The 215,177-nt window shown below is 38.4% G+C and overlaps 15 protein-coding genes and 1 pseudogene across 22 annotated transcripts; 7 read left to right on the plus strand and 9 right to left on the minus strand.

Annotated features, from left to right (window-relative positions):
• Nucleotides 1-12,450: 12,450 nt before the first annotated feature.
• REF6 (relative of early flowering 6) lies at nucleotides 12,451-45,289 on the minus strand. Its single transcript, XM_008798919.5, has 7 exons — nucleotides 44,147-45,289; nucleotides 41,550-41,628; nucleotides 41,369-41,436; nucleotides 38,610-38,760; nucleotides 35,672-36,378; nucleotides 16,149-17,036; nucleotides 12,451-13,987 (listed from the first exon to the last, which is right to left on the minus strand). Exons 1-7 carry the CDS (start codon nucleotides 45,024-45,026, stop codon nucleotides 12,744-12,746), a joined length of 4,017 nt encoding a protein of 1,338 aa, XP_008797141.3. The 5' UTR covers nucleotides 45,027-45,289; the 3' UTR covers nucleotides 12,451-12,743.
• Nucleotides 45,290-51,043: 5,754 nt separating this feature from the next.
• Nucleotides 51,044-68,743, minus strand: LOC103712409 (GPI transamidase component PIG-S-like protein). The gene is made up of 13 exons (XM_008798930.6): nucleotides 68,496-68,743; nucleotides 67,708-68,410; nucleotides 66,224-66,308; nucleotides 66,012-66,101; nucleotides 63,029-63,102; nucleotides 60,631-60,715; nucleotides 60,450-60,539; nucleotides 57,834-57,964; nucleotides 54,114-54,195; nucleotides 53,956-54,003; nucleotides 52,308-52,380; nucleotides 52,099-52,202; nucleotides 51,044-51,639 (listed from the first exon to the last, which is right to left on the minus strand). The coding sequence occupies exons 1-13, from the start codon at nucleotides 68,635-68,637 to the stop codon at nucleotides 51,517-51,519; spliced, it is 1,830 nt and encodes a 609-aa protein (XP_008797152.5). The 5' UTR covers nucleotides 68,638-68,743; the 3' UTR covers nucleotides 51,044-51,516.
• Nucleotides 68,744-74,504: 5,761 nt separating this feature from the next.
• Nucleotides 74,505-75,536, plus strand: LOC103713569 (uncharacterized). Its single transcript, XM_088706384.1, has one exon. The coding sequence runs from the start codon at nucleotides 74,652-74,654 to the stop codon at nucleotides 75,405-75,407; it is 756 nt and encodes a 251-aa protein (XP_088562510.1). The 5' UTR covers nucleotides 74,505-74,651; the 3' UTR covers nucleotides 75,408-75,536.
• A 2,956-nt stretch (nucleotides 75,537-78,492) lies between these two features.
• APPR6 (Tetratricopeptide repeat (TPR)-like superfamily protein) lies at nucleotides 78,493-86,176 on the plus strand. Of its 2 annotated transcripts, XM_088706386.2 has the most exons (4): nucleotides 79,419-79,525; nucleotides 79,601-79,647; nucleotides 80,146-82,028; nucleotides 85,448-86,135. In XM_088706386.2, the coding sequence occupies exon 3, from the start codon at nucleotides 80,351-80,353 to the stop codon at nucleotides 81,785-81,787; it is 1,437 nt and encodes a 478-aa protein (XP_088562512.1). In that variant the 5' UTR covers nucleotides 79,419-79,525; nucleotides 79,601-79,647; nucleotides 80,146-80,350; the 3' UTR covers nucleotides 81,788-82,028; nucleotides 85,448-86,135. The 2 variants fall into 2 exon arrangements, with proteins under 2 accessions (XP_088562511.1, XP_088562512.1); XM_088706385.1 differs by lacking the exon at nucleotides 79,601-79,647 and having other exon boundaries at nucleotides 78,493-79,525; nucleotides 85,448-86,176.
• Nucleotides 86,177-86,486: 310 nt separating this feature from the next.
• Nucleotides 86,487-87,915, minus strand: LOC103712429 (uncharacterized). The gene is made up of 3 exons (XM_008798952.5): nucleotides 87,312-87,915; nucleotides 87,061-87,234; nucleotides 86,487-86,698 (listed from the first exon to the last, which is right to left on the minus strand). Exons 1-3 carry the CDS (start codon nucleotides 87,801-87,803, stop codon nucleotides 86,666-86,668), a joined length of 699 nt encoding a protein of 232 aa, XP_008797174.1. The 5' UTR covers nucleotides 87,804-87,915; the 3' UTR covers nucleotides 86,487-86,665.
• Nucleotides 87,916-89,340: 1,425 nt separating this feature from the next.
• LOC103712438 (tetratricopeptide repeat (TPR)-containing protein) lies at nucleotides 89,341-111,189 on the minus strand. 2 transcript variants are annotated; one of them, XM_008798962.5, is made up of 12 exons: nucleotides 110,718-111,189; nucleotides 108,668-108,741; nucleotides 108,528-108,592; nucleotides 106,007-106,099; nucleotides 105,822-105,923; nucleotides 105,533-105,697; nucleotides 105,315-105,403; nucleotides 101,510-101,631; nucleotides 99,608-99,789; nucleotides 98,896-99,180; nucleotides 92,775-92,922; nucleotides 89,341-90,546 (listed from the first exon to the last, which is right to left on the minus strand). In XM_008798962.5, the coding sequence occupies exons 1-12, from the start codon at nucleotides 110,924-110,926 to the stop codon at nucleotides 90,203-90,205; spliced, it is 1,878 nt and encodes a 625-aa protein (XP_008797184.3). In that variant the 5' UTR covers nucleotides 110,927-111,189; the 3' UTR covers nucleotides 89,341-90,202. The 2 variants fall into 2 exon arrangements, with proteins under 2 accessions (XP_008797184.3, XP_038984273.1); XM_039128345.2 differs by having other exon boundaries at nucleotides 108,852-110,996.
• Nucleotides 111,190-117,169: 5,980 nt separating this feature from the next.
• Nucleotides 117,170-121,363, minus strand: LOC103712445 (succinate dehydrogenase [ubiquinone] iron-sulfur subunit 1, mitochondrial-like). The gene is made up of 2 exons (XM_008798971.4): nucleotides 120,575-121,363; nucleotides 117,170-117,558 (listed from the first exon to the last, which is right to left on the minus strand). The coding sequence occupies exons 1-2, from the start codon at nucleotides 121,267-121,269 to the stop codon at nucleotides 117,387-117,389; spliced, it is 867 nt and encodes a 288-aa protein (XP_008797193.3). The 5' UTR covers nucleotides 121,270-121,363; the 3' UTR covers nucleotides 117,170-117,386.
• A 3,722-nt stretch (nucleotides 121,364-125,085) lies between these two features.
• Nucleotides 125,086-131,556, minus strand: LOC103713589 (ultraviolet-B receptor UVR8-like). Of its 2 annotated transcripts, XM_088706387.2 has the most exons (6): nucleotides 128,755-131,556; nucleotides 128,406-128,673; nucleotides 127,972-128,321; nucleotides 127,478-127,882; nucleotides 126,585-126,969; nucleotides 125,086-125,762 (listed from the first exon to the last, which is right to left on the minus strand). In XM_088706387.2, exons 2-6 carry the CDS (start codon nucleotides 128,631-128,633, stop codon nucleotides 125,514-125,516), a joined length of 1,617 nt encoding a protein of 538 aa, XP_088562513.1. In that variant the 5' UTR covers nucleotides 128,634-128,673; nucleotides 128,755-131,556; the 3' UTR covers nucleotides 125,086-125,513. The 2 variants fall into 2 exon arrangements, with proteins under 2 accessions (XP_088562513.1, XP_026662702.3); XM_026806901.4 differs by having other exon boundaries at nucleotides 127,972-131,556.
• Nucleotides 131,557-131,696: 140 nt separating this feature from the next.
• On the minus strand, nucleotides 131,697-144,438 carry LOC103712454 (MA3 DOMAIN-CONTAINING TRANSLATION REGULATORY FACTOR 1-like). Its single transcript, XM_008798982.5, has 4 exons — nucleotides 143,843-144,438; nucleotides 143,466-143,711; nucleotides 134,073-134,167; nucleotides 131,697-133,851 (listed from the first exon to the last, which is right to left on the minus strand). Exons 2-4 carry the CDS (start codon nucleotides 143,683-143,685, stop codon nucleotides 132,076-132,078), a joined length of 2,091 nt encoding a protein of 696 aa, XP_008797204.3. The 5' UTR covers nucleotides 143,686-143,711; nucleotides 143,843-144,438; the 3' UTR covers nucleotides 131,697-132,075.
• Nucleotides 144,439-146,970: 2,532 nt separating this feature from the next.
• On the plus strand, nucleotides 146,971-159,892 carry LOC103712463 (uncharacterized). Of its 2 annotated transcripts, XM_008798994.5 has the most exons (14): nucleotides 146,971-147,484; nucleotides 149,044-149,099; nucleotides 149,228-149,402; nucleotides 149,639-149,740; nucleotides 150,324-150,395; nucleotides 152,764-152,880; nucleotides 152,995-153,072; nucleotides 153,252-153,314; nucleotides 153,407-153,503; nucleotides 155,856-155,934; nucleotides 156,011-156,222; nucleotides 156,730-156,875; nucleotides 157,050-157,172; nucleotides 159,502-159,892. In XM_008798994.5, exons 1-14 carry the CDS (start codon nucleotides 147,398-147,400, stop codon nucleotides 159,652-159,654), a joined length of 1,560 nt encoding a protein of 519 aa, XP_008797216.1. In that variant the 5' UTR covers nucleotides 146,971-147,397; the 3' UTR covers nucleotides 159,655-159,892. The 2 variants fall into 2 exon arrangements, with proteins under 2 accessions (XP_008797216.1, XP_089782159.1); XM_089926033.1 differs by lacking the exons at nucleotides 155,856-155,934; nucleotides 156,011-156,222.
• Nucleotides 159,893-162,658: 2,766 nt separating this feature from the next.
• LOC103712472 (fructose-bisphosphate aldolase 1, cytoplasmic) lies at nucleotides 162,659-168,214 on the minus strand. Its single transcript, XM_008799005.4, has 2 exons — nucleotides 167,877-168,214; nucleotides 162,659-164,008 (listed from the first exon to the last, which is right to left on the minus strand). The coding sequence occupies exons 1-2, from the start codon at nucleotides 167,902-167,904 to the stop codon at nucleotides 162,960-162,962; spliced, it is 1,077 nt and encodes a 358-aa protein (XP_008797227.3). The 5' UTR covers nucleotides 167,905-168,214; the 3' UTR covers nucleotides 162,659-162,959.
• Nucleotides 168,215-175,140: 6,926 nt separating this feature from the next.
• On the plus strand, nucleotides 175,141-180,448 carry LOC103712481 (GDSL-like Lipase/Acylhydrolase superfamily protein). Its single transcript, XM_008799012.4, has 2 exons — nucleotides 175,141-178,272; nucleotides 179,804-180,448. Exons 1-2 carry the CDS (start codon nucleotides 177,595-177,597, stop codon nucleotides 180,305-180,307), a joined length of 1,182 nt encoding a protein of 393 aa, XP_008797234.3. The 5' UTR covers nucleotides 175,141-177,594; the 3' UTR covers nucleotides 180,308-180,448.
• Nucleotides 180,449-185,003: 4,555 nt separating this feature from the next.
• On the minus strand, nucleotides 185,004-186,809 carry LOC103712490 (E3 ubiquitin-protein ligase AIRP2-like). Of its 2 annotated transcripts, none has more exons than XM_039128347.3 (5): nucleotides 186,556-186,809; nucleotides 186,146-186,380; nucleotides 185,943-186,009; nucleotides 185,609-185,843; nucleotides 185,004-185,498 (listed from the first exon to the last, which is right to left on the minus strand). In XM_039128347.3, the coding sequence occupies exons 1-5, from the start codon at nucleotides 186,639-186,641 to the stop codon at nucleotides 185,288-185,290; spliced, it is 834 nt and encodes a 277-aa protein (XP_038984275.1). In that variant the 5' UTR covers nucleotides 186,642-186,809; the 3' UTR covers nucleotides 185,004-185,287. The 2 variants fall into 2 exon arrangements, with proteins under 2 accessions (XP_038984275.1, XP_008797254.1); XM_008799032.6 differs by having other exon boundaries at nucleotides 186,146-186,308; nucleotides 186,556-186,805.
• An 11,313-nt stretch (nucleotides 186,810-198,122) lies between these two features.
• LOC103712502 (two-component response regulator ORR26) lies at nucleotides 198,123-206,414 on the plus strand. Of its 3 annotated transcripts, none has more exons than XM_088706388.2 (5): nucleotides 198,123-198,517; nucleotides 200,870-201,022; nucleotides 201,169-201,546; nucleotides 201,753-201,829; nucleotides 205,131-206,414. In XM_088706388.2, exons 1-5 carry the CDS (start codon nucleotides 198,391-198,393, stop codon nucleotides 206,166-206,168), a joined length of 1,773 nt encoding a protein of 590 aa, XP_088562514.1. In that variant the 5' UTR covers nucleotides 198,123-198,390; the 3' UTR covers nucleotides 206,169-206,414. The 3 variants fall into 3 exon arrangements, with proteins under 3 accessions (XP_088562514.1, XP_088562515.1, XP_008797265.3); XM_008799043.5 differs by having other exon boundaries at nucleotides 198,139-198,517; nucleotides 201,157-201,546; XM_088706389.2 differs by lacking the exon at nucleotides 200,870-201,022 and having other exon boundaries at nucleotides 198,129-198,517; nucleotides 201,157-201,546.
• A 2,106-nt stretch (nucleotides 206,415-208,520) lies between these two features.
• Nucleotides 208,521-211,094, plus strand: LOC103712513 (limonoid 21-O-acetyltransferse-like). Its single transcript, XM_008799053.6, has one exon. It carries the CDS (start codon nucleotides 208,716-208,718, stop codon nucleotides 209,982-209,984), a length of 1,269 nt encoding a protein of 422 aa, XP_008797275.4. The 5' UTR covers nucleotides 208,521-208,715; the 3' UTR covers nucleotides 209,985-211,094.
• On the plus strand, nucleotides 210,956-211,125 carry LOC113463177 (U1 spliceosomal RNA; annotated as a pseudogene).
• Nucleotides 211,126-215,177: the final 4,052 nt, after the last annotated feature.

The following is a 215,177-nucleotide window of genomic DNA, read 5'->3' on the forward strand; positions in this document are numbered from 1 at the left end:
AAATTCTGGAAGAATGTCTCCAAAACAAATTATTTTATCTTGTATGCTATATTTGAGATTGTAATAGTAGAACATTAGGGTTATTTGATGAGAAACAAAGATGACATATTTTCATATTTCCATTTAACTGGCTGAACAAGGAACTTCAGAAGCCCACTCTTGATGTGTTTTGAGACCATCCGGTCTCACACATCTTACCAAGTATGATAGCATGTATAAGTACTGCATTTACGTAGTTGTATTTATCATGTGAAAGCATTTGAGAAGTATTGACCATGCATTTCTCAATTAAATGCCACATAGGAATCCATGCATGGTATTTCGAAACTTATGATGATATCCTGTAAAGCTAGCTCTATAGGTGAAGCAATTGTGTCTAAAGGTTTGTTTGGTTGGAATATGTCCGCTTATGAAATAATCCGACGATTCCTTAAAATTATTTATCTACAAAAATAATTACGAAAAAAATAAACTTTGTCATATTTTGTTGGTAAAAAAATTACTATAGAAGATAGTATTAGAAAAGGATTACTATGCTTAATTGGGGGTAATCTTATACAATACTCTTGAATAAACAATTCAAGTAATAATATTTTTTTCAGTCCATTCGATGTCTATTTATTGCCCACTTACATAAACACTAACAATATTGATTATTTTAAATATTGAAAAACATTTACATAAATATATAGTTACATAAACATTGTTTAATTTAATATTATACATATATTAAAAAATATATTCCTTATTATAAATAAATTTTAGTATGTTTTGGTATATAAATAAATATATTAATTATTAATAGATCCTATGTTGGATTTATTGATAATTAATAATTATTTATTAATAATTAATATTTATCAATAAATATATCAATATATTAAATATATTATTTATAAATATTATTAATCAATATATTAACATAATTAATATTAATAATATAATTATTATAATATTAATACAAAATAAGTGAGGGTATTTTATTAAAAAATAATATTTTCAGATTATCTCCACTCGGTAATCTAGTATGGGGAAACAAATACCACCTTGGTGGTAATTATTTTACCTACTCTCAAAAAAATAGATATAAGATTCACTATTTATTTTACCATTTTTCGGATCTACTTTTCATACCAAATATGATAACCTGATATGAGATTTATTTTCCAACTCCAAATTACCCCCCAACTAATGGGCCCTAATAAAAAAAATAGTAGATTACGGACTTGTCAACCTTGTTTATGGGCAGTTTAGCTGTACCATGACCTTTTCTTGTGGGCCCTAATAGAAGAATAATAGATTAAACCCATAACCTTCACCTGTAATCACAGCCCGAATAAATTCTCTCTCTTCTTATTCTCTTTCCAGTGAACTTCAGCGATCCAGTAACGAGCCTTTCTTTTACGTCTTAAAGCTGGTCTTTGGTCAGAGGAGTTTCCTCTCACCGAGGTCTCTATTGCGGTGCACGAGGCCGACCATTCTGATCTTTGTTTTAGTTGATTGAGGCCACACGGGTGGCCATTGGAACATGAGTAGTTTTATACATAATTAAGTTCATATGCACTTCATTATTAATGAAGGTAAATACGCATTCGTAAAGCCAACAAAGAGATTAGATAACTATAGTTAATTTGGTCTCTAACAATTGGTTAGTAGGGCTAGCTGCAAATGGGTTGGATCCTGAGTGACTCCGATCTGACCTGGTTTCTTGTTCGAGTTCTAATTTTGGACCCAGGCTCGACCCGGTTGAAAATCGGGTCGGGTCCATGCCTACAAATTTTGATCCGACTGGTCATTCGGATCGAATTGGGTTCGGATTGGGTTCGGGTCTGGATCTATATATTTTTATATTCAAAATTCCACTATATAATAGTAAATAACATCAAGCAAAAAAAAAATAGATCGGATCAGATCCGGATCTGGGTCGAAATTGGATGGATCCGACCCGACCTGAAAAATAGAACGGGTCCAAATTTAGGACCTGGCCCAGCTCCGCGGGTCCTAAAATTCGGGTCGGGTCGGGTCACGGGTCGATCCGACTCATTTGCAGCCCTAATGGTTAGTTGATTAGGGTGTGGTCCGGTCAAATTTTTGTATTAGAAAGAAGTAGAACCTGAATCGGACTCTGATTCACCTGCGCGTCCGACATTGCATGGATCTAGCACGGCTCCGGGGCAGCCTGCACCTGTGCAAGGCAGGCCATGCCAATCCAAATTTGACGTCTTTTTTCACATGACCTGCTTTGAATTAATTCTCATTGGATTTGTAGTTTTATTCGGTCGATTAATCTAGTTGTATTGAAGGTGTTTAAATCAAGAAAAATGATGGTTTCTGAATTAGTAATATTAAAATAGAGAAAACATAATAAATATTTTAAGAAACCATCAATAAAATCATGGATTTGGTTTTAAACTTTTTAAAATTCAATTGCCGAAGTCATTCATTATGGTCTTAGAAAAAGGAAATTGTTGAAAAATTTCTCAACTCTTTCTCTTGTGTTATAAGTTTTGTCATGTAAAGTGATCACGATGAGAAATTAGTATAAATATTTATATGACAGAAAAATTAGATAGTTCACATCAGAACGAAAGTTGAGGCACTTGTAATTGAAATGGCATCAAAGGTTATCCAATCTATATATATATATATATTCTAATTTTATAATCGTCGTAGTAAAAAAAAAAATTAAAAAATATTTCTATTTGAAGGTCTTAGAAGACCTCTGATTTTCGAGAAGCCTTCAGTAAATTCTTCGCAAACAACTGGAGTTTTTCTCCGCACTGGCTTGAGCTCCACCCAATTATAATATGAGCCAAGCTCGAGCATGCGTTAAACACTTGAGCATGATCGTATGCCTACGAGAAGTTCTGAGATTATGTAGTACGTTCTTCAATCGCAATGCAGGAGTTGAAGTTGTATTTTTAACATGAGTAACATATTCATGTAATTTTATGAAAGAAAAGCTAAATATATATATATATATATATATATATATATATATATATATATATATATATATATATATATATATATATATATAGTGTGTGTGTGTGTGGAGAGAGAGAAATTATTTCTTATACCGCATGCACTAATATAGCTATGCAGCATGCCAATCTCCGCATCTTTTCTTTGTGAACTAATCATCGAGATGATTCGGCCACAGTTATCGGATGGATCCAGGAGGAACTGAGAGGTGAGAGTACATACCACCCCTTGGTTCGGAATATAGAGATGATGAGAAGGGATGGGGTGGCCGTCGAGGCCAAACATGTATTTAGAAGCCAATAGGGCGGCCGACTAGGTGACATCATTCAGGGTACATCCTCTGTGCGGGAGAGGGGGAGCTGCCATTGGCACTCCGTGAGTTAGTATTTTTTGACTTTATTATATGTATTCATACATGTATTGTATAAAAATTTGTTTTCAGAAAAAAAAAAAAAATAATCATTGAGACGAGCACCTGAATAGAGCCGTAAGGAGAAGATACAATGATTGGTATGGTGTGCGATGATGTAGGATATAATTTCGCCAGTCCAGGTTGATGAATATCAGAAAGAAAAAAAAAGAAGAAAAAATCATAGCCGTGCTTTCCTTCATCGTCCATGGCACGTGCCGAAGGCTTGCGATGCTGTAGTTTCTCTCGCTTTCCTTCCCCTTCCCGCTTGCCAACCGGCACTATTTGTTTCCATAAGTCGCCCGAGAACCGGTATTCATTTCTCTTTCTTTACCTCGCGGGAGAAAGCGAGACCGAGTCGGAGAGTCACGTCCTTCGCCGACCGAGACCACCGGCAAAGGAAACGCCGCCGCCGCCGGAAACCGACGATTCAATCGTCCCGCCGCAAGCTCTTCCGGCGAGGTGGAGCTCCGTCGAGGTGTCGGCGGATGGAGTCCCGCGTCCTTTTGCGAGACCGCTCCCGATTACCATGACCGCATGCCCCGAGCCCCTCTCGGATCTCGGCGGTGCATCCACCCCTCTCTTCCTCCCGATTGGACGCTGCTTCTCGACCCGCCGTCATTACTGACGACGGAACCGGGTACCTCCGATGATCCCATCCTATACTATTCTATCCTATCCCTCAATCTGTTGACGATAATATTCTCTTTATCAGCTCTTTTTGTTGATTGATTGGTTTCTTGATCTCATGCGCCGTGTGGATTTCTTTGTTTTTCTTGCTTCTTGATGCGAGAGATGATTAGTTTTGGTAGGGCACTGGTTCTTGAGTTCTTTGTTGAGCTATTCTTTCGCTTTTAGGTTTCTACAAAGAACAAAATTACAATCCAAGAATTACATCAAAAAGAAAGGAAAAGAAAAGAAAATATGACCCAATAATCGGATGATGTGAAAGTGACCATCATTTGAATATCATGCAACCAAGAAAGTAGCCATTCCGGCTACCTCTGTGTTGGGATATGTCAAAGAGATGAAGCCATGCCTTGGAATCGTATCTCTAGTTCCATTGGCATAGTCTCTGAGACATCTAACCCCAAAGAGATGCCCTATCCGGCTGAAGAGACCAGCTTTTTGCTGCTTCCGTAGTTTGTTTATAGTTAATAGAATTTAAACTAAATTGTATATATAACCATCAAGATTTGTCCAGCTATATGTAGCTGGCTTGATGAATGCTTCTCCACCATTTAATTGATTAGGGTTGCGTCTTCTCTATTTGCTAGATTTTTCAATTTGTTCTCACGATTTCCCTTGATTTTATCTCGATTCCTTTATTGGCCCCTCAACGTGCACGTATAGATCCAACCTCATGCATGTCTGCCACCATTTTATATTCGACTGGTCTAACTCATTACATCCTTTGGCATACTCATTTTTCTGTCTGCCACCATTTTATCACCTCTAATATTGCCTCTATTATGCTTACTGGCATTCTAAAAGAATCTTTGTTGCTAAGTTTACAAGACATTGGTGGCTGTATTTTTTCACCTAATTATAATATTCAAGGGCATGACAATCATGCAACATTATAAATCATAGGTTTTCTTTTCTCTTTAATGTATTTCTGTGCGATTCATGATAACAAAAACAATCATAAATGGCTTCTCTTGGTCATCAATTCTTAGAAGGTTGAGCCATCATTTATCTTTTCACTAAAATTTGACCATTTTTTTTAAAAAAAAAACTTAGATCGCTGACTTGGTAATTATTTCCTCTGTTTTTTCAGATTTGCATACCGTAATGCCAATCAAAGCTATAGTGTATACATGCAACATGAAACTTCCTCTTAATTATCTATATGAAATTAATTGATGACCAGTGTGAAGAGATGTTAGTTTAAGATGGACCTTCTGATAGAAACTTGAATCTTATTTGTTTTACCATGATTTCTTGTATCAGGCGAAACGGTCATATTTCATCTAAAATGAATGGAATAACCCTGTTCCCTCTGTAGGCATTGGAGGTATCATCTAAAATTATAGAAACTGTCATATTTGATTTTTTTTGTTAAGTTTCATCTACCACCTTGCTGGTGTTGAAGTTATTATTATCTATTATAGTACGTGAAACTCATAGCCTGATCCTCCAGACTTTTCAAAACCTCTAACTCAACAATGCATTCAAATAAAATTTGAGAGCTAATTCACCATGAATATAACTATTATGTATTATTATAAGTTGGTGTTGCTGTTGTCTCTACCCTGGTTCAAGGAGGAGGGAAAGGACATATAGTTGAAGCTACATCTTCCACATCTGCTTTTCCTTTTCCCTGAAATCCGCCTCCATGATGCATGCCTTCAAATATTATTTTGTGTTACTATACTTACTCTTCTGTTTGGAGTTCCTACTGTTGTTGGTGTCTACAATGAATCACTAGTTGCAATTGAATTGAAATGCTGACAATGATAATGAAACTCCTTTACCAGCTTTTATAATATGAAGTGGCTCATCTATAAAAAAAAGGGTATATGTATCCAGGTAAAACCCTAGGCTCCTAGAGTTCTATCTGATTAGACTGCCTTTTTTTGACCATTTTTTCTGCAAAAAAGGAAAGGTAAATTTTCCTGGGACAATACAAAAGCAACAATTTCCTCATGTGTCTATAGGTTACCACATATTCGGCACAGGAAAACTGTCTCTTGCTTTTTGCTCTTCCAAGATAGTTGAGAGTCTCCCCAAAAAACATTTGCTTCTTCTTCTTAAAAATTGATCTTTCCACCATTTCCAGGAACATTATCCTTTGTCTTTACTCTCAGAATGCTCCAAAACTTTAAAGAATACTATATAGACTTTAGATTTTTGGTTATGCTTATAATGGTCATTGGACAACAATTAGGTATATATTTAAGCCCATGCTACTTTATTGTGCTGTTTTCCAATAACTATTATCTGTTTAACTTTCTTCACAACAAATACCTTACCATCTAGAAAGACTTTATAATCAATATAATCTCAAAACCTTTCCAAGACTTCACTAATGTGATTTTTTTGAGACAATTTTTTGAGGACCTAAAAAAAATTCAGTTACTTATTTCCTGTAACATTCTGTTTCAGATTCAATGCACTAGCCTTGTGAGTGAACTATCATAGAGTTATGACTTGTTACACTTTTGAATACAAATTTTTGTATAGAATTGAGTATTCAATAACTTTCAGGATCCTTTTAGTGAAAACCAATACTCAAAACACCCAATTTATCATGCTTGTGATGAAGCATCCTTCTTGCTCTATTATGGAGCCATGGAAGTACTCTTTTATAAAGTATTGGGAGTTGGGTTTTCTATGTGCAGGAGTAAGGCAGGATGAACGATCTTTAGAAAGGTTATAGTATTCTAAGACCAATCAGTTTGCAATAGCTGAAGGTGAAACCCAGAAGGATTATATCTTTAGTTTTTTATATCTTGTTTTTGCAATTATTTAAGCTAGCCCAAAACCAATTCAACCAAATCCATAATAGTGGTCAGGTGTACCAATATAGAGTAAAACAAATAAAATCTTTTTTAAATGATTAAAGTACATTTTAAACCTATAAAAATTATAAAAATAATTATAATGATATTATATCAAGTTAATGAAATAAAAGTATTAAACCTATTAAATATCAGAATATAGTAAGGTTTTTTTGCCCGTGTAACCTTTAGAGTAGATTGCTTAATGGCAAGATGCAGATTACCATTCTTTAGTTTTGACAGAGTAGGCAGCTACTGCCAACCAATGTGTCCTAGGTGTTGATCATTAATAAGACTTTTAAATGGTACAAAGACAGTTGAATCCCTGCATAGGATTCCAATTTTAGTATTTTAAACTTTTTAGATGATATTTAACTAGTGTTCCTTCAAAGGTAACATTTAAGCTGTCCAAGATCGAATTAGTGGGACATTAATAGGGCAATAATTGCTATTAACCATATACACAAATGAGATTTCTGTTGAGTTCTTCCTTTTTTAATTATTCAATTAGATTCCTGAGTTGTTTTCTCTTTGATTGATGCTTCAAAGCCTTTGGTAAATGTTTTATTTACTGTTCTTATACATGTCCACGTAGTTTGCATGAAACAAATTAGAGGATGAGGAGATTCATCATGCTCCAAGTTTAAAAGGATTTAAAATATTTATGCAACTTTTAGAAAGAAAGCTTTGGTGGAATGCTTATTTGGACAAGATGTTGGGATTTTCAAACCATAGAGTCAATTATTTTTTCCCTTCAAACTCCTGGTTACATTTTTGAACTTCTATGACAAGTCCACAGATCCAGACCAAGATGATAAGAGTAAAATATTTTTTGATGTCAAGATCACATCAACTGATTTTTGGAAACCTCAAGCTGATCAAACTCTGGGCTTGTCGACATCTACATTCATTGTCTTCTTCTAAGAGAAGAACTTGGTGCAACACTGCTAGAATGGTTTTAGGCAATGTTTCACAAAACTCACTCCCGCTATTGGAATCGTGATTTTTTCGGCCCAACTTGATGCATTTTAATATTATTTTGCATTTGTTTGATGTGTTTACGATATATTGTAATAAAGTTGAAGAGGATACTAGAGGCAGGTAGCATGAATGATGAATAGTGAGGCACTTTTGATTTTTTTAAGTTTTTGATGCTTTATTTAGTGTTATACAATTAGAATGAAGATTTGATTAAGAATTACGACACAGTTTTGGGAAGGTTTTATTGTACTGCCTTTTCTTCTAATGTAACACCAACAGTTGTCAACATCACTGAAGGACTACTTTTATTTCATACTCCTTACATGGATGCATGTTTAAAGCCAAAAACATAATGAAATTAATTCTTTCAATTACACCCTTTGCTCAAATGCTATACCTGATCAAATAGAAGGTTTTGCAAGTGGGCAATATGTTGTCATCATTGTTATTATGCCTCTCATTTTAAGTTGGAGGTGGAAGATTAGCATGATATGTTACATCATGCCATCATAGACAACTCCTCTTTTACCTCCTCACTAGTATGCTAAGTGGAAGAGATTAGTGGTGCTTGTTTGAGTTTTGTTTCTAATCCCTTCTTCTGCTTCCTCCTCATTTATGTTACTGTACCTGTTCATTCTTATGGTTCAGACACTATACTATAGGTCTAGCATCCTTATATAACCATTTATATCTCATAATCTTCAACCATAGAAGCATGAGTAAAGAAAGAAAATTGAGTAGCTTGGATGACATTGGAAGCAAAAGTATTGTTATGGTATGATGGTAATGATGGTGTCAAATGCCACTTGTTGGTCTACTAAGATTTGATGCTCTAACCTTCTATTGGACTTCATTAGGCACTTCTTCCAGTGCAACCACTTTTGTGTGAAAACTAGACAAATTTTGTTTGAGCAGATTATTTTTCAATACATATGCTTATCGCAAGAACATGATTATGTCTTATTTCTTGAAACCCATGATTGAAAATTTTATCTATTTTCCAATCTCTTGAACCAAAAAAAGGAAATGAAAATTTATTACTAGCATGATATTGAAATCAAACAAAGCCTGTATAATAATATTAATGCATATTGTACAGTTGAAAAAAATTATGCTGATTGTTTTCTAATTTTTAATTAATTTTTTAAAATATTAAAAGACTACGACAGATGCAGGAAGCTAGCTATCTTGATTGCATCCTAACATTAGGAATGCACCAAGATGGTCTGAATGGAGTAGGATGTAATTTTCCAATTATTTTTCTTTCTATTCTTGTTGTCAATGGCTGTTTCGGTCTGTCACGACCTTCCACTACCATTGCAGGAGCAAACCAAGATAGAACTCGGTACTGAGATTAAAACCCTTGATATGTAGTATGACTAATATTATCTACATGAAACAAACCTGGCTATTTCATTTATTATGCTTGTAATTTGTTTGAATCAAGGACTGAGACCCTGAGCATACTGACCCCTACCAGCCTAAGGTTTGTTTGCCTTGGGATCAGCCCAAACCGGATCCAGACCTCCTACATTGGCCAGAATCAAGGCAGATCGGGCTTGTATTGCCCCCAAACCAGACTGAACAGTGCGACATTGCTCCTGATGACTTTGCAATTGGGTATTAATTAGCTTATTCTCCACCATTTCAAGGTGGGAATGAGCTGAGGAAGGAGCCAAGATGGATTGAAATGTATTGAAATCCATTGTTGGCCTGGAGCAACGTCCAGCTAGCTAAACGACCTCCCCCCACCTCCCTCAATTCTTAAAAAATCCGAGAAGTAAATTATTTTAAAAAAAATGGTTGGTGCTTAACAACAATGTCTGCGAGCCCTCTGGGTATTCAATGTGGCATTGAGGTGAGGGCCTATATTTGTCTGACAAAAACATCACCATGGTTATTTAATAATATTATAAATGTATTCTCTCCTTATTATTGTAAGCTATTTATTTTGAATCTTGGTAGTCTTTGGTACAATTAATTCATTGATCTCTAGTTACCTAACTGCATGTACATGCAGATTGTTAGTCTTAACAAATATGTTTTAAATGCATTTTTTTAATTCCAAGTTATGTGATGTCATTCCATAAACATGGTATGTGAAATGCATATTTAACATCAACAACCATGACTATGGCACTTAAACCAATACTCTTGGATTATTCTTGCAAAAGGAACATAACATTAAGATAACAAAGCATAAGTTACAGCATGCAAACAATTTTGGAGACCAAAATGGGCTATGCTAGGGTCACTGGCCCTCTCAGACCATACTATTATTGATATGATTGGTGCGATACAGCATGTGCCGTACCCACACTTGGTTTTTCTTTTTTGGTACAATACCCACACTTGGTTGATATGGGTCCCATGCACGTACCTCAAATGTTGGTCTGGATTGCGGCAGGAAATAACTAAGGATCTCCGAGTTTATTGAAAAGGTGCTTCTTAAATGTGATTGAATTTAAATCCATGTGCTAATACCAACTTTTTCTAATATTTTCTAAGTTACCACAAATATATCATCCTTGACTGTTTTGCTGAAAAGATGACGGAAAAGTAATATCCTGACCATCTCTAGCAGTCCCATGCTTAGTCAAGTAAGAAACTTGCGATGGGCTATTGGGTCAATTTATGTCATTAAACAAGTGTGTCTCTACATGATGTCAACTATATAATCTCTGGACTTAAACTTCAAGCCTGCGCCCTGGTGGTATAACCAGGGGCTTGTACTCTTTGACATGTGCCTCCTTTGTTCAAAACAGAGAATCATATAACCAACAATATAAGGATGGGTCAAATTACAAAAGTTTCCCTATCAATGATCAAAAAAGATTTACCCAATTCAGTGTAATATATTCCTCGAGCCCATTTCGTTCGCTATGTTTTGTTCTTGCCATTTTAGCAAGCCAGTCCACACCAAAGTTGCAATCCCTCTGAATTAAGGAGAGAGATTGACCTTCTCAAAACAACAGCCTAGGAAATATTATACATAATGTTTTGGATGTAAGTGGAGCAAACACTTGGTCCGGAAAGAAAAGTGGCGATGGATCAATCAACTTCAAGGATGATCAGACCATTCTCCACCTTTAATCCTTTTATTGAGACCTTCTAGGTCGGGCTATGCATGAATTTTGATGGCCTTGAGAGCAGATTGAATTGGGTTATGCATGAATTTTGCAGGCCTTCATGCTTCCTATTGATGATGGGCTCCCCCCAGTGTCTAGGAATCATCATTGGAACCATCAAAAATGGATATGTTCCATCCACTATCAGAACCCTAAATCATGGTCAGTGTTTGCCTTTCTTTGAATGTCGATGTATCCGTTTATGATAACTCCAACTTTGGCCGTCTTCTCTCAAGAATGCTAGTAAATCATGAGCTTCCATATTTCCCGTGTGTCTGGCAGTGGTAACAATGGCAAGCTAGAGTTCTCTTCATTCTCCTTGTCCAGGCGATCGCTTATTAACTAGCTCGGTCTAGTCTACGTTCATTTATTTGAACGGTTCTGCTCATTTTAGGTACCACTGCTCTGCCAGGGAAGATGCAATGAGGAGTTTCAGCATCCAGAACTAGCAGATTCTATGAAATACCTGACCGAACTTGCATATTGAAACCACTATTCTGCCAACCTTTCTATGCTTCCGGGATTTGATGTTTTCATTTCTATAGTTAAGGTGAAATAGAAATATTTTTACGCTAATTTCTTTTTTTTTAAAAAAAAATAATCTTGCCACACGAAGAATTCGAGGCATACGGTTGTGGGTGTTACTGATTGGAATTGGGTAGTCTTTTGAGATGGATAATAGAGGCTGTACAAAGCCTAGTTTTGATTCATATGTGGGCAATCCCTGTTAATGTCCCCAAAATGGGGGAACCGTCATTTTTATAGCAGACGCTGTAAATTTTAGTGTCTCTCTTGTTACTGCACAAAGATTTGATTTTAGGATGGATGACCATTGTTTCTACATATGAAGTGGGAACTCTCGAAACTGGTCGTCTGATCAAGATTCGAGCACCATTGTTGCATGACGCTCTAGAGGGCAGAGGGCAGAGCCCATCAAATCAGACCTGCTGCTATATTGAGCGAGGCCAAATGTTTCCCAGACCTGGAAGCAGCCTCGGAATCGCGGCACCGCTCGAGGCATAACGGCCGCCTCCTCCCTCATATGTGTAGGTCCACACCGCGAGTTGGGACCAATGTTCGCCGCCTTTTGGTTATTCTTGCCGTCCCAACATCCGAAAAAGACAAAATTCAGCCGGGGAGACCGAAATGTTGCTACAGTATGTTCAGAACACCTCCAAAAACAAAACAAAAAAGAGAGAGAGAGAAAAGTTTCCATTCACAGGCCAAGCACACCAAGGCACGCTGAGTGCATCCAACCTATCATCGTATCGAGCAATTTTCTGGCATCGGGTGGACCCAGATGCACAACTTACTACGTACAACTCCAAGCAGAAGAGATGATGACAATATCCTGGATCAGTCACCCTTCTGTTACAGCTGATAGATAAGAATCCAGGGCATCTCCACCGACACTTCAGGCTCAGCATGCCACGCCACAAAAATATGCATTCAGTACAGCCTTTTTTTATCTTGGACAATTTCAGTTTGTTTCACAAAGCAAATACCTAAGAATTAAAGTAAATTAAGTGGGCCCAATGGAGCCCCGGCAATAAGCAGATTAGTGTTTTAACATGAAAAGAAGAATACAGCGACGCTCCTACCCTATTCCTAATCGCCCTACCAGTGGCATTTGCATAAGACAGCTTGCAAAGCTTCCAACTTTTTTTCCTCTTTTTTTTTCTTTCCCCCAAGATCAGAAGGCGGCCTACAATAACACATCTGAGTCCCCACCAGTCATCATCTCCTGCCCTTTCTTATGGAATGGCCTGTCTTGCGCTTATGACGGCTGAAATCTGACACAAAACGGAACGTCTGACCGCACCCTGGCTCTTGGCACACATAGGGCCGGTCACCAGTGTGGACCCTTATATGCTCTGTTCTTGCCCACGCCCACTTGAACGTCATGCCGCACCCCTTCCACGGGCACTCGAGCGGGCGATCATCCATGTGCACCTTCCGATGCTGCACCAGATACTTGTGCGAGAAGAACTTCTTACCACATCCTTTGACAGGGCAGATGTCGCGCTTGTGCAATGTCAGATCTTGTTTTGTGCTAAAGCTCATCGAGCACCCCTCGATGTCGCACGTATACTCCCCATCCTCGTCCTTGGTTACAGGATTTGTAGCCTGTGCTTTCTTTGCTTTCCTCTTCATATTCTGCTTCCTGCCTGCCGATTTAGTCTTGACCTCTTCAATGGACTTCGATGGCCGTTTTCGGAGGCGTGTGCTCGGCCCCCCTTCAGCTTCATCTTTCAGATTCAATTTTTTCCGGCTAGCCATCTCGGCATGCTTCGAGCGGCTGCTTCTTAGAACCCTTCCACATGGTGACGAGGGAGTCCCGGCCGCATCCTCCATATTCTCTGGGTTCTCTATTTGGGTGCGTCTGGCTTTCTTGTTGCTCGTCTTCCTTGGAGGCTTCTTCCTCTTCTTTCCAGATTTTCTTGCGGCGGCTGCATTGCTAGTTGATGGGATGCTTTTGGAAGGCGCATCCTCAGAATCTGTCTCAGCCTTAGACTTTCGACTGGTGCTTTGAGAGTATAGTTTTTCCACATGATCATGCTCTTGAGCTTCATTTCCATGAGCTAAATATGGATGAACCTGATTTGACATCCAAACCTTCCCGCACCACCTACCGGCAACAACTATTTTCTTCTCCCTCCCTGTTCTCCTCCCAGATGCCTTCGGCTTTGCTGGGGAGTTGCCTGGGGAATTGCAGCCAAATGCCTTGTATATGACTGCATTGTATGGCATCTGCTTGCTGTAGAGGGGGAACTTGCTGAGATTAGCACTGTAATACAGGTTGATGCCCAATTTCACAGCCCAGTCACTGTTCATAGGTATGGCTTCCTCATCTTCCAAGGCTGCTCGGATTCTCTCTTGGTCTTCCTTAGTGGCCTCTTTGAAATGAACATCCTTCCAAGCATAATCAATTCCCAACTCTTCTGCCAATAGTTTCGCCTCTGCTTCTATTTTAGGATAGTCTGGACAAAGTTTTTGGCAAGTCACATATAAGGTCTAAAAACTTGGAAGGATGACATTTCGCAAGTGAAAATGGAAGGATAAGATTTTGCAAGAGAAAATGAAGATATTAAATCTGCAACCTGACTAAATGATACATGCATAGCATTTTAGTCTTATCATCATGACCGCTCTTGCTATAATTAGACTTCAAAGTTTACAAAAACTATAAGCATTAACATCAAGACCACTCTTTCCGTAATTCTATCAAATTCAAGACTATTTTTGCATACAACCAATGCTCAATGAAAAACAGACATCCATACGGTGAACATTTCTAGTGAGATATACAAAATATGCTAAAGCGGTAAAGCCTACCAAGAAAAATGCATAGGTATCTAAGCATTTTGGAATAACTTGATTACTGCAAGTCAGTGACTTCAGAAAGATACCTAGCATGACATTTTCTCAACCACAGAAGTGGCAGTTACATCAACATTCAATTAAAGCACCAGCCAAAAGGAACTTATTTTATTCAGGAAAAGAAACATGTAGAATTAGAGCAAAGGAAGCAAAGGCAACGAAAAGGGAAGGGACATATCTACTTCTCACTCTAGGTCATTCAATGGACAATACTAATGAAGCGTCTTCAAATTTCTAGAAGGGATAAATTGACATAGTAAGTACCTGATGCATGCCATAGATAAGAAGAGGTTCACAGGAACAATTTGAGAAGGAAAGATGAAAAAGGACTGCAACTACATCCTATGGGTTATTCAGCTATCTACAGGTTCAATAAATGATTGAACACCTTTCCCCCCTTCACTCATTAAATTGGGTCATGGGGCGCAGATTATTTTTCTTTTCTTTTGATTCCCTTTTGAGTTTGTTCCTTTAAAATAAATTTAGACAAGACTCCTACTGAGAAAGGACGAATATTAGGGGTTTTTAAAAATAAATACAAAACCTTTGGAGTATGTAATTTACGTAATTCTATGTGATTTTTTTTTTTTGAGGAAGAGAGAAAGGGAGTCCCACCCGTATTATAGTACCTAGGTCTATATTCTTGGAGATGATGCACCATACAAGACTTGAATCCACAACCTCCGGTTGCTAGGTAGAGGCATATGACCACTAAGGCAAACCCCAATTCATAAAATAGAAGTTTACTCCGATCTTCATCTTTCACGTAATTTGTTCTTGAAGACTGAGTCATGGAGTTGGCCCTTAGTTCACGGAGATGGAAATCTTCCGAACCTGTAATTTTCAGATTCCTGTTCTACCAACCAGAAACTTGAGAAAATTAGATTTCCTATGGATTGCAGTTACAAATCCTATTTGGAAGGACTTTATGAAGTGCAAAAAAGTCATGAAGGTATGGAAGATGACTTAGAAATAAATATACAAAAGAAAAAAGTTAGTTTGTTATGACAGAAACCATAGCCAAAGGCAAAAATTATCCAGGCAAACATTTGGAGCAAAGCTCTGTTGCTTACAGGTGTAACCACCAAAGTAGCTCCTATGTAAAGGTGACAGGAATAAAAGAACTGGGAATGTATACATTTTTCAGGGTTTCCTTAAGAATTATGTTGACCTGTGTTAATAATATACGGCATGAATTTATCACAAAAAGGAACTAAATAAAATAATCTTATATCTGATATCTAGCAGGAACTTAATTTAGAGTCACAGCCTTCAAGTTTCTCCTAGCACCACTTTCAGGCAATCATAAGTGAAATACGAACTCCATCATGCATCAAAAATGAGTTGGACTGCTTCACAAAATATCAATATATCATGTCAAATGCTTGCTAGGCCTCTTACCATATCTTACATAAGACTGAATTATAGCCAAAATAAATATAAAGAACTCATTATTATTGAACATAAGATCACAAAAGGTTTTTGGACAGTACAGCGGATCATAACTTCAGAGTTCAGATTCATTTGTGAAAACCAACTATTTTGCCAATTTATGCAGATAAATGCATAAACATAACAAGAAAACATAGAGACTGTAAAGTAATAACATAACAATAAAAATGATATAGAAGTGGTGATGCAAATATATGAATATAGACACATAAAAAATAAAACAGAACTAAAAATGACAGAAAAATTAAAAATAATTAACCTGGTACCACTGATCGCAGAAATAGATGCATAAAAAGTTCCCAAACTCACCTGGATGACACAAAAGCATAATATGCACACCACCTATTGGCTGAAGTAGCTTTTCAACCTCCACAGCATGTTCAAGACAAAAAACATGCATTCTAGAAGAATCTTTGTCGCATGCTTGCATGACCGGTAAGGCTGAATCCGTCATTTTAGTATTATCAGCATTCCTTGATAGAGTTGTTACAGCAGTACCTTTTGTTGGTTCAGATGAGTCACAGCAGACATCAGGTTGAATGGAGAGATTTTCAGAACCAGAATCTGGGTTCCCCATCTTCATGCTGCTCGGATGGTTGTCAGCAGTTCCAATGGCATGGCAACCACCTTCTGCTTCCCTGTCACTAAAATCTGCTGTTTCCTCCATGAATTTTATTGAACTATTAGAAGTTGTGATTTCCCTATTATCATCTAAACTATCTGCTCCAGCAGATTTTGCATTTTCTGGCTGATTACTGCCATGGAACTCCAATTTCAGCTGGCATTTCTCTCCAGCACCAACATTTGTTAGTCTACTTGAATCATCTGAACCAACAGTACAATGAGAATTTTGAGCAGTCCCATTTTGGCAATCTGCTCCAACTAAGGACAAATCTATCTCCTTATTCAGATCCTTTCTTGAACCGAAGTTTGGATGTTCATCTGGTTTGCATGATGATGGGGAGTCCTTGATATCATTTTCATCAGTACAAGCAGACTTCTCATGCAGAATTTCTTCCTCCTCAGCGTCTGATGTATCCCCATATGCAGAAGCTAGAAGATCAAGTGCAGAGATGCCTCTCTGACCTGTATCACCAGATAGGACTTCGACACTCTGTTCTGAAACTTGTACCGAATATCTGCTACAATGAACCCAGTAATCATCCACCGTATCTTCAACATGCCTCTCAATTTGTCCTGCACGGAATTAAGTAATTAGCAAAGAAGGGAAAAATGATATGAAACCAAAGAAGCATTAGGCAACTTTTTGTCTAAGAAACATATGAAACCACTGAAAAACACAAGGACACAAATATATAGTAGTTCGAAACACATGCTTGATTCACTACTAAGAAAATACTGTATGACCATTTCTCAGATTCACAAGTAAAAACAGTCTGAAAGCTCAAAAATTTAAACTTAGCAAACTCCTCCCTTCACTGAAAGAACTATCAAGTTTCTCATCAAGATTTCTTCCAGGAGTTTTCATATAAAGCAACAAAGTGTAATCATAACTTCATAAAGTACTAAATTTATATTCAACAAATCAAATTTGCAAGTTGTCTCCCAGATCAAACAAGGAGATGATTATAGGAACAGAATAAAAGGTAATTCCTATAGCATGAGATGGCTACGTCATAGAGAGATTGTATATTCAATAGAAACAGTACAGTGAGAAGGTACTGACAGCTGATAGGACTTTATATATAACAATTTCCCATGCATCCTCATATACCAATTAGCAAACCACTAATATATGTAATTAATCTTGAATGACCCAGAATTTCATAATTATGCTATCACAAGAGTATGGTGTATGGCATGACCTGCTATATTTTCTTTATCAATTACCTGCTTCTACCATTTCATGACTACCATAATATCCTACAGGATGTTCCTGTTAGTAGATGAGAAGAAAATTAAGTACATCATTGAAAAAAAATCTAATGGCTCCCTAGAAGCATAACTGCATTTTGAAAATTGGTAATGTGATTCTCGTTCCCATGTGTCAGAATGGTTCCAGAGAGTGACTAATTAGAATACGTTCTTTAAACCATGGCTGAGTCTCCAAGTATAGCAAAACTCACATCCCACTAATATATATACCACATCTTAGTAATAGATGTAAGAGGCATCTTTCAGGTGTCTTGCTTTTTATTTTTTTGCTCTGATCTATGGTCATCTCTCCATCTTGGGGTGTGCCTGATTGCAAATAAATGACTGCCTGCAATTTGGTGCAATTCCAGTGCTTGTTTTGTTCTAGGCGCAAATTCGCATAGAACTCCAGTTTAAAGCTCAAGTTGTGCAGCTTGGTCTACAGACTTGAACAATCCTAGATTTAGTCATAGCAGTTCATAGATGAAGGCATTTATTGACACTCAAGAGTTACCGTTGCTGCTCTAGCACCAGCTTATGCAACTCCAGTAATTTAGCATCTTCAAGATCCTCAGTTGTCTTCATGGTATGTCGTACCGCCCCCAATGGCCTAGTTCTAAGCATACCGAGTTCTATTGCCCCTAAACCAGGGTGGTTTGGCGTTTTGGCACAGAACAGGGACCAAATCGGGCAATTTCGACCCAAACTAGATGGTTGAAAGCGAGTCAGGCCCCACTCCCTCTCAAATGATTGAGAGGCAGGCAAAGGTCTCCCATGCCTTGTCTCTCTCTCTCTCTCTCTCTATTTTTTCTCCACTCAAAAATTGTGAAAAGAGGAGATTTTAATGATTAAAGAGCCCTCTCCCCTTCCCTCTTGTCCCCATTTTTTTTTTCTTTCTTCATGCCATAAATCAGCCAAAAATGGGGAAATCCAAGGGAGATTGTGCCAAAATTTTGAATTTTAGCATGATTTTATAACAAGCTGCAGATCTACAAATGGTCTACGCAAGCCAAAATCACAATTTTTTGTTAAATATATGAACTTTTAGATTGAAAAATATTTTTGGGTTAAAAATAAGAATAAATAAAATAATGACCAAAAATTTTCTAAAAATTAGTATCATGCTTGGTGGTATGCATAATACTTGCTATCTCAATTGATAGCAATTTATTTAAATTTGGGCATAATCATATAAGTATCAACCTAAACCGAAATAAATTTTAAAAATAAGTAGTGATTAGCAAATATCCATTTTCAGACATCGACTATAACTAAGTTTTATGATAAGTTGTGCCTGATATGCAATTTGCTTGATTGAATTTATAACTGGATGGTAGTTTCATTTTAGGCAATCATCGAAATCCTAAGGAGGTTGGCGATCCAAATTCTCTCGCAGACGGTCTCCTCCAGTGGCTACAAGTGCAACTGGTCTACCTTTGCCATGATCCATAGCAGACAGAGAAATTGCCTCACACATAAGCGTTTCAACTTTGAATGACTTGGTATATGTTCATTACAATCTGAGGCTTGGATTGAAGTGTAGCGAAAAGGAAATAGAGTTGAAGTACAATGATCCACTCCACAATGATTTCATATACAATGAGGATCCGATAATTGGTTGGCTTGAGAACCAATAGCAACCAAAACTTGATGAGCCTGGATCGCCTCCTTGGACTGACCAATTTCATAGCAAGGAAGATTGGGTTGGATGCAAAACAATAGACAACTACACATGCCACACTCACATCTAGTCGAACAGCCACGGAGACTGGAAAGAAAGCCGATCATCATTGCAAAACTCCATGTCTGGGACATCCTTCTAGAATTTTGACCGACTTGTTGAGAAAAGACTACCACAATACCTGCTCTAATCGAGCAAATAGGGCTAGTCTGGGTGGTAGGTGGAGTCAAACCACCCAACAGAGCTAGGCAAACAGAGGCATCCAGGAAAAGAAAATTCCTCAAGTCAGCAAGAAAGAACAAGGAAAAGAAACTGCAGTTCCATTGCAGAGAGTGGATAACTCGTCTATTCACTCTGATTTAGAGACCAGTGAGTCCTCGAGTGGCCGGTTGTCCAGATCGCCTCATGATACCAGCGATGAGGATAATGATAGTTCGAGCAATGATGCATTTCATGGCTAGGGATGTAGTGGTGGACATGGTACAATTGCATGACTCGGCCTCAAGATCTTTGATTTATTAGTGAATTCTAGTTCAGTCATGCCACAGGATAGGGACCACAATGTATAACCTAGTAAAGCCCGCCTCTCGAGATCGTTCAGAACACGATGCTGCTATTGCAGATAACCTCGCACATGAAGTAGAATCCCTAGACGTCTCTGGATCCAACTTGGACATTAGATTCTATTCTACATAGCCAGGCTATGAGTTGCATGGATATCCTTCATTTGAGGCGTCATATTCAAGTGGCCACTGTCTTAGGCAGCTTACTGGTCAAATTTTGTTGCTTCTAGATCCGAATCAAACACCAGATCCTATTTCACATAGCCAGGCTGTGACTCACAAGAATATCCTTTGTTTGAGATGTCATATTCAAGCGGTTATTACCCTCCATCGTCTCATGCAGCTTACGAGTCAAATTTTGTTGTTGCGATCTTCGGATGGCCAGTCCGGTATCAGACAAAGGATCAACATCAAGGTGGCTGTCTAGCATGCGTAGGTAACGGGATGCAGGGATATCAAGCAGATTATGTAGAAAGGTGGAGTAACATCCAAGGCTTAAACTACGAGTGTGATCCTAACATCTACAAAGGAAATAAACACTCCATAAATTTTTAGATGTCAGTACACACTTTATGCTCGACGTCCATTGATATATTATATGTACATTTAAATGTATGTATTCATTCATTCAGTTATATGACAATTGCATTAATTATACTTCAAATCCATTTGATGACAAAAAAGACAATATCAAAATCACAAATTAAACAATCACAATGATTAAAGTAGTAACTAAAAACAAAAAAAAAAAAAAAATAAGAAAAAGAATATAGTGTACCAATCAGATGATTGATATGCTATACCATATCATGTGTCAGTATAGTACTGAACTGGTACTGTACCATATTGGTCACCGATTAGCACAGCACCCAGTACCAGTTTAGCAGACCTAAACTCTCTTGCCCTCTTATTTTAAGTTTCTTTTGATTAAAATCTTTAATATCATCTTTGTTAAGGCTAATGTAGTTTTTGTCGCAAATGGACTTAAACATTTTAATCATACATTTTTGTGCATGAACCATCCACTTTAGTAATCTCAAGTCCATCCGATTTTATGAGGTTTCCATGGAACACCATTCTTGATGTGCTCACAAGCATGCCATCACAACATCAAAGGACACATCTTTGCTACTGTGGAGTGATTGATTAAAACCCTATTTGATTTTGATGAGATCAAAGCAATTGAGTATATTTCTTGTTTACTAATGAATTCAATTAAGTGTTTCAGTGAAAATCTTGTCTAAGTGTCTCAAGACTTGGTTCATAATTTTTTGATAAGTTAAGAAGTCAGCTTGAACCAAAGTCTGAGACTCGAGTCGACTCCAGAGTATCACGAGTCGACTCCAAGCGTATCAAGTTCACTGGCACGGGCTCGAGTCGACTCCAGATCTGTACGAGTCGACTCCGACTGAGAACAGACAGAAGAACAGAAAGCTTCAACTCAGAACCTGTCAACGAGTCGACTCCCAAAGTGCGCGAGTCGACTCCGATGTTCACCGAGTCGACTCCAGGATAGTAAGAGTCGACTCCAAGAGGAACACAAAGAAAAAGTCAGAGAGCAGTTTTCGGGTCTGAGATTCGAGTCGACTCCAGTAAAACGCGAGTCGACTCCGATGGATGGCAAGTCGACTCCAAAGAAGGTGAGAGTCGACTCTCAGAGGAACACAAGAAAAAGTCAGAGAGCAATTTTCGGACTCTGAGATTCGAGTCGACTCCCGCATTATGCGAGTCGACTCCAAGACTCCGCGACCATCAACAGACAGAAGACCAAGTTACTGCCTCTGAGATTCGAGTCGACTCCCAGACAGCTCGAGTCGACTCCAAGACAGCTTCACATCAAAAAGGCAGAAGACCAAGTTTCGGAAACTGAGAGCCGAGTCGACTCCGAGGAAGTTCGAGTCGACTCCAAGACTGGACGAGCCAAAAGACAGAGAATCGGAAGTTCGGGCTCTGAGATTCGAGTCGACTCCCAGGATAGTCGAGTCGACTCGAGTGGATCAAATTCAAAATTGGATCCACGGACTTCAGTGGATGAGCTGACTCCGAAATTGCCAAGTCAGCTCCAGAAGTTGGCGAGTCGACTCCAGGTCAAGACGAGTCGACTCCCAGTCGTGAAGGCAACTTTAATTCAAATTTGGAACAGTTGCCGAGTCGACTCCGGAAAAGCTTGAGTCGACTCCCGCTACAGCCGAGTCGACTCCTGATCGCGCGAGTCGACTCTAACCCACCAACGGACACATTGTCAGGCTGCGCAGAGTGTACAGAACGGGCAGAAAAAGCTCTCTAACGGCTAGTTTCCGTGGGGGTTGGTTTAAATAGCCACAGAAGACTGTAGCAAGGCAGAGAAGAACCATTCCACTCCAACTAATCAAGCATTCAAGCTCTGCAACGTGTTCTTCAACGAAAAAGAGGAAGATCTGCATTTACTGCATCCACCTACATCTTCCCAGCAATTAAAAGCCTTCTCCTCCTGCATTCAAGTCGACTACTCACTCAAGAGGAGACCAGAAGTTTAAGAAGCCCTTCCTCTTCTCCAACTTAAAAGCGTTTGAGGGCTCTTAACTTCGTTATTGTTCATATTGCCATTTATCTGCTTTTGAGAAGCTGTATTTTTCTGTTTGTCTCTTTTATCTACACCTTTGTCTTTGCTTGGTTCAATCGGGGCATTGAATCAAGAGTATTGAGGTTGGTTGGTGAGCCGAGTGTAAAACCAACGTGTAAGGGTTCGATTGTGATCCCGGAAAAACAATCGGGGTTGGTTCTAGTCGGTGAGCCTGGGAAAACCGACCGAGTTCGTTGTGAGCTCGTAAAAAAACAAGTTTGGTTGTGAGCTTGGAAAACAACCGGCTGTAATCCAAGGGGTTATAGTGAATTCCCAAGAGAGACTTGGGGAGTGGACGTAGGAGCAAGGGTTAGCTCCGAACCACTATAAAAGCTGTGTTTGTGATTGCTTGTCTCTTACCATTACTCTCATTTCATACACATCACAGCAACTAATTAATCATCTTGTAAAAAGCATTAATTAGTCACCCACAAACGCTTTAATAGTTAAAATTATTTTAAAACCCAATTCACCCCCCCTCTTGGGTTGTCTATCTGGGCAACAAGTGGTATCAGAGCCTAAACTCTTCCACCCAAGAGTTAAAAGATCAAAATGACAACCCCATTTGGATCTTTCCACATTGAGGGTCAGTCCACCCAAAGACCCCCTTTCTTTAATGGATCCGACTACTCATACTGGAAGGCTAGGATGAGAATATTCATCCAAGCCCAAGACTATGAGATGTGGACCATTGTAGTAAATGGCCCATACATCCCATCCACATATGTAGAGGGTATCACGGTACCCAAATTAGAAAATGATTGGGATGAACATGACATGAGAAAGGCACAACTAAATTCTAAAGCTATGAATGTGTTTTACTGTGCCTTAGACAGAAATGAATTCAATAGGGTCTCTACTTGCAACTCTGCAAAAGAGATCTGGGATAGACTTGAGGTGACCCATGAGGGCACAAATCAAGTTAAAGAATCCAAAATTAATATATTGGTTCATAAGTATGAACTATTTAAAATGGATTCTAATGAGACAATCACTAGCATGTTCACTAGGTTTACTGACATTGTCAATGGCCTAAAAAGCCTTGGCAAGAACTATACTAACAGTGAGCTTGTCAGGAAAATCCTTCGGTGTCTACCAAGGTCGTGGGAAGCTAAAGTGACGGCAATCCAAGAAGCCAAGGACTTGAACAAATTACCACTCGAGGAGCTTCTTGGATCCTTAATGACGCACGAGCTAACCATGAAGCAACACAACGAGGAAGAGTCCTCCCACAAGAAAAAGGTAATAGCTCTGAAATCTACTTCATCTAACAAGGAATTATCTTGCAGTAGCAGCAGTGAAGGAGAAGAATATGAGGAAGATGATGGTGAGGCACTTCTTGTGCGCAAGTTCAAAAAATTCATCAACCACAAGAAGGCTTATCATCAAAGGAGAGGCCCCTCAAATTCCTACCGCAAGGACAAAGGTAAGGAAAGGGAAAATGAGGGGATTGGGTGCTATGAGTGCAAAAAGCCGGGACACATCAGAGCTGAGTGTCCCTTACTAAAGAAGGGCAGCAAGTACAAGAAGAAGAAAGCCCTTGTCACCACCCTATCAGACTCCGACACATCATCTTCATCATCGGATGAAGAACAAGAAGAGAAGGCCAATTTCTGCTTCATGGCCAATGAAAATGAGGTAACTTCCGAAACACAGCTTGATTTTACATTTGATGAACTTTATGATGCTTTTAATGAATTAATGATAGAATATAAGGCAATAAATCTTAAGAATAAAGAACTAAAAATAACTAATCAATCATACCTACATAAATACGATAAATTAGTTAAGGATAAGGATTTAATCACCAAAGAAAATATAGACCTTAAGACAAGCAACCAACTTTTAACTCAAAAGACTAATACCTTAACTAAGGATAATGAAAAACTAACTAAGGAACTCTCAGAACTTAAAAACCATAAAAAAATCTTAAACAAGGATCTCACAAAAGAACTAAATGATCTAAAGGCAGAAAATCAAACACTAACCAAAGAACTTAACAAATACAAACCCTTAGTTGAAAAATTTACATATAGCTCAGAAAAATTGAATATGATACTAAATAGTCAACGAGCAGTATTTAATAAAGCGGGTTTAGGATATCAACCAAGAAATAAACAAAAACTTCTTAGTAACTTCTTTGTTAAAGCTGGGAAAAGTAAAACTATGAAAATAACCTGCTTTTGTTGTGGAACTATAGGTCATAAAGCAAATGTGTGTAATTTTAGGAAAGGTAAAACAAAAAGAAAAATTAAAAGGGTATGGGTTCCAAAAGGAACCAACTTGACTAACCATGAAGGACCCAAGAAAACTTGGGTACCTAAGATGACATGATTTGCTTGTGTAGGAGTGTCTTGCAGCCAAGGTCAACAAAAACTGCTGGTATTTGGATAGTGGCTGCTCAAGACACATGACGGGTGATAAGGATCAATTTTTCACCCTTGAAGCTAAGAAGGGAGGTGCTGTGACTTTTGGAGACAACAACCAAGGTCACATCATTGGTATTGGTAAAGTTCAAATCACCCCTTCTACTTTTATTGATAATGTTAGATATGTTGATGGTCTTAAGCATAACTTGTTAAGCATTAGTCAATTATGTGATAAAGGGTATGATGTTATGTTTAAACCATCACTATGCATTATAACAAACCCTAATGACAATAGTTTAGTCTTTAAAGGAATTAGACGTGGAAATGTGTATGTTGTAGACCTTGAAGATCTTGCAAAACATAACCAATGTTTAGTTGTTAATGAAACTAAAGATAATGATGCTAGTTGGTTATGGCACCGTAAGTTAGGTCATGCAAGCATGGACACAATAACTAAACTAGTTAAAAGAGATTCCGTGATAGGTTTGCCAAAATTAAAATTTGAAAAGAACAAAATATGTGAAGCATGTCAATTTGGCAAACAATCTAGGAACTCATTTAAATCCATAAAATGTGTCTCTACCTCTAGACCTCTAGAATTATTACACATGGACCTATTCGGACCAACTAGAACAACAAGCCTAGGTGGAAATAAATATGGTCTAGTTATTGTAGATGATTATTCTAGGTACACTTGGGTTATGTTCTTAGCACATAAAGATCAAGCTTTTTCAGTATTTAAAAAGTTTCATAAGGAAGTAACCAATGCTAGAGATACTTCAGTAATAGCCATTAGAAGTGACCATGGTACCGAATTTGAAAATCAGTTATTCAATGAGTTTTGTAGTAAAAAGGGAATAACTCATAATTTTTCTGCACCTAGGACACCACAACAAAATGGAGTTGTGGAGAGAAAAAATAGAACTCTAGAGGAAATGGCTAGAACTATGTTATGTGAAAGTAACCTCCCTAAGTACTTTTGGGGAGAAGCCATTAATACTTCTTGTCATATATTAAATAGAGTTTTATTAAGACCCATTATAAAGAAAACACCTTATGAACTTTGGAAAAACAGAAAACCAAAGGTAAACTACTTTCATGTTTTTGGATGTAGGTGTTTTGTTCATAATAATGGAAAAGATAATCTAGGTAAATTTGACTCTAAATCTGATGAGGGCATATTCTTAGGTTACTCTACGACTAGTAAAGCCTATAGAGTCTTTAATAAAAGAACCCTAGTTATAGAAGAATCTATACATGTGGTATTTGATGATTCTAGTGACATCTCCTCTAGTAAGAAAGTTAACCTTGATGATGATGCTGAAATTCTTGAAGAAAAGATAGATGAAATGACATTACAAGATGATAATCAAAAATTGATTGAAGGAGCATCATCAAGCCAAGAGGCTATTGTGGATCATGGGCTAACTAAAGCTTGGAGGTATGCTCACGGGCATCCTAAGGAACTAATTCTAGATGACCCATCTCAACCGGTTAGGACTAGAGCATCCCTTAGGAATTTAAATAACCATCTAGCGTTTGTCTCACACTTTGAGCCCAAACATATAGAAGAAGCCGAAAATGATGTAAATTGGATAAATGCAATGCAAGAAGAATTAAACCAATTTACTAGAAACAAAGTGTGGAATCTAGTTGAGAGACCTTCTGAATATCCAATTATAGGTACAAAATGGATTTATAAAAATAAACTAGATGAAAATGGAATCGTAATAAGGAATAAGGCTAGACTAGTAGCAAAGGGGTATAATCAAGAAGAAGGTATAGATTTTGATGAAACCTTTGCTCCTGTAGCTAGACTTGAGGCTATTAGATTATTATTAGCATATGCATGCTCTAAGAACTTCAAACTATTTCAAATGGATGTAAAAAGTGCATTTTTAAATGGGTATATTAATGAGGAGGTATATGTAGAACAACCTCCTGGTTTTGAAAATCATCAATACCCTAATCATGTTTATAAATTGAACAAAGCACTTTATGGTTTGAAACAAGCACCTAGAGCATGGTATGAGAGACTTAGCAAATTCCTATTAGAACATGAGTTCTCTAGGGGTAATGTAGATACAACTCTTTTTCTGAAAAAGAAAAACCAAGATATGCTGTTAGTACAGATTTATGTTGATGATATTATTTTCGGTGCTACTAACAATCGTCTCTGCGAAGAATTTGCTAACTTGATGCAGAGTGAATTTGAGATGAGCATGATGGGAAAGCTGACTTACTTCCTTGGACTCCAAATCAAACAATCTGAAGGAGGCATCTTCATCAATCAAGCCAAATATATCAAGGAGATGCTCAAGAAGTTTGATATGGAGGGAAACAAATCAATCAGCACCCCCATGAGTTCATCATGCAAATTAGACCAAGATGAATCAGGTAAATCTGTAGATCAGAAACTGTATCGAGGTATGATAGGATCCTTATTGTATCTTACTGCAAGTAGACCTGATATTATGTTTAGTGTTTGCATGTGTGCTAGATATCAGGCTAATCCTAAAGAATCACATCTAGTTGCAGTTAAGAGAATTTTTAAATATTTAATAGGAACTAAGAATATAGGGCTATGGTACTCTAAAGAATCTAGCCTAAACTTAATAGGATACACAGATTCAGACTTCGCTGGATGTAAGCTTGATAGAAAAAGTACCAGCGGGTCGTGTCAATTTCTAGGAGAAAACCTTATCTCATGGTTTAGCAAGAAACAAAACTCGGTTGCATTATCTACTGCTGAAGCTGAATATGTTGCAGCCGGGAGTTGTTGTGCTCAAATCTTGTGGATTAAACAACAACTAGAAGATTATGGCATTAAACAAGATAAAATTTCCATTAATTGTGATAATACAAGTGCCATTAATCTAACTAAAAATCCAATTCAGCATTCAAGAACTAAACATATTGAGATAAGACATCACTTCATAAGAGATCATGTATTGAATGGTGATGTGACACTCCAATTTGTTTGTACTGATGATCAATTAGCAGACATTTTTACAAAACTCCTAAGTGAAGAGAGGTTTAGTGTGCTTAGGAGGGGATTAGGAGTGATTGATCCATCCTAGTGGTAGTTTCCACTAGATTCATTGATTTTGATGATTAGTTTGTGGTTAAAATAGAGTTTCTCTTCAATGATCATCAAATCAGATCCTAATTTAGTGATTTTCCCTCGTTTGGCACAAACGAAGCATGATTTTTAGGTGCGTGCCAAAGTTAGAGACGACTTGAGTAAGTTTCAGAGTCGGCTCCTAAGGGGGAGTCGACTCGCGCATTTGCGGGAGTCGACTCGCAAAGATGGCAGCAGAGGGGGAGACGACTCGCATATAGTCGGGAGTCGACTCGAAGTCTACAGGCGCATAAGGAGAGTCGACTCGCGCATATTCTGGAGTCGACTCGAGGTCGAGTCGACTCGCGACTCAGTGGAGTCGACTCGCGACTCAGTGGAGTCGACTCGCAGTCGGGATCCGACTTTTTAACCCTAGATTTGTCGTTTCGAAAACACTTTTCTCTCAAGCCGCCACTGTTCAAAAGCCCTAGAGCCGACTCCTAGGTCGTCCCCGATCGTCTCCAACCCCTTTTCCGTCGATCTTTCACCGGTTCTTCGGTTTTTTTTTTTTTTCATCCCTTCCTAGGTCGCCCCCGGTCGGTCCTAAGCCTCCTCCGTCGACCTTTCTCCGTCCTTTAGGTTTTTCATTCCGTCTAGGTCATAATGCCGCGTAAGACCGTTGTCCGGAAGAGGTCCCGACCCGAGGCCGGTCCCGAGCGGCGCTCCAAGGCGCGGCACGATCCCGCGAGGCAACCACCTCCGGCTCGTTCCCCGCCTAGGGCGGTTCCCGCGAGGCCATTGGCCGGGAAGGCCGTCACCACCGGGAGATATGTCGATTTCGACTATCTCTCCCGGAAAGGGTTCACCATAGGTGATAGGCTTAGGGCACAGGGATTAGAGTACTTCCTCACTTTAGATCTCCCCACTTACCCTGGCCTTGTTAGAGAGTTCTATGGTACCGTCCATCGGGGAGATGGGGGTATCGAGGGCACAGTAGCCGGTGTCCCTCTGTTTGTTACGGAGGATCTTATTGCCCACATCCTCCACCTTCCATTAGTAGGGGTGGCTCCCACACACCCTGAGGACAGGGTTGAGGCCCTTACGGCCGTTCTAGGGCATCCACCCCAGTCACCTCTAGACGAGGTTTCTGCTAGCTCACTTCCGATTGAGGTGAGAATCCTTTTGAGTATACTGTCTAGGTCCATCTTCCCTAAGACAGGGAGATTTGATTTTGTAAATGAGAGAGACCTAGCTCTTATGTTTTATATTCTTCAGGACACCCCGATCAACTTCCCCAAACTCATCTATAGGTATATGCGTGAGCCCCTAGATAGACCTAGGCTCACCCTCCCATACGGCATGATATTCACCCTTCTGTTTAGGGAGTACGAGATTCCCATTCCTGAGGGGGAGCCCTTTCGCGCATTGCGATGGACTGATCGCACGCGTGCAGGGACCCTACACAGGATGGGGTTTCGAAAGAGAGAGGGGATCTGGGTTAGGAAGTCGTCCCTCACCTCACAGACCACCAGACCTTCCCCCAGTCCTGAGCCCGATTCAGACTACCCAGACCTTCCAGACCATCCAGATCTTCCATCCACTCCTGCTCCTACCACCTCAGCCGGACCCTCCTCCTCAGCCACTCAGCCTATGGAGGTCCGGATCTCGTCTGAGCAGCTCCGGGAGCTGCGGCAGGAGATAGTCCGAGATCTGCTCCAGGAGCTCCGGGGTGCGGTGCCTACTCCCTCTCCTGCGCCCACATCTTCCGCATTGGTCCCTTCCCTGACAGCCGTGACAGACATGACGGCTGAGGTGCGGCAAGAGATATACAACATGAGGACCTTGATACAGGCCCAGTTCCACAGCATGAGTGAGGTCACGAGCACCACTCGACAGATGCGGGATGACATCGGCCGTGACATGTCCACCACCACCGCAGGGGCCGAGCGCTTGTCGAATGTGCTCATCGACAAGCTGGACGGACTGCAGAAGTCAGTACTCGAGCTGGATACAACACAGAGCAGGGCCATCTAGGCCATCATTCGCCAGCTAGAGAACGTGACCAATGCGGTCCAATCACTCGTGGAGCGCATGCCTCGAGGAGATACATCCTCGAGAGGAGGAGTCACATCCTCGAGAGGAGGAGATACATCCTCGAGAGGAGGACCTACATCCTCGAGGAGACCGTAGCTACTTTTTGTATTTTGCTTTGACATGTATTGCTTTACGTTACTTATTGTATTCTGAAATGTACTTACATAGAAATTAATACAATGAGTAGCCGCATTTTTCTTCAATAATGTGCCTTTTGATCTATGTTTGATTGTGTGTTCTGTTTACCTCCTTTTTGATATGATGACAAAAAGGGGGAGAAATATGTAAAAGGAAGAAAAATATGTATAAAATATGTAAAAGGAATCAATGGAAATCAATAAAAAGATAAACTCTTAAAACACACAAATTTGTTCTAAGTGGATTCGGTACCCCGAGGCTCATTATCTCTCTTTTGGGGCTCCTAATGGAGTAATCTCCAGAATCTATTCAAGGGATATTCGGAGATTAGCTGAATCATACTCAAGAACAAATTGACAGATTTTCCCTCTAAAAACCAAAAAAAATTCAGTTCAAAAACTTCAAAGCATTAAAAGGAAATTCAAAGAATCAAAACATAGTAGAATACATATGTTGAGGGGGAGAATCTGAATTTTAATCAAGCAAAATCATTAATGACATATAAGCCAAATAATTGATTGTATAATATGAAGGCTTATATAATTCCAAATGAAAGGGGGAGCTTTAACTCCGAAATTTATTGTTTCACTCCTTTCAAGCTTGGATAAATTGAATTACCAGACATTTGAATTCATTTATGGATTTTATTTCATTGTTTATTGTGCAATTCACTTTACATATACTCAGTGTTTTGTCATCATCAAAAAGGGGGAGATTGTGGAGTGATTGATTAAAACCCTATTTGATTTTGATGAAATCAAAGCAATTGAGTATATTTCTTGTTTACTAATGAATTCAATTAAGTGTTTCAGTGAAAATCTTGTCTAAGTGTCTCAAGACTTGGTTCATAATTTTTGGATAAGTTAAGAAGTCAGCTTGAACCAAAGTCTGAGACTCGAGTCGACTCCAGAGTATCACGAGTCGACTCCAAGCGTATCAAGTTCACTGGCACGGGCTCGAGTCGACTCCAGATCTGTACGAGTCGACTCCGACTGAGAACAGACAGAAGAACAGAAAGCTTCAACTCAGAACCTGTCAACGAGTCGACTCCCAAAGTGCGCGAGTCGACTCCGATGTTCACCGAGTCGACTCCAGGATAGTAAGAGTCGACTCCAAGAGGAACACAAAGAAAAAGTCAGAGCAGTTTTCGGGTCTGAGATTCGAGTCGACTCCAGTGAAACGCGAGTCAACTCCGATGGATGGCAAGTCGACTCCAAAGAAGGTGAGAGTCGACTCTCAGAGGAACACAAGAAAAAGTCAGAGAGCAATTTTCGGACTCTGAGATTCGAGTCGACTCCCGCAATATGCGAGTCGACTCCAAGACTCCGCGACCATCAACAGACAGAAGACCAAGTTACTGCCTCTGAGATTCGAGTCGACTCCCAGACAGCTCGAGTCGACTCCAAGACAGCTTCACATCAAAAAGGCAGAAGACCAAGTTTCGGAAACTGAGAGCCGAGTCGACTCCGAGGAAGTTCGAGTCGACTCCAAGACTAGACGAGCCAAAAGACAGAGAATCGGAAGTTCGGGCTCTGAGATTCGAGTCGACTCCCAGGATAGTCGAGTCGACTCGAGTGGATCAAATTCAAAATTGGATCCACGGACTTCAGTGGATGAGCTGACTCCGAAATTGCCAAGTCAGCTCCAGAAGTTGGCGAGTCGACTCCAGGTCAAGACGAGTCGACTCCCAGTCGTGAAGGCAACTTTAATTCAAATTTGGAACAGTTGCCGAGTCGACTCCGGAAAAGCTTGAGTCGACTCCCGCTACAGCCGAGTCGACTCCTGATCGCGCGAGTCGACTCTAACCCACCAACGGACACATTGTCAGGCTGCGCAGAGTGTACAGAACGGGCAGAAAAAGCTCTCTAACGGCTAGTTTCCGTGGGGGTTGGTTTAAATAGCCACAGAAGACTGTAGCAAGGCAGAGAAGAACCATTCCACTCCAACTAATCAAGCATTCAAGCTCTGCAACGTGTTCTTCAACGAAAAAGAGGAAGATCTGCATTTACTGCATCCACCTACATCTTCCCAGCAATTAAAAGCCTTCTCCTCCTGCATTCAAGTCGACTACTCACTCAAGAGGAGACCAGAAGTTTAAGAAGCCCTTCCTCTTCTCCAACTTAAAAGCGTTTGAGGGCTCTTAACTTCGTTATTGTTCATATTGCCATTTATCTGCTTTTGAGAAGCTGTATTTTTCTGTTTGTCTCTTTTATCTACACCTTTGTCTTTGCTTGGTTCAATCGGGGCATTGAATCAAGAGTATTGGGTTGGTTGGTGAGCCGAGTGTAAAACCAACGTGTAAGGGTTCGATTGTGATCCCGGGAAAACAATCGGAGTTGGTTCTAGTCGGTGAGCCTGGGAAAACCGACCGAGTTCGTTGTGAGCTCGTAAAACAACAAGTTTGGTTGTGAGCTTGGAAAACAACCGGCTGTAATCCAAGGGGTTATAGTGAATTCCCAAGAGAGACTTGGGGAGTGGACGTAGGAGCAAGGGTTAGCTCCGAACCACTATAAAAGCTTTGTGTTTGTGATTGCTTGTCTCTTACCATTACTCTCATTTCATACACATCACAGCAACTAATTAATCATCTTGTAAAAAGCATTAATTAGTCACCCACAAACGCTTTAATAGTTAAAATTATTTTAAAACCCAATTCACCCCCCCTCTTGGGTTGTCTATCTGGGCAACAGCTACATTAGATAAAAATAACACTTAAGTATCCCATTTACCTCCTGATTCTTCTAACAAGATAGCTAATAAATCATAGTTTTTACATCCATGGATAAGGATAGGTCAAGTGCAAGCTTTATGCTACTTGTATCTCACCCTCTAATATCGAGGGCATGAACAATCTTTGAATTAAGCACTGCACTGTATACTGCAGCAACAATTGTGCTACCCCCATTGCAGCAATGGTACACTGTCTTTAAGTTTTCATTGCAAATATATTTTAGTGGGCTTGTTCTAGACCTAAGGTGCCTGTAGTATAGGCAAATATGGAATTGACGATGTAGGACAAGAAACAAAATTGTTCCATTCAGTCCATTGGATATGAAATACCAACTATGTGCCTTACCTGGAAATATATGAAGCACTGTTAAAGAATATGATGCTAACAGAAAGAAGAAATTTCTTGGATCTGAGATTGTGCAGGAATACCTTTTTAAGTGATAAAATAGAATCAAAGACCAACCTGAGGACTTGAGGATTCTTGTTATACTAGTTTATGGCAGGTCCCCTGATGTTATTTCTTCAGTAAATGTAGACTGATTTGGTTCTACATTTGTTGGTTTTCCATGAAGAAAGAACATCTTTGCATTATGATTTCTTAGACCATAACAATAGCACATCCATGTTCCAAGTTTCAAAAAACATGGCCTTCCCTAACTCTTGTCCACCATGACCAACACGTCTTCTTATGCTATCACTATGACCTCTGCCTCACCCAGCAGAGATGGCAAAAGTAGACTGTCTCCAACATCAAAGATGAGGTGCATGACGAGGCACGTTGATGACGAGCATTTTGAGATACATTGTGAGGAAATTTTCCTTGCAAATTTTCGTAATTGAAGTCTGGTCAGAAAGAAACTTTGCCAATTGGAACTCTTTTTTCACTACTTTTGCTTATTGAGGTAGTTTGTTAGAGGCTTGCAGACAGTCAACTCCCGTGAGCCTCTCAATGTACATCATGGCTTTTAGTAACTTGATGATGCTAAAAAATCCCCTGGCAGACCTTACCGACCCTTGCTATATACTTTTCAATGAGCATGTGACTCCACAAATCTGCTTAGCAATGTCAGCAAACAAGCATTATTACAGATAGACGGCTTCACACTATTCCAGAACCAACTCATCAGACAAGAGCACTCTCAAGTCTAATCCAAGAATTGTTATCGATCTAGGGTTTACTGAAACATGTACTAAGCTATTATATATTGGATTAAAACATTAATTTGTAGTTCTTAGCTGCTAAATCTTATTATAGTGCGAGCCAACTAGAGTACTTCAACTCATACCACATAAGCAAGTCATCCACTTCAGATGTTTTTTAATTTTCAATCTCTAAAGTTGGAAAAGGAGGGGAAGGTCTCACATGATTGCAAATCACGAGAAAGAATTTCAAAATGCTCACAGTAACACCAATGAAATCCATTAGAATTTATTTAACTAAAAAATTATGAACAAAGATTGTTGGCAAATCCCAAATCAGTCAAAAAAAGGTGATGGTAATCTTTATCGTAACACCAAAGAGTGGCTGTTGACTCCCATTAAATTTCCGCATTTGTCCAATGCTAGATCATCTACTTATGGGCTGTTTAAAGTCCTTTGACAAGATACAACATACTCTTGTATAAATTAATGTCTCATCAATCAGGGGAAAACACCATACTGAGGCCCACAGATCCATAAGCCCACAAAAAAGACATCCTAGGGCATAAAACCATTTTATATCACTGGATTTTGTCTAGCTTCATATGCTCTAAGAATCACATTCGATGGATTTTAGAATGGAGGATCAGACTTAGCTCAACAGGGAATTTCTTTGAAGAAGTGTGGTCCACAGAAACATTTGTTGTCTCAGCTAGGGCCAGAAAAATGAGAAATGTTCATTGAACAGAAGAATGGATTTCATAGTGCTCCTAGCAACAATTGTCTATCTTTTTCTCTAAATCTTCTTTTTAATACAAATTACAACAAGAAAACAAGACTTTGGCATTAGGTGGTTCCCTAAGTGACCAGGGGTCTGCACCAACCCCCTTGATCACCTTAAACCATCAGTTGACTACTTGGCCTGTCAATCTTGAGATATTCTTTCTAAATCTTATTCAAGATACAACCTAAGATGTAAAAATAACATATATACCAATTAACTCCACTTCTAAAATGGAATCATTCGTATAGGAGCATACAAATCGTAATGTAATATGTTTATAAACACAAAACCTTTTAAATAACTTGGAGAGGATTATTTCCTGTCAACACACAAAATTCAATGCAGGAATCTATGCTTTTTTAAGTTCTAAGAAACGGAGGATACAAAAAAAAGGAAAAAACTATTCATCTGACAAATAAAGACAACCCAGATGTCCCAAATGCCTGTTTTTTGTTAATATATGCTGGCTGACAAGATAGAAAGAGGCCATTGGTGAAGCACACTAGGATTATAGGAGACATGTATCAGTAAATTTGAACCATTAATCTAATGTGGTTGTATTACATATACTTTATATTCTTTGCATTGTACAAAAGAAATCAAGATTAGGTAAGCACAGAAATAACTTCTTACAAATATTGACAGATATAAATTATTAAATAGAATAACAGATATCATCAATCATGAAAAATGCTATTAAGAGATAGATATCTATTAAACATATCCACAAGTATGAAATATAAAAGAGGGAATGAAATAGAGAGAGAGCATAAGACATTCATATGCTGAGCTTACCCAAATCTGAAACCAAATTATAATTGCCTGTCCTCCTATTTGTGTTTTTGTTGATGTCTCTTACTTCTCCAGAATCATCAATATGATCACCAAGGAAACCACAATCAGTGGACATGAGGCATTTAGCTGCTGCTTCTCTTGGTTGAACAACAGCCACACAAGCAAAACTCAAAATTCCACATGTCACACATGACAATAGTCCTTGATCTAGCAGCCCGTCACCTTGGAACGTACCTTCTTTTTCACCTTCCCCGTTCTGTGAGTCTAAAGAAGAAGTGTAGAAATCAGCAGTACCAAATCTGCAAGTTGCTGACGAAATTATCTTTCCTTGGCAGACAGGTACAGAATTTCCTTTAAGTGAACTGAAACCACTTAAGTCTCTGATCCCTGCATTCCATCCTAGCATATCATTGGAAGGTAAAAGTCTTGATGCTTCCAGTGCTTCCTGGTGACTGCATAAACCAAGTGATAATCTTGGTTTTACCTTTACTTGAGATCTGACAAGTGAATTTGAACACAAAGGACTGTCAGGTCCATTTTGTGGAAGTACTACACAGGAAGATCCTTTATCAAGAAGAACACTAAGTAGGTGATTATTTTGAATCACACTCTGAACAAATATGTTTTTCACCATCTCTTCTCCTTCTCCTTTCATTTTATCCTTCAGTCTGGAACTTCGTGGTTCACTTCTGTTGCCCCTGGGCATCCTAAAAAAACAAGAAAGAAAGAAAGAAAGAAAGAAAAGAAAACCCATCCTTTCACATAAACAATAGAAGATAATTGAAACATCTAGATTACTAATTTAATTTGGAAACTTGACTTTGTGTCGCATAAAGCAAAAAAAAAAACCACAATTTTGTTGATATTCAAATAAGACAGCATTGAAAATTTCAGACCCATAGTTTCAACAGCTTTAACTGAATTGAACTGGCAAACAGACTGACACATTGGGCATTTCATGACTACGGAATGTGTAGCCAAAAAGTAAGCCCTAAGCAAAAGATATAAAGCAAAGAGCCATGCCTTTTGATGAAATTAAGAGCTGCATGTGCTGTAAAAATATAATGTATGATTAACAAACCTAAAAGAGTGGAAGCTATGCAGATAAATGATGCACAAAGAGATGCATTCAGTTCCCAAAAGATGCACTTCTTATATACAAGGATTTAAGTGCCAGCGCTGGTGGGTATGCCACCACACATGCCAGGCTGCCAAATTTGAAAAGACAAAAAAGGATTCAATGCCGTTTCTAATTGAAATATTTAAGATATTTATTGACACAGGACAAAACATACAGCAGCTAATGGTGCATGTTTTCTTATTGATCATCCAAATCAATATTAAAAGCGACTTTTAGTTGGAGAGGGCCAGAGAAAAACAGCCATTGGCTATATGGATGAAAAGGTCAAAGAAAATATGGAGAGGTGAAGACATCAAAAAGATTTTTGATTAATATTTATGATATTATGGAATTGTCAAAGAAAGGTTTATTGCGACAAGGAAAATGCCACAGAAGTTACAGGAGCAAAACTCAGGGTACTTCTTTGAAATTAAATTTGTTCGGTGTGAGGATGGAACCAACAGTACAGCCACATCGTGAAATATAATTATGTAGTATGTTGTATGATCCAATGAAATTGCTTTAAAAAGCAATATAACATGTTTATTTTAAAATATGTATAAAAGTAATGCTCAGCAAGATCAATAGATATATCAGTCGCCATAAACATTCCAGCAGAGCCATAAAGTAGGTTTTCAACCCTGTGTATTTAGATCAAATCTTTGGATTTTGTAAAGCATTTCCCAATATTAAACTTAAATTAATGAGTTAAGAGGCTTCACGAAATTAAGAGGAAAACTAAATTTGTTTAACCATTTCATAATCCGTGGTACAATTTATACAGGGTAAGCAAAACCATTTCATAATCCGTGGTAAATTTGTTTGGATGCTCGAACTCAATATTCAGGGGTATATCGTACATCAGAGAAGAGTCTAAAGTCAAGAATGAAGACAGATAGAAGATATTGGAGTGATTGGGGATCGAGTCAAACCATGAATCCTGATTTTTTAAGATAGTTTAATCGATCTGATAGGTGATATGTCTTATTCCCAAAAATCAGGATTTGCGGAGTTCCTGAATCACTCAACCCAACCTTGCATCTTTTTAAACAGAAACTTCAGTGGCTTGGACAGCTAACAACTAAAAGTCACTAGATAAAGGGAGAAAAGAAAGGGGGCACTAGACAACGGGAGCAAGATAAGTTCAGCAAGTGATGATGGGTGAGTAGGTACAAACTTGCACCTTTATACCAACACATTCTAAGTTAGCTGGATTTAGATTTTGAATCAAAGATGAGGCCTGGAATGTTACTCGTAGCATTTGGTTCGGCAGATCTACTACCAACGTTGGATCCATAACAAACCCCATTCTAACAAGTTTATAACCCCCACATAAGGATCCTGCAAATTGAGTAATAAATAGTACATAGAATACAAGGGACGAATATCAAGAATAATATGGAATGGAGACATGCACCTGTTTGTGATCAGAGCCTTAAACTTCAGTTATCCCTTTGATTATGCATATGTTTAAACTTGCAAATGTGCATGGAATTGGAGGTGTCCTCAAACAATTGCCACGAGTTTGTCATACCCAGTGATTGCTTCCTATAGCTGAAAGGATTTTCCTTCTCTCCATCCCTCTCTCCCCATGATAGTGATTATAATCACCAATTCATAATAAAGAACAATATAAAGAAATAAAGAACCTAGTACGGCCAGTACTATCAAATACTATGTCTGATCAAGATAAGTACTCGGACGCAAATATTCAAACCAAAATAAGAAGGGGACAAACTATACAATCAAAACTGCAATGATAATCAAAATGCAAATGTCTAAAAATCCTGCCAGTAAATTCTACTACTCAAAGCTCACCTTGTACATAAAGATAGTGCAAGTGCATAAAGCAACTGAAAATGGGACACCATGGGAGGATAATTAATTGAAGCCCTTCTAATTGCAGCCTCTTTGGCTACTCTCAACCATCCAGGAGTTGCAATATTTGCTGCCTCCCCACAATTAAATCCTACCAACACGAAGATAGAAGATTTCATTAATATAAACAATGATCTGATTTTAGTTATGAGATTAGAACATCACTACATCAGACTAAGGTCTTATAATTGAAAGAATGTAAATGACTACAGTAAAGTAAGTAGATCAGTGACCAAAACTATGGTTGTAGGATATCAAATATATTCATAAATGTGCACATTCATAAGCACATTAAGACGGAATTAACTAGGGACTAGCAATATGATGAAAAAGTCAAGTAGAAAATATTATTAACTAATGACAAATACAGTTTTAGCTTTTATTGATTTCGAATTGTTCAATTTAACGTCATTAGAGACGGACCAAACATTGAATATAAACATATTGTCTTGTAGCAAACTGATTGTACATTTTCTTTACACTTTTCAGTGAAAGTCCAGGACAGATAAAAAGCTAAATTGTGTAATTTCAGACATCTACCGTGCAGGACATAGTGCATCAATTGGATGAATAAACTAGATTAATGAAGACCAATGATAGAGTTGGTGTTTAATAACTGTAGAACAAAAGAATACCTAGTGAACTCAAGGACAAATACATTGCTCGCCTATTTATAAATTACTATATTACAGCTCCTAACCTTCAATTCTTGCCAAAATGCCAACTTTTCATTCCATTATCAGTCTCTCTCCGGCATACCGACCTTATTCTCATTCAAATACAAATTCCCAGACCTATTGTAGCAGAACGATATGCTCATTCCAAATACTAGAAATAATTTTAACATTACAATGATCATATAGCAACTTCTTTTATATGTAAATTTGTCATTTAGTTGAACTTTTCATCTTTCTCCTTTTCTAATGGTTGGTTATTCCGAAAATTCCAACATTTTAATTATACTAATTCATACTTTTGTTCCCAGTTATAGTCAGGGAATTGACAATCCATATGGTAAATAACAAATAAAGAAATAAAGAACAAAAAAGGGAAATAAAAATATTATGGAAGCATGTAAAACCTTAATGAATATTTACAGCTTCTGAAATTAGCATAGACAAAGCAAAACAATGTGACAAACATAATCTTCATTAATGTACAAGTCATATTTAAATAACCCAAAAAAATAACTATATTGATTTTCAGTCTCAAAATATAGCTAATTTAATCTACATTCCTACATACCAATGTTTTTTTAATTCCAGATGACAATTAATAGAGAAAGAAAGTACACTAGTTCTTTTTTCTTTTTTACAAGGACTAAAGTATCCATCTTTAGGAAGAGAGAAAAGGATGACTTCAAATAATATGAATGGAAGAGAAGCATTTGTAACGCTGACCACGAAAAGTTGGGAGAAAGTCTAAAGGTTACAGATGACATGAGTAATTCAAAAATCAATTTCATTGATGAATAATGTAAATTTGTCTAAACCTACACTATATCATTATTCATGGCCAAGTTTTCTGAATTTCCCTAGGGTTATCATCAAAACTTGCATGCACAAATAATGTCAACAAAGCTAAGTTTCTGCATGTAGAAATTTCTGCTTATTAGGATTGCTTTTTCATGTATACTCCTTGTAATCTTATTATATCCTCACATTATAATCCTCATTATCATATTAGGGTTCTCACCTTCCCTAGTCATGCACACGCTCTAATTTTCTCTAAGACATGATGTATGAGCGTGTGCATGTGTATGTTTCTATTATTTCCTGATACAATATATAAGATCATCCAAGGCTTCAAATACGCTGGAACAAGATGGTACAAATGGTACCATATGGTTGTAGTAGGTTTCCAGAACTGGTATAGAATGAGTCCGTACAGGATGCAATCCTATACCATGTGTCTATAGCCGATACCATAACATTCCAGTTTTAAAAAAAAAGGGTACGAAGTCTGGTTTCGATATTTGAAACCTTGAAATCATCCCTTATTAAACTAACCCAAATATTGGTGCTTGGTCAAATCTAATAATTAGACTCATGTAAAAATGATGCTAAGAACTAAGGTTTTTTGCACCAACCCAAACCACCCTGTATCAGGCATACAGTACCAACTTGATAAGGTATGTAGTATAACAATAGGGCTCGATACGGTCCTATACTAACACATGACAGAGCTGTCGTCTTGTCTGCGGCAATGCACCATGTGTCAGTACTGGGGTGTAACATACTAACCCAATTTGTTCCAATAAGCTATTGGTATAGGGTCTAGTACTAGGACCGCAAACCTTGCTAAAAACTCAATAGACACATCATCATAAATTTGCTTCAAGCTTCACCTTCCTCTAAGGGGGGAAAAACCTTCAACATGAAGCACTTGTATGGAAAAATATAAGATATGTGATATGAGCATATTGTAACATGCCGCAAAAGAAGGGAGGGAATTAGGGTTGGAGTTAATAAGAGGAATGCTAAAAACAATGCATTTCTTTTTTTTGGATATTACTGATAGATTTTTACTCTGCTCTTTGAACAACCTAAAGAGTGTAAATAAAATACATCCTCTTAGGCTATATTATTTGATGCACATCAAGTATGTGCCATAAAAAAACCAACTGTGCTTGGGAATCTATTGTAGATGCTCTAAGAAAAAGAATAAATGTAAGAAAATCCCAAGTTATAGATGCCTACCATGACTGAACCCTGTATGATAAGCTCCAGGGAAAGTGACAACAAAATCTCCAGCATTTTGTACCAATCTGCTATGAAGAAACAAAGACTTATATGCTCATTAGTTATGGATTTTATATTAAAGAAAGGAAAATGCCAAAAGTAGAAGTAATCAAAAAAGGGAAAATATGACAAACATCACCTGCAGCAAGGGATTCCTGCACCAATAAGTACTTCAGGAGTCATGACAGTGGTCTTCTCACCTAGGAGTGCGAAAGTCACTGCCATGAACTCAACCAAATATGCACACGGTTAGATAACATGGTTTCTTGATCAACTACTAGTCTACCAGAAGCATAAATTTGTAAAAGCCAATATTCTTAACCAAGAAAGACCATTCTAAAACATCACCTCAAGCAACAGACAGAAAAAATAATATCGCATCTTAATTGAATAGATGGGTTTCATCATACATTCATCATTATAAACAAATTAAAAGGGATTAGTTTGTTATTTTAGTAGCATTTAGGGGCTAAGGAGAGGGTAATAGGATCCTTATGTATCACCTACTAAAGCAACTGCCCACAAATGAATATAAAACAGCATCCCCTTGAGACAGTATTTCTAGAAGGTTTCATGCAGTTTCAGTTGAGCCAATTAACTAAATTCTTAACTAATAAAAAAACTTGCAAGCTATCTGCACTCTTGTTTTGTATATTTTGGCAATGCAATGTATCATTGGATGTCAATGCATGCAAATACCATGTCATAGTGCAGCAATCCTGACCAACACCCACACAATATTAGTTACCGATGCCATGCATTTGTCCTCCACAACCAAACAAAATAGGTTCCTTCGAACACCATTATCATATAAAATATAACATGGGCACTCAAGCTGTCATCACAATAACATAAAGGAAGATAGATTGACAAACAGAAAGAGAAGATATGGACAAAGGTTGAAAGAATAAAAGTCATTACGTGCTTTCTCAAAATCGTAAATGAAGCCTGAAAGTAAATCCTATTTTTTGGTTTAGGCATTTAGGAAGCCTGTCACAGTGATGGATGGTGTAGACTCCTATTAACTCTGCTTGTACATATGTAAGAAAATTAATTAAATAAGTCAAATTTCAGATTGAAGTTGGACTAGGGCAGGATGGAAAAAATTAGTAATTACAAGCATATATCGATGCAAATTTCAGCAAAACAAACTCTTTATAGAAATGACTATTTAACTTCTCATCTGGATTCCCATTTCTAAGATTCTTTCTGCATTGCAAAGCTTATCTAGCTATTCATAATTGTCAAAATGGTTAAGCGCTTGTTAAATACTCTTCACTATTTAAAACTTCCAGACAGCCTGAAAAACAGCTAGGCAGCCAAAAAAATAAATAAATAAACACTATATATGAACCTGAAAATTAACCACTGAATATAAAACAATCGTTTGGAATAATAATCTATCAAAGACCCTGATTTAACTAATTGGAGTTATATTGAAGTTAATAGGGGTCATAATTAACGATCTTAGAGTGAAAGGATAGAAAATGAAGAACAATAGGTTCAGGATTACCGATGATGATGATGATGACAATGATCAAAAGTAAGAGAAAAATAAAAAGCAGAGACTTAGTTAAAAAAATGATGGTAAAAGAATACATACAAAAGGATTTTAAGGATAAAAGGAGACAAAGTCATTAACACAGGATGTAAGGATAAAGATGACATGACTGATTTGAAACAAAACTAGGCCCTTTCTTCACAGATAAGGCTAATCAAATGTGTTGCTTATTGTGACAGGAAGTTATAATAAGGGCATGTAGGGCAAAAGAAGGCCCCTCCTCGCTCTTCTCAGCGCACTTAGGTGTACTCACTTGTAGCAAAATTCAACATTATAAACAAAATCCTGAACATTATAGCATGCTAACTACTAGATCATGATTTAAATACTAAGTGGTGACTTTTGTCTTCTTTCAATTGCTAAGTTTCATACTAACTATTAGATCGGCAATAGGCTCATCTTTAAGTTCCTCTGGATCTAATTCCGATGAAGCTTTCTTTTAATTCCTACAGTTCTGAATATAGAGAGCATCGTATTTGTTGGCATCAGCTATTACCTTCGGACCAGGACTTGCACCGATTAATATACCTCAGATGCTTCAGTTTTTGTTGACAAGTGGATGAAAACAGTGGGAGAAATAGGTGTAAGACCGAATACAGATAGCACCTTATTCATTGCTACTGTGCTGAATATGGTGAGCACCTTATTTGTTGCTAGCAACTATTATCTTCGGATCAAGACTTGCACTGAACAATATACCTCAGATGCTTCAATTTTTGTCGATAAGTAGATGAATATAGTGGAAGAAATAGGTGTAAGACTTGAACCGTCAATATGACCTCACAACTCATCACTCTCCAGGTGCAGGCACTGAGGACTGGCCCACTCTGCTTGGGCGTCTACAGCAACGAGTTGAATGTCAACACATGGAACGTACTCATGGCTAGGGATGTATCACCATGCCAATAGAAGGAACATAATTTGACGAAAACATCAAAGGGACCATTGATCGAACACCTGAGCAGCTAACTATAGGAGACAAGGAGGCCACTATTGAAGCTTCAGTTCGGTCACATACAATAAGCTTTGTAACATTCAAGTTTGTTATATACCAAGCTTCGGCATCTACATCTAGAAAGGGATGCGTGGAAAAGTGACTAGTGTCGATGGAAGCAGAAGGTTGTAAGGCTAAAACAGAGGAGCGTTGACGAAGAAAAACAAACCCTTGTACTCACCAAGACGATTGACCTCCCCGCCGTAGCCGTGCACTCGAACGACCTCCTCGAAAGCAAGCGCAGCATCCCTGGGCACGCCGTACCAGGTCTTGCTGGCCCCCATATGCAGGTAGTTCAAGCTGTGGAGCTCGTGGTCCTCGACATGCCAGGCGAACCAGCTGAACATCATCGCCACATACGCCATGGGCGATGTGACCCCCGGGATCTCCTCCTTCATGAACCGCAGCAGCGAGCCCTTGGCCCTCGACACCCCCCGCATGTTCCAGGCGGTCTCCCCGACGTTGGCCGCCTCCTCCTCCCGCCACCGCCGGGCGGCCCCGAGGGGGGCGAAGCCGGAGCCGGGCATGTCGTTGGCGTACTCCACGGAGAAGGGCTTGTCGGCGCAGGCCTTCCAGAAGAGGGTCTCGATCTCGAGCGGCGAGAGGAGGCCACCCTTCCTGGCGGCGGTGACCTTCTTGAGGTAGGCGCGCTCGAATTGCTTGGCCTTGGTCTCAAACTGCTGGAGCGTGTAGTGCTCGCCGCTCTGCCAGACGGGCTTCTGCACGGGGCGGGGGCGGCGGGGGCAGAAGCCGATCTGCTGCTGCCGGGTGGTGAAGGTCGGGGGCTTCTTGGGGTTCGTCTCGCGGGCGGCGAAGGAGCGGTTCAGGTTCGCGACGGTCGTCTTCTTGGGCGGCCCCGGGAGAGGCGGCACGATCTTGCAGATGCCGAAGGAGGAGGCCTCCTTCTCGATCTTGAGGATGTATGCGATGGGGTCCTGGAACTCGGCCAGGGTAGGATGGTACTCAGGAGCCAGTGGGAGGGATTTCAGCCATTGAGGAACCTCCGCGGGAGGGGGAGGTGGGGGCGGCTCTGCTGAAGATGCTGATGCCGCTGCTGCCATTGCTGCTGCTGGTAGGACTGGTAACGATGACGGGGGATTTCATCCCATTTTCCCCTCTCGATGGAAAGAGGGAAGGGATTCTCGGGATTTTTTCTCTCTTTTTTTCAATCTTGGCGTCGTTATTCCCTTGCTCTTCACCTTTGAGAAGGACAACAGAGAGAGAGAGAGAGAGAGAAAGAAAGAGAAGGGGATGGATGGGCCAAGATTTGGGCAAGTTGAGGTGGGGGAGTGGGGAAACGGGTTTCAATAATAGAAGCTGTTGCGAGGGTAAATACCATTCATGCCACTGTCATTTGAAATTGAAAGGTTATGCTTCCTTTTTCTGTTCTTCTGATTTTTTCTTCTTTTTTTTCCTTCTTAATATTCCGGGCACGCCCTCTTTTGGATAAGTATGGCCGCTGATACCATGCGCTCGGGTCGATCCAGGGGGCATACATTGGGCCGGATTTGGTAAAAGAGCGGCGGTGGCATTTGGCCCGCTTCGGAGTGGCGGAAATCAGGGCTGAATGCAATACTTTAAATGTTTGACCAACGTTCCATTTTCACGTGTCATTCGCACGTGCGGGTTATCGGTCCAAAAATTAGTGATGGGATGCTTCTATCTGAAGGACAAATTATACCCTACGCATGCCGCCAATCACAACCGTCCGTTTCTATAGCGGTGCATCAAGAAACAAACTTGCTGAATGTGGCCTAAAAAAATAAGCAGTGTGATAGCTAGCGTATATGGCCGTATGATGCATGCAGAATAGGATATAATTTCTTCATCTAAAATGTTCATCCCAACCTATGCCGCAGTTACATCCAAAAGAACATTGTTACGAAGGAAGAGAATAATTAGGTGGTTGACCGATTGGTCAAATTGAAACGTTTGATTGTTGGAGGAAGAAGTGCTTAGGCAGACATTTCACACAACTCTAATATGCATACATTTTAAAAAATTAGAAAACAGCATATTCTTAAAAGCTTTAGGCACTTATACTTTAAGTACTCTATCAGATAAATAAAATTTTTACTGCTTTGTTCGTCTTCCGGTAAATATCCCAACATTAATGCAAAGCCAGTAGAGAGCTCAATTTTTTCTCCCCGGAAAAAGCCAAAAGAGAGTGCGGTGCACATAAAGATGGATGCAGCCAATGATCTTTATCCAACTGAGAACGTAACATCCTAACTTTTTTTTTGGTGTAACTGACCATCTAACTAATGTCTTGATCCTTGATGGGACCCTGTCTCATCCTAATAAATCGTTCAGTAGATGGGAGATGCTGCTGCATATTTACAATAATATTTATGAGCTTTTCCCGGACTGTTTAGCCTTAGTTATCGACTTTATTAAGCTGTTATAATACAGCGGTACGATGGGTCGCTATTTGATGTCGACGTGACAAGGGAGCAAATACAAAGAGCACGAATGAGGGAAAAGTGAACAATTATAATATTAAATAGGCTAAATTAATTATGTATTTAGGCTTGGTAACAAGTTATATTTGATTTTTTTTATTAATGGAATACAAACCATCTCGTTTATAAATTGTTTGCCATAAAAGCTAACCACAAATATGTATATTAGAGGCGTGCAAGGGTGTGTCTGCACCACCTTTTGGCCCCTCACAAGCTCTGTCATTAGTTTTTATGGGTATGTGATAAGCATTGTTAGAATATTATTAAGTAATTGCAAGATGCATGGCAATTGTTCTCTAATACTAACTAGTATAGCAAAAGGGAAAAATCGATAATCAATCGATATATTAAGTGAAAGAATAATGATAAAAATAGTATCGTCGGGGAAATATGAAAAAAGTATTTTAAACTAAGCGCGAAGCATATGAACAATTAGTTTATTATGGCAAATTTATTATATGCTATATCTACTTGTATATGTAATGCTATAACAATAGTAGGAGTTTCATTAGTAGTTTCTCTTTGCCTCCTACAAAAATCATATTTGCATTCATATTCTCTCATTTTGAAAATTCAAAATTAAAATTTTGCTATCATTTGGCACCACCTTCATTTTTTTAATTTTCAAAAATAGAAAAATAGAATTCTATTTTTATTTTTGAATCTAGAAATATAAATATGTTTGGTATAGTAAATTATTTTAAAAAACATAGATATGGTGACGGTAACAGGGTGATGCTATGGATGGGCTAGTTTTATGATGATCCTCCTGCGATTTGATGAAACTAGGCATCTATCTAAACTATTGGACTTTTTGAGCATGGATAATTGGAGGTTTCTCATGGCCAGTCACATGTTAAAATATGCATATGCTGATCCAAAAATTTAATTTTGATGATGCAAAATATTTGAATATAAATTTACTAATTGGGTATTTTTGGGATACTTAAGGATGTACATAAGAGGAAAAAATAATCTCATAATGACCTAAATATATAGAGAAAATTCAACCAAAAATGCTTAAGTTGGAAGGAATTTGAGAAGTATTTGCGAAGTTTTGAAATAGAGCAGTCAACCCCAAGTTATGAGAAGCCAACCTTTAAATGCCCCCATGTTTAAATAAAAGACTTTAATTTTAAAGGGGTTTAGGAGTCGAACCCAAAGTTACAAGTTAACCCCGGCATAGTAGAAAAGACTGGCATGCTTTCATGAGTCGACTCAAGGTTCAGACGAGTCGACTCGAGAATAGTCTCACGCGAAAGACAAGACACAATAATAAAATAACTTTTTGGTGAGACAATCCAAGCAACTCAAGAGCCGACCCCATCAAGCACAAATCGACCCCAGGACTAACAGAGTTGATCCTAGAATGGTCTCAAATGAAAGACAGAATATAGTAAAAATCAGCGCTCTCTTAAGTCGACCCAAGAAGAAAAAGAGTCGATCCCCCTGCATCTGGCACTTTAAACTGCTAGTTTTTCCGCAAGCCCAGAATAGATTATCGCACTTCCAATGATTATTTCGCCTCTTCAACAGCTACAAATAGTATTCCAGCCACTTTTTAAGGCATAAAGGCATTGAGACATAAGAAGAAAAAAAACAAAAAAAACAAAAAAAAAGATCATTAAATGAGATTCAAGTGAGCATTTGTGACCTCATCTCCTCACTTTTGAGAGCATAAAAGCATTGTAGTGAAGCCTCCAAGCATCCAACAAGAGCTTCCACTATTTTACACACATGCATCAATGACATCAAATTTGCTCATTAAGGAGCTTTGCTTACATTGATTGTATTTTTATATTTTTGTGTTGTAACAAGTTTCAAAGAATTTAAAATTTGTGAAAAAGGTCTATTCAATTCTTGAATTGTATTGTAAGTTGTAATCAAGCTTAGGGAAGGCTTTCGATTGAGCAGTTTTTGGTTGATTCATAAAGAGAATCAAGTAGGCTAGATTGTAAGACCGGGTAAAACAATCACATTAAATAATCTCGGAATAGATTATAGTAAAATTTCCGAAAAGGGTGTCTTGCAAGGTGAACAAAGGTGCTGAGTTTGGCACCGAATCACTATAAAAATTTTGTGTTTGTTGTGATGTGCATTTTTCCCATATTACATTCAACTCTTCGATTTATGTTTGCACAGATATATTGCTATTCACAACACAAACACTTTGAAAGTTAGTTTTTTAATTGCACATAATTATAAATTTTAAAAATCCAATTCATCGCCTCCCCCTTTGGGTTATATTGCTAGGCAACAGCCTCACGAAAAACATACAAAGGCACCTAAGCAAAACATAATTTTTTTTGTTTTACAAGTAATATGGATTGAGAGGTTGGATTGTAAGATTAATAGTAAGAATGTCTCATTGTGTAAGATTATTTTTGTCAAAATTTAGATAGTGGTTGGATATAGTTATCATTCTCATGATGTGCATTTAAAACTTGGAAAAGATGTCTCACTATGGAAGCTCTTTGAGCACCGACTTATTCTTTAGTATCTTTCTTATTTGCTAGCAAGTGCATACCTTGCATTATACTTGAATAGGACTGGCCATTTATGACTCAACATGTTGACTCGATTTAACTCAGACTCGACCTGTTGGGCTCATTGGTCGTCAGCAATCCCGACACACCAACGGGATAAGTCGAGTTTGGGTCAAGGCCCCTCAACCCATTAGGTTATGGTTGGAGGTTATATATTTTTTCAAAATCTTATATAATATATATTTAAAAATTATATTATGTATGAGTCCTTATATCATTGATCCAATGGCTCATAATTGAAGGGAGAGATGAATTGTAACACAAATGTTCCAAAAAGAAAGCAAAAAAAAAGGGTTAGCGGGTTGGTTGCAGGTTGGGCATTTTCGACCTATTGGCATGTTGGGTTGACCTTGGGTCGATATATGAGCTCAACCCCACTTGACCTGCTGGTTGCCACCCTCTATATTTGGGAAAACAAACAAAAATTATCTCCTGCATGATCAAGTTTCCATTTTCATTAATGTACTTGGAAAGGAAAAAAATAACTACAAGTCCAAAAATATCTTTAAGAGAAACAGAGAAAAACAATCTTCTGCATCATCCTCTATCGTTTCCCTCTATTTGCACATCACTTAGAAAATATAGGAGATATTATTAATTAGAATATAATCTTACATAAACTTTAATAAAATATACGATTTATTTGATAAATTGGTTTTCAATTGTATAAAAATCAAAATATTATATATATAATTTGAATAGTGTATGATATGCTATTTATGTGATAGATGTGCACATTTCGAACTTCAACATACATATGAAGCCATAACTAGAGCAATTAACTCGATACCTGCACCTATTTCCTTGCAAAAACTCAACTTTGAGACAAGAAAACATCATAAGAAACCTAAAACCGGAATTTCAACGACTAGAGAAAGGCTGTATCAAGGATTTTGTGGATGTACCCATGCCCACTCATTGATTCTCTTCATCAGTTCAATCCTTGGTTCAGTGTGCACTGTACCCAACCTTAGTTAATACGGGGCCGATCTGTGGTTTTTAGAATCACAATGTATGATCGCTGTTATTTGTAGGCTATGTTTATCAAATTAAAACTTTCGCATGGACAGATATTTAAAACAATAATGAAATAGCATGAAAGAACATAGCTCTGAATTGTATTGCAATTCATTTAAAGATTTGAGACTCTGCTCCACAAGCATGACCTCCAAACTTACATGTTTGTCTCAAGCTTGGCTCAGCCTTAACCATCATAAATTGATACTGGAGTCACACCCAAGCTGTTAACTGAAAGCACCTCCCTCCACACCAAGGCTGCTTCATGGCTAAGGACTGAATCCAATCCAGGTCTTGGCTGAAAATTTTATTTGAGATGAAAGTTAGGACTGTAATCAGCAATAATGGGGCGACATGCAAAGATCTTACCTAATAAAGTATTCGATGCAAACATCGGCAGAAGCATGCATTTGGTGCCAAGTTTTCTTCAAATTTTGGTAAGCCTGCCGTGCATGTTCATGGGTTGAGCCATTGACCATGGCTTTTGCAAGCACGCTTATTTTAATGGGAAGTCCCTTAAAGTTTCATTACATTTTGTGACACAATATTCCGCATAACGCTGCGTTTAGGGGGTTATATGATGAATCCTTATGGCTTGCCATTTTGTAGTGTGTCACATAGTATCACTACATAGCATATCCCTGTTGTATGATATGAAATGTGAATTGACCGTTGGGAACAGCTTGAGAAGAGAGAGTTCTGGAAATTAGCATGGAGGGCAAGGTATCCTTGTGTTTTGTGTGTGCCTGCTTATATAAACATACACTCCAAGAACAATCCATGACCTGACATCAGTCACAGCATAATTTCAGTTCTAAATTGGTATTTGCATTTAAGGGACATCTAACGAACCTGTGGACTGAAATAGGCAAAAGCAGCTAGACCTATGAATTTACTTAATTATTAGGGTGGTGCGATTATGACAGTCTGAAGTTCCAATCTCACTATACATATGCATGGGAGAATGACTAAACTAGTCATAAACTAGTACAAATGCATACAAACATGACGTTCCCTAATCCATTCAATGCAACACTTCAAATGCTAGTGAGCTTTACAATATAGATGGATAATTTGATAAAAATTCAGGATCAAGAAAGAAACAGTTGATGTCAAACCCTTCATTGGAACAAATGGCAAAGAACTCATGCTGGCCATCGATATAAAACATGACGAGATGCATCATTCAGGCCTAGTTTAAAAACAATTAGAGCCTAATTGTTGCAGAAATTACAGTGGCACATCAATTTGCAGTTGTACAAGTCTCATCAAGGTATCGAAGATTCTTTCGCTCTCACCCCCAAGGCTCCAACCTTGGCCTTCAGTTGGATATGTTTGGGATTTTGTTTCCTTCCTGAATCTTGAGCAGCAGTGAACAAGACCCCTGTTATCCCATCAAATTATGGTCTGTGATTACACCAGCATACAAAGATGTGCTCCCTATGCTGCAAACCAAGGCCCTGGGTGACAGCACTGCCGCTCTAGCATAAACCACATTCAACGAAGTAGCAGCGTATGTTGGTGAATTAAGAAGCCGCCGTGGCTTGGTCAGCAGAAAATGCCAAGTACTTTGCTCGCTCTCTCTTGTATCGTTTCAGTTCTTTAATAGCTGCTAGGAGCACATGCAAAGCAACTGGAGCGAAAAAGGGCTGCCAGAATAACAAACAGGAAAAATAATCATATGTTTGTCACGAAATCAAATACATGAAGAGACCACCAAAAATAAACTACACTGGTAAAGAGACATCTTGCCCGGGACCAGAGTTGTTTTAATAAAAGGCAAACATATGATGATCAAAATTTTCAATTAAATGCCCAAGCAAGGTGAAGGCAAAGCTCGGCATCATACCACAAACTTCAGATTTTCGGTACATGCTGGTTCATCCCTAATGGTAAGCATAATTGCAAAATGAAGGGTAACCAAACAGGTCCACAGAGCTATTATTTTGATAGTCTTAGCTATCCAGTTCACAGACTACATCTGACAGCTTTCTAACTTGCATAAGATATGCACAGGATATCTACCTTACAGATTGCATCAAAGACACAGAGCATACAAGTCAATATCATAAGCAGTAGTGCAGCAAACCAAATTACAAAGTACTAACCATGTATATCGCAAAGTAGTGCTCGATGGAGGAATAACTGATTGACATAATGGATGGATGAAAAAATGCATCTTCTGCTAAAGCCCTTGCTTTCCTAGCAGATACTAAAAAATAACAAAAGAAAAAGAGAAAAAAGAGAAGCATCAATTATACGCTTGTCTTGCTTGTGCATGCATTAGAAAGCAAAAATATACTTCTTATAAAATTACCAGCTGAAGCGTCATATATTCCAAGAGAGGCATTTCTCAGAGCTAAACTTGCTGCTTCAAGTGAAAATTTTACCTGAACAAGCAGATTGCAAGAGCCATATTAAAGCAAAAATATGCACATAATAGGAGGGCATGACTCTAATATAATGGCCAGTGTAATGACTAGATAGGGTAATGTGCAACATCTGGACATATGTGAACTACTCAAAATTTTAACCAAGCATTTGGACCAGTATGCAGCAACTAGAAAACATAAAATAAGGCAGCTATAGAGGATCTTTAATGTCCTATTTTTATTTTTTGCTAACTTATACAACAAACAAGAAACAAAGTAACAAGTCAGCAAATTCTTGTGTTTAGTCTTGACAGAGGAGAAGAATAATATATTTGCCAGAAGCATGAACATTTTCAGAATAATGGGAATCGTATAATGACAAAAACTTTTCTTGGTTGAACATAAAGTTGTGGCGGCATGCACAGGGGCTAGCATACAAGTCTAAACGCATGCAGCAGAAGCTAGCATACAAGTCTAAACAAGCAAAGTAACAAATGAGAAGCCTAAATCTGACAGTACCATTATCTTTTCCTCTTGGCCAAAAGAATATGTGCAGACCAACAAATCAGCATACTACCTTTTTCATTGGTGCCATACTTCACCAACACCTCATGCTGTAGCCAATTCTTATTGAAAACAAACAAACTCACTCTTCCAAGAGCATACACTAGTCGTTTTAGAATTACAGGAACAACCTCATTCAAAGCCACTCCAAGTTGGTATTTAAGAAGTCATTGATCAATCTTTCTTAGTTTTGTGACCTGATCTAGTTGCCACTGGCACCTATAAGCAATGAACTGTGCCTAACATATTGAAAGTTCTAAATAGGCAATCATTGAATTTGTTTAAAAAATTTTGTTTGGTCCATTATCACTCCTACATGTATTAGTTATACAATTTCAAAAAGTCATATAAAGAGAATCCAAACCTCTTAAAAAGAAAATAACCAATAAAATGCAACCAAATTTGGAATGAGCTGAAGATGGCCGCAAACAAATTCTAAAGCAAAGCCAAGTAATAGAAGATTGCTCCAAATGAGCTCAAGTAAAATAACAATAAACATCAAAATGCCCTATATAGCTCTATTTTTTCGTAAAGAGTTTATGATTCAAGTTGATTATCTAAAAAACTTCTTTTTTATGATCTTAGGGGACAACTTCAGGAGTCAAGTGTCACTAGCTCAGGAGGTGCCAGCTTAACAACATGTTCCATGACTGCCCGTCTCATGATGCAAAGAAAAAAAAGGGACTTAAGGACCATTTTAGTTTGACACTGAGTGATCATTTTAGTTCAATACTTAGTGATCATCAAGCCATGTCAACCCATGCCTAACCAGCATGGGTCAATGCAGGCTGACATCACTACTTACCTAGCCAAGTAGCAAATAACAACCAAGTGTCAGGTGCCAGGATTGGGCCCGCATGGTATGTGCCAGCCAGCATGCACAGGCATGGGCTGGCACCTGTAATCATGATTAAACTAAACTTTCATTTTATAAAACATAATGCATCAAACATTTTATTAGATTAATTAACAATAATGATTTTTCAGTAGACCTGATCCATTGGGTATTGAAAGAAATAATGCACACACCTGCTTTCCTATTTCATCCATAATGATCATTCTTGGAAGTGATTGAACCTAAAAAATGATGGAACCAGTCAGAACAAAAATATTGAACATCAAAAAAGGGGGAATAGGATTTTATTTTATGGAAACAATACAAAAACTCAAGGAACTATGAAACATACTAATTTAGAGAGAGACTCAAGTGTAGTGGCACATGAAAGCAGATTGAAGCATGCATGATGTCGATATAACAAATCCAGCTCCCTTCAAACAATAAACACTCAATGTTAGTAGCTGAAAGTTAAAAAAACAAGTCAGGCAAAGTGTTAAAAAAAATACAACAATATGATATCATATTTTACAATAGGTTACAATAATGAATTTGCGAGAGGAAACAGATTAAAATTGAAAGTCTTAATAAATATCTAAAAGTATAATGTACAAATAATATCCAATAAATTTGCAGTCTCACTTGTATTGTTAAAAATTAAGTTCCATGTGTAAGTTATGTTTCATGGCTCTCCCAAGTATCTCCGTTTTCACAAGACAATAACACATGAAAAAAGATTAACAACCAAAAGGCAATATATTTTGTTAGGTAATCTAAAATAAAATATATTTAAATCTTATATTTCAAACAAGGGAAGCAAAATGGAAGAGTTTATGGCTACTCTCAACAGCAGTCCTTAAAAAAATTATGTTTTTGGAGCCACCATATCATGATGAACTGCAATCTGAAAGACTGAATAATTGAGTGGCCGCAGACCAAAATTCACAGATTTTTGCATATCATATTTCAATTTCCTCAAAAGTGGGTAAGAAAGGAAATAAGAAGAATATTATATGCAATATGAGGAGCATTTGCCAGATCACTTCAAAAACAGAAGGCATCCAATAATTTTCATTTTTGAGCAAAAAAAGTAGGGGGAAATCGAACCCACGGCCATAAAATAAAAAAAAGGGAGAGCATAAAACTTGCCATGGTAGGAAAATAAGGCATTCAATATTGGCAATGCTAAGACAACTACAGGACCTTACAAAAAGCCATAGCAGTTCCTACTTAATGAACACGGTACATGCACAAATAGCATGTAAACATACAAAAATGAAGACAAATTCTAGTGCAATGTACCATTTGTTTCTAACCCACCCTTTCCACACCACACCCAGTATATCATTCCCTTATATGGGCTGAAAATACCTAGTAGTGTGGGGTCTTCGCTAAGTTACTCATTCCTTTCGAATAAAATATTAAAAAAAACGAAACAATAGATCCTACAAGTAGCAGGAATTGACAGAGATAAATTTTTCTATTTATAGCTTTCCATCTAAGGAATGTTGAACGGGCCCGTACCAGCCAGTTCCGCCCGTACCGAACCGGTCCGGTCTCTATCCAGTTCGGTTCGGCATTAAAAAATGGTACCGAACGGTACCGGCCCGAATCGGTCCGTACCGGTTCCAAATTTTTTTGGGCTTTTAGATGCGTGAACTAGAATGAACTAGTGGAACCCACTCGGTACCGATTCGTACCGGCTTGAACCAACTGGTACGAACCGGTCCGGTGGCCGACCGGTACCAGTTCGGCGATCCTTATTTCCATCTGTCATGGTACAAGAAAAAATGGATCTTCAAAGACAACCTAAATTGGGATTGAGTTCAAAAGGCCAAAAAATATGATTATAGGAACTACTTAAAACTCAACCTCAACACCAAAATAAGAACATCCTTTTTACTTTAGCTAGATAAGTTGGAATGCAAGTGTTGGTCATGAGGATCAGAAGCCTAACTAAAATTCTTGCAACTAGGAGCTGTAGCAACTAGGTCTAGACTTGGTAGCCTGAAATGAGCGTATGTTGAAGCGGCAAGGTTTGAAAAATTAGGAGGTGGAAGCGCCTAAGTAATGTCTGTATAAAAGAATACAAATACATTGAGTACTAATTATCTTATTTTTTTTTTCTCAATCACAATTCACACCACTCAAGTCCCATTTCCTCTTCTCCTCTCTCCCCTCCATCTCCTTCCTCACTGAGCCTGCCACATCTCCTTATCCTCTCTCTCAAACACATACACCACTGCCTCTCTCTCTCTCCATCCCTCCCTCCCTCCCTCTTCCCTCATCCAACACCTCCCTTATCCTTCCTCCTCGCCCCACCATCACCACCCGCCACATCCTGCCTCTTGTTTCCCCTCTCCTCTTACCCTGTCTCTCTAACACATAACCACCTTCCTCCTCTAGCCTCCTCCACCTCTCTCCCTCTCCTCCATCACTGCCTCCCTCATCCCGCATCCTCCCCCCTCTCTCTCCCCTAATCGTCGCATGTCTTCTCATCCTGCCTACCATCTCCCACCTCTCTGCCTCCCTCCATATACCACCTCCCACCTCCTCTCCCTCTCTCTTGCCCAGCAACCGCCCCTCCTACCTCCTCCTCTTCTCTCTAATTGTGGCCCCTCCTTGTCACCGACCCTCTTTCTTCCCCTACTCACCGCCATCCATGTCTCTCTTCCCCTCATTACCTGTTTCTCTCCACAACATTCAGCAACTCATCCTATATTTGATAGCTTCACTTTGAGAAACCATTGACCTTGGATTTCAAGGAGTCCAGAATCCTAAAAACTAGGAATCGTCTAGATTTGGAGATGGAGATTTCCATGGATGGTGGATCTACCCGTTCAAATAGGTAAGAAATTGCCTTTTATGAAAATTTTCTCTCTTTGAAATTCTTTTGGATTTGTCTTGGAAAGAAGGGTGGCGTTTCCACTCCTTTGGATCCCTGTTTTGGGGATTTTTGGAACCACATTTCCTAGCCGAATACAGTTCATAAACATGGAAATATTCTAGGATGAAAGGGGGAGCAGGCATTTCCTACTTCTAAGGGTATAAAATAAGGGTGCAAGTTATGGTCACTTAAAATATACAAAAATGCAAACATAACTGTCTAGAATTTACACCATTAATCCTGCCCTACAGAAGAGACGGAGAAAAGGGGTACTTCAACCATGCTTTAAAGACAGAACTGCATCTTTAAATAAATAAGCCAAACTTCTTTGACACATTGTAAACTAACATAGTTCTAATAATCACCAATTATAGGTCACTGGTTTCTGTAAAAGTTCAGCAACAAAAGATGCCATCGTGTCAGTGTAGACAAAGAATCACATATATATTAACTGCTGGCAATTGGGTGGATCTCTAGTGAAAAGTCTCTGTAGAAATCACAACTGCTTTGAGAAGATAACTTTCACTTTTGATACCATTGCAATTTGAGCAGCAAGAGGTCTAATGCTTCAATACTGAATAGATGCGCCATTTGGGCTACATTAGACCATAGTCCCTAACATCCATCATATGCATGCATGCAACTATACCTACTTATGTGTAGAATGCAACCATATACAGTTTATATTAATAGTTGAGCAAGAATGCTTGGGGAATGGGTTCGTATAAGATGTCATCTGATAGTTGTAATAAAACCTGCTTCTAGAGATTGAAGTGAAAGCAGTTACAAATCCTTTTGTGATTTTGTCCTATCTGTGCAGTCTCTGTGTACTCTCAGAACTACACTAAAATTTTTGGTAGTCTTGAACAGAAAAGGAAAGACCAAAGATACATTAATAAGTAAACTAATTAGATAGACAATTTTTAGATTGCACAATAACCTTTTGCTGATAACTGAGCACATCATGAAGGTTCACCTAGAGGTTCATAAAGAAATATTAAGTCATATGAATCTGCATATTTAAAACAAAGTTAGAAAATAGGACAAGTTGACACCTAAGATGATATGTAATATCCAGGCAAAGTAGTAAGTGCTTAACTATGCCTGTATAACAAGTTAAAGTATTTTAAAAGTGGCAAGCCATATACCACACCTTAAAACAAACTCAAAATTCTCTCTTCTTACCATTCTGTAAAGCCTCTTTCGCTGTTTAAAAATCTAGATATTCCCATCTCAGTAGCATCAAGATAATTCGATCTAAGACCAAATAAAAGCCGAAGTTGCCCAATAAAAACTTGAAAAATCTTCTGAAGATCCTGTTTAGATCATTGAGTCATGAGTATTCACAATGTATTAGAAGCTATCTTAAAGAGTATGAAGGCAAAAATTGAACTTCAAGTGATTAAATTAGTTAATTTCAAATTTATGGTACTTAATGATGCTTGCACATATGTCAAATGGAAAACATGTGTTTCTTAAATATGACGAATCACAGATAATCTGGAATCATGAAAACAACTATATCAAAAAGAATGACTTCGTGTTTGATATGTAGGCAAAAGAAGATTACTTGTCTAGATCCAAGAAGGGGTGTGGATGTAACTTCCCCAACACGTAGACATGCTCCATACTTCATAGAATAGAGACAAGTCAGAGGGGCAAAATGGACTCCTACCATAGACCGTTCCTTATGGTAATATATCATTTATCTATTATTTGATTAAATATATGATTTTATAAATCTAAAAATTGATTTATCAATTTCAAGACTTTTGCTTTTACACTCTGATCCCTGTCCAGGCTGAATGGCAGGACTTCCATCCTGTCCACCTGGACAGCAATTGCAAGTGGATATTTACCCATCTCGGATCTGGAATTGACCAGAAAACAACTTGCTCGACTCCAAACTTAAGTCAACCTGTTTCAGATATGGAGCGGATATGGACAATGTAAGACCTGAAGAAAAACTGAGCAGACTCAAATCTCATGCAATATGTTTACCCTACCCAACCATATCCTCCTTATTCTAATACTGTTAGTAGTGCCTATACAATGTTATAATTGTTGTTTAGCATAATATGTACATGGTATCATGTCTCAGAAAAAGTAAATGGTAACACTAAGTAACCACATTTATTTATGCAAGTTATCTTTTTTGTTTGGGTTTCTTCCAGCTTGACTAGACTCAATGGCCTATTTGGGAGCAAGCTCCCTGCCAGATCCAGCAGGATCGTTTGACGAGAGAGAATGTGGGGGAAGGGAGGGAGGAGGAGAAGGAAAACAAGAGGACGCTATTCATTTTAAAAAAAAGACCATCCACTGACGGTCCTTTTTTTTTTTGATCCCTTGGGGAGTGGGAGATGGGACCCCACACACTCTCCCTTCTTTCTCTTCCGCTCCCTCCCTCCATTCACCCCGCGCTCCAATCCCAGCCTATCCCACAAGATCTAGCCAAACAGGCCCCAAAAACCTAAAAAACCAGATGGATCAATAAAATAAAGATTAAGTCCAATCAAGTCCCATCTGAATGGAAGAAGATAAGGCTGAGTCCAAATTCTGAGCCAACTCAAAGATGAATCAGGCTTGGGTCGTGCCAGAGACCAATCCAACCCAATTATTTTAGAGCATTAGGTCTCCTGCTATTGTCTCATCTTCTGCATTAAGTCTTTTCTTCACCCTCATTTATAGGACCTACTCCTCAATCCACCATTTCATTTTGGCCTGAAAAAAATTCCTTCTTGTTAAACCTCAACTCAGCACACCACCTAAAGCAAGCAGACCAACCAGTTTGAACTCTAAATGAACTCCCAATATATCATAACCTAATTTATCCAAGTTGATGTGACTGATCCTGACTGTACTATTCTTTGTCATGCAGCCAAACTCTGATAAGGTGTTTGCCTGTGGCCTTAAACCTCCATGGGCTTGCTCAGCTTCATTTTATTTCTTGAAATACAATTATAAGGACCCTAGATTCAAAATAGAAAGGGTAAACACACCAAAATCGCGAAAGGAAAAGGCAGAATGCCCTGTGCAAGTCATTGGAGAAAGGAAAGTTGGTGCCCTTTGCACAGCAGTTACTTAGATGCATTATACACAAAGGATAATAATTGCATCTATTTGTAACGAGCCTCAAATTTGCTATAACTAGTGGCTGTTGTACTAGAAGTCAGAAAAATCCTGATGAAAACTTTATTTTGCTCTTAGAAAAGATATTTGTTTTACAAACTTTATAAACTTATGAATCTATGACAAGAAATGAAGAATCAAAAGGCCATCAGAATTAGATAGCCTGCTCTACCGTATTTTGCTAAATCTTTCACCATTAACAGCAAAATGGAAAATGATCTTAAACAATTTTAGAACTGCAACTAGACATGGACTATATTTCTAATTTGTTTAAAATCTAAAAACAAGGTGATTAGAAAACTACAAACTGAAAAAAAAATTAGCACTTCAGACAGAAAGAATTAGAGAAAGGGTAGAAAATTGTACAAGTTGCAACAGAACTGCAGGCCTAAATCATTTTACATTAAGCAAGGATTTTAAGTGCTGGTGCTGGTAGGCATGCCAGCCACAAGTTGACGGACATGGTGTAAGATGCCAGAATAACAAAAAAACTACTTGATAACTTTTACTGTTAAAGTTATTTAAAGAAGAAATAATAGGTGCTCAACTGATCCATGCTGGATGACCACACAGGCCCAACACCGACCAACACAGACTGGCATTAATCCTTGCCTAAAAGATACATATAAAGTAGCAACAATTTTCAAACAAAATAGAAGTTATCATTCTGACCTGAGTTGATATGATACTTTCAGTAAGATGTGTCCTTTGAGAATCCTTCAAACACATAGGTGGGTTCCAAACAACAACACCTCCCCACATCTACAGTATCATCAATAGAACTTTGTTAATAAATAGTACAAATAAAATGAATTGGATTATAAAGGAAAGAAAGAAATGGATTATCACTCACTGGAGATATAAAACCATTAGTTTTGGAAGTCTCTCCATCTGGAAGCTGTAACACAAGTGGGCATTCCCTCGCAGATGGTACATATCTAATGATAGTAGGAAAGAAACGTTACATTGCTTGCTTTAGAAATAGATCATTTTTGCATGTACTACTGGATCTGGATGTTCAGTTTCATAAACTGTCCTTGGTTTTTCTTCCATGAGTACAAACAAAGGGAATATTGAGAAACATAGATGTTAAAGAGAAACCCATATGTGCCCTTTTTCTCATTGGATGACCAACTAGCCAATCCTCATGAACCCTTATCCATTCGCCCACCCTTTTCTACAGTCTCAACCCCAAAACCAGACCCATTGATCCATCTAGAACCCATCCAAACCCCAGATTTAGGGGTTGTTGTGACTCCATACGGCAACAGCCTTGTCTAAGGTTTATTCTCCCCTTGCTTCCCTACTACAAGACTTCTAAGAACATTATCAAGTTCTTGACTAGGGGAGTTATTTCTGCTTCAACTGCTGATTGGATTTGCTTCTAACACTTGAAGGCAAGGTTGGCTGAACTGTCCCAAACCGGGCGGTTCAGGCAGTACCAAACCGAACCAGTCAAGAACCGGAATAGTTCGGCCAGTCTAGACGGTTCGACCTTAATAAAACTGCTCCCCCAGCCCCTCCACGGCCTCGAATTCCCAGCATGATCTCTCTCTCCCCTAGGGTTTCGATCTCCAACCTCGCTGGTACACCGTCTCTCAATCTCTTGATGAAGGCCCTTTCATCCCCCTTCTAATTGCCTTCCGTTGCCACAAAGAACCAGAACCATAGCTGCCGCTCTCCTCGACCCATGACGGTACCAGCCACTCTCCTCAGCCCATGATGGTGCCGACCGCTCTCCCTCCCCCTCTCTCTCCCCTCCCTCCCTCCCTCCCCCTCTCTCTCCTAAAGTTCTGATCTCTACCCTTTGCCGATACGCCACCTCTCAATCTCTCAATAAAGGCCCTCTCGCCCCCCCTTCCGATGGCCTTTTGTCGCTAGAAAGCCTTTTGCTATGAAGAACCGGAGCTCCCCCCCCCAAAATGGCTGCTGCTCTCCTCAAACCACACCAGTACCAGCCACTATCCCTCGCTCTCTCCCCCTCCCTCCCTCCCTCTCCCTCTGTCTTCCTCTCTCTCCTCCCTCTCTCCCTCTTCCCCCTGTTTTCATTTGCCCCGAACGGCAAATATGTACTCGTACGATGCCGAGCCAGTCGCCTACCGATACAACCCCTGGTACTGGCTTGGCAAGCCTTGCTTGAAGGTGCCTATCAGGTGACAAACAAACACCCTCTCGTAGATACTTATTGAAAATTGTTCTTGCATTGGGTTTTCTATCAGCATAGTGTTTTATTTGCTTAGCTATTCTAAATCTGATCTCGACTTTATTATTTTCGAGCATTATTTTAGCTCTCAAGGCCCAGTTCACATTGAATATTAGGACCTTCAAGTGGAAAGATGCTCAAAGCCTGCCTTTTATTTTTCAATCTTTGCTCTCACTATTTAAATGTTTGTGCATTGCATCATCTTAGGACAACACAAAGAGTCTAACCTCTTTAGGTTGTTCTATGTAACTTGCACAAGGTGATCGCTGTTGTAAGTTTGAGATTCATCAGCACCAAACTAGGAATCGTTTTGGCATTGTCAGTGCTCACTTTGCCAAGTATTTGTGTCAGATGAGTAGGAACCAAAAGTAACATGAATGCAAGTTGGGAGGAAGGATTTAAAAAAGGCTTGCAATGATACTGAGGTTACTTTATTAGAAATGGTTGGCAAAATTTCACTCACCGAATAGCTGGGGCAAGGCTTAGGGAATATGCTATGGTTTGTTTATGAAGATTGTCTCTTAAAAAACATGTAAGTCGGTGAATGAAGAACTCTGCCATAAAACTGGATGTCAATCATTAGTGGACAATAATATGATAACAAGTCTGTCTTGGAAGGCTCTCCCATACCCATTACATATGCTAACCCTTGTTCCATAATCATATAGGCTAATATAAAATTCCATCATTGTGACTCCACAAAAATTCCTAGAACTTTGAAAGGATGAGGTTTAAAGAGCTATATTAGGATGCAAAAGCAGAAGAAGGTGATGCTTATCACATGACAGTTTGTACATTCCAACTTCCATAATGTTCAAGCACATATAATCAAACAAAAACTGCACTTATAACTAGCATAAAATTATTAGCATCACACCTATAGCTATAAGTGCAGTGTAATATAGTTCAGGAAATATGATAAACATTTTTTCATGAATGGTAAAACAGATAAGCTCTGAAAGAATAAAGTCGCCAAATAACAAATTAACAACATAACAAGACAAACAAAAATAAAATAAGATGCAGGACAATGGATGAAAAAATATACACCACAAATTGTAGAACTTTTGATCGTCCAGCAGCTGCAATAGATGTATCCAAATGCCACTCATTTGAATTTACCTGTAAATTTTGTCTCAAAACCACTTTCAGAATTTTGCAAAGAGAAAAATATCTTAAAACAGAAGGTTGAAGATATACTAAGGAAATAACAGAAAAGTATCGTAATATACAAAACACAACATTTGAAAGGCAAGAATTGCATCCTCAAGGAATATCTTAAAACAGAAGGTTGAAGATATACTAAGGAATAACAGAAAAGTATCGTAATATACAAAACACAACATTTGAAAGGCAAGAATTGCATCCTCAAGGAAAATATTTAAGAAGCTTGTTTACATTTTTTATAAATTTTATTTATAATCCCTATACTAGTGAAAGTACATTCTGGCAATATAGCTCAGCATTTCATCTGTTTAAATTGGTGAATCGGCAAATTGTAGCTTTCCACAAAATTTGACAATATGTTGCTTTCATCTACTCCGCATAGGTTGTGATATGATATGCTAGAATATAGAAGAAAGTTCGAAGGTGAAAAGATCTTACATTCCCAAAGCCCCCTAACAAGGCAGATAATAGAAGTCCATTTGATAAAAAAAGTTCTACCAAGTATCCAAGAAAATAAAATTATAAAAGCAGAACTGCAATAACTGCTATCATAGCATCCAAAAAGACAAACCACTGACTCCATGTTTGAGAATGCACAGTTAATATTCGTGAACCCCTAATAATTTGGCCCATAAGAATATTTTCTTACTCGATTGACACAAGTCACTGTATCCTCCAATTTCCAGTTAAAAACTATAATTTCACCACCATAAAATCTCATGTGGCATTAATTTCGAAATTGCAAGATTCTCCTTCATAGATTTCCTTTTCACCCTTCCTTTAGAGCTGCAAGGACACAGATGGAAAACACCAACTTGTAGCTTAATTTTTGAAGATCTTACACCTAACTCCAGAGTCAGATTAAGTGAATCATCTTCCACACTGCCAAGCTTGCAATTTTATAGCCTTAGTCTAAATATGCCGCTCAGAACTACACTTTGATTTTCAAGGGGACATGAGATAAGGATAGATTCCTACTATCAGAAAATAAGTCTCCCATTTCAGAAACATAACCAATTTAGTTACAGATAATCCTTCCTGGGTCCATCATCAAATGCACTGACTGCCAGTGCCAGCTGTATGCCTTAAAAAACAAGCTAAGAAGCTAGGGAAGTATACATGCGTCTGTATAGATAAACATACATTATACATGTAATAATTAGTAACCCAGGACCTTTTCTCTAGCACAAAAAAGAAAAAGATTATGACCAAAAGAAAATAACCCTTTCCCTACTTCATTTCCAATACCAGTCATGGAAAAGGGCACTTGACATGTTGTATGCTGCTTTGGAATATAGCCTTTCATTCTCTGATGTTCTCTGCTTCACAATCTTCCTACAATGTTGTCCCTTCTTCTAAGGCCTTGAATTCTAATCCACCTATCTGGTACCTCTAGATGCCCAGCACCATTGAAACCAGCTGCCATCATTACTTGAACCTCATTTTAAGAAGAGCTGATTGCTGAGCACAGGATCCTCTCTCTCTCTCTCTAGAGAGAGAGAGAGAGAGAGAGAGAGACCTGAAATCTACGAAATGAAATGAAGACTTTGTCAGGATTGCCATCATGAGTTAACCTTTTTCCCCAAAAGATAGCATCTTACCATCCCAAAAAGCTATCTGTCAAACTCTGGGCTATTTTATGTGCATCTAATGTAATATGTTCAATATGACATCCTTCAACAATTTTATCAAATCCAACGAGTTTTCTACAATATATTTTTTTTCCGAATTGGTAATTAGATGAACCAGATGCCTATGAATCTTTGTAAGCATCCTACTTGATAACAAGTTTTGAGACAAGGAAATGCCTTACCATACAATTTTATTATTCTTAGATGAATAACATGGTGAAAATTTGCAAGAAAATGATGTGGAGGTCAGACCAAAAAGCAATAGTGCGTTTTAATCAAACATGTTGAATAGCAAAGATGAAGTTTACATTGCCAGAGATTGAATATTTGCATTAATGTGTCTTCGCTAATAGTTTCAATTACCTTTTTTTCTAAATGAAGGTCCAGAATTTTCAAACTTGGCTAACGTAAGCTGAAATTTCTTTGTGTATTTTTGAGCCAAGCTCCAGACTGTTGCCTGCACCCTTAATTTTAGCCTAGAGTTACCCACACCCGACACTTCAACATGGAAACTGATATGATACTCAGACACAGCACCACAAGGAGTTTTTAGATATCAAAAGGATCCAGCACCTAGAGACACACCTAAGCACAACAAATGAATCCAAGACCATGTAGCGTAGGCTCATAATGATCCTCTGAGCATTTCAATCAGATAAAACTTAAAAGTCTGTCCTAGATAATGTATAATAATTATAAGTTTAGAAGGTGGACCCATCATTCTGCTCCTTTTAGTATGTCATCTTATTGAGGATATTTAAGTCTGTTTAAATGCCTCACAGGTTGTCACTTGAATATTCAGAATATGGTTGGCAGTGAGAAGATATAATGGTGGGTTGAGAAGAATTTTGCTAACTAGGGAAACTATGGATCATAAAATCCCCAAGAGAATACTAATTGAAAATCACATTCTACAAGGAATTCGGTACACAATATTTTTGGGACTGTAACATTTGAGAACTTCCCCAATTGCAACAATTTCTACTCTCTTGTCCATTCTCATCATCTAAAGTCGGTTCTTTGAGGTGTTTATCCAATGGATATTTGGTTCCGACATCCATATTATAAGCCCCTAAAGATGATGCTAAAAAACACTTCTTTAATGTTAATGCAGCAAATTGAAAGAAGAATGACATTTAAATAAAAGGATAACATCAAACAAATGTTAGTTAATTCCAACATATAGAAAATTGATACAACAAAAACATTAATATAGCAGATTAAGAAACATACAAAGAAAGGAAGATCTCTCATGCTAAAGATGTAGCTACCCAATTTCTTGTCCCAATAAGAAATAGATGACTTTGGAGTATGGTATAAAACCTGCCAATCAAATGCAAAACATTAGCAATACAAGATCTCATTGCAAAACTAAAGAAATGAAGAACTTCACCAATGGATTAAAGTTCAATTCCTTTTCTAATATAAACAACAGATTGGACTACCTGACTTTCTACACTTATGTTTGCTATAGGTGCCAAGGCCTCCACTATAGGAGCCAACATGATTTTTACTATCTTTTGGAACTCCCTGGAAGTAGAAGGAAGGGTTGTCAGCATTTTGATCAATTGAAGGCAAGAAGCAATTGTGTGCAAGAATCAAAACCACGGTCAGCCAAACCAACCTATACCACTCGTACGTACTGATAATGTATCAGTACAAGACTGAGATTTGGTTCAGTATATGAGACGAACCAGTCCATACTGGTCCGAATCAAGTAAAACTGCTCCGTACTTCCCAGCACCAACCCGCACCGCCCGCTTTCAGGTGGTACCATGGCTAGGAGTGAGAAGTGTTCAATACATGGCATAAACTGCACTGTGCCAAGCAGGTACAGTACAGATAATACAAGAAAGTGAAACCTTAATAGTTACCAAAGGGTTAAGGGGAATAAAATGAGCACAAGTAATATGGATTTAATATAATTATCAATGATTTCAATTGTGCATATGTAAATATATTGATCTCAATAAATTGTTCAAAATTGATGAAAAGTTAAAACTGATAAATAGCAAACATGTGGAACCATTAAATCTCTAATTCACCAAATCCATAGAATTCAAGTAAAATTTAAGCCTTCTGCAAATAAACTCTTCTAAAGAAGTTAACGAGCTACATAAAGCAAGGTATGTACATGTTAGCACATACATTTTAACTATTCTCACTTTGTTATAAATAATAAAAGTCCATATAAAGATGGAGGTGCAATGATAAAAGGCTTGAGTTGACAAGCGCAATGGCGCGGGTTCAAATCCTAACCTCTTCCTTCTCTTGCTATTTCTCTTGCAATGTAAAAGTGGCAACAACTCCAGACTAGCCAAACATTTCTGGCTGAACAACTAAATCGCATGGGCCGAGCCCTTTCTCTCTCTCCCCACTCTCTGGTCCTCCCCCCACAACCCAAATCCCTCTCAAGGTTTGACCTCTTATTTCACCACCTTCATCCACTCTCAGGTGCAAGGTAAGGCAAGGAAAGGATGCATGATAAAGTGTAGCCTCCTTTTTGTGCACCTAACATGGAACTAGTTCCCTCTATTTTCTTGTTTTCCTCAAAATTCTCTTCAACAACAATTTTTGATTTTTTCCTATATTTTCTTTCGATCTGCTCCTTCAGCAATAGCACCTATTATTGCTGCCCGCAAACTACGAATCAATGTATATTTTACTCATAAACGACCCCAATTTTGCACAGACTTTATAATATATTCTTCTGATGAGCACTATATTTATTTGTTATTTTATTGATTAGATGAGATGCTAATCATGTAGCTCGGCTTATTTAATTTTCAAGCCTGTTTAATACTTTGCTCTTCCCTAGGAAACAACAATAGTCATTATATTCATATAAAGCGGTGAAAAAATGAATTAGAAAAAACAATTTGTGATTTTTGAATAACTCAACAGAAAAGATTGTGAGTATTCTCCTTACCAATAATAAACCCAGTCACTGGGATCAGCATTCAACAGGCTGAATGAAAGAACAACACCCCCATCTGCACCAACCGGCATGAACTCTCCTTTACCCATCTCCCCTACCTTCTTCCCACTATTCATGAAAATCTCAACAAATATCTTCCCGATTACTGAAACCACCTCTGCGTCCGAGACCTTGCCCACCATCCATGCATGCCGATGCTTCCCCACCACAACCCTCACCCCCTCTCCACCAATCTCCCTCTCAATCACCACAACAGTGTAAACTCTCCCACTGCCCGACCCTAAACACTCGCCGCCTTCCCTCAGCGCCGAGTCCAGCAGCTCATCCACATCCTCATCACCACCCCCCAAACCGGAGGAATCCGCCACGCCGCACCTCCAGAGGCAGGCATCCCCCGCACCGTCGGAGCTCCGAACGCATCCCGCGCTGGAATCGATTGTCACCGAGACGGAAAAATTCTTCCCACAGCCACCGCAGACCGGATCGTTGCTGGTTCTGTTGACCAGATCTTCAGAGATCAGAGATTCCAGCCGGTCGGCGAGGAATCGGTCGCCTTCGGGACGGAGAAGGACGGCTTGGAAGCGGCAGGGGAGGGTGGGGCGGTCGGACTGGAGGCGGCTTGAGAGGGAGTCGATAGAGCGGAAGGGGAGGGGAGATCGGTAGATTTCCGTGGATTTGAGGAGGAAAGGGAGGCCTGGGGGAGAAGGGAGACAGGGTTTAGAGAGAGGGAGACAACGAGAGGAACAGCCCTAGAAATGGAGAGGAGAGAGGGGAAATACCTGAGAGGAAGGAAAGGAGGACGGAGAGGGTGAGGAGGAGGCGCTTGGTGCCTGGTCTGGTGGTCCGGCGGGTGGAGTCGCCGTCGGCAGCGGCCGCGGAAGGAGGACGAGGGTTTGGAGCGTCGCCGGAATCTTCCGCCATCTGTGGAGTCCAGAAGAGGTTTCGGGTTGGCTGTAATTCTTGCGTAATAGGAGTATAGGGAAAAAGGATAGTCGGCCAGCGGTGGCGACTTTATTCAAGAAATGGTGAGATATCCAAGAAATGGTGAGAAAGTAGAAAAGCTGCATTTTCCTCTAAATACATATTTTTAATTATTTATTAAGTTCATAAGGTTGTTCATTACGCTAGAATTACAGCCCGGTGTTGTTTTTTTAAGCCCATTTTTTGATGGGTAAATATCATAAAAAAAAAAAGGCCGACTTTTTCATTGTCCAATTTATTTATATACTTATATTTCTCTAGATAGGTAAATTATTTTGTTTCAACCTATTAACCTTTGCTACCTTTTTAAGAAGGCTCTTCATTTATTTCGCCTCAAGTTAGAAAGGGTAGGAGCTTGTTGACCCTTTTCAAAGGCTAACCCGTGGAAAGTTACAGCAAATATATGCCCATAACGACTTATGGTAATAAGAAAGTTGTACAAATAAATGAAAGAGTTCTCGTAATTAAAACTAAGAAAAACAAAGAGAGCTAGTAAAGAGCTCTGTAATAGAAAAAAGAAAAAAAAAATCAATCCTTCTAGTTCTTCGCTACCAATTGATATGTTTTGTCCTGGCTCCCTGATCCTCACTTTTTTTTAGTATTCAAATTACATTCAAATTCTAATTTTGATTTTGGTCGTGAACTAAACACGTTGGAGGATACGGTTATTCCAATTCACATTCCAATCCATTCCGAATCCAATTCTAATGGTGAGTCAATTGCGCCCTAAACTTCCTTATTGAATAAAATTATAAAAAGATACAATGCCCAATCCTCAAAAAAAAGAAGAAGAAGAAAAAAATTGCTTCAAAGTTGGCATATGCCAGGATGTATTGGAGAATTGAACCTTTATACCATGAAACCATCACGAATCACCCATGCAAGAATCGCACCAACCATCTCGTCAGCTGTACAGAGAAAACTTTTTGGCTACGAATATCAGGCACCATAGCATCAATCGTGGAAATTTTGGCAGTCCCGGTCAACTGCTATCCATTCCTTTCAGCTGGGAAGCAATTGAGCTTATTCAGGACTATGCGGACCTCAAAGTTTGAGTACTTGAAAATGGACATGAATCTTTCTGCTGCTGGCCCATAGAGAAAAAAAAAAAAAAGTGGGAAGAGTGTTGTTTTTTTCTCTTTTTTTTTTTTTTTGGTACAACGGCGGCTCACATCCTACGGATGTGGATATGGCCAACAGAATCCGAAAACAATAAAACAGAAAAAGACTGCGGCACTATGTCGCCCTCCCTCCAAACAAAACCTCCAGAATGGTGAGCCGCATAGGAAGCGACCCAATCAGCTGCACAGTTCGCTTCCCTGTAGACGTGTGTAGCTTGATGGGTGCCACACGCCTGCAGAAGTCTACGAATATCCAGAAACAGCGGCCTGCCCTCACCTGCACAACTCCACCCCCTGATCCAGTCTTGACGCCTTGTAACATTTCACTCAAAAGATGTCAGGTTTCAAGGGCTAATAATAAGTCAGCTCTTTGTCAACTTGCACCTGTTTCAAAAACAGTTTCACAAGACAACCCCATGGCTGATCCTCCCTTCGGTCATAAATCTAATCAATGCAATTTGGATCATCTACTTCAACCACTCAAACCACCAAAAAATTATACCCTACATCATATTTACTGCATCAATGGTGCACCACACCAATCTTATTTTGACATGTCGCACCTTAATACCACCTCAGCATGAGTCAGAGGAGAGGAGAATCGGGCGCTCAGCCTGCTTTCCTGATAAAAAAATTTTTGACCCATTCTTAGCCTAGTGATATGTTGAAATGGAATTGATATGATGCACCATTAACGTAGTGCATATGATGTAGGATATAATTTCTTCAAACCACCTTCTAAATAGATGGCTCATCCTCACACACTTTTTATGGAGAAATTATTAGTTGGATTAGGTCTACAGTGGACTACTAATAAATTTTTTCTAGCTTTTGTTGCTATTACGCATAAAAAGAAAAAAAAAAAGAGAAAGAAAAGAGATTACTATTTTATATGTTGCTTTTTGGTTGGACCAGCAATAATTCTTAATGATCTCTGTTATATTTAACAACAAAGAGAACCAAAAACAGAAAAGGGAAGAAAAAGCAAACAAACTCTTAGTGATGTGCATCCCGTCTGTTGTTATCATTGGATACCACCTAACTTCTTGAAACTAAAACTGCCATTTGATGAAACTTTTAAAATGGTCATGTTTTCTAATTTAATTGGAGTTTGTTTTCTCATCATATGTTATTTAGTGAATCAAACATCATGGATTTGAATCCTGTTGAATTGTACCATGAAATCTATAAACACAACCAAATCAATAATAAAGGTTTTAAGCTATAATGGCAACCCTTTTGACTTACAGGTACAATTTTCATTACCCTTTCCATTTGTAGAATTGTCCTATTGGCACATTATCCATTGGGACATCAATACTTCCATTTATCATTTTTATTATCATAGATTCTTGATCTTGTATAAATATCCAAAATCTACCCAACGAATAATCGATGTGGAATTAAATATATGTCCATACGGATTCTCACAATAACTTACTACAATTGAATAAGGAGGATACCACTGCATCCTCTCTAATACAATGAGATAAGCTAGGAGGAAATTCAAACTAAATCCTTTCCATCATAGGTTGTTGGTTGAGCTCCTAGTTAACAGAATTAAGCCTTGTGAAAATTCTCTAATATTATTTAAACTTGTTATGAGAAAGAGCTCATGAGTTGATCTCCCATGTCAACTATTCCATTTTTATCAAACGAGAATCCTACTACAAATGGATCACTGCTAGGAGAAGGAATCCCAAAAAAGGAAAGGAAAAAACATTATATATAGAATTTGATGGAAGTCTACACCCATTTGATGAGATAGTTTTTGTAACCAGCGGTCTAACTTAGAGCCTCTTCTTCTATCAGGAAAAACAAAAGAATCAACCGGCGGTTGTTTTAAAGACATACAAAATATAAATAGATCACATAGCATACCAATTTCAGTAACATTGACATGGACAAATTGGACAAAATTCAAGATTTTTAACTGCTTTTTCAGAGGTTACCAGATGAACCCAACATTTGACTCAACCCATTTTTTTTCTAATTACCAAGATTTATATTCAACCTTTCTTTTTCCAACCCAACCTATTATGTACAATACATTTTTGTCTGAATGAAGGCAAAAAATTTATGTCAAAAGATTGAACTAAAATTTGCATTGAATTTTGAATATCGAGTTGATATATCCAAAAAATAATAGTCAGATTAGTTTCAGATCGGTGGTGGAGCACAAGGCTCACTTAAGTACCAGTCTTTTTTAGGCACATATGTATTTTTGACAAGCTTTTTTTGACATTATTAGTTAGTAGATATAATCACTAGAAATCACATAAATTCAATTTTTACAAAATCCTAAGTATATACTTAAATTTGTTATTATGGATTAATCAACTTCCAAATTTTCTGTTTGAATTTTTCGAATTAATAATAATTAATTATTAATTTAGTACTAGCTAGATAATTATTGTAATTGAAATCTAATATGTCAATTCAATGAATTATATATTAGAATTGATTTATTGCCTTATTAAAATAATTGATTACTAATTTTGTGTCAGCAAATCAATTATTGTAATTGAGATCTCAAATATCAATTTAATGAATTATAAAATTTATTACCTTATTAGAATAATTGATTGCTAATTTTGTGGTAGCAAATCAATTATTGTAATTGAGATCTAAAATGTCAATTCAATGAATTATATGATTTATTACCTTATTAGAATAATTGATTGAGATCTAATAAATTAATTCAATGAATTATAAGATTTATTACCATATTAGAATAATTGACTACTGATTTTGTGGTAGCAAATCAATTATTATAATTGAGATCCAAAATACCAATTCAATGAATTATATGATTTCTTACCTTATTAGAATAATTGATTGAGATCTAATAAGTCAATTCAATGAATTAATTATTATGTATTAACCAATTTCTAAATTTTTTGTTTGAATGGGATGTAGAAATTACTCCTTGAAGAGTCCAAATGGAGGTATGATAAACTTCTTGGAGGTTAAACAAATTATTACCTTTTTAGAATGATTTACTGAATTATATATTATTAACAAAAAAAATAAACCAAATACTTCTTTGGATTGTTAGCAATATATTACCTAACTAAGCAAATAAATCTAATAATTGTAATTAATAGAAATTCTTAAAGAAAACAATATATATATATATATTAATCGGTATCAAAATAAATCTATTTTATCACAAAAGAAATATATTCTAGCATAAAATAAATATATTTATTTAATAAATTCAAATCATAAAATTACAAATCTGACAGATCCACTAATATTAAATTTAAAACAAAAGTAAGAGAAAATAGCCTGCTTGAAGGCAGGTTGAAGCGCGTAGACGTTGTCCCAAAGAAGTGTTTGCCCCCACGTACGGATCTTCCGGCAATTCTCCTCAGAGATACGATGATCCTAAACTTCTTCTTCGGTACGTCTCGGAAAAAGCCAAATCGAATCCGATCGGACTTGCAGATCCAACGAAGAACGAAATAAAAAGAATAATATAAACTGAATAGAATTGCAAAAATAAAAATCAGAAGTGGCTAAGAGGAAAACTTTTCTTCAAAATTTTTCTAGTATTTTTCTCTAATTTTTCGTGTACCGAAAGAGATGAAATCAAGGGGTATTTATAGGGGTGTTTTAGAGGGGCTTTTTGGTCTTTTTGCGGACGTGTCCGTGCCTTCCGCAGACATGCCCACGGTGATTTTGCGAACGCATTTCGCGAATTCAAATGCACACACGGCCGAATCTCGGGCCACATGCGCATTTAAATTTTTCCAACAAATTTCATAACTTAAAAAAGAGTAAAAAAAATTATGCACCAATAGAGACCGTGCATGCAGAAAGACTGTCGCATCCTTTTTCTTTCTAATCTAGTGATACACACTCATTGGCTTCCTAATACATACAGTAATTTTTTAATATATACCTAATAGCAACCTAATATATACCTCCAGATAAATTAATACATAGTTTCTAGAATATGGTGGTCACCAATATATAGTATATGAATAGTTGATACACACCTAGCAATATAATTATCTAATAACCTAATATGTACTGTCAGGTAAATTGATAGGCAATTTTTAGAATATGATGCTCATCAATACACACTACATGGTAAAGTGATAACACTCGTCGGTTTTCCGATACATATCGTAAGTTTTTCTAATACACATCTAGTAACAATCTAATGCATATCTTTATGTAAATCAATATATAATTTTCAAAAATATGGTATTCACGAATACACGCTGCACGATCAGATAATACATATCTAGAAAAGTAGTTATCTAATGTTTCAATATATATCTTTACGTAAATCGATATATAATTTTTAGAAGATCCGAAGAAAATGACTTAGCAGGAGAATAAAGATCTCACGGATGAAAGAGACGCCTTGATAATGAAGAGATAGAAGAAAATGTCTGATGAGAAGGAAAAAGGATACATATGGTCTTTTTTATAGATGATCTCTCTTCACACATGATTTTTTTTATTTTTTTAAATTAAGAGATTGACGGACTTCGTTAGTAAGATTTTTTTATTCCTATTTAATTTTTGAATTTCTTCTTTAATGTGTAAGAGAAATGTGTTAAAAGAGAAGTTTTGTGTTATATTTTCTTCTATGGTTACAAAAATCCAATTATGTACATCATCCATGCTCCGCAGGACCACCAGATCGTATAGCACCCCCACCCCACTGAGATAAGGACGTGGAGAGGCAACGAGAGGGAGAGAGGAATCCGCTCCGCGGCGTTCCGCACCGCTCTCGTGCCCTCTAACCGCCTATATTCTCATCATTCCCAAAATACCCCTCCTCCGCTACTCTCTCTTCCCCGTCTCCGCCTCACCATGACTCTTCCCGAAAAGCCCCTCCTCAAACCTTTCCTCCTCCTCCTCTCACTCTCCTTCCTCCTCCTTCTCCTCCTCCCCCTCCTCATCCCTTCCCATCGCCGTTCCTCCTCCCCCTCCGCCGCCGCCGGGGGTGGCGCCGCCACTCCGCTCCTCCGAATCCGGCCGAGCTACAAATCCTACGACGACTACATCAAACACCAGCTCAACAAGACCCTCAACCCCCGCCTCCGCCGCGTCTGGGCCACCCGCGACTGGGACCGCAAAGTCCTCGTCTTCGCCCGCTTCTTCTCCGACTTGAAATCCGAAGGCCTCCTCTCGAACAGCTCCCGCGCCCTCTGCATCGGCGCCCGCCTCGGCCAGGAGGTCGCCGCCCTCCGCCGGGTCGGCGTTGCCGACTCCGTCGGCATGGACCTCGTCCCAGCCCCGCCTCTCGTCGTCGCCGGCGACTTCCACTCCCAGCCCTTTCCCAACGCCTCCTTCGACTTCGAGTTCTCCAACGTGTTCGACCACGCCCTCTACCCCGACCGCTTCGCCGCCGAGATCGAGCGCACCCTCCGCCCCGGCGGCGTCGCCGTCCTCCACGTCGCCCTCCACCGCCGCGGCGATAAGTACTCCGCCAACGACCTTTTCGGCGTCGACGGCGTCGTCGGCCTCTTCAAACAATCCGACCTCGTCCGGGTCTCCAAGGTCGATGGCTTCGGCCTCGACACCGAGGTCGCCCTTCGGAGGAAAAAAAGGCAACCACCATCATAATCCTTTCCTCTTTCTTTGTCTTTTTTTTCTCCTTCTTGTCCACGAATATCAAAAGTTTTAAAGAGCTCGTTTCGTTGTGTACTTTGGGATTTTCAGGATAATTGGAAAAATGCGAAATTTTCTGTTCTACTTTCCGATGGTATCGATCGAGACTTACTCCTTATCTTGGATTTATTTACCACATATATTTATGAAATATTATGATAATAAGGTATTAAATGCGTGTGTCTATATATATATATATATATAATGCGTCAGTCATTAAATTTTTTTTTTGACAATTTATGTTATTCTATTTTTTAGTATTTAAATGCGCTCAAAAAAAATTCGACTCTAAACCAAGCATGTATTTAAGTTAACCGGGTTGCATTGGGTGCCGCCTATAAAACTAGCCATGCTGGTAATACCTTGTAGGCTGGAGATGAAGAGCGCGGCTATAAGTTATTCTATTTTTAGATTTTATTTAGTGCATTTGTATATGTAATGTATGGATTATGTATTTTTTTAAAAAAATCTCGGCAATTTGCAGTTTGGCGTTTTCTTGCTTTTACGGTTATATTTTATTTTAATATTATTTCAATCCAGCGTGAGAGGGTGGATGGAACAGCTGGCCCGAACCTTTTAGGTGGGAAACCGGTGGAGTGCACGAGTAATGGGTCGGTGCATGTCTGCCACGTGTACTTTTTCCTTTCTACGTTGGAATGTCACGAGTGGGACAAGTGGAGGTTCCACACGGCTGGGCACCATAGAATGGATGGCCCATGAGTGCAATTCCAGTAACATTTTAAATTTTGAAATGTTAATCACGTCTCTGAGAGAAATTATATCCTGCACTGATTATGGCAGTGCACCATGCTAATCATTCTATATTATTTAGCTTTGGATTGCCATCTTTCTCATTTTATCTAGGATTGTTTTTATGATGCACCCAATCATCACATTCCTGTAGATCCTATTCATCATGCATTTGCCTTATATTGCTGCTCTTTTTACCTTATCAAGGGTTGTTTCTGTGATGCAGCTCTTCTTTGGCATAAAATCTGGGCTGCAATAATCTCATTAGCATTCTCATGTGCGTGTGAAACGCCGGTACAAAAAAAAAAAAAAAAACTTATTAGCGACGATCGTGGGACCGACGGGCGTGATGGCACCAAGATGGATGCATGGGCTGGTGATGTCTTTGGAATGATGCATGGATTGTGATGGGTCATGGGTGAAGCTTGTCTTGTCTCACACCTAGTTGTGCCAATCGTAAAAAATGATACATACATGCTCTAATAAAGCAATGAAAGCAACTGTGCAACATAATGAGCTTTGCCGAGCTGGAAATGCATCCGATGCTCCGTAGTTGGGTGGGAGGGCTTGCGTCGGCTGGTAGCAATCTCGCTAATCATGGTTGTTTAGATGTGGATAGGATACGTATTATCGTGTAGAGTTGGTTTGTTTTGTATCGCAATTATTGTCATCACAAGTTCGACACCAGTAGAGAGATGTCAAATGATATCTAATATTCATCTTGGAGTTAAAGGTTTCCGTGAGGGTCAAATCATTCATTGCAAGTGCACTTTGGGAGTCTTGTGATAAATGGGAATTATTGGAACCACCTTTATCTTCGTGCACCGTACCTCCATTAGACAAAAAAAAGAGAGTATGATTGAAGTTTATTATGATCTGATTTGTTCTCATGTATTGCCTTGCTTAAAATACATGTATCTTAATTCCACTTCCGGACTGATCCCACATGTGGAAACTTTTGTGCAAGCTCTGATATTGTATCTCTCGTGAAGCCTTGTTTCTGCTCGCGCATGCATGATATTGTATCATGAGAAGTGTCCTGCATGGCTGTACGCCTGTACGTAGATGGCAGTTCGTCTTCCTGTCTTTCTAGAGTTGTGAGGTACCTAACAATTCCCTAACTGTAGCTTCGCACTCGTTTGAAGAGCTAGGCATGGGCTGTAGGCCACTGACCTTAATTTACCATCATATATGACGCTTTAAATAAGGAAAGGATTTGGGGTGTTGTTTACCATTCTTTCTAAATGGAATTACTAGTATGGAACTCTTTGATACGGAAAGACAGAATGGTCCCAATACATATAGAATGTAGCAAAGATCTTAGGAGCAAATAGGGTGATTATCCTAAAATCAAGTATAATACGAATAAAGGTAATGAGATTACTGCAGTTGGTTGCGTCGCGGTGATTCTACATGGCAGTAGTTTCAAATCACTGCCCAACTTAGTGAGCCAGAAATTCAAAATCATCCGGGACAGTAATTTTGGGCTGAAAATTAAGAGAAAAAAATACTCTTTAGTCCGATGAAAAAAAATAGTATATCAATATACCGTTAATATATTATATCAATATTATATATAATATATATATTATTGATATTATATATACTATATTTATCATATATTATATTATGATATATTGTTAATCATATTATTGTCATATTATTATTCAATAATAATTTTAAATTATCGTAGAAATAAATTATTCTACTTTTATATTCATATAATAAAAGTATTTAATATATTACTTCTATTTACCTTATTTTTTAATAATAATAACTATTAGTATTAAAATATAATATACTAAAAATATTAATTATATAATAATAATAATTAAAATATTTTTATTGAAGTAATAATTTATAGACTAATAAATATATTTTATGAAATATATTAATAATTAATATAGAAATAAATATTTTAATATTTTATCATAATATATTTTAATGGTTAATAAATATATTTTTTATGAAATATATCAAGGATAATTTTAGTATTATACGATGAGTGATCTTTAATTCTTATGAAATACCAAATAGATTATTTATGGATACTTAGAAATCTTTAAGTACTAAAACATAGCATATAAAACACAGTGATCTTAGATCATCGAGGAACAAATGACTTGAGGAATCATCAATGATTTAAAATCACTCCAGCAATTCTATTTGGAGTAACTTGAGGACCAAATGCCACCTCAATCCCTTTCCTACGTCCTCCGGCCCATCATAGATCATCCAAGTCGGCCTATGGATGATCTATATTAGCTCTTAATCTAAGCACGTATTTGATGATTTTTGTTGGTAAATCACATCTACATTTTTTTTTGATGATTTTTTTTTTCTGACTATATCAAGCATTTAGGTTTTATGGAAAACTTGAAAGGAAGACAAGTCGAAAATTAGTCATGCGAGCAGATAAAAAAATGTTTGTGATTTTTTCAAAAAAATATTGAGCTAGTGAGGGCTCCCAAGATGCCTTCTTGAGGCAGAGAGGCCATGTCTTAGCCAACACCGCTAAAATTTTCTTCTCATTGCTTTCTTTCTGAATTCATGTTTTCATGCAACTATGATGTGATCTCACAGATCTTCTTTTGGAATAAATTTCGAAAATTTGTTTACATCTATGCTTTTAGTTGTAAATTTGCGCAACCAATAACCCATCCCGAAGGCGGCGGTGGAGACGCCGCTGCTAAGCACGCCGAAGGAGAGAAAGCGATGGGGGCCGATACGGTCGCCGGCGTGGCCGGGGAGGTACAGGCCGGCGGAGTAGGAGGAGAGGAAGGTGAGGTCGAGTTCGCCTAGGCGGTGGGGACCGTGAAAGGCGGCCAGCCGGCATCAGCGGCGGCAGCAAAGGAGTTGGTGGCGGCGACCTGAAGGCCGAGGACGGATTTGACGATGGAGGGGGGCTTGCGTGAGGCATGGAAGGCGGCGTAAGCAAAGAAGGTAAGGAGGACAGAGATTTGGTGGAAGAGGAGGTTACGCCGCCGCCGCCATTGCCGGATTCCCCTTCCACCACCACCACCACCACCACCACCTTAGGCGAGCCTTGCGGGCCTTGCCTCCCGATCTTCCGCGCCGCAGGCCTGTGCGAAGGGGAAGTGGCGGTAGTGCACCGGACATCAACCGGTTTACCCTTTTGTTTCCCAGTATAGCCTTTAACAATGGACGGCCAGGATCAAGCACCATAGCCAAACCCTTGGATAAAACTTCGGTTCAGAATCGGAGGGCATCGCGACTTCGCGATTTGGGAGGCGGGGCCTTCCTCTACCTCCACAGTGCCGGCGCGAATGGCAGAAGACCGACGGTGGACGGCGGAGCGCCTGGTATGCCGTCTCTCTCTCTCTCTCTCTTCTCTCCTCATGGTATCTGTCAAGTCTTAGACCCACCACCCTCAGCAGGCTGGAGCGGGAAGAGGGGAGGGTCGAGGAGGCTTCGCCATGGCTAGGTTTTTCGATCTCGAAGCTCTTGGGTTCGCCGTTGCTAGGGTTTTGGATTTCCATTTTTCGCTCTCTTACTCATTCTCTCTCATTCCCTCTCTCTCTCTCTCACACTCAAACAATTTGACTTCCCATTTAGCTCTATAAATCTGCAAGGCTTTGAGGACCTCCATTCACTGTGATGCTAAGTGACTAACTTCATTCCCTCTCTTAGCTCCCACTAATAATTCGCTAATTTGATCCCTCAGTTGATAGTAGATGGTTAATAACGAGGTAGACTTGAAGAAAAACCCAATGTATTCCGATGAATCAAGGTCTTTTTTTTTTTTTCTTTTAAAAGAAAATTAATTCAGTTAGAATTTCTTGCTGGTGGACACTTGGTAGCAAATGTTAACCTTTTTTTTTTTTTTTGCAAGTGTGTAGTCCATCTCTTGTCATTCTTCCATGCATGGTTAATGTTGAAAACTAACTTTCATTTAATTGACGTTGCAAACTTTCTTATCCAGTGAATTGCTCCTGGTGGCTGAGAAGTCGATGGAAGCTCCACTCTTTGATGAATTCCGATAAAAGAGAAACATTGTTATAGTTGCTGTTTATCGTTTAAACTTGAGTTAAGACTACCAAAAACAAACAAATTCTCTTTTGATTGGAGAAATCTCGACCTCATTTGATCTTCTGGAGGCTTTTTTTTCAATCCAATCTGATAGTAATATGATCAAACTCTATCAGAAATCCTCAATTGGATGGAAGGCATTGATAAGAATGTACAGCTCCAACAGCAAGAATGCCCCAGATGTCATTGACCCCACCAAGAGGCTATGCAAGATCATGATGTCTTGCCCCAGTGTCAGCCTTGAGCGTGCCCTCGACGAGACCGGTATTCGCATCTCAACGGAGCTGGCTGAGGCAGTCATCAAGCGGTTTGAGAATGCGGGCATGCTTGCATACCGGTTCTTTGAGTGGACCCGCAAGCGGCGGGGCTTCTCCCACAGTGTCAGGGCCTACCACACCATGATTGGCTCCCTCGCCAAGATCAGACAGTACCAGCTCATGTGGGACCTTGTTGCTGCCATGCGCCGCGAAGGCATTCTGAATATCGAGACATTCTGCGTGATAATGAGAAAGTATGCACGGGCGAAGAAGTTTGATGAAGCCATCTACGCCTTCAATGTCATGGATAAGTTCGGCGTGGTGCCGAATTTGGCAGCATTCAATAGCCTTCTCAGTGCATTCTGCAAATCCAAGAATGTGAGGAAGGCCCAGGAGATATTTGACAAAATGAATGACCAGTTTGCACCGGATGCCAAGACTTACAGTATCTTGCTTGAAGGGTGGGGGAGGGCCCCAAATTTGCCCAAGATGCGAGAGGTTTACCAAGAAATGATTGATAAGGGCTGCAAGCCGGATATCATCACGTATGGGATTATGGTTGATGCCCTTTGCAAGGCAGGCCGGGTGGAAGAGGCAGTTAGTGTTGTTAGGGACATGAGATTCAATGGTTGCCCGCCAACATCGTTTATTTACAGTGTCTTGGTTCATACTTATGGAGTTGAGAGGAGAATAGAGGATGCGGTGGATACATTCTTGAAGATGGAGAAGAATGGTATTAAGCCTGATGTGGCAGTGTACAATGCACTGATCAGTGCATTTTGTAGAGTAAATAGATTTGAGAATGCTTTTAGAGTTCTGGGGGATATGGAGGATAAGGGCATTCCTCCCAATTCGAGGACCTGCAATATTATTCTGAGCAGCTTGATAAGTCTTGGGAAGAATGATGAGGCATATAGGGTTTTCCGCCAGATGATTAAGCATTGCGAGCCTGACTCAGATACATATACGATGATGATAAAAATGTTCTGTGAGAATGATAGGTTGGAGATGGCTTTGAAAGTGTGGAAATACATGGGCTCGAAGCAGTTTGTTCCAAGCATGCACACCTTTTCTGTGCTTATCAATGGGTTGTGCGAGAAGGGCGAAGTGAATCGGGCTAGTGTCATGTTAGAAGAAATGATTGAAAAGGGTATCAGACCGCCAGGTTCAACATTCGGAAAGTTAAGACAATTACTTTTGAAAGAAGGCAGAGAAGATATACTTGAATTTCTGTTGGAGAAAATGAAGATTCTGGTTCAAGAACCTTTGTACGATTGAGAGATGATAACATTATGTTCTATAATGAGTTTGTGTATATTTTTATACTGAAGTGCTTGACGCTTTACCTGCAAAGGAATCAGCTTGCAGTGTATTACACAAGGTCTTCAGCTTCATGAAAGTATTATGATTCTCAAACACCAAAAGTTGTTTGCTGACCCATCCCTATGGCTCATTTACTGGGTACTTATCGATTGGATGCCTTGCCTCAACAAAATACCAAAGTCATCGAGCAGCGCAGGTCAGTCTCTTCCTGCTCTGTTGCTTCTCGCTGTTTCCCTTATGGATCTGGTAAAATTATTAGCCACCATGTGTATCTAATGTATTGCATTAGCTTGTCACTTCATTAAAGCAAGTAATGCGCAGCAGAGAAGCATATTTTGCAAGTAAAACATCACATAATACTTTTTTTATTTATGATTTCTTCTGCTTTCTACATTGTTTGAGGTGGAAATGACTGATATGCTTATGGAATTGTTTGAGTACAATTGAAATCTTGTAAATCAGTGATTCCCAAGCCACCCCAAAATTTTGCTTTTTACATCCTCAACCACTTATGGGACAAAAGCCACCAGCAACTGAAGAAGAGCCCTTCCAAAGGAAGCCCCTTCAGATCTTTCAATTATCGTGACAACCCATTTTGAAGAAAGGAAAAATGAGAAGTAATATGATGAAAGGGATGAGAGAACTTGAGTAATAAGAGATAGCCTTCCTCCCATGGACAATGATTTTCCTTTCAAAACTGAGAGCCTTGTTTCGAATCTGTCTAGCAAAGGAAGCCAATCTGCATCTTTTAGCTTATTGGGTCTCAATGGTAGACCCAAGTATTTGATAGGAAAGAAATCCCTTTTGCAGTCAAGGATTTGAGCTAAAAGATTGCCTTTTCATCATGAGGCCCCTTATAAACAAGAGAGGATTTTAGGAAATTGATTCTCATTCCTGATATGCTTTCATAGAGGTGTAGAACCAGCTTCGAATAAGATCTATTAGATATATTAGCAGGATTGAAGATCAGGGTATCATCTGCAAACGGAAGGATGGATGCTTTGTTTGATAATTGATCAGTCCTGATACCCTCAATCGTGCCATTAGCAGTAGCCAGAGACAACATTCTGGAAAGGACATCAGCATATATGATAGAAGGAAGAGGGCTGAGAGGATCACCTTGTCTCAGTCCTCTTCTTCACTTGACCCATTTGCCAAGAGTACCATTGAGTAAAATGGCGGATTTAACATGAGAAATGTATGCTTTGATCCAGCCATGTAGAAATGAAGTCCCCTGATTTGTAATAATTTAAACAGAAATTTCCATCAGACCTTGTTGAAAGCCTTTTCAAAATCAAATTAAGTTAATCTCACTGAGAAGTCAATGAGTGGGAAGCTAGAATAGGATTTCTAGATACTAGTGCTGTCCCATTAGGGTAATAGCAGGATAAAATGAATTGATATGTTAACTACTTTACCATGGTTCCTTGCTAAATGGTAGACCTAGAAAGGGAACTCCAAAGGAATGGTGTACAGTTTGGAATTTGATGAATTTAAAGGATGGGTACAGATTCGATATTTCAGCTAGGATTCAAAGTATATACACCAAGAACAGAGAGGGTAGAGATGTGGGATATTGCCTTATCTGTGTTCCAGTCAGTGCTCCCGCTAAATTCAAACCATCAACTCTCTGCTTGATTTTCCTTTTTCCTGTGCAAGGCCTCTTCGTTGCCCTGATTTCTTCCTCTTTTCTCTTGGATTGGGAACTAGAATCTTCTGCAAATCATTTACCACCATTTTCTGGAGCCATGTGTGCGCCACCGTTTTGCTTATCGTTGCTGATTTTGCTGTTGCTGCTTATACGTTTGTCAGAATACCCACCGTTGCTATTTTATTTGCATTTGTGACATTTATTGCTTTTGATTTGCTGAACTCGCATTAAGAACAAGCAAGTTTGTAAATCTAGTTTGTAGGGCTTTGCACAACTACTACTAAGGAGCTATCTTATAGGTTTCTTATTTGTTTACGTATTTGGAAGACTGGTCCTTAATGAGGGTTGCAACTAGTGCAATTGTCATCCTAATTTAAAAATAAGAAATAGAAACCATGTAAAAATAGTATTATGGGTGAAAACGGGTACAGTTTTTTTTTTTTTCCTTTGGTTGGACAATGGGCCAAGCGAAAGTACCCATGATGTTCAAAACATTCTTGGGAATGTATACGTATGCATAAATTTATGCATGTACATGTATTTAAACATTTGGTAAACTGAAGGAGCTAGTTTGTAAGGCTGCTTGTTAATCAAAACTTTTCAAGCTTTCAACAGTCATTTGGAATGAAGAATGATTGGAAAAACTAAAGATGTCAACCTGGAGGATATTTATGAGAGTATCAGAATCTTAAGGTGACTAGGAAGTGGGGGAAGGTTTTCATTGAAATGCTTTTTAGTTCCAGTTACTAATTGTAAAGCTTCTCTAAATTGTGGCAAGCATGTGATGGCATATTGATACAAAAGTCATGGTTGGTAAACTTGACTCCCCCTAATGGTCAGTATATATTCAGCTTGATTTTTTTTCATGATGACTTCTTATTTACTTATATTCTTCTTTCTCACCTGCAGTGTTGTCAAAAGATTTGCCTAGGCATCCGCCTAGGCACTTAGAGAGCCTAGATTGCTTAGGCAATGACCAACTAGGCACCCTTACATTAAAGGATATAAACTCCATTTTGTCGTTCTGTTGCTTTCTTGCTTTATTTTAGTTCCACTATTACAAACAAAATAAACTTATTTTAATTAAGTAGAAGCATATTTTAATATTTATTTTGAGTTTTCCCATTGCTTCCCCTATCTCTCTCAACCTGATACCTCACCCATCTCTTGATGCTAAGGCAAATAATTAGCCCTCTACCAGCTATCATCGACCCATTTGCCTATGCACCATGGACCAAAGGCTCTTGTGGAGCCTAACAGCCCTCCAGGTGGCTACTGACAATTGTCATCAGTCCAAAGGCTGCTAAAAGTTTTTTATATTATGTTTTCATACTCATTCTTTTCCATTCCTTTTCTCTTCTCACATTAATCTTTTCCTCTCTTCTTATTTGGAAGTTCTTTTTTTTTTTCTCTTCCTCTTTTCTTCTCCTTTTCATCCATATTTTTGTCTATTTCCCAATTTTTTTAAATTTTTATCCGAGTTACATTTTTTTGGATGTAAATATAGGATTTCAATTATGCTTACGAGTTTTAGATTTTACTTTCGTAAGACTCATCAAATATTTTACTTTTCAGATTTAGATTTTAATAATATGATTTTGTTATCACCTTTTACTCCTATATTCTAACTTAGTTGATTAACCTATGATGGAATCTTGCCATTGTTTAATTAGTCTAAGTCTTGTTATAATATAAATGATAAATTTGATTTTGTATATGTATGATTTAAAAGAGAGAAGAGGTTGATTGTGTTATTATTGGGCTTTTATATTTTGTTGACCTTTTAAGAAATTAGGGGCTGCCTAGGAAATTATTGGTCCTTGCCGGCTAGGGGCTGCCTAGCCGTCTTGACACTCTTGCTCACAGCAAGTGCATTGGTGGTAACATGGTTAAAATAGTGCACATTATTTTTGAGAATCCTATGCTTGAAAACCAGATTGATGAGGCTGTTTTTGTTTATGCAGGAGGTGACGACTTCGAGAGGAGTGGGAAGGGTTATTTAACTTAGCTTTCTGTAGATATATAATAATCTGAGGCACATGGGTTTTACTGAAGCAATAATGAGGGAGCTAAGTAGGATTAGGAAGTCTTCGAGTACAGATTTTATAACCTATATAAATCCTCCTTTTCTTTCAGTGAAATTTATATGAATTTGTGTAATGGAAAGGCACAGCTCTTGAGGAGCACTTGCTTGTATTTTTTGGGCAAAAAGAGGCAACAAGCAAACTAGGAGAGAGTGGAGGGAGACTCTGATGCAAATATTGAAGAAAAATGGTTATCGTGTAGGATGGAGGTATAAACACAGTTTAGTTCTGCTGGATATAAGTCATGTCAGGTCTCGTGATTCCATACAAGGAGAAAAGCAGCAAATTGTAAATCTTCTATATACTTTGTGCCATAATGAAGCTGCAGTAAGATTTGGAAACTTCAGAATGGAGCATAATTTTCAGCAAACATGCCTTGGCATTGCCAAACAAATATTTGTGGACCATGGTAATGGTTATGTAGAACAGTCCAATAGGCCAGACTAGCATCTGTGTTTATGTGATGACTTGAGGCAACTACTTTGGGAGGACTAAAAACTGATGTATCTATCCATGTCATTGTATGTCTTCTGCCTTTTGATCAGTATATCTGTTTTCAAATGTACAATGCTCAGGGATCATTTATCCACATCTTAAAAAGTTCAAAAAGAGGGGCTCAACTCAAATTCTTCTATGATCAGATAAGTTAAAATATCATGATCCATTTATTTAATATCAAAAGCGGAACATTTTAAAATTGGTTTCTAAAAGCAATTTTGAACAACAAAAAAAGGGAATTTAAGATTATTCAAGCAATATTTGTTGACTTCAGAACCTATTTGTTTAGTAGAACGAGAGTGTAACCACAATCATGCTTGCTAGTTAGAGCTTTAAATGTTTGAGTGCTTTTCTTTTTTTGCTTCTTTTTCTTTTTTGTCATTACTTCATTATTGCCCTATATTTACCAAGAGACTGGGCATGAAGAAAAGCTTATTGACTTATTTCTTCCAGTTTGTATATTACAATTCATTATAGTTTAACATCTGTAACACTTCATACAACAAAATACTTGGTTTTTTAAACATAATCTACAAGAAGGTGAAATCTAACTAGCCGACCTTGCCTGTCCTTTATTCTTATGTTCACCGAAAAAGATCCTTATTCCACATCTTTCCTCTTTACAAATCGACCCTGCACAAATTTTTTAGATGATAATCAGATTTCATTTTTTTTTCTCAAAGAAGTAAAATAAAATAAAAGATGTTTTTTTTGAGATTTTTCTGACAATCAGTGAGAAACCAATCATGGCATAACATCAAACAACAACTAATGCCATGAAAGATTGATCAATCCAAACTGTTATGGATGTGCAAACACACAAATGTTTTTTTTTTAATTTTCAAATCATAGTCCAGATTTTAGATTAATAAAGTGCTCTTGCTAATTCCGTGTTTCATGCCTGATTAAACTACATTAATACATGTAACATAATAAGAAGGACTCGGCAGTTCAAGAACAGAGTCGAGAAGAGGGGAGTCGGCATAAGTTTTTACCTTCAGCCTGGGGCGCCTCTCGGCGTTGAGCTTCCGCACCTCGTAGCGAACCCGCTTGGAGAAGAGCCGGCTCCGCCTCTTCTCCTTGTACCGCATCACCCTCGCTTCCCTGTTCCCTGCTTCCCGATCGCTTTCCGGCACCCTCCATCCAGTGCTCCCCACCTCCACCATTACCTGCCATCAATCATCCATCATCGCATCAGATGGCTCTGATCTGCTCATTTCTCTTCTGATGGAGAATATAGACTCACCGGGGAGGCGGTATGGTGGAGCTCGGGAACAACTTGCGGGCCATCGCCGTCGATGTAGAGGGAACCCCGGTCGGACCAGGCGGTGAGGACGTCCTCGTAGTCCAGCTTAAGCGAGAGCGCCTGCGGCACACCGCACCACAGGTCTACGCCGGCGCCGTTGCAGGCGACCTCATCCGACGATGACGAGGAGGAGGAGGCGGCGGAGGAGGAGCAGCAGTACACCCACCGCTCCCGCCCGCGGAGAGCCCTCCGGGCAAGCCCGTCCCCGTCGCCGTCCCACACCGGCGACGATCCGTCTCCGGTGGAGGGGGCGCCGCCGAGGAGAGCGGTGAGAGTGGGGCGCTCGTCGCCGCCGTCGTCATCGAGGAGGCAGGCGACAGGCGGGTCCCTGTCCTGGAAGAGAAGGTGCTCCGGGTGGAGGGGGAAGAGGTCGAGCTGCTGCGAATCCGCCACCACGGCGTCGGCGTCGGCGTCGGCGTCGGTGGAGGCCATCTCCGGCGGCGGCGTAGGCTGAGGAATTTGGGCCGTCGGATCTTGGTTCGGGCTCACCGGTAGACGGTTGGGCTCATTTTTTTTTTAGTTAAAAAGGGCGCGAACCATCCAGCCTAAAAAGGGCGCCACTTTTCTAGAAGATCTTTTTTTTTTGCCCAGGTGGTGATGCTGACGTGGAGGACGTTTTCAACGCGTGGAGGTACGCAATTGGCTGATTGTGGGGTTATCCGGATATCCCTTGACCCTGATGGATATCCCGGGATAAGGTTAGAAACTAAGAATAGTGGCGTCGAAGGCGGGTGAAAGAGTGAAAGAAAAGGAGGTCATTAATGCGACAACGGAATCCAGTGGAATATGTCACGAGTATTATGGGTCTACTGGAAGTTTGATGGGGTTATGGGTTTTGTCGTCAATGTAATCGTGCCGTTGGATTAGGGTTGGAGGTTAGGTTAGGTTAGCAGGGAGATGGGTGGATGCAGGGGCGCAGTCTTATCCTGATGCTGCCAACGACTGCCACTGGTTTCCATCGCTTTCTTTCAAGAGCTTTATTGAGGTGGAGGAGCACGGCACAGAGACTGGAAAAGGTCCGGGTGGGCACTAGACTAGGCCGATGAGAAGGAAGTCTTTGGCACTTTTCGCCATTTTCCATGTCCACGTGAGGCTGGAGAATGAGACTCAGTAGAAGATTTGGCTCCTTCTTATCGATCAGGTTGTAACATGGGTTACAGAAAAAAAAAATTATATCTTACACCATGTGCATCACAATTGCTCGTGCACCATTAAAATAGTCAGAGCTTCGCCCTTACGGGCTTCATGCGGTTCGTCTCAATCTAATTATCTCAATTTAGGCCACTAGCAAATGCATGCAACTAGGCATGCAAAATCATTTAAATTTATAAGGTATGTTTATTTTTTAAAATTTGAATAATTTTTTGAAAATTATACTTCAAAGCCTTCACTGGTTTTTTATAACAGCCTAATTTTAAGAGACGTCAAATATAATAGAATATTATTAATTAATTTTAGATATATAATGTGTGTTCTTCGATATTATTCATATATAAATACAAACATATCACTGAAACTATATAAAGGCCTCAAAATTTCTATCTGCGAAATTTTGAATTCCTAGACACGTTGATTCTCATAATAACCCTCCATCTAAACTGCCAATTTCAGATTTTTTGGCTGGACATTCCACTGAACAGGGCGAGGCCACAACCTTCAAATCCCCATCGTACTACCCATATTATATGATATTTAATTTTGAAACAATTGAAAAATCAAAACTTTCTTAATTTTTGATTGGAAAAGCTGAATCGTTAAAGCTTACATTTAAACTCGTTCATTAAGATTGAAAAAGTTCAAGCTACATGATATTTAATTTTAAAATAATTTAATCTTTCTTAGTCCCAAAATGGAACCAAATGCATAGGGATACACCACTCAAGGTCAGAACCAAAATGTTTAATGGATAAGCAAAGGGAAGCGACAATTGGGATAAGCCCCAATTCACATGGCTGCTGCAAATCAAATATGAAAAAGAAAAATCACTGGACTTCCTGGGCTAAATATCTGTCTCGATGTCAAACTTCACTACATATGAGGTCTATTTGCTAAAAGCATTCACCAGTCCATGACAAAGCCAAAACACACCAAAGCCTCAACCACTGCAGAAATAATCAAGATAACAGAAACAAGCTAATCATGTAGTTTGCTGGATTCATTGATCCACATGCTGATTCAAGGGTAACCTAGTTGCCTTCTAGTAAATTTCTAATCACGATGATGTGTATTGGTTCTTCAAAACAAATAAGATACAAAAGCTAGAACCACGAAGTATTGAAATGGCCTTGTCCTCTCCACATGAATACAGTAGAGAGCATCTTTTGGGGATTCCAACCTTTTGCCATTTTAATAGACCATCCTACTAAAGCTTTGGAGATCAGAATACTACTTGTGTAACTTCAGAGCTCAGCATGTACAAAGCGTCTAATCTAATTTCCCCATCCTATCCAATACGTACAACTGATTCCATGAAGCTATTGCCTTTGCTGTTGGGCATGTCTCAGTATGACCAAGATTAACATGGGAACAATATGTTGTTGCAATCTCTAGTTGTGCCTTAACCATTGAAGCAAATGGTTCACAAGAAGGGACTCTCTGAGGTCAAGAAAGGAGATCAAAAGAGCCTGATTTAAATGAGGAGGATTTGAAGAAAGAGGCTGCCACAGGATGTAAGCTTTCAACTTGGAAGGAGGGACAAATAAAATTCTGAACCAATTCGACAGAGCAGGGACAAGGATCTCCGGTTCTCGTTTTGACCTACATAGGGTTGAAAAAAGACCTATAGCCTTGACCACAGGTTCACTCCATTTTGAAGAAGTCGCTTAAATGGTTCAACCTATTCTAGACATGGCCACTGCCTTCATCATGTTGGATTTGGCAGCATCAAGCAATGGGTCTGACTGTAAAGCCTTCTCGAAAGAAGCTTTAGCTTCCTCCCACCTGCCCTCTGCCACAAAAACAAGCCCAAGGTTGTTGTGTGCTGGTGCATATCCTGGGCACAGTTCTAGAGACTTTGCAAATATTGCCTTTGCATGTTCAAACCTCTTCTGCTGACGGTACAGGTTTCCAAGGTTAGAAAGGATGGCATGGGCCTGTTGGGTTGTAGCATGGGAGAGTGCCCGCTTGTATACTACCTCAGCCGAAGATGGATCATCAGATAATTGCAATGCAATACCTATAACATGAAAAATTGTAGCTTTTGTCAGGAAAAGTACAGGAATCTTCGAGGTGCAGCTAAACAAATTTCATTCAGAAAATAACAGGAATTTTCCACCTGACACATGAAGTATATATTATCACATTTGTCATAATCTTTTTTTTTTGTCAAAAATATCCTAATATGGAATCTGGAAGAAGTAAACAAAATTATATATGATACCTATTATAAAAATAAACTAGAAAAGACAATGTTTTAACTAAATTTGCCCACTAACTAGGAAAAGATTGATAAGTGAATAGACATTCACATGGTCATATATCAGAGATTGTTAGTCATGGTTCAAATTACCGGTCGAACAAGGAAGCTACGAATGCTACCGCTTTCTGATGGGATTCCGGCACTGAGACAGGGCTTGGATCACCGAAACCAGTCCCAGATGGGGCATCCCAGCCGAACTAGATTGATACCAATACAAGTATTATTGGTATGAGGCAATCCCGGTTGGGATGCCTCTTGCTTCCTTTTTCAAAGGACATGGGGGTGGCTGGGTTCAGAGATGCCTTTAAGCATCTTGTGAGGCGCTTCTGACCCTATAATGTGAGAAAGAGAGCCAGAGAGAAGGATAAGAGGAGAGAAAGGGATGGAACAGTGCTACTTTCTAGTTCCTACTATCCTGACTCCTGAGCAGGTTCAGATGTACACACATCCACAGCATCACGAACCACAACCGAGTCATCATCTGACATCTTATGACAAGCAGGGGTAAGGACAATATCCAAGCTGGTATAATGTTTAAGTCCCAACTACCAGCAAGATCTGCATGTATATAAGAGGCATCAACATCATGCATGGGATTATACTATTAAAGTGGGTTACTTTGATTTTTCTGTTTCAATACTATATTTTATTTGCTATTCTTCACTCATAAATGTTATTAGTCGATTGATGATTGAGTGTTAGTATCAAATTCCGCCGTACTGATCGTACTGATGTACCGGTGGGCGCCGGTACCGGTACCGTACCGGTTTGGCTGGTTCGGGCCAAAAGCCAAAAAAAAATTTAGAGCCGGTACGGGCCGGTACCAATCGATACGGATTTGGTACGGGTCGGTACGTACCAGTACCGACCGGTACGGATTGTGAATGGTTGGAACAAAAAAAATATAGCTGTACCATAACAGTTTTATTCGGTACCAAAATGTACCGGCCCGTACCGACCGGTACGACAGACTCAGTATCAATATCAACATTCAACTATCGCATATCCTTAAAAACATCCTCTAAATATTAAGGAATACAAAACAAGCTGGCCTAAACATCATCATGTATAAAAATATAAAAAAATAATGAAAAGAAAAAAAATAAAAAAATGATTCCTGGCTGTCCCAGCATGGTTAGAGTACAAAGCCCCACATCGTATCAGCACAGGACAGCCTGGTGCCATACTGGTCTGGCCGAAAACCGATACCGGGCTTTAAATCTTGATGCCAACAATATTTCAGATCAAATTTTAGTAATTAATTGTAGTTTATTTTATTTTTAATCAGATCTCATTGATTGCTCTTAAAACCACTTATCTTACTTGTGACAACAATGAGCTCAAATATCAAAAGCCAAACCTCAATTTAGAATTTTATGTACCAGATTAAGATGTTAGCCTAAAAACTATTTATATTGTGCATATGCAATAGATTTATAGAAAATTATGCAACATGGGGTTTGGAAACAAGTTTAGGCATAAAATATTATGCAACATGGGCGTGAAACAAGTTTAGTCACTTGTATGGCATTTATAAAATTATTCTTGTGCATTTCCTGACTGTACGAACAAGATTGATGCAATCAACAAACTCATTTAAGAAATGAAACTAGTTAACTAGTTATTAACCCTATCAATCAGTTCCAGCATCATATAGAAGATCAAGAGAATTTAGAATGCCTAAAATGCCATACAAGGATCATAATAAAAAATCATCAAGAGATTTAGTTGTGGAGGCCATACCCCACCCTCATCCTTTTAGAGGATACAACATATCATCTTACAACATGACATTAGGCATCCTAATTTTTATGCATCACCTTTCCCAACCATCGACTTTTACTTCCTCGGTGTCCTTTCTCAAAATTACCATGTGCATCCAGCTAATAAACTAATAAAAATCATATTCCCACCATGCTGTCTTTGGCTGACTCATAGCCCAGTTAAAGAAGAATATTTAACTGCTAAAAAGAGATGACAATTACCAAGATTGGACCATGCATAACTGCATTCCCTGCATCGGGCTACTGCAGCCTTGAGAAACTTAACTGACATCTTGAACTGCATGGTACAAAGGTTGTGAAGACCAAGTTGATGCCATTGAACTGCATCATCTGGATCCTCCTCAATTGCCTGTTGCAGAGCAATCCTTGCGTATAAGAGATACAAGAAAATAATTGCAAAAAAATAAACATCCATTACTGTGAAGAATTTAATGTGTCGAAGATGGATGTGGCGTAAGCTTACTTGATGGAAAGTTGGAGAAAGGCTGTGAATTGTGATGATTCAGATAATCAATGTTACAACTTACAAGTGGATTCATTCTTAGGTGAACCATCAGAATAGAAAAATGCCATATTAAAGAAAAGCATCCCTTCAAAATGTGATTTAGCAGGGAATTGGACAAAGCCCCAATGGTCACATTCTCCCTTCCTAGAAGGTGGTTCTGGGTTCAAATCTTTGGTGATACATCCCCAAATGTTAAACGTTGGTAATTTATCTTGGGCGGGTATTCCTTCCCTTTATCTCTCTCACAAATTTAAGAAAAAAAAGGTGGTTCAGCAAACTTAAATATGCAAGTCTACGGATTTTACTACCTGAAAAAGCAATAGCAAATAAAGACATGAACATCATCGAAGACTACAAAAAAGACTAGACTGTCTCATGGTTAAAGAGTTAGACATCAAATAACCATGCATCTCAAAGTGATGCTTTAATTTTTTAGATGTGGATGTTCTTCCTTCAGATGAGATGGTCACAAGAACAGTCAGCTCATTCACCACCATGTTTGCTTGCTATTAAACAACAGAACACAATACAGAGGACCCAATGGCAAGGGGTCCTAGTACATATAAATTCTGCTTAACAGCTTCAAATTTCAACAAGAAAGACCACAGAATTATTCTTGGATAATTCACTGTATAACTTATATTCCACTTCTTCTGTTTCATTTTCAAATGAAAGTGCTTTTCAGTATAATGTTGAAGGAAAAAACAATTGACTTGTGAGAAAACACATTCAATATAATTCATATTTCGAACCATTCAAACAAGACCTATCTAATTGTTTGTCTATATGACAAACATTGAACACTTCCAAATACAAAAAAAAAAGCCTGAGTTTTTTGGGTAGAAAAAAGTCTTAAGTCAGAACCACCATTACTTATCTAAATGAAAGCACAAGAAAAGGTAAAAGGGCTTCCCTATCTTCTACAGCATCACCTCCTCTGCCAAGCACAAGAGGAACCTTACTGTCAAGTTTGCTCTTACAACTTTTGCACAAATATTTACCAATGCAGATCTATCATCCTCAGTCATCAGAAATTGACTTTCACCTACATCTCCTGGCTCTCAACCAAGTAACTCCAGAACCCTCTATCTTCCAAATCTTGCTATCTCATATCCCGCTGCAGAGAACACTACGGACCATTAAGCCAATCTACCACAGTATCCCCACGTCTGATCAACTTTGCAAGCTTCATTGCATTTCAAAAACAATCCAACAAGAAATGGCCACAGAAGCTAAATATTGCATGCAACCATATGGGTTTAGTTAGTGCAGCGGTTTCAGTCTCATATGCTTTTCATCTGGATCTCGTAGATAAATGTAAGTATGATTTGTTAAGGGCTCAGGTTGAGTCAGGCATACAAGGATCTTCTAGGGACTAAAAAAGTCCTAAGGCAAGGGAGGTGGAGCTCATAGAAACCCGAGGGTTTGGTAGAAAGGTGCCGAGAGATAAGCATGAAGTTAGATCCAGGTGTCCATGCTTGGCTGCCATCCCCATTGGCAGTTGTAAGAGGTGTCTGTAGTTCTAGAAGTTTTAGAGCACTTTCAAGTTTAAAATATTTGGAAAATCATAAGGCAAAAGCATCCTTCCAAGGTTTTAAAAAAAAGGTTTTGGAGAGCATATAGGTTTTTTGAAAAACCAATGAGCAGCATTTGCCGAACGGATCCCATACTGAACTGAACTAACATGAAATCGGGATGGTCCAGCGTGTCCCAAACAGAACCAACACAAAATTGAGATGATTCATCCTTCTGGGTCAGTTCGGCTCATAAGAACCTTCGACCCTTCAGCTGAAAGCTTTGAATGCTCTTAATCTCTCCCCCTCTTCAGTGCCAATTGACTCCATTGCCCTCGAACGATGCCCAAGATGATGCAGACATGATCGATCAATGTCGAAGACGGGACCTTCACCCTCAATCGACGTTGAAGACAATACCGTTATCCTTGATCGATGCCATGGGGTCCCTCGCCAACATCTTCGACCCCGATCGATACCTTGAGGTAAGCCCCTCCCTCTCCCCCCTCCCTTGCTCTCTCTCTTCCTCCCTCTCCTTCTCCCCCCTCTCTCTCCCCTTCCCTCTCTCTTCCTCCCTCCCCCCTTCCATAAACCCCTCTCTCCATCATCTCTCTCTTCCCTCTCCCCTCCCTCCCTTTAGTTCAGTATGCCTCAAATTAGTACGATACATACTAGTACCATACCAAATCAATCACCAACTAGTACGACCTCCGATACCGGTCCAACAAACTTGCCAATATGATAACAAGTACCGACACATGATAGGGGTCCCATACTAGCACGCTATGTATCAGTGCCAATTTACAGCTGGAAAAGTGCAATACCGCTCATACCATCCCATTCCAGCGATTTTTAAACCTTGCATCCAACTCATTGGTGTTTCCCTCTTTTTTGAGATGGATGGAAAAGAAAACAACTCTACAATTGATTGAGTAACTGTGCAAGTGTGCCACCAATTTTCATCAGATCAAAAGAAAGAAGTAGATGGGTTCAATTGCTTTGAACTTCAAGGACTTCTAACTATCAGAATGCCACCTATGCGCCAGCCGCTTGGTTGAGTAATTTCCCCATTTCGCCATGCATCTTGGTTCGTTATTGTCATTACCTCCATTTCCTTTCCTATTTCGCCATGTGTCCTGGTTGGTTACCACCGTTACCTTCATTTTTTTATTCATTATTTACTAACAGTAACTTCAAATTTTTAATTTTCTCCTTATCTTCGACTTCATACTGCCTGGCAACTACCTTGGGACCAATTTTTCCATTAATGTTGTCTATGTATGCATATTCAGCCTGTAGCATGTGTGTGTCTCCAATATACACCTTAACTTCTTATATGTTATCAGATTGACCTATACTATCGGCCAACTTCTAATTGACCCAGATTGACACCCGTGGTAGTGGTTGATGCTCCCTTTGCTCCACCTGTCTTTAATGATATAGCCCATCCTTGACAAAGGTGCATTGGTATTCAATGCTTTTCCTGGATGAAATCAATCAGCCTGCATTCAATAACGCCATGTGACAACTACACAACTATTTGGGAATGGTCTGTGATGTGCCGCATGTCATTTCTACAATACATCTATGGATTCTAGTCTTCTGTCAATATGTGATGCAAACAATTGGGATAGTTTTGTGTGGAATCCAGGTCATGTACATAAGTCCAGCTTTTTATCTTTAACAATCAGCAAAGAATTAGCTAATTCACTCTTCACACTTGCAAGTTTAGCCTTTATGCTACTCCCAGGAGCATGCTTTCCAAGGCTGATTCAAAGGATACCATCTTTTCTTTCTTTGCTCATATACTATATTTGGAAGACTTTCTACATTAACCCTGTTCTCTCTCTCCTCATAGAAGATACTCTTACAAAATTCAGAGGGCACCTACATAAAAGTGAGCCAAAATAGCTGTCTTCTCCATCTTATTTTGCCTTAGGAGTAGCAAATTTGCATATCTGGTCAGAATGAGACCATTAGGTTTTTAGTGGAAAATTAAGTCGCATAACAAGGAGATTGAAGAGATCTAATTTGCGGGACTCTTCTGTTAATGTGGCTACTAGATTAGATACTCTCCCTTCGAAAAAGGCCTAACTATGATTTGTTCAAAACTAACTCTGATAAGTTTCAATCGGGCCTTCACTCTTATTATGGAGCAGTTATAAGAAGAGGAATTTTATGACAAGCCTGCATTCATCTATTCTAGGATGAAAAACAAGTTTGAACACTTTGCATAACTCCTGACATGGCCAAATGCTTTTTCATTTTTCCACTCTAGGATCTTAGTCTAATATAAGAAATGTAGTAAAAGAGAAAACATTTTCGACATTTTTCCTATAAGTATTTTTTTCATGACTTCCGATGTGGTTGGGGGTGGAAATGAGCCAAACATGAGCAAACTGAGCTTAGCTTGAAATTAAAATGACTCAGCTCAAATCGAGTTGAATTGAGAAACCCTAGCTCGTGCTTGGCTCATGTATAATCAAGTCAGCTCGAGCTCGGCTTAGCTTGAAATGTAATCCTCCTTTTAGTGGACGAAAACCTTGATGGGAGGAGATTGTCGATCCATGGAGAATGGGAGGGAGGGGGGGTGTTGCTATGTAGAAGAGAGCTTGGGGGAGCCTTTACCTTGAGGGAATAAAAGAGTGCCTGCTGTCTCATCATCATCAACCTCCCTTCCTATCAGCACTTGTAAGCAAAACGAGGAGAGGAAGAGGGAGGATGGAAGATAGGAGAAACAGGAGAGAATGGATGCCATTGTTGATCAAGAGAAGCCTATGGGTGGCTAGTGGCAGCGAGAGATGCTATGAAGAGATCGAGAGGAGAGGTTGGTGGTGGCATGTAAGTGAATGCCATGGAAAGGCCATTGGTGGGTGCCTGAGTGGATGCCACAATGGGAACCAAGAGAAAGGGAAAGTGGATCATGGTGGTACAATGGGAGAGGTGTTTAGGGTCTTAGGGCTTCATAATCATCGCTATTTACTCCACCCACTAGAGCTATTGAATTTTAATCAATGGTTGAACAATTTAATAAGTCAGCCACCGGATTAAAATCCAAAAGCTGATTATTTATTACTTATAAATCCATAAATACAATATCTACTTACTATATATAATATATAAAATACATAATATATAATATATAATGTACAATGGATAGTGTACAATGTATAGTGTATAACGTATGACGTATAACGTATAATATATAATATATAGCATATAATATATAATATATAGCATATAATATATAATATATAAATTAATATAATATAATATAATGAGTTGGCTCGCAAGTCAAAAATAAGTGAGCTGAACCTAACTCACGCTCGGCTCACTTGACATTGAGTAATCAAGTGAGCCGAGCTCAAGCTGAATTCCAAGCCGAATGCGAGCTGGCTTGTGAACAGCTCGTTAGTTTGCCAGCCTTACATGTGATTAAATAGTTAGATATAAATAATAATTGCTCCTAGTCAATTTTGCTGCCCCTAGATCAGAGAAACTGGAACATCAATCATTCTACATATATTAATTGCACTCCTTGATCTGGCCATCATATGTGGTACAAGAAAACACCCTCAACTTTGCTACTACAAGGCATCATTTGATTTAACCATTTCCAATTATATCCTTCCTACTTGTAACATGCATCCACTTTGATATCTTTTTTTTTTTAAATTATATTTACATGCTTCACAAATATTTTACAGCCTAAATCCTGAATTAACCAATAGATTTTGTCCAATAGTTGATTCATTATTTCCCTTTGAAGCCTCACTGGTATTAGACGATCACAAACACTCCAAAGTCAGAGCACCACTTCATCAAATGTCCTTATGATACATCCTTATCTACAACTCAACTATGTATAGTGAAAATGACATGGCATATTTACAAGACACATACTTAGGTATAAGAAGTTCATGCCAAACAAATGGACGCCAAGTAAAAGCGGATAATGTCTTTCTACTGCATAACCAACACAAAGATGTCGAAGAGAAATGCCCATTAGATATTTCCTAGAATGTACTAGATTTTATGTTATCACTATGTGCTGGATGAAAAATAAGAAAGTTGATTAACTTATGGTACTATTACAAGAACATGTTTGTTATGAAAGCAAGAATTATGATAAATAAAATAAATGATAATAGCCATCCCATCTTAGAAAAATCTTTTAGATTGCAAAGTAAGAGGTGATCTTCAATTCAGAAAATGTAGTATCTAGTTCAACCAGAAAGATTGCCAACAAATGAAAAAGGAAGTTAGTTTGGTTGAGCATTCGAATTGATACAGGAAGCATCACCTGCTTTAATGTATACAGAGCTCGCTCTTCTGCCTCCACCAAATCCCTCTGCTCAGTTTCAAAAGCTGCTGCAATTTCATGTTGAGCTCTGTGCACCATCGCCAACCCTGCCCATGCTATTGGAAGATCAATTACTGCAGGGTCCCCTTCTTTTAGAATCGATGCCATTTCATTTGCAGCCCAGGAAAGCTGCTCTGTAGAATCTTGTGACCTTTCAGCATCTTTAATTCGATGAACTGCTATAGCATATCGAGCAGACATTTGATTAGGCTCCAATTTTGCTGCCTGCACAGAGACAAGCATACGGCAAGAGTAATTTAGTATAAGAAAACATGGTGACCCTCAATCTGCACTCCATTGGTACCTTCCTTTATCTGAACACCTTCTATTAAGTTATTTGCGCAGATTAATGTGCAAAAATAATTTTAAAAAGTCTGTAGTTAGCCATGTTGCTCCCTTACTAACAACTCACAGTTAGGTTCTTCCATCAATATAGATAGAAGTGGAGCAATTTGGCCAGAGAAAAAGGGAAAGGTTTCCTTGTAAAATTTACACCTCATAACAAAATATCATTTCCTTTCTGTTGGCATATCAACCAGAAATTTGAGTTCTCCACTTCTTAATAGATGGACTCAGAGCTCCTAAACTCCCAAGCTACATTAAGAATAGCCTGAAAACTTTAAGAAGAAATGAGCCAAGGACATGTTGCTACCTGCTCCAAGCACTTCTTTGCATTCCTATGATCACCAGCCACATAATATGCATTAGCAAGATTCACCCATAATGCCCCAGCTTTAGGTTCAGCTTTTACTGCTGCTGTTAAGCACACTTTTGCAACAGATGCAGCTTCAACTTGATGTGGATAAGCCCCTTCACCTGCATTTGCCCCTGGACCTGTACATTCAACAAGACAACTAAATGATAAACTACTCAATGGACAATCCTCACAACCATTGTTATATAAGAGAGAGGGATTAGCTATCTATTGAAAGACATCAAGAATCAGTAAGTATCTTCAACACATATTGAGCATCATTGCCGTTCTCTGTGATCATTCTACTTAGGTAGCTGACCTAAAGAGAAGCCAAACACCTATCACAGACATCTTATGGAATGTCAAAGAGTACCATGACTAGTTTAAACTTATGAAAAATCATTTACATGATAAAACCCAATCAACTGTAGCTTTGCTGCTAGATTTACTATAATAAGCTAATGCGAGCATCCTAGAAAAAGGAATCACTATAATTTGGTGCCAAGTCTCCTTAAATGGCACTCTTGTTCTTTCTTTCAGCACCACAGTAACAAGATTCGCCAATTTTCCCAAAAAAACATGAATTATTCATGACTTGAAAGTTAGGTGAATAGTTCGATGACTAATTTGCTGGTTGGCTAACAGATCACGAATGTTTCACAAAATTTGTTGATTTCATGAAGAGATTGCAAGACAGATTAACTTCTGAAGCTTCAGTTTTATCTTGACATGGACATAGATTGCAATTTGGCAGATCACTTATGGGCTGAGGCAGCAGGGTAAATGAATGAAATGAGGGTTGTCTCTCATTAGTGGACAAATGTGATAGGGTTCGGGGAAACGTGAGAGTTAAATGTGTCCCACTGCCTAATGCCTCATGTCAGGCCCAAAAAATAACAATAGCAACAACAACAACAATAATAATGGAGTCAGAGACTCCAATCAAACCCACAGAGTCACACCACATCTCCCTCCTGGACAATTTTTCTGCCTTCCACACTCTAGATCTTCAAAATTTTTAGTTTTCTCTTTTGCATATTCCAATATTTTTTTTGAACTGGAAGTGGCAAGGAACATTAAGTCTTTCCCCTGATTACAATCCCAGAAAGCCTTTTTCTTTCTTTTTCTGAATCGTTCCTCTTTATTGGGTTGAAAATTAGCAAACTAAAATTTCTTATGAAATAACATTAGCAGCGATGAAAATATGTACTCACCTTTTTTACATATAAGAATTTTTATTTGACCTTTTTATTATTTATTTTTAATTTTCTAAACTTCTTCCGAATTCACCTGATTTCTTTTTCCAATTTCCAAAGTTTTCAATCATGCCATATTATTCATGGTTGCTGAATTTGTGGCTAGGTTCACCACCAGTTTGAACAATTACAACAAAAAAGTAATTCTATTAAATATCTGTCATATAAACCTAGTGCCCATCCACGTGCGTGACTACCAAGGTCATGTTCCCTCTCATTGGAAACTTGATCCATAAATAATATGGAGGAAGAAGGGAGGTGTTTTAATGGTTTTATATGACAGTTGGTCGATGCATTTCTTGGGAAATTAACAAAAGATAACAATTAGTAATTTTGCCTGCATTATCCTATGATTCAAATTCTAACAAATAAAGATAATCCAAGAATGCAAGAGGAGCATCACAAACATAAGAACATAAGGTGCATATGTGGTGAATCTAGGGAAGACAGGACAAGAAATAAGTACAGGAACAAACATCTGAACGCAAAAAGAAAATGATAATACAAGCATAAAATTTCCATGTTATATCCATAACAGTATAGGATATCGGCCTAATAAAGTAGAACAGATAATTGGAAGGAACTAAATGTATTAGGGTCATACCTGGGATGATCGATCCATATTTACACAAAAGGAAAGCTGCATAATTGATCAAAGCAGCAGGATGGTTTTGATCCTTAAGAATAAGATCTTGAAAGCATTTTGCAGAAAGCTCCAAATTTCCACTGGACATAATTGTTAGTTAGTACTTCAAACAAAAAGGGAAAACAACATTAATTATCAACAGCAGGACAAGTCTATCAATTTCCCATTCACTATGCTAAAACAAGTCAGAAATCTGGGAAATGCAAAGTGTAAAAGTAAAATGGCAGAGATATCAATCCTATTTACTTAATTGTGGAGCCATTGTTGTTTAAATCCTACAACAAAGTGGCTCTCACAATATGGATCTCATCCTTGGATTAGAATCCGCTAGGATCATGAGATCTAGATCCATCTTATGGATCATGCAATCCCTTAGATCATAATATCCAAATCAATCATGTTATAAACATATAAAATAATGCAAAATCCACTTTATGTAATTAATATGGCTATATGCCTTTTAGAATTATTTCTTGATCTCTAATAAGCTTTAAGCACATAAAATTAGCATGTTTCTGAGAGTTTTAAATCTTAAAAGTAAAGAAAAGAAATTTTGGAATTCATAATTTAAAAGAATTAAAGAACTAGACATGATGCTCCTAACACTAGATATGCAATATGTAGGCTTATGATGAGCAAGAACACAGTTCTTATATCTGGAATTTTATTATTTGTTCATCTACTTTATGAACACATTTTTTATGTTTTTTATATCTTCTAAAAAAAATCAAGAACATTTTACCAAACTGGCACAGGATCGGGTTGGTTAGAGTGATCAGTTTGGGACTTGACAGGAACCAGCCCAAATCAATTTGAACCAAGCAAAATTGCCCTGTTTCACACAGTTCGGCGTAGTTCAGACCATTTTTTGCCAATTTCAAACTAATAATTGATGAGGGCGAGGATAAAAGGCCTTCCTGACCACTTTGTCCTCTTCTTTTGAACTTCAAAAAGCTTGAGAGTATGGGGGAGTGAGGAAAAGAAGGGGACGGACAGATTTTGCAGGTCAGCAGCTCTGATCAAGGAAGAAAACAGGCAAAATCTTTTTCCCTCTTCTCTCCTCTCTTTTTTTTTTTTCTTTTAAGCCTAAAATAGGCCAAAAATGGCTACAAGAATGGGAGATCATGCCAATTTTTTTTGTATTTTGGCATAATTTTATCATATGCTATAAATTTAATTATGCATTGAAGAAATCACCATATTCAATCAATCATGTGATCTTTTAGATTAAAATATTTTTTCAGTTTAAAAATAAAAATTGTTCAAAAAAAAAAAAACAGTAACATGTTTGCGAGTGTGCATGTCACTTGGTTAGCAGGAAACTGTTGAAGTTTTGGCATGGTAATGGCTACCTGAACCTAACCCCAATTTTAAAAAAATAATCAAAAATAAGTGATTATAATGACATACCCATAGGCAGAAAAATATATGTAGTACCAATGATAGGCTTCTGTATTACTTTGAATCGATTTAATTTTTCAGACATTTTATAATTACATATTAATATTTTTATTTAAAATAATAAAAATATTTATAAATACAAAATATTGCATAGAAAATTTAGAAATATTTTTTGAAGTAAGTCGGCCATTATTTGCATTACATTGTAAATTATCAAAGTTTTAAAATGTTTAATACCTTAAAATTATTAATTCATCTAAAATAATGAAAAATATGGCAATGTGTATTGTTAATTGGGAGTTTTCTAGGACACGATGCATAGTTTTTAAATTATTTTATGCATGTATTAAGTGAAATTAAATTATAAAGTCGCTAATATATCTAACAATATGGCAATGTCATGATCACAGCTAGCCGAATCCCAGTAGAAGGAGCAACCATAGAAGTCAAGGGAGCCAGTCAAAATCGCAAGAGTCTACGTTTGAGAACTCCACCCAAAGATATAACAAGGAGATGGTAGGGATAGGTCACAATGGCACCAGGCCAAGCCAAGGAGGTCAGGCCAATCAGCGTGGCCTTCTATAGCAATATGGCTAGGACCAAGATTTACCGTCTCGGTACTGGATCCCATACTAGTACCATCCCATTACGGTGTCAGTACACAATACGGAATGAGACCACGAGACATACCGAGAGTTGGTATAATATGAGACTGTCTATCGGTTCGGTACTGGTGTGGTACGTCTGATACAGTAGAGTACTGACCAATACAACAAACCTTGGCTAGGACATTCTGCAAGAATGAAAGTTTCGCCACCTAGCATAGCCAGTCAAATAGGGGCAGCCAGGGAAAGAAAGCAGTTCATCAAAGTAACAAAAATAGAAAAGAATGAAAGATGTAGATCCATTAGGGAGAGTTGATAAGGAGCATGTTCACTTAGATTTCAAGACCACCGAGCCCTTAAATGACCGGTTGGCTAGATCATCTCACAATACGAGCAATGATCTTAACGACAATCAAATGATAAAGCATCTACTGGCTAGGGAGGTAGCAGTAGACATGGCGGGGGCGAATCAACTTGCAACCATATAGTCTGAGTCCATTCATCATCAAGTTTCATTTCACTCATCCCACATAAGATACGAACCAAGGTACATGATTTAAAACTCGCTAAGGTACAATAGCATATAGGAGACGAGCCTCTTGAGGCAGTTCAAAACTGACACTACTGTAGCTAATGATATAGAACCCAAAGAAGGATCCTTGGATGTCAGTGGATCCTCATTGTATATTGAGTCATATTCTGCACAGCCGGCTTATGACCCATAAGCATACCCTTCGTTTGATGGGTCATATTTGAGTGGCCACTACCATCCACAGCCCCAGCTAGAATAACGGTCAAATTTTGGTACCACAATCTTTTCTCAGGTGAGATAGCAAGTTCGACATCATACAAAGGATCGGTATCAAGGTGGCTATCCAAGAGGACCAGTTATTGTATATGGAGGTGGGCATAATACCTTGGTTGGAGTCAAGTTCAAGACCTCAACTATGAACGAAATCCGGACATCTACAAGCGGTATAGATACTCCATGAGGGACTAGATGTCGATATATATTTTGTAATTCAAATATATTTGAATATATATATATATTCAAGTTAAAAATTATGAATTATCTATGTTTATTTACTATGATTGTATCCATCAAGCAATCATCCAGTCTTGAGACTAATATGGAATAAAACAATAATAAAATAACCTTAAAATCATATTACAAGGATCCCTACACTTTAAAATATCCATAACAACTTAAAAAAATATAAAAAAATGAACTAGTACCATGCCAATACACTTCTACATGTTGAGCATCAGTATCAAACTGGTACGGTACCTAGTACCAAATTTGTGAACCTTGATCTAGGCAATCAAAGTTACTCTCTTCCAACTGATTTCCTAGTGATCTGAGCTTGATCAATTCAAATCTTGCACTTGGAGAGCTCCCAACATCTCTCATTTCCTCTCCCAACCTTCATATATTGTAAAAAAACAAAGGTTTTTCACCTGGGACCTAGCAATACACACCCAGATTGGGCTCGACCTGACCTTATTTGGTGCAACATGGGTGGTTCAGGACTTAATAAACCGCCAACACCATATGCAAGCCTAATGTATAACAATTTCCAAATGATTATGACCCCAATCATGGGGCTATCTACATTTCCAATAAAAAAGAGCTCATATAAATTCTCGTATAAGTGAAAACTAAGGGACACCTCATTTTAAATCAAGTAATCATTCTTCAACTAGTCCAATTTATAGAAGCAGGCGGCAGTTTCAGAATGTTGACAAAATCATCACACCTTTGAAGGTATGCAATGCCAAGGTTTGCAAGGGAATCCAGGTAGTCTGGAACAATGGCCAAGAGGGATGACAAAACTGATATAGCACTCTGGAGAAAATAAGAGAACAAAATTAGCATAAAGAAAGAAATGTGAAGATTGTTAGTGAATTTTGTGAAATAACCTGTAAATATTATGAAATTAAAGGGGAAAAAACCAAAGCAGAAATACTTGAGCACCTGCAGACGATTAGTTCTAAGAAGTATCAAACCAAGCGTATTCCAAACAGCAGCCTGTTTTGGATCTGATTGTACCGACTCTTTCAATTTCACAAGAATCTCATCTAGTTCACCCATTTCAAGCTCTTTATCTGAGCTATCCCCAGTATGTGCTTGCAAAATACACTGCAATGGGAATGATGTTAAAGCTAAGAATAGTCATTATCAAATATCTATTTTCTGACTTGATTTAAATGTCAAAGAGAGCAAGGATGCAAAGTATAATGTTTTGAGTTATAAGCTAATGCACCTGTCCATGGTGTATCAGCACCAAGGAAAGCAAATCTGGTCTCCGAATCTCTTCCTCATCCCGTAGTAATATCTCAGATGATTTTTCAAATGCTAAGACTGCCTGGAGGATTATCAAGAGGATCGAATTTGACAGAAGTTGCAGTGAAGTTAAAAATAAATGCCAAGATGAAATTCAGTAATTACCTTCTGTGGTTGACCCAATCGTTGATACATTAGGCCAAGGATGAAATGCACATGAGCATTTTTGGGCATCTTTCGTGCGACATGAACCAAACCCTACAAGCATAGTTTAACTTTACAATACAGATATTTATGATGATGATGAAACAGAAAAATAGCACAAGCACACCATATAGAATGTCGGGGAAAAACTAATCTCACTAAAAATATGGCAGTTATACAGACAAATGTTTGCCACAGAATTAGGAACCTAGGCAGTTTTATCCAATGTAACCTTAACTGTAAAATATATCAGTTAAGTTTTAGCTAGAAAAGTCTATATTCAAAAAAGCATCACACAGATAGATATCAAGATGCATCTTTACCCAAATGTACTAGCATTTTTCTTTCGAGTGCATAAAACTTCCAAGGAATTTTTCTGAGACGAGTAAAAGGAACGACGTTGTTCCAGTTCAAATGATAAGATTTGTCTTCATCCCTCACCGCCAACTTTTTGTAAAGTTCTCAAATATTTTTAAAGCATCATACCTGATAATATTTTCTGCTAATCAGTGAAACTGTTTTAAGAAGAAGTCTATGTAGCTGCATATGCATATATGGCCTCCTGACCACCTCAAATAGGGTCTAGGCTGCCTTTGCATGTAAACAGGTCCAACAGAGAGCATCAAGTAGCCAGCATAAGCCCAAGCCACAGATATGCATCCTCCCTCCACCCTGTGTATAGTTGTTCTTATTTGACTGAATTTTAAATCAAGCTATCGACAAATTTCCTATTTTTACCTATAAGCACGAGTTGATTATTTTTAATATTTTTAAATATGAACTGCATAGGCAGCCACATACTGCTTAGACACTATGGCGTACCTTGAGTGCTCACATACAATTGCTGCCTTTTTGAAACCTTGGTGACTCGCTGTACTTTTGTACCTAATTTCATCTATTGATTTAAGTATAATTTATCTACATCAGGACCAGTAATATAATCTATAGAAACTTGCAAAAAAAAAAAACAAAAAAAAAACAAGAGAGTTCTATAAATTGCGTAAGAGACATACTCTCTAATTAAGTATTCATATATACATAACACTAAATAATATTTCTTATTACCAAAAAAGGAACAATTATAACTTAAATCTGAGCACAACAGAAATCAGCTCAAGTTTTAGAAGTGTTTAGATTTCCTTGTTTATCTATTTTTAACAACTTTAAAAACCTTTTCAGTCTAAGATTGGACCGAAATGTTTCAATATATATTTAGCAGTTTTCTTTCCACTTTAATGATTTCACTCCTAAATAATTTTTAAAAATTTTATAAGATGCCCATGATACCAAAAATCAGAAAAATAATAAAAGGAAATACTAGCATAGTGCAAGTTAATTAAACCTATTAATCACTGGCTTATAGTATACTATCCTTTGGACATATGGTTTCTGTCCATTCAGTCTTTAGCTATTCAGAAATACAAGTCTGCTAAAACTTTAAAGTATCAAGAATTATGCAAATAGAGAGAGAAAAATCTAGAAAATTAAGTTAAAGAAAAAGAACTATTAGGTTGTCTAGTAATGTCAACTCTTATTGTCATTAAATAATGATGAAATAAGGTACAATAGTACCTAAACGAATGAATATAACATCTAAATCATTATTAGTAGATCCAGCTTGCTTATAACCCAAAGACACATACAAATTGAATAAAGTCTAAGATCTTCATCGAACAACCACTAACAAAAAGAAATCGTTGAAAAAAAAAACCTTTTACAAATGGTTTCAAAACCATTGTAAAACTAGCAAAAGTTGACTTTTATCAATGAAAATAACCCCTGAGCCCATGATCAAATCACTCATCTTAACTCAAGATATTTAAGAAGATCCAAAATATGGAAAATAGGCCAGTATATATATATATATATATATATATATATATATATATATATATATATATATATATATATATATATATATATATATATAAACTTAATTTGACAAGCATCTGACAAACTTAAGCAAAACCCTCAAACTCTAGTCACCATCCTGGTTGGGGATTAGGACAGTCATTAGTCATTCATTGAAGCTTTGCATCTATAGGTACATCTTTTTGTAGAACTAAATGTTTAGCTTTAAAGAAAGATGACATCAATGACAGAGACGATGTGTATGGTTGCATAGGAGGGCAAAAGGTGCTTTGAGAGACCTGTATGGCTTTGTCTGACTGGCTGCATTGGTGCTCCCTGAAGTTCATGACCCTCATCCATGGTCATCCATCATTGCAAGTTACAACTTTTATTGGCTCATTTAGCAGACTAGACCTCGGTCACTTCTCCATTACCCTAATTATTTGTTGCATGCTCACAGGGTGCGATGCCAAGTTCAACTTACTCATGGTTCATGAGGGTTTGCATCAGCAAAACACTTGTCCACTCAAATTTCATATTAAAAAATTACATTCATGATAATTCAGATCATTTGAGCTCAGTACCAAAATTCTTAAAAAATCATACAGCTTCCTAAAGATGAGAAACTCACAGCTTTTAGATTGCTGACTTTTTCCTCGCGCGACATGGAAGCCCCATGACACTGTTGATCCAGATCTGCATCATTTCCAACATTAAGCAGATGATCAACATTGAATCTTATATGGCATTTTCCTGAGCTAAGAACCTTACCTTCAGCTTCAACAATATCATTGTCTTTGATAATCACAGAATTTTTTGCTAGGTTGCTTTCATCGTTACTGCTCCTGCAAATTGATACAGTTCCGATTAGGAATTCGATTAGATTATGAAAGCAAAAATATAGCAGCAAAGCAACATATCTTCAAAACATTCTAAAAACTGTTGTAATAAATACCATAAGGAAATTTATAAGATCAATGGGATACATAAGTGCGTCGTGCAAAGGCTCAAATTCCAGTTTGTACCAGTCCACCCCAAGCATCCTGGCTAAGACTGGCGAGGTACTGAGTCCAAGATCCCTATATATGAAATTAACAGGAGCATTTCATTGAAACCTGATTGCACTGGCTAGTATGAACCAGGATCAGTGACTGGAACCAACTGACACTCATGGGTATCTGCCAGGATGCATGAAAAAAGGAGACCCGAGGCTCTTTTCTTTTCCCTGTTTGCTTCACATTGGTGCCTCTCGAATAAAGATAGAGAGAAACCCCAATACAAATCCTTCAACCTTACTGGCTTTCAAAGCCCCTCCTCCAAAAATAAATGAATAAAGAAAGAAAGAAAAAAAAAAAGGAGTCTCAAAGCTGCTGCAATGGGCCTTAGACACTGGACTGAGAACCAAGGAGAGGCCTTGTGCAAGTAACTACTCTAAATAGAAGATACAGCATAACAGGAGAAGGGAAAAGGAGAGAAAAGGTGGGGAGAGAGCTCAGATCATGGGAGGCACCATAAAATCGATACCAAATTAGTGTTGATACTTCCACCAGCTCCATAAGCCCAATTATCAGCTCAAAAGCCCCTCATAATCCTAAAATATGAACTAAACAAATCCTAAAAAGCCTCTAAACAATCATTAAAAATAAGAAATTTGGAAATAATGAATCATCCCCTTGCACCTTTGCAATGAACTATTTGTATTCATAAATGTATTCCACATAAACGAGTTAAGATTTTATAGGACTAAATAAGAAGGTAAAATACTGCTTTAGGAGACGTTATTCAGAATGGAAGCGCTTGAGAACATAAACCATGATATAGGGAGGTTCACTTCCTCCCAATATCTAATAATTTAGCACAAGTCTATCATGCCAGCGGACAACCGAACTAGGTTGAGATTTGAGGTGTTAACTACCACAAGAGTAAGGTTTTGGCTCGAAGAGCTACTGTGATAAACAATAGCAAAGTTAAAGTTTGCTTTGAAGTATAATTATCATTAGCATTTGATGATAGAATAAGGCATTATCACAAGCTGTTGGTGTAAATATCTTACGCTTGCCCCAGACTTACTGCAAGCTTTTCTAAATACTTTTTAAAAACTTCCAAACCTTGCCCATGCCGCCACATCGCAATTCCTGAGCATTAACAAGTACCAAATATGATTTATTTCATTGTTTAAATTGTATTCTTGCAACAATCTCCAAACCTTTATTACCCCTTATTTGTCTGGGCTTGGGATCAACATAGACAGAATTGGGGGGAAAGTTGCTTATTTTGGAAGAATCAAGAAACTGAATGCGACATCTAGTTAAAATCAAATACAGTTGCAAATGACAAATCTGTTTATTGTTTAAAAACTTAGGCATCCACATTATGCCCTTTTATACTCTATCTACTCAGAATGAACAACTGATCGACCCTTATTTTTGTATAGACTATATTTAGGCATCCAATTCCATCCCTTTTATCACAGATGAGAAGGAATTGTATCGATCACCCCGTTAATGTTTACCATCTTCCCTTAATAAATATTGCTAACTCCATCCTTAATCAGAAAGGTATGGATTATTTTATTTTCCCTGGGAGATAATCCATTTTGCACCTAAAAGAACAATTTATACCTAACAGTAAAACGCTCTAATTTTCCTTTATCAAACTTCTTGGGCATAAAAACAACATCTTGGTGATAGAAGACACGAGAAAGGAGTGTTTGCCAGCCAATAAAAGGTTTGTAAACCATGAATGCGAGGAAGAACAAGCAGACAACAAAGAAGAAGAGGAGGAGGAGAAAGAAGGCGGAGGGCGACCGAGCTGGAGGGACCTGGCGGAGGAATCGGGGACGGAGACGAGTGCGCAATCCTCGCCGTCGCTCTCGGGGGGATCGACGTTGAGATCGGCGATGATGGCCGCCTTGGGAGGCGGCAGCGCAATCTTGACGGCCTCCGCCGCCGCGGCCGCCGCCGAGGCCGCCGCCTCGAAGTTGTGGCCGCCGGCCTGATCGCCGTTGGGCGGTGGCTGGGTTTCAGACATCTCCCGGCAGGGGTTTGGGGGTTTGAGAAGGACGACGGACGGAGCGAGCTTGGGTTGCCCCAAAAAAAGTTTGGAATCGATCTTGATTCGGTTGCCCAATGATCCCTAATCGCTCATACGATGAACCCCGAGCCACCGAAGCCCAGGCAGCGGATTTAACCGATTTTTTCAAAAGAAGAAAAAGTGGGGCGCTTCTTTTGTTTATCCAATTCCACCACACCCTTATATCAGGGATTCAGTATTCCGCGCATGCTTTGATCAACGAGGATCCATCGTATGGATGGTCGCTATAACATCTTAATTTGGATTGTATTTTTTTTTTTAGGTACCGGCTACTCGCACTAATTTCGCATGAGCAAGACCAACAGAATACACAATTCAATAGAGAAAGAACAATAGTATGATGTTCCAGAGAGTCTCTCCAAAATAATGGGCTGCATGTATTTGTATTTAAAAAAAAGAAAAATGGAACAGGCTAAGCCCACAAGTGTTTGTATAAGGTGTGCAAAAGTTTTCGTACCAACGTGGCACACCATTTTAGTGTGCTATGTTTTATTTAATCATGTCTTTTTTTACCCTCTCATTGGAATTTTCTTTATCTATTCCTTTGGATTTATCTACGCTTGTATTATTTAATAATTTTTTTATAAATATTATTCTAAAAATTTAAATTTGCGTGAATACCCTCTTCAAACTTATATTTATTTTTGTATTCTCATAAAACACTGTTTTTACACAAATACCCCAAATATAATGATTCTTCTAACACCGTTAATGATTCTTTTTTGTCTTCCATCGTGATCGCCTTATAAATATTTCTTTTTTCACATCTATCCATTAAGGGTATATTAGTTATTTTAATTTGAAACTGTTAATTTTTTAACGGCGTTAGATTGTGTGGATACATATGCAAAAATAAGGATAAAAAAGAAAATAGCAAAACAAGTGCTTTACGAGGGCATATATGCAAATATCACTTTTGGAAGGATATCATACAAAATTTGATATTTAGAAGGATATTCATGCTCATCCAATTTGTCAAAAAAAAAAAAAAAAAACTTTGTTTGAGGCAACTTTTATGCTACCCTTGTTATGGCTTTATTGGCCATTCTCCTATGCAAAGTTACTGGATCCTTGTTTGGTGCCAATTGGATACTGGTTGTTGTCCACCATGTGGTTGACATGATGGCATTTCTTCTATGAGGAACTCACTCGAGATCTTGTGGCAACTTGTCAGGGTCGTGATTGGCTATTTGATTTTTGGCATGGTTATTCAAAATGGATTCATGATAAAACTATGGTAATGTCTTTTTAAGTTATTTTTTGCATAACTCAGTAGGATTCAAGGTGTTAGATCTGTGAATTAGACAATTCATTTGGATATAGCCTATATAAACTTAATACTTTTTAACTTGAATACTGTCCTTCTAGATCAAACAAGTTTAAAGCTTTTCTTGATTAAAATTGAACCGAAGAGATTTGGTTCTATGTTCATGATTGTTTGTATATTGCATGATAGTTGTGACCACAAAAGCTTTATGAGATATGGAATAGCATATTGCATGTAGCATATACGGTTTATGTAATTATAGATATTACGTAATACAAATAACCATGACCGCAAGATTGGATCTGCTTGAACCCAAAGTAGAGAGGGTATAGATTCGAACAAAATCATTTAGATCACACTTATTTTGAGGATTTTTATCCTTTTGTATTTACTTACATAATGATTATCTAGGCTCTATTTGGATATACTAAAAAATAGAATATTTTATGAATTTTGAAACTACTAACCTTGATTTTGCAATGTGAGAAGTTTTTTTGTGCCATGAAATCTCCAAATTATCCTTAAATCATAAAATTGAAAAATTCTAATTGGTGTAGGATTTTCTGTATTCTTTTTTTTTTTTTTACCCTATCAGTTGTATTCAATTTTTTTCGTCATTAAACTTTCTCTTTTTAACGACTAATCAATTTCAAGAAAGCCTCGAACTTTAAAATTTATAGAAAAATAAATCACAATTTTAAATCTATAACATTTAATCATAATATTAATCTTTACTTGATTATGTTGATTGTTACATAATGGAGTAATTTCTAATGTCATCAACCATTTTCATATTTTGAAAAAAAAAACAATTCAACTAAATGCTGGTTGGGTAAATAGAACTATTAAATTTATTATAAAAATCAAAAAAATACCGCTGGATTCATTATAACAGAATGATTGCATAAAAAATATATTAGATGTAAGAGGAAGGATCATATTAACAATGGTCGTGATAGTAACGTGCATGTAATTAGAGAAACTAATACATATGATTCCAATCTCATTAGCCAATGCATATTTTTGTTGCCTTAATGCAAATTTTGAGCTAGAGTTCTTGATAAGAGAAAGAAGTGCATGTTCACTAAAACAACAAATAATCTTAAACTAAATAATAACATAGGAGAATGAATGTGACATCGCAAATGATAAAAATTGTCGAATCCAAACTTTTTTTTGCTGTGACAAATCTATGCAACAAACTATGTATATTTATAAAATAATATTTCATAACTATAAAATGTTTAGATTTCATAAAGTAAATAATTTAAATGTTTCAAATACTTTAAATAACTAGTACATACAAAAAAAGAATTTATCTTTTTTAAAATATATTTCTATTTTTTTAAATACCGGTTCAGCGGACCTTGATAGTGGCAGACACCTGATGAGCCATATAGTTTATTTTACTATTTACATAGCTAGATAAGTGGAGGCTTAAGCTATTTGTGCCACTTATCTCTATGCCTCTTACAATTTACATCCTAAACAACTACCAGCCTAGATTTCCAAGATGTGGATAAAAAAAAGCTCCATTGTTTTCCTTGACTATAACTATATGCTTTCAGTCTAGCTTAATATTTTATTTAACTAAAGTTGAGTATTTCATTATAGTCTTGATCTTGGATGCAAAATGCAACTTGCTTGAAGCCTATTCTGGATTTTATCAATGAATGAGGACTACTGAATTTGGTTGTTACCATAAGGAGAGAGTGCTGCTACTTTATTCAATGGAAATCAAAACTATTAAGGTTTTTTAAGAGCATTTTGTCATATCTATGGAAGTATAGCTAATAAGGTTTGTTATGTTTAATTCTTGCAAACATGGTAGGAAAATTTCAACTTATGATCTTCTTTTGTTTTGCTTATGTACTGCAAATTATTATGCCCATGATTTCTGCTATTTCTTTAAGAACATATTTTCACCTTTGCCTTTCATGCTGGCCATGTTTCAAGTTTTATCAGAACCTGCCATCATCTCTTACTGTCTAGAGAGTTAGTTCCATGGTGAAACAGAGTGGTTTGACAATACTGGGAACATTTTTTTCGCCTACCACTTTTCCTAAATGGAAACATGATCTAGTTGTGAAGCAAATCTAAGTTTTACAAGAGAGGAAAAAAGAGAGGATATGTTTGAATGTATTATTAAGCATGTTGAAGGCAGATATGTTGAAGTATATTCATGGTGTTCGATGTTGCTGCATTTAAGTGCGCACCACCGTTTGAGCCTCGTTGGGCCCAAATTTTGGAGAATTAAACGTGTATATATATATATAAATGCACAAATATTTTCTCAAAATTAATATTTATATTTATATCTTTATAAAATACTTATTTTAACTATTCTATTTTCTTTTTTTTTATTCTTGTTTTTACATATATGCTCATGTTATCTAACGCCATTAAAAAATTAATGGTTTCAAATTAAAATAACTAAAATATCCTTAACGAAAAGACGTATAAAAAAACATTTATAAGACGATCACGATAAAAAATAAAAAAGTAATTTAAATTTTTTATTTTATTTTTAATTAAAATAAATATAGTTTTTATTAACAGTGGTGCTAGAAGAACTGTTATATTAGGAGTATTTATACAAAAATAGTGTCTTATGAAGATATAAAAATAAATATAAATTTTCAGAGAATATTTATGCAAATTTAATTTTTTAAAAAAGTACTCATGGAAGAAAAAAAACCTAAAATTTTATTCTAGCTCTCGTGCATATAAACCATCTTGGGACTGTAGTTTGAATTTTGAAGTCTTCTAATGCATTGAATCGTGCGAAAGTTATTTTGTGTCGGGCTTGCAGCATGAAACTATTGTCATGAATCATGCTTCAGAAAAATGTGATGATTGGGACCCTACTTCAATTAATAATGTCATCATGAAACTTTTGTTGCAGTTTTAAGCCTTCCAATAAACGATTTATGATAAAGATCTAACAGGGCAAACCAAAAGCCTCCATACAGCTATTCAAGCATCAAGATCACCCGCTGATTTATCAGGAGCTACAAGTTCCATGAAAGATGCCCATTGAGCATCTTGTGATTGGGTAAGTTGAATGCCGTAGAGAAGTGGAAAATAACATGTTGTGGGATGGGGTTCCGAACTTTAGTCCCATATCGGCTAATCAGCGGAAAGGTCTGTACCTTAAATGGGGGGCTCAATAACCTCTTCTTATCGAGGCGCCTTTTGGGGGCAAAACCGTGAGGGGTGGAAAGGGTGGTTCCACCCGGAGCGCCACCAGAGGGTGGACCCCCGGGAGCGGTCGACGTCGCTTTCTCTGCTCGGCTGGTGTGCGGACTGTTGCCGGGGTGAAAACCCCGCAACAGATGGCGCTAGAAGGAGGGCCCTGGCCACGCATAGACCTTCCCGCTTGGGGAGGCTGTGTTGTGGGATGGGGTTCCGAACTTTAGTCCCACATCGGCTAATCAGCGGAAAGATCTGTGCCTTAAATGGTGGGCTCAATAATCTCTTCTCATCGAGGCGCCTTTTGGGGGCAAAACCGTGAGGGATGGAAAGGGTGGTTCCACCCGAGGCGCTACCAGAAGGTGGACCCCCGGGAGCGGTCGACGATCCCCGATCCCCAGAGCGGACAATACCTCGGTGAGGACGCAGTCGCTTTCCCTGCTCGGCTGGTGTGCGGACTGTTGCCGGGGTGAAAACCCCGCAACATAGCACAAAGCAAATAATTTCAAAAAAAAAAAAAGAAACCGAGACAACAAAATATATTTGATGTTAATATTTTTTTTATTTTTTTTTTCAAAATCATTTTCATTGCCTCTAAAAAATAAAAAATCTTTACTTAAATTTTTCAAAAATAAGAAAATCTTTTTTTTACAATCAACATTACCTCCATTGTCACTGCGTATGCTTTCACCACAACTGCTGCTACCATTCCTCTACACTCCGCTGGCTCGTCGGCACACCTGTCCTTGCCACCACCTCAGCTACCATTATATTGTTGCCACCTCCGCCGTTTTCTCGTCGCCTTTTACCACCAACACCATCGGCGCTTTCATTATGTTGCTTCCATTATCTTGGTCACTATTACCATCACCTCCAATACCATTGCCATATTTATATTTTCAAAAATAATCGACTACAAAAGCAACATTTCAGTGTACAAGGGTCAAATATAAGCCCCTCCCCACCAAGTGACATGCAGATGTTATTTCCATATTCTGAACTTGTGACACCCAAAATACAATAGACCAACCTTACATTGCACCAAAGCCCATCCTAAAAAGTAATTGACTATAACAAACATATTTATATTTTTAAATACTCACAAAAATAAAATAGAATTTCAATTTTATGTTTTGAAAATAAAAAAATAAACTTGAAAAAAATTCTTTTAATCCTTGGGATCTTTTAGAGAATGGTTAAGGAAAACACAATTAGTTCCTACCATAGCATATATTTGAAAGGATGTTCACCATCTGTAAACCTTTACATCCAAATGATATAATGTACAGAAAACTTCCTGCATGACACCGGCATATCAAACATATTAGTGATCAGAGGCTTTACCTTTAATCCATCATGTATCTTTAAAAGGACTAAAGGCTAAGACATAATAAAAATGTATATCCAGATTAGAAATTACCAATTAGATGTTTATTCTGTCACACATGAGAAACTCTTTTACGCTTCAAATATGTTCTTTCAAATGGAAGAACTAATTTGAACTTGTACCTCAAATTAATATAGATCCATATAGACTTTCATAAAGGAGGGGAAAATAATAATAATAAAAAAAGATATGCAAGAAATCTGTTTACAACTAAAGGAGAAACTCTTACTGCTATTTTCTCTGCGGTAAGATTGTTGAGATAGATGAAGTATTAAGAACTCAATTAAAGGAGGATTAAATCTATGAATGCATTAATGGCATGATAGACACCTGGTAAACAGAAGGATCAAATGCAACATGTTTCATTAACTGACATAAAATAATTGTTCCCCCGAAACACATCTCGTCCCAAATTGATAATAACAGAAAACAAGCAGACCCCTATTTCTCAAGCATAAAATAGACAGTTCAAAATGAAAGAGTACACAGGTAATTATTGTTAAAGACACAAACGTGAACCAAAAGCTGCCATTATATAAAGAAGCCTGGAATTACTTCTGAAGCTGGAGCTTTTTGATAGATTCAATTTGCTTTGCAGGGTTCAGTCCCTTAGGGCAGGCATGAACACAGTTCTTTATAAGGTGGCAGCGGTAAAGTTTGAACTCATCATTGACAGCCTCAAGACGCTCCTTTGTGTATTGGTCCCGGCTATCTTGTATCCACCTAGACAAAAATACCCAGGAAACACACCAATGTGAAGATAAATACATGTTGAGAACCAAGGTCACATACTCTCATCGATCAAAACTATAAGCATATATTTCATAAAAATGATGCAACAAACTCTTTTGCAACAGTTGTCAGTTGTGACATTGTAAAACAGGTGAAAGCAATAATGAAATTATAAGGAACCAAGATTCAGAAATTGTGCATATGACACGGGAAAAAAGAAGTATGTCAAAAGAACATGGATATGCCATGGTTTGCTTATCGGAGCAGGTAACCCAGTGCCCCATTCTTTTCTTTCCCTTTTCTCAATCTATCTACATTCTCTTTCCTCAAACACACACAAAAAAAATAGCCCTCATTTTCCCCCATCTTTAACATGTTCGATCCTTTCTTTTCATCCTTTATAATCCAGAAGTATTCCAAGCACATAAATCATAGAAACAAGCAGCATGTGGTTGAATTAGCAATATCTACATGATGCAGATGACAAAACCAACATATGTTTAAGTATAATGTTCAAATATCACATCATTTTATATGCAGAAGTACTTGTCTTGCTTTATGTTAGATGTACAGTCTCTTTAAATTTCAATAACAGAAGATAGAGAAAAGATATAATATGGTAAGATGATGGTGTTTACCTTATTCCAACACTTAGGTGATGTATGATTCATCAATTTGGCAAGTAAGGACCATATGAAAGAAAGTACTAAACTGGTTATCTGTGTAGATGTCAAATTGATAGGTACTACAATAGAATGTTCATTATTAATATAAGGGGGGCTTCACGGATAGTTGGATTACTACTTGCCTTCACAAGGATACTGATGTAATGCTCTAACAACTCTCATTCATGTTATTGTACGTCTTCTCACCTATTTCTCATGATTCCCCAAGAACTCACTGGTCATCTTTAAAATTCTAGCAATATGTCTCTACTAATTGAATGAATCTCCATCAAGAGACTGAAATAAAAAAATCAAAATGCTTCCAATCCGTAATATCAGAGTCCATGACCAACGGGCTTCTCTCTTGAGAGAGATGATAAAAATCATGCCATACGAGGTTTTTAGTTAATTAATATATGATGAATAGGACATAGATGATCTTTGTTTCACCAGTTCACTTTTTGAGCAAAGAGTCATGTATGTTGAGTGTCCTTATCCTATATTTTCATTTGATAAAAGGTCATTGCCTCATATGTGCAAACTGAATAATTTACATCAACTCAAGTTGTTAAACACCTGATATACAAAAACAGGATAAAATTATGTCATTGTCTGATCAAATAAGACCAGAGTCAGTCAGATGTGCATTCACTCCCTTAGGAAGCGTGTTGGCTGCAGGTATGCAGAAGTGGGTCTCTGCAAAAAAAATAGCAAAAAAAAAAACACTTAGGAAGCGGGTGTTGAGACAAGTTTCCAAGGAGTTTCAAAAATCAGTACGCGACCCTAAATGGAAGATTCCTACCCCTAAGCTCACTCCTTCAGCTAACTTGATATGAGTTGAAGCTATGACAATTGTTGGCACTGTGATTTTGCAGCTATTAACTCTTTTTAGTTTGTAAAAAGAAAAACCATTTTTACACATCTGCTCAACAATTTTACAGAAAATTAAGAAGAGGACCACCAAAGGTAACTGGAAACAAATAATGTCCAAAAGAGGTTTTCTTCTGTCACTCAGTCACAGCCTCGTGGTTGGAAAGAGCAAAAGTAACAGTATGTGTGATCAACCTGAAGGTTGAATAGTTATCTGATTTGACCCACCAGGAAAGAGAAAAAGAACAACAGGTCATCATCAGCAGAACTTGGCTGCCACAAAAGGTTTTGTGTGTGCGTGCGTGTGTGTGCATGTGGAAGCAGAGATGGCCTCCTTTCCCACCATTCTAACCTATTGAGGGATTTGACCAAATGCTGAAGGTAATTTCCTTACTAAGCCACCTACAGAGAAGCTAGTCACCAGAAGAGGGAGAGCTGAAGCTTCCCAAAAAAGGGCCAGAAGGTGCCACAAAGCAAGACTCAACCTGTGCGTATCAATGTTTGAACTACCCTCTCAGCTAAGTGTGGAGCTAAAACGCAAATCAAGTTCCACCCAACCTAAATCATCTTTTTGTTATGAGGCACATCCATACCTAATGAGGTTAGATTGATCAGACTTCCTGTAACATCTCGGGTTCTGCGTTCAAATCCAGGTTTGTAACTCTATGTACCTGAAGTTCTCAGATAAACTGCTGAAATCAGCAAGCAAAAAAGCCCCTCAGATCAGAAGCCATGAGATAAGCCCCAAGTTGAAATCTCATAGGTACATCTCACATCTCCCTGTTTAAACTGATATTGACTAAACAAACACCTGACATCCATCAGATTATCATCCAGATCCAAAGGATTAAATAAAAGGGGAAATATGCAAATTTACTCAATAAATGCTAAACTCAAATAAAAAAACAGTACCAGTTTCACATTAAACAGATAGCAATAACAAATATGTAACTTCTCCAAATTTCTCACCCTATTTACATTCACCACTTGAAGTACTTGCAAAATTTGGCAGGACCATAGACAAATCACCCAAGAAAAATCATCAAGGTTTCTCTATTCGAATATAACAGCATCCTTTTTTCTGATTTCTTTTCATTACATTTTATTATTTTGTAAACACAATAGAAGGGAATGATTACAAAACCAAAAAATACTCCCCAGTTTCCAAGAACTTATCTTCAAAGCTTCACAGGAAGATTAATCACCAAAAATAAAAAAGAAATCACCCCGGAGGAATCCTCTAAGCATCAATCATCATTTAAAAATATCTACATTTAGAGATTATAAATCCGCATTGTTACCGTCAAACCATGAAACTGGAACACAAAACAAGCAAAAAAGAAGGGATGATTCCACAAAACTTCACCTTTAAGCTAAGAACAAGTATCAATCAAACAAAATCCAACCCCAATCACCCCCCGTCTTAAAAAGAATTCAGAAAGAAAAAGTGGTCAAGGTAAAAAAACCCTAACCTGTGGGCATGGAGGAGCGCAGCGGGGCCGAGATACGACTCCGGGTTCCACCAGTAGCTGGGGCAGGAGGTGCTACAGCAGGCGCAGAGAATGCACTCATACATACCATCCAGCTTGGCACGATCCTTCTTGCTCTGCGGGATCTCCTTCCCGGGGACCGGCGGCGGGTCCTTGCGCTTGAGCCACGGCTCCACGCTCTTGTACTGGTTATAGAAATTGGTCATATCCACCACCAGGTCCTTGACCACGAACATGTGCGGCAGCGGCGTGATCGTCGTGGGCGATCCGGCCGACGAGATCTTGGTGAGGCAGGCGAGGCCGTTGTCGCCATCCATGTTCATGGCGCAGGAGCCGCAGATGCCCTCGCGGCAGGAGCGGCGGAAGGTGAGGGAGGGGTCGACCTCGTTCTTGATCTTGATGAGGGCATCGAGCACCATGGGGCCGCAATCGGCGAGGTCGATCTCGTAGTTCTGGAGCTCGGGTTTGGAGAGATCGTCGGGGTTCCAGCGATAGATGGAGAAGGTCTTCATCCGCTTGGGCTTGGTGGACTGGGGCTCCGATTGGGAGGAGTGGGCCTGCGCCGGGACCAGGCGCGCCGCCGTGGCCGCAGCGGGGGTAGGGGCCGGCGGTTGGGTCGGTAGCAGGCCGCGGAAGGCGGCGGAGCCACGGCGGAGAAGAACCCTCGCGGCGGCCATCGATGACGACTGAAGGAAGAGCGAGAGTGAGAAGATGGAAGGAAGCTTACCTTGCGGTGAATGTATCGCAGCGAAGTGGGCGTGACTCCCCAGGACAGCGCCACACGCGTCGCCATATCTAAAGGTGGAGGCGACCAATTAGAATTCACAACGCCGACCGTTGGATCGCGCCCAGCACATCTCTCAAAGCACCCTGAACTCCTTCACTCAACCGCCTGCACGGATCTCGAAGCAACCATCTCGATCCAACCGTAAGTGCGCGCGAAGGACGGTGAAGCCTTCTTTGGCGCTAAAGATGCAATCCCGTCCCTGACGCGCGCAAGAGCCAAGATAGCAAGGGATATTTTCGTGTACAAGAGGTTTTGCTCTAACGGCTAGATTTAGAGTGCAATAGGATATTTATATCTTGTTCGTTATCTATTGATTTCTATAATTTATAAATGATTAATTATGAACGCCATATTGAGATTTGCCTAAGTGGAAGAAAATGTTAAAGGTGAAGAAATTCTAGGCTGATTTTTTTTGAAGTATTTAGGATTAAAAGGATGAATAAAAGGAAAAAGAAAGTCAGATTGTCCCTTTCTAAGGGACTGCTGATTCTGATTGTTGTTTTTTGAATTTTTAGTTAGGAGCAAATAGAAAAATTCAAGATTTCTGAAAATTTAGACTTTTTTTAGGATGTTTACTTTAGCATGACAAATTAGACAGATGGAGAACTAGAATCATCATGAAATTGTTATTTTTGAAAAAAAAAAGTATTTTTCTCTCTCCATCCATGGCTACTTATGTGCACCATAGCCGCTTTTGATAGGTGTAAAAAGCAGCTTAAAATTATAAGGGGGAGATACCTTGTTAATTGTACAATTTATGCCATTGGAAAGCAACCTTCCAGGATGCCCTTTGTAAAAAAGTCTAACAAAGAGAATAAAGAATTTTTGCATTAAGATTTTATGACAATGCCTCTCTTCAATGGTCTCTTTCTATGCAACCCTGAATTAGAATGAGAAAAGTGGGCATTTGATGGTTTTGAAAGGTTACTAATAGTTCTAAAATTATAGGAGAATGAGAAACCAACAGTCGAAGCTTTGAACACTATATCAAAATTATGTCGAAGTCTCTATGGTATTTGTAATCGGAATCATGGAAATGGGACCGATAGTGCATGCAGATATCTTCAAAAGATGACTCGTTGGATGAAAAAATTTACATGCAGATCTAAGTTTAAAAGTCCCTTGTTTTGTAATACATGAACAACTCTGGCTGGCCAGGTCTCTCAGGATATTGCAATTGTGCCTGCTGTTGTTGTGCAGGGTCATCCACCTTCATGGAAGTAGTATTCAAGGATGTAGTTGAAGGCTATTGGGTATGTCTTTCTGAAGAAAAGAATGAACTTCTCGAAGCCTGAAGTTAACACTTGAAATGATAAATTAAAAGAAGATAAAGAGTCATGATTTCACATGTGCACTGAAACAATAGGATAGAAAGTTACTTATTGTCTATGTTGAGACGACTACAATAGCCTCTCAAATGTGCTTGTGCTTTAGGCTTGGGTCATCAAGCATGATTCTATAAATTACAATTTCTAGCTTATCAAGTACGAAAAAAAGGCTTGTAGCTACTACTCGTATTCGCACATAGTATCAAATGCTTATGAGGTATCATCTCAGAAGAGTAAATGTCAGACCTAAATTCAACTCAAGTCATTTTTACATATAAGATTTGAAGCAAGATTTCATACTTTTGGGACAACTTTCAACCTAATGTCAACCCTCAAATTTTCTCATCCAAGCTTGAGAAAAACTTTTAACAACATCAAAGATGATCCAAAACAGAAATACTCGACGGACCAGGATTCTTGAAATCGAGATATAATCTAAGATATGATCCATAACTTGGCCATTCTAGGGTGCAAGGAGCTAGGTTAGAATTTTTGAACTATTTTTTTATTCAAATTAAAATTAAGTTTATGAGTTGATCAGGTGTAGTCAATATTACGAGAACCACATCTTCCCCAATTGAAGGTCAAGTCTTGGTTCCACGTAAGTTTCCATGTTACAATTTGTGATACTAAAAAGAGTCAGAAAAAGTCAATAGATTCGCCTGCTCATGCCATGTTGTCAACCTCTTTAACGAAAGATTTGATGTCCGAACGTCTTTAACTGAAATAATCTACAACCACTCTCCACCCTTGTTTCCCACCCATACAAACTCCCTCTCTCGCTCTATATATATATATATATATATATCACCTTCTTCTTCTCTCTTCTTCCATCCCCAGTCTCCTCCCTCGTAGCATTCTTCTTGTAATAAAGGTGACCACGACCGACCTCATGGCGAGTCTCCGAGCTCTCTTCGTGCTTGCCCTTGTCCTTGTGGCGGTCGTGGCCACCGAGTCTGCCTCATCCCCGGCTTCCACCCCCTCCGCCGCCCCGGACACCAACAACCAAAACCCCCTCCTGGCTCCCAAACCCAACACCCCCCTGCCAGATTCTGGGGCAGAATCTCCTGACGGTGATGCCATGGACGATGACGACGCAGCACCAGCTGGATCTCCCCACGCGGCCACTGCAAATAATGCACCAGAGGGCACGTCGAACGCCGACTCCGGCGACGGTAGCCCCACGTCTTCTGACAACAGTAGTGCCTCAGCTATTGGGGTGACTTCCATGGCTGCCGTCGCTGCAGTTGCTGCAAGCTACATTGTCTTCTAAGCTGGTTCCATGGGAAGCACTCTTATTTATTGCTATCAGATTCTTGACAGATTTGAGTATATAACGCTTTAAGTTTGAGAGTGCTTCTTCTTTTTTTTTCCTCCTCATGGTCTGTGTTTTGCAATAATTTCAATTATTAATAATATTATTATTATTCTAATTTTCTTGGAATTCATGATATAGAGATGAGCTGAAGAGAGCTTAAAAAGAAAATAAAATAAAAATCTCTTCCTTTTGGATTCTCATATGTATGTTCTATTTTATATTTCGAGGGTCAATGCATTAGAGCAAACAAATGATAAACATTTAATTTCCTATAAAATAAAAATTTGGAGTACAAATAAGGAACATGATGGATGTATGAACATCTAAAGAGAAACTCTTAGGATATGTCAAGTGTCTTTGCAATCTTTAAGAAATAAGTGTTATTTATCAGTACTCTCTTTTTTTTTTTTGCAAATGACCCTTCCTAATCCTACCTTGTGCTTTGTATGTTAGACACCAAAAGGTTTTAACCAGCTAACCTGATAGACAGAATGCTTCTAGCTCTCCTACGCAACATCAGATGCCTTAAATTACCTGATACATGACACCTTAGTCAATATATATGGTTTGGTAGCTGAAGTTATGTTATATCAAACAGCCATTGTTGTAGGCTTATGAGAGCTATGTACCAAGGAAATGCTCACACATAGACCATAGTGGTCCTCTGACATAAAATTGGTTGTTTTCTCTTGTTGTTTCTGAGCTACAGTCTTGCACCCTAGCATTCATCAGTCTTTGCCTAAAAGGTCAGCAGAACATGGAGGCAATGGGGTTTAAACATCATTAACCATTACAAGGTCATCATAGGAGGTTGGTGTCTCTATAATGGCAATTTAAAAGCTCTTGACATTAAGAATGGTGGTTGCAAAGCTTTCCCCTCAGCTCAACTGATATCAGAATAACAATCAAAAAGAAAAATCACCAGAACTCCTCTTTGCTCCAGTATCAGAAGACAGGCTTGCTCCATAGCAAATAAAACAGCCAGAATACAGACTTCATGATTATTTTGGCATTCCACGACAATATGGTTGCTCTGTTGTACAATCACTCAGCAGTGTCATAGATTCTGAAGCATTAGAGTTATATTCATATTCTAAAATGTAATGCCGCTGATTGGAATTCAGTCCAAACCATGATCATCATGGAGTACAAGTTCACATAGTCCCTGATTCAATTATAATTGTGATTAGTTGCTGCTGCATCTGGCCCTTTGTAGAGCAATGTACTCTACAAAGGCCTTCTTGGAGAAAAAGCATGAGGGCAACAAGTTTATTCTCGCCTGCTTCTAGCTATTGCTAATAAACTGAATTAGAGATCTTTCACATTTACATGTAGAAAGAACTCAAATTTAAACATACGGTCGGAGAGCACTATAAGCATATGAACTAAGAAGTTGTAGTCCTGGCTGGTAATGATGGTCCATATGATACGAAACCTAAGGAAGCAAAAAAGAATGAACAAAATGCTTAGTATCAGAGACCTCGGGAACTAACTGAGATCGATCTGGACCCTTTCTGGTTTAGCTTTCATGCCCGGCTGCCCAGAGAATTCAATGCCCAGCTGACCCTTGTTTCCTGATCCAAAGGCATAAAGCTTCCCTGATTCTGTTAGTACAAATGTGTGCACATCTGCAGTCCAACTTGATGAGTTCGTAGGGCCAATCTGCACGATCCTTTCAGTGACTTTATTGAGCGAGGTAACCAGCTTTGGCTTTGTTAGAATTATGGGACTATAATCCTGCATCAAAATATGTCAAAGTTCAGCAACATCTAAGGAAACTAAATTGGTGCTTGTGCTTGATTACATTGCTTCAAAACAGAAAATTGGATGTTAAGTCCAATATGGAAATCAATCATCAGATATATGTGCATGATGCAATCTGCATGCTCAAGTCAAGGATGTTAAAATGCAGGCAATAATGGTCATTAAGAGCAAGAAAATGCAGTCTGAGCAAAATTATGGAATTTCGAAAAAGTTCAGTATGGATTTAAAATCAAAACTGAAAAGGAGTATTCATTCAATGTAAATATATTCACTATATTCTGCATATAAATGCAAATTTTCATACGAATGGATTAGAAATGTCTAACACCGAGCTTCATAGCATCTTACATGCAGTTATTTTATTTTTTCGAGTCAAAAAGAATGTGAAATGCACAAATTTCATGCATAAGAGAATATGACAAGATCAGCAAGAGCTGAAGACCATTTCACTTAAAGTAGGTATTGCTCTTGTACCTACTGAGGCATCAATGATGATTCTGGTCCTCATTGTTCATTTCCATTTAAAACTATACTTTCTGAACGAAAAAGGATGAATCGACCACTCTGTTTCATTTTGCAGAATGCAAATGAAATTCTATAGCTATATTTTTTATGGAGAAAATTTTCATATGTTTTTCTTCAGAAAGAAATTCTCCCATGTACATATAGTTCTAGAAAGCTTATCCTACAAATGATTGGTGATGCTCACTCTTTTACTGCACTACTAGAACATGTTCATCTGCACCTCAAAAACACAAGGAAAGCAAGTAAAACAAGTAGAATGAGCATACAAACCTGTCCACGAGCTCCAATTATGTGACCCAGATTTGAGGATTCTCCATACCCAAATGAGTAGATATCCCCAGCATCAGAGACCACAAAAGTGGTAGAATCGCCTGCTGCAACATAGACTGCCTTAATGTGGCTCAGGCCTTCCACTACCTTGGGAAGAGCCTGGTAATCTTCATTGCCATGGCCCAGGCAGCCACAGTTCCCCCAGCCCCAAGTACATACCCGCCCGTCTCGTCCCACAACAGCAGCATGCCAGCTTCCTCCTGCAAGGCAGACAGGCTGCAGGTTCAAAGTGTTAAAATGCGCGACCAACCTCGGGTACTTCTCATGAGCTGTGGAACCATGTTCTAGCTTTCCTCCCAATCCACAGCCTACAGTGTACACAGACCTGCATTACACTGAAAAGTGAGGTGAATTCTGACAAAATTGGGGAGCAAAGGCCCCTACAGATTGTGGAGTGCAAGCAACAATCTTGGATTTCTTCCTCATAGTGCTCTTAGTTTGAGAGGGGAAGAAATGGAAACAACGAACGATTAATTTACTGCCAAATACTCCTTCAATGAAAATTAATTTACTGATGTCAGAGAGAATGATATAAAGCATTCTAACATACTGTCATGCTGTATGAAGTTCCATTCAAGTGCATGATTATTGAAGAATTTCAGCAATGCCGAAGAGATCAAGTTTTTGTATAATGACGTATGAGAAAGATCAGCTCTTTACAAGCACACTACATAGAAAGACAAAGTGTGAAGGAATTTGATTGCCAGTATTTAAAACTCCCCTTGTTAGAAATCTTGTTTCATAATATGTTCTTCTTATATTAGAAATCTTGTTTCATAATATGTTCTTCTTATATCTGAAGTTGAAAGCATATAACTTTCAAGAAAACTTACAAGCCATTAGGTTGAAAAGCAAGTGCTACAAGGTAGCAATAGCCAGCAGCAATCTGAACCACAGGTAAATTCTCGAGAGGACCCAGGAGAGGACGGGGCTCTCGGTCGCTCGAATCAGTATGGTGGCCTAGCTTTTCATAAGCTCCCCAGCATAAAGTATACACCCTGCCTTCCCCAGAGAGAACTGCAGGGAATAAGCGACCCATTACTGCTTGAACAACAAATATATCCTTCAAAGATTCCACTAGCCGAGGCTCTGCAACAAGCTTCAACTCATGATTCTGCAAATCTGCTTCTCCTTCAAAATTGTCCTCCCCAAATGCATAAACTCGCCCGGTATCGCTGACCAGCACCGTCTTGCCCACTCCCACTGCTGCTTGAATTATTCGAATGCCTTGCAGCGATCTGTCAACCACCACCAAATGTTTTGTTCTCTATAATCTCTTTCTACCTAAATGTGTTCATAAACCAACAGGAGGAAATTTTAGAAGCACCTGATTAGCTGCGGCCGTGCTTGATTCTCTAAAGTGCCGAGGCCGAGCTGCCCCGAGCTATTGTCACCAAAGGAATAGACCGCACCGCTGGAGGTCACGGCAATGCTGTGGCCAGGGCCTGCAATTGCCTGAGACTTCCCTCTGCGTGTAGAAGATTCAGCCGCCTGCAAAAACTTTAAGACCAGCTTCCAAGAACCACCACATCGCTGCTTAAGTACTTCCCTTTCCTCTTCCACCATTGCCTTAAAGATGGTCCTTTTGAGGCACATATCCAATGCAGCAACCTCAGGCAGGGATAAAGAGAAGTCAGGTGCGAAATTGGCAGGCTGCTTGAAGAAGGAACATGTGGCCTGCAACAACCAACCACAGAGATCGATCAGCAGCAGAAGCATTGCTAATTCCAACACTGGGAAATGGAAAACATGGCTACTTGCCTCAAGCCTCGCAAGATCCTGCGGATCGAAGTTACAAGAAGTGAGGATATGGAGGACCATGGAGGGGTTCGCCGCCAAGGGGAACTCCCCGGGGACGGAGTCGCCTAAGCCATGGCGCTGCAGTCGCCGTTGGAGGGCGGGGAAGAGGAGCGAGAGCGGCTGGTCTATGATCTCAAGGTTCTCTGTTGAAGGCGCTGCCTCAGCCGTAGTAGTGATGGTGGTGTCCATGGCCGTGCCGCTAACTTAAAAACAGTGTTTCAAACTGCAACTTCAAACCAAAAAAATAATCATCATCAAAACAACAGCAGCAGCAGGCTCAATATAATGCATTTAAAATTGCAACACTCACTTTTGATCGCTATGAAAAGATTTGCACAATGCTGGAGAGTTGAATCTATATGAAAAAAAAAACAAAAAAGAACAGATTTTTAAAGCCATAAATAATACCCTTTACAATGAGAAAAAAAGGAAACAAATACAGAGACCAAATATAAAATAATTTCTACTATGTTAAACTAAATCACGTGTGATATGAACAATATCATTTTTGGAAAAAGCAAAAAAAGAAAAAAATTAATATGAAAAAAAACCAAGCAGTGAAATCTATTAACTACAAACTTGGTATTTAGGATCAAGCAAACGGAAATCCAACAGAATATAAGATCACGCGAATCGGCAGAGGCAGATGGATCGTCACTGGAGATCATTAACGAAGGAAAGTAGAAATAGATATAGTTATAGGAGGAGGGTTAGGGAAGAATACTAATATGAGCACAATACCATTTAAGAAATTCAGTATCTTGGGTCAACCAAAGAGAGGAATTCCATCTAAATGGGAAACCTTTTTTTTTTTCCTCGAAAACAAATAAATCTGATAACTGCGAACTTATCTCCTGGCTTCCCTTATATCCGGGCCTCCCCAACCGTCCACGGTTTTCTCGCGTCCTCGTAAATCCCGCCTTACGAGTTTCAACACCGTTGGATTTGCTTTGACCCCACCGTGGACCAGCTCTAGACTTGAGGGTGCAACTTCTTGTGGTGGAGTCAAACCTGCGACCAACTCGTGGTTGGCACTTGAAGAATTCACGAAAAACTACGCAGGACCAGCTAAAAGTCACTGGCATCCCATAGATTGGATTTGGATTACATGGATCAAACTTCAAATTATAACTAGCCTGGGTTTTTAATGGCTAGAGTTTGGCATCTGATCACATGTAAAGTTAGTATGGATGGTTGTGATCCTTTAGTTTGAGTTGTTCATCATTTGTGTGCCTTAATAAATGTGCACCTAATTCAGATAGAGGCACTTATCTTGTATCTTTCCCTGAGAATTACAACTGAGCTAAGCAGGGTTTTGGCGATTTATTGTAGAAGTGATTTTAGTGGTGACATCTAGACGTACAGAACTTATCTACTTTTTAAAATTTTTGACATGTATTTCTTTCTTTCATCTTTCTTGATAGAGATACGAGAATCAAAAGAAATAGAAATTCTAAACAATATTATGTTCGTATGAGTTTCTTGGCTACTCTACTCAAACTTATGGATTCAGGTTGTATATTTCGTCTAGAAGAATGATTGATCTTCTTTCAAGATGTTGACTATTGAATATAGATTATAAAGCACTCTAAACTTCTTCATCCATCCGCATGCATGGATCTCAAAATGCCATTGCATGATCCAACGGTGGATTCATCTGAAGAAAGGGAATCATTCTTTCATGTGAAATATGCAACCCCTGTCCAGACTTATTTCATAATTATCATCTTCCCATGGAATGGTTGAAATCAACTTTAATGGGTCGATAATGGAGACTAAGATATGTGTTGAATTCATAATCCAGGATCTATTATAGATGGCTGATGCATGTGGGAGCTCATAACCTTCTTCCACATCATACCTAGCTTATAAACATCTACCTACGTGAACTAAAAACAACTATAAACGTTCAACCACAAGATGCCTAGCTTATAATCTTCTTCTACATCATACCTGATCCTATCTTCATGAACTAGGACTCATCTTAATGGTTATATCTTTTGTACCTGGAAATTCGAGACTATCTTTAAAGCAACTTGCACCTTCGCGGAGGGTAATTGACTACAAATGAGGATTTCACAACATTCTTCTTTTCACACTTTCTTTTATCTATTCTGGTAAATGTTGATAGTGTACACTGCACTTTTATTAGATCGCCCTCTTTTAATTTTTTTTGGTATACATTGGATCACCTTTACTATACAAAAATATATGTTTGTAGTAGTCTATCAATCAGCAAATTAAGGACTCCGGAATAAGTAATTAAATCTATTAGTTTTACATGGCATTCCATATCATAATAAAATTCAAGGAGTTCATTTTATTTATTTATTTGTTTATTTGTTTGCTTGTTTGTTTATTTATTATTTGTAAATGCCCTCTCACCTTGGTAGTAAAGATTCTTGATAGCTTTACCTGAGACTAAGTTCAGATCCACTTAAACCTACTCCTTTAAAAGTTCCTTTTCAAAACTGTATCATATAACCATCAAGTAGAAGGTGATCTACTGAAATCGTTAGCTAAATAATAGATACTACTTTGTCAAGCTAACCAAAAATCTAGTTCTCCATGTGTTTTGATAAGAAAAGCAGGGCTGTTCTGATATTGTTTTGGGAAAAACTAACATGTCAAAAGCCGAAGACTATTTTGTGACTACAACCCGATCAACCGTCAAAAAAAAAAAAAAAGAATCATGACGGCAGGGCTTTACAAAAATGGAGGGGAAAAGCTCAGATTCATGCCTAGTCATCTATTAGATATAAATTTAGCATGCATCAATTGCATCATCTAAAAAAGTTTCCGACGAGCGGATTAAAGTTCGCAGCTAGGTCTACAGGCTGCTTGCAAGATTTCAATTTTAACTCCCACATAACAGTAGAGCATAATAGAAATATCATGTCAGAGCCAAGAAATTCAATAAATTTTTGAAGTGAATATGCTGCATATTATTACCAATCCCATCTGCAGCAAAACCTAAAGTTCGCAGCTAGGTCTACAGGCTGCTTGCAAGATTTCAATTTTAACTCCCACATAACAGTAGAGCATAATAGAAATATCATGTCAGAGCCAAGAAATTCAATAAATTTTTAAAGTGAATATGCTGCATATTATTACCAATCCCATCTGCAGCAAAACCTAGAATCCAGCTTTGCTCGAGTATCAACACAACCCAACCCTCCATCTTATGCATGATAGCACAGGGCTTCTGTACTTCATAGCGACTGATGCTCAGATGATAATAATGCCACACGGTTGAAAGAAAATAGCAGCAAGGATATATCCTGAATGATCGGTTTAGGGCAAATTTATACAGGTCCAGACCTTTTTCATGGCAATATCAATACATCCTTAAAACATTTGTCTAATGTTTCCTCATTGCATAAACTACGCAGAATAAGTGATTCCCAGAAGCAAAACCAACCCCTACCAGCTACCTCATACTCTGCGGATAGATGTCAAATGCTCAGTGCAAAACCATAAAAAAAATAGGGTGAGGCCTCCCATGTTTGGCTGACAGAGCACATGCAGCAACACTAGCAGCAGAAGTCCTGTGAGGAAGGAGTGCATGAATTGACAGGAGAATCAAACTGGTGCTTCAGGTGGCCGTGGCATCAGGAGATGGAACAGCTGCTTAAAAGGATGGCAGGAGCCAGCTGTGCTTCCTGCCATGCTCTATATATGATTGAAACTTTTCCTCGGCATTGGGAATGTCAAGAGCCAAGTCATCAAGCCCATCCCTCACCCTGCAAAACCCTTTTGTCATTTGGTTGATGGTGATCAACCCTTCACTGAAACTCTCTTGCAGCAGATCCAAAATCCTATCATTCTTCTTTTCCATTGCCATAACTAATGCTTTCTTTACGACTTCATGGTTGAAAAAAGGCATCCCCAGGTCACGGATGCATTGGCATGCTTCCCCTACATCACCACCAGTCTCAAACTCCTCCAAAAGCTTTGTTATCTTGTCCTTTGCATCTTCCACTGCCCAACCCGAGCCCCCACCCCAGCATCTCAGAAGCCTCTCACCTGCATGGCGAGCAGAAACAAGCGAGCGCGCCATGCGAACAGTCTCGCTTCCACTACAATTAGGTGGGATCTTGCTGCTGATCTCCTCCAGGTTTAACGGGGCCAGCACATCATCAATTACAGCCCTAGCTAGAAACAGAGCTAGCTCATTGGAGGCATCTAAAATGTCCAATGCAGTATCCTCTGCAGACTCAAGTAGCATAATAAATCCATTAACAATATCATCCCTCGAAAAGATTTCCATACTTAGTGCAGAGAGCAGGACAGATGCCATTTCCTTTTCCCTGTTCTTTCGATCCATGGCAAGTGTGATCAGTTTCTTGATGAAGACAGGATTATACTCTGGGGTGGCAAGGTCTTCAAGGCTTCGAATGAGTTCAGGTATGTCATCTGAGAGAAAGTATTCATGTATTATTGTCACCACTTCTTCCTTATACTTTCTTAACTTCTTGTTTTCTTCATCTCTGCCTTCAACATCTGCATTAGCCAACTTCAGGAAGGAAGGGTCGAGCCATCCTTCAGAAATTGCTCTCGGTACTAGCAACTGGAACAGGGATTTTGCAGAGGGAATATCAAGAGAAAGGTCATCGAGACTCTCGGCAAGCCGTGAGAAACCCTTGGTCGTCTGACTAGAACTAATTAAACATTCTTCTGCTGCTTCTTTTAAAAGCTTTAAAATAAGAGGCTCCGATGTGGGGATCTCCATAGCAAGTATCAAAGCTCGTTTTACAACCTCATGGTGGAAGAATGAAACCCCCAACTCCCTTATGCACCTACAGGCCTCTGCTGTATCTCCACTCTCAATATATTCCCTCAACAAATCTGCGATCTTCCTTTTCACCTCTTCAACAGTGAAGTGAGTACTACCACCCCAACGTCGCTCAACCAACTCTGCATGGTGGGGTGCTGAAAGATAGCTCTTTTCAGCAGTCTGGATAACTTGAAATCCTTTGGAAGACTCAGCAAGCGTTCTCTTCACCCTAGTGAGGAAGGCAGGAGGTAGGATATCATCAACAACTGCACGGGCAATGAACAAGGCAAGTACATCGACAGCATCAAGTATGTCGAGTGCCAGATCGTCAACAGACTCGAGAAGCATGACAAACCCTTGGCTGATTTGAGCTGAACTGATGACATCAACATATAGAGCAGACAACAGAACTGATGCCATTTCTTTTTCTTTGTCATGCCGGTCCATTGCCATGGAGACAAGTTTCTTAACAAAGTAGTAATGGTACTCATCAGAACCAAGATCTTTAAGATCGGAGGAAGCCAACTCCACATCACCAGTGGTGAAATACTCTTCAATGATTGTCAGTACAGACCTCTTGTAGTCATCGAAAGGGGTTGACACTGTGGCACCAACTAACTCATATGGCTCCTAGCATCACAAATAATTACAATAATTAAACGCATAATTCATATATGACTGATCCACAAGTGAATGTATGAGAATATTTCACTACATTAAATTTTTCTAGAGCAAGAGAAAGGGTTACTGAAAAAAGGAGTAACCCAAGCATGCACACAACCCCACGTGCAAACACACACACACACACACAGAGAGAGGAGAAAAAGAGAGAGGGGGGGGGGGGACCATACCTCACCACTGTCATAATTTGGATCATTACGATCAAGGCATGAATTAGAATCAGTATCGAGCAGTTTGCCCCATGTGCCTTTACCACCAGCACCATCTGCAACCACAAAATTAGCGAAAGCATGTTAGAAAAGTAGGCAGAAGCTGATGCAGCGTTGCTGGTATATAAAAATAGAAAGCTTCTAAGGCCATCTATGATAGATAATATTACAAACTCTGCTGTCAATCTGGAAACAAACAGAAAAGAAAAGACATTGTAGCAATATGGTGGAAACAGGATAATGGTTAGTGACTAAATTGAATAATCACAATGTAATGCATAGCTGAATTTGCAACATTCTTGGGGATTAACAGTCAAAAATTCCCAAATCTTTCATTGAAAATAGACCATCTTGGTTAGGCTGCCAATGGAGCCAGTCTCAATCATTTCTACATGCCACAGCCATCAATAAGCATCTCCTAATACGGCCAGTGCATAGTGATGATAGTGTTGGTTCACACACAGAATTAGTAAGTCCTAGCGCATAAGTCTCAGTTCTAAGGTCAAGCTTCATTCAAAACAACAGGTGAGTGCCTGGATGCAGTCCATGCAAACACACAAATGAATGCACATTCATTCAACACCATGGAAACGACAATTTAGAGGCTCTAGAATAAACTGATCCTAACAATTCCTCCCAGAAAAATACGTCCATAACCATGGAGAAGCACATAATTCAAAGGATTTGCTAAAAGGTAACATGTACTACTCAAAAGCACTGAATTTCTTTTCCGATGCAAAAAATACCAATGAATGGCATTTCCAGATAAATTATTCCTTCATATTGTGATCATTTTTTAATTAATAATATTGAATATTTTCCAAGAAAACCATTGGATATATCGACATGATTCTGTTTTCCTAGATGATTCTAGTTTTCTCTATCCGAGTGAAGCAGGCCATACATGATTCCTGAGACCAGATCCTACAACTGAATCATCCTCACAATACAAGTTATCCAGTGCCAAATTGAAGCAATTAGAATAGCAAAAAGAAAAAGAAAAAAAAAAAAAGACAAGAACCTGCCCTCAAAATAAGTGAAATTATTCATCAATCTAGTTATAATGTTCATTGACAAGAGAAAATATGAGAATCTAAAGGGCATGTGAAAAAGGCATTTTAGTGTGAGAAAATTTGTGGCAGAGGATCTGAATAAGCAACTGAGTAGGTGGTCTTAAAAAAAAAAGGAGAGAGAACAGGATGGCTTGAGTGTCCTCAAATAAATCACTTGGACTGGATGGTTTTAGCATGAAGATCCATAAACTTTTCATAGGTAACTAAAACATGTTCTGCAAAACTATAAACTCATCGAGTACCATTTTACGGTAAGTTGCTGATTATTGAGAAGAGCAGAACCACAACCAAATATATTAACTTGTTGGTGACTGGGTCAATTTGCTGAAGAAGCTGTTTTTGAGAATATCATGTTTGGCTTGATCTTTGACTCCATAAGTTTTCTCAATAAATGAGCTGAGCTTGAGAACTGCCTAGCTTGCTCGTGTTTGGCTTGATTAAGCTCAAAATACACATGCCTTATGAAAAGTGAACAGATGCTTTGGGGCATTTGTTAAGAATAGTGACCTCAATTTCATATATTATATGCCAATACTGATAGAAAGTTTAAAGCATTTAAGGAAGTATACTACCTAAATTTACTGCAAAACCCCAAATTCCTAATATTAGCTATTTCAATATCCCATTCATGTTTACCAAAATAAATCTGAACCACTCGTATGGTGGCAAAAGAAGAAGTGCAAATGCAATTACTGGAACTGGTAGATTGCTGGAAATTTTAAAGGACAAATTATGTGAATTTATTTAGTACCTAAAAAATTTTGACCAATTGACCCTAGGTGCCCAATGCAAACAATCAATATCATTAATTAATAGACAGGAATCACACAAATTGATACCAGATATGTACATGTGTGAACATGCGAAGATTGAGTCAGCGAGCAAGTGAACGTGTTTGTGTGTGTGTGCATGAGTGTCCGTGTGTGTGTGTGTGTGTGAGAGAGAGAGAGAGAAAGATGACCTATAATACTAATGCCGCAACTGAGGCATCAATTCTTTTGTTGCAACATAAATCCTAACGATACATAAAAGCAGCTATATTTCCCAACTTATCAATTCCCATATCACACCTAATTAGATTTCTCTCTTATGTATAAATAAGGGATTCCATGTTGTTGGATTTGGTAAGGAGCCAAGGGTGAAATTCTCTTCAAGTTGGGATTTCTATGAACCTATGCATAATAAAAGCTGTTCAAGATTAAGAACGTAATATAGCAAATAAATCTTAAACAATTTCATGAAGAAGTCATATTAGTACTTAATCTATGCTTAAATATTTTTGAGACTTATCCTTCATCTTGAAATCTGCAGCAGCCACAGATATTTGCACGTGCATTATAAGTTTTTAACATGATGGATAATCTAAATCGAAAATCCACACCATTAAACATGACCTTCAATCAAAACATTGTATAGTGTCACTAATTGTTCACTTCGTAACCTTTTGATGCATAAGCAGGAATTCTCTAAACCAATATAAGATTGGACTGCAGGCATTACAAATATTGTATGTCAAGTTTAATGTGTGGATTTCCATTTCAGAAGTTCAATCGCTGATTCTGCACATGCTGATAAAATAAAGGCTCCAATTCTACTACTAACACTCCCCACCTCCAACCTCCCAAAGACACAAACACATAATTTAATAACAAAATGCACTACTTAGATTTGTTTAAATGATATCAAGATCAATTTAATGAATGAAGTATAAAAATCTCAGCTATGACAATCTGAACAGCATATTAAATCACACAAAATTCTCTACAAACCTCAGGTTTTCACGAATCCCTAGAACAAACTGTTTTTAAATATATTAGGTTGGCACATGATTACCAGAGCCAAGTTCGAACAATCTTGGGCATTAGTTGACTTAGCTTGGCCCACTTCCCCTTTCTTCAGATGCACAACTAACATCATTACTCATTTTGGTCTATGATGTTTATTTCAATAAGATAATGTGGACCGGCCATGTAATTTGTTGGGACAGATATGATTGCCTATTCCATTTTTGTGTCCTTGCCCATCGACTCCCCAAAACTGTGAACAAACTTGTTATCTCTCCACATCCTTCAGCCCTCTTGTATTTATTAGCAATAGAGATAATAAAGAACCAGATGATATGTTAGTTCTTGATGGAGTAGAATAATGTTACATATGGGGCCTCCAGTAGATACTAGAAACTCAAGTCCATAAACTTTAATTATCAAACTGAGTTCTAGAAGAACATAGGGGATTACACCCAAAGGACCCACAGGAAATTGATGATTGTATTGTCGCTTCCTTAGTCCAACTCGTTTGAGTAGCTAATACATATCTGGCAATCTAACATGCCCCTAAACCTGCTAAAGCACCCAGGTTTTTCTTAGATTACAAAGTGTTCTACAACTAGACATGAGGAACAATTTTACCCAGGGAATACGCTCCACAGGAATCCCTAGTATTCTCAACAGTGTGCAACAACATAAGATTGGTATTAACTTGAGATACCACAACATTGAATAAGCATGCTGTAATCATATAGCCTCCATGTGACAACTAGTTAAACTGTTAGCAGATGTTTTAAAGGAACTTCTATTAGGTGTTTCAGCTAAACCTTGGCATTAAAGAATACCTTCACAGATTATACTTAGAAAATGGTACAAGATTTTCTTGTCATGGTAATATATACTCTTACAATTTTGATGGTAGCCCTTTGATAGGTTTCTTGTTACTGGGATCAGGCACGAGGGTCTACACCTAGATAGATTAAACACCCACCTTGGGAAGCTAAAGAATGGATGATGGCAATGCTTCATAGGATAGACCAAGGCATTATAGGACAGTCTTCCACAAGATTTTTAGAGCATCATAAACAAGGTCATCAAAAACCTACAAAAATTTGCAGCATGTACATCATTTCAAAACACAGCATATCAAAAGCCTCCTTTTGCATGTATCAGCAAGAGATGCATAACAAGGCAAAGGCATCATACAAGAAGCTAGTCATAGATCTTATAATTAGAACACACACAGAGAGAGAAAGAGAGAAAGCATAGATGTGAGAAAAGAAAAATATGAGAAGACAGAACAAAGAGTAGGAAAAAGAGACAGATGTTACATCTAGACAATGCATGTTGCCCCCAATGCATGACGCTTTTCTGCTTTTATCAACACCCCAGCCACTAGAAAATATATGAATACTTGAAACGATAGAAGCAAGGAGCTGATCCAATCCTATCTGACCATTAAATCTGGGATTTCATCAACATATATGATCTGCTAATAACCTTCAAACAAATAATATTACAAATATTATGCATGCACTTCTCAACATTCTGACAGAAGGTGCTCACTCAGCTTTACCTCGAGAAAAATGCACTGTTATGATCTCACTAACCCAGCAATGCCAAAAGGGAGCCATTTAACACCTAAGAGTATAATTGGTACGCTCGATATAGTTGTCAAAAGTTGCTTGCAAGAAACCTATTAAATTTTCATTCCTCCTCTAGATATCAGTAATCATGACCTTAACCAGATTGAATTTGTTGCCAACTGCCTTTCCCTAAATCCCTGAAGAACCCCAAGCAGGAAATTGCTCACTTCTTTATCCGAAATAACCCAGCTGTATTCCATTCCAATCAGTCAAAGAGTAAGCAAGAAGGAACATTCAAGAAAAATTCAATAATCTAAAGTCTAAACAAACAAGACCTCACAATCCTAAATGTACTGAAATGATGGAGAAGAAAATAACTTTCCCTGAATTTTTAACAACATAACAAAACTGTCCTCTAGCAAATCAAGATAATTTTAAAGTCGCAGAAGCTCTTTAAGTAAGGATACCGGCAGTTAGGGGAAAGAACAACTTGTTCCCCCAAACGAGAGAGAGAGAGAGAGAGAAAGAGAGAAAGAGAGAGAGAGAATGTGGCAGTAAATGAGTTGACTCTAGGTCCTGAACTTACTCAGATTTTATCTAGTGATCAAATCTAATGGTAATAATGATGGTAATTAGTAGGATTTATGAATTGCAACCAAAAACGCCCAACACAATAACATGCCGGTGCTTCATAAGATTTTTTTTTCATTTACCTGAATGTGTGTATCTTTGCATAATAGGAGTTATTCTAGGTCCTGAGCTTACTAAGATTTTATCTAGTGATCACATCTAATGGTGCTCATAATGATGGTAATTAGTCAGGGTACTCATAATGATGGTAATTAGTTGGGTTTGTGAATTGCAACCAAAAAAACATGCAACATAGTAGCAACCAGTGCTTTATAATATATATTTCTAATTTCCATGCATACTTGCATTATGCATAACTAATAGGCGAAAAAAATAACCCTCTGCACTTTGTATGGAATTGCAAATACCCCTTGCATGTCTAATTGTTGTAATGTCCACTTTGCATTTTTCATATTATTGCAATGTAGCCCACCCTCCTTCCAATTCAGGTTAGGGCTCGCCAGAGGTACCTACATAGCAAGTAATGTAAAGTAATTGTCCGAGGTGGACTCTTTTTTCTCTCTGAGAAAACAGAATCCCATGTGGACCCACATTATACAAAAATATCACCATACCACCTCTCTTCCTTTCACCACTTCCACCAACCTTAGAGAGAGTAAGCGAGAGATATAGCTTCCTCTTTCGACACCTTCAGCAATGACGACGAGGAGGTAGTAAGGGGATCCACCTGCCCTTCGACAATGATGGCTACCTCGGTTATGACTCCCACCTCTCATTGTAGTGCTTCGACGCCTACTCCTTCACTATCGATGAGGACTCCAAGGACCCAGCCAACAATTCCCTCGCCAAAGCCTTCGACACAGGTGGGGCTTGAAGCGGCAGAGATAACGATCTCCCCATCTACCATGCCTCCGGTAATGATAGCTTTCCTCGCTCCCCAAAGTGCTTCGGCTACCGCCTCCTCGATCCAAACCTGAACTTCGGCTCCTTGTCTTCCTCCTCGATGCCGGAATCCAACATGAAGGCCTATAACGTGGCAGATCATGGCAAGGTCTTTGCTACCAACAGCTTGATCCTATCGCCCCAAATGAGATGCAGTCGAAGGAGGGGTTTATCCCACTGGAAAGGCGATGGTGAGGCCTTTTTTCCATGGTTCTGCTTTTTTGATGCTCTCTTTCTTTGATACTTTTGAATCGTGTTGATTTGTCTAGACATATAGTTCTTGGTTATATTTGTTTTGGTGATTTGGTCCAAGATTTGAGTTGATATTGCTTAGATCTATGGTTTTCTGTTCATTATTTTGTAGTAAGAAACCTAAGAAGTTGGTGAGTTGCCTTCTGATGCTTTTGCAATCCGAGGTTTTGGAGTTGAAACTCTTTCAAGTTTTTGACTTTTGCGTCTCTTGGATTTAGGTTCATGGCGGAGGAGGTGGAGGTGGCGGGTGTAGAGATAGGCTCGACAGAGGAGGCAGTTCATGGCAGCAATCGGTGGTGAGAGTGATGGAAGAGTTACTAGGGTCTGGCACTTGGACTCAACTGAGTCCATGTCAGGTTCCTTCTTCTTGGAAAAGGGAACAAGTCCACTTCAAACATACCACATAGGCACCTCCAACGAGCCCTGATCCCAACTGGAAGGAAGGTGGGCCACATTGCATCAATATGAAAAATGATGGATTGACATTACAGGGAGTAGACATGCAGGGGGATATTTGTAATTCTATACAAAATGCAGGGAGGTATTTACAATTCTATATAAAATGCAAGGGGTTATTCTTTTTTAGCCTAACTGTTAAGATAAGTTGTTTACTTTACTACAAGTGCTGAGCACTAGGATGGGAAAAGTTTTCCCCTTTTTCCCCGATGGAATGTATTATCATGGTATTGCCTCCAAATTGGCTTCAAGTGCTAAGGAGTGTCCAAATGTCCAAGTGCCTGCATATACATGCACATCCAGATCTACTTGACAAGCTCTCTAGTGAGAGATTCAAAAGGCCGGTACATGGTTGAACATAGACAAAAACTAATATGTCAAGATGCCATCAAACAAAAAGTATAAATCAGGCTGAAACTATGACCCAGCAAGATCATGTGATCATTGCATTTGAAAACAAAAAAAAAGGCTCCTCTGCCTAAGGTCAAAATTAACATCAGATGGTGGAAACAAAAAGTAAAGTGTACAGGCTGTCAGTATGGTGAGGCACTTGCCTCAAACAGAAAATTCATAAGCTTATGAGTTTTCCTTGATAAAATAGAAATATTTAGAAAATGAGAAAATCATGTATAAATAAAAGATAAGGGATTTAGCATTGTATATGAATCTCATACTGCACCAAATTTGTAAGCATTTCTTATTCCTAAGATTCCAAATATTAAGCAATTACAGTGTTGATTGTTGAACCTCGTATCAATCCAACACGCTTCAATATATATGTGAAAGACAACATAGCCTTTAATATAGAAGCTGGGAATTTGGTCATCTCCCAAGCATGCCAAAAGAACAAGTAGAATATTCATCCCTCCATTCCACTGCTTGCATTTAACCATCAACATGGTATGTGTATGTCTTCCACAAAAGCATATAAAAAGGTGCAAGGTATGTACCAGAAAATTAGGTACTTTAAATGGTTCATATACTCACTTAGTATGGAGCTCTCAGACAAGTCTCATTGCGCTTCTTGAATGCTTTGTATTAGCCATAAAAACAGTCAAAATCAAATGAATATGCATTACAGAGAAGACATATAAGATGCAATGTTTTGCATGTCACATGGGCCTTTTTATGTGGTTCATATAGCTGGCCTCACATAGTCTCTCTCTCATATGAGCCATCATGGTCTTTTAATTCAAGGTTTGAAATATCAAGACAAGCACATAACAGTCACTCCATAGTATGATATGTACCATGGTATTATACCAATATAGGGTACCAGCAGGAACCTTATCACTATGGGTAATACGGGTCAGTGAGTGGTAATGTGCCAAACTGTACACACCCATACCAACTGGTACCATAGGTTGGCTCATTTTGAAACATAAGATGGGATGAACCTTATACAAGATTTCTTAAGCTGAAAAAAACTTAACAAAGACCTAGTAAATCTTTTCAAGAAGTTCAAACTGGAAAAAAATTCTAGTAATTCCTGACTTAGAACACATGTCAAAGCACATAAATCCAAAGAAAATGCTCGTGTTGGTTTCTTGTCACCATGATAGTAAGTTTGTAGGACCTAAAGATAGCCAGATAATGATGTTCCATACTTGAGCCCATTACCATTAACATCATACAAAGGAATAGAAGGAACATGTCTTCTTTACATTGATTGTTGGAATAATTAAGCCTAAGATCTGTATCTTTTTCCATAGATGAGCAACAACATATAAGTGACATGCCTCATATAAGTTGGTCCATGGCATTGTCTCTTATAGCCCTCACACAAACCTTGAAACACTATCGTTAGAAGCTCTTCCTGAGGATAAGGCTACAGTCCTCAAATAAGCTAATTAAAACTAAAGTTTATTTTATGCATGAGATTCTCATGAATGCAAAAACAACTAAGGTCTTGGATGTGTTAAAAACCATAGGTACAATAGCTGTTCCACTCACCATCCCAGATCCCAAATATCAACTTGAATAGCCATAAAGCCTTCTATAAGTTTAATTTATACCCAGAACAAGAGTTTGTCCAAGCTATATTGTCACATCAACAATTTTCTTCCCCAACAAACTATGCAGAGTTAATCATTTGACATGCTTCAGATTACATCCAGGCATTACGATCGCATCTCGTATGTGTTCTTTCACATAAAAAAAAAGACAAATCCACAACTAAAGTATATTGCAATCAAAAAAAAAAAAAAATAGATTGCTGAATGTTTAATAAATTTTTGCATCCTAATAATTATCTTTTTACCATATGATTTTCCAGACTGCTACGCCATAACTAAAAAAAAAAAGGAACACAAGCTCAAATGTGTTTTTCTAATACATTATTTGCTTATTAAATTTAAGCTGTAGGGTGTTGTTGTATGCAAAGTAAAACCAAATAAGTCAGAAGTTCTAGTTCTTAACGACAGATCCACTTATGCAATTCAAACAACTTTATTTCTTACAGATAAGAGCACTAGTAACAACATTTATAATTTACTAGAAATATAAGAACGGAAACTGAAAGTACACTGAGAATCAGTTCTAAAGTTCCCTAATTTATCTTAATTAAAAACTTATAAAGCGCAAAACATACTAGATCAAAAGCAATCTTCATGATGGTATGATCCACAATTTTAAAATAAACGCGAGTTTTGTTTTTTAAAAAAAGAAAGAAAAAAAAATGTCACCCACCCTTCTTCACGCGCACTAGTTTCCCCGAGTGCGACCGTCTCACATGCCTCAGGCCAGGAGTAGCCTTCCCACCAGCCCCGCCCTTGTTGTGGTGTTCCGAAAACAATAAAGAAGTCGGCGATCTCGGCGACGAGGACAGCACCTCCGCATTCTGAGCCGCTATCTTCAGCACCTCCCTCTGCTCATCCGTCAAGAAACCCTCCTTCTTCGGCGACGCCATCTCCCACCTCCCCTACCCCACTTAACCTGTAATCAAACCCCAGATTACCACCATATCTTCGATTAGCATCCCAAACTCATCTCAAATCAAGACATTTGATCAAGAAACTATTAGACAACAGTGGAAAGTAGAAATGGATGCTTCAAAGAAGCCATACCTCTGGAAGCAGAAAGCAGCACGAGAATGGAACTTGAACCGGAGAAAAACCCCAAATCCGGAGGCTAATCCACCATTAAAATCACCAACACCGCCCTTCCCCAAAACGATCAAGTCTTGGCCCGGAGGATCTCGAGACAAGACCGGCTGTGAGGGTGGGAAGGGGAGAGAAACCCTAGAAAGCAGAACACTATTGATCGAGCAAGCGAGCGATCGCCTTTTTTCTCGATATCTCGAAGCCTCTCTTTTGCCGGCTTAGATCTTTGCCTTCCTCCCTGGGGTCGAATTGGATTGAGATGAGAGAAGCAAGAGAGAGGCTTTTATAGGGAGGCGCTTTCGGTTTCGAGGATACGTCGGGCGAGGGCTTGTCTTGTCGAGTACATCCCTATATCCTGTTTACACGTGGCCGGTCCCGTTCTCGGCCGGCCTAGCGCGGAAATTAGGGTTTCTTGGCACCGCCTCTCTGAGCTGCTGCCCTGATGGCATGTTTGATCCTTCCAAGTATGGCTGAAAAATGATAATAATTGGATAACAATTTTGGAGCAGTGGTTTACATGGACTTTCGTTCGAAAAGGACAGATTTATCTTATTCACATGAATCTACCATTTCATCGCGTAATAGCTACTTCAAGAACTATATGGATAAGTTCGAAATGCTTTGAGATCTATGATCGTCGTTGTGAAAGAAGATCAATTATTCTTTTGTATAAAAGTTGCGACATGGATCGTTTAGTCTATGTAACAATGCAACTTTCGTCAAGATAATCTAGGTGAAAAGATTGCAATCGATCTGCATCTCTAATACAACTACCAACAAACTTTATCTTTAGTATAGAACCTTTTATCAAGTGATATTTAGATGAGGTAATCATCATAATTTGCATTTGTTCTAAATGAGAGTGCTCTAATACAAGTTAACAACGCTAATATTTGAAAAGAGTTCAATAGACTTGTGTTGCTTCTTGGTGTTAAAACATGGTTAAATGACTATCAATAAAAAGTACATTCATTCTCAATCTCTCTACTATCAATAAAAAGTCTAATTGCATAGTTGCCTCCCACCTTAGCATGCAGCCTACCCATTCATGCCATTGATTATTTGGTCCCTCGAGTTATTTTGTTAAAAAGAAATTATGGCGGTTATATTACTGCACATAATTATTATGTTTCTTTCTTAACAAATAGTTAGCAACATATTTCAAAATTACTTGTCAGCTAACTCGTTTGATAACAATACTTGTAGGCCTATAAATAGGTTGAAGGATAACTCATTGGTTATTTTGATTACTTTATCATATTTAGCAATGCTTACAATCAACTTTTCATTCTTAAATTTCCGGCGAACATCGGTCCATATGTAGTTAATTTTATATTTCATACTTTTGGACAACTCATTATCTTAGTATTTGTAATAGTTTTTGCTCAAAGGAAGTATGCCATAAGATTTCTTGCAAAACCGCTCAAAACTAACTGTCCAAGAGATATTTCGGCGAATAAGTAATAATTTTTATATTTTTTGAATCAAATATTAGCAACATCTCTCTTGTAACAAAAGCAAAGTGAAGCTTTCTAGGTATTATGGTTAAAAAATATCTATTTTATAAATTTTGAGTAACAAACCCAAGCGTGTTTGTTGAATGGACCAAAACAAAAGAAGATTGTTGGCAAAATAGGGTACAAAGTTTATACGATTTCCAACTAATGATGTGGATGTTACAAAATAAATATATTGCCTTTATTATATATGACGTACATAATAGCTATAATTATCATGCGTATATAATTAATATATATATATATATAAAATATCATATAGTATTAGCTTATTATATAGCATATGAATATTATATATTATATATAAGATATATGATATGTAATATATTATTATTATTATTGTTATTAAATAACAAGGGGCCTCATTGAGTTGGGTTAAGGATTAGTTTTGAGTTGTAAGCAAGTTGATACAATCTTACTAATAGGTTTAACATATATATTGACCATGTAGTCATATAAAACTTGTTGAAACAAACAAAGGAATGGAATGTGCCTCTTCCTTTCCATTGCATTCCTGCATTACCCAAATGACGATAAGCATTTGGTTCCTCGATTTCTATTCCTATTCTACTTCGATTTCAATTCTAATTCTTTTCCATTCATGTCAACAAAATGTAGTGAAGTCTTCATATAAATATACTTTATATCAGTTTGAATGGAGAGTGTGTATGCAACTAATGCATTTATTTGTTACAAATTTTCTAGTTTGTACATATGGTTTATGACTAACATGACAAGGAAAGATGTTATAGCTTACCAAAGCCTATCAGATTGCAATATCACTTAAATTGGTTTAAATGAATAGAAATTTCTCCCAAATCCTCTTCATATCACAACATTGTTGATGTAGCTCTACTAACATCAGATGTCAAAGATAGCTGTAGACAACCATCGAGAGCTTGCTCAAATGGTATCACCTTTTGCCTCTCGCACCAAAATTATGAGGTTTGATTCTAGCACAAGTTAGTTCTGAAATAGGTATAAAGTAGAACATGTTGCTTACTAGATTGACATCTTTGAAAAATGCCTACTCTTGTCCTATACCTCTCTCCAACGAAGAAACAAGCAATGTTTAAACCAACACACCGCAAATAGACAATCCTAAAAGTTCAAGATTCGTAGCCCCAAACTGCGCCACTCCTAAATACATTCAAGTAATTATTAAATCTAATCTTTAAGGTTGTTTTTTTAAGAGATTACAGTTGTGACATGTCATATTCTGCACCTAGGTACATAAAATATACATTCACACCATAAATTTTCCATATCAACTTTTGTTATTCCTAAAAGCTTAGTAGGAAATGTACAACAGATGGAACATGCAGCTAAACAGCCTGGAATGATCTCAGCACTCAGATATTTAACAATTTTAAAAAAAAATAGACAAGGGTACTCAAAGATTCGGACCTTTGGGGAATCCAAAATGGCCGATCCCCCAACGGCCCTTTGGGCGCCCCGGGCTGACGTAGGACCTCCCCTGTTTCCCAATCATAAAGCGACATGCGTCACTCATCCAGTCGCTCGCTCAGCTCCGCCTTTGACCAACAACAACCCGTCAAACCGCGAGCCCGCAACGGTTTTTCCTCTTCTGCCTCTCCTCCCCCCGCTCTCTCTGTCCCCTATAGGAAACAATACCCGCCCCCGGAAACCTCGCCCCCGGTTTTATAGAACCGCCAAGGGCAAGATTGGCATTTATTCTGAGTTCAATCGGGAGAAAAACCGGTTGAGATAGTCGTGGGGAAAATTCGGGGTAAAGGTAGTGGGGGTGTTGGATGTGGGTTTAGGGTTAATTATTTATTAGGTTTTTTTTTGGGGGGGTTTTCGCTTACCGCTTCTTTCCCGTCCGAACGGCGGAGATCCCGGGCCGTATAAAACGGCCGAGCTTCCTTCGCTTCGTCCCCTTTTCCTTCTATCTCTCTCGTGTCCATGGAGGTGTGAAGGCGTTGGGGTGGTGGCTAGGGCTTTTATTCTTTGGCGAAATCGTGGGTGAAGGGAGGAGCAAATGGCGGCATTGGAGGGTCTGGATACGTTCTTGGCGGCGGCGAGCAGAGCTTGTTGCAGTCCTTTTGCCATCTTCATCCAGATCCAGGTACATTGGTACTCCGAGGCCGCTCGATCTCTTTCGTTTTCTTTTCTTCGTCCGCTTGGTTTAGGCTCCTGGATCTCAGTAGTTGGTGTTGCTGCTTGGATTTTTTTTTGTTTTGCTCTGATGGTAGCTTTATGTTATGTTTAATTTTTTTTTATTGATAGTAATGTGGTTTGGATGCAAAAACGACCTAGCTTTTTATTTCCTCGTGTTTCTGGTTTTGGTTGGCTTATATTTTAGGAGTATTGGATTGATCGGATGTTGATCTTTGTTTCTGACTCTTTGGTCCTGACCTATGTTTGTTGTTTCTAAAATAGATTGGCCTAAATCACCTTTTTGTTTTAAAAAAAATCTGTTTGTTTAGTTCCGTTGTAAGATTGTTCGCTTGCGAAATTGTGTGATCAAATTCTTCTTTATGCTCCGCTCCATGTTACTGGTATATTGAGTTTCGGTATTAAGGACTTTGTGTACCTAACATCTCATAGGTATGATCCAGTGGCGATAGACCAAGGCATGGTTGCACCTTTGGTATGGCATCATGCCTTAGAGCCGCAGTTATATGGGGAACTCAAAATATATGTAGCTATGCTAGGAAATGGTCCATTCTATGTAGATCCATTCCATTGATTATAACTGGATATGCATGGATCTCAAATTGAATTCACTAATTACATTCTTGTCAATGCAAAAGCATTGGATTGTTTAGGTATGTAGCATCATTTTCTCTCTCTTTCTCGCTTAAATGACTCAATCATCCATATTAATTTGCATCAATATTATACCTTTTTGCTATTGGTGGTCATTATAAATTCTATATTTCTACACATTCAAGACAAAATACAAATTAGTCGAAAAATATGAGAATAGATCAAGTCCCTATAAGATGATGAAAGTAGCCTGAAGATGCACAAGTATCCATTGTATGAAAGTATAAGAAAATTCCACAATAGGAGGTGATAGAAATTCAGAGCTCGTTCTGTTCTTTCTGAAAGGTAATATCTGTTATAATGAGGCTGTCCTTCCACAGAAATGCTTCTTGATATTCTCTGCTTGCAAGCAGTTGCAATACTTGAAGTGCCTTTCATGTGATTAGTGGCCAGTATTTAGGTTATAGTCTAAATGTGCATAGGAAAATATAGCTATTTTCATTTTCAGAGGCACTCTTCATAATTTGTGGATTTAAATGAGGCACTTTTAAGCAAAGCTATTCTGATTCAAAAGTTAATTATTTTGGAGATTGACCATGCTCCTGTTTATGATCTATATGTTCTCCTGAATCTCCTCTATTAATGACTTGGTAAGGCTAAAAGATTGCTTCTTTTTTTTTTTTTTTTATAAATACATGCACTTTACATTATAAAGTTGTCTCGGCTGTGTTATTCTCCATGAGGCGGTATTTGTCTCTGGCAAAACTTCGTGGCCTCCCGTTTCAACCAGAACTTTATACTTATGTATGCAGTTTATTTTTAACAATCAAGATTATGTTATCTTTATTTGATTTGGCAACTTACACATGGTGAGTTTTAAATGATTAAAGAATTCATTTTCTTCTGCATTCATAGGGTTGTGCTATCTGTTTAATCCTTGCCATCGGATGGAGTTTTGCTGCCTATGTCAGGTATGCTGATCCTTTAGGACATGGTAAAAGTTAACTATTAGCATGTCCGCTATATTACATTGCGAGACATCTGACACTTGATAGAAATCAACCAAAGATTCAATATATTTCTTTTTGATCTTTGTCAGGAGTAGAGTGATACGGCACATGAAGCACAACCTTGAAGGTGGAAATAGTTTTGCATTTATGTGTGATGATATCAATGAACTTGAGCACTCTGCTCAGTTGATCTTGCCTAGGGTGTCGGTTGTCATGCCTTTGAAGGGCTTTGGAGAACACAATTTGCAGAACTGGAGAAGTCAAGTGAGTTCTAAATAATTTTCCCAGAAGCTCTCTAGCTAGTATCTGGGAACTTTTGCTTGTCGATGGAAAAAAAGGAAAGGGAAAACACATGCCATTTGTTGCTTCTCCGAGTCCATGCTCTTAGATAAATTTGAGAAAAAGTGTTCCACTCACGCTCGAAAATTAGCATGTCTGTGGTGCACATACTCATCTGCATTCATTGAGCCTCATACTGTTTCATAAATGTCTTCATACAGATCACTTCTCTTTATGGGGGCCCTTTGGAGTTTCTTTTTATAGTTGAAAGCATCGATGATCTGGCTTACCATGCTGTATCTAAGCTGATTTCTGAATTTAAGGTATGGCACAACTCCTCCAACTAAGCCTTCTGCTCTTCATACAAATAAGAGCAGTTTAACACCACTGCTGTTTTATTCAGTTGTCAACTAGCTTACCATCTCTATCTGCAATCATTGTTTTTTAAAATCTCTATGTGTTATTCATTTTTAAAGTTAAAACTTGGATTTACTTATCTTTCAAAATTTAAGGGATTTTGCAAGTGCAGAAGAACTTAGGCTTTTCCGAGTTTTTAAAAAATTATGACCCGAAATTATGATTGGCATGGGTAACAGGAGTGGCTTTTAAAACTTTTGTTCCGTATTTAGTTTTGATCTACTAATACATTTTCTTATTTCTATAATCGGAGTCTGATTGTGCTCTTCTTTGTTTAGTCCTACAAACATACATTACATTACACTTCCCATTATATATAATTGTCAACATCTGCATCGAAGTATTAGCATTATGTTGCATTGTTTTTTTTTAAACCTCATTGATGTTTCATATAAATGACTTTCAAATTATAACGGTGTTTGGTTTTCTATGTGTTTGATCCTTTATCTTGTTGCATGTCCTGACAATATAACTCTTGATCATTTTCAGGACAGTGTTGATGCAAAGATTATTGTAGCTGGGTTGTCAACAACATGCAGTCAGAAAATTCATAATCAGTTAGTATGTAAAGTGTTTATACCTTCTCTTATTTGTAAAAATATTTGCCAAATACTGCTTAAACAAGATATTGTTTTATGTTATACCTTTTTACTTTAATTAACTTTCAAAGTTGCCAAGACTTCTCTTAAGGATTTTGATGGTGAAGTTTCATTGGAGACTTAGAATTTTGATAAGTGTATATTTTGTATAGGTACATATCAAAATCTTTAGATGAAAGATTGGAGAAGATAGAAGAAATTATTGATGGGGAATTTGTAAGGCAAAAGTTTCCTATCAAGATTGCGGCTAATGTTACGATATGTCTTAAATATCAATAAACAAAAGCTTATATGTTATTCAACATTGTATAAATTTTTTGATTATACGAAATAAAATGTTATGCCCTGAGACTTGAACTTATTTGAATCCCAAGATGTGAATCAACTATGGGTGCAAAAGTAATGTTAAGATTGCACGAACCATAGGATCCAATTGAGCAGAACTAAAACTGTATTACAAACCATAAATCTTAGATGAAATCCAACTTGAAAGATTGAATGTAACCTGTTATACACAATACAATACCTTCGAAGATAAAAACAAACCAAAGTCCCCTTTCATTGAAAAGGTGTCACCACAGCTATAGCTAGTCATTTTGAAAATATTTTGTAATAGTTGGAATAACAACACAGCTCAATTTGTAATTTATCATGTTCAATGGAGTTTAACTTCCACTAGAAAGAAAATACAAACATAACATATAAATCCCTGTCATACAGAAATTGTTATTGAAAAGTTAAGCCAATGTTCAGAGTGATTGTAAAATGAAATAGCAAAATTGTAGAATAGAGATATTGTGATGATCAAGGCGCAACTTCATAAAGAGTTCAAATGATTGACATGAGAAAACATTTTCTAATAAAGTTCCATATATTTCCTCGATGCTACATGCATCTTCAGTGCTAATGCAAATGGGTGCACATGTCCTTACCGATAACTCAGATGAGGCAGCATAACCTAAGAGCTGAGCAGTTGGTAATTTAACTTTTTCTTCAGAAATCAAGCTGCCCAATATCTATTTACCTATTTAAACACCACATTTTCCCTTTCTATTTTAGGTTGTCTTGATTCTTTTATTTTACTAATATTTACCTATCATCTTGAAATATAATGTCCAATATATAAGAAGCTTGATTTCTGCAGGTTTTTGTGGAAAGAACTGCAGTTATTTGAAATTTGAATTGTTGTATGTTGTATGTTTTGGGTTAAGAGTAGGGGATAGAAAAACAATTTGAATTTAGGATTTCTGCAGAGTGTTATGTGGGTGCACAGGATTTCTTTAATTTATTTTAACAGAACTATTTTGGATGAATTGATCTTTCAGTAGAAAATAAAGAGAATACAAGATAAAGGGGTGGGTAACAGTTTAGCTAGGCTAAAGTATGATGGAAAAGTTCTTGTTTTCCTAAAGGAGGAGGATAAAATTTTAGGGTAAACAACTCGAGAGAGAGATTAATATGCAGCCTTGTGCAACCAAAATACCTAAACATTACACCTTGGATCGAAGGAGACACAATCGCAAAGCATGGAGTTTCACCACAGAATGAGAAAACTACTTGGCTTTATATATAACTGCTTGGATTTATATATGTAAACTGAAATTTATATAGGACTTTTTATCGCATTCCAAACGCACAAATGCAAAAAATGGAAAGCACATCTGTTTGTATAGGGCTCAAGGAGGGGATTCAATGTATGAGTTAAGGTTTATTAGCTTTTTGTTGAAGAATCTCACCTTCACTAGAAAGGAACAAAATAATGAAAGAAAGAATTTACATAATATACATCCCCATGAAATTCCTGTGTATAAAGATATTAGTTCTAACCAAATCAGGAGCTTAAAACTGACTATAAAAATAGTCCCAAAATACAAACATACTAAAGGACATTAAAATAAGGATATCTAAACTCTAAAATACTCTTGGTACATGTTGACCTAAAATTGGAAGAACTCAATAAGTTGAAGGAGTGCTCCTACATCACTAAGGAGTAATTTGTAGTGCATCAGGAGATGATGCTAAGAGCTACACTTATGAACCATACCATGACAATCCTTTGAAATGATATTTTCTAAGAGCTGTTTCTTTGCTACTTATCATCATATGGAAGCTAGTCTCGTAATAAATTTTTTGCAAATGATAGTTGCAACTACTGTTTTGACTATTGTATTTTGAATGCTTTAAGTTGTCTGTTCATGCTTTTAATTGTGTCATACTATCTCTAATTCCAAATGTGCCAACTATTCTCCCATCAGTTGAGTTTCTTTGTTCCATCTAAATAGTGTAGCAAAGCATAGTGATGCAAAATATATGCTGTCACATTAATACAGGTTGGTGTTGAAAGGATGCATAAAGAAAGCAAGTATGTTTTGTTTCTGGATGATGATGTTAGGCTGCATCCAGGGTCAATTGGGGCCCTTACAAAAGAAATGGAGAAGAACCCTGACGTACTTATTTCTCTTGTTCCTTACTTCTGTTCTTAATTTATTATTTACATTATTGTAATTTGGATCCTTCAATGGCACCATGTAGATATTTGCTTTCTTCGTTTCATGGTACAGATATTTATTCAAACTGGATATCCTCTTGATTTGCCTTCTGGAAGCTTGGGGAGTTATTGCATATATGAATATCATATGGTATGATGCTTTTAAAATGGCAATTTTGGTTCTTACATCTTGTTAGGTACCTTGCTTCTGGAATCCTAATTTAGAAATGTGGTGTCTACCATCTATTTTTTTGTCCCACCATAGTTTAGAACATTGTTTTTTCTTATTGTTTCACCTTGTGATTACACTGATGCATAGTATAACTTCAGCCTTGTTCAATGGGTTTTGCAACTGGTGGAAAGACTTTCTTTTTGTGGGGAGGCTGCATGATGGTAATATTTTCATCTTAGCTTTCTATTACTCCTGTATGGAAATGTGAACCAATTTTCAGCTCTTGTAATTCTTATCTTGTTTTATCTTTTAGATGCATGCCAAAGATTTTAGAAAGGACTCGTATGGTGTTGTTAGTGGACTTCGAGATGGGGGATACTCAGATGATATGACCTTAGCCGCAATAGCTGGTAATAGTTGGGTCTCTTTATGCACAGAATCTAAAGTTTACCCCTTCACATTTTTTTCAGTACTTAAACGTTCATATGCACCCTTAGCAAATTTTTGGTTTCACTGCTGATTTTCTTGTTCGAAAGGGTGAAGTAGATATCTGTTAGCCGAGTCAATGTCTAGTGTGGACTAGTAATTCCATAATAATGCTCATCTCAGTCCAGTTAATTCAGAAGAACGAGAAATTCAACATTTTCTTTTGCTTATCCAATTATGAATGTACAAGATGAATTGCTGACCTTGAAAGATTGAGTAGTGCATCCATGTTCCTGCAAAATTCTAAAATTTGCATGTATACCCTTTCTTATTTTGCTTTCATTTCTCTCCTAATGTGAATTTGGCTAGGTTAATAGCTAAGCCTGTCAGTTAAGTTTTTTTTTCCTCAATTATGTACAACTTGTTGAAACTTCAAGGCAAATATCTGAAATTTTGTGCATACATGTACTTTTCATTTTTCATGTGTGAATTAAGTAATTGAGCACTTCTTTGAGATTATATATGCCAAAGTCCTTTAAGGGATGTAATGGTTAAAATAATATGGTTATCATTTGGACATATATGCAAATTTTAAATTTTGGAGGGCCATATATTCAAGTTTCATGTTTTTAGGAAAATATATGTGAACTTTCACCCTTTAGGGGGACATAAGCAATTATGCACTTCTGAAAGGTATACATGCAAAAAAACCCCCAAAAATAATTCTAGGTTCTTGATGTAATATTAAAATTATGAGTTGAAATACAACCACAAATAAAATAAGAATGGTCTGAAATCTTGGTTTCAATTCTATTTTCTGTTGGGCCCATCAAGTATCTGCTATCAACTTCGACAGGTTTGGTTCAAGTTTTGGAGCTTAGCCAGCTAACTTAGAAAAGAAAAAGAAAAAGAATCATGAACATACAAGGCAAATGTAAAATTAGTCAAGAAGTATATATCACACAACTTTGCACTGTATTTGTTTAGTTTGGAATCTTTGGATTGATAGTTTTGGTGCTCTAGGATTTTATACTAAAACTATAAACAATTATAAAAAATTTAGAAACCATTGAGAATGTTAAGGAATCATATTATGATGAATTTGAAATATAACATATCATCCGGCTTTTGATAATAATCCAATTGTTTAATACCTAAAACGATCGCCTATGCGTGTACAAACACAAGCATAGGATGCCAAGGATTTGCACGCCTATGTTTTATACATAGCTGGTTCGAAGCTCAGATAAAGGAGGGTTAAGGTAGGTTGACGGCCGGTGTAAAGCCATAAACTATAACCAGAAGAAAGTAGTAGATTTTATACATGTAGAAGGAAAGAGGGATGAAGTAGTGAGGAAGAACTTTTTATCTCATCATCTCTTAAAAAGCATGGAGCTAAACCGAGTGGAATGGGGAAAAGGATTCATGTAAGCGAGCCCAACTAGTTTAGGATTAAGGCTCAGTTGAGTTGTATTATGTACCAAGTACCAACATATAAAGATTTGTCTACGGATGCTAATTGCCTGACCAAGCAGGTTGATCTCCTCATACTTGTTAGTTGATCTTCTAAGATTCATGACAAACCCTTCTACTAAAGATGGCTTGGAATTTGACCAAAAATTAGATGCTTGCAATTAGGCTTGAGAGCTAGTCTCTCAAAGTTTAAGAAGCACTCTTTGGTTATTAAATCCAAATCTGTATTAGATGGGATAAAGCTTATTATTGGTACGGTTAAGGTTATTCACTGATGGTAAGTGGTAAAAGAATCAAGTTATAATCAATAAAATACATATTTATGGATTTCATTTGCATCCATGTCTTTTCAATGAACTTAGATTTATGCCGTTATGTAAAGCATTTATCTATTTATGTAGAAGTTTTGGGTTGTCACTCCGAAAGAACAGAAGGTTCTGGGAAGAAGTATAAACCATGGAGTTTAACACTATAAGCTCTATTCAAAAGAAAAAAAAATCCCTACTATAAGCAGATGAATTTTGCATCAGGGTTTGGTAGTATGCCATTGCTAAAATTACATCAAGGTGGAATCAGAAGATCTGCATATAAAATATGCCTTCTTTAGGATTAATATTAATCCTCCCAAGAATGAGATCTTGTGTAACAAACAGACATTCTAAGAATTAATTTGTTCCGTCTGAAAACCATATTGGAACTTATGCTAATTTTATACCTTTTTCTTCTTACTTTCAGATGTTGACCAATAATTTTGCCCAAAACTTAACCATGCTGTTTGGTCAAGGATATAATTAATGTAAATATGGAGAGGGGTTGCAAATAATCCTGAATTTTCTGAACTAATTTAACCCATTTATTTGCAGGGCAACATAAGAGGCTTATTAGTTCACCTCCAGTTGCTGTCTTTCCCCATCCCCTTGCAAGTGATCTTAGCTTTCCAAGGCGTGTAATTTTTTCTCTCAAAATTTCCCATAACAAATATGCTATTATCTTATAATAATTTATCATTCTTTTGCAGATACTGGAATTATCTAAGGAAACAAACATTTGTTCTGGAATCCTACATATCTAAGGTTAACTGGCTGATGAACCGTGCACTGTTTTCTTCACACTGCTATTTATCCTGGGCTTTTGTTTTTCCATACTTTATGGCAATGATACATCTTGCAACAGCTTTAAGAGCACCATATAGTGATTCTCTTTTGAAGGAAACATCATCCTCATCTTGTGGTGAGCATGCTACTTACTCTTTTTTAAGTTGGACCTGGTAAACCGGAAAAAGTCTCTTTACATTATTGCATATGACTATGCTTTTTCTTTGTTTGATGTTTTCATTGGGGCGGGGGGGGGGGGGGGGGGGGTGGGTGGGTGGGTTGTATTCGTGAGTGGTGTGTCCCATCTGTTTCATACTTCACATGGGATGGAATGTTAGCTGAAAATAGGTAATTTCAAGAATAAGCAGAAATTATCAAATTGATCATTGGAAGTTTGACATTGTGATGTTTTTGAAAGGATTAGATGTTTATTATTTAATTGTTTCTTGTTCATCTCCTCCAGCTCCTTTAGAGGATAATCCCACTTCTAACTCATATTGATCAAATAAATTGATAGAGGCAGATTATAATAGTTGCCTGTAACATTCATTCTCCAAAAAAAAGTGATAACGCTCTTTTAATTTTCTGGCCTTGATTCAGTAAAGTTAATCAGTTCTTACAGGATGTTAATTGCTTCATTCAGGTCTTACACTGGCTGGCTGCTTGTTTATATGCACTATTCTCGAACTTGCTTCAATGTGGAACTTGACAAAAGTGGAGATCTATTTGTGCAACTTGTTATCTCCAGAGGGGCCAAGGGTCTCACTTGGTTCATATAACTGGGGACTTGTAAGCATCTCCTGTGCTTCTTGAGTTGTTGGGAACGGATAATATTTCTCTTCATTTTAAGTGCAGCATAGAGATAATTAGATTTATGGAAACCAGTATATTTTGCTCACCTTAATTTATTGGAATTTGCCTGTATGTATCTAATTCATGTTGACTTGAATATTTTGTGAGCAGGTATTTATTGCTATGCTGGTAGACAACTTTTTATACCCCATCTCAGCAATGAGATCACATCTTACACAGTCGATAGACTGGTCTGGTATTCGGTACCACTTGAAAAATGGAAAGATAAGCAAGGTATGCGATTCAATTTCACCAAGGTTTTGCTTTTGGATATGAATCCCAGCTAGAAAATCTGTTAATAGTTTTACCATCATCTATTGTCATATGTTCTGCAACTTGACATATCTGACTTCATGACGTTGACATGGGTCATTCGGAGGAAAAAATACTTTAAATTATGTAAAAATAGGACCACTTTCACCTAATATTACGTAGAATTTTGTGTTATTAAAAACTAAATTTTGGAAAGAACTAGTTGAAGCTGTCATGAACCAATTTTTTGCTAGCTGAATAGCTACACTAATTCACACTACTTTCTTATGGCTCCTTCGGCTATCAACAAAATTGTGACAGAAAAGATGTTTGTATCCTTCTCAAAATCTGTCCATCTTGTCTTTTATTCTCAAGAGATAATTTTCAAGATTGTATTGACTATAGGTTAGTAGCCAAAATATAAAATTGTAATGACTGGTTTTATTGAAAAACATGTAAAAGTTTCCACTCACTAAGGCTCTGTGCCACGAAATCAACATTTAATGCTATCCCTCTTGGCAGATATGCAAGATCAGTCTGTACGACTTAAGGGATACTTATATCCCTTGTTCATCAGGACATGGGGATGTCAAAATAATTGTAGTTTGACATAGTATAATGGGGATAATTGCTCAACTAATGGCAGACTTTTTGGCTGGAGAAGGAAAATTGAGAAGATGATAGAGCAAGGTAGTGATTTAAAAAGTTTGACTAACTATTAGTGGCTGTTGAGAGATACTTCCACATAATATTCCATGCTTTTGATGGAATAAGAATGATAATATTTTCAGCTTTGTTGCTTCCTACAGAGCATATGGTCATTTCAATAACACTAGCGGCCATGTGTTCAGGATGTTACAGATCGATAATTATAGGCAAACCAGCTATACAAAGGAGGACGTTCTGATTATATTTATATTATAATGAATGATATGGTAGGAGCTTCTAAATATCTAGCTAATTTTTACATTGCAAAAAGAGTTGGTGCGATATTTTTTATAGCCCATTTGCTTCGAATTGTTTTGCAATATCCTTGATATCCTCTACAACATAATAATGTTTATTCTCTACTCATATGCAAAAGAATAGAAGAACATAGCAACAAGGAGACTGCAAATGTGTAAGATAACCGGATATGAAAATGTTGAGATAGATGTGGGAGTGGGACAAATAAAGATAGTTAAATACTATTTTGGCAATGGTTAAGGAGAAAGGGATGTTGAAATTTAAAGATTTATTACCCTGCTAACGGATAAAAACTAATAAGAAATTATAATAAATCTATGGGGAAGGAAACAACAATATACAACAAAAAGTGAGAATCCTATTTTAGCTCCTCTGATGGAAGAACCATTTGATTATTTCGGTAACTTTGGTTTATAGAAGAAATGGTTTTATTTACAATTCCTAGTCATTGATGCAAAGAAGCAGATTCTATGACATGAGGAATTTACACTCGAGGAAACTAATAAGTACTTGAGCCAGCAAAGGTGTTAGAAGAAGACTGAGAGATACTTGAAGAAAGATAATGTTCAACATTGCTTAATATTTAGTTTAATCTCCCTTTAAGAACTTGAGTCTATTTAGGTGTAATACATGCAGGAGTGGGTTCATGAATTCGTTGTTGAAGTCCTGTAGTATTTCAGTTTCTTCACCGTACAATCAGAATAGTGGGATTGTGTGCTTTGGGACTTGATTATTTCATAGATCCAATTGTGCAATTGAAAATTCAAAACCTAACGAAATCTAGGACCGGTGGCACTTAAAGCAACATGGGTAATCAAAAGTATTATCATTGTGCAAACAGATATGCCATGTAAATTTCTTATCAAATATATGCCATCTTTGTTCACAAATGTTGGTAGTCTCCTAGTTAAGATAGACACAACTTCATTTCATGTATTGTTGTGTAATGTCTTGTATCCACAGATATTCACCAAAGAAGCATTTGTAATTTAGGACGCATGATATTTATTGTATACCGGTGAAAGAATAAAAAATGGTAAAAACAAAGAAGAATATTAACTATCACATAAATGTATTGCTATCTTAGAATGCAAATCAAGAAAACTAATGAGATATTAACAAAAAATGTCTTTGTTCTTTTAGCATCAAACTAATAACATTAATTCTCTGTTTCCTTACTGGCTGCCTGAATGACAGATGCCTCTATTTCAGCCTTAAAATTCTGCCAAAAATCTGCATTTGTGCAGATAATTTTTGCAAATCTTTCTTCATTTTCCTCATTGCCTTCAGCTACTAATAGATTTGTTGGGTTATTATTTTTGTTCTTATGTTGATTACTCTACAGATTGAAAGGTCCAAGGAATATGGCTCAAATTTAACTGACCTTGGAGGAAAGTATCTGTATGGGAAAAGGTTATGCCCTCCTAAAGCTTCATTTCTTAGCTCTTTGTCAAGAAGTCTGGCACAGTGGTGCCAACCAAAGAAGTACGATAGCTAGAAGCCTTGGCATGCAGCAGAAAATCAAGAAGAGAGTGCCCATTCTTCATTTTTCTTCCAGCATTACATTGTTTTTTTCTTTCTTCATCCTTTTAGTTTCTAGGAATCCCATTCAATCCATTGATTCTTAGTGTTCAGCTGCGTTTGCTGCATAGAGTTCGTACTGGTAATCTCCTGTTACATGACAGATGTATACAAGCAAATTCATTCAAGACAATAAGATGCTCCATCTTTGGCTCTTTTCTCTTTGTTATTTAATCTCCGCCGGTAAATTAAGTCTTCCAACTGCACTAGCCAGCCAACAGAAACAGCTGAGTTGCTCTCTCTCTCTCTCTCTCTCTCTCTCTCTATATATATATATATATATATATATGGTGAAGCAGATGGTTTACATCTTATACATGAGGACTATAAACACATCCAGTGGCATCAGAATATATTCTATCTCTAAGCTCTTGAGGGTAGTCTGTAGTGGTGGTCCATAAACAAGAGGAATGGTGAGCCAGATAAGAAGCCACTCAATCAGCAGGCCTATTCTCCTCTCTGTAGATGTGAGATGCTCTAAATTCAGTCAGTCCTTGGATCATGCACCGCACATCTAGAAGTAGTCGATGTACTTTTGCTTAGTCTATATCACTGTCTTAATTTGTCTGCCTATCTCCTTTGCTATATAATGTTGCCGAGCTCTAGATCAGATCGTCCCAACTTGTATGCCTCTTCAAAGCCTTGGATGGTCTTAGTCCAACGAATCAAAGCTTAGCCCAAACCTTAACAGAAAAGCTTCAACCCCTTCATGTTTGCAGGTTCTGCTTCTGAATGTTGTCTAGGTGCTTAATTTTCTAAACCACTGCAGGATTGGCACTGTTGGAGGCATGTCCCAGGACGTTTACATGGGTTGGTGCTTAGATTGTTAGCTTTAAATACCTGGAAGACTGTCCTACCTTTGAGTGGCTGGGCTTAGGATTTTCTTCTGGGACTAACCTATCTACACCCTTCAGAATTCGAAAAATGTGTCATGTATGCGTAGGGACTGATCAAACTGTGTTAAGGTTTTTGAGGCTTTCACCACGAACTAGTTCTCCAAATAGATCCCTAGGACTTAGAAGGCCGATTAGGTTAAATATTTCTGGTTCTGGTTATGCAAGTCCTTGTTGCCAACAAAAAGGCTGAAGTATCCTGAAGGGAAAGGGATTACCACTTCATATTGATGAAATAAGAAGCTAAAATGCAGCCGTCGACATTTGGCTTCCATCCCCTGCTGTTTAGAGACCAAACCTGGAATAATTCAGTTCAGGGCGTTATTCCTGTTATATGTGCCCTTATTACAAGATAATGGCTAAAAAATGGGCATTATTTGAAAGCCTTGTATATATATATATATATATATATGTATGTATGTTGCCACTGGGAATTAGCTCAACCAAGATGCCGAGCTGACTAGATTGTTGGAGTGCTCGGCTTGTCTACCATCCAAGTCGGAAAGGTCGACTAAGGGTCGAAGTGCACCTCTACGATAGCGGTCCGATGGCTATCACGCTCGGGTGGGAATTGCTTTGGCATTGCATATCTCCAAGGTGGCGATGGATAACGGAGGCCTTATTCTGACTGTTGCTCTTATGCTGGATTCAATCTGAAATAACAAAGATAAGAAAATCCTTCCATTAGAGCGTGTTTGGTGGGAGATTTTCTGATGCCTAAGTCAAACATGACTCTCAAACAATAGAGAGAGGCCCGAGAGAGCAATAGAGTGGTAGCCTAGAGGAGTCAAAAGAGAACTTACTTGGATAGCCTTTGAGAATGCAATATATATAAGCGAGGATTGAAGCCCGTTGTCGAGCAATTCGGGTGCATATGCTGATTGTTATGGCTGCAGCTCACATTTTTTGCCCATGAATTATGCCCGTGCTTCCCAGCCTTGCAGATAGTTCACGATCATAACCGAGCTGTCACCAATTAGGGAAGGAGAGTTTGAGATGCGAAGAACTCTCCGCGCACATTCTTGGTTGGCCACATGGTTAGCCTGTGGGGCGAGCCATTATTGGTTGGTTTGCCATATCAACTGTAATCAGTTCCAAAATGTATTCACACATAATATAACAGAAGTCCTCCAAAACTCTTACAATGCGTAACAGCCATTTCTTTAAAAACTTGGGCGAATGTAGAGGGAGCTAAACAGAGAGTGCAGTAAACATACAAGGCCACGATAGGAAGGTCTAACGAGAAACTAAAGATGCGGAAATGTTGAAAAGAATCCGATGTCTTGTGCTTGCTTAGTTTCCTCTGCCTTCGTAGAACTGAACAGACCTGCAACACGAGCAATTTGAGATCGTGCATTAATTTACACTCTCAATATGCTTGCAACTTAAAGACAGTGCAAGAACATGGCTGAACCAACCTTACTCGAGACTGGTTTCTGTCACCTAGTTACTAGGACTTGTGGATCAAGAGAAATGAAGCCATGTTCAAGAACATAAACACCAAGGCTTTCAAGACGATGTCTAAAATGGTGCTCCTTACCTTGTTTGATTTAACAATATAGGTATCCGTTAGCAATCAGCACAGATAATTCCCACAACATCGCTTCATTTTTGAGAGCTTGAGAGATAATGCAGCAAATAGGCCTCAGTTGTATGTATTTTAGAGATATCTTAAGGCAGCAATAATAGTAGCTTGTTTTCTTGCTGATGATGTGTCCGAGGACGGTCTTCGTTCGTTGACGACTCATATTTAATGCCAATGTTGCTCGAGGAAACATCAACCTTAAAGCTGAGAACAAAGCATATTCCTGAATAGTAAAAGACCAATATTGAAGAAAAGGTCAACCAGGAGGTCAAATGCAGAACCCAAGACCTTACAACATTTGTGATTTTGATACCAAGGAGCCCTGCTTATATCAGTCACCAAATAGAATCCCCCTCAAATAAAGGGCAAGAAAAAGCAAGCCGCAACGGCTGTGGTGGCATACCAAGAAATAATACTACCATCAAGAAAGAAAGAAAGCAAAGTAGGAAAACAGCACAAAGAACATTATAAGCATCCATCAAGCAAACCGTCCAATGTCAAATTCTAATCAGAAGAAACCAATTAAGTCAGAAAAGACAATAACAAAACCAATATGAGGACCATTGAGGTATGACAAACCCCTGAGACAGTACACTGAAGGCAGCAAATGGCTTCAGAACTTATTAAAAACATCTAAAGCATCAGAGGGGAAAGATAACCCGAGTCCCAGGAAAATATAGTCTCATCTCCCTCTCAAAACTCGTCAACAAAAAAACGATAGGTCGTTCCAGTAAAAGAGCAAGCTTAATACTTGTAGTCCTTCACATGGAGACTCTCAGAGACAACTGCGCCGCCAGCAGCATCTCCCTTGTATTTCCCGAGTGTTGCCTCTGAGTTCGCCTTGCACCTTGACAGAAAAGCAGCCCTCGCCTTCTCAACATTCTGCTCCTTCCCAGCCCAAGCCTTGAGCGTGCTTTGCTGCAGAGCACGGCCAAATGAGAATGAAAGCGACCAAGGCTTCTTCCCCTCCAGCTTGTTCATGGCATTCAGGTTCAAGGTCGCTTCCTCCTCGCTCTGGCCGCCTGAGAGGAAGACAATAGCAGGCACAGCAGCTGGGACTGTCCTTTGGAGAGCCCGCACAGTGTGCTCAGCCACCACCTCAGGTGCCACCTTTGCTGAATCTGATCCTGGGGTTACCATGTTTGGCTTCAGGAGAGTCCCTTCCAGGAGAACATGGTGGTCGTTAAGTGCCTTGTAGCAAGCAGCAAGCACCCTCTCCGTGACATCGGCACAACGGTTGATGTCGTGTGGCCCATCAACAAGGATCTCAGGCTCTACAATTGGTACCAGACCGTTCTCCTGGCAGATAATAGCATAGCGGGCCAACCCATCAGCATTTAGATCAATTGCTAGCTGAGATGGCTCAGTTGGACCAATCTTGAGGACGGCACGCCACTTGGCAAAGCGCGCCCCTGCCTCATAGTACTTCTGGCAGCGCTTGCCGAGGTCATCATGGCCCTGGGTGGTGGTTTCACCATTAGTGCCAGCAAGTTCGATGGTGCCCTTGTCCACCTTGATACCAGGAAGGACTCCACCCTCATTCAAGACTTCGACAAAAGGCTTCCCATCTTTAGTCTTCTGGTATAGGGTCTCCTCAAAGAGGATGACCCCACTAAGGTATTGGAGAGCACCGGGGGCACAGAAGAGGAGCTCGCGGAGGGCCTGGCGGTTCGCCTCGACATTCTCAACATTGATGCTGGCTAGGCGCTTGCCAATCGTGCCAGTGGACTCATCGGCTGCAAGGATCCCCTTGCCCGGGGTGCCGATGTAGGCAGCATTCTTAATGAGCTCATCTGCAAAAAGATGGAAGTCAGAAGTCTATCCCTAGTACCAACGAAATTCTAGGCTCATAACATACAACAGTATGCTGACAGAAACGTATGATGAAGTAAATCTCAAATCGAGCATAGAGCATTTAGAAAAATTTAGGAAGCAGATGAGAAAGATTGCTGTAACAACATGCAAGATTAAAGAATAAAATACAGAATGTGGCGGACAACAATAAAAATCTTAAAACCAGCCAAGCATTCCAAAAGAGTGAGTCATTCTAACATATGATATACCTGTCCCCCATCCATAATTAGATGACGAGTTAAATCCAAGGCCATTGCACAATAATAATGAAAGGCCAAGCAACCAAAGAGATGGCTTATAGACTCTCTCTTAAGGTTTTCCATATATTCAAATTTAAAAGAAATCCAGACACTATAAACTTGATCTCATCCTACACACTCAAATATTATGGAAAATATCAAGGCAGGCACGTCATATGGCCCTCCCTAGGCAGATATCCTCTAAAATAATGCCTACGCATAAAGAAAGCTTGTTACAAGGGACATGCCAATCTTATAGAGTCTACACTCTCATGAACTGAAAGATGTGTTTTCTTCATCTATGGTCACACAAATCAAATCTGCTTAGGCAGCGTTAACAACAGATAAGCTGCCCAGCTGCCCATAAGGAGGGATGATAACACAAATCATTAGATTCTCAATGTAAATCAATGATAGTGGTTGCATGCGCATGAACCTTGACAAGAGAATTGGTGTTTCTAATATAGACATTAAAACAAATGTTTTCCAGGTGCAACAGGAAACTAATATCGAAAAGACAAATCAAGCAATAATATATGGAGGCCAAGAAATTTGAATGGAGCAAGAAAAACTCATATTGCAGATCTCCCATTGATATTCATCCACGATGCGCAAAACCATTATATTTCAAATGCAAGGTATTTAAATTAAACGAAAAGATATTGCTCCAATTTGTGCACTGACAATATATAGGCTATACCATTGAATTTACTGGCACAATTCAAATATATCTGAACAAAGAAGTATCAAAATAATCAAAATACAAAATATAAATGCTCAAGACGTCACACTAGAGTTCGATTGTCTCGTAAAGTGAAATCAAGGAAAAACACATCTTTAACAAAAACAAGAATCACAGTAACATCATAGACAGTGTTGCAATCTGGAACAAAAACAATAGACAAGTTTTTTTTCCTTTTTTTTGAGGGGAGGGGGGTGGGTTGAAAAACAACATCTAAATAAAGATACAGAAAGACTGATCTCAAACATTGGAAGATACCAAGGTTTTAACTCCAGGGACAGGAGGAGTGGGGTGGGTTGAAAAACACCATCTAAATAAAGATACAGAAAGACTGAGGTCAAACATTGGAAGATACCAAGGTTTGAAATCCTATGGAATGGGGCTGTCCCAATTTGTTCGTGAAATAGGACACGTCACCGTCCCATGCCATCCCAACACTTGAGACGGAATGTCCCAAGATGTGCCAATGGAGGACAATTCTGTCCCAATACTTGAATGATACCCTGTCCCACGGGACATCCCAATAGGATTTGAGACCACGGAAGATACTACCATGCAAGTAAACCGAGGGAAATCTAAATTTGACAAAAAACCCAGAACTTTGAACTAGACATAAAACCAATCAGACAAACACTATGTCAGACCATAGGACAAGAAAAGTTCATAAAATGAATTATATATGTCAACCAATAAATATCAAATCAATCAAATCGTCCAGATCTAACTATCACTTTCTCATTCTATTCCATACAGCTCAAGAAAAAATAAAATACTTCAAAAGCACCTCCCATTTTAAATTTGAATTCACTTGTCCTCTCTTATACAAATAGATAACATACAGTTTCTGTTGCCTCCAGATTAACATGGCCCCATTTGTACAATTAGATATGAAGACAGAGAAGCAATCTAACCAAAACTGAGCATAGCAGAAACATGGTCCAGAATGAGGATCTAAACAAAATCATGGACAAAAAATGCATCGAATCCGATGCAATAATGTTGATGCAACTTGTAGGAAGTCTTGCATGATAGCCACACACAAATGAGACTCTCCAGGAAAATTTACAAGACTGCAATGAAGATGTTACTTGGTTACCCGAATTGGGTCCAGTGCAGGTACAGGGAAGCAGGTCTTTTAAAAGAAAAAAAATTAACAATGGAACAATTAGGTAGCAGATGCAAGGGCAAGTTTCTGAGGAGATTTGGAATCAGTCGTGCACACCATAAAGACTGAGATATTGGTCATCATAGACATGACAAACATATACACGAACATAACCGAAATGCTGCAGATGTGTAGAAGCATAGAAGTATAAATAGGAAACCATTGATTTAGGGAAATTCCATGACAAAGCTGATAATAATCAGGTGCAATGAATGTTTAAAAGATGTCTTGAAAAGAGACTAAAGATGGGACTTGTGCAAAAGGTTCAAGGATAGGCAGCAGGGCCCAAGGGAGGCAAGGACATTGCACAGTAGGATCTGGGGAAAAAACTGCTCGGAATAATGATTTTACTCATCGTAACCAATATGAACAGTAACAAAGAATGCTTCACAAGGCCAACACATATAAATATGACAAAGTTTGTCATGATGGAAACTACTAACAAGCGTCAAGTATGAGAAAAAAATTTGAAATCGAGAAAAATAACAACTATTTGTCCTGATCAGATAGTGTGCTAATCGCATTAAATGATCCAAACTGAAAAGGGCTGCAAAACAAGTAGAATATACATAGTTGAAATTATATTTGTGTCACAAAGAGACCCAAAAGCAATTCCACAACTGAATTGCACAGATCAAAGAGAATATAGTGCATAAAAAAAGATATACTGAAGTAACAGAGAACACAAAACCCTTTTTCTTACTTCGAAAATAGCCAAAATAGGAAAAGATAAATATATGCCCACAGGCAGGTCGGAGAACAACTAATACAAGACAATTAATAAATTCACAACCTTTTAAGGCGAAGAATTGCTAGGATCACTGAATCTAATCAAGTCAAAATTCCAAGTTCATCATGTAAAAGCCCTTCGCATCGAATTAAATAGATATGGCACTTTAACTCAGATGAAAACAACCTTATTAAGATCCAACCTCCCGATCTACGAGCAAGTCCATTATAGAGTACGATTGCAAAAAAATCAAATAGAACATAGCTTAATTACTTTATGCAGCAACAACAATTATAATCCATTAAAAAAGGGAAAAAGAAACATGTGGATCCAGTCAAAAAACCGTGACTTTCGATCTTGTAATAGAAACCAGAAACCAGGACCGTGGCCTAGATGACACCGAGCAGATCCACAATGATTCAAAAATAATAACGAAAATCTGATTCAAAAAATGGATCTTTTTCCTCGTTTTTTTTAAAAAAAATAACATAGGAAACATACGTTCCTTTTTAACGGATCCAAAACAGTTTGAAGAGATCAAACCCTACCACCGCAAGAAACGAGCAGGAAAAAAAGAAGTAAAGAAAACAAATAACGGAAGAAGGAAAAAAAAAATCAGAAGACAACAGATCACATCCAAAAACAAGTAAAAGAGACGCCTTTATCAAATCCACCGCCATACAATCATCGCAGATCCAAACCCCATAAATCAACAGATCACATCCAAAAATAAGTAAAAGGAACTAGACTCAATCAAACAGATCACCCCCCAAAAAAACAAAAACAAAAAAAACAGATCTAACTCCAAGACCTTTCCAGCTCCGATCAAACACTCAAAACCTCCACAAGATCTGCAAACCAAAACCTTTAATACCCAGAGAAACAATACTCGATCAAGGGCAAAAGAGAAAAACAGATCTAGAGATCCTACCGCTATACTTTCCGCAGTAGGCCGACATCTTTGGTTGATATAGAGCAAAGAAAGAAACACGGGAGTCTTCGGCACAGAGGTCTCCAGAATAAGGGTGAGGGCTGGGATTTATAAGCGTAAGCGGATGGAAGAAGTCGGACCGGAATAGAAGGCTGGGTCGGTGGGCGTGGTCACCGTGGGCGCGGCGGTTCGGGGAGAAACTTGTGGGTGCTCTTGGCCCAGCAGCCCGGTTTGGGGACAAACTTTTGGGCAACCTTGGCCTAATAGGTAACTTTCATTACCATGGGCGCTTGGCTTCCCGGGGGAAACCGTTTGCCCCTTGTTTCTAGCTCATGGTCTTTGTTGTCAATTGGGTGGAAGCCTCCATAGTTTTGATCATTTGATGAAGGAGGTGGCAATGCTTAACCGATTTAATCTATTTACTAATTTTGATTATTAACTCCATCAAATTTTTGTCAAATTGAAATCAAATCGCCATTTCACTTTGTAAGTGCATGCGATAAAGCGAATGAATAAAAAGTTTTCTGATTTTATTGCTTGTACCCGTATTATAACTATATGAATTATCCGTTTTAGCAAAAAAAAAAAAAAAAAAACCAACCAGAGTGCCACTTTTGGGTCAATGACAAAGCTTTTTTCTTATTCATGCATCCGAAGATTCATCGGCATTCATGCTGCATGCGCGTGCATCTTATTATATTTGGTTACAATATTATTCTCTCTATATTATTGGAAAACTTTGGTCTAATTGGTTCGAGGTTATACAAAGATATATGTAGCTATCTCCGTGGAAGAATATTGGTATGTTGATGATGATGCTGATCCACGTCGGAAGTTTGGATTTTTGTCTCTGTGGATGCAAGGAAGGTGCAAGATAGTTGTTGGAAGGTCAACAATGGATTCTAAAATTATAGAAAAAGGGTGCCAGAGAAAGATGATGTCTATGTTAGGTGAATGAATATTATGATAAGTAGTGCACTCATTTCAAACAAGCACTAAGTCATCTATTGCTTATATAAGCAGGTCCAGGAGGCATTTTCTGAGGCTTGATCTCTGAATTCAAAAACATAGTGGGGTTATAGACGAGAAGGTGGGATCAGATACAAGTCTTTGTCTTACAGTCAAGGTATCCAAATACTGGGCCATTAGACCTTATTTAGTTAAGGTATCCAAATACTGGGCTGTGTAGTGAGGGCCCAAAAGGCTTGGAATCTAGGACATCTAAGGCTTAATGTAGCCTTATGGTTATCAGTTTTCTAGATGGTGTTATGCCATAAGAATTATTAGACTTTCAAGATATGTATAAAGAAAGATGGTGGTTAACACAAGATTTTAGATTTCATTGAACAGAGATATCCCACTTTTTCTATGGGACAGAATATCTCCTTGTCCCACCCTAACCCGACGGTCGATTTGGTGGAGCATCAATATAGGTGTCTTCGGTTTCTCTTCCCTTTTTCTTTCCTTTATTTTATTATTATTATTTTCTTCTTTTTTTTTCTTTATTTCTTATTTTTCTACTCCCTTCATTCCTTTCTATCTTTTTCTCATATTTTTTTTTCTTTTGATACACCTTGAAACCGATCTAAACTGACAGGACAAACCAACCAATAAAAGCTTGCCATCTAGCCACAGGCTGACCATTTAAGACGTGCCATGTGGCCCACCCAAAAGGCATACAGAGTTCTTTGGATCTTAAACTCTCTTCAAAGATGGCAATGATTCGGCCATATCGCCAAATGTTTCCTAACAAACACTGTATTCTACTACTAAGAAGCGTAGAAGAGATTTACGAAAGAGATGCGTGGTTTGTTGCCTTATCAACTAATGTATAGCCTCCAAACTCTATAGCGATGGGTTCTGGCCCTCGCTTATGTATTGCGTTCCTAAGGGTCTGGAGGTAATCTCTCTTTTGGCTCTCTTACGCTACCTCTCTATGTTTCTTTCTATTTCTTGAGAATTGCATCTGACTTAGGCATCGGAGGTACCCCATGGACATGCTCCGGTGGATGGATTTTCTTATTTTTATTATTTTGGATCGAAGTTAGTATCGAATGTTGCTCGAAGCCGTTCCTTTGCCATCCAACTCCATCAGAGCATGCAGCGATCCTATCTGATTCCTTTGATCCGGATGGCAAATGAGTCAGAAACTCCAGCAACCACCACCAACTCGGCACTTGGGTCGGACTAGTTCCTAGTGGCAACAAATTAGCACTAGAGGAAGGATCCTAATCCCATTTTTGGAAGTCTAAACGATTGAGCGGGTAACATGCAAACATGAAATCAAGGAGAACTCAGGCAGCGACTGTAGCCACCCAGCAAGATGCAGCCATAGAGTTTGACAACTCTTTACAGAGCCCTTAGAGGGCTCCTCTTCAGTAGGAGCCACAGTCTAACTTGTTAGTCACTACTGAGTAGTCATGCAATAGGTTCAAGCACTTACAATAGCCATCCAGAAGTTGCACCAAACTATCGCTAACCCGCAATCATGGCAGATTCGTGCCCTAAGAGATTAGGAGGATTCAGTGCAGTCGAGATGTCTTTCCCATCCTCGGAGTCCAGGATAGACCCTACATAGTCATTGTTCTCACCCATAGAGTATAGGGTGAGGGAGGTGGCGCCAATCCCCGAGTTCACAGTCTTAGGAGGGATCGACGTCGGAACATTCGCTCCATTGCCGTTTGGAGAGGTTCTCCAAAAGGGGGATCGACCTCAACCGTAGGTTACAGTGTCTCGGGGAGATGGATCAATGCCTCGAGGCTTTAAGAGGCTACAGTGCTGAGCTTGAGGACGAAGTTGATTTCACAATTGACCCTCTATTCACACAAAGATCGTGAAGGAACCCCTTTCTCCTTGGTTCAAGATGCCCCACCTGGAGATTTACGATGGAACTACCGATTATTTGGACCACCTGAAAAGTTTTAGCGCCTTTATGATGCTCTAGGGAACCACCAACACGGCGCTTTATTGAGCCTTTTCAGCTACTCACTTAAAGGCAGCTCGATTGTGGTGCACCGGGCTACGATTTAACTCGTTTCATTTCTTTGAATAATTCAGTCAATTATTCGTGGCGCACTTTGTCACTAACCACCAGTAGAGGAAAGGATCGGAGTACCCGTTTGCCATGAAGTAGTAGGATGGAGAGTCCCTTCATGACTATGTCAACCGCTTTAACATAGGGACTTCGGAAGTACGCGACTTGGATCATTTGGTTGCAGTGTCCGCATTGAAGCGTGGGTTGAAGACCTCTCGGTTTCTCTTCTCCCTTGAGAAGAAGTTTCCAAGAAGCCATTTAGAGCTCACTGGAGCTGAAGAAGTTTCCACCTGACCACGGACTGACTATTTAAAGTTTGCCACGTAACCGACCCAAAGAACATGTGGAGAGTCCTCTGTATCTCCAACTCTCCCCTACATCTGGCAACAACTCGGTCCTATCGTTAATTGTTTCCTAACAAATACGATACCAAAGCAAATTCTACCATCGAGAAATGCGAGAGAGATTTACGGGAGAGATATGCAGTTTATTGCCTTATCAACCAGTATGTTGCTCCAAACCACTCGACAACGGATTTTGGCTCTTGCTTATATATTATGTTCTTGGAGGTTCTTCAGGTAAGTTCTCTTTTGACTTTTTTATGTTGCTTATTTGCCTCTCTCAAACCTCCTCTTGTTTCCTGAGGGTTGTGTCTTACTTAGGCATCAGATGGTCCGCCGCTGGATACGCTCCTGTGGGTGAACTTCTCTATATTTTCTATTTCAGGTCGAAGCCAACATTGGAGCACTGCCTAAAACCGTTTCTCCACCATCCAATGCTTACTCGCAGGTGCTTGATATCGGGATCACCATTGATTAAGTATAGTAGTTCACTGGAGCATTACCGTGGAGGCGTGCAGCGATTCTATCCAAATCTATCCTATCCGGATAGCAGACGAGCCGCAATCTCCAACGACCCCCCACCAACTCGGCACTTAGGTCAACTCGGTTCCCAGTGGCAACAACAACTAAAGCCTATATGTCAACATTTAGAAATTATATCCTTATACATAATGATAAATTAATATTCTGCAATTGCTTGGATTGCTAAATATATAATTATATCCTTCTCCAATGATTGCCTATAACAGCATTGCTGTATCATCTCATTTCAGGGAATGTGGAAGTAACATATAAGAAAATCATTTACGACAGTGTATATGATACCAAACTTTAGAAAGTAGTTTTCATTTAACAAGTATTTACAAGATCCAAGCCAGAAATTCTGCTCCTTGGTTGTGGAAGTTAAGGAGAGAAACTTACACCTTGACAAAAACTGCGAAAATAAACAATTATGTCAGCTGGTCTAGCATTCATACCTTTACCATCTGCAAATGATCCAGTCCACTCTGATAGCATACCTGATAGGAGGATCATTACAGGCATCATTACAGACATCAAATTTTTCTGGCATGGTAAAGCATGGTTAAAAGTGTTGCAACCCATGCGGGTAATTTGTATTAACTAACCATTAGACCAGAAAAGCAGGACATCTCATTTGTTGAGATTGTAAAGACCATGGTTAGAAGTATTGCAATGCCACTAGACCTCGAAAGCTTAAGAGGAAAAGGTCAACAATCTATATGATGCAGCTCGACGAGTTGCTATTGATCATTCCCATCTGTCACATAACCTCTCCTAGTATGAGTACACTAAGATGTTCATCAATCATCACTTAGTTTTATATATTACACCTGCAAATTATTTTTAGAGAATAAGCAAGCAGGGCATATCCGCTTAGACTTGGTAAAAAAAAAAAAGAACATAAAAAAATGACCCAGAAAATTATAACTACCTGTCTCCAGAGATTCACATATATGCAGCATAGCAACCAAGTAGACTATTTCCTTGAATTGCTCAAACAATCAAAAGTTACAACCAAATTCATGTTATATGTTGATGCCAAAAAAATGCAACTTATGGTTTGTGTGCTTGAACTAATATAATCTGAGAATTCCAGTTTCTCATTTCAGATGCTTGTTGTAACATTTAAATAGCTATGGATAGCCTTCTTCTCATAACATTTTACATATCTAGCATCTCTCTCTCTTTCTTAAATCCAAAATTCACAACTAGTACAAACTGAAATATCTGGGACTCGATGCTCTTATATCGATGAACATTGACTTAGCAAAAAATATATAGTCCAGGATCTGCCACATAATCATCTTTTACTGTTTTAGCTAACCAATACATGGTGCCAATGCAGTTATGAATATGGCTGGTCCTTTCTCACCAAAGTGCTACCACCTATTAGTTTACCTAATAAATCTCCGGATAGCATGATATAATATTTCAGTTCACTTGTAACCTAAGATTGCACCCAGATAATCTGACTGCCATTTCTAGTTGACAGCATACCTCCCTGATCTTTTAAGTCCTCTGAGCAAATCCAGAAGTTTAATTTACAAGCAAGGCGCTCATCTCGGCTGAGATCTCGGTTTTGCTACTCGCATACACACACACACACACACACACACACACGCATGCGTGCGTGCGTGGAGGAGAAAAAGTATTTTTTAAAGATTCTATATAAATTTCATATATGAAAGCGAGATAGTTTCCTTTCAGATAAAATTCGAGATATTGGCTAATGAGATATATATATTCATATTGTCCAATATTTTTTAATCATTCATTACTTCTTTAAGATTTTCTTAGCTAATTAATATTGAAATCATGCCTTAATATAGTTCTTATTCTCAGACTTATCATATCAGCCGAGATCTGAATATCTTGGTCCAAAAATATCATTTGAGGTTTTGTAAATCTCGGTTCCCTCCAAATTTCTCCATTTACTATATGGGCTGAGATAGTCCAAGATCTTGGTTCATCTCAGTCTTGGCCAACATATCAAGATTTAAAAACTTTTTTCCAAGTTCCTCTGTCCACAGCTATAGGAAACCTTAGCTTCCACATTACCTCATCTAATGACCTTAAAGCAAGCTATCTGACTTCACCTTCTCAGATTATTCCTCCCACTCCAGTCTCCAGTGGATGCAGACCTCCTCTCCTTGCTGCATACATTGTGCCTAGCCCTTCAACATTTCCAAAGTGTACAATTCCCCTTCTTCTCCCACACTTTGCAAGTATACAATTACCTTTCCACATATAATTTTCTGCAAGCAGTTAAATATCTTGAGTAACTTTCCATGCTATACTCCTCTCCAATTTTCTATGATTCCTGTAAACCTTCTCATTCCTGCCTTTCAAACATTACATACAGTAGTGATAATAATATTTCTTGCAGTTCCAGCTCCTTGTTCTCTTCAAACTAACATATTACACTAAATCATGAAAATTGATTCAAGAATATAGCTCTGCTTCGGGGGCAATCAGAGTTCAAGAGCTTGGCCATGGCTGAAGCTTTGAGCTAGTCCCAGCACCTAGCATGATGAAACCGGCTCAAATTTACTTTTACACCTAAATATTGCAGAACTAGTTCTGGCACTCCAGGTGCTAAAAACTACTTCATTTCAGTATAAACTTTACCCCAAATATTAGGAAAAAGGATATGCATCTAAGTTTGGAGTAGTCCTGGCACCTGGCCTGCCAAGATTGGTTCAAATTCCCCCATAAGATTGAGCACACTCACCCCTAATTAAGTTAGATAATGTAGACAAGTTAATGACATCTGTTTACAATTTCTTACACATATCATGCATAAGCCATTGATAAAACTTGAGCCTAGTAGGAAAACAAAGGAGTTTATTAGTTTGCAAATAGTGCTACATAATACATTGTCTTGCTAACCATATGTGTGCTTCAAATAAAATTATTTGTTGCAAAAGCTTTATCAAATTAGCAGTTGCAAGAGTTCTTAAGAGTCTCAAGCACTCTAAACACTTCAAGATTTGGGTGATCATTTATTGCCATCAGGATACTACATGATTAGTTTGTTTCCCAAATGTCTTATTCCATGAGTGTGAGTGGATTGTAATAGTAAAGGGCTTATTTATAATTTGTGGATTGTAATAGTAAAGGGCTTATTTATAATTTCTATGAATGCAATTGTTAGTTCTATAGCTCACCTGTCAGGTAAGAATTCTCATATTTGGCTTTTTGACCTAAAAAGACTTGCCTTCACTCAAAAATCTAAAACTTCTTGGGTGGGTATTTTTCTGTTTCTTTTTTTTTTATATTGCCAATAAACTTGGCCTCTAATGTCCAATAGATGGTGTATCCAACCTTTCAGTTTACTCTTGCACATTTATAGTTTTATATCTTTTTCCTAGTGAAACACTTCCATGACCTAAAAAGAGTGTGATATCTACTCTTATTCAAATATTTTATATTAGATGTATTATTATTTGGGATAGCAGACATAATTTTCTAATACTCTATCCTATCTTATGCAATTAAACTTTCTCTATGGATATCTTCAAATTTCATATACTTCTCTCTCTTTCGACGCACTTTCTCCAAGCTTGAACATGAACAGCAAGAATTCATCTTAATCTCTGCTCCACTAGCTTCGTTCGCTCTGCTCTGAGAAAAAAAGTTCTTTCTTGGCTTTCTAAAGCTTGTAAACTTAAGATATTACTGAGCAGTTATTGACACATTATTTTACCTTGCAAGTAGATTCACCATATGGCGTCTCTTATTGCCTTTTCTAAGTGGAAACCACCACCATAATTGGACCTCGAGCGAACCATCTTAATTAAAACTATGCAGCCATGCCTATCCATAGGAGATTTTAAGTTCAAACCATGGAAGGTGTTTCCAAGAGTATCTGAGAGTTTCTCACTTGAAAATCAAATTGGTTTATAAATCAAAAAATAAAAACAATATGAATTGGTTGGCTGCACCTTCACCATCTGTCTTTGCCCAGGCATTGAAGCCAAAAGAATCAGGACCAACCCAACCCACAGAGCCAAACTTTGGGATCCAATTAAGCTACCCCTCCCTCAATGCCTTTCCCCCTTCAGGGAGCCCACAGAGAGGAAGTGGGAGGACCCCATGAGCATACCTACCTACCCCATGAGCATACCTACCTACCAACACAAGAGCGAGCATAATTAATTTTCACGAAACCTATCAGTAGCACCTAAAATTTCAGCTGAAGCTCTCATCTTTTACACACAATTAACACACTTATCATACTGTCATTGGTTCCATGTTACTACGACACAGAGGAAGGTTTGTCATACCACCCTGCACATACCGTACCAAAAGAAAAATGATCTGAAACACACATTCAAGTTGGTGCAAGCATAGAGATATACTGTACTGAATCGATAAGATATCGATATGGTACTCGGTAGCATGATTGCAGAATTTGACATAGAGGATGCTCAACGATAGATTCTTGTCATAATGTCATTGGATCTGAGGAGTTAACAGCAACATTTAAATGAATGTCATAATTTCTCGCCATCTTCTTCTAGATTCGCCGAAAGAGTTGGTGACATTAAAAACCATCAATGCAACAACCACCATCTCTACCACCTCCTTAAGCGCATTAAAATCTGGTATTTAAACACCGACAACTTTCCCAACTGCACTCACATTCCCAATTTTCAATGCCAGTTCTCCTAACAGAACTTTGATCATATATGCAACCATAGATAGATCAAAAACATTTAATTTGAACCATAAACACCATGAACATTAAGTGGAGTAACCTATGGTGCACCTCTACAAATTGAGAGTCCTTCTAGACTATCTTTTTTTCTTTTCTTTTGGCCCCTTTGGGTAGAAAGAGATGTAGATCACTGGTCCTTTCCTCAATTCTGCTGCATTTGGTTCAGGAATAATAAAAGTGAAAAAGGCAAAAATTTTACCTTTAGAAATAGTTATGCCATGAGTCATGTCAATTTTTAATTGGCTCTGCTTTTGAATTAGCAGAAGGCAATGGCATTTTTTTGTCCATATGAAAAATGAAAAGTAGATATAAAATATATTTTTATGCAAAGAAATAGCTTATAACAGCCTCTCGTTAATTAAAATAGTTATGCCTGCCATAAGCAAGTTTGGCATAACCATTCCTTGGTTATGCCTTCTCTCCGAATATTGTTTGGCATGCATAAGGCTTATTCCAAGCTCAAACCAAACATTTTTTTTTCTTTAGTTGTAATAGAGAGAGAGAGAGAGTCAAATCTAGATTTTCAATACAATTGATAGTAGATTTTCTAAGAAATAGGATGGGTGAAAGTCAAATATAAAATCCGAACGAGGGCAGGATCAAATCAAGATCTCTTATATGGACACACGACACTTTAGCAACTCTATCAATTAGCACCCTCAATTGCTAGGAGACACTACCAACAAGAAAAGCTAAACTCTTGATCCACTCACATCTATTGAGCTGAAGTCAAACAAAAATCTTAGCATTTTTCTCATCATGTGATCCATTATTACCTTGAGTTCAGAAAATGCTCTTTATCGAGCAAAATGGAAGCTAGCTAATAAAAAAAATGTCTACTCCTCAAAATGATATATTGGGAGCTTTATAACATGGACCATCTTAAGAATGCTATACTCCAACTTCCTGAACATTTGCCCTGCTGCACAGTAGCAGGAGCATTAAATGAATTCATTTTAGAAGGAAACATAACCACATGCATGTCATTCAGAAAAAAAGGAGTGGATCTCTCATCCTACACTAACTATATAAACGACCACCACCTACATGGGAACAATGAGATCATAGCAAGAGCACAGAATTACCTGCACTACTAAAACAATGGTCAGTTCCAATTCCCTTCACACCACCACCATCTTCTTCCTCCTAATGAATTTGCTGCTGGCTTCTTTCTCTACCTGTTCTTCTGCTACTGATACTACTGCTACTGCATCCACAACAACCGGCGCTGCAAACCGACACCGTTTCTCCAAAATCTATGCCTTTGGGGACTCCTATACCGACACCGGGAACACCCATTCAACAACCGGTCCATACTCCTACGGCTATGTATCAAGGCCTCCCTATGGCACCACCTACTTCCACCGCTCCACCAACCGCTACTCCGATGGCCGCCTTGTGGTAGACTTCCTTGCCACCGCCCTTTCCCTGCCTTTCCTACCTCCATACCTTGATCGGTCTTCCTCCGACTTCTCCCATGGCGTCAACTTCGCAGTCGCAGGGTCGACGGCAATCGAGCATGAGTTCTTTGCCAGGAACAATATTACCATGGACATCACCCCACAGTCACTGATGACACAATTCATGTGGTTCAAGAAGTACTTAGAAGGGAAAGGGTGTCGAGGGAATGGATCACCCAGGTGTCGAGCAGAAATGGCGAATGCACTGTTCTGGGTTGGCGAGATTGGAGCCAACGACTATGCTTACAGCTTCACATCTTCTCTCTCACCTAATCTCATTCGGGAGCTTGCTGTCAAGAATGTCATCAACTTTCTACAGGTGTTTCTTCTCTTCCCTATACAATTCCTTGAGCATCTCTCTTTTCAATCAGTTATAAGAACAAAGAGATACTAATCTGGGAACTATAATTCAGTCAGTGGATAAGCCAATAGAGGAAGTAAATTACTACATGTCAGAACAGAGACTAAGAACTCTGTAGGAGCCTTTACAAGTCACAGGCACAAAAATGCTATTTCGGTAAATTTGTCTACTGCTTGTTTGTTGATATTTAGGATGGTTCCATCTTCTGTCAAATTAAAGATACTTTTTTTTTATTGGATTATCAACCATAAATTTGGGTTTGATTTCTCTGAAATGGTGTCTTTTCACCTTCACAAGTCAGAGTAGGCAAGAACTAGAAAGAGCAAATCATTAAAGACCAAATAGATTCCTGAAGAGTGTACAGAAAGTGCATACTCCAGTTCCATAGCAGGTTGACCATGCATTCTTAATGAGGCATCATGAGGAGGACAAAAGTGCATCCTAGGAGTTCACCAAGGACAAAGACGACGACTGTGTACTCTTCAACTAAATTTAGAACATAAGTAAAATTTCCCCATCGCTGGTATCGAATGGAAGTCCAGACTGCGATCCCAACTTCAGAAAAAGAACAACCAATACACATCCAAAAATCTGCTATTACCTTGACAGGTTCATTCATATTCAGTCTTCGATACAAAGTAAAAACAATAAAAATAGACTTAAGAGGAGTGATAGCCAACTATAAGGAACTTTCGAACTCCTAAATCTATGGACTAGAGCCTTTACCAGTACCAAACAATGCCCTAAAGCTCAGTTGGCACACATGACCTCTCTCCATGGGAGAGGTCACAGGTTCAAGCATGAGCAGTGGCAAATAGCCACCATATCTCTAAAAAAAATACAAAAGAAAAGACACAAGAAAAAGCATACCCTGAAGCAAGGTCCTACATAACTATGAAAGAAGAGCATCTACCATCTATCAAAAACCTAAGATATGCTGAAAACCCAGAATCAAATTAGTTTCCAAAGAATATAAAGATTGATAAAAATAAGTACTTCAAGGAGAAAGATTCACATTCTTAACTCTGAGGAATAAATTCTGAGATCCAGTCAATACTATGCTGAGAGAGAGGAAATAAAACTCCTTGGAAGTTTCAATGACAAGTCCCAGAATTACATAGTCAATCAAATGAGTACAATTAAACATCCTCAAACCAATAATAATCCAAGGGATGACACTTCAAAATTCAAATAATGCAACTACATCTGCCACCAAGGCCAGATAAACTAAAAGCAGATATTCCTTTTTCTACCAGACAAGTCATTTTATCTTGTAGGGTTCCAACCACATCCAATACAAGCACCACATTTTTAGGCTAATACATAAGCATGACATGGGCATTCAATTCATGAGATCCAGCAGAATTTGTAATCATTCAGTAATAACTGGAACTTTAACTGACTGGAGTCAAAGCAACAGTAACAACTAAAACCAGCTTGACATGCATTTCAACAGCCATTTATGCAAGACTGTTTTCTTGTTTTACAGGCACTGCTTGAAAACGGTGCCAAGCACATCGTTGTTCAGGGACTGCCGCTAACAGGATGCCTGCCACTAGCAATGGTGTTGGCACCAGCTGATGACAGAGACGACATCGGGTGCACTGCAAGTGTAAACAACCAGAGTTACACCCACAACCTGCTTCTCCAAAACAAGTTGCAGGATCTCAGAAGACGATATCCAGATGCCATCATCTCTTATGCTGACTACTTCAGTGCCCATCATGCTGTCATGAAGAGTCCATCCACTCATGGCTTTATAGAGCCCTTTAAGGCTTGTTGTGGTACAGGTGGTGGCCCCTTTAACTTCGACCTCTTTGCCACATGTGGATCGCCAAATGTTTCTAAAGCTTGCTCGAATCCTACCAAGTTTGTGAACTGGGATGGAGTCCACCTAACTGAAGCGATGTACAAGGTTGTTTCGGACATGTTCTTCCACCGTGGCTATTGTAGACCATCATTCGATATATTACTCAGCAATAAGAGTCATTAGAGCTGAAGCACTCACCTTCGATCACTGTTGTACCCTCTAAGCATTAGTAGAAGACTGTACCTGAGTAATATGAGTTCTGTACCTTAAATGATATGAGCTTTGAGTGCATGACATAATAAATTATAGTTTCATTGTATGCAATTACCTATGTCCTAAACCATTTGCAGGTTCTGCCACTTTATTCTCATGTTTACAATTTTCCCTACATGATCAGATCCAGCCATCCATTAAAGACAAAATGAGATATAATTTCCTCAGTTCAATCAAATGGACATGAACAAAAATGTCCTGAATTCATCTCTTACTAGATCAGTCCAAGTTTCATGCCCCTTTCTGCATACCAACCTTTTTCAACCTCCATGTGGAAACAAGCTCTTGAGAGACTTCTTTGGGCTATCTTGCACATATCCCTGCATTTATTTCTACTACAAAATTTATCCTTTCGCTAAGTAAACAACCCTAAACCTATTTCTTCACTCTTTACCACATACACTTTTTTGCACGCATATCAATTTTATCTTACTGTCATAAACTCTTCAAATTATGCATCATAATCAACAATGTCCCATAACTATCACATTAATGTTTTTTCTACACCCTGAACAACAAACTAAAGGTACATCTTTATATGATTCACCCCCTATAAACAGACTAAAGAAATCCTCATGTACTTTCTATTCTTTTTAAAATTCATGTATTTCTGAGGAAATCCCTAACTGCCAATCTTACTACATTCTCAACTCAGTCAGGTTTCAACTAGCTTTCATTTTATTTGCTTATTCGATTTTACTGGTTTTAATGCTTTTTTTTTATTTCGAAGCTTCATTCAATACTCAAAAAGTGCAGACCTTCCCCAGTTGCCCAGTATCATCAACCAATAAAAAAATAATCTGAAAATGAAACAGGCAGCATAAGATCTACTCCAGGAGATCGGCAGTTTTACATTAAAAGTGCAATAAGTTCAGGGCCTGAAGGTGAGACATGGCAAGGGCTTATAGCCACTGCGATAAACACGTATGTTTGCCGAAAGAATTTAAGGCAATACATTGGAATGATACTGTGATACCCTAATTACCAATGTTAGTATACTATTGAGATCAACTCAAAATTGATGGACACAGAAACCATATAACGACCTACCAGAACCAACCAACTAGGTTCGCTATTGATCTTGATTTTCTAAGGACAAAAATAAGTTAGTTAAACAAAGGGAAAAAAAAACACTCTTCATACAAAGAGAATGCTAAAGCTCAAATGGATGCAACAAAGAAGTAGGATGATCACCGAATAAGTAAACAGTAACAAACACTCTCTGGGTTGTCAGCATGTGTTCAATATGCACCAACAACTACTGAAATTACTTGGTCCATCATGCAGTTTATAATAATGCTGACAGTGCGATGAACCCTAAATAATGAAGAATAGACAGAAGTGGAAAGAAGAATGATGAAGAGATGCCAAGGAATCTAGCTCGGAAAGATCAAAGTAAAAGAGTCGAACATGAACCAAAGAACACAAAAAAAATGTGTAGATCATTTTCCATGAGGATCACTTTCCAGATGTTAAAGTTTTGTTTTTTCCAATTGTTCTTACTGTTTCTCCTTTTCAGCTAATGGTCCAGGAATACATAAATTTCCCATGCTTTTACTATAAAAAGTTCATCCTGGAGCTTAATTGGGTGCCAATGACACCTCAATACTAGTTTTTTTTAAAAAAAATCTATATTTTAAAACAAATTTTAGGTACACAGACAGAACTTCCTATCTTTGGATAAAGTTCCTTCTTTCGATGGAATCTACGCCATGTGTTTCATCCAGAGTCCCTGAGGATGTATCCCAATCACGATGTCACTAGTTGATAATCATCCCCAGCCATGAATCATTAAAAAATTGCATTGAGAATGCCAGCTTGCACATATCTATTGGAGAAAGAAGAATAACATTGCCAGGAAGATATACTAAACCATTAGGTTTACAATGAGCATTTCCCACATTCACAGCATTATACTCTTTCATCACATTCCCATGGAACTGACAATGTGAATTATAAAGGAAGCAATAGAATACAAGAACTTCACAAAACTGACAATGTGAATTATAAAGGAAAAAAGACAAATTTAGTTAGATAAAATAACAGAAAGTAGATTTTAAGTAAAATCCATCACTACAGTCATTCTTTTGGCACAATTAGCCAATGCATTAATCACCCAAGACAAACGTTGCGACATCTTTTTAAACAATTTCTCCAATCCGCCAGCCATTTTATTAGCTCAGTATCTTTTCCCTGGTTAGTTCTGCTTAGACAGCATTTTTAGACCAAACTAACCTAATACAGCCTATTTAAATTATAAAGTCAACAGAGTAAGACTCTTTCCCTCAGATGCATGGGAGATATTAAAGTTAGAGCCCTCCTTCCATGAGTGCTGCTCCATAAGATGTCCCCCCCCTAACCGTTATCTAATGCAAGCAATTCCATAGGCTAGCAGAAGGCAAACTCTTGATTTTTGCCATGCATTAGTGTGTTTCGTTTAACCGTAGTCCATAAGTAACAAACTTCCAATGCCTTTGCAACAATAAGATGATGAAATATAATCCATGCACTATAGCAGCTGTCTAATCTGTTGCTTTGGTCTAACACTATCTAAAATCTACATTAAAGAGCAACAAAGGAGCAAAGAATCACTTTTCTTATATTGGTCAACACTTCATAGCACGAATAAAGCACAAACATACCAAGAGAAGAAATTGAGAAACTACATAGCATAATTGATATCAATTCAAAATGACACGTTGATTGAATGATGTGTGAAGAAGGGGAAAGGGGAAAAGGGTAAAGAGAGTTCCATATTTTTAATTGATCATTACAAATGATACTTCAACAAAAATTTCACACATTCAAACCTTGAGAGAAACATATTCAACGATACGATTAGATTCTCTTAAACTTTTCTAACATTTGTCATTTACTTCACTATTGTATCCTTAAGTGAAGGAAGGGGAAGAAAAGAAAAGTTCTCAGATTCATTTAAAGCATTCTTCTCTCATCAAGTTCCCAAATTTTTCCAGAGAACATTTATCCATGCAGACTTTTCAGAAAGACAGAGCCTTAAGCAACAGCTATATGTATAACAATTAAGTACAAGCAACAGGCTTAAGCATCATCCTTCCTTTTTGTCTCCCTCCTCTCCATCATCACCATCAACATGCCGATGTGTTGTTTAGCAATACGATTTTTTTTTTTTCTTTTTTCGTTGAAGTGAGCAATATGATCTTTTAAACATTAAGAGTTTCCTTTTCCCAAACTTTATTATTCAAAGAGTACTGTTACAGTTACTAAAAAGCAAGTGTATTTCCAATATTCTAATGAATGGCCTAAAAATTAAATCACATTGAATATCAGGCCAAATTAAATCATAAAATTAAAGTATAATTCTAAGACTATGAACTTTTTACATAATTATAAAGTTTGATATATTATAGGTTATGATTTCCAGTTGATCGACTTGCTAGATGTACAGAAATCTAGTAGGTTATAACCATCTTTTCAATTTCCACATTTAACAAATATTATATGCCAATATGGGGATCAAACGACAAGAACAAACAAAAGCACATAACCCCGATCTACATTAGATTCATGCATGCCTTCATTTCATACGAAACTAACTCAAAAAATTAACTATTTTTCAAACCTTAAGTGATTATTTGATTGCTAAACTTTCTTCTTAAACAATCTATGCAAAAGAAGGTCACTTAGTTACCTAAATTGAATATATCTTTCACCCTAACTGAATCGTAATATTTGAATCTCAAACAAAAGCATATCGACAAGGATTAGCATACAGACGACGTTTTATTAGTTCAATTATTCTCATGAAGAACTTCTATATACATTTAGTGAATGAAAAATTATACAGTAATATGCATCACCTATATTTTGTAAGCGCATGGCAGATGACCCTCATGCATGTGCAGAGTACTTTTACCATTTATATATTTTTTATGCCCTTATACAGAAAATTTCATCTAAGAGAAGTTCATAAGCACTCACTCTACACAGTTAAAATGGTGTCGAACCAAAAAGAGAATTGGAACTTTTGGAGTGCTCTAGACTGTACAAAATTAGCATCAAAGAAAACAAGAAAAAAAACTGAACGGAAACTGTAGAACTGTCAGACCAACATCTAGCAAAGATGAAAGAGAATAATCATGAGGATTGAGTAGCAGCATCAGGAATGCATAAATAAAACTTTGTAGCAGATGTACAATAATTACATAGCTTCCATAGCTTCTAACAATTATGGACAATGCAACCATATCCAATTCAGTCTCTTCAGATTCAAACATGCCCTATAAGACTATAACAGAATAGAATATATCTTTCAATATTAAAAAATTCAAAAATTTCGAACTTCAAATAACTACTAATCAAACATATATTCATTTTTACAATCTGAGTGATTTATTTTGTCATTTGGCATGACAATCTGTTGAGCTCATAGAATGTAGACCAACAAGAAAATGAAAGTACATCACACAGGTCAAAAAAGTCAAGAGCATCTCTGCTGTTAATTTCTGATAGTCAACATGAGAAGCAGTTAAAGAAATGTCTGTTCCCATTTCAAATGATCAGACATATTTTTGAGAAGCCTTTCACAAGTCAAATAAAGCAGGGAGGGATTCTGCAAAAACCCAACTGTACTGGTATAATCGGATCAGCACATCAGTGTGTGAGCTTCATTTCTTTTCTTTTTTGTATAGTCTTGCCAACCACTGGCAATAAGCAACAACATCAACAGGACCTTAAAACTTAAGTGCAATCTTCATATACAATTATTCTGAAAGGCATTGCAAAGGAAATCCTACTGCACAATTGGGAAAAGTGACATGCAATAGAAAGAACTTTTCCTTACCAGACTCAATCTACAGGAGATGGTCGGCTTTCACACAGTCTATACACCACCCTCCCCATATCTACAGATTAGACTAGGTAATCATAATAAAACAGGAACAAGCTATCTGGAACTGTGAGAGGCAAACTATCTATATAGCGATAGAAGTGCGCCACATTTTCCTTTTCTAAAGTCACAGTATCAACCACATCGCCATTACTTGTAAGCACCCAGAGGTCTCTTGATCGAACTCTTTTCAGGCTTCCCCTGCAAAATGGACAGGACTGCGATCTTGTATGCCTGTAGATTTGAAGCAACACCAACAATTGATAGCATAAGAAGCTGAAAAAACATCAACAAAACAAAAACCAATAGTAAATGTATTATAATGGCATCGGTTGCGTGCTCACCAGTCGCGGTAGCAGTTTATGCACATAGCATGGTTGCAGTTAGGCAGGACCATCTTGGTACAGATCTCCAAACAAATCCCGCATTCATCCTCTCTCTCCATATCCCTATCAGAAAGCTTCCTCCATTCTTCCATCCTCTTCCTGCCCATTATCTCTTTACATCGACCTCTCTCCTCAGACTCATCCTTCTCCACCAAGTAGCTTTCAAGTTGTTGAAGAGAAGGATATATAACAGCTGCAATTTTAATTTGCAGAAGACATTTAGGGACAAAACAAAAAAAAAGAGACCCAAGAACACACCAATCAAAACTGGAAGGATGGGTGGAATATGGACCATAGAACTGCCTAAGGCTGGCCCTCCTTTCATATGTGGATATCGTCGTCTGCCCATCAGCATAAACCTGAATCATTCAAAAACTAAACTATTCACCAGGTGGGGGGCAAAAAAATCAAAACTTTTATTGATTATCTCCACAGAAACAGAGAAATTTCACATAAAACTCTATTTACAAATATGAAATTTACTAAATTCCATACCTTGTAAACAAGTATGTGGAGAAGACCTAAATAACTAGGGAGGGAGTAGGAACATGAACAGTCTATCCACTGGATTAGGAAAAGAAAGAATGGTGCCAGAGGGCTGTAAGACAGCTTCATCTGAAGGCATGCACCACCATAAGCTCTCTGAATAGTATCAGCCCTGAAAATTCCACCACCCCCATCATAACCAAACATCCACACATCCCAAATCAACTCTACAAGATTCCACAATCTAAACAAGGGGAAAATTAAAAAAAATAAAAATAAAACTCAGAGAGCTTCAAGACTATGAAAGTTAAGACTAAAGAAACCACAAAACCCAAAAAACAGCAATAAGCAAAGGCACACACAAAAAAAAAACACCAAAACCAAAAAGTTGGCAGGGAGAGAGAAGAGAGATGGGTTACAGGGTGTTGGCATGGTGGATATCAGCTTCAAGGGCTTTGAGAGAGCCTCTGAAGGATGATGACCTGGAAAGCTGGCTCTGGAACATGATTTCAGGCCTTGTAAGCGGTTTCTTGGACAACAGAAGAAGGAAGGGAGAACTATAGGTGATAAAAGATACAGCTTTGGTAGAGAAGAAGAAAAAGAAGAAGAAGAAGAAAAGAGAAGGCTTGGGAACTCCTTTGGCTGTTGTCCTGAACCCAGATGATGACGTATGCAGTAGATGATAATGATGGAGAGCGGTGCAAAGCATTAAATAAACAAAAAAAAAAAAAACAAGAATGCAATGAAAGGAAGGCAAGGGGCAGAAATAATAAATTAATCATATTCTTGATTGGATCGTGCCAAAGGTGAGAAACAGCTGGTAGGGCCCACGTAATTGCGACACCTGATCACCTGTATCCTCAGCCCAGTATAACGAGCAAACTGGGTGCAGATAACTCGAGCCCGACCCGGTCTAAACGGACTCGGCTTAATTATTGCAGTAATTGAGTCCAGCTCGAACAGCAAAATGTTCAATATATTATATTTTATTTTATTTTAATTAATTTTTTTAATTATAATCAAAATTTAAATTCGAACTAAAATATAATTTGATTGATATTATTTTTTATCAAATCTAATTCGAAATTGAATACTAAAAAATAATTAATTGGAGCTCGAGCTTCCAAAGTATGTAACTAATGGGAAAAGAAATGAGAAAGGTGAGAGAGAGAATAGGTAGAGGCCCTTTTTTAGTTGCTTATCGGGCTGCTTGAATTGAGCCGGTCTTAATTGGACTTGGCTTAATTATTACTGTAACTAAGTTGGGCTCGACACAGCATGGTCAATTTTAATATAATTATATTTTATCTATAATATATATTATTGATTCAATATTTTTAAAATATAATAATTATGAATAATATTTTTGAAATGAAACTAAAATGTGATTTGATTGATATTAAAGTTGAGGCAAGTTGATGTAAAATTTTGTTTTTTTTTTATCAAGCCGAATCCAAGGTTGAATTCTAAAAATTGATTAATTGCGAATTGAGTTTCAAAATTTAAATATTTTAGATTAAGTCCCCCAGTTATGTAACTAATGACGAACCAAATAAATGGGAAGGGTGAGAGAGAGAGAGAGCATAGGAGAGGCGTTTTTAGTTGCTTCTTGCACGGTTTGACTTGAACTTATCTTAATTGGACTTAGTTTAATTATTACTATAACTGAGTTAGGCTCGAATAACAAAATATACGACACATCAATTTTTAATAAATTATATTTCATTTATAATATATATTATTAATTTAATATTTTAAAAATATAATTATTATATTATATTTTGTTTTAATTAATTTTTTAATTATAAACAAAGTTCGAAATCAAACTAAAATATGATTTGATTGGTATTAAAGCCGAGGCGAGTTGATTGTTTTTTTTTTACTAAGTTGAATTCAAGGTTGAATACTAAAAATTGATTAATTGCGAATTGAGTTTCAAATATAAATATTTTAGATTGGGTCCCCCAGTTATGTAACTAATGACGAAAGAAATGGGAAGGGTGACGGAGAGAGGGAGAGAGAGAGAGAGAATAGGTAGAGGCTTTTCTAGTTGCTTCTTGGGCGGCTTGAATTGAACCGTGCGTGTGCTGGTCTTCTTGGCGAGCGGAGAAGGAGACCTGCTCGCTTGTGGTGGCCATCAGCTTACCTCTCCCAAGTCCCAACAACTACGTACTGACCCTCATAAATGAAAGCTGGAACAAAGCTAACTTCTAGTTTGGTTTCCTTCTTTTCTTAAACAATGAAAAAGTCTTCTACTTCAGTTTAACTTGTGTTTTGTAACGTCTAACTAGCTCAATTTAGGGCTGTGGAAAAGGTTGCCAAGCAAACCATTTATTAGTAAACTAGTTGGCTCAAAATTTGGTTCAAACTAGAAACAAGCAGGGATTGACAAAGAATTCTGAGTTATTTTGTATAAACTAGTTGTTTGCATGCTTGTATTTAGCTCCATGGAGCAAACCACAAAGATACAAGTATCAAGAGGATTAGATGTTTTTGCATGGATATATTACGTGCAAGAGATGTTGTTAAGTACTTACTTTATCTTTTCCTGACCATTTTTAATAATTATAAAATAAGCTGCTCATGATTCTATTTATGACTAAGGAAAAAGAAGACTTGAATAGATGAGGGTATGGTACTAATTGCCAGTCATGAGCCCATCACTATGAGCGGGTTCGAGTGAATCTTGAGTAAGTTGAACCATCTTGATCATGATTCATGTCATAATTGGGCTAAGGTTGAGAAAGCTTGATTAAACCACCTCGAGCTAAGCTCATGTCAAAGTTTGCTTATGCCTATCTTGTTCATGTTCCATGCCTAAACAACATATTGGATCCAAAGATAACTTGATTTCTTGTCCAAACAGGCTTGAATTAAAGACATGGGCAACTCGATTGGAATTTTAGTATAATAGTCGTAGATCGGCGCAGCTCAAGTTTAACCTTTTCTCCAGGATTCTCGACTTGACCAACCTAAAGCTGATCTATACCTCTAAGGCAAGGCTCGCAATCTAACTCAATTTAAACCTACTCAAAGAACTAAGCTCATCACTCAGGCGAGTTTGCTTGGGTAGACCAGACCTCTATTCAGTCTTCCTTATAATCTCTTTTATTTTCTGACTCTTTGGGCACCACTCACACCCGTTGTACGTGAGTCGTCGATGTACTAAAAAAAAAAAAAAACTAAGCTCGATCCAACTTCAATTGTGATTTGCAGCTGGGTCTGGTTAGGCTCAATTTAGGTATTTTCCGAGCATGCAACCTAATTTGTCCTGCTAAACACATGCCCTCCATGTTTTCGGAGCCGGCAACAGATGTTAATCTCTTGAGCTTGGTGAAGTCTAGATTTGGGTATGTCAAGAGCACCATTTGCTAAGAAATATACATTGATGATCATAATTCATTGACCCGAACACATTGGATTGCCAAAATTTCAAACCGATTCGCTTGGAGTTTGATAAGATCACATAAACGAAGCGACCTGAGATAAGCCCATTTTTTGCAAGCAGATTGGCTCTACGCCAGAAATTTCAAAACTCACGATATCACCTCGAGTCATGTTAGAGAAAGGGTGCCTATGTTCAATGGATTGATTAGAATACTATTTTTTTTTCTTTCTTCTCGGGTCACAGGGAACCATACTATTACTCAGCTAATTATGCCTACGTTTAACAGGTGTTGAAGGTCAGGGCTTACGCAATTGGTTTGTTGGAGATGCCAACTAATCTCTAAGAATAAAATAAAGTGAGGAATGGATTAAGTCAAGGGGCACTTTCATTTATTTTGGTCACCAAATATTTTGCCTTTTGACTTGTGTTTCTTTGAACAACTTTGGAATAAGAAGAAAGAAGACTGGATGGATAGAGTTCCGTTTTTTCAAAAGAGTAAAGAGAGCTCGTCAAAATTTCAATCTTTTTTGGAATTTATGAAATGGAATCAAAAGTCTCCATACCTTAAAAGTGTTGAGGTTAAACTTAAACTGTTGATTTTTCAAGAAATAAGTAAGAGTAGAGAAATATCATTGTTTGTATGGTTGCAAATAGGTTGGATTGGCCTATGACCCGACCCGACCCAACCCATTTTGGAGGACCCGTGGGACCAAGTTGGATCCGGACCCCTTCCATTTTCTAGGTCGGGCCTGGGTTTACTGTATTCAGACCCAATCCGACCCATTTGAAATTTGGGCAATTTTGGATTTTCAATCCTACAGCCCGATCCGGATCGATCCGACCCAACCCAAATCTATAAAAATTATTGGGCCCGCGAAGTGCAAACAAGTTCTAAAGCTATGGATGGGTTAACTCGAATTGGACCCAAATTTTTTTGGTTGGATCCGAATTATACATGGACCCGACCTGACCCAAATGATCTATTAGGTCAAAAATTGTAGCGGTGGACTTGACCCAATCCGATCTTCTATTGGGTTGGGTCTGCGTCCAAAATTAGAACCCGAATAAAGATCCGAGTTGGGTCGGATCACTCATGACCCGACCCAATCCAACCCATTTGCTCCCCAATTGTTGATCTTCCGGTCTAACTGAAAAATTTATTTTTTTAGACTCTCCTAGTTTGGCAAAGTGCAATTTTCTTATTTCTCTCCCTTTGAGATTAAAAATTTAACTATATAAAATATATGTGTCATAATATGACTAATAATTGTCACGCCTCCGCCTCTGCGAGGCACGTGAGGCATCCAGTGCCCACGTGGGGGCCACATGAGGGAGGAACACGGGGCTCCCCTGCCAGATATTGTCCGGTTTCGGAGCTTCACGCAAGCGTCCTTCACCCCTCCCCGGTTTATTTATTTATTTATTTAAAAAGTAAATAAATAACATTTTTCTCTATATTCAACTCATCTCCGAAGGTGTTTTAGTACTCAAAATAAGGGGATTGAAAATTCATATTGTTGGTGGAGGCCTGAAGGGCCGAGTCAGTCCTACCGCCTGCCAGCGTGGATGCCTGGTGTCTCTGGCGTGTGGGTCACACGTGGCGGAGGCCGGCTGGGTGTCGGTCAAGTCGACTCGAGGCGCTTCGCGCTACAAGGGCCCCTGGATGGTTGAGGTATTAGAGTAGCGCATTCACTACTGCCAGCGTGGATGCCTGATGTCTCTGGCATGTGGGTCACACGTGGCGGAGTCCGACTGGATGTCGGTCGAGTCGACTCGAGGTGCTTCGCGCTACAAGAATCCCTGAATAGTTGAGATATTAGAGTAGCGCCTTCACTAACAGCAATTGCTTTTGGTGTAATGGTAAGCGTTCGGTCCTACACATATTTTATTATAATTTCTGATAAAATTAATATTCAGTCTAGCAACAGTGAATTATTGAAGTATGCCCTACTTAAAAGTAATTGATTTTCTTAAATAAGATGCATAGAAGGAATTGGGACCTAAGATATGGGAAATGCTGTGAATTATTCTCTTAAAATGGGGAAGATAAGCTATTTATTATTTAAAAAAATCAAAACAGTGGATATTAATTTGTTTTTTTAATAATGCGAGACATCCAATGCTGGGAGAAATCCCTCTTTGATAAAAGAATGATTCTATAGGTCACCAATTTCAGGCGTATGAGAAATCCTTTGCCATGTGGCATAAGGGGATTGGTATAATCTATGAGGACGGTGCAATATATAGAGTGGTTAAGCACAAGTAATGAATATTTTGCTTGACTAATTAATTCGGCCTAAAAATGGTCCTAGGTGGCAAGTTGATTTGTAAAAGAAGACAATATCAAGAGTTGCTTTTAAACATTGAAATACAAGGAATTAAGTGAACTTTCAACATAAATATTTCTTTAAATAAACAAGGGCGAGTTTACACATGGCATATGTTATTAAAGCCAAGTGTGTCGTACATATTGTAAGTACTTGACTTTGATGCCACATATTCTCATGCTTTGCCCATTTCCACACTTGCATGGGAATTAAAACAATGTAATTAATTGCATGGTTTTCTTGTAACAACATGAAAAGTAGCACCTCATGATGAAAGATATCCCATTTGTACTCTTTTATTTCCCATACACTGGAAACTATACTGACATTTGCTTGGAACCCCATTGATAGGAAGAGGGAGAATAGAGTGGCCTGTGGCGTCTGGTTATTGGACCATTCAAAGTGGCACCAGCCCACTCCTCAAATTGCTCCACTTATGTGGAGACCAGGTGGCTCTCATGCTTTGCCCATCTCTTGTGGTGGATATCACTATATCAGTATCATATACTTGTGTGGTGAGCAAAAGGCCACCACAGAATTGAAATCTTAAACCAGTGATGACTAGAAGCCTTTTCTTCACCTAGTTGATCTAAAATATTATTTAGGACTTGTTTAGATAATCCAGCAGAAATATTCTGCACGAATCAGATCTACTGGCCTACTAGCTCGGCATCCTTTAAGTTCTGAGTCTAAATCCTAACCCATGGGCTTGTTGGTCTATAAGAAGATGGATTTTTCTTTTTCTTTTTTTATTTTTACCTGCTCACAAGATTCGAGCGGAAAGTGTTGGGGTTGACATAGGTCATGCTCAAATATACTTTCCGAATGATGAATCCAACAAAGTAATCAGCCTAAATCCTGCTAGACTAACCATAGAGGCCGTTAAAATAAACTCCGAAAATATGGATGGAAGCGAATTATTTAGCTTTCTTAAGATTTAGAGCGAGAGGGGGCCATAAACTAGTCGAGTCTGAGTATGTGGAACATTACCATAAAAAGCACCTATTGAACATTGTGAACATTTTAGTTGCTATATTAATAGTACAATGAAGTATTTCTTGGTCCCCCAGATGTTTGTCTCAAAGGTTGCAATGAAATTAACTAATCACTCTTAAAAGTTAGGGGAAGTTTCGAGGTAGTTACATGTTGAAGTTAATTGAATTGGAGATATTCCCTTTGGACCATCAAAGGGACAAGATTTTATCATGCTATAGCTAATTTAGATAATTCTTTCTGCCCAATCCATTCATGGTTCTTTGATGAGATGCAATGCAACTAAGAACAATGGTTGTTGAGCATTAAACATTGGCATATTCTTTGAATGACTTGGAAAATTTCTATACAGGTGATCCATAGAGCTCATGGTGCAGGGTGGGCATAAATAATTCAATCACTTGCTCACTGGTTTAAAAGCAATGCATTCCCACATGAAAGTATCAAATGGGGCAAAGAAGAAGTATTCCTGCTTTTGGTTATTTAAATGAAGCTATATACTTCAAGCTAAGAACCATGATTTCTTCTTCCCAATCCCCTTCAGCCCCAACCTTACCATCCTCTCTTTACCTAGGTTTCTTTAATCAAAGTAACATGATCATGGGCATTTCCTTTTTAGCCCCACGCTCAAAAGGCAAACCCTGTGGCTCTGTCACTTCATCACAAAAGACTTCGAGAATTAATCCTATCATGTTTCAAATACTTTACAGCTGATTGCTCATTAGGCTTAGTTGTGGACCATATTTGCTGAGCTCCTATCATCATGTAGCAATTAGTATACTGAGATTGACCACTGACTGTCATTTCATTAAAAAGATTGCAAATTAAAGAATTGCGTTAGACTCAAGAGCCAATGTTTTGGGTCAATGCATAAATGTACCTTGTGATATGACTCAGTCATCAAAAGAAAAAGAAATCCACATGAAGGTGGTTCATAAAGATGCAAATTAAAGGAGTGGATAAGGAGGAATCTACCTAGTTCATTGGTTAGAAAGCTTTGTGCTGTCTGGCCTCCCTGTAGTCTTGTGGGAGCTTGTGGCCTCTCCACTAAATTGTGCATGCTGGAGGCCATTCATTTGTGAATAATAAACAAGAGCTAAGCTTTTTCCCTAGGTACATCCATCAAATGCTTTGAATTATGAGGGAATCCACCAAGTGATGGATTTTATGAGTGCTGATTTAACAATTAGACATTCCATATCCCCACTACAATGTTTTATATAATTTCCATAAGCAGCTTCTCACCTGGACTCTTTGCCCTATAACATTCCTTGTTCCCCAGGTAAAACTTTGGGGTCTTGGAAAATCCTAGTTTACAGAAGATAAAGAGTAGCACGTATGGACTTGAATGAGTACAAATGAGTATTAGCATATATACAAGCAAATAACGGATAGAGATTATGATAATCAGAAGAAGACTTTAGTAGATGGTTTGACTCCTAATTAAAAACAAAAAAGAAGAAGAAGAAGGAGGGACTAGTTGATTGGACGGCGATCTTTTTTTGAACATGATAGCTAAAAGATGTTTTTTGGATTCTTTGATCTTGAATAAGTACCCAAAATGTACACAGTATATAGCTGATGTAGAATTAAACATATACCTACTTGGATCCTCAGTGAGAAGGAGGAAGCAAGTCTTAGTAATAATTTATAATGAAATAAGGGTCCAAACTCCAAACCATGATTAACTATTGTTGATAAAGAAAAATCAAGAATGTTACTAATGATTTTTAGTTTAACTTGATTATGTCTATTGGAGATGATGTGCCAAGCATCTTATATTTTTAATATAATGGCTTGACATTATTAGAAGAACAAATATGTTGAGTTGTTTTAAGTAATTATACAAAAAGATCACTTGAGTTTATAACGTATCAAAGTAGGACCTTGGTTTATGTTCCGAATGTGCAAACAAAAGAGCTATCAGTATTTAAAGTATATCGAAGGATAAAAATGAGTATCACTACAAATTCTACCTTAAGTGGATGATGAGATGAAGGGACATCATATGCAATTGGAGAAAAAAATTGTCCAACTCTCCGAGATCATATATTGATTGGCGACACTTTCACCACAAGTATCATTAATTCATGTAGCAAAAGTGTCCTCCATGTTTGGAAATGAGGATCTACCACCTAGTGAGAAGGATGAGCAACTTGTAGACATTGCAAATCCTTCTCTTCAACATTTCAAAGTCAAAGCTTGAATGAGATCCCTGTATATGATGAAACTGTCGATGCAGAGAAATTGGATAGTTGGGTAGACCAATAAGAGATCTACTTCACTATCTATCAATACACCAAGGGTTTAGAAGATTGTTTCTGCTTGCCTCAAGCTTCCAACCATGCCCTTATCTGGTGTAATTTGTACATGAGAAACATCTTTAATTAATCATGAAGCAAATTGAAAGGCTTAATCAAGAAGCAATTCTATCCAATCGACCAAAAAGAAGATCAGTGGATTAAGTGGTAATATTGATGGTGGAAGTATGATCAATCTATCTGCACTATCGTGTTCCACAAGCAAAGTACCTCACTCGGAATCTTCATCGATGATCACATAAGCTTCATAAAGTATATTGGAGGTCCCCATAAGAGTATCCAAAAGGAGTTGAAAGTTTTTAAAAAGTTGAAGATATCAGAAAAGCTAGTATGAAGGCAATGGAAATCGAGGAGGACCGTCCTATGGAAAGCAAGAAAAGTGATAAGTTCAAATAGAAAAAGCTAAGCCAAGAGAGGAAGCAGTGCAAGAAGCAAGTCAACATGACTTAGAAAAATTATTACGACTACTGTAGCATTAGTGGAAATACTAAGGAGAAGTGTTGAAAGCTTCATACCAAGTTGTAGATGGAGAGAAAGAAGTCGAAGGACAAAGATTCTAGAAAAAAAGGGAAGGTGGTCCCCAATGTAGCTAAGATTGACGAGCCATCTGAGCTTAAGTAAATAGACTTAAAATTAAACATGATGCCAAGAAAACTCGAGGTAACAACTAAGGCAGACCCAGAAGTATGAGCAAAACTCTTTAACTTAAAGATCCAAGTATGGCTGATACTCTAAAAGTTTGGTTTAGTAGCTAGAGTTGCAGACCAAGCCTCATTCATCTTGTACCCTCTCGATTGGATTCACAAAGAATGTCGAGTGTAACAGTGTACCTTTAAATTAATCATAATTGAGAGGTACATTGGCAAGATGATTTGAGAAGTAGTTTCTTTGGATGTACGCTGAGTTGTCCTTGAAAATTTGTACTTTTAGGATCAAGATGTTGTCTTCTATAGGTGATAGAGAAAGTATTAATTTGTAAAGGATGGAAAGGAATTTGTGATTAATGCTTCCAAAACACAATATAATGTGGACATTGTGATTGTTGTTTAGGTGAAGCGACATTAATGCCTGCAATAAATTCGTGTTGATGATCATATGAGAAGTTGATATCACTTATGGGAGGCTAAGCTCTTGCCCCTCAGTTCCATCGATTGATTAATCGAGATCGAGATCGAGGGAAGTTTCCATCACTATCGTCAATGAGAAAAGGTGGCAAGGAGAAACCTTGCCATAGAGTTTTAATGCATAAGCAGGGTAAGTGAGTCGCCTAGATCTAGGTGAAAAGAAGACCAAGGCTAGAAATGGATGCTACCAACTATCGAGGATGTATGGATAAAGCACGAAATGCTATTAGAGAAAGGTCATAAAAACCAAGCATGTAAGGATTGAGTCTTTTTGGATCAGCTGGAAGGGTTAGCTTGCAAGCAAAACTATTTAGTCGCAATATAGGAAAGCATGCATTTCTCCATCTCCAATTTTGATTTAATAGAAGGTAAATCCCTTAAGTAGGGGGCCTTCATCTAGAAGAATTACCAGACTTGATGTGGACAGGGTTCATATCAAGGACTAGATAGGATCTAGAAGCAATATTCGCTATATTAGGAAGCCGAATCACATTGCCAAATATTTGGAGACCATAACTTTTTGAGACCTCCAATATGGCATCACCTCCTAAAGGGTATAATACACTGAGTAATTAGGACCAAATTCCATCTTTTGGGCTCCAAAATGGACCAATCAAAGCAAAATTTTTCTTTTTGGGCAAAATTTTTACTAGACATATCTTTCAATCTGAAAAAAATTAGGCAAAACGACTAAAAAAAAGTCGATGTAGAAGTCGATATCTATGTCTTATAAGATTTTAGATTTTTTATTATTATTTTCACTAGTTATATCTATTTCGAAAAAGCCGTGTCCTCTTTTAACTAGAAGTGAAATCGGTTCTGAATTGTGCAAGTACAGATCTCATTAGCATAAAGAGAGGCTATGTATCTCAGTTTGTGATTAATTAATTAAAGAAAAGGGGACCTACACTATACTTTCATTAAATTTCTACTTTGTTCTAAATTTTTTGAGAGATTCGAGTTAAGCGAGTTGAGAATTACTTTCTTCTCCCGATCGAATCATAAATGTTTGCCACGATTGACCTCAAAAATAGTTTCTGACATGTCTTCCATATCTGAGGATTCTCTTATGTTTTCCTTGTGAAGCCCTAAGTGTGGTAGTCCTTTCGAATGAAAGTCTAGTTTCCATCCTAGTGGTGGAAACACCTACCTTACCTATTGAAACCATTTAGAGACCTCGAGTTTGAATTTCCATTGATAACCTACACTAAAATTTGTTCTGCTTTATCTTGAGATGTTTATTTTCCCTTTAAAGCTTTTAAGCACATTCAAGAATAGGCTTCTCTTTAGAAAATCTAGCACAGAGGAAGCCACTAATCTTATACTCTTCTCTGGAGAACGAAATAACTATTCACTCTTCCTAGATAGCCTTCCACTTTCAATTGAATTCGCTAACTTCATTAGCTAATGAGGGATCATTATCTCATCCATCGATTTCGTATCCTGGTGTTCGAAGATATTGAACATATTGTTCTCACTTGTGCAACTTTCATTGACCGCTGCACTTCATGATTCTTGATTCTAGAATATTCGCACCGACATATTAATTTCCTAGTTTTCATCCTCGATCAATAGTTCTTGAATTATTCGTACCGATAGGAAAACTTTCAACCGCAATATCAAATCCTAGATTCTAGCTTTGTTCGTATCGGCATGCCCACTCTAAAAATCAAAACCCAACATGAAGCTCCCTTTTACGAAGTTCTTGCTCCTATTCGCATCATCCTCAATACCATATATATATATATATATAGAAGCATAAATCATGTTATATGTTGCATTAGGAAATTCCCTGATATCTTGAGTTTCTCACTATGACATCTATGTTGCATGGTGCTAGAACAATGTTTGTCCATTATATTTGTATTTTATGGAAAAAGAGCAACTTAACCTAATCCAAGGTAGAGGGACAGTTAGAAACCAACGGGCGCGCCAATATTCGATAGGAAAAAGATCCTAATTCTTGGACAACCTCTTTTCGCTCAAAACCAGACCATTTATCGGAGAAGACCGCCACCCAAAGAACCTCCCAAGTCCTTCTCCAAGACCCAAACCCTCCGCCCTCAGCTGATTTTCTTCCAAGGAAGACGCCCCCATAACTATGGCGAATCCCTCGGCTTCTACTCGGACCGAAGCTTTTCCGGTCGGTCTTCGAGTTCTGGTAGTCGACGACGATCCCACCTGGCTAAAAATTCTTGAAAAAATGCTCCGAAAGTGCTCCTATGAAGGTAGTTTGATCCCGTCTTTGATGGGTTCCTTCTACATGCTCTCTTTTTTCTTTGCTTAATATTATCAGTTCTGAGTACTTCCAAAGGTCGGAGCTTTTTGTGATATCTATAATTGTTTGTTCTGCTAGCTAGGTCGTTAGGAATGGTTTTATCTCCGTTTGGAATTTTCTTACTAAAAGGCGGACTTTTTGTTGTTTAATTAAGTAAGAAGATCTTGCTTCGATCACCATGTTGTTTATTCATTTCTACTGTGTCTAATTTATTTATGCATACTGAGATAGGACCTTGTTTAGGGGTATCTTGTGATTATATGTGCGATAGGTGTTTTTAGCTTGTAACTTTGTGCGTGCTCTGATTGTATGCTAGAGTTGGAAGATCTTATAAATTTTGTTTTAAGGGTCTTCATTCCATTCATACAATCTTGATGGGGTGGAAGTATGTTGATATTTTCTCAACACAGTCTGGAAGTGAGGGATCCTCATAGGTTATCAGGGTGTTAATTAAACTTGCTGTCTGACAGGATCTAGCAGTTTATGAACATCATGTAAGGGAGCATGGCAGGGGAAAAAACTCATGTTATTTTTAAGGAAGTTCTCTAGTTGCTAACCAAAGTACAAATAATAATTTATATGCATAATATGATTTCTATTTTGCAAAGGAATATATGTTTATATAACTGGTCGTAGGACATGGTAAATGGGCCATCTCAAGGCCCTGTTTTAATCATTGTTTTTAAATTTTCATGTAGAGTGGATATTATTTTATGATACACTTTCTGGATGTAGCTATAAGGAATATATATTTTAAAACATGTTACTCTCTGTTTAGATATGAATATATACTTATGCATGTAGGTGCATGAATATATACTTTCTATTGTGTTCCAGATTGCTGCTTTGTTGGAGACTTCAATATTTAATGGAATCCATAAGATTATAATTGATTTCTTGCGACTGCAAGGAGCTCTTTATACATGACTTGGAAGCACATATCCTTGTCGCTGAACATGAAAGAATTTCCACAGAACACAGATCATATGAACATTTTTTCATATTTAAAAGTTAAAACAGAGATTTTAGTAAATCTAAAACATAGTAAACCAAGTTAGGTTGATAACCTTTTCTTCTCATTTAATTTTATAATAAGTGCTTTGTCGCATAATGATGAGATTAATTCACGTGCGATGACGAGAGTCTGTCACCACATTTACAATACATGGCTTGCAAAAGTCAATGAGAATTTTAGTTATTGTTCTTCATTTTACTGCTCAAAGAAACATTGGTCTTGAATTGACCGAATGTTGCCAGTTATGTGGGCAACCTTTCTCGCTAAAAGATTTATGCAACAGGATAATTAAGATGAATCATTCTATATTCCTCTAATATGTTCTCACACAGTCCAATACGATAACTTTACTGGCTGGCAATTTGGAAAAGTCCAGTGTTTCAGAAGTTCTTAAGATTTTATCTTTGCATGGTTTTCAATGCAAGTTATTATATATATATATATGCTGATAATTCTTTCAAGTTAGGGTGAATCTAAACTTTACAGAACTACGAGCATACAATGTCAAATAGTTCCAGTGGCTTTTTTGAACTTTGGATGTTGGATTTAATATAGATGCCAGAAGTTCAAATCATTCTTTGGAAGTGTCAACAGCACTTAGCTTGAAGGTTGCTGCACTTGCACTGAATATATTTCCATTTCGGATTAGCTTGAAGGGCCCTACCTAATCTCTCATTTTAAAAAAAAAATCCAAAAAAAGCAAAAAGCTTTTATAAAGAATTTTGTCCAGTATTAGTATTGTAACGTACATATTTGACATAAATGATCTTTGCATGATGACAATGCACTTACCAAAGTTATAACAGTTTGTCGAAAAATCTGCTTATGATAGAAAGCCATTCTCTAGTCTTCCTATGAAAACTATCACTTTATCCTTGTTAATGTCTCATGGGAGCTCCTATACTTTCCACTGCCAGTATAACATCTTTACCTTTTATTTGTACAAAAATTACAGTATCCAATCCATAGGGAGATTCATTTTTTTGACCTTATTGTCAACTTTTCCCAAGATGTTTTTATTTCTATGTATATATTTTTAAGTTTAAGATCGTTACACGTATTCATTTAGAATCATATATTGGAATCCAGTATAGGCTTCATTAGGTGAATGCTGTTCTCTATTTACTCTTTGATGTCTCTCTTTTGGTCATCTTGAAATGTTGACATCAAATATTCTTTGGCCATTTGATTTAATTAAAAACTCATAAACCTATATGCATTCCTACAATATGGATAATGCTCATAACTCATGATGCAAATTTTTTGAATGCTTCTTGCATACTGCAGTTACTACATGTGGCTTAGCAAGAGATGCTTTGGAGATGCTTCGTGAAAGAAAAGATCATTTTGACATTGTAATTAGTGATGTCAATATGCCTGACATGGATGGTTTCAAGCTTCTTGAACATGTTGGGCTAGAAATGGATCTGCCTGTTATCAGTCAGTTATCTTTATCCATATTTGAAGCTTTCTGACCATAGTGCAGCATGCTGCTTTTTCCCTTTACTTTGCTAAGCTAATCTGACTCATATGTACATTAAGTTTCAATGACCATGCTTTGCAAATGTTTGCAGTGATGTCTATAGATGGGGAAACAAGTAGGGTAATGAAAGGTGTTCAACATGGTGCCTGTGATTACCTTCTTAAGCCCGTGAGAATGAAGGAGCTAAGAAATATATGGCAACATGTTTATAGAAAGAAAATGCATGAGGTGAAAGAGATTGAAGGTCATTATATCAACGAGAATATTCAAATCATGAAAAATGGATCTGATGATTTTGAAGACAGGCATTTATTTAGTGGAGCTGATATAAATTATGTGAGAAAACGAAAAGATGGGGACAATCAAGAACATTCTGATCAAGAATTTAGTGATCCTGCAACTGTTAAGAAAGCTCGAGTAATTTGGTCTGTGGATCTTCATCAGAAATTTGTGAATGCTGTGAACCAAATAGGATTTGATAGTGAGTATCAGCTAGCTAACTTCTGTGACCCTCTCAAGCACCCTCCATTTTCTTGAAGTCTATGCAGAGTAGAACTTGAGATTTTATAATTTCTCTCGAGCAGTTTCTTGATAAACTGAAAATGCTTCTTTTATCATTAGGACTTGTTTTTTAAATTTTAACTCAAAGATGTTTATAAGTCCATGATTATTTATCTGTACTTGCAGAAGTTGGTCCAAAGAAAATACTTGACTTGATGAATGTTCCCGGATTAACAAGGGAAAATGTTGCCAGCCACCTACAGGTAACATCTCTTTCAGTATCCATTTTTAAATTGTCAGAAAGAGTTGTCAATCTGGCTAAACATAACCTCGTATGTTACAATGTCAGCAGAGTCATTCATATTTATTGACGTTCCATGTTTTTCGCCATAGTTTTCTAACTGCTTTTCCTGTTGAGCAGCGCCAGAAACTCTTAAGCATTGAATGAAACAAACACATTGATATAGAGATAGACAGGTAAATTGCATGTTTGTGTGGCTTATATAGGAAGGCTCGTGCAAATACTTGAACTATGGTTCAAAGATTCCCCTGAAACCTCAAAGTTGATATTAAAATGCGTTGGTTTCAGTTGAGATCGATCCAGAAGTTGGTCCAGTTTGGAGTTTTGGGTGAGACTAAACGATAGGTCCAACTAAACTTTATAAATAATTTGTTTGTGCCAAATTTTTGCCTTATCTTCATTTTATAAATGTCATGAAGCTTTTTTTTCCAGTTTAAACTTAAATTTTCTGAGTTTTGGGAAGGTTTGGAAGCACTACAGCATTGTTAAGCGATTTAGAGGCAAGTTAATTTTTCAACATAGGGTTGGCTACAATGAAATACAAATCCGATAGGTAGCTTGATTGTCATATGGTAGATTCTCAGCACACAAGAAATGATACATTATACTTTAAACTTTTAGTTATTAATTTAAAATATAATACTTTGGTTGTCTCAATGCAAAAACATTGAAATGATAAATACAAAAAAATACTAACAATACATGTACTTTAAGATGATGACAATTTTTATTTTTACTTTTATTTATTTTCTGATTTTTCAATCTTAAATTATTTTAAGTTTCAGATTGAATTAACAAAACTGGATCCAAAACTGCCAAAACAAAAGACAAAACCGAATTATTGAACATTGATTTGAATGTATGTGTATATATGCAAATTATATAGTAAAGTAACTACTTTTTCTTCCAGCAAATAACCATAATCATCACAGTCCAGCCTTGTCCTAATCATTTGGGAGTTGGTTTTGTGGATTCTAATTTGCCGAGCATTCTCATTTATAGTCACCTGATGTCATTCAATCTTTTCCGTATCTTTTCTCACAATCTCCATTCATGTTACTTTGGTCTCCCCCTCCTGTTATATTCTTCCACACAAATAAAATACCCCTCCTTATTGGAACCTCCTCAACTGTTCATACTCATTATACATGACCTTAACGTCTCAATTAATTCTCTATTATTTTGTCCTTAGTTTTCACAGCTTCTTGTAGCTACTTTGATATACTTATTTCTCACTTTATACTTCCTAGTTTTATCACATATCCATTTTGACGTTCTCATTTAGACTAAATTCAATTTGTTCATTTGGATCCTCTTTATTGTGAAGCACTCTGAGTATAAAAAGTTGAAAGCGTTATTGTTGTTCCAAAAAAATTTCCTATTAAGTTGCCAGAGTATTTATCGATCACATAATACGCCGGAAATACCTCTACACTTCAACCAACCAGCTCTAGTTCTATTACACATATCTTCATCTATCTCCATTATTTTGTACAATAGATCTTAAATAGTGAAACGGATCACTTTATGACATTTATTCTCCATCAATTTTTATCGAGGCCTTATCTTTGTTTTCGTTTTCGCTAGAACTGCACTTCATATACCGTCTTTATTTACTGATTTTTAAGCCCTTATCCTCTACGGCTTTCTGCCATAAATCCAATTTAGCTTTTAATCTTCTTCTTTTCTCATCATGAAACACTATAACATTTGCAAATAACATACTCCATGGTAAATCTTCCTTAAAAATTTTGTCCTACTTTTCCTTAGTACATAACTTGTCCCACTTAAATAATATCAGCTATTAAAAAAGAAAAAAATGTGATCTCATCACCCATCTCCATGTTCACTCCCTTGGCTTCTATCTCTATCTCTAATTTTGTGTGAATAAATATTGGGATGAAAATAAGTTTAAAAATCAAATACTTAAAAGATTTCAGCTACTCAGGAAAATGGAAAAAGAAACTGTAATCCCGTCTCCAAGCATGCTACCTCTACTTCTACCTCTATCTATCTTTGATTTGGGCTGGCAAATTGTTGTCTCTTCCCTCTGCAGCCCATACCAACCACACCCACACGGCCCCCGCCCCCCCCCCCCCCCCCCCCCCCCCCCCCCCCCCCCCCCCCTCCCCTAACTAATTCCTATGAAGCATTCCTGCTCAGCTAAAACACCTTTCTAATACCTAATTTTTAAAATCAATCCTATTAAAAAAATAGTTCCTCCTAATCAAAGCTAATACATGTGGATAGATGTTTCCAAATCAAAACCTACCTGTTAAGACTCATTTTTTAAAACTGATTTAATTTTCTGTTTCAATCTAATTCCTAATAAGCAATCCTGCCCACTTAATAATCAGTCCTTTAATACCACAAAGTGCTGTATGGATAGATTTTCAGATCAAATCCTCAGTTGAGAATCACTTTTGGGAAATAAAGAATGGTTTTACTTGTATCCTTCTTACTTTAAGACTATTCAAATGACCACTCCTAAGTTTATAGTTTTTTTCCTCCAAGTGTGCATTGCATGTGTCAAGTTTCTAGTAATATAAAATGGGCAAGATAGTAAGTATAGAAAAAACTCATGAGCATACTTGTACCTGTGTAACATCACACTTGAAAAGCATAAAATTGGTCATTTTATATACACTTTAATGCTTGCAAGGCTGCATGACATTAACATTTGACCCATGTCTTCAATATTAAGTTTGATGATACTAATACAGACATACTTTATAACTCAATCCAAAACACTCGCACAATCAAGTAGAACATATGGGACGACAGGGAGGGGAAAAATTTGTAGATTCATACATCTTGATGATTTGTGGGAGGTTCTTTCCTTATGGGCTGAATAGAGAGTTGAGAATGTTAGTCTGTGGGAGTTGACCATGTGCAGCATGTACCTCTTGGACCATTCCCAGACAACCATAAGTATACAGAGTCATGTACTTGAGGTGATTGTTGATCATCAGATCAGAGTCACATTTCAACTATCATAGTATAAGGAAAGAGAGATTCTGTATCTTTATTAATGAAAAATATTCATTTCTTTTTCCTTTGTTACTATATTTCTGAGAACGTCTAATATCTGATCCGGGTATGAACTGATGGTCTGAGTATGACTTATATTCTGCTTAACTGGAACAACTTCTAATATTTAGTTTCTTAATTTGAGATGTTAGTGTCATCTTCTTTTCTAATATATTTACACAATTGCATCTCAAAAAAGTAAATGAAGTGTCCTGACCATATTCACCGTGCAGAAATACCGTCTCTACTTGAGGAGATTGCAGAAGCAGAATGAGGGGGGAACTTTCAGTGGAAATATGCATTCTGATTTCAGCTGCGAGGATGTCACAGGAAACTTCGACATGCATAGCTCGACACAGACGCAACAAAATGGTGCATCTTCAAAATATACATTCACAACTCAAAAAATCCAAGCTCAAGAAATGTTCTCAGATGCCCGTGCAGATGACTTTAAGAGCATTTCGTCTTTGCAAGTTACAGGTAGCAAACAAGCTTTAGTATGCGATATTCCTGACTCTCAGAAGGTCATCAGTGTATCTCGGTTAGGTGTACTGCTTCCTTCCAAGGATATGATGCTGGGTGCTGGAAAGAAGTCACTGGAGCCAGCTATATCAAGGCAGCAGTCATGGAGTGGAGGTATTCCAGTTATGCAATTTATGCAGTACCCGAAACATGACCATGAACGTTGTAGTTTGTTAGAAGACTACTCATGTCTGCCCAAGCCTGATCAAGAACATCAGGTTTTGTATCATCTTGATACCCCTCCATCAGTCATCTCGTTGACATGCAATACTGAGAATGATATGTCTGGTCTTTCTGAATTCAAACCAGTGCATACAAATCACAGGAGCAGCCACACTAAAACTGCATCACCACTGTCTTGTATGACTGACACCCTGTCTGTTCAAGTTGACAGTGGATCAAGCAATACTCAGGACTATGGAGTAGCATTCGGAATAGATGGACCAACAAATATAAAAGATTACTACTACAATCAAACATGGAGTTGTTCGACACCTCCATCACGAGAATTGAGTCTTAAAAATGAGACGGATTTGGTTTCTTCGCCTGAGGACTTGCAGTTTTGTTCTCTTCAGGGCATTGGTTGCTTTGAGAATGTAGGGCTCAATAGCATGGAGATTTTTCAGTACCATGATTCAACATTAGTAACCGAAGTTCATGGTAACTGGTATGATGGCTTGGAATTTAACAGTGATTATTTGTATGACCCAGTTGATGATCCTATCATAGATGAGTATCTTTTTTCCTAATCACTCTTTTCATATCTGTTCTTCAAATGGACCACTGTTCAAGAAGGATATTGCTCTTTCGTATGTTCCTATTTTGGTTCCTTTGGTGGGGGATGAGCAACATAGGGTCAGCATCCTGGTGGGTGGATTGAAATGTTTGATCTAACCACTTATTCAGGTAATGGTTGTACTACAGATAAAATTGTGATTGTGTATACTTGAAATATTTAAGGATGCTGAGTATTATACATCTTTAACGCTTGAAAATGACTATGTCTAAAGTGTTATTTTATTGCATGGATCATACATTGCACTTCATTGGACACATAGCCATGCTTGTCATACTGGTAATTTCAAATTCACAAGCATCCACATATAAATCCACAGGTGTATTTCTACCATTCAGAGTGTAAAGAAGATCCGTTTAGGTGTTTCTCATTGATTGTTCCTTGGGGATTCTTCACAATGGGATACAGCTCGGATTCGACGCCCTTTAAAATCTTGTCTGCCAGCTTGGCCGACCAATAGTTAGGTGACACATAGCATGCAGAATCAATGGCTGAGTTAACCTCCGAGCATATAGTGCGGGCGGTTACAATTTAGCATGACCTCGACACACCAAATAAGAAAGGGTGTAACCGCTCTGGGTGGTAGATAAAGAAAAAGTATAACAGCTTGTCCGAAAATCATGCGACCAAATCACGACGGACTCTCACCCTCTTCTCTATATAAACCAGGCCAAGGGACCCTAGGTAAAGAAGAGAACTTAACCTCGCTCTTATCTCAGTGCTATTCAGAAAGTCCTCTATCAGATATGTTCCAGCAATCCTCGATTTTTTTTTTTTTTTTTTTTTGTAAGTCTCATATCGCACAGCCTAGCTCACCAATATCTGTTCGCCAGATCGCCTAACTCCATTAGGTCGGATTTCTGGTGGTAACACAATGCACTTAAAGATCAACATTCTATGTAACCAAAGATCAGTATCTCTCACCTTATTTCTCAACGAGTCACTGTACCAAGATTATATTTAATTTTTAAAATGTTTTCCTGTTCGAAGTAATAGGAATCATTGGCAACTCAATTATATTAGAAAGAGGCTGAACTTGAAAGTCAACAGTTGATCTGATTGACAAAAAATACACGCAACTATGTGGCTGATGAACAGAGACCATCTTATCCATTAGAAGTGCGCACCTGCGAAACTGATATAGCCAATATCTTGAGTTCACATGTACTTTTGTTCCATCCCCAGTTGTGAACAAGTATTCTTGGGAATTATTCTTGTCTATCTAGAACTATATCCATGATAACTTGAAGGAAGAATGAAAGATGTACTGTATCTTTGGACCTCTTTTCTATATGTTATAATCATTTAATTATGATATAGAAGGGGAGTACTCCTATTTGTCCAGTATATCCATGTCATTCTGATGCTTGTTATGCTTGATTTATATTAGCATTGCATAATGATACGTGCTGATAAGGCTATCATGCATTTCTGCATCTTGAGCTTTACTAATCGTCAGCTAATCCATGCTTTTAAATGGCTTCTTTTGAGAGAGAGAAAAGTAGCTCTTGGAGTGCCTTTGTTAGGACAGGGATTTCCTCATTGTAAGTTGTGGCAAAAGTATCCGGAAGAAAAGAGAATTGAATCTACAGTGTGTGGCCTCAGTAAAGTCTATTGTTGTTCAATTTCCAGCATCCTATAAATTAACTTGCTTCGTTTTGGGAATGTTCTCTTTAACAAAGGGGATTAGAGTTTTCAATGTTGGCAGGGAGTTGAAGCCCTAGATCAAGAGAGAGACTAAGAGAACATGGTCCCAAAAGAGAGAGTTGGACAATTTTCTAAGCTGATGAGAGTTTTTGATGAGCAAAGAAAAGGTTTGAAAGATTATGGACATATAAGATCAAATCAATAAGACCTATAGGTTGTAATTATTGGCACTTATAAAAATTATTGACATGTGGATCTATTGGATGTCCAAATCTATAATCGTTCCATATTCAATCTGTGCATGACTTATAGACCCAATAAATCTTATAATTTCATACTATTTGGACCTTGAACCGACCTGATCGATCGATAGGTAGCTGAAATTTAGACTTGATCCTTTAATGGATTATGGATCTAGGTTGGATAGTATCTAGATCCGGTCCCACCCAAATCCATCATGTAATGGGCAGACCTGGATCTAAACATTAGACCCAAATCCAATTCAGGTTGCATTCGGGTCAATATGGACTTGGACCCACTCGACCCATTTGCAGCTCCATTTGCAGCCCCAATTGTGATCAAAATGGTGGATGGTGAAGTATGAAAACATGGCTGCGGCTTGATTTAGAAATTAGAACGGCATTTGCTTGGTCTACAAGAATCTTGACAAGTGAAGGAGTCACGAAAGTGAAAGCAGGTGCCCGGAAACCACAATTCCAAGTCCAAAAACAACAACGGAAGACGTCTCCTCCGCAAATCCCCCCTCGGCAGCCATTCAGATAAAAGCAACACTTTGGCCACCGCTCAAATAAACACCACCATAGACCACAGCCCTCAAAACATTTCTCCCACCATGCTGAAGAAGGTCCAAGTTATCTCCAAGGAAACCATCAAACCATCCTCCCCAACTCCCCAAAACCTCCACTCCCTACAACTCTCTCTCCTCGACCAAATAGCACCTCAAATCTACAACCACCTCCTCCTCTTCTACTCCAAGAATCCACCACAAGCACTCACTCAACTGAAGTCATCCCTCTCCAAAACCTTGACATGCTTCTATCCATTAGCTGGAAGGATCAAAGAATCCAAGGATGATAACACTCTCTACGTCGAGTGCAATGATGAGGGTGTGGAGTTCATCCAAGCCCGAGCAGAGGCCGAGCTCCACTCGGTCCTCCTCCAACCTCCGATCGACCAATTCAGCGAGCTCCTACCGATCAGAGCAAGCGACTTCCGATATGGTGATCCCCTCCTTGCGGTGCAGCTCACTTGGTTCGAACGTCGTGGCTTCGCGCTAGGCTTGTCCATGTCCCACCTCATCGCCGACGGCGCCTCCATGGCCATGTTCCTCAACCGCTGGGCCGACGTCGCCCGCGGACTCGACTTGCGCCCCGCTCCCCGGTTCGACTCCATGGCCACGTTCCCTCCTCGGCCTCAGTTCATCGACCAAGCACCGAAGCGAGCACAGCCCGCGAGCGGGCAACCTGCTGCAGCTATAAGGAGGTTCGTGATGAGCTCGAGAGCGATAGCGAGGCTGAGAGGCGGCAGCTACGACCGAGTGCATGCGCCGACGCGCGTCGAGGCGGTGTCGGCGCTCGTCTTGCGGTGCCTCGTGCGAGCGCGAGGGAAGAAGCGACCGGTCGCTAAGCACTCCGTGAACCTGCGCAGGAAGCTATCGCCACCTTTGTCGGATGAATCCTTCGGGAATATGTGGATCAGCGTGGCCGCGGTGGGGAAGTTGGTAGGAGATGGGTGCGATGATGGAGGCGGGCAGGGGTTCTTGGAGGAGGCTCTGAGGAATGGGGTGAGAAAGGTGGATGAAGAGTATGTAAGGAGGAAAGCTGAGGAGAAGTGGCTGGGGAGGGATGGGATGGATGGAGTGGTGGTGGGGGAGAGCGAGACTTGGATATTTAGTAGTTGGTGCAGGATGCCTTGGTATCGGACTGACTTTGGATGGGGAGAGCCAGAGTGGTTGGGATGTGGGATCCGTGATATGAAGGATGTTTGTATACTAGTAGATACCAAGGATGGGGATGGAATGGAGGTTTGGTTGTGGTTGAGAGCAGAGGAGATGGAGAAGGTGGCGAGGGATCCTGAATTCCTCGACTTCATCTCCTCTTAAATTACAACCGGCACGAAATGTTTGCTAGCTGCAGGAAGATTAAGATGATAGATATGCTGTAAGAAAGATGATAGATATGTTGTTCGATATTTCATCATTAGCTCGGAGCTTCAATTGTGCAATTAAATGGCTTAGAGACATCAAGAATGCATGTTATCAGAACAGAGGCATGGAGAAGAACAAGATGCTAAGAAGGAGACAGAAAATTGTGTATTTGATACTATGCTTCAGTTTGTGAACAATATGAAAACTAATTGAATGCCATATGCTTGGACAATCATCTTTGTTATATGATAACTGCAATTATATGGCGAGTGGAAATGTGGAATGGACCAAGCTGAGGCATCTCATTGGTTATACCTAAGAAAACACATATGGCACCATTTCACTGAAGCAACTGGTCTCTTCTTCTTCTTCTTCTTCTTCTTTTACCCCTTGACAATCTTCTAATATTTTTCATGTTTCAGAACAGAACAAATTTCAATAAAAGCATGAGAGAAATTCTCTCTCACATACATTTTTTTTTTTTTTTTTGATCCACACACAAACATGGATGGAAGCAAGGGACAGCTGATGTGGCATCCTGCTTCTTCTTCATCTTCTTTTACCCCGGACAATCTTCTAATATTATTCATGTTTCAGAACAGAACAAATTTGAATAAAAGCATGAGCGAAATTCTCTCTCACATACTTTTTTTTTCTTCCTCCTCCTCTCCATGGGAGTGTTGGTTTTGGATCATCGAAGAGTGATTCCCCGCTCTAGATCTCATGTCAGATCTTGGTGGTGCTACTGAGGTCAACGCCCTCTGTAACGCCATTTTCTAACAACTGCCGCGGGGCTGGCGGCCAGGACGGATTCTAACCTTTACAAGCAGAGAGCGGTGGTAGCTTTTTTAGTCCCACATCGGATAGAGAAGAGGGACTAGCCGGCGCAAGCGAGTTTAAAAGAGAACCAGGGGAACGAGTGATCCATACTTACCTGGACGGGGTCTATGGGTGAACAATAAGGCTCATGGCCTAGGCCCGGGGCCCACATTGCACTTGGTGGGAGCCCTGGCCTACCATCTCCCCAAGTGGGAGAGTGGACGTCATAATTTGTGGTAGAGGGGGCTAGTGGGCTGATATCTAGCCTTGACCCCAGTTGCTTGAACCCAACCCAATCAAGCATAAAGAAAATCCAAATTTAGACCCAGTTGTTCTTTTTTTTTTTTTTTGGTAAAAACGGCTACTCATATCATATAGATCGGACGTGAGTACAGTCCTCCAAATCACGGGAAAGCAAAAAATACAACTGTGAAGGGACGTCTGCATCAGACGTCCACAAAAAGACACCTGAGTGCCGAGCGACAAAGGAGGCGACCCAGTCTGCTGCCCGGTTCGCCTCCCTAAACACATGTGCTGCATGGAAGTCAGCCATCATCTGAGCCACCCTACGGGACTCTCGGATGAGGGGATGGCCATCCCCAAACCGATCCACACCCCGAATCAAATCAATCACCACCGCTGAATCACCCTCGAGGTACACCCGCTCGGCCCCGGATATCTGCCTCGCATAGGAAATACCCTCCCAAGCCGCCTGCAACTCTGCACCCACCACTGTAAATCCAGGCGTGCGCCGTCCACCTGCTGCGATCAGCCTACCACGATGGTCCCTGATGACAAATCCAACCCCTCCATACAAACCATCTGCCGACCTGCTACCATCAAAATTCACCTTGAGATAGCCAGGGAGTGGGGGTGCCCAAGAAACAAAGGCAAACCATGGCGCTGAAACAGCGTGATGAGCACCCCAGATGTCCCTGACCTGCCCAGAGGTGACTACCGAAGTCGCCCCAATAACCTCCCTCGCAAGCGCCATCGCCCGATCTACCACCATCCTCGGAGGCGCCCTCCTACCCTCAAATATACCGGTATTCCTGTCCAACCATATCTGGTAGGACAGGTACGCCACAAAAATCCCTACCTCAAGAGATCTGGGCCGCCGCACGGAATCTCTCAGCAGATGGATCAGATCCTGCGCCAGCACCACCGAGGCCGGTAACAGTACCGATGAACTCCTCCATATGTCTCGAGCCCTAGGGCACTGCAGCAGAACATGCTCCATAGTCTCCTCGATATCTGCACATATCTCACAATACTGAGAAATCCTCATACCACGCCGCACTAACACACTCCTAGTCGGAAGGCAGCCCCGCGCCACCTTCCATATGAATAGTGCCACACGCGGGTGAATCCGCATCCTCCATATCCACCGCCCCTCCATCTGTCGCACTGGCTCCCTACTGAACACTGCATGAAGATCCCTAGCTCGCACCCGAGATCGTCCCGTCGGTATCCATACTAGCCTATCCGCCTCCCCCCCCCCGGGGTCGCTCGGGCTAGGACCAACTCTGCCAACTGCTCCCCAAAGACCTCCCGAACCAACTCCTCTCTCCAACACCCTCCCTCAGCATCCAATAAGTCACTGACTCTCCACCCTGCTAATCTCGTCGAGTCCACCATGGTCGGCATACTGCATAGCGGCTCTGCAAACAACCACCTATCCTCCATCACATCGATAGACTGACCATCGCCAATAGCCCATCCAATCTCCGGAAGCACCATCGTGGCTCTGGCACACATCTCCCTCCACATCGGGGAATGACGCCGTCCCACACGCACACCCGATACCAAGGCGCCATACTTAGCCCTCATCAACGAGGACCATAGACACTCGGGCTCAAGCACAAATCTAGCCGCATGTCTGGCTGCTAGAACCTCACGCCTCGCTGCCAAGGCTGGAACCCCCAAACCACCACAGCTGGTAGGCTGGCATACCACCTCCCACGACATCAAGTGAACACCACCTCGGCCGCTACTCCTCCCCCATATAAAGTCCCTGAACAACCGCTCCAGGGATCGCAGGAATCTCATCGGGACAATGGCGTTGGTAAGCAGATAGATGGGGACTGATGAAAGAACCGAACGCACCAAGGTGATCCTCCCTGCCATAGATAGAGTGTGCATCCGCCATCCCGCTAATCTGCGTCTAATACCAAGCTCACAAGGCATACAATCCCCGCTCCGCAACCGCCGAACAGACAATGGAATACCCAAATACGTCATCAAGCCCACCTGCTCACCGACCCCCAAAGTCTCCAATATCACATGCTTCATAGCCAGTCTGATCTTCGGGCTGAAAATGATAGCTGACTTGGTCAAATTGACCCTCTGTCCTGATGCTGCACAGTAGACCTGAAGAATCTGACCTATAACCCGTGCCGTCTGACGCGTCGACCTGGCAAGAAGCAAACAATCATCGGCGAATAGCAAGTGAGATATCGCAGGGGCCCCAATCGCCGGCCTATAAGCCTCCAACTCCTGAGAATCCACTGCCTGGCGTAGGGATCTAGACAAGGCATCTGCACAGATAATAAACAATAGCGGGGAAAGGGGGCATCCCTGGCGCAACCCTCCAGATGACACAAAGTACCGGGACGGCGTACCATTCACCAGAATGGCAAAAGAAGGGATCCGAATGCATCCCATAACCCATCTAATCCACCTCTCATGAAAGCCAAACCCCTGCAAAGACTGCTCCAGGAAATCCCATCTCATCCTATCATATGCCCGCTCCATATCAAGTTTGATCCCCATCAAACTTCCCCTCACCGGGGCCCTACCGAGATCAAACATAAACTCCTGGGCAATAAGCACATTATCAGATATGCTCCGCCCCTCCAGGAAAGCCCCCTGCTCCGGACCAATGAGTCTAGGAAGAACAACTCTCAACCTGGCGGCAATGATCTTAGCCGTAGCTTTGTACAAAGTCGTACAAAGACTAATCGGCCGGTAATGACTCGGCTCCGTAGCGTCCTGCCGCTTCGGAATCAAGGTAATAAAAGTCTGCTGCCAATCTGCCGCCATCACTGCCGTGTCGAAAAACTGCTGAATGGCCGCCGTCACATCTCGTCCTACAATCATCCAATATCTCTGGAAGAATAGCGGCGGGAACCCATCCGGCCCCGGGGCCTTGTCCCCCTCAAGGGACCACATCGTCTCTCTGATCTCCCTCTCCGACACCGGTCTGATCAATGCACCAGTCTCATCCTCAGATACCCCTCAAGGGACCCAGTTGTTCTTCGTTGGAGGTTTTTTGGGTGACTTGATGCATGGATAAGAAATTTTTAAAATATAATTATTGGCTCATAAAAATATTTAAACCTTGTAGATTGGATTTTTATGACTCTAATCATTTTTTTCTCGCAAGAAAGGTTAAAATTAAAAAAAGAAAAGCAAGCAAGCTTTTTTTTTTTTTTTTGGTTTCTTTTATTTTGGTACAGTAGCAAGCTGGTTTTGACGTAGCTATCTTTAGGAACGAAATGTCAAGTAGCTATGCAGGAGTAAAAAAACAAGACCAAGATCTTTGTGCCTGTTGATTTCAGGAAGGGATTTTTCTTGACTAAGTAGAAAATAATCTGATGCAATTGTGTTTTTAGAATCTGATGCAATTATAGATAACTTGGTCACTTGAATGTAGCCCAGCTCGAATCTGGTTGTCCTCGCCATCATTCGATTGGTACATATCTTGAAGCTTGGAAATCAGCTATTAATAGCAGTCCCTCATCGTTATATCAAAAAAAAAAGAAAAAAAGCATTAATAGGATAGAATAACACTCATATCTTTTTCCTCTTTTATTGATCACAACACTGATGCCTTAATAGGATAGAATGTGACACGCTGTCCATGACTGTGCCCATTCGTCGAACACATCTCCCTTTCTCCCCCTCTCCTCCGTCCCAAACCAGATCTTTTTATATTTGCTTTTATAATGTTTGTGTTTATTTCGTAGACTATACGTTAATTATATTATATGGGGTTAGTATTTATCGTGGGCATCTTAGTATATATTTTCATAAAGTTGGCATGTACTTCCAACAGGATAGTATTTATTTTCAAGAACTTAATATTTACTTTTTCCGAACTTTTCTGCTATTTACTATGATGCAGTCCATCACTCGAGGGTGGCCAAATTTTTTTATTTATTTCAACAATATTTATATTTATTTCTACAAATTAGATATTTATGATTTTGAGGTTAATGTTTATTCTAGAATTTTAGTACTTACTTTTGCGAGATTGGGAGGAAGAAAGAAAGCAACAAACTAGCATTTTTGGTGTTGTTTGGATGTCTGACTAGATTTGAATCTGGC

This window comes from Phoenix dactylifera, chromosome 11 (assembly GCF_051530095.1).
Source record: "Phoenix dactylifera cultivar Ajwa chromosome 11, Ajwa_hap1_PhDact_Kaust_v1.1, whole genome shotgun sequence".
Classification (NCBI taxonomy): domain Eukaryota; kingdom Viridiplantae; phylum Streptophyta; class Magnoliopsida; order Arecales; family Arecaceae; genus Phoenix; species Phoenix dactylifera.

Bases quoted from the DNA above. Each gene is read 5' to 3' on its own strand.
- LOC103712463 (XM_008798994.5), top strand. From the start codon at position 147,398: ATGGCGGCATTGGAGGGTCTGGATACGTTCTTGGCGGCGGCGAGCAGA. The intron at 153,073-153,251 runs GTATGATGCTTT...GTATAACTTCAG, and splicing joins GCATATATGAATATCATATG to CCTTGTTCAATGGGTTTTGC. The intron at 156,876-157,049 runs GTAAGCATCTCC...TTTTGTGAGCAG, and splicing joins GTTCATATAACTGGGGACTT to GTATTTATTGCTATGCTGGT.
- LOC103712502 (XM_008799043.5), top strand. From the start codon at position 198,391: ATGGCGAATCCCTCGGCTTCTACTCGGACCGAAGCTTTTCCGGTCGGT. The intron at 201,547-201,752 runs GTGAGTATCAGC...CTGTACTTGCAG, and splicing joins GAACCAAATAGGATTTGATA to AAGTTGGTCCAAAGAAAATA. The intron at 201,830-205,130 runs GTAACATCTCTT...TTCACCGTGCAG, and splicing joins ATGTTGCCAGCCACCTACAG to AAATACCGTCTCTACTTGAG.
- APPR6 (XM_088706385.1), top strand. From the start codon at position 80,351: ATGATCAAACTCTATCAGAAATCCTCAATTGGATGGAAGGCATTGATA.
- LOC103712445 (XM_008798971.4), bottom strand. From the start codon at position 121,269: ATGGCCGCCGCGAGGGTTCTTCTCCGCCGTGGCTCCGCCGCCTTCCGC. The intron at 117,559-120,574 runs GTTAGGGTTTTT...ATTTTTGTCTAG, and splicing joins GCGCTCCTCCATGCCCACAG to GTGGATACAAGATAGCCGGG.
- LOC103712409 (XM_008798930.6), bottom strand. From the start codon at position 68,637: ATGGCGGAAGATTCCGGCGACGCTCCAAACCCTCGTCCTCCTTCCGCG. The intron at 66,102-66,223 runs GTAGTCCAATCT...TTTGATTGGCAG, and splicing joins ACATAAGTGTAGAAAGTCAG to GTTTTATACCATACTCCAAA. The intron at 63,103-66,011 runs GTATGTTTCTTA...CAAAATTTACAG, and splicing joins TGAGAGATCTTCCTTTCTTT to GTAAATTCAAATGAGTGGCA.
- LOC103712513 (XM_008799053.6), top strand. From the start codon at position 208,716: ATGCTGAAGAAGGTCCAAGTTATCTCCAAGGAAACCATCAAACCATCC.
- LOC103712429 (XM_008798952.5), bottom strand. From the start codon at position 87,803: ATGGCCTCCACCGACGCCGACGCCGACGCCGACGCCGTGGTGGCGGAT. The intron at 87,235-87,311 runs GTGAGTCTATAT...GATTGATGGCAG, and splicing joins TCCACCATACCGCCTCCCCG to GTAATGGTGGAGGTGGGGAG. The intron at 86,699-87,060 runs GTAAAAACTTAT...AAATTTGTGCAG, and splicing joins AGAGGCGCCCCAGGCTGAAG to GGTCGATTTGTAAAGAGGAA.
- LOC103712454 (XM_008798982.5), bottom strand. From the start codon at position 143,685: ATGGCGTCGCCGAAGAAGGAGGGTTTCTTGACGGATGAGCAGAGGGAG. The intron at 134,168-143,465 runs GTGGGTGACATT...TTGTGGTTGCAG, and splicing joins ACTAGTGCGCGTGAAGAAGG to ATGGTGCTGGTGGTAAAGGC. The intron at 133,852-134,072 runs GTATGGTCCCCC...TTGTGATGCTAG, and splicing joins CAAATTATGACAGTGGTGAG to GAGCCATATGAGTTAGTTGG.
- LOC103712490 (XM_039128347.3), bottom strand. From the start codon at position 186,641: ATGTTCCAGAGCCAGCTTTCCAGGTCATCATCCTTCAGAGGCTCTCTC. The intron at 185,844-185,942 runs GTCCATATTCCA...TTAAAATTGCAG, and splicing joins CAGCCTTAGGCAGTTCTATG to CTGTTATATATCCTTCTCTT. The intron at 185,499-185,608 runs GTGAGCACGCAA...TCAAATCTACAG, and splicing joins ATAAACTGCTACCGCGACTG to GCATACAAGATCGCAGTCCT.
- LOC103713589 (XM_026806901.4), bottom strand. From the start codon at position 128,633: ATGGACACCACCATCACTACTACGGCTGAGGCAGCGCCTTCAACAGAG. The intron at 126,970-127,477 runs GTAAGTTTTCTT...AGTGTAATGCAG, and splicing joins GCTTTTCAACCTAATGGCTT to GTCTGTGTACACTGTAGGCT. The intron at 125,763-126,584 runs GTTTGTATGCTC...ATTTTGATGCAG, and splicing joins TAATTGGAGCTCGTGGACAG to GATTATAGTCCCATAATTCT.
- REF6 (XM_008798919.5), bottom strand. From the start codon at position 45,026: ATGGCAGCAGCGGCATCAGCATCTTCAGCAGAGCCGCCCCCACCTCCC. The intron at 41,437-41,549 runs GTGATGTTTGTC...TCTTCATAGCAG, and splicing joins GCAGGAATCCCTTGCTGCAG to ATTGGTACAAAATGCTGGAG. The intron at 38,761-41,368 runs GTAGGCATCTAT...TCGTGTTGGTAG, and splicing joins TCATACAGGGTTCAGTCATG to GATTTAATTGTGGGGAGGCA.
- LOC103712481 (XM_008799012.4), top strand. From the start codon at position 177,595: ATGGTCAGTTCCAATTCCCTTCACACCACCACCATCTTCTTCCTCCTA. The intron at 178,273-179,803 runs GTGTTTCTTCTC...CTTGTTTTACAG, and splicing joins ATGTCATCAACTTTCTACAG to GCACTGCTTGAAAACGGTGC.
- LOC103712438 (XM_008798962.5), bottom strand. From the start codon at position 110,926: ATGTCTGAAACCCAGCCACCGCCCAACGGCGATCAGGCCGGCGGCCAC. The intron at 101,632-105,314 runs GTGTGATGATTT...AATTATGTCCAG, and splicing joins GGCATTGCATACCTTCAAAG to TGGAAATTTGGAGCTTTCTG. The intron at 99,790-101,509 runs GTATGACCCTAA...TTGAATGTACAG, and splicing joins ATATGGATCGATCATCCCAG to GTCCAGGGGCAAATGCAGGT.
- LOC103713569 (XM_088706384.1), top strand. From the start codon at position 74,652: ATGACTCTTCCCGAAAAGCCCCTCCTCAAACCTTTCCTCCTCCTCCTC.
- LOC103712472 (XM_008799005.4), bottom strand. From the start codon at position 167,904: ATGTCGGCCTACTGCGGAAAGTATAGCG. The intron at 164,009-167,876 runs GTAGGATCTCTA...ATCTTTTTGCAG, and splicing joins CTACTGCGGAAAGTATAGCG to ATGAGCTCATTAAGAATGCT.